Source organism: Eumetopias jubatus, unplaced genomic scaffold, assembly GCF_037043125.1.
Source record: "Eumetopias jubatus isolate StellerSeaLion01/CBP00866 unplaced genomic scaffold, mEumJub1_p1.0 scaffold_12, whole genome shotgun sequence".
Taxonomy (NCBI): domain Eukaryota; kingdom Metazoa; phylum Chordata; class Mammalia; order Carnivora; family Otariidae; genus Eumetopias; species Eumetopias jubatus.
The window spans coordinates 63868074-64101853 of record NW_028274818.1 but is presented as its reverse complement, the minus strand read 5'-3'; the positions used below and the strand labels follow the sequence as shown (position 1 = coordinate 64101853).

General features: G+C 42.1%; 3 protein-coding genes across 11 annotated transcripts; 1 reads left to right on the top strand and 2 right to left on the bottom strand.

Annotated features, from left to right (window-relative positions):
• Positions 1-12726: 12726 nt before the first annotated feature.
• On the bottom strand, positions 12727-125093 carry DRC8 (dynein regulatory complex subunit 8). Of its 5 annotated transcripts, XM_028111845.2 has the most exons (8): positions 124905-125093; positions 102231-102312; positions 68802-68886; positions 33869-33941; positions 16947-17026; positions 16298-16340; positions 16124-16190; positions 12727-13068 (listed from the first exon to the last, which is right to left on the bottom strand). In XM_028111845.2, exons 2-8 carry the CDS (start codon positions 102307-102309, stop codon positions 12953-12955), a joined length of 543 nt encoding a protein of 180 aa, XP_027967646.1. In that variant the 5' UTR covers positions 102310-102312; positions 124905-125093; the 3' UTR covers positions 12727-12952. The 5 variants fall into 5 exon arrangements, with proteins under 5 accessions (XP_027967646.1, XP_027967648.1, XP_027967651.1 ...); XM_028111847.2 differs by lacking the exon at positions 102231-102312; XM_028111850.2 differs by lacking the exon at positions 102231-102312 and having other exon boundaries at positions 68807-68886.
• A 76845-nt stretch (positions 125094-201938) lies between these two features.
• HNRNPU (heterogeneous nuclear ribonucleoprotein U) lies at positions 201939-228397 on the top strand. 5 transcript variants are annotated; one of them, XR_015766514.1, is made up of 16 exons: positions 201939-202857; positions 203736-203847; positions 203932-204005; positions 206055-206194; positions 206758-206857; positions 207273-207385; positions 207922-208185; positions 208502-208621; positions 209042-209170; positions 209259-209427; positions 209696-209950; positions 210257-210441; positions 210785-210856; positions 216641-218863; positions 219526-219629; positions 226582-228397. XR_015766514.1 is itself a non-coding variant. In XM_028111453.2 (14 exons), the coding sequence occupies exons 1-14, from the start codon at positions 202167-202169 to the stop codon at positions 211327-211329; spliced, it is 2478 nt and encodes an 825-aa protein (XP_027967254.1). In that variant the 5' UTR covers positions 201940-202166; the 3' UTR covers positions 211330-212119. The 5 variants fall into 5 exon arrangements, 2 of the variants coding, with proteins under 2 accessions (XP_027967254.1, XP_027967255.1); XR_003610578.2 differs by lacking the exon at positions 226582-228397 and having other exon boundaries at positions 216641-216711; positions 218759-218863; positions 219526-223779; XR_003610577.2 differs by lacking the exon at positions 226582-228397 and having other exon boundaries at positions 219526-223779.
• On the bottom strand, positions 221155-229756 carry COX20 (cytochrome c oxidase assembly factor COX20). Its single transcript, XM_028111656.2, has 4 exons — positions 229691-229756; positions 222239-222353; positions 222079-222142; positions 221155-221449 (listed from the first exon to the last, which is right to left on the bottom strand). The coding sequence occupies exons 1-4, from the start codon at positions 229730-229732 to the stop codon at positions 221311-221313; spliced, it is 360 nt and encodes a 119-aa protein (XP_027967457.1). The 5' UTR covers positions 229733-229756; the 3' UTR covers positions 221155-221310.
• Between the last annotated feature and the right edge of the window lie 4024 nt (positions 229757-233780).

The following is a 233780-nucleotide window of genomic DNA, read 5'->3' as shown; positions in this document are numbered from 1 at the left end:
CTGTGGGAAACTCGACAGGACAAACGACGTGGTTTCTTCAATAATTACATGGTGGGGGAGGGGGGAGAAAGGTTGGAGACAAAAATTATATGTTAAAGGAAACTTAAAAAAACACATCAACCAACTACAATACAATCCATCTTGGTTGATTTCTAATTCAAACTATATTTTTTTCAAAGCCTCTCATTACATTTATGGGAAAACCGATCATTTGAACATTGGCTGGGTATTTGATAACATTAAGCAATTTTTACTTTTTAGAGGTAATCATAGTATTGTGGTTATGTTTTTTAATAAGAATCTTTATCTTTTAAATATGCATGCTGAGGGGGAGCCTGGGTGGCTCAGTGGGTTAAGCGTCTGCCTCTGGCTCAGGTCACGATCTCAGGGTCCTGGGATCGAGCCCCGAGTCTGGCTCCCTGCTCCGCAGGGAATCTGCTTCTCCCTCTCCTTCTGCCTCTCCTCCCCTCATGCTCTTGCTCACTTTTTTCTCTCTCTCTCAAATGAATTAAAAAAAATCTTTAAAAAAAACATGCATGCTGACAATATTATGGATGAGGTGACACGATGTCTTGGATCTGTGGGACAACAACGAGCATGAGGACGACGCCTGAAGATGGAGTCAGGACTGGCCCCAAGGTGACAGCTGCTCCAGAGGATGGACGTGGGGATTCGCTGTATTCTGCCCACTAAACTCCCCATAAAAAAGCATTTTATAAAAACATGTCTATTGTAGCCTGGCGGGATAATTTATGGAGTTATTATTTTGTTATTCTTATTATTATTCTTACGGCTATTAAAAGAGATAAAAAAATTAAAAATGAGTCTTTCTCTACTCCTCCCCACTCACCCCTTCCTGGGACAAGCTGTGCTTTGAGTCCCGGAGAACCGGGGCTTCCTTTGCAAACAGGGCAGACGCAAAAGGCCTTTGCTTTCAAAAGCCTTCACACAAACAAGCCAACAGCTGAATTGTCTGGAGAGAGCAGGTGGGGTCTCTAGGCTTGGGGAGGGGGAAGGTCAGAGGAGGGCGGGCATGCAGGAGGGGAAGGAAGGTCCCCTCCTCTACAGCTCGGCTTCTTCTATAGTTCACTGTAGTCTTAACACCCATCGTGTGGAGAAAGCTCCATGTTTCGAGAAGGTGCTCAGGTTCCCACTGGTTTCTTCACAAGGGCCATGCTAGTTCCCCATACAGCAACCCAAGAAGATGATAGGACTTCTCAGGTGGTGCTGGGTGATGAGAAACAATGGTCATGTTGTGGTAAATATGGTAGGTTTTAGAGGTATCATGTAAGCGCCCGGATTCTTGTGTGACACAGGTAAGCTGAGGGGTCTTCATGATATGATTGGACAGTAGGTACTTGGGAGTCAGACTTGATTTAGAAAAACAAAGGCACCAGAGTGTGATGGTCACTTTTCATGCTAAGGGTCATGTTATCCATTAATTCCTTCCTGATACTGAAGCACTATGAACCCCAAATCTCTTCACATTTATCTTTAGACACACAGTTTTTGTTAATGACTTACTTTTAGTAGCCATGACGGTGCTGACTCATCTAGATCTAGCCCCTATAATTTCTAATGAAGCCCCCAACAGTGCTAATTGGGCCCTGATTAATCTTTTTTTTATTTTTTATTGTTATGTTAATCACCATACATTACATCATTAGTTTTGGATGTAGTGTTCCATGATTCATTGTTTGTGCATAACACCCAGTGCTCCACACAGAACGTGCCCTCTTTAATACCCATCACCAGGCTAACCCATCCCCCAACCCTCCTCCCCTCTAGAACCCTCAGTTTGTTTTTCAGAGTCCATCATCTCTCATGGTTCGTCTCCCCCTCCGACTTACTCCCCCTCATTCTTCCCCTCCTGCTATCTTCTTCTTCTTTTTTCTTAACATATGTTGCATTATTTGTTTCAGAGGTACAGATCTGTGATTCAACAGTCTTGTACAATTCACAGCGCTCACCATAGCACATACCCTCCCCGATGTCTATCACCCAGCCTCCCCATCCCTCCCACCCCCCACCACTCCAGCAACCCTCAGTTTGTTTCCTGAGATTAAGAATTCCTCATATCAGTGAGGTCATATGATACATGTCTTTCTCTGATTGACTTATTTCACTCAGCATAACACCCTCCAGTTCCATGGGCCCTGATTAATCTTGACTCCTTTCCACTCAGGGCTGAAGATCGTGAGCGTTTAAAATAAATTGGGAAATCATGGGGATCGTGATAGTTCACTAAGAATGTGACAAGAGGGGATATTCTTGGATTTCACAAGCAAGTAAAAAGTGTGGAGCTGTCGTTGAGTTGGACACAAAATACCTGCAGTATTTTCCAATCTAGGTGAGTCCAAATTGCCTCAGGGAATCTGACAGCCCATTGAAAAGAAAGACCTGGGTGAAGGTCTAGACACACAGAGGCCCTCAGTGGTAGTGGTGGGTGGGGACAAAGCAGGATCCGGGATCTTATGGATACTTTGTTTCCTCTGTGTCTTTCTCCTCTTCCCCATCTTAAATTTGGATTGCCCCCAGGTTCAGACCTCAGAGCCCTCCTCTTCCCTAACCCACTGCCCTCCCTAAGTGATCCCACCCAACCCCATGGCTTTAAACATCACCAAACACTGACCCTTCCAACCATAGCCTCTGCCCTGGGCTCCAGGCTCTGACAACCAGCCTGGGTGTCTAGTTGGTTTCTCCATGTTGCCACGTCCCCCACCATACCCTCCATTCCCCCCAAAGCTTGACTAATGGCACCTTGTCACTCTGGCCAAAACCTGGTGGTTTTCCTTGACATTTTTCTCTTTCTCCACTCACATTGAATCCATCAGGAAATCCTTTTGATTCTACCTCCCAAATGGATCGAGGCCAACCACTTCTCACCCCATCTATCATTGTCACCCTTGTCTGAGAGGCAAAATCCCATGTGACAGGCCACGGACCAGTTCCACACCATTCAGTGGCTTCTCTTCACAGTTAGCAAATATCCAAAGTCCTTTCCCAGACTACGTAGCCCTTCATGTTCTGGGCCTGCCTCCCTCTCCATCCCCAACTCCTGCCTCCCTCTCTTTACCCAGGCTACCACGGCCTCAGCGGCCTCCTTGCTGTCCCTCCGGGCTGCCAAACACTTGGCACTCGCTGTCCTCTCTGCAGCAAACGCTCTTCCCCAGTGCACCTTAATTTCTTTCAGGTCACTGTTCAAATGTCACCTCCTTGGCGAGGACATCCCGTATCGCCCTGGCTGGAACAGAGCCCCAACATCCTCTTATCCTTAGCTTGCTTTTTCTCTGCAGTGTTTATCCCTATATGACATATAGATTGATTGACTCACTGCTGTCTCCCCGACTAGAAGCCAAGTTCCATCAGGGTAGGGACTTGATTTTGTTCACTAGAGCAGTTCCGAGCACAGAGTAACACTGAATAAATGTTTACGGAATGAATGAGGTTAAAATGACATGTCTGCCCTTTTTCATAAAATTCAGGAGGTCACTAGCTTAGGAAAACAGCCTTCCTGATTCCCAGAAATCCTCCAAGGACCTGAACTCAACCTCATTATATAATTCTAAAAGATTTACTATATAAGAACATATTTCTATTCATCACTCAACAGATATTGACTGAGCACGTTGTAGTGACAGATACTTATCAAGCCCTTAATGCTCAGAGTATCCCTACAAAGTAGACATGATGACCGCCATCTTATAGCTGGGCAACCGAAGTAGAGACCCATCCCAGGGTCATGTATCCTGCACCTCGCAAAGGTGTAATCCCAGAAGCAAGTCCATTCTTTCCCCTAAGCCATGCTGTAAAACTATTTTAGCATGAGCTTCAAGCCATCTCATTCCAGAACATTCTCTCCCACCCAGTACTAGCAGCAATGCCCACAGGAGCATAGTAACCTCTTGTGATTCATCCCGTCATCTCCCCTGTGAAGCCCTTTGGGAGTCCCACATGCAGAGCTGGCTGCTTTCTGCTCTGATCGCAAAACACCTCGCTAACACTGCTGAACACCTATTGCTTGGTATAACTGCTTGTCTTGATGTCTCCCCCATAAGACTGAGACCTCTCAAGGACAAGGACTGTGTCTCATTCATTGCAGCATCACTGGTGCCCAGAACAGTGCCCAGCGCATATTGGGAATTCAATAAAACTTGACTGAATGAGCAGACGAACTGCATCAGGAACCGCGATTACATCTCAGGAAGCTGGTGGTGGAGCAGAGGGCCATGTGGGCCCTCGTTCCGGCTTCGGTGATCACTCTTCCCCTCTTATGTGTGTGTTTATTTCCCCGGTTCCTATTTCTTTGCTTGAATATTTGGGACATATCCTGCCAACTGTTCGGTGTGACAGTGGCTCGTTCTTACTCAGCACCTCCTCCAACTGATAACTGTTCAGAGTGAAAGCGTACCTCTTGAATTGGGATTCTTTTTTTTTTTTTAAGATTTTTATTTATTTATTTGAGATAGAGTATGAGCAGGGGGAGGGGCAGAGAGAAAGGGAGAGGGAGAAGCAGGCTCCCCGCTGAGCAGGAAGCCTGATGTGGGACTCGATCCCAGGACCCTAAGATCATGACCTGAGCTGAAGGCAGATGCTTAACCAATTGAGCCCCCCAGGTACCCCTTGAGTTGGGATTCTGCCGAAATGATGTGCCTTGTGGGCTCCATTTCACTGCAGCTGGGGTGGGGGGTGGGGGGTGGTTCTTGTTTCTGTCTGGCTGGAAACAGTCTGCAAAGGGCTCAAATTTGGTGCCTCCTGGAGCTAATCCAATTGAATCCTCCAGTACACGTTGTCATGGGCCTTTAGAAAGCTCAAGTCACCAATGGAATGCAGACATTTAAAAAATCAATAGATACTATTTTTTGCCGGTCAAATTGGCAATATTAAAAGCCAAAAAAATGCTGAGGGTTTCTCCAGAACAGCTCAAAAACGCATTCTTAACAATAGACTTATAAATAGGGGCATCCCCAGCTCTTTAAAGATGACTCAACCATTCTTCTTCTAAGAATATATTCTAAGCAAATAATTAAGATTTAACTACCCGGATGTTTATAACGATTTATCATAATAGAAACTGGAAATTATTTAAATGACCAGGAATAAGGAACTAGTTAAATAGATACAATTAGATACTATTCTGTGATTAAATTTATATTTTGGGTGAAGATACACGAACACAGAAAAATTGTTCATGGTGTTTTGAAGTACAGATTACATAATAGCATGTGTCATATGAAACTTGTCATAAATATTTGTTGTGTTTATTTATTTCTCCTCCCTCAGGTGGGGGTAGCCAGGGCTTGAGTGATCCTTGGGATGATTCCTGCCTTCCATGGATGCCTAGGAGCAGGAACTCCCCAGCCCCCCGCCACCCCTCCCAGGACTCTGACCTGAGCCCATGCAAGGTCACCCCCCGAGACAGGGGCCCTTGACAGGCTGTCCCAGTTCGAAGGTGGTTGCTACGTCTTGCTCCTCACTTCTTTGCCCCCGGAAGCCTTCTTGGCTCCTGTCTGCCCTGAGCCTCATTCCCCCTCTCCCGTGGGCTCTGTGAGCTCCTCTGCCTCCCAGTGAATAATCCCCTTTTGCTTCGGTTAAGCAGGCTTGTTTCCGTCCTTATAGTCAAGAACCCCAAGAACAACCAATCGACTCCCCCGTGATATTTTGAAGAAGTTATATAAAGATACATAGTCAGTTAAGCGTCTGCCTTCGGCTCAGGTCATGGTCCCAGGGTCCTGGGATCGAGCCCCGCGTCGGGCTCCCTGCTCGGCGGGAAGCCTGCTTCTCCCTCTCCCACTCCCCCTGCTTGCGCTCGCTCTGTGTCTCTGACAAATAAATAAATAAAATCTAAAAAAAAAAAAAAAAAGATATGTAGTCTTGGGTTTTCTTTTCTTTTTTTGCTTCCTGGTATTTTCTAATTTCTTTTTAATAGCTATGCATTGCTTTAAAAATACTGTAACAATTTTTAGAGTATTTTATGTTTTACATTGCTTTCCCAAAAGACCCTTTCCTCTGGAGACTCTCAAAATTAGAATCAGATCTGACCACATGCATCATCACTGGGTCCATGTGTCAGGAGTCACGTGTCAGGAAGGCAGGTAGGTGTCCTAAGGGCAGCACGGGCGTGCCTCGGCCCCCTACACACTCTCACCCTTTACGAAATATATGGGTGCCCAGTGAAGTGGAGCATTCACAGATGTTATCTGGTTTTAACAAAACTAGCCTCCCTAAACTGATAAGAGGCTTAAAAAGTTTCCCACAAAGTGGCCTGGAACTGAAAATAGCACGGGCCCTGTTGGCAGCCGTGAGCACCAAGAAAATGGCAGAGCTGTGTGTCAGCTAAGTGACAAGTCTCATCTGATTTCATGAAAAGTAACTAAAAAAGATTGTGAGTTATCAAAAAGACCAGCCGGCAAATCAATTTACCTTCATTCTCACTAACAATGAACTTTGCCCCCGGGGGATATCATGCCTTGAGCTGGTAACCGGGCTCCGAATGGAACCACCACAGCCGGCAAGATATTTAAAACTGAGCATGTCCAGGAGACCCTGGGGGGCTCAGTCGTTGGGCGTCTGCCTTCGGCTCGGGTCGTGATCCCGGGCTCCTGGGATCGCGCCCCGCATCAGGCTCCCCGCTCCGCGGGAAGCCTGCTTCTCCCTCTCCTTCCACCCCTCCCCTGCTCTCTCTCTCAAATAAATAAAGTCTTTAAAAAATAAAAATAAAAACTAAGCATTCAGAGCACAAAAACAAACCCTGAATTTTTTGAGGTACACTTAAAGTCAGGTTAATGCTCAATCCATACTTTCATAAATTGCATAAACTTAGTGATAAATGATTAGAAGCCTCTGTCAAGATTTCATACGGAGCAGCTGACGACTAACTAGGGAAGGATCATCTGCCACTCTGCACAGCCACTCCTATAAAACTGTGTCCGGATTTTCAGAATGAGCTATTTTATCCCACCTCCTTCTCCAAAGAACTGGAGTTGGCCCCAAATTTTCAACTTCATGAATTTTTTTGATCAAAATAAAACACTGTTTCCTCAAATGAATGAGAGTTTTCTCCAGGAGGTGAGGTGAATAATTTATGCCACTTTAAAAGCACTAAAAAAAAGCACTATGGCTGCTAGCAAATTTTCAAAAAAGAAGAAAGATCAAGCAATCCCACTTTTGGGTATTTATCCAAAATAATTGAAAGCAGGGTCTCAGAGAGAGAGATGTACACTCATGTTCATAGCAGCCTTATTCACCAGAGCCAAGAAGTGAAAGCAATTCAAATGTGGTGCCTATTTCTGCGCAGCCTCCTTTGGACAGGACCCATATATTTACTACTACCACTTTTTTCTTTTTAAAGATTTTATTTATTTATTTATTTATCTATTTATTTATTTATTTATTTATTTATCAGAGAGAGAGAGAGAGAGAGAGAGAGAGAGTGTGCACAAGTCGGGGGAGGGGCAGAGGGAGAGAATCTTCAAGCAAACTAACTCCCTGCTGAGCACAGAGACTGATCTGGGGCTCCACACGCAGGGCTCAATCTCACCACCCTGAGATCATGACCTAAGCTGAAACCAAGAGTCAGACGCTTAACCAACTGAGCCACCCAGGCGCCCCACAAAGTAAAAGCAATTCAAATGCCCCCCCCGATTGATGAATGAACAAAATGTGGTACATATGTACGATGGAGTATTATTCAGCCTTTAAAAGGAAGGAAATCCTGACACCTGCTACAACATGGATGACCCTTGAGGACATTATGCTGAGTGAAATAAGCCAGTCACAAAGAGACAAATACTGTATGATTCAATTTACACACAGTATCTAACTCACAGTCATCAAACTCACAGAAACAAAGTAGAATAGTATTGGCTAGTGGCAGGGGGGAAAGGGGCATTGTCTAATGGGTATAAAGTTTCAGATTTGCAAGATGAAAAGGTTCTGGAGATCTATTTCACAAAAACATACTCAGCACTATTGAACTGTACACTTAACAAATAATTAAGATGGTTCATTTTATATTGTTTTTTTTTTACTACAGTTTTAAGAAAGATGAAGCACTGCCTAAAACCTCCTAATTTCACAATCTAGAAGTAAATTTAAGAGCTTAAAATTAACAGCACCAGGATAGCATATCTCCCGGTATCTCTACCAGTACTACCTTAGGTGTCTGTCCACCCTCAACCCATAGATTAAATATATTATTACCTACCTGCCTACCCGGGCAGCGGGGGCCTCTCGCTCTCCCACCCTCCCCCTCTCCCCTTCCCCTTCTCCCATCTCCACCCCCCCTTTCTCCTTTTCCTCCTTCATTTCCTCCCTACCCAGGCTGGTTTCCTATAAGTAAAATTTGTGTCATACCTTATACCCATTTAAAGAATTTTCACTTTTATCATCTCATTTGATTTTCCCACCAGCCCTGTAAGGTCAGTGTTCTTTCCACTTTGCAAATTAAGATGCAGAGACCCAGCAATATTAAATGACTGCACCCACTGCCTTGTCAATCAGTGGCAGGGCCTAGCTCCACACCCCACACTTGACTTCACAATATAATACTGCCCCAGAGATTCTGTCTTAAGGGCCTGGATGGGAGCCAGGAGTCCAGATTTCTAAGAGATACCCCTTCCAGGTGTCCTGATGCACGAGATTAATGACCCGACTTGAAGAAACATGCAGCTGCTCTGCCCAGCACGAGGTGGGGCGTATGTGACCAGGGGGCTTTCTGCTTTTTTAACGTGCCCAGAAGAGGCAACGTAGTGACACTGACCTTCTATGAGGAAGTGGCTGTATGAACAAGGCACTCTCTCACCTGGGAGCAGCTAGAAAAGGCAAAGGAGGGAAAGCAGGAAGGAAGAGAGAAAGATGTAGACGCACCGCATGCCATGGAAAATAATCCTGCAGTGGAAATCCCAACCAGTCTTGGACGTTCTCTTTGTCTCTTAGCATTTGGCACTTGGATGCTTGGGAAACGGGAGAAGCAGAGCTGGGCTCTGTTTTCCATGTGAGGTGCACGGCAGGGGAGCACCTGACCAGAGTGAGTCATGGACAACACAGGGATCGGAGTGGGGGGACCTCCTGACTCCCAGGCCCGTGCTCCGGGCCCTGAGCCAGGCAGCGTCCCCAGCCCGGGGGTGCGAGGATGAAGCTGTCTCCCCACCCAGCCCCGCGGAGCTGGGGGGTGTGGCAGGCTCTGCAGAAGCCAGGGGTCATGAGGACAAGCAAACCCTGCACAAGAGACCAAGCACTCCTCTTGCCAGGAAAATGCCCTTGTGGTTGAAATCGGAGGCCGGTGGCTAAGTGGGAGAGAGAGGTAAAATATGAACCGAAATGGTTTGAGTAGAAAGACAAGTGTTCCCTTTGTGACTATGCCACATTTTTTCTGCAACTAGGAGATAAAACGAGATTTCTGTGGGAAGTCTGTGTGGCTCTTTTTTGGAGGCCTTAAAAAAAAACCCAAATTTGTGCTAAAGATAAATGAATCAGATTCCAAAGAGCTAACTCTTATGACTACTAAAGAGACAGAATTTCCTTGAGACAGGCAGTGAAGTAGGACATCAGTCAGAACTTTCGAGAGAATTCTAGACTGGAGTACCTGATCCTGAGCCATCCTTCAAGGAGGGTGCCGCTCCTCAGCAAAATTATGAAGACATCGGGGCTAACTCACCACACTGTGCTTCTCAGGCACCGGGGTCATGCAGGGCAATAGGCTTCTAGAAGAGAACCCCGAGCCGCCCGTGTGCCCCAAACAAGTCCACGCCTGGGTCTCTGCCCTGTGCACTGGCACACGCTTCGCCGCGGCATGTTGGTGCTGGCCACTGCTGCCGAACCATGTGCCCCTGGGTGCGCTGCCTTCAAGTACCTTTCACGTCGCTGCCGCCCTCCTCAGCGGCTGCGGGCTGTCCCCGATCGCAAGCAGGCTGTGTTCCTGCTCTGAGGGGTCACCACACCCCCCTTCCCCATGCTGCTCCACCCTGGCCCAAAGGCATGTGGCTCAGACCCCCGTCGGGTGGTGATTCTCACACACATGGCTAAGTGTGCCGCACGCCAACCCTCCACTTGGGTTTCAACCCTGGCAGAATCCTGGGAAACAGGGGGCACAAATGCCTCCCATCGCTGCACCTTCCATAAGTGATGCTTCCTCACCCTCATTTGTATTTGCTTTTTTTAAATGGGACGACCCTAAGGACACAGTGCAGTCAAACTTCCAGCAGCCTGGGTTATTACTCGGGAATGGCAGGGGAGCCGGCACCCCCCCACACACACACTAGTCGCTGCCTGTAGAGGCTCGTCCTGAGGCCCTGCCCCCTTTCAGTCTGGTAGCTGCTCCTCCCGGCATCTGTCCCTCATACGAGGCCTCCACGGACCATCACTACACCTGCATGCTCGTGACTCCCAACCGCCTGGACCTTCGGTTGCTTCCATCCCAGATGCCAAAACCTGAACCCTGAGTCAACACAGCAACCCTCCGTGCTCGTTGCTGAGCCTGGGTTACTGAACACAATCCTCCAGGATTCCCTGAAAATCCTTACATGGGCTCTTACTCATCTCCTGCTCCGCAACCCACTCCCTTCTTCCTCGTTCGACAATGAAACCGAGGCCATTGGGTAGAAGCTGTACACGCTGGTTCGCTGCTCCAACCCACCCCAGAGCAACCCTTTTCTTGCTCTGGAATCCAGCCCCTCCTGCTTCCTTAGGGTCTTCAGCTTCCGTGCTGGCCCTCAGCCCTCGGAGGACAAACCCGCATGCTTCCGCTCGGCTGAAAATCAGTCCCTCCGCCTTGCAGTCTCTCTCCAGCCTTGTCCTCATGCCGCACTTGCCCACAGCGTTCTGGCCCTCCAGTCACTGAACCCTGTACCCTGTCACTCACCAAATCTGTTCCTCAGAGGCCACCAGTGAACTCTGCCACAACTGGTGGACATTTTCCGTCTTCAATTTACCTGCCCTCTCTGCGGCACTTGGCTTCTTCTCATGCTCCTCTCCCCCTTGCCTCTCATGGGCTCCTCCTCCTCTGCTCGCCCTTAAATGCTGACGTCCCCCCTGCACTGTCGACGCTCTTCTTTTTCCTTTCCACTACTCTTCTACTAGTTTTTTGCTTAACTATTGCTGAGACCTCCACAATCCATCTCTCTTGCTAGATCTTCCTCCTACTGACCCAACTGATTGGATGTCTCCCCTGGGTGTCTCACTAGGTCTCCGATCCCAGGATGTCCACCGCCAAACTCCCCATTTTGCCCACCAACGCTGACTTGCTTCTTGACTTCCTCACTAAATAAATGGCTCTCTATAATCCACCTGCTGTCCACCCACTTGGCTTTTCCCAACCTATCCCCTTCCACCAACCAACTCCCTTACCACCTGGTCTCCCTGCTTCTAGTCTTGACTCTTCAAGATCATTTTCCATACAATTTACAAATGATCTTTCTCTGTGATCTTCAGAAAAAGTCCAAATTCTAACACAAAAACCTAACTGTATGACCAACCCAATATCCTTAACGATACAGCTCCTGTCTACCACCCCAATTTCATCTCTCATCATGTTCCCCAAATCTCCTACATTACCTTGAATTCCCAGAGTGCTCCATGTTTTATGACACCCCCAGGGTGTCTGTACTCACTGCTCCCCTGTGGAAACCCCCTGTGTCCCGCCACCAGCTTAGTAAACTACCCGCCTCTACCTTAGGTGTCACCTGATCTGGGAGGCCCTTTCTGCTCACTAGACCCTTTCCTCACCCAGAAACTCACCCACCAGGCCGAGTGAGCTGCCCCTCTTTTGCACTTCCACAGCACCCTGAATGTGCCCCAGCCTGAAATGTGGTTGCTGAGTGACTTGCAGATCTCCCTCGCTAAACTGTAACCTTGATGGGTTAGGGATGGAGCCACCTTGCTGCTCCAGTTCCTAACAGAGTACCTAATAATATTCAATAAATGTTTCATGAGCCAATGAACAAACAGTGACAAATCATCTCTCCGATACCTAAGAGGAAGAATCATAAGCAACATCATATGTTGGGGGGGGAGCATTTTCAAATAGAAATCACTGTGTGTGCATGACAAAACACATAGGTTATGGAAGATTATTCACCTTATTTTGCCCTTTGCTTATGAGTCCCTGGGTCTTTCTCCATCATGATTCCTTGTGTTCAGACTTTATTCTGCTTTTCCCACAGCTGTAGCTCCTCCATACCACACAATTTCTCAATATTCTTACTCAGTATTCAGAACACTATTCTCACAGCAGCTATTCTGAATAGCTAAGAATTCTTTTTTTGTTTATTTTTTAATTTAAATTTGATTAGAATAGCTAAGAATTCTGAAGACCAGAAGAGAACAGTCACTCCTTATGTTGTCAATTTCCATTCAGTCTTCTTGTCTCTAGATTCAGTGACCTCAACTCCATTCGCTACTCCGCACAATGGTAACACACTGGATTAGCACACTTACATTTTTACACTAAATTACTAACATTTCAAATTAGATTTGTAATCGACACTCATAAGGGATTAATTATTAATATTCCTTTCAACAACTCCCCCTCCCCATCCAGATGCTGAAGGTTTGTTGTTTGTTGCTTTGACCACGTTGATACTGGTCCTCACTTTGTGGTCACCCTGCCCCCTCCCAAGATCTTTCTATGCCAAACCTTGGTCATTCTGGTCATTCTTCATTTTGTCAGTGTAATGAATTTGGAGGTCACCGGGGTTTTATTGTAGAAAATCCACAACAATCCATGGATAATGTTAAAATGTTTTTAAGAATAAGCTTTAAAATAATTAGCCATTGATCATTACATAAGGCAGACATACCAAATAAATTTGTGTTCATCTTTAAAAAACAAAGTATTGTGAAATAGTTGTCACTGGGCATTAATTAGCATGTGTAGGAATTATAAGATGTGAAATTAACAGGGACAGGCCATCTCTACGGTCATCCTTTCGGTGAGAAATTACGTCTCCAGCATCTAGCTGTCGTCCACCACCATCATGGCTATGTAGTCCTTGTAATGAATGGAGTTCGATTCTGGGTCAATGGCAGCAGACAGCATTTCTTCCATTTCTTCCTGAGAAAAAGGCTCACCTGGGAAAGATAAGAAGGGAGATTCATCACTGACAATCTTCTGATCGTTTTCTTTCTCTTTCCACCAGCCAGCTTCATTGCCCTGCAGCTGCACAGGCCCCCGCTGGGTCGCTGGCTCCCCTCCTGGGGCCCTGGGGTCAGCACATCACGCCAGTCCAGAGGTTCCAAGAGCATGCTGCCGTGCCCCTGGCAGATTTGGGGCTTATTTTACCTTGCAGATGTCATAGCTCAAGCAACCTATAAAATTGATCACTTGAGCCAACACAGCAGGAGAGCATTAAGACATCCTGAACAAGGTTGTTTCTTTAAATTAAGGCTATTGGGATTGCCTAAGGATTCACCTGAAGTCCTAGTTTTCTAGGGAGTCTAATCATTACGTTCACAAGGGTGTGAGGATGGGACCACATGGTCTCGATGCAATTGCTGAAGAGCAGAGGCTCGAACTGCAACAACTGTGTCTCTGAATAGTCCCTAACCAGGTCCGGACAACTTCATGGTGCCAGCTGAGCCCAGGAACAGATGCCATTCATCCACTGTGTCTAAACAGCCCTCTTTGTTATAGTTTGGCCCAGTGTTGCTGTAAAACGAAACCAAAAGTGGCATAGAAAAATCTGTGGCTTTCACTGGATTCAGAGAGCAGCTGAGGATCATCTTGGACATTGGTTTCACCAAGATGAGAAGCAAACTCAGGATGAATGTTGGAAATGTCACCGACTATGTAAGAAAGAACTTTGTCCTGATATTAAGCAAAAATACAGAAACATCCAAATTGCCACCTTCCCCCCTAAAGAGTCTTCTCTGAGCAGATGAGTTACCAAGGCCTGAGGATCACTTACCTTCTGAGCTTGTCACCTGCCACCATGAACAATGCTTTCTAGGTTGGAATTCAGCTCGTACTACAGAAATTATTCAAGTGGTGATCGTGATGACAATGATGACAGACTATCAAACAAGGGGAGTGTGTCAAGTTCTTGAAACCATACTTACATCCTAAGAAAAGAATGCCTATAGAGCCTATGGAGACAGATTCTGAAACTTTCTTACACCGGGCTAAATCCACTGCCAACGAATTCTGATGGGCACCATGGAAGTCCTTAAAAGAATACTAATAACAACCATTTATTGAGAGCTACTGTGTTCCAGACACTGACCTGTGTGCTTCAGATACATTAACTAAGTTAACCTCCCAGGCACCCAGTAAGAACAGCTACCCCACTTACAGAAGACACCAGGAGCACCTGGAAGGCTCAGTCAGTTAAGTGTCTGACTCTTGATTTCAACTCAGGTCATGATCTCAGGGTCATGGGATCAAGCCCCGCACAAGACCCACATCAGGCTCCCTGCTCAGCGGGCAGTCTGCTTCTCCCTCTCCCTCTGCCCCTCCCCCTGCTCTCTCTCAAAAGCCCCAGTAGCCCCCCCTGTCTCGCCAGGCACACCTCTCTCACTCCTCTGATGAACTGCCAGCACCAGACAGACCTTCCAACAATCTCTCCTGCACCGCGAGGCCCATGTGCTCAGCACCCTCCAAGGTTTCTGCGGTGCCCACACAGTGACTTCCAACCCCCAAGCCCACACCTCAACAGGCCAGCCCACAGATCTCCCCAGATTCGTCTCCTGGTGTCTGCCAGCAAGACCCTCTGGGCCTTCTCCCCTTACAGACTCTGTGATATCGCGATATCACACTCACCCTTGCTTCCCTGCTATTGTTCACACTGTGTGATCAAGATGCATCTCTCTCCAGCGGCCCCTTCACACATTCTTCGTTCATCTGCTCATTCATTCTTTCATTCGTTCATTCAACACACATTTGTTGAGACTGACTGGGTGAGGGCTGGAACGCATAGGACAATCTGCTCTCAGTAACTCACCCATACAAAGTCTACCATCCTGAGAATCCACTGTCTTATGTTGTGAATTGTCTTACGTCACTTTTCTTTCCCCCAGTAAAATATCCTGGAGAAATGGAGATTTTAGTACCTCTCACTGCCCTTAGTGCCCCTCACCTCCGCACAGCAGGTCACCATATTAATGACAATGAACTCTTTCTGACCAATTCATATTGCCTAATATAATCCAGGATTCACTCCCCTTAAAATGTGAACTCCTAAGTGAACTCAAAGTGAACTCCTAAGACATCTGTTACAGTGTCACAAGAGGTTGGTGGCAGCTGTGACAGCCATGTCATTCTTGCCCTCGCTGCCTGTGGCTCCACATCATAGTGAGTCAGGCAGACGTGGTCCAGTCAGCTGCGCAGGTGAACGCAGTGTTGGTCTCCCCTCCTTGCAATTAGTTGCACTTCGATTCCATCTCAAGTGATTACAACTCTGAATCACACTGGGCTCGATCTGCAAACCAGTGAACTGAACAAAGGATGGGAGATTGGGGAGGTGACCAAGGGAAGCATGGTTTCAAGAGAACGCCCATTAGGCCACTGACATTCAGGGAAAACAAACTTACACATCAGCCGAAGCAGAGAGAGAGCGCCTCAAGGAAACATGGCGGCACGGATAGGTGTGCCAATACGATGGCTGAGTGTGTGTGCGTGTGTAGGTCAAGCTCAAAGCAAATACAGAGTTCCACCAGCATAAAAAGCTGTAAGTTTTTGTGTGGATTCCATGCAATGGAGGCCGTATTATCTGTAAGTTCATCAACTGAAAAGCTGTTTAAAAAGGAATTTTTATATAATCCAATTCAAATCTTCAATCTAGTAACAGGCATTGATTTATAATGATTGACAGTCCATGTTTTCCAAGAGGCATAGCTTTTATTCTGAAAAATACTCTAAGTGAATGGAGTGGCTTCAATTTACAGAAGTATCTTTAATCGTTACAAAATCCTATAAGGCAACAATCAATCTTCCTTAACCTACCCTTTGTCCACTTAACCCCACAAAACAGAAACCACACCAATACCAAAATAATAGGAATAGTAAATAACTCTTTGAACCAGAATGATTGATTTAAGAGTGTCTCCTAGAATTTTTCCATAATTGTTGTTAAATTATTTATCACTTAAATAAGTCACAGTTATAAAATAAGGAATAAATTACTCTTACCTTCTTCAGTCATATACTTGATCAGTTCTTCCTTAGTCAGAAATCCACGTTTAGATGGATCTAACACCTAAGAGAAAAGAAAGGGCAGATATTATAGCTTTTGTTTGGTGAATAAATTCTACAGGATGAATTTTTCATATACATACATATATATAAAATCTGGAGCTTACGTACCTCAAACGCTCGAAGAAGGGTATCTTCTGGACTTGGTCTGTATCTAATTATGCAGTAAAAGGGGCACATACCACAGTATTTAGCTCAGTCTCTACACAATAAATGATCACATAAAATGAAATAAAAGCTGCTAAGATACAAGGATAATAATATTTCCCTCACTGAAACATGTTTGGATTTCTAGATCTGAAAGTCAAAAGTACTCCACACCCACAGAAGTTCAAAATCACTGGCCTATGTGATATCTATTAGCCTTTTTCATCGTTGTGAAAATCAACTTATTTGGAAACAAAATTTCTACAATAAACCAACTGTGGTAAGGTAACATTACACGTCCCTTAGAAAAAGAGGTAGGGTGAATTCTCACTGATAGCTCACAATAGAAGATAATAAACATGTTGTTGACTTATGACTTTTGTGGCATTTTTGCTCTGTAATTACACTTTGCTTATAAGATTAATACAAAAGTAGTTGATATTTCTAAGCACATTTCACCTGGCAGTTCAGAGGTATAGTGAAAAGTCAGAGGGAGCTATCCCAGGATAAATATTTGGTTGAGTATAATATACAAAGTGAAAAAGCCAAGTGTTTTGAAATTAATGGAATTCTAATCATTACTTTCCCTTAACAATTGCATGTACCTTCTTACCTTCTTTCCAGTAGTACTTTGGTCATCACTGGAAGAAATTTTTCAAATCGAATGTATCCAGTGGGTTCTTCTTCCTCTACCTAAACATTCAGCAAAATATAGCCACATATTACTTCAACAAGTATATTGAGCAACTCCTTTTCACTATGCCAAGGGCTAGGAATTTGATAATGAGCATTCTTGGGCATGGTCTCTGCTCATAGAGTTTCTATTTGGTCGTGGAGACATAGATTAACCAAAAAACAACAGAGCTGAGTGTCTAATTATAAACACAGTGAAGTGAAGGAGCTTGGGTCTATTAGAGTGGAGAGCAAAGGAAAGTTCTAGGCCAGATCAGGAAAGGCACTCATGGGGAAATCACACCAGAGCTGATTTATAAAGTGTGAGTAGAAGCCAGCAGGGACAAGACTCCAGGCAGAGGAGGCCTTGGAGGCCAGGAGGCTAGGGGGCGTAGGGAGCAAGGAGGAGAATGTTTCCAGATGAGGCTAGAGGGAGAGAGAGACACCAGACCTTGCAGCGCCTTATGGTCCATGAAAGTGGCTTTGGTTGTTATCCTAAGACCAATGGGAGATCCCTGAAACTCTGGTAGATGTGCGTGTGAAAGATCACACTGGTTGTGGGCAAGGCGGCTTCTGTGGTGGACTCAGCAGCTGTGATAGAGCTTGGATTAGAGTGGTGGCCATGGGGAAGAAGTGAATGATTTCAAGAAATATTTAAGTAGTAAAAGCCATAGGACCCAGGGACACCTGGATGGCTCAGTCTGTTAAGTGTCCGACTCCTGGTTTCGGCTCAGGTCATGATCTCAGGGTCGTGAGATCGAGCCCCGTGTGGTGTTCCACGCTCAATGGGGAGTCTGTCGGAGGTTTTCTCTCTCTCCCTCTCCCTCTCCCTCTGCCCCTTGACCCAGTCATGTGCGCATGCTCTCTCTCTCTCTCTCAAAATAAATAAATCACACACACACAAAAAAAGGGCAATAGAACCTGGTGCTGCATCTATTATGGGCAAGGATGAGAAAGAAGAGAGGAGTCAAGGATTCTGACTTGCACAAATGGGATGGAGTAATGCTTTTCCCTGTGATAAGGAACATGGGATAAGGGACCAGGTTAGGGGACCAATCATATCTCAAGGACAAAAGTACATATCAAATCACTGTAATAATTACTAAATGCCTACATGGTTAATGGAACTTTGTTATACCACCACTAAATAAGAGAACACTACACCTGAGAAAGAGAAATTTGGTATCTAGCACTGTTAGATGAGAAGGAGAGACTCCTGCCCATAGGTTCACTTTGATGGTGTGGTTGAATAAAACACTATTGATCTGAACTTTCATGTCAGGCTATTTACAAGGAGCTAGAAAATTTCTACTCCCTTTCAAAAATCCCATTAAAAGGCTCATCTATCCCAATTCAACAGAGGACCTTTTAAAAGATTTATTCTTTGAGCAAAATATAAGAAATCTGTAAGTTGCTGCTAAGTGGAATACTCTGTTGTCCAAATGACTGTTTTCCAGTATTTATACTGGATGCTCTCACCTAGAATGAGCAGAGCCCTCGGATTCCACTATCAACAGAAATTGTCATCCATCTAATGACGGAATGACACTCCAGAATCTCTGAGCCCATCAATACATGAACAATTGTTTCAGCTGCCTCTACGTATGAGGCAAGATTTTGCAAATTAATGTTCATCTGGCTCCGATGTGCTTGAGTCACACTCTGTAACTACCTACACAGAAATGTGCTCCAAAAGCTAGAGCAATGGTTCCAAATCACCATGGAGCAAACAGTCTTGACCTTGAGAGATCAAAACCCCTCTGTATTTTATGAGCATCCTCATCAATCTACAAATGGTTTGTAGTGTTTCCAAAGGGAATCCACCTCTCTAGCACTCTCTCTACCACGCAAGAATTCACAACACATAGTATGTGCCTTGTGATGCTCCCCGAGCTCCCACAGGACTTCCACGAGCCCCCAGGGCTCTGAACGCCAGGGTGAAAATGGCAATCATTCTTGCCCCATCTATCTGTGAAGAGCCAAAACTGCACAAAAACAGCAAGTTAAAGCAGATCTCCAGCTAATCGGGATAGCAGAGGAGGCATACATTTTCTTTGACTTTTTTTTAAAGTCAAAGAGAAATAATGAATAAACAGAGGGCTTGTGGTTACAAAGGAATAGGAAAAATAAGCAAATCCACCTTCATCTTGGGCAGATTGTGAAAATCTTTCTATGACCCAACACTGTCCTCTAGAGGCCACATCTAATCCCTTCCTCTGTACAGAAAGACATGCAAGGGCATAAAACCAATACAACTATATGGCCATTCTTAATACGGTGTTAATAACCTGTTTAATATATACTAGAAAATATTTTATATTATAAAAGGTTTCTTAGGATTTAACCTTTTGGGGGCGCCTGTGCGGCTCAGTCGGTTGAGCGTCTGCCCTCAGCTCAGGTCATGATCCCAGGGTGCTGGGATTGAGCCCCGCATTGGGCTCCCTGCTCAGCGGGGAGTCTGCTTCTCCCTCTGCCTCTGCCCCTCCCCCCTGCTTGTGCTCGAGCACACTCTCTCTCGAATAAATAAAATCTTTAAAAAAATAACCTTTTTATTTTAGAATAGTTTTAGATTTAGATTTAGAAAAGTTGCAAAATAGTGAAGAGTTCCCATTATATCACCTACCCAGTTTTCCCTGTTGTTAACCCTTAGATCACTATGGTACAACTTTAGTTGGTTTGTTGTCACAATTAATGGAGTGATATTAATACATTAGTATTTACTAAACTCCATGATCTATTTGGATTCCATTTGTTTTTCTAAAAGACATTTTTCGGGATGCCTGGGTGGCTCAGTCAGCTAAGCATCTACCTTTGGCCCAGGTCATGATCTCAGAGTCCTGGGATTGAGTCCTGTGTCAGGCTCCTTGCTCAGCTTGGAGCCTGCTTCTCCCTCTGTGTGCAGCTCCCCCCTGCTTGTGCTCACTCTCTCTCTGACAAATAAATAAAATCTTTTTTAAAAAAGTCATTTTTAAAATATGGTAATTCCTCTATCATAATGAGGAAACAAGATTCTGGGAATCTGGAAACAAGAGTGGGGACAGGGAAGGATAAGATGTGATTCTATTATTTCTGGTGCAGACAAGCTAGTTAACCTTATGAGGCCATAGTAAGACAAGACAAAAACACTACTTTCCAGAAATGTTACACAATAATGGCTCAATGGTTATTTAGACCCATATATTAAAATGCCTTTAAGGGGCACCTGGGTGGCTCAGATGGTTAAGGGTCTGCCTTCGGCTCAGGTCATGATCACAGGGTCCTGGGATCGAGCCCCACATCGGGCTCCCTGCTCAGCGAGGAGCCTGCTTCTCCCTCTCCTTCTCCTGCTCCCCTGCTTGTGCTCTCTCGCTGTCAAATAAATAAATAAAATCTTTAAAAAAAATAAAATAAAATGACTTTAAGATTTCATAGAAATGTATCACGTATCGAACTATATTCGTGTGTGTGTGTGTGTGTCGAAGGGGGATATATACATAGATGTAGGGAGAGAGAGTGAGTTAGGGGTTGAGGGTGTCCTCCCCAAACTTGTATATTGGTGTCCTAACCCCCAGTACCTCAGAATGTGATTTATTTGAAGAGAGGTAATTTACAGAGGTAATCAAGTTAAGATGAGGTAATTGGGGTGGGCCCTAATCCAATATGACTGGTGTCCTCGTAAAAAGGGGAAATTTGAACACAGAGACATGCACACAGGGAGAATGCCATGTGAGCATGAAGACAGCCAACTACAAGCCACAGCAAAAGGCCTGGAACAGATCCTCACAGACACCAGAAGGAACCAACCCTGCCTGTGCCTTAACTTTGTACTTCTAACCTCCAAAACTGTCAGTTAATAAATTCCTGTTGTTTAAGTTATTTGTGATACTCTTATAGCAGCTCTACCAAACACACACACATACCCACACACACATACACACACACACACACACACACACACACACACACACATTCTAAGTATACATGACACATTGTAACCCAAAGACTTTGAATCACTATCAAGCTTAAGTCCCATTAATTACCAATTGGAGATTAACAAAGCAGATATTCGAAATTCAGAACTGATTTTACAGAATTGATACAGAGAAAATAATGCAGCCCGGATCTACTTTCTCCAAGAAAAAACTCAATTAACCGACTTATAACGAAATGAACTCAAGAAAGACCCCCAGGTAATAGGGGACATGTTGGAAAACACTAGGAATTCATGGCCATTTCTTCACTCTGAGCAAAGCCATAGTGGGAAAACCCACTTCTACCCTGTACTGGAGAGTTTCTTTACAAAAAATGGATGTTGCCTTTCTCATGGAAAAATATCACAATCTATTCAGCATGTCAGACCAAGAACAGTTTATAAAAGATTCTGACTAATCTGCCCCCCTCGCGTCCTCCTCGGTAGCAGGTCTACCCGACGCGGCTGCCGTGAGGTTCACATGAGACATGACAGGAGGTTCTGTGAACTGTGAGTCTTTTGTTATGATTATGATGATTTCTATCAACAGTGCACACACACCTGGTTCTCTATCGTGCAATGACACCTCCTCCCGAAAGAATCAATCTCTGGTGCTGAAATTTCCAACACAGCCTCCTGGACCCACCAAATGGACCTAACTTGTGTCTGTAAATGCCACACGGCCTGTGGCGAGAACGTGCTTCATTGCGGGGCCGATCTACTACCCTGTGCCTGGCCCTGGCCCCGGCCGGGAGGACAGGGCATGCGCCTCCCCCTCCGCCACCTCCCTCTGCCTCCCCCTGCCTCCCCCTGCCTCCCCCTCCGCCGCCTCCCTCCGTCTCTCCCTCCCCCGCTTCCCCCTACCTCTCACTCCGCCGCCTCCCCCTGCCTCCCCCGCTGCCTCCTCCCTGGGTGCCTCTTTGGACTGGCTGATCCGACATGGGGGAGTACCAGCTGGCCACCAAACACACCCCTCCTGTTCAAAAGACAAAACCAAGCCAACCAATAGATCTTGTTACCGCCAACAGGAACGAGGCAAGTACATTATAATCTGGTTTGCTTCAGCCACGAGGAGGGATGAGGTGCTGAAAAGGAGGTAACAATTGGCAAGTAGCCTCGGCAGCATTTAGGAATGCAGAAATAATAAGCCACTTTGCAGGAAGACCCCCCCAGCTCCGCCTTCATGTACCCCACTTACAGTGAATTCATCTTCCTGGCAGCTGTTCGCCTGGCCAACCAGGGCCCTGACCCGCGGGGCTGCTCCCTCCCAAGAACCCGGGCGGAGCAGGCGGCCTGAAGAGAGCACACCCATTCCCGGCCCCACAAAGGGCCCCGTCCTGGAGGCCACCACAGCGGCCGCTGACACACCAGTCTCTCTGCCCCCTCTTCCCAGCATGAAGGCTGCTCAGTAAATATATATGGTGTGGGATTTTTAAAAAATATTTTTAAAAAATCAAAGCCTGATTCTCACTCCACTTTGGCAAAAGTCCATTTTCTCAATGTTTTGCTTCTGCTGAAGTCAGGCACCGGAGGTGAAGTGCCCACCTTGTCTGTCAGGTGTTTTGATGGGACCACGGCCCAGAGTTCTTTACCCCATTCCCACGGTGAAATCATCAGGCCAACTTTTCTCATTAAAGCATTATTTTAACGCCAAACTCACTGAGTAGGGGCAATAAAACACGCAGTGAAAATTCATTTTTCCCCAGTGACACAACCCTCAGTCAATAAATTGAACTATTTCATGCTTCACAAATGCAAGATAATATCAGTAGTTAAGATGGTTTATAAAGCATCTACATTTCAACTAGTTCCAGGTCACCAAATAAGATATACATACCATTTTTTAATTATTTGTAGTAAAAAAAAAAAACTATGAGATATTTCAAGTTAGACTCTAAATAACATATTCAAATTTTGACATAAATCATGTTTCAAAATGAAAACAGGACAATTTAGAAAATACTTCTCTACCTTGGATGGAATAAAATAATAACAAAAATTAATTGGCATTTGCCAAAAAAAAATTACCTTTACAAATGAAAAATCTTTTTTTTTTTTTTTTGAGATAGAGAGCGAGCATGAGCAAGGAGGGGCAGAGGGAGAGGGAAAGAGAATCTTAAGCAGGTTCCACGCTCAGTGCAGAGCTCGACAAGGGGCTCAATCCCAGGACCCTGAGATCATAACCTGAGCCTAAATCAAGTGTACAACGCTTAACCAACTGAGCCGCCCAGGCGCCCCCAAATGGAAAATTTAAAAAGTCACCGACTTTAGAAAATTTATTTACTACAGACATTGCAGAGGCTGTTGGACAAAAATTAGGATATGTGATTCTTTCAGGTTAGAAGTCCCTTTTATTAATATAAGTATCAAAAAAAAGTTTGAATCATCTCTCAGCTAGACCATCAGAGATGCTAAGAACCAACAGGTGGCTAAACCAGATAATTGATAATGTCCCTTCCACCTGTGAGTTTCTACACCTTGAAGCTATGGGGGAATTGGTGGCTGTCAAGCCATTAATTTCCCTATTTCATCCTCTTGTGGGGGGAAGAAGTCAAGGGGTTCCAGCTAAACTAACTATACTATAAGATTACAATCATGTTGAAAACATGCACAGGAAAATAATATGGAAGGAAGTGCACTAAAATATTACAATGGTCATATTAAGGTGATGTATTATTGGAAAGGATTTTTCTCTATTTCTTTAAAAATTTCCTATATTTCCTATATACATAAAAATTTTGAAATAAAAACATATTAATCTCCTGTTATGGCTGTTTTATATAAAATTATGAAATGCATTTATTCATAAATACTATGTATTTATGTGAGAGGGAAAACCACTTTTATAGATTTCCCTGGGTTTTGTTTCCTGCTGCTGATCGCTGCTTTAGCACCATTTAGTGTTTTTCTTCTAACTACAGATATTTTCCTTGTACAACACAATCCCCTCAACACCCCTCCCCCAATTTACCTATTTCCATTTGGAAGTCATGGCTGGTAGCCATCACCAGGTAATCTCCAAAGTACCTCTTGGTCTACAGTTCTTTTTTATTTATTTTTAAAGATTTTATTTATTTGAGAGAGAGAGCAGGAGGAGGAGCAGAGGGAGAGAGACAAGCAGACTCCCTACTGAATGCGCAGAGCCCGAGGTGGGGCTTGATCCCAGGACCCTGAGATCATGACTTGAGCCGAAATCAAGAATCCGCTGCCTAACCGACTGAGCCACCCAGGTGCCCCAATCAGTCTACAATTCTTAACTCCAGCATCTAACATCCGCACAAATTAGAACAGATCTACTACATTCTCCCATCTTCTCCCATGCCAGGGTGCTTAGGAAAAATAACAGACAACAATGTTTCACATCACCTGCTGCTTCAAAACCAGAACATAATTACCTCACCCTTTCCCAATCTCTGAGAAGCTTGGCACAGTTGGATTCTGAATGCTGTGACATCTCAGGGCTCATCTGGAACCAGGATGATGCAGTTATGGTTCAGACGGATGGACACGGCCACTTTACAAGTGTGTGGATTATATAGATTTTACTCTACTAACTAGACAGCCATTTCTGAAGTTTCAAAGACAAAAATTTCTGAGAATACTTAACCAATTAAAAATGAGAAACTGTGATTTGGGACCTCTGGGGCTTATGGTATGTCTGGTGTGGTATGATATTTTTCATCCAAGATGAAAAATGCAGGAAATGACTCAGTAGAATCATTACATTGTTTTAGCTGGTTACTAGGGAATATTGAACACGTTGACATCATAAAGGTTTCTCACCACTATTAATTTAACATTAAATCATTGACCACAGAAATGCAACTGAACTTTCATTTGTGGGTGAGTTTCTTCATTTAGTTAAATGAATGAGACTGAACACAATCTCAAATATTTAAATGCCTATGTATTTAAATTTTTGATCTTCACAATTTTAAAGTGTTTGAAACTATCTTGAGCCAAATCAGGATGGAGTTTTTTCAGTGTTCTTGTGTCTCTGAATGCCTGGTACCTGGCACATGGTAATTGCTTGATAATTATTTGATAAATGATTGATTACCAGCTTGCAATAGTTTTTAACTACTTTTACTACTGGAAACTTGGAATTTTTGAGCCCATGAATCAGATCTATTGTAAAACTCTTCTCTCAAGTGTCTGCAGTGCTTTGCAAGCCTGAATTTTCCACTATTCTGATAGTAGGTCTTGCAAGAGCAAAAAGAGACATTGTAAGAACCGTAATTATAACCAGAATATTGCTCGGCCCACAGGAAATGATACAGCATGTTCTTGAACCAGAATATGTCAGACTTTGTTCTTGGTGCTAAGGATGCACTGATGTACAAAGCATAAATCCTTGCCTTCAAGGAGTTTTTATGACAGAAGGGAGTTTTAAGACAGAAGTAATCGGTAATTTCAGATTATGTTGAACACTACAGATGAAACACAAAGGGTTGTACTGTCAAATCAGATTTGCCAGAATGAGAGATCTTACCTAGTATCAAACCTCCAAAGATAAAGAGTCATAAGACACCAGTGAGGCATGGGGCAGTTCGGGATGGCAACATCATCACCGAGATGCTTTCTTGCCACATTAGGACTCACTCTGGCCCAGATTTAAACGTCAGGTCTCTAAGTGCTGTGGATACTTGGAAGAAGAGCAGCCCAGAGCATGGGTAAGGGCAAGAACAAAGACTTTGTGTAGAAGTATGCAGGACATATTTGGAACCAACATGTGAGCAGGGACAATGGCAGGAAGTGTCAGGCCTGACCACCTAGAGCCTTGTCAGCTGTGGTAACAGTACTTTGGGCCCTTTTCCTGAGTGAGTTGGGCACCTCAGAAGTAGGGTTCTGAGCAGTGGAGTGGCGGGCTCTGACTTAACCTTTTTTAAAAGCATCCTTTTTGCCCCTCGTGTGACAAGTAGACTGCAGAGGACCAAGCGCAGGAGCAGAGGGTTCAAAGACCGCCATGGTAGTTCAGGGAGATGGGACAGTGGCTTGGACCAAGGTGATGGGTGTGGAAGTGGTGAGAAGGGGTCAGTTTATCATCTGAAGGCAGGATTCAGTGTCAGTACACATACAATGGATCTTTTTAAAGTCCAATTTTACAATCTCTGGTTTCCAAAACCACATGTTATAGGGATTTATCTTCCCATGCTTGTCCCCTGTGCCTGGGGTCCCAAGGGTGGGGGTCTGCTCCCTTCCCTCTCTGCACCCAAAACATCCCTCCCTTCCCTGGGTCAGTCCCACAGCTCCACTTGGCTCTCGATCATGTCTCCCTCCTTCCTACCCTCTTGGATGTTGCCTCTTCTCTCTGGTTAGCTAGGGAGAGTCTGTTCTACCAGTCTTTGGGCCATTTTCTGGGCTTTTTACATGGATATGTGTGTTATCTAGTTGTATCTGTGGGACGAGGTGAGCTTAAGGTCTTCCTACTCTGCCATTTTCCTCAGAAGTCCCATGTTTGACTTCTTTTGCTTAACATGTTCTTGTTGAAATTCATCCATGTCATGCGTGTATCATATTTTGTTCCTTTTTATCACTGAGTAGAGTAGTGGTCCATAGGATTTATCCATTCCCCAGTCGATGGACATTTACGTTATTTTCAATTTGGGGCTGTTATGATTAGTGCTATCAAGAACATTTGGTTACAAATCTCGTGTGGACCATAGACTTTCATTTTTCTTGGATAAATAGTTACCAGTAGGATTGCCAGGTCATATAATGAGTGTATGTTTATCTTTATAAGACACTGGCACAGTTTTCCAAAGTGATATTCCTACCAGCAATGTGTGAATTATAGCTGTTCTAGAATTTGTGTACTAATATTAAACACTGTGCCAGTGTTTAATATTTTCAGAATTTAAAATTTTAGCCATTCTCGTGGATGTGTATGGCACTTCATGCTCCCCAACAGGTACAGATGTTCATCATTTTTTATGTGCTTGTTAGCCATTAATACATTTTCCTTTATGAAATGTCTATTCAAATCTTTGGCCAGTTTAAAAATTGGGTTGATTGCCTTCTTAATATTAGTTAAAACAGATGTTAATATATTCTGGATACAATGTCAAATAAATTATTTGCAAATATTTTCCCTCAATCTGTGATCTACATTTACTTGGTTTGTTTTTAACTGTGTCATTTGATTGGGCAAAATTTTTTAATATTGATGAAGGTAATCGTTATTTGTTGTGCTTTTTTTTTTTTTTTATGGTTCATGCTTTCTGTGTCTTATCTAAGAAATGTTTGGCTGACCCAACATCACATGGTTTTCTCTCTGTCTTCTTCCAGAGAAGTTTATAGTTTTAGCTCATCTATTCAGGTCTATGATCCACTTCAAGTTAACCTTTTTGTGTGGAGGAAAAGAGTGCCGAAGTTTGTTTTCTTTCTATTCAGATACCCATTTGCTCCCATACAATTTATTGAAATGATGATCCTTTCTTCGCTGGATTACTTTGGCACCTCTGTCAAAGATATAAGTATGGTTCTATGTCTGGATCCTCCAGTTTGTTCCATTGGTCTACAGGTCTCTTGGTACACAAATATCACACTTGTCAGGATTATTGTGGTTTCATGGTAAATTTTGCAGTTAGTAAAAGGCCACCCTTGCCCTTCCTTTCCAAAATTATTTTAGTTATTTTAGCTCCTTTGCTTTTCCATTCAAATTTCAGAATCAGCTCATAAATTTCTTCAAAAAATCCTGCTATAATTTTGATTGAAAATGTACTGAATATATTAATCAAAGAATTACCCTCTTAACAATGTTATCTTGCAATCCATGAACACATATATTTATCCATTTAACTCTTAATTTCTCTTTATAGTGTTTGCTGTTTTTGGTGAATAGGTCTTGCCTTTATTTTGTTAAATTTATTCATTATTCTATTTTTAAGCTTTTTTAGTGGCGTTGTTTACTTAATTTCATTTTTCTTATTGTTGATTTCTAATTATAGAAATAAAATTGATTTTTCATGTTGACCATGTAGGCTGTGATCTGGCTAAATTCACATACTAGTTCTTGTTGTGGCTTTTTGGTAAGTCTCTTAGGATTTTCTACGTGAAAAATCATGTCTGAAACAGAGTTTCACTTTTTCTTTTCCAAACTGCATATCTTTTATTATTTTTTCTTACCTTATTGTACTAGCTGGGGCTTCAAGTAAATGGTGAATAGGAGTGATGAACGCAGGCATCTGTGCCTTGTTCATGATTTGAGTATGAGTACGATTTTAGCCTTGAATTTTCGTAGCTGCCCTTGGCTGGCTTGACAAGTTTCCTTTTATTCTTCGTTTGTTGAGTATTTTTCTCTTCAATGGGTACTGAATTTTTTCAAATGCTTTTCCTATATTTACTGAAATGATCATATGGTCTATCTACTTTGTTCTGTTGATGTAATAAATAATAAAGTACATTGATTGATGTTGAGCCAACCTTAAATTCCTGAGATAAACTCCACTTGCTCATGATGTATTATCCTTTAAACATGTTGTTGAAATTGATTTGGTAAAATCTTATTAAGGACTTTTTACATCTATGTCAGTAAGCTCTGTTCTTTTTTGTAATAGGATTGTCTGGCTTGAATATCAGAGTAATGCTGGCCTGGAAAGTGTTATCTCCTGTGATGTTTCCAAAAAGAGTTTTGTGTAGAATTGGTATTATTTCTTCCATAAATGTTTTTTTTATTTTTTATTGTTATGTTAATCACCATACATTACATCATTAGTTTTTGAGCTTCCATAAATGTTTGAGAGAATTCTCTAGCAAAGCCATCTGAACTTCTAGTTTTCTTTATGGGAAAGTTTTTTAATTATAAATTTAATTTTCATAATTGATTCAGGGCTATTCAAATTCTCCAGATTTTCTTGGGTCAGTTTTGGTAATTTGTGTGTCTCAGGGAATTTGTCCATTTCATCTAAGTTGCCAGGTTTATTAGCATAAAGTTTTTCTTTATTATCCTTTTAAAATGTCTGAAGGATAATGATAAACCCTCCTTTAATTTTGATGTTGGTAATTTGTCTTGATTACCTTAGCTAGAGGTTACTCCAATTTTATTTGAAAAGACTAGTTTTTTGCTTTTAGTGATTTTCTCTATTTTCTATTTCACTGATTTTTGCTCTTCATAATTTTTTTTCTTCCATTTATACTAGGTTTATGTTGCTCTTCTTTTTCCAGCTTGTTAAGATGAGGATTTAGGTAATTAATTTTAGGTCTTTTTTTCTTTTCCAGTGTAAACATTTAAAGTTCTAAATTGGTGTCTAAGCACTGCTTACCTGTATCCCACAAAGTTTGACATGTTGTATTTTCATTAACATTCAGGGCAAAATATTTTCTAATTCCCCTTGTGATTTCTTCTTTGATTCATGAATTATTTAGAAGAAGGTTGCTTAATTTCAAGTATTTGAGGATTTCCTAATTATCTTATTCTCAATTGATTGCTAACTTAATTCCTTTTTTAATTTTTTTAATTTACTTTTTTTTTAGAGAAAGAGAGCATGAGCAGTGGGGAGAGACAGAGGGAGAGGGAGAGAGAATCTTAAGCAGGCTCCACACTGAGCACAGAGCCCGACATGGAGCTTAATCTCACGAACTTGAGCCTAGATCAAGAGTCAGACACTTAACTGACTGAGTCACCCAGGCGCCCCTCAATTCCATTTTTAAAATCAGAGAACATATCCTATATGATTTTAATTTTAAAAATTTACTGAGACTTGTTTTATGGCCCAGCACTTAATCTACCCTACTGAATATTCCCTGTACGCTTGGAAAGAACATGTATTTTGCATTTGTGGGTGTATGGCCTATAAATATCAATTAGGCCAGAGTGACTAACGGTTGATCATCTATGTCTTTGTTGATATTTTATGTAGTTGTTCTATCAATTATTTAGGGAGGGTTGTTATAAGTTCCTTCTATGATGATAGAATTGTCTGTTTCTCCCTCTCATCTGTCCATTTTTGTTTCATGTCTATTGCAGCTCTGTTATTACATACACAGACATTTAAAATTTTTATACCTTTCTGATAAATTTACCTTTTTCTTTTCCTCTTTTTATTTTTATTTGCATTTATTCTGTGCAAAATTTACTCCCGGGCCATAAGTTTTTGTTTCTTCAGTTTCTTCTGGGATATGTTTTTCTTCTGTGCAACCTCCTCTTCTGGTTTAGGAACAATCTGCTCTTTTTCAGTAAGGATCATCTCAATGTGGCAGGGAGAGCTCATGTACAGGTTAATCCGACCATGAGCCCTGTATGTTCTATGCCGCATCTTGGGGACTTTGTTCACCTGGATTTGCTCAATGACCAGAGAATCAACATCTAAACCCTTAAGTTCAGCATTACTCTCTGTATTTTTAAGCATGTGCAGTAAAAATTCAGCACTCTTCTTGGGCCACCAACCCTGTGTCCAGCCCCACTGTGTGGCCTGGGCACACCTACCAACTCCACCACTATAGCAACGGAATGGCACACTGCTTCTGTAAAGTGACGTCTTTCAGATACTCAGTGGCCTTTCGGATATGCATACCCTTGATGGCCTGGGCAGTTTCACATGTGTTCTTAAAGTGAACAGTAAGATTTGAACCGCTTGATTTACATGATTTCGTAGGGTTTTCTGGGTCAAGCGAATAGCGAACCATTTTCAGAGGTCACCTCAGGCCACTCAGGGGAAGAGATAAATGGACCTTTTAAAAAAAATCACTGTACAATGTCAAAATCTCACCAACATAGGTCTTATTTTCCAAACTTTTTTTTTTTTAGCTCTCCTTTCTAATTAGTTTAAATTCTCCACAATTCCATTTAGGTTTGAACTTCAAAGGCTGTCGACCTCTCCACGCCCTTCCCACTGGTACTGAGATGCTGTCATGTCCTCCCAGCTCCCACATGGAAGATCCTGGAAGGATATAACTTCTTAGAAAAGGAAGAATTGTTTGTAACCTGTATGTCAATAAAATTTGGGTATTAACCCTTGTCACAGTTGTTGAGTTTTGTGATATTCCAAATGTGCAGAGATTATTTGGGGCAAGTTGGTAATTGTAGAATATGAAGTAGAGGGATCAATGCTGAGCGATTTTTAAATGATCTATTTCAAGAGCAACATCAGATCTCGTATCGCTCTTTGGAAGTGAGGGGCTGAGAGTCAGTATGTACTTCGACTAAAACTCAAGTAAATGGCAACTAGAGACCTGCACACAGGTTTTAACGTTTTATCAAAGAATTTTATTTTATTATTTATTTATTTACTTATTTGACAGAGAGAGAGATGTCGAGAGAGGGAACACAAGCAGGGGGAGTGGGAGAGGGAGAGGGAGAAGCAGGCTCCTGGCTGAGCAGGGAGCCCGATGTGGGGCTCGATCCCAGGACCCTGGGATCACGACCCTAGCCAAAGGCAGACGCCTAATGACTGAGCCACCTAGGTGCCCCATTGAAGAATTTTAGAGAATTATCACATTATTGCATTTTAAAGCAAAAAAAAAGCAGAAATAGTTTCATTTCTGAAACGACTACAGAGCACTTAGCAATAGGACATTCACCCCTAGAGCTTTACTACCTGGAGCTCTGATTTTGTAAATGTATTCAATACCTACAATTATCTATGTGCTTTGTTCCCCTCACTTATTTGGGAAACCACAAAAAGGAGAGTCACGCCCAAAACTTCTTATGCATATCGCTATAATTTAATTTGAATAAGTTGTGCACAAGGACAGAAAAATGTGTATAGGGCTTAGATAGCACAGTGATCCCTACTGGTACAACTGCTCTAATCGTGTACAATTTTCAAAGGTTGTGTCAGTATGTCTAAGAAAGGGGCAAAGACAAATTAAAACGTTGGTACCCAAGCATCTACTGTGATTAACTGCGCAAACCCGTGGGGTTGCTTCAGCAGACAGCCACCTATACAGCAAGCAAACCCAAATATGTATTGAGAGCCCACCAAGTAACACATGAATCCTGACAGTTATTAGATTTAATCCTCATAAAGATACACTTTACTATTGTTGCATTCCTTTTGTGGCTGTGGAACCAGGCTTTGAAAGGCCACATAGCTGTAAGTGGTACCTATGGGCCTCGAATGTAGACCTCCTGACCCAAGATGTGGTATTTATTCTAATTTGCCACAGAAACTTACAGATGAAGAGTTGGCAAACTTTTTCTGCAAAGGACCAGACAGTAAATATTTTAAGCTTGCGAACCATATGTTCTCTGTCGCAAGGACTCTCAACTCCTCTTGCAATGAGAGCACAGCCAGAAACAATATGTAAATAAATGAGTTTAGCTGTGTTCCAATAAAACTTTATTTATAAAAACAGGTGGTGGATGGGGTTTGGCCCAGGGGTTGTGGTTTGCTGATTAAAACAGACAAAAGGAATTAGGCTCTAAAGGTTCTGCTTTTTTATTCTCTGGAGGCATTTTTCCTTACTCTTCCACCTACTCTACTGAAGTATATGCAGTAATTATGATTTCACTGTAAGTTCATCTTCCAGTTCCTATCTGCTCCATGGTGCCAACTCTCCTCTTTCACTAGCACAAATTCTAGCTTTGTCGATAAACACTGTCAAGCAGTGATCAACACCTTTTTTTAAAAATGTGAGGACCAACTCAGGAAAAATAAGATTTTTCTCCTCTGAGTAAAAATAGTTTTATTGGATCCCCAAACAGAAAAACAATGTAAAGATTTTGTGCTTTACTGAATATTTTTAAATGCTAATGAAAAACCAGTCCTGCTTTTTAGTTACAAGATGCTAATACGTGGGCAACAGAGTCCTCTTTTCAATCTTCCACTTCTTAACTGTATATAGTGCTTTAAGATTCAAAACAAGTCTTCTAATACATTACTTCATTTACCTTTGAAGTAGGTGTTCTCATGGAGAAACTGGCGCGGAGGTTAGGTAACTCACCCCAATGCCATGCTGGGCACAAAAATCAACCAAACCCCCACTTCCTTGCCTGCCTCCCATCTCCTCCTGCTCGAAGCCTGGCCTCCACCAAAACCCACACACCTAGATCAGCAGTTCTGAACAGATTCTTCTCCTGGTGGGGGCCCAGGTAGCTTTGTTCCCTTCAGGCCTCTGCTTTGTTGAACTGAAAACTGCACTTGATATTAGACCAGACGCTTTTCTGGAAAACCAAACAGGGCATGGAGCTCTCTGGTCTCGGGCCACTCATCACTGCTTTTTGGGGTAATTCTCTCCAGAGACTCATCTATACTATTACAAATAACCGTTTTTAAAATTCTTGGACCATTCCGTCAATATCAAGTTAGTTCTTATTATTTCATTATGTGTACTATTTCTTCTGAAAGTTAGTTTTATTTCCCCTCAATAAATATAAATCTCTTACAGTCTCTACTTCCCTTTCCATCCCCTCTGAACTGACATTCTTCACTATGTTCCTTCCATCTGTCAGTGTTCTCTCTGCAGTCAGTCCCCTGCATCTGATGGCCTTTCTCCAACTAAGTTTTTTTTTTAAATATTTTATTTATTTATTTATTTATTTGAGAGAGAGAGAGAGAAAGCTCGAGCAGGGGAGGAACAGAGGGAGAGGGACAAGCAGACTCCCCGCTGAGAGCAGAGCCTGATGTGGGGCCCCCTCCCATGACCCTGAGATCATGACCTGAGCTGAAACCAAGATGCTTAACTGGACTGAGCCACCCAGAGGCCCTCTTCAATTAATTTCAAAGAGTGTAAATAATATCTAAGGCGGGCTCCTTACTTGAGCCATTGCATTACTTGGTCAAAGCCATTTCTTCCAGATCTGATACTGTTTCAGAACTGTTGCCTGGCCAATCTGCAAAGCTGCCCCAATGTCTTCATCAAGCACATTCTTTAGTTTAGGACACGCCCAGTTGCAGTTAAGGGTTTTAAGATCCAAGGAGCAGGGGGAGTAGAGAGCCCACCGCACGCAGCCCTGCTGCCAGCCGGCTTACCTCTGCGAGCAGGTCATGCAGCTGTCCTTCACTGGGGCAGCACCCTAGCGACCTGACAATTGTTCCGATCTCTCTGTGGGAAAAAAATGGTCAATGGTTTCAGAATTTAAACGTTGAAAAGCAAGTGCGGTGTCTCTCTAAAGGACTTCAGGGCGGTTGTAGCCCAGCAAACAAAGTCACTCAGTAAGTACTGCCTTGTGAGGATAGAAGATACTTTCTGGGGAAAGGAAGAGGCAGACAAGCGAACCAAAGGGAGAAAGAAGTGTGTGCATTGATTAGCAAACGCAAGGCCTGCCTGAGCCAAAACCCAGAAAGTTCTAGAAAACGGAAAGAACGGAGGAGTAAGAAAAAGAAATGTCAGCCACTTACTAGCCGAGTTTAAGTTAGTTAACTGTTTTGCACCTCAGTTTCTGCGTCTGTAAAAGGAGGACAGAGGTTTGTGCTGAAGTTCACGTGGCCTCTAGTGCGCGCTTGCTCGAGTTCAGATCCCAGCTCTGCATGGCGCGAGGCAGGTCGGGCTAGTCTCCGACTGCATAAGCCTACCTGGTGGGCAAAATGTAGCGTCTTCCTTCAAATACTTAGAATGGGGCTGGGAACACCCTCAGTAAAATATAAGAACTATCGTAATAAAAGCATAGCTCTTGGAGGAGTAGCCACTCCATAGATATTAGTTACTCTCCTGCCCCCCCATAACAATGTAATTTAATTCGGCAAATAACCTAAGAAGAGTCTGAATTACATTCAGTATTCTCTAGATGCTAAGACAGGATTTGTAATAGATTATTAAGTATTTCCACTTAAAACTATTAAAATTAAAGTTGTAGTATTTGGATGTGTACTTGATTTCACAAATATTCACTCAACTAGGATATTTCATTTCTTTACCATTCTGGATAATATCGGTGGTGTTATATTTACTATTTTACTGAGAAAACATTTTAAATAAGAATGTCTAGGTTCTTCACTTAAAGAGGTTGCAGGATGAATATCAAGAGGAAAACTGAAAGTCAGTAACTGTGGAGGATGGGATTAACTTTCATTTATTGGTTTTCCTTCACAATAAATGAGGACCAACTTAACATGTAACGTCTTCCTGTTTCCTACCTGCCCAAGCACCTCAGTCCTAACACTTGTGCACTGTTGTTCACGCCCACATCCCTCATGAAGGCAGGACGTGAACATGATGGTGGGACTAGACGCTGAAGCATTCTATAAGACTATACTTCCAAGAAGTCCCTAAAGATGTCCCATGAATCTGGCTAACACCACTGTAATAAATATATCATTGTAACATCAGACTCCTGCTGTATACGTTCCAACTGATAGTTAATGAGGCAGGAACCAAAACATGATACGGTCAGTATTCACAGATTTAGCCCCTCCATAACCTTCCAGGCCTCTCTATGTGCATCAGAGAACCACAGGAAGTCCGGAATCAGAGGGATCCGAGGAAAGGCTGTCACCCTGCAGGATGGGGAGGGCGGGGAGGGGGAGCACGGGGCTGGGGGGCACAGGGCGAGGTGAGGGGACTGGAAGCCTTTGCAGGCACGCATGCAGGACAGTGGTCCTACTGAGCACTGGGCAAGGGACCAGCCCAAGTGACAACAGGCGGTAAGTGTAAAAAACGCACGAATTTCAAAAAACCAAGTATGGAAAAAAAACTGTCAAATATCTCATGGATAATTTTTCAATTGACACATGTTGAAATGAAATATTTTAGACATACGGGGTTGCATAAAACATAGCATTGAAATTAATTTTACCTGTTTCTCTTTTACCTTTTTTTAAATATGGTTACTAGAACATTTTAAATTATAAATCCAATACCCCCCATTTCTGGAAATGGCTAGGAATAGCTGCCATCATGAGTCAGCCTGTGAGAAGAGAGGTATGTAGAGAGAAAAGAAGAATGACTTTGTGCTGTGTCAGCAAGGTAATCAATCCCCCTGTGCCTCTCCAAGAAATGGTAAACCAGTTTGAAATGAGCCCTTTGTAGCTGCCAACACCCAGGACATGGGAAGGGCTAAGGCACTAGCTGCGGGTGGGGCATGATCCACCCCCAGATGGCGTGGGCAGGAAGAAGGTCTTAGAAGAGTGTGCTGACGGGAAGAGACCAGCCAGGGGTCCAGCAAGAACTCTCCAGAGACTGGCCCTGACCCAGCGGTCCAAGGAAGAGGGCCTGCATTAGACACGAGGGAGAGGGGCCATAGGGCTAGGCGAGAACTCCACAGATCCACAGAGGGCCGTGTCAAGGGAACTAAGGAAAGACATGGGGGAAAAGTGGGCATCATCTTGGTGTCACATGCTGCTGAGAAGTCGAGTAAGTTCTGAGAGACGCCCATTGGATTTAGGAAAGGAGACTGGTGGTGATTTTTTGACGAGGGAAGCTGCCGTCGAAGATGGTGGAGAAATCTGATTGCACTGGGTTCAGGAGGATGGATGTGTGAAGTGAAGGGGAGGAAGGGATGTCTGGAGGGGACATTGGGTCAAGGAAGATTTTGTAGGACCAGAGAGAGGTGAGCGCGCTTGGATGCAGATGGGCCTGGCTCAGGAAGGTGGCTTCCTGGGGAGATGGGAGGGCTGGTGCTCGGCACTCAGTGTGCACACAACCACCTGCGCACCCCCCACCCTCCAGGTCCTGCCACCACCGGCAGGCATCAGAGGGTGGCAGGTCCTTCCTTTCAGCCAGAAAATTCTCCTCTCTCCCCTTCGGCTCCCCTTTGAAGGACCTATCACCCTCCTCGCCTCTCCTGAGTGACTCCAGCTAGACTGTCTCACTTTGCTGAGGGAGACCACAGAAAACAAAGCTCGTTTGATGTCCCTCACGCACCAAGCTGCTTCTTTCTCTCTAGTCCTAAAACACGAAGGCCTGACTGATGTAAGAGGAAAAGGCAAAGCTTCTTTGGCTGACAAGTCCACAGTGGCCTAAAGAACAATACAATAACTCAAGAACACACCTGTACCCCTACAAACTAGCCCTCGAGCTGTGTTTAGTGGTTAATTCATCTACACGCAGCTGCTCAATATTCTTCGTTAACCCTTCAAAATGGCCATTTGCCCCATCGTAGATTCTGGGCCCCTTAACTTTCCATCCTGCTCGCTCTATCCATCTATCATCCCTTGCCTCAAGCTCCATACCGTGGATACACCTAATCTCAGCAGAAGAGCCCCCCAGACCTGTCCCTTACTTCCCAGAACAGACGCCGATTGTTTGGGCACCACGGCTGACCCTCCTACCACCTGCTGGGGCAGCTCAGGCTGCAAGCTACACACCACAGCCTGGGCAGATGAAAACATGGCATGATTGCACACAGTTCCAGAGGCTGCCAAGTCCAAGACCAGGACGTCATCAGGTGTCTGGTGAGAACCCTCTTCCTGGCTTGCGATGGCCACTTTTCTCTGTGTCCTCACATGGCAGACAGCGAGCCTGCTCTGGGTCTCCCTCTTCTCCCTCGATAAGTGTACTCTTAAGCCCCTCGGTCTTGGTTCTTGTTCTGGACACACTTGCATTCCACTCAGCATCTTCATCCTCTCCTCTACTAGTTGCTTCCTCTTTTGCCCTAAAATATTCAGATATCTTCCTTCCTTATGTTGAAGACATTCTGATAGGTGCCTTAGCACCTTCGAGTATGCTCCCTCTGCTTCCTTCACTACTCCTTGTTCTAACTTACTCCTCTTCCAACTGTCAGCCCATTGCCTGCTGTCCATTCCAGGCCCAGACGCTCCGCAGACCTGCCATGCCTAGCTCTCTGCCACTCACTCAGTCTGTCCTGCCTCCGTGAGCCTCTCCACTCCTCTCTGCCCCTCAACTGCCCCCGGCCTGGACCCTGCTTACAGGATGACCTCACTGTTAAAACCGTTCCCAGAGCCTAAGAGAAGAAGCAGCACCTCAGGTCCGGACAGAGAGAAGGCCACTGGTGATCTCAGCAGCAGCACCTGCAGGGAGGGAGGGACAGAAAGCCCGCGGGGTGCCAGCGGCAGTGGTGGGGGGACTTGAGTAGCAGGCACAGAGAACACAGCAGGGGAAGGTGGCAGCTCTAGAGGGGCACCCACAACTGCTGGCCAGCACTCTCTGCACTCAAACTCTGCCCCCATGGATGCCTTTACTCCTTGCAACGGCCCCTTGCAGGGGGGGGTGCCTCGTTCTCTCCATTCCACAGATAAGGAGACAACCCTGGGATATTCAATAACTTGCCCGGGGCCACATACGGCCAATCCCAGCAGTGACCCCCCGGGAGCTGAGGGCCAAGGCTGCGGGTCCGACTACGGGGCAGCACAGAGGGACGGCAGAACCAACAGCTCCTCTGGGACTTGGAGAAGGAGTCGTCCCCGCAGTTCACTCATACCCTACTACCACCTGCAGGCTGCAGGGGAGCGTTGGCCGCACACAGCCACGCAAGGGTTTGGCTCTGCTCTCAAACGCTTCAAATATTCTCACCCACTTACTTCTGACAACAGCCCCGGGAGGACGGCGCCTACTATTATTCTACCGATGAAGAAAATGGGAGCACAGAAGGGGTAGGTAACTTCCCCGTTAGCCGAGTAATTCATGGCCACGGGATTCCCACACGCAGGCTGGACCCCACCCTCTTCACCCCTGCGTGCTGCTGCCCCTCAGAAACCTGGCCGAGGATTTCGTGAGACTTACAGGAGAACTTGACTATAACAAGACGCTTCCAAAGAAAACCGGAGGCTCCACCCTATGGGAGCCTTGAAGACAGATCCAGGGCTCAAAACTGATGACCCGAGGGACAGATGTGGCCAGTACATAAGGTTACGTTCAGCATAGCATTGGTCTCTTCATTTAGATGGGGCCACTCGTACGCGTCCTCAGAACTGTCCAAGCCTGTGCGCCTCTCACATTCAGGTCACAGGCCTGGTCCCTGGGGAATCTGGGTTTATCACTCCTGGAAAACAGCTATTTACTCTAGGAATTTACCAGCAAGAAGCCTGGGAAGGAGCCAAATGACCTCTTCAAGTTCTCCCCAGCTGCTCTGATTCTATTATATTTAAACACACACACACCTCTGGTTTATGTAAGTGAATGTTCTAGTTCTTAGAACATATACACTGGAGTATTTTGGGGAAAAGTCATAATGTCCAAAGCTTACTTTCAAATAGCCCAGCAAAATTAAAATAATAATAAAATGTGTAAATGTGTATACAATGTAAATACGTGTGTATATATATTATAAAAGAGAGAGAGAACATAGGCAAAAGCAAATGTGGCAAAATGTTCATAATTGGTACATCCCTGTGACCACACACAACAGTTCCGTGGGCCACTCTTACTATTTGTCTATAAGTGTAAAATTTTTTCAATAAAAAGTTTTCATTGAAAAACAAAACAAAACAAAACAAACAAGACATGGGCACCTGGCTGGCTTAGACGGAAGACCGCACGACTCTTGATCTTGGGGTCATGAGTTCGAGCCTCACACTGGGTGTAGAGATTACTAAAAAATAAATGAACTTTAAAAACAAACAAGCATATGTGGAATGAAAATCAAAGTAGTAAGAAGTAATAACAGAAATCCTGCCTCATATAAACTATTTAAAACAATTAGGCATATACCATCTATCATTTTGGCTTCAGAACAAGTAAAAGTATCTGGAGAAGACGAAGCCCTGTACGGTAAATTGCTCCGGGCAGGTACAAGACAAGAGGAGGGAGGGGAGGGAAATTATAGGAGAAGCAAAGACGCCTCTGAGCTCCTCTTGTTCTTACTCGTTCCAAAATACAAGGCCAGAGGCACAGAAGACAGATGATCCCAAGAGTTCCTGTGGCGTTAGGATTCTGGTGCCAAGTACACAGGAATGCAAGCGGGGGGGGGGGGGGGCGGGGAGGGGCACGTGGGCCTCCAGAACCCCAGATGGTGCCAGGATGGGGCTGGGGTCCTGGCTGTAAGGAGGAAACCACGTAGCTAACCTGTCAGCCTCAGGAGTAGTGAGGCTCCTAAAGGTGAGCTAAGAAAAACAGGAAGAGAGAGCAAGGAAGAACAGAGGCCAGAAAACCGTGAGGCCATGAGTTCCTGAGAAAGGGACAGGGGTCTAGAAAGGAGGAGAACTGAAAAGGAAATGGGGAGAAGGAGGCAAAACTGTAGCTTTCAGAGACAAGCAATAGAAATTCCAAAACTTCACGATGAAAATAAAAGTTCAGAAATAAGAAATAACAAAGATACTAGACAACTGGAACATTAAACAAAACTATGAAATAAAGCGACACAATTACACACATTAGGGCTGATTAACCTATTTCATTCTACTAAACGGGATTTTGAATCAAGTGAAATGATTGAAAGTTATTTTAAAGTATCTTTTAAGGGGCTCCTGGGTGTCTCAGTCAACTAAGCATATGACTGGATTTCAGCTCAGGTCATGATCTCAGGGTCGTGGGACTGAGCCCCACATCAGGCTCCGCACTCAGTGCGGAGTTGGCTCGAGACTCTTTCCTTCTGCCCCTCCCCCTGCTCGTGCTCTCTCTCTCTCTCTCTCTCTCTCTCTCTCTCTCTCAAATAAATAAAATCTTAAAAAAAATAAATTTTTACAATGCTTGTAACATTTTTAAATCATTAAAGTATTTACAATTATTAAAGTAACCTTTTAAAGCAACCAGTTAGAAACTTCCCAAAGTCAATGTAGTGAAATAAAACTAAAATAGTTTCTGAATTTTAATAATTCCTTCCTGAAGTCTTTTTATCAGGCTTTTGGAAGAGAGCGCGGAGAAAAGGCAGAAACAAACTCATTTGTGTAAGGTAGTGGGTGTGCTGTTACCAACCGGCTCATCAGGAGAGAAAAGCCCTGATTAGCAGCATTTGCATTTCCACCGAGTCAACACAACCACAACCACAGGGCGCCAACTTCAAGCTGCCCAAGTTGCTGGGGAAGTCGCTGGGGAAGCAGGTGGGAAGAGATGCCTCTGGAATCCCCAGCTGCCGGGAGGCCCCCCACGTGTACTAACTGCCTCCCAAGCATGAGTCAGAGTAAACCATGGTACTGCAATCAGGTGGAGGTCAACTTTGAGTATTTAGTACTTTTTTATCATTCATAAACACATTCATGTTTCATTTTACACAGAACAGCCTGAAAAAGTATAGATCACTGCGTGAGTTTGCCCGTCGCCCTAGCTCAGGGGTCAGGTGAATCTGTGTGCCGGTCCAATGTCACTGTAAGTGCTGCCCAAGTGAGCGCCTTGGGTTTTTAGTATAATTTCCTTGTAAGTTTATGCAATTTACTTTTTATAGAAATTAGTTGGTAACAGTAGCTTGCAGAATTCCTGAAAACATAACAGTCCGCTCTTGTGCCAGTCAGCATGATTTGGCTCCAACACTGATTCTCCAAGTCCCGACCACTTTGCTCAGACAGCCCCTAGCCCTGCGGTCCCTAGGCAGGTTCATCTTCTGAACAACCCACTCAGTGTTCTGCTGTGCCTACAGAACGGAAGTTAAATACATTCCTTGTAAAAAACAAAACAAAACAAAAAAACCCACAGTTTTCCTTGGGAAAAATTTTTTTCTTTTAAATCAATTTCATGGGATTTTCTTTTTTTTAAATTGATGACACCTCAATTAAATCAACTACTTCTTATAAAGTCTTTAACATCTGCAGAGCCATTCCCTCTGTCGGAGTGGATGTGGTCTTATATTGATAAGAACTACAAATGAGGGGCGTCTGGGGGGCTCAGTCGTTAAGCGTCTGCCTTCAGCTCAGGTCATGATCCCAGGGTCTTGGGATCGAGCCCCGCATCGGGCTCCCTGCTCAGCGGGAAGCCTGCTTCTCCCTCTCCCACTCCCCCTGCTTGTGCTCTCTCTCTTGCTGTCTCTCTCTGTCAAATAAATAAAATCTTAAACAAACAAAAAAGAACTACAAATGAACTCCAGAAGTCTTTATGGTTCAATACTAAGAATCTGTTTCTGCACTTGCACTATATATAACGTAGTAAACATGGGAACAAAATCACTTCAGAACACATGAGTCACAATAAGGTTGCCCAATAGAGGTATCTTGCTTTAATTCATGCACAGCTTGTGGGTCGGGCCCAGGCTGGTTCCCCGCAGGCCTTCGGCGGGTGCAGTATCACGTTCCTGACACGAGGTGGCGCCAGTGCCACGGAGCTAGGTGGTGAGTCCTCCGTTTTAGGGCGGTCTAAGGTCAAAACCATTCCAAGTGAAGACCTGACTCAGGACAATGGACGCAATTCTCAGGGAGAAAAGAGCAGGCAAAATACTTTACCTCTCCTATGATATTAGCTGATATTCATCTAAGTATAAGAGAATGTTGAAAACAAGTCAAAAATATCTGAGAAGAAACAAAAGCAGGATTTGAAAATGACTTTCATTTATTTCATAAATATTTGCCAAACACTACCGTGCACCAGGTACCATTTACAGCACAGCAGACAACAAAAAGAAGACCTTGTCCTCGCAGAGAGCGTTTTCACAGATTGATCTCCTTTCGCAAAGCCATGAAATGAAACCGAAATAATGGCTAAACCTCCTTATTCAGACAAGGGCTCTACTCAAAAAAAAAAAAAAAAAAAAAAAAAAAAGCCTTATTTTTCTGAAGGTCCCTCTAATCAAGTGCGGATCATTTTTCCACTGCTAAAAGATGCTTTCCAAAAAGCTTTGGGTTCTAACTTGTTACGGTATTATTTCTCATACCGTCCTATGTGCTAGAGTTTACAGCCTGAGTGAAGAACTCGGTTTCCTGTGTATCTCAGAAAAAAGCTCTATAAAATATTGGACACTACTTTTACCCTAGGCAACCAAGTGGGGGAGAAAGCCTGCACACACACGTCTATGCACGAGCTTCAGGCAGTGGTAAACTCTACGAAGAAATCACCCCCACCATCATTATTACCATAACTGCATTGGTCTGCTGGGGCAGCCGCAACAAACCGCCACAGCCTGGGGTGGGGGGGGTGGTGCTGAAACAACAAGGATTTATTTGTTCACGGCTCTGTAGGCAGGAAGTCCAGGATGGAGATGGCAGCAGGGCGGGTTTCTTCTGAGGCCTCTCCCCTGGGCTCGCAGATGGCCACCTTCTCCCTGTGTCCTCACACTGTTCTCTGTGTGCATGCGTCCCTGGTGTCTCAGTGTGTCCAAATTTCTTCTTACAAGACTCCAGTCAGACTGGGTTTTGTCCTGCCCCAGTGCACTCATTTTACCTTAATCCCCTCTCTAAAGACCTTATCAGCAAATCAGACTATATGGGGAGGTGCTGGGCATTAGGGACATGACTTCCGGGGGACACATCTGGGCCCATCACAGTACTATACACCTACCACCACCACCTTTCCTGGCCACCACTTCTCACCTGGACCACAGAAGTCACCCTCATGTAGTCTCTGCTTTGGCTCTCACCAGCCACCTGCATCCACTCTCAGAACAATCTTTAAAAAAAATTTTTTTTTAATTTTATTTATTTTGACAGAGAGAGAGATAGGGAGAGCAGGAACACAAGCAGGGGGAGTGGCAGGCAGAGGGGAGAATCAGGCTTCCCGCTGAGCAGGGAGCCCGATGCAGGACTCGATCGCAGGACCCTGAGATCATGACCTAAGCTGAAGGCAGGCACTTAACTGATCGAGCCACCCAGGTGCTCCCAGAACAATCTTTTAAAAAATGAAAATCATAGTATGTAATTCCCCTGCCTAGAAGCTTCCCACTGCACTAATAATGTCTGTGAGGTTCTATCTAATCTGGACCTGCCAACCTCTCTGACTTGGTCTCACACCCTGGTCTACAGCCGCCCACCTTGCCACTCCACCCTCCTGTGCTGGTCTCCCACACACTAAACCCTTGCCCCTTCAGAGGACCTTTATATTTACTCCCCAGTTCTTCACATGGTTGGCTCCTTCGAATCTTAAAGATCCTAACTCAAAAATGACCTCCAGAGAAACTTTCCCCGACCAGAGGTCTACACAGTTTTATCCCACCTCACTACACCCTCATTTGCTAATACATCATCCTCCTCTATCTTCCTAATAGCATTTTATAACACTGTCCTGTTTTATTTACTTGATAGCACTTATTACTATCTGAAATCTGTTTACTTGTATATTGTCTGTTTCTTCACTCTAAAATGTAAGCCCCAGGGGGCTCAGTCAGTGAAGCAGCCAACTCTTGATTTCGGTTGAGTTCATGATCTCAGGGTTGTGGGATTGAGCTCCCTTCCCCCTCCCCCACTCTCTCTCTAAAAAAATAAAATAAAATAAAATAAAATAAAATAAAATAAAATAAAATAAAATAAAATGTAAGCTCCATGCGGACCGAGGCCCTTCACTGCTACATTCCAACACTTAAAAGGAACTCACACATAATAGGGGCTCAGTATACATCTGTTGAGTAATACATGAATTTGTAGAACACTTTGCAGTTTGAGAAACGCCTTTCAATTAAAAAGAACTTTCATATGTATTCACTCATTTAATTCTCACGTCAATCCATTTTATAGTCCCTATTTTAAAAATAAGGAAACTAGGACTTGGAGAAGGCATTGGACTCACCGTCTAGGAACATAACTAGTATATGGAGCAAAATTGGAAGTTAGTTCCACTCTCTGACTCCTGAGATTCTGTCGCTCAGGACTCTTTGCAATAACATCTTCTTAGGACAAATCATGGTGGTTAATGTGATTTGAGGTGAAAACAGTGGCAGAGAAAAAGACCCGGATGCGGAACAGAACAAACATGGCTTCTGCATATTTCTCATGGATGTTTTGGTTATAACAAGAGTTTAATAAATGCTTACTAGATTCATTAACTAAAACATTTTCCATTGTTGTGAAAGGTCTAAATAATTCCAAGTTCTACATTGCCAAATGGCTGCTCACTGTCCAAACAAAATCAACAAAAAGCTCACTGTCCTGGAGTTTTCAAGAAATAACACTGAAACATTTGGCAAACACAACAGTAATCCTTGTTATGAGTAAGATCAATCAATGAATGCTAAAATCAGTGGGCAAAGTTTGAGGAGAAAGGATATTTTGCATCGTCTTGCAGTATCTCCCCCAAGATATTTACTAGTTACAAAGGGAAAAATAGTAACTTTATAGTGGGGAACCTTGATAGTGGGAAAACTTAAACAAGTGAACAAGGTTAACATCACCAGTAGTGAAACCTAAGCACATCAAGTACCCCCTGACATGATGCTCTGAGAATACTCCTCTGGTATTCCTGCCCAAAATGCCTTACCTCAATGTGTGCATGAGAACACATCAGACGAGCCCAACCTGAAGGGCGTTCTCCAAAATCACTGAGCAGGGCTTTTCAAAAGTATCAAGGTCACAAAAGAGAAACACTGGGGAACTGTCACAGGTTGGAGGCCTGAAGACCCTTGACAACTAAATGCAACCAGGATTCTGGGTTGCCTCCTGGAGAGGTCATGGGAAAGCCGGTGAAAGTCCCAGATCTTCACTTCGGTAATTGTGGGACGTCTAGTAAGGACGTGAACATTAGGAGAAGGTGGGCAAAGGATACACAGGAATGCTCGGCACTATTTATTGTGTTTCTGTAACTCTAAAATTAATTTCAAAATAAAATGTTTTTAGAAACACTGAGAAGTTTTAAAATAACTTTGATTTAAAATTTTTGAAATAAAAAGTTTATTTTAAAATAATTTATGACTTTTTCTCTATGATCAAAGAATGGAGAGTTCTGGTTCATCAGATATATTTAAAGACTTACCAGTTTTACACCTCAGAGATATTAGCCATTTGCAATATAAGTTTTCTCAGATAGTCGTTCATCTCTTGATTTTTTTTTTTTTGAAGGTATTTTTGCTTGAAATTTTTGGGATGTGGCTGAGTGGATCAGTCTTTTTACTTTAGGATTTTGTTGTGAGTCATTTTCCCCATTTCAAATTCATAAAGAAATCCACCTGTATATATTTTTAAAGATTTGTTTGTTTATTTAAGAGAGAGCGCACAAACGGGAGGAGCAGAGGAAAATAGAATCTCAAGCAGACTCTGCGGTGAGCACTGAGAGCAAAACCCAATGTGAGGCTTGATCTCACGACCCTGAGATCACAACCTGAGATGAAACCAAGAGTCTGACGCTTAACTGACTTCTTCCCTGTTTCATAAGTGAACTCTCCATATGCACTTGGGAATATTTCTGGGTTTTCTGTTCTATTTCATTTTCTTTTATGCCACATTCTTTTCAGTGTAAAGGATCTGTAATGTTTTACTATCAAATAAAGCTAAACTCACCTCCTTTCTCTTCTTTATCAGCAATTTCCTGGCTATTCTTGCTTATTTATTTTTCATATGAGCATGACATTCACTTGTGTAGCTCCAGAAAAGACCTACTGGTATTTTAACTGTGGCTATGTTGAATTTGTAAGTTGATTTAGGATTACTTGACATCTTTATGAGTTCAAGTCTTCCTGTCCAAAAAACATGGTACATCTTTCCATTTGTTCAAGTCTATTTCTGTATCTTTCAGGTTTTCCTAAGCTAGCATTTGTAATTTTTTTGTTATATTTATGTCTATAAATTTTAGCTTGTAGATGGGTCTTATCTTCCATTATATATCACCTGACAGGTCATTGTATAGTTGTAGGCTCTTGATTTCTGTCTATTAGTTTTATTTCCTACTACTCTATCAGACTTTTTTTTTCTGAGATAATTTGGGTCTCTTGGGTTTTCTAGAGATTTCATGATTTCATATCTGCAAATAGGGATAGTTTTCCTTCTCTCGTCTTTTTTAATTTTTTTAAAGATTTTATTTATTTATTTGACAGAGAGACACAGCGAGAGAGGGAACACAAGCAGGGGGAGTAGGAGAGCGAGAAGCAGGCTTCCCACGGAGCAAGGAGCCCGATGCAGGGCTCGATCCCAGGACCCTGGGATCATGACCTGAGCCGAAGGCAGACACTTAACGACTGAGCCACCCAGGCGCCCCTCGTCTCTCTTTTCTACCTTTTACCATGTCATGTCCAATATTTATGCCTCCATTATGACTTACCTAATTGTGTTAGCTAAAACCTCTAATACTAAATTGGGGGTTCCTGAGTGGCTCAGTCAGTCAAACGTCCCACTCTTGATCTCAGCTCAAGTCTTGACCTCAGGGTTTTGAGTTCAAACCTCATGTTGGGCTCCATGCTGAGCATGGAGCCTACTTTAAAAACAAAAATAAAAACTAAATAATAATGGCAAATATGGATATTCTCGTTTTGTTCCTGACTTTAACAGAAATGTTGATTGTCCTTCCTCATTAAGAAAGAAACTGGATTTTAGGCTGAGATACACATATTTCATGTGAAGATATACATATTTCCAGATCTACTTTACTGAGTGTGATGGTTAATTTTATGTGTCAGTTTGATTGGGCTTCAGGGATGCCCATATAGCTGGTAAAATATCATTTCAGGGTGTGTCTGTGAGGCAGTCCAGAAGAGATTAGCATTTGAATGGTAGACTGAGTAAAGAAGATTGCCCTCACCAATGTAGGTGGGCATCATCTAATCTGATGGGGGCCTGAGTCGGAAAAAAAGGCAGATTTGCTGTCTTTGCTTGAACAATCTCCATCTTCTCCTGCCCTTGGACATCGGTGCTCCTGCTTCTCGGGCTTTTGGACTCAAACTTATACCATCAGCTCCCCTGGTTCTCGGGCTTTCAGACTCAGACTGAATTACATCAATGGCTCTCCTGGTTCTCCAGCTTACACCCAGTAGTCATGGGACTTCTTGGTCTCCATAATTATGTGAGCCAATCCCTATAATAAATCACGTTCCCCCCTCTATATAGATACAGATGCAGATACGGATGTAGGTATAGATGATACAGACGTATCCAGCGGCTTCTGTTTCTCTGCACAACCCCAACACATTGAGTCTTTAAAATTATGAATGTGTGTTGAATTCTGTCGAATGCCTCTTAAGTGTCCATAAAGATGATCCTATGATATTTCCTCTAGGGTTTATTAATATAATTAAATATATTAATTCACTTCCCAACATAGTACTGTTCTTCCACTCCTGGAATAAATCCCATTTTGCTTTAATCTGATCTTGCATTTTGTTGCTGGCATTTCACTTATAATCTTTATATAGATATTCATAAGTAAGATTGTTCTGGAGGATATTTTTAGTTAAGTTGTTGTTATCTCTATTATACTTATCTCAGAAAAAGAATTTGGAAGTTTTCATTCTTTTCTTATTTTCTAGAAGAACTTGGTACAAAAGTTTTTTCCGGGTTTGATAGAATTCTCCTATGAAAGTATCTGGATGGAAGCCTTTTGGTGAGAGAGCTCTTTGAAAACTTCCCTATCCATTCTATGGAATTTAGTATGTTTCGATTTTCTATCTTTTTTTTAAATTTAATTTTATTTTATTATGTTATGTTAGTCACCATACAGTACATCATTAGTTTTTTATGTAACGTTATCAATTTTCTATCTTTACTGGGATCCAGTTTTTGTTCATTTGTTTTGCTTTATTTTTTGTCAATTAACTTTTTTAAAGGGTATAATTCGGTGGTTTTTAGTAAATTCACAATAGTAAGCAGCCACTACCACTACCTAATCGTAGAAGAGTTCCGTCACCCCAGAAAGGATCCCGGACCTGTCAGTCCCTTCTCGTTCCCCTCCCCTCACCTCCTCGGGATCACTAACTACTGCCCCTCTCTATGGATTTGCCTACTATGGACATTTCCTAGAAGTGTCATACCACACATGGCCTTCTGTGTCTGGCATCTTCCACTTGGCATAATATCTCCCAGGCTTACCCACCTTGTAGCACATGTCAGTTCTTCATTCCCCTTTGTGGCTGAAGAATATTCCAGTGTATGGATACACCACATTTTGTTTATCCATTCATCAGTGGATGGACACTTGAGTTTCTCCTTTTTGGCTATTCGGAATAATGCTGCTATGAACATTCATGTGCAAGTTTTTGTGTGAACATAATTTTTCATTTCTCTTGGGTATATGCCTAGGAATGAAATTTCTAGGTCATATGGTAACTCTGTATTTTAACTTCTCAAGGAACTACAAAAATGTTTCTGAAAGTGGCTGCACCATTTCACATTCCCACCAGCAGCATATGAGGGCTCTAATTTCTCCACATCTTCACTAACATTCACTATTTTACATTAAAAAAAATTATAGCCACCCTAGTGGATCTGAAAAATTATAGCCACCCTAGCATTTCTTTATGGTTTTGATGTGTATTCCTTTAACAACTAATGATGTTTGGTATATTTTCATGTGCATATTGGCCATTAAATATGTTCTTTGGAGAAAGGTCTATTCAAATACTTTATCCACTTTTTAATTGAGTTATTTGTATTTTTATTGAGTTGTAAGAGCTCTTTGTATATTCTGGATGCTGACATATGATTTGCAAATATTTTCTCCCCCTCCTGTGACTGACTTTTTATTTTCTTTAAGGTAAAAAACAAGTTTTTAATTTTGATTTAGTCCAATGTATCTATTTTTTTTCCTTCGGTTACTTATGCTTTAGGTGTCATATCTAAGAAACCACTGACTAATCTTTGGTCACAAAGACCTACACCTATGTTTTCTTCTAGAGTTTTATAGTTTTAGGTCCTAGCGTAGGTCTCTCATCTACTTTGAGATAATTTTTGTATATGGTATGTGGCAGGTGACCAATTTCATTTATTTGCATGGGAATATCCAGCTGTCCTAGCACCATTTGGTGAAAATATTATTCTTTCTCCATTGAATTGACTTGCCAACTTTGTTGATCAATTGACCATAAATGTAAAGGTTTACTTCCAAACTCAACTTTGTTCCATTGAAGTACATGCGTAAACCTCATATCACAGAGTCTTGATTACTAAAGTTTTGTTTATTTTTTTAAGTTTTTTTAAAAAAGACTTTATTTATTTATTTGACAGAGAGAGATAGCAAGAGAGGGAACACAGGCACGGGGGAGCTGGAGGTGGAGAAGCAGGCTCCCCGCTAAGCAGGGAGCCCGACATGGGGCTCAATCCCAGGAGCCCAAGATCATGACCTGAGCCGAAGGCAAACACTTAACCAAATGAGCCACCCAGGTGCCCCAGCTATAGCTTTGTTAAAATATTGAAATTGGGAAGTGTGAGTTCGACTTTGCTCTTCCTTTTTGACATTGTTTGTGGCTGTTCTAGGTGCCTTGCAATTCCATATAAATTTTAGGATCAGCTTGTCGATTATTGAAAAAAAATTAAAAGGCAGCTGGGATTTTGATAGGGATTATGTTGAATAAGCTGGTCGATTTGGGGAATATTGCCAGCTTAACGATAGTAAGTGTTCGAATCCAGGTGTACAATTATATTTGTACAAATTATATTCTACTAGAAAATTGCCCTTTACAGCTAGATTTTCAAATGTGCTTATATAGACTTGTACAAACTATTCTCATGATATGTTTAGATTTCCTGTTTTGATTGTCATTTCACCCCAGTCATTGGTGCCTTTTTGTGTTTTCTCCAAAAAAAAAAAAAAAAGCCAGTGAATTTCTTTTTTTAACCTTTCATAAAGAACCAGCCTTTCATTTTATTTATTAGTTCCTACTGTTTCCCTGTTTCCCAGCGCTGTTATGCTTTTATCTTCACCAATCCCTCCCTTCTGCTTTCTCTCAGCTTATTCTTTTTCCCTAGCTTTCTGAACTGAATATTCTATTCATTTTCTTATGCTGTTATTTTGCTTGATATAGGCATTCATGAGTTTTGATTTGGTTGTATCTCATGGATTCTAATGCCATTTCCATTTTCATATCTCATTTCCATTATAGTTACTTTCCAGAAGTTTTCAATTTCATTGTCCTAAAACTTTTTTTTTTAAGATTTTATTTATTTATTCATGAGAGACAGAGAGAGAGAGGCAGAGGGAGAAGCAGGCTCCCAAGGAGCAGGGAGCCCGATGCGGGACTTGATCCCAGGACCCTGGGATCATGACCTGAGCCAAAGGCAGATGCTTAACCATCTGAGCCACCCAGGCACCCTCATTGTCCTAAAATTTTAAGAGTTGTTATAGACTTTAAAAATTTTTTCCAGATTGAGCTCCAGATTTGGATGTGGATGAGATTTCCCAAGAAAGGGTATAAAGTGAAAAGAGGGATGGGGATGAACCTCCAGGGGACATTAATAAGTCATCCAGAGGTGTAGTGTCCCCAAAAGGAGCTGAGAAGGAAGAACTGGAGATGTTGGATGAAAACAGAAGGTGAACTCAGGGAAGACAAGGGAAGAGACAACTGGTGGCCTCAGGAGACAACAGTGTGAATGGGAATGGGGATGGAGGTAGAAGTCAAATTACAAATTGCACATGAAGAATGAACAGAGTGAAGGTTCTCAATAAAAGCAAACTCTTTTTCTTTTTCTTTTTTTAAAGATTTTATTTATTTATTTGACAGAGAGGGACACAACAAGAGAGGGAACACAAGCAGGGGGAGTGGGAGAGGGAGAAGCAGGCTTCCTGCGGAGCAGGGAGCCCAATGTGGGGCTCGATCCCAGGATCCCAGGATCATGACCTGAGCTGAAGGCAGACACTTAACAACTGAGCCACCCAGGTGCCCCGCAAACTCTTTTTCTTATCAAGATTCTTAACTGTGAAGAGAAAGACAGTGATAGGGCATTAGCTGGGGGGTTTACTGGGTAGAAGTTTTTTTGTTTTATATGAAAGACATGTATGTAGTGGGATATTTTGCAATGACAATGAAAGCCTTTCCATCCAATTCATGGTACCCTCTCCCCCCAAACCAAGGTGGCTAGCGCATTCCATGTTCGCTGCTTCAGGGAGAGGAGAACTCGGCACAATACAGAGATCAGGGTGAATGCCGAGGAAAGCTGACTTACTCGTGAATGTGTGGCTAGGCGCTCATACCATCCATGCCTGCCCCTCTGCAGACTTCCCTGTTTCTGCTTTGCGTTAGGCTGTGGGTTCAGGAGAGCCAATGGGTCTCCTTAGGTTGGAGAGCTCTCGGTGCTCTAAGAGCCGCAGTCCTGCCGCTCTTCTGCATGCAGTCTGGGACTATCTGGGTGATGTGGCAGCTCTGTGAGGCTGCCACACACACGCACTCTGTTAGCCAAATTTTCCCCAACCTCTAATTAAGATTCCTTTGAGCAGAGCATGGGAATTCCTCTTACCCCATATCCTTGTTTGTACCTGCTACTGAAAGAATTTGTGTCACCAGGTGGCGCCTGGGTGGCTCAGTTGTTAAGCGTTTGCCTTCAGCTCAGGTCATGATCCCAGCCAGGGTCCTGGGATCGAGCCCTGCATCGGGCTCCCTGCTCAGCGGGAAGCCTGCTTCTCCCTCTCCCACTCCCCCTGCTTGTGTTCTCTCTGTCAAATGAATTTTAAAAATCTTAAAAAAAAAAAAGACGAATTTGTGTCACTGAAGCTTGTTGGAAGTCCCTGTTCAAGTCTTTGCTCATTTCTCTCTGTATGGGGTTTTTTTTAGAAGGTCCCAGGTGATTCTAGTATATGCCCTCAGAACTGGAAACCATTGCTCTAGTCTACATGCCAATCTATCCACCATCCTATAGCTACAGTTTTCTTTCTAAAAGCCCAAATCTGTTACTTCTCTGCACTTAAGGATTTCTAAAGCCCACATAACAAAACCCAGGCTCCGTAGGGCACAAACAAGACCATTTGCTGAATGGCCCCAACCCACCTTTACACATTCATTTCTAATAACTCCACAAATGAGTAACATACACTCTGCTAACACTATTGGCACTGACTATAGACAAAAGACGATGTTGTGCACATTAAAGAATCCAAACATTAAATACATTTTGTCTTCAATACGTTTTTAACTTAGGAGAGGCAAGAAAAATAAGCTCTTAGTGAAAAACAAAAACAATTTTAGAGTTGGGTGAGCAAAGGAAAGATGGCCAAAATGAGCTGTCGGTGAAAGGCTGGAAACTATTACAAATTGCACCGGTAGTTTTCAGGAAAAAAAGTAGACACTTGAGTATCACCTCTCAGTAATTCAGAAAATGAAACAGAAGAAGGCTATGGGTTAGGAGCTGGTGTAGCTACCATGCCTTTAAATTAACCAGAAGCCGACTTGAATTACAGCACTTGCAGCCTGGCTTCTGGCCTGGTTTCATCACTGCATTATGCAGTGACACTTCTAAACACTTGTTTCGGAGTCCCTCAAAGACACAAATAATGAATTCCCATGCTCCTGGGGACCCTGCTAACGTAACCAAATCTCCCTTTCACAGCCACTCGAATAGCATCCAGAACAGTCCCGTCTTTCTCACCTCCCCCAGGGAAAGAACAGATTTAGACATCTGGCCATACTGTCTCTATAGATGAGATGGATGAAGTTTCTGCCGCTCCCTCTGTGTAGAATTTGTAGAACACTGAATTCCATGGCCACAATTGTGGCCACAGTGGTCAGGACGGAGTCACTTGCACTGTGTATGACACAGAACCCTTGGTTACTAACCCCTACTGCCCTCCTCACTTCCCCCAAGGAGATCTGGGGCAATTTCAAACAACTCCCAGACTTTTTTATGCAACCACAAATATATCTGATCTCCATAGCCTCTGATTCATAGGGTAGGCCGTAAAAGGAGACATTTTTCACGTCATGCTTGACAGGAGTAGCAAACAATGATGGCTCTTCCTCTAGTCATCATCAGCCCTCTTCAACGAGCTACAACCTAGGACATAGCTTGCTAAGATATTTAGGGGTCCCAAACCCTTCCTTGGGTTCCTGTGGAGAAAACTCAATAATGCTACTCTGTGAGGATAATGGCCACCACTACAACAAACATCAACACCCCGTGGCTTACTACACTTATGAAGGTGGCTTCTGTTAGATCCAAAATGGGTTTTCCTGATTGAAGAATGGCTTTGCTCCAAATAATCATTCAGGGACACAGCTCCTTCCATCTTGTGGTTCCATCAATTTCAACACACGGTTTCCAACATCACTCAGCTTGTATGTGTCCAGCCAGAAGGGGAGAAAACATGGAGGACCACATGGGAGGTTTTTAAGGATCAGGTCTAAAAGTGGCACACTTCACTGCCACCTCCATTTCACTGGCCAAAACGCTACCTAAACCATACTTCCCAGCCTCCCTCTATCTTCAAAGGAGTGTGGGAATTATAGTTTAGCTATGTGCTCAGGAAGAGAGGTAATAAAATTAGACTACCCGATCTCTACCACAGTCAACCACCGTGGCATGAATCACTAGCACTACCAGGGACGAGGAGAATTAGTAGCACTATTGGCCTAGATATTGGGTTGAAATGGCCTAATATGAGGCTTATACAACCTCATCAGGATTTGGGGGTAACTGTACCAGATAGGGAGCAATCTGTAGTCCTTGTGAGAGTTCCTTAACATGCAGGTTGTGGTGCTTTTGACCTGCTTCCCTAGGCACAGCTGTTTTAACCAGAGATGGTGACTTAGCCAAATATGATATCTCTCCACAGACCTACAACAGAAAGCCCTATGACACTATCATTAGCACTCTGCTCCATCATTATTGTATTTTACCATATTTTATTTCCTATGTTAAGGGGAACAGGTTGAGGCTGCAGGAATATGAACCAGGAAGCCACAGAGGGTACACACCCAGAGGCCCCAGGAAGTACACCCCCTGAGACCACCAATCCTCAGCTGACTATATGGCTGGCTCCTGATGTTTATGGCCATACACCAAAATTCGTACTTGATCTAGACAATACGATAAACACAACAGACAGATATCTATAATCCAGAGTCAAGCAAGTCAGCCTCCCAAGCTATTAAATACAGAAAAGGTCCTCTTTATCACACAGCAAATGAAGTGTCTTAACAGGGTAGTCCGAATCCAAGAGTTATTTGTCTGTCACGTGCTATCCTATTAATCAACTCCCATTTATAAAGCCTGGGGTATGGTTTACTGAGCTTTCTGATGCCCTCCAATACACTAAAGCTTAGTGCATTTATGCACTTAGACTAAGAATAAACTGGAAAGCTACATCCATTCTGGACTCCTGAATGCTACTGAGAAGTCATTAAAATGAACTTCATCACGGGCTTGATCCCAACCCAAGGGAACAGTACCATACAATGAAAGTATGCAACCATTTGAGTAAAAAAGGGGGGGGGTAAGAAAATGATATATATGTATGCATAGAATATTTCTGGAGTGATTCCTAGAAATTAGTACTTTAGTTGCTAGTACTTCGGAGGGGTCCTGGATGGCTGGTGGAAGGGAGTTAGATAGACTTTTATCTGCACTTTGTTCTCTCCGAGTTTTTAACCATATAAATATATTATCTATGTAAAAAATGTTTTTTTAAAGATTTATTTATTTTGAGAGAGAGAGAGAGAGAGAGAATGAGCAAGGGGGGCTGGGGGCGGGGACAGAGGGAGAACTTCCTGCTGAGCGCAGAGCCCCAGGTTGGGCTCCATCCCAGGACGCTGAGATCAGGACCTGAGCCAAAATTAAGAGTTAGCCACTCAATCGACTGAGCCACCCAAACACCCCTAAAAAATGTACTTTTAATTTTAATCCCCTTTACTGATTACTCCCTTCATATCCTGTCACCAAGATCCACTATTCTCCCTTGCATCTTTCTTCCCGCTTACCATCTTTGACCAGCTCCCCTTCCTGTGACAGTGAGAGTGAGTTTCTGAGTCTGTTCAGGCTGCTCTAACAAAATACCATAAACTGAGCGCTTATAAATGACTAATATTTATTTCTTTTAGTTCTGAAGGCTGGGAAGTCCAAGGTCCTGGTGCAGGCAGATTCGGTGTGGTGAGAATGCACTCCCTAGATAGCGTCTTTTTGCCAGAACCTCACTTGGCAGAGGAACAGGCTAGCTCCCAGGTCTCTTTTCTTAGGGTGTTAATCCCACCAACAAAGGCTCTGCTTTTATGACCTAAGCACCTCTCAAAGGCCCCACCTCCTAATACTATCACAGTGGGGGTTAGGATTTCAACACATGAAATTGTGTGGGGGGGGGTACAAGGATTCAGACCATAGCAGTTTCTTATTCACCCCACCCCACCACACCCCACCATTTGACTATCAGAACCTAATTATGTAGATTGAGACACCCTATCTCCCAACAAGAAAAAAAATCTTCTTCTTCAGGAAAAGGTAAGAGAAAAGAATTTGGGCTTACAGGATTTATTTTCTGGCATTCTGAGAAAGGGCTACAGTCTTTGTACAATTCCACATTAATAACTTTAGCCCTGACATAACAGTAGCATCATATTATAAGCAACCCAAATGGCCAAAATTAGGAGATATGTTAAATTATGGTATAGTGATACATCGCAAGGTGTTCACCTTGCAGCTATTAACAATGATGACATAAACTTATGTCATTCAAGTACAAAATATCTGAATATAAAGCAAACATCTTTTTTTTTAAGCCAGGACATTTTTTTTAAAAGATTTTTTTATATTATTTTAGAAAGAGAGAGAGTGAGAAAAAGCACGAGAGGGGAGACAGTCAGAGGGAGAAGCAGACTCCCCATTGAGCAGGGAGCCCGATGTGGGACTCGATCCTGAGACTCCAGGATCACGACCTGAGCCGAAGGCAGTCGCTTAACCAACTGAGCCACCCAGGCACCCTAAAGCAAACATCTTAAACACTAAAGAACTTGCAAAAATACCCAAGAGCCCTCTCTGAAAAAACAACAACAACAACAACAACAACAACAAAAACTGACAAGATGAGAATCCAGATGGCAGATACAAATCAAAGAATACCTGAATGGAGGGGAAATGGTGGTCAGCAGTAATTTCATTCAAATATAGACAAAATATACTTTAAAATTTTGTTAATACTAAACAAAGTATGAGTATTCTACCTTAGTGTAAAAATAATAATATAACTGAGATACATGGGGGGACTGAGAGAGGGAAAAAAATGGAAGGAATTTTAAAAGTGCTAATGTCGGCATCCTCCACAGGAGGGAGTCAACTGACACTTTTTACACACAGTATGGGACGCCTGGATGGCACAGTCGGGTGAACATCTGACTCTTGATTTGGCTCAGGTCATGATCTCAGGGTCATGAGGTCCAGCCCAGAGTCGGGTTCCACGATCAGTGAGGAATCTGCTTGTCCCTCTCCCTCTGCCCCTACCTCCCCCCCATTTCTCTCTCTAAATTAAAAAATAAAAAATAAATTTAAAGAAAGAACACACACAGTGACTACAATCTCTTAATGTTTTCCTCATTATCTTCTCTGAATTTAAAATAATGTCTCTCATGACCAGGAAACACTTGAGAGTCCATAATTTCTTTAAATTTATTTTTTTCTTTTGTTAATTCAAGTAAAATTAAATTAATACTTTTTATTTTTTTTAAAGTAGTATGATCTTACTTTTATAGGCTAATCTCTTCCTTCGTGCATTTAATAAATGTATGTATACTGGGCACCTACTATGCACCAAACACAGTCTTAGGTCCTGAAATATAGCAGTGAGCAAAACAGACAGAAGGTCCTGCCCTCAGGGAGATTATATTCTAGATTTTTTTTCTTGCATATGTTTTCTTTTTCCTTTCTTCCTATTCCTTCTCCTTCCTTTCTTATCAACTCCCCACCCTTCTAACCATGTATCTTATTACACATGAGTAAAAAGACATCTAGAACTACACTTGTCTAACATTAACAACTGTTCTTTCAGGAGGTAGGATTTGGGATGATTTTTTAAACTTTAAGTGATTACTTAATCACAGTTCGTCAAAAGGGCCATTATAAGCAAACCAATTTTTTTAAAGATTTATTTATTTAGAGAGAGACCACTTGTGCTGGTGAGCTGGGGGAGGGGCAGAGGGAGAGGGAGATAAGCAGACACCCTGCTGAGCAGGGACACCCCCCGCCCCCACACACACACTCAGGGCTTAATCCCAGGACCCTGAGATCACAACCCGAGCCGAAATCAAGAGTCGGACACTCAACACACTCGACCAACTGAGCCACCCAGGTCCCCATAAGCAAACCCAATTTTTTACAAAGCAACTGGTAAGTGAGATGGTGAAAAGACAAGGTATAAACCACTCTTGAAAAAAATATTTATTTTTATGAGTAATTGTGAAATATTACAGAAAAAGTAGAGAAAAAATATAATGGCCATATATCCAATACTGAGATTTAACCAATGCTAACCTTTTGCCACATTTGCTTCAGATATTTTCCCTAAGAATAAAACATGACAGAAAACAGCTAAAGTCCCACTCTCCATCCCTTCCCCTTGTGTCTTCAGATGCCACCACTATTCTGAGGATAATATTTATCATTCCCATGCATGTCATTGTACTCATAAACAAGAGACACTATTATTTTATAGGTTTAAGACTTACATATATTGTATTAGAACGTTTGCTTCCTTCTGTAATTTTTTAACTCAACATTGTTCTTAAAATTTATCCAAGTTATAATCTAGTCTAGTTCATCATACATCTCACTCATATGTGTGAACTATGAATAAATGGACCCCAGTTTTTACAATTAATTCCCTATCAAGGGGTCTATGGGTCCAACAATTCCATTCCTCTTTTACACTGTTTTTCCATCACATAAATACAAACCCATTGACCTGTACAGTTTTTCAAAAGCTCTTTTGAGTCTCAAGCTTTCTCAGGTAATAATTGTTTAGGGAAACTGCCCATGCAATCTCTCCATATTGCTCACCCTTTTTACTACCTGATTAAATGTATTGTGAAATGTTGTTATTAACTTATCTTCAAACATAGTATTAAATCTGAAGAGGTAGAAATAATATTTATGGTACCTCCAGTCTTCTTTGGAAGAGTGATCCCTAATCCATCACAAAAAGGTTCTTATTACCTACTTCTTACTGAATTTTAGACAAGACCTAATACACTCAAAGTTCCTGCCAACTGCTTAAGAAACTCAAGACTCCTTATTAGTGTAAAAAATGAACAGTGGGTGTTGTGTGCCTCAGAGACTCATGTTGAGTTGAGATGGAAGCACTGGAAAAGAGACTCACTGCATTAGCAGAAGGACACCTGGGACAGCTGGGCTACAAAAAATTTGCTCAAAGACTAAGAAAACAACAAGAAAATATTAGGAAAAATCTCCTATAGTGGAAGCAAGAATAAAGTAAACACAGAATAGTCTAGAATACCAATGACGTCACTCTGCAAAGCCACTGAAACATAGCAAGGGCACAGATGGGTGTAGTTGGGGAAAGGGGGATGACCAGCACTTTTATTCCAGGATTGGATCCTACATCATCTTGGCGCACCAAATTCTTGAGGATGAATCCATTCTGGAATTGATTAGAATGGAGTGTTAAAAACATATATAACTTGATCTGACCTTATATACTTTTCAAAAACTCTTACATATTTTTCCATTTGCTACTCTTAACACTCCTGTGGTTTAAGTGATGCAGGTATAAGGAAAATGAATAAAAAGAGGGTGACACATAAAAATCCAATCATAGTAATCAAAACGTATGGTACTGGCACAAAAACAAACACATACATCAGTAGAACAGGATAGAGAGGCAAGAATATGCGATGGAGAAAAAACAGTCTTTTCAATAAATTGCATTGGGAAAACTAGATAGCTACATGCAAAAAAAGATGAAACTGAACCACTTTCTTACACCACATTTAAGAAAACCCCCTCAAAATGGATTAAACCTAAATGTAAAATCTGAAACCATAAAACTCCCAGAAGAAAACAGAGGCAGTAATCTCTTGGACATTGCCCTTAGCAACATTTTTGTAGATATATCTCCTCTGGCAAGGGAAACAAAAGCAAAAATAAACTATTGGAACTGTGCCAAAATAAAAATCTTTTTCACAGTGAAGAAAACCATCAACAAAAACAGAAAGGCAGCCTAGCGAATGACAGAAGATATTTGCAACTGACAAATCCAATAAGGGGTTAATATCCAAAATATATAAAGAATGTATACAATGGAAAACCAAAAAAACCCCAGGTAATCTGATTAAAATGGGCAGAGGACCTAACTAGGCATTTTTTCCTGAAGACATACAGATGGCCAACAGGCACATGAAAAGGTGCTCAGGGAAATGCAAATCAAAACCACAATGAACTACCACCCCACACCAATCAGAATGGCTAGTCTCAAAAAGACAAAAAAGGACAAGTGTTGGCAAAAAAGGAGAGAAAAGGGAACCCTCAGGCAGTGTTGGTAGGAATGTAAATTGGTGCAACCACTATAGAAAACAGTAAGAGACCCTCAAAAAATTAAAAATAAAAATACCATATGTTCCAGCAGTTTCACTACTGGGTATTTACCCAAAGAAATCAAAATACTAAATCAAAAAGATATCTGCACCCCCATGTTTACTACAGCATTTTTTACAAGAGCCAAGATATGGAAGCAACCCAAGTATCCATCAATAGATGAATGGATAGAGAAGATGGGATCTCACACACACACACACACACACACACACACACACACACACACAGGAACATATCTTAGCCATAAAAAAAAATGACATTTGCCATTTGCAACAACATGGATAGACCTAGAAGATATTATCTAAGTGAGATGAGTCAGACAGAGAAAGACAAATACCGTATGATTTCACTTATATATGGAATCTAAAAAGCAAAGCAAATGAACAAACAAACAAAAACCAAACAGGCTCTTAAATACAGAGAACAAACTGGTGGTTGCCAGAAAGGAGGTGGGGGGGAGGGTGGATACAACAGGTGAAGGAGATTAAGGGGTACAAACTTCTAGTTATAAAATAAATAACAAATGAAAAGAACAGCATAGGGAATTAGTAATAAAGTAAAAAAAAATCAAAGATAGAGCCAGCAACTGACTCCACCAACTTCTAGTATACTTTTATTCTGTTAGAGTCAAAGATGAAAGAACATATATTAAAAAAACTAGACTGGTTTGTGATTCAGATTTGAGTGACATTCAAATTAAATTTATCAGCTTCATGGAAAAATTAACTCACTTCTTTACTTTAGAGACATTCCTTGTGGAATGTTGTTTTTTTCTTTTTTACCATACTAGCTTTATTCAGGCCAACTTAAATTTATTCTATTAAAACTACTCTGATGATTTTTGTTTGTTTCCAAAAGTCAAATCCATATTCATTTTTTTAAGATTTTATTTATTTATTTGACAGAGAGACACAGTGAGAGAGGGAACACAAGCAGGGGGAATGGGAGAGGGAGAAGCAGGCTTCCTGCTGAGCAAGGATCCCGATACAGGGCTCAATCCCAGCACCCTGGGATCATGGCCTGAGCCGTAGGCAGACGCCTAACCACCTGAGCCACCCAGGCGCCCTCAAAAGTCAAATCCATATTCAAATGGTGTGTAATTTAACCATTTTTTTTAAATTTCTGAACACCAGAAAGTAAAACCAGTCAAAAGACAGGTGGCATACATTTCACACACTATGGCTAAGATCTTTAATATATAAAAAGATAAACAATTCAATAAAAAATGGGAAAGGCCATGAACTGCCAGTTCAAACAAAAGGAAATATAAATCACTTTTATTTTTTTTTTAAGATTTTATTTATTTGACAGAGAAAGACACAGCAAGAGAGGGAACACAAGCAGGGGAAGTGGGGGAGGGAGAAGCAGGCTTCCTGCAGAGCAGGGAGCCCGATGTGGGGCTTGATCCCAGGACCCTGGGATCATGACCTGAGCTGAAGGCAGACACTTAATGACTGAGCCACCCAGGCATCCCCATAAATCATTTTTAGATATACAGAAACATGTCCATAATTAGAGAAATGAAATTAACACTGAGCTTCTATTTTTCAGGTATCACATTAGCAAAAATTCTAAAGTTTGATAATTAACTTCCTTTGAGAGAGAGCAGGAAAATAGGCACGCTCATAAAAGGAAATGAGAGCATACATTGTCAATATAGCAACCTCTAGCAAAAATATTCATGCACTCTGATATACGTAGAATTTATCCTAAAGAAAAATTCTCACTTTTGAAAATAAGATGCAGAGTAAGATATTCTCAGCAACATGGACTAGCATAACAAGAGCCTGAAAACAACCTAAATACCCATTGAGAGGAGATTAAGTAAGTATATTATGTTTCATCCATACAATGAAATGAGGAAACTCTTATGTACTAATAAAGAATAATCACAAAATTATGATAAGTGAAAAAAAGCAAAGTACAGAATAATTTAGTTTCTCACCACTTATGTAAAAACATACACACACATCCTATAACTCAACATCAAAAAAAACAAAAACAAAAGCAAACAATACAATTTAAAAATGGGCAAAGGGCTTAAACAGACATTTCTCCACAGAAGATGTACACATACAAAATGCTCAACAACATTATTCACTAGGCAAATGCAAATCAAAACCACAACAGGGGGACGCCTGGATGGCTCAGTCGTTGAGCATCTGCCTTTGGCTCAGGTCATGATTCCAGGGTTGTGGGATCGAGCCCCACATCGGGCTCCCTGCTCAGCTGGAACCTGCTTCTTCCTCTCCCACTCCCCCTGCTTGTGTTCCCTCTCTTGATGTCTCTCTCTCTCTCTCTCTCAAATAAATAAATAAAAATCTTAAAAAAAAAACCCACAACAGGATACCACTTTACACCCATTACAATAAAGATGGAAAACAGAAAATGACAAGTGTTGGCAAGGACATGGAGAAATTGGAATCCTTGTGCTTTGCTGGTAGAAAGGTAAAGTGATGCAGTTCCCGTGGAAAACAGTATGGTGGTCTCTTCGAAATTAAACATAGAATGACTATATGATCTACCAATTCTACTGCTGGGTAGACATCCGAAAAACTGAAAGCAGGAACCTGAACAAATATCTGTTCACCAATGTTCATAGCAATATTGTTCAAAAAGCCAAAAGGCGGTAACAAACCAAATGTCCACGAACAGAGGGATGGATAAACAAAATGTGGTATATATGTACAGTAGAGTATTACGCAACCTTAAGAAGGAATGAAATTCTGACACATGTCACAACATGGATGAACCTTAAAGACATTATGCTAAAAGAAATAAGCCAGACACAAAAGGGCAAATGTTGTATGACTTCACTTATATGAGGTACGTAGAACAGTTAAACTCATAGAAACAGGAAGCAAAATAGTGGTTACCAGGAGTGAGGGAGAGGAGGAATGGGGAGTTATTGTTTAAAAGGTACAGAGTTGGGGCACCTGGGTGGTTCAGTTGGTTGGCTGCCTGGGTCTTGGTTTCAGCTCAGGTCATGGTCTTGGGGTGGTGGGATCGAGCCCTGCATCGGGCTCCATGCTCGGCACAGAGTCTGCTTGTCCCTCTCCCTCTGCTCCTCCCAACCACTCACACTCTCTCTCAAATAAATGAATAAAATCTTCAGAAAAAAAAGTTAAAGGGTACAGAGTTTTGGTTTAGGAACATGAAAAAGTTCTGGAGATGGAGAACAGTAATGTAAATGTACTAAAGTCACTAAACTATACACTTAAAAATGGTTAAAATGTTAAGTTTTATGTTATATATACTTAACACAATAAAACACACACACACTCGTATTTGCACGGACTTTCTCTGGAAAAAACCTGTAACAACTCTTGCCTTTAAAAAGAGGAGCTGGAGAGGGCACTTGGGTGCCTGAGTCAGTAAGTGTCCGGCTCTTGGTTTCCGCTCAGGTCATGATCTCAAGGTCCTGAAAGGGAGCCCCCACGTCAGGCTCCATGCTCAGCATGGGGTCTGTTTGTCCCTATCCCTCTGCCCTTCCCCCTGCTTGTGCGCATGCTCTCTCTTAACGCTTTCTCAAATAAATAAATAAATAAAATCTTAGGAAAGGAAAAGGACTGGATAGCCAGGAGTTAGAGGTGAAAAGATCACTACTTTTTGTACCTTTCGGATCTTACCCCACGTCTATATATTATCTATTCAAAAACTTGATTTTCAATCAGTCTTTTGATTGAAATCTCAACACAGAGCAGGAAAATGTACGTAAGTCAACAGGTATTATGTTCCAGGTTTTACATGAGACAAATTAAAATGCCCCCAATTACTGTGATTTTTTAAAAACCTGCCTCGATGTTTTTCAAGGTGCCAACTTTCAAAAACTATTTAACAAGGAGAATGAACCACTTCAAAACTTAAAAGATCAAAACAGAATGCACAGAAATATGTAAAAAATTCTTATGAGAAGTTTGTTATGTATAATTACTAATCCAGAGTAAACAGAAGAAAAACAACTCTAAATTGTTGACTTTAAGATTATAAAGTATACTACTACTAATAATACCTAATTTGTTCTAAGTTTTAAATCCCAAGCTAATTTGTTCTGAGCTAATATTGTTCTAAGAGCTTTAAAAATGTCCACTGACAACAGTGGTTCTCATATTTTTGGGTTTTAGAACTCCTTTTGCATTCTTAAAAATGGTAAGAAATCCTCAGAAAGCTTTTCCTTATGTGAGTTGTATTTATCTATATTTGCCATAAAAGAAATTAAACCTCAAAAAATTTTAAAATATTCACTTAGAAATCTTTTTAAAATACTTTAAATTTTTCTTTCAGAAATAACAAATAAATCCATTACAAGTGTAGGTCAATAACATAATTTTATGAAAAATAACTATATTTTCCACAAGAACAAATTTAATTGGAAGAATGGCACCATTTTACATGTTTGCAAATCTCTGTAATGTCTGGCTTAACAGAAGACAGCTGGATTCTCCTATCTGGTTTGGCAACCAATCTGTTGCAATATCACACATCATGTAACTTTTCAAAAACTCCAATATATACTTGTGAAAAAATGAGAATGAAAATAGCAAATACTGCCTTAGATTTATTGTAAAAAATAGTTTTGACTTCTCAGACCCCTGAAAGGAGGTGAAGGCGAAAAGTAAGTTACTTAGAGAGCCAGGAGTGGAGCCCAGGGGGTCTGATTCTGGACCCCGGCGGGGGGGGGTGCCCCTCGGAGCCAGGAGGAGAGCAGCAAGGAACCCTTTCATGATGTTTTACGTAGTGGTACAGTTTCAAATTCAATCTTTCAATTCGTGCAAAGCAGAGGTTGGGAGAAGGGAGAGTAACAGCCACAAAATTGATCTGTAAAGGGGCCCAGGTCTGTCCTACAAGGAAAATGGCATCTTACCTACAGGGTAGGGGAGACACAGCCAAACGTGCTGGAAGCCCCTCTAGGAACAGCTCTCTCCTGCCCAAACCAAGCCATTATCTATGTCTCTGGACTCCCACTCCATCCAACGCTTCTCTACACCACTTGAATTCTGCCTTCAATTCTTTTTTTTTTTTTCCAGTTTTCTTGAGAAAAAAATCAACATATATCGATTGCTGTGTAAGTTTAAGGTATACAGCATGATGGTTTGATTTATGTAGGTTGGGAGATGATGACCACAAGAGGTTCAACTAACATTCATCTGCTTATACAGACACAATTAAAAAATAAGTAAGGGGAAAAAAGGGTCTCCTTGTGATGAGAACTCTTAGGATTTACTTTCCTCGCAGCTTCCCTATAAACCATACAGCGGCGTTAGGTGTACTCATCCTGCTGTACATTACATCCCTAGTACTCACCTTGTAACTAGACGTTTGCATCTTTTAACCAGCTCCCTCCAATTCCCCCTCCCCATCCTCCACGCCCAGTAACCACAAGTCCCATTTCTTCTTCTGAGTTTGTTTTTTTTGATGGTTTGTATTTAGATTCCACATACATGTGAAATCATAGGTTGTTTGTCTTTCTCTGACTTATTTCACTTAGCATATCCCTCAGGATTCAACCATGTTGTCACAAACGGCAGGATTTCCTCATTTTTATGGCTGAATAATATGTGTGTGTGTGTGTGTGTGTGTGTGTGTGTGTGTGTGTGTGTGTACACCACAACTTCCTTATCCATTCATCTGTCAATGAACAATTGGGTTGTTTCTATGTCTTATTTTTTTTCAATTAAATGTTTTTCAATTAATTAAAATGTTTAAAAAGAAGAGTAATAAAGAGCCTAGTTCTATCAGATACTAAAACACATTTTAAATTGACAGCAATTAGGGGCACCTGTGTGGCTCAGTTGGTTGAGCGTCTGCCTTTGGCTCAGGTCATGATCTCAAGGTCCTGGGATCAGCCTCACATGCTCAAGGAGGGCATCTGCTTCTCCTTCTCCCTCTCCCTGCTGCTCCCCCTGCTTGTGCTCTCTCTCTCTCTCTCTCAAATAAATAATAAAATCTTTAAAAAAATAAATTTACAGCAATTAGTATTGGACTGACCTAGCAGAAGATTGAAAGGTAAAGTGATAGATCAGAATACATAGCCCAAATTAGATTCAACTATAGAAAATGCAGTATATTATAAAGTAGGTGTAACAATTCATGATGTAAATAAAATAAACTGTTTAGCAATTTGGAGGGGGAAAAGGTCTATATTTTGACCTTCACTTTTAATCACACGCCAAAATAAATTCTAGCTAGATTAACTGTTTCTACAAGAGTGGGCGGAGGCTGGGAAAGGCAGGACCAGATCTCATTCATCACTGCGCTCCCCGGGGCTCGTCCGGGGCTGCTGGGCAGCTGCCCAAACACAGGGAACTACCTCGAGCTCCGACTCTGCTGCTAGCCCCTTGTGCCCTCTTGGGCAAGTCACTTTGCTCCTCCGTCCCATAAAGCGTGCACAGTAATGACCCCAGCTGCACGAGAACACCCATTACGAGCTTCAGAGTACTATACAAATTAACAGAAGGAATGAAGACTAGGAAGCTACATCCATCCCTGTTGCTATGATTCGAATATGCGTAGCATTAATATTTTAGAAAAATAATGCCAATTTTCTTTGTAATCTTCTTTACTTAATAAAGTAGACAATTTAGGTTGTAAAAATATACACTTTCCCTTGGGGTCTCAGGAAAATTTTTAAAATTTTGAATGGGAAAAAGATGCATCCCATAAGCATGTCTATTTTTCCTGAATTAGCACTTTTACCCAAAAAAGACCTGGCATCAGTGCTCTAAGAGAGCTGGGAGGTTTTCTTTTCACTGCTTCTTTCATGGGGCCCAAAGGCAGGAGACAGGTCCAGGAGGTCCGCGAAGGGTGAGGAGGGGTGGGGGAAGGGGGGAGCGGGGCAAGGCAGAAGACTTAGAATTTTAAAACCCTGAAATGACCTTGAGCAAGCTATTTACCTTTTCTTCGTTTCCAGAAACTGGAGATGCCAACTCTTACCATACAAATAAAAAGACTAAGATGAGGTCATACACACGAGCGCCCTGCACCCAATTACAGGTCTTTTGTCGGCCAGCAAGCCTTGAGTAAATGCTGGCTTCTCTTCTCTGCTGCCCTTCTCTCTCATAAGCTCTCCTGGTCCTCCTCCCACTTTCCCTGGCCTCTCTCACAGTCCCTCTCTTCCCTGCCCCCAGGAGAGCTCTGCAGCTTCAGTGAGGGGTCTGAGGCAAAGGCCATCCAGGGATTTGGTCGTGCATGTCAAATGCTCCCCACCCCATCCCAAACCCTATCACGGCCACCAAATCCCCTCCGCCCGGTCATTTTCGTCCTCAGGTACTCGCACTCCACGGTTGCTCTCTCAGCCCGCACCAGTGCCTGAGCGCCTGGAGCCCCGCACGTGACCCGCACACTTCCTTGGCAATAGCTGAGCCAGGGCTCACAAAGGGCCGAAGACAGTGATGGTTCTGGAACGTAATTCTCAACCTTATCCCCTGCTGTAAGGCCCATAAACACAGACGAGGTATAAAACTCAGCTTTATAAGGTGCTACTATAAAGTAATCAACTGGACTGCACCTCTCAGTCTCCTCTCCTGCAATCATTCCTTGTGCCTCCAGGTGTAAGAAACTAAACAACATGTATAGTGACAATATGTCGCAAATAAAAGAAAATTGTATACTGTTCCTCCAGTTTAAAGCACTTAGGCCCTTGACCAGTCCTGGAAGTGAGGGCACCAAACTGTCCCTCTCCAGTTCCACTCCGTCTCTTCCCACAGCCCTGCTGGCCTCTGTGTACTAGGCTCTGAGTTTTGAGACTGTAATCCCACCAAATGTTCCTCATTCAGCTCGCTGCTCTTCTGGAAGAACCGTTTCATGGCTGCTCCGTGGATCCCACAACTTCTGTTCTTCTCCTGGATCATCTCCCTCTGCCTTTTTTTTTTCTTTCTGGTCTCGAACTATTCCATCCCCTTTACTCCATTCCTGATCTACCAGTATTCATGTCTCTCTCTCATCCTTTATGTTCTTTTATTTGGGTTCATTTTGTTATTTCACTTGGGGAGTGCATCATCATTTAAGCATAATTAATCTTTCTAATTCATGGCTTGATAATACATACTTATTTATCTTAATTTTTAAAGATTTATTTATTTATTTGAGAGAAAGAGAGCACAAGTGGGAGGGGCAGAGGGAGAAGGAGAGAATCTCAAGCAGACTCCACACTAAGCACAGAGCCCAGCACGGAGCTCAGTCTCACAACCCTGAGATCACAGCCTGAGCTGAAACCAAGAGTCTGAGGTTTAACCAACTGCACCATCCAGGTGCCCTATACTCATTTTAAAAAGAAATTCTGCTCATTCACTCAACAATTATTTACTGAGCACCAACTAAGTCTCTAGCACTAATGCTCCAGCAGAGTTCACCTCCCTCACAGAACGTACAGTCTACAGGTTGAAATGGCCAATGTGGATATCCTTTTCACCAGACTATAAAGAGTAAGAAACAGTATTGATTTGAAGCAATCATAGGAAAATAAAAAATTTAAATAGCATAGTAAGGGGCACCTGGGTGGCTCAGTCGGTTAAGAGTCCAACTCTTGGTTTCAGCTCAGGTCATGATCTCGTGGGTCGAGGGATCAAGCCCCACGTTGGGCACCACATTCAGCAGGGAGTCTGCTTGAACATTCTCTCCCTCTGCCCCTCCCCCTACTCACATGCCCCCACACACTCTCTCTCTCAAATAAATAGATATATAGCATAATAAATCCAAGGACTGAAAAACAGACAAGAGCCCTCTTCTACCGTAAGAGCTGTATCAGTAATTTAGAATTAGAACAAAGAAAACATTGCCAAACCTCACATCCACTGTATTATTCGCCTCATGGTCAAACACTTCAAAAGCCTCCTTGATTTTTTTGTGATATTCTGCTACGGCTATCTCTGCAAAAGACAAAGTAAATAAAAAGTGTTTTACTTTACCTTTGAATTCAAAACAAAAATTTCAACCACTAAGCTAGAAGTTCTCAGTGAGGAAGAGCATGTAGAACTCTTTCCTAATCTTAGCATCATGTAGCATGTTCATCTTCGTCTAGAGATAGCAAGGAATGGACAGACTCTCGTTTCCTGAGGCACGAAACACACATAACACAGTACCAGAGGTGCGCTACTCTTGAGTACACAGTGCCATGGATTTCGTGTGTATGTAGTCATGAGGCCACCACGCAGATCAAGGTATAGAATGCTTCCAACACAGCCTATCTTTTGTCACAAGTAGTCTGGGCAGAGTCCCAGCCCAAGAGGCAGAAGGAGTCCAGCTCTACGGATAGAGTGTGGCTCACTGGTGTGCCTGCCTGTGCACTTCAGGAGGGCTGAAGTTGGGGAGTGGGAAGCATGCAAAAGCAACACAAGACACTCTCTCAAAGGGCTTTCAAACTAGTTTTGAGACTAAGACTTACTTATAAGAAACGATTAAAAAGTCATTTATTCAATAAACATTTATTGAGTCTCTGCTAGGTGCTAGACACTATTCTAACTGCTAACATTATAACAGGGAACAAAACAGACAAAAATGCCTACCTCCACAGAGCTGTTTTTATTGAGGGAGATATATAAGCTTCTACATATTTGGTAAAAAATACACTGTTAAGTCAAATGGTGCTGGAAAAAATAAAGCAGGTAAGGGACACAGAGTGCTGGGGGGGCGGGGTCTTGAGAAAGGAGTGGGGTGGTGGTTTCGGAAGGCTTCCTTAGTGATAAGGTGTCTTCTGCACAGGGGGGAAAACCCAGCCTTATGAATATCTACAGGAGGAGTTTTTAGGCAAATAGAACCGCAGAGGCAGAATGGTAGAAATAAGGTCAGAAAGGTGTGATTTTAGGGGGGGGAGGACAAGTTCTATATGGTCTCTGTATACTGCTTTAAAGATTTTGTCTTTTACTTTAAATGAGATAGTGAACCACCGGAAGGTTCTAAGCAGTGACGTGACATGGCCTGGCTTATATTCACTTCAGTTATAATGTTAAGAATATACCAGAAAGGAACAAAGGTGGAAGGAGAGACCGGTTAGGAGGTTATTGCAGTATTCCAGAGAGAGTCTAATGGTGACAGGACAAGGATGGAAACAGTTGGAGATGGTGAGAAATGATAGGATTCTGGATATATTCTAAAGGGCAGAGTTGTCAAGACTTGCTGATAGGTTTGATGTTAGATGCAGAGGAAAAGAAAGGGGTTGAGGTTGACTCCAAGGTGTTTGGCTGAGTGGAAGAATAAAGGGAAAAACAATGCAGTCAAGTCTCAAAATTTATTTTTCAAATAATAAGTAACATAGGACGCCCAGAAAGGGAGAGATTGAGTTCATATACTCATTTTAATTATAAATATATTACCATCAAATTGCAGAAAATGGGAAAAAATTTACTCATATTCCCTACAAGTAACATTACCCTAACATAACCACTCATCACTTTGCTATATTTTCCTCCAATCTTTCTTCACACACAACTTTTTATATGTATCATTTAAGAACTACCATTCATTCACTCAACAAAAACTTACCGAATGAAACACTATGTACCAGATTCTGTGTCAGGTGCCGTACCTACATTTATAACCAGAGATAAGTATCGATCAAAACTCAGAGAGGTCTGGAGTGCCTGGGTGGCTCAATCAGTTGAGCATTAGACTCGATCTTGGCTTGGGTCATGATTTTGGGGTCGTGGGATCAAGCCCTGCCTCAAGCTCCTCGCGCTGGGCGTGGAGCCTGCTTAGGATTCTTTCTTTCCCTCTCCCTCTGCCCCTCCCCTCACTCGGGCTCTCTCTCTCTCTAAAAAAAAATAAGACACACACACACAAAAACAAATAAAATACAATAAAGCTCAGAGAGGTTAAGAAACTGGTGCAAGATCACAGAGTTGCCAAGTGGCAGAGCTGGACTGAACTCGATCTATCTCACTTGAGAGATCCTGCTCTCTCCCACACTCTACCCCCCACTTCACTAACTGCTAGTACTCATTAGTTTAAAAACCATAACTCTTAATCACTTCATAACCTATATAACCTTCCATTTTAACAGTACGAAAGGAATATACCACAATTTATTGATATTAATTTTTCTTTATCATAAAAAACATGACAATGAACCATGTCTGCTAATTTAATAAGCAAAAAAATAACTGTTATCTCATTATTTAAATTTATACTTCCTTGATTACAAGTGACTCTGAATGATGATCCATATGCTTGTATGTGACTTCTTCTTTCTATGCTGTGAGCTATCTGTTCCTGCTCTCTGCTCACTCCTACTAGGATCTTCCATTTTTTTCTTAGCAATTTGTATGTGCTCTTTAAATAATGAAGACTTAACCCTGTGTCATAATTACTGCAAACAATTTTTCAGGTTAGTTGTTTGCATTTGTTTTCCTAAAATAAAACCAGTTTCATATCCTTGCTGATCATCAATATCATACATGATTACTGGAGGAAAAAAAGATATGCAAGAAAGAGTTTAGATTAAGTAAAAATCACTTCAAATCCTACCATGCAGAGTTAGCTACTTTTATTGTTTTCTCCTAATCTAATTTTCACTCAACAATAAATTGGGAGCATCTTGTACTCTCAAAAGAATATTGATTACATTATCATTTTTAGTGACTGTTTGGTATTCCATTATAGAGCTTTATCATAATTTAGCCAACCCTCTAATTGTAGACTTTCAGTTGTCTCCAATTTTCCATTGTTATAATTATTCTTTAGTGAACAAGCTTGCCCAACTCATCTTTGTGAGTTTGTCTTATTATCTCACTGAAATACAATGAGTTGAATACAGCTGGATTTGTGTGGGGTATTGGGAAGGTTCTAATTAGTCATCATATTGTCTTAGAAGGGGCGCCTGGGTGGCTCAGTCGTTAAGTGTCTGCCTTCGGCTCAGGTCATGATCCCAGGGTCCTGGGATCAAGCCCCGCATCGGGCTCCCTGCTCCGCGGGAAGCCTGCTTCTGCCTCTCCCACACTCCCCCTGCTTGTGTTCCCTCTCTCGCTGTGTGTCTCTGTCAAATAAATAAATAAAATCTTTAAAAAAAAAAATTGTCTTGGTAAAGTCTCACTGGTTATAACACTGCCAATGCACAAAGCTGATATCTGCTTTTTAAATTTAAGGTCATTTCATTTATTTTTTAAGTTTTTATTCAAATTCCAGTTAGTTAACATGCAGTGTAATATTAGTTTCAGGAATACAATACAGTGATTCAACACTTCCATACAACACCCAGTGCTTATCACAAGTGCCCTCCTTAATCCCCATCATTTATTTCACCCATCCTACTGCCCTGCCCGCCCCCCACTCCCCTCTGGTAACCATCAGTTTGTTCTCTATAGTCTGTTTCTTGGTTTGTCTCTTTTTTTAATTTTCCCTTTGCTTGTTTGTTTCTTAAAGTCCTAATAAGGCTAAAATCATATGGTATTTGTCTTTCTCTGACTTATTTCACTTAGCATAATACCCTCTAGTTCCGTCATTGCAAATGTCAAGATTTCATTTAAAAAAAAACTTTTTTATTATTATGCTATGTTAATCATTTTTTGATGGCTGAGTAGTATTACATTGTGTATATATACCACATCTTCTTTATCCATTCATCAGTCAATGGACATTTGGGCTGTTTCCAAGATTTGGTTCTTGTAAATTATGCTGCTATAAACATCAGGGTGCATGTATCCCTTTAAATTAGTATTTTTGTATTCTTTAGGTAAATACCTAGTAGTGCAACAGTTGGATTGTAGGGTAGTTCTATTTTTAACCTTTTGAGGAATCTCCATACTGTTTTCCAGAGTGGCTGTACCAGTTTGCATTCCCATCAACAGTGCAAAAGGGTTTCCTTTCTCCACATCCTTGCAAACACCTTGTGTTTGTTGTGTTTTTTCTTGTGTTGTTGAGTTTAGCCATTTTGACAGGTATGAGGTGGTAACTCATTGTGGTTTTGATTAGTATTTCTCTGATCAGTGATGTTGAGCAGCTTTTCATGTGTCTGTTGGCCATTTGCATGTCTTCTTTGGAAAAATGTCTATTCATTTCTTCTGCCCATTTTTAAATTGGATTATGTCTTCTGAGTGTTGACTTTTACAAGTTCTTTATATATTTTGGATACTAACCTTTTATCAGATATGTCATTTGCAAATATCTTCTCCCACTCCAAAGGTTGCCTTTTAGTTTTTTTTATTGTTTCCTTCAATGTGCAGAAGCTTTTTATTTTGATGAAATCCCAATAGTTTATTTTTGCTTTTGTTTTCCTTGCCTCTGGAAACATATCTAGAACGAAGTTGCTACAGCCAATATCAAAGAGGTAACTTACCTGTGTTTTCCTCTAGGATCTTTATGGTTTCAGGTCTCACATTTAGGTCTTTCATCCATTTCGATTTTTTTTTTCTGGTGTAAGAAAGTGGTCCAGTTTCATTCCTCTACATGTTGCCGTCCAGTTTTCCCAACACCACTTGTCTTTTTCCAACTGGATATTCTTTCCTTCTTGTCAAAGATTAATTGACCATATAATTATGGGTTCATTTCTGGGTTTTCTATTCTGTTCCATTGATCTATGTGTCTGTTTTTGTGCCAGTACCATACTGTTTTGATCACTACAGCTTTGTAATATAACTTGAAGTCCAGAATTGTGATGCCTCCAGCTTTGCTTTTCCTTTTCAAGATTGCTTTGGCTATTCAGGGTCTTTTGTGGTTCCATACAAATTTTAGGATTGTTTGTTCTAGCTCTGTGAAAAAAATGCTGCTGGTATTTTTATAGGGATTGCATTAAATGTGTAGATTGCTGTGGGTAGTATAGACATTTTCACAATATTTGTTCTTCCAATCCATGAGTATAGAATGTCTTTCCATTTCTTTGTGTCCTCTTCAATTTGTTTCATCAATGTTCTATAGTTTTCAGAGTACAGGTCTTTCACTTCTTTGGTTAGGTTTAGTCCCAGGTATCTTACTGGTTTTGGTGCAATTGTAAATGGGATTGATTCCTTAATTTCTCTTTCTGCTGCTTCATTACTAGTGTATAGAAATGCAACACATTTCTGTACATTGATTTTGTATTCTGTGACTTTACTGAATTCGTGTATCAGTTCTAGCAGTTTTCTGGTGGAGTTTTTCAGGTTTTCTATATAGAGTATTATGTCATCTGCAAATAGTGAAAGTTTTGCTTCTTCCTTGCCAATTGGGATGCTCTTTATTTCTTTTTGTTGTCTGATTGCTGTGGCTAGGACTTCCAGTATTATGTTAAATAACAGTGGTGAGAGTGGACATCCGTGTCTTGTTCCTGACCATAGAAGAAAAGCATTCAGTTTTTCCCCATTTAGTCTATTAGCTGTGGGTTTTTCATAGATGGCCTTTATTATGTAGAGGTATGTTCCCTCTAAACCTACTTTGTTGAGGATTTTTATCATGATGTTTAATTTTAAGGTCATTTAAAAAGTATAGTATCTTTTATTTTTAGGTAGTCACATCAGATGAGTTTTCTTCTTATCCTTTAAATTTTTGAAACTTATCCTTTGAGGACCTTCCTTGTGGAGGTCCTGGGACAGTGGCCCACCCAGAGAGGGTACAGAAGTTGCACACCCTTGCCCTCATACCTCGCCCTATGTATCTCTTTCATCTGGCTGTTCCTGAGTTAGGAGCTCAAGAAGAATACTGGAGGTCAGTCTAACTCTTGAATGGAGTTAAATACTTCCTACAACGTGTGCAATGTGTGGTTCTCTAGCTCTCGCCTGATGAGTTCTGCAAGGCAGAGAGCCCCACTGTGGGCAGCCAACCTCAAAGCCAGACAAACAGTTCTAGTGTAAAATCTGCTCTATATTATACTAGTGTCACATCCCTAAGTCAAGTACAAGTGATTTTCATACCACCTAAAAATTCTTCAGTGGGGAATTATTCTAACATTTAATCTGCGTCTAAATAAAGGATACATGCACCCCAGTGTGCATGCAAGACAATTCTACAGGTGTGAAGAAAACATTACAATTACATTTAGAAAGAAAAAGAAAGGAAAGGAATTTATACTTTGAAAGGACCAAGAAGGAGAGGGAAAATCATCCTTTTTCTGGAGATTTGGTGAATACTCAATTCTATTTTTTTCTACTATTTAAAAATACATCTTACTCTTTCATACATATGAAATTTATTTTGACTTGATTCAAAGTGACAGACTAACTTCTAATCTTAGTTTAGTAATTGCTAATTTACTAAGCATTTGATTTATTTCCTCCTACTTTATAATGTGATCTGGTGTCCTATTTGATGGAGACTACTTCTATGGACTATTCTACTGATTCCATTCTGATCTGCATTTCCAGTCTTATGCAATTACCATACTATTTTATTTGTTGCCACTGCATTGGTCTTCTTTTTAGGAATGTTCATTAATATTTTCACCAGTTTATTCTTCTAAAAGAAATTTAGAAATTCAAATAAAATTTAGAAATTCCAAATAAATATCATTGGGAGTTGTACTACTATTGCAACGAAGTTTTATGTTAAAAAAGAATTAACATTTTTATATATGTCATCTTCCATCTAGGAGATATATATTAGGTATATACCCCTTTTTATAAATTAAATAAAAAATTAAATATTGCACATTAAGGTTTTCCTCATATAAGTCATATACAATTCTCCAAGAAGACTATACCTGAGTATTTTATGGGTTTTGAAGATATGGTGAGGGAATCTTTTTTTTTCATTTAATTCTTTATTATTCTTGGGACATTCTTTTTCCTTTGATAAAAAGAAGAGCAGTGACTACTGGTAGAAAATAAAGAGCCTTTCTATAAAATGCGACAAAAAGAAATTGTAATTATTACTGAAAATGCCAATTCGGTTTAAAATATTCAAGAGAAGCCAGACAATAGTCTTCACAATCTTGAAGCAGACCCACTTCCCTCTGAACCAACGATCTGCTGTACCTCCCAGATAATCCTTCAGAAAAGTCTTTCCACATCTTAAACTGCACAGCTGAGAACACCAAGATGTATGTACAGAACGGGAATGTGAGCGGGGCCCCCTGTATCTGGTCTTGCTCCCCAATTACTACAATGCAGTCGCAGGAAAAGGTAGGGCAGGAAACGCGATCCAGTGATGCCCGGGTGTCTGGAGGGAATCTTTTTTAACTGTAATTTCTGGCAGTTGAGGTAAACGTTGAGTGTTTTGTTGCTGCTATTTATGTAATATGCACCTATTTCCTGATACTTTTTATTATAATCCTTTTTCAGGTAATTAATTTATATTTTCTGATAATACATTTTGTCTCTTCCTTCCAAAATTTATACTTTTTATTTCCTCTTCATGACTTACGGCACTGACCAACTACCAAAGCAACTTTAATGCATAAAGCGGTAATGATAATTTTTGGTTTTTAAAAACATTATTACTTTTAATAGATTCAAGAGCCAGTCTTTGACCAGCAAACCTTGTGCTGACTTGTGTCCCAAAACAGGTATCACTTACAACTGAAGGCAGCATCCTTCTATTTCTCCATCTAACTTTGCATATTAAGAATGGGCACTAACTTTTAAATCCCTCTTTTCGATATTTTCTACAGTGTGCTCTGTTTCACACCCATTCCTCAAGATGCTTCTAAGTCCTTTGAGAATGCACCGCTCATTCTCCCTGTCAACTATCTCAGGGATTTAAGGAATATTAGCAATATTTTGCTCCCCATTTTTGTTCACAGTCCCTTACTCCTCGCCCATTATATTTTTTCCAGGTCCTTTAATTAAGAAAAATTTCAAACATTCAGAAAAATTGAAAGCTTGAGGTAGGGGGATGGGTGAAATAGGTGATGGGGATTCAGGAATGTACCTGACATGATGAGCACCAGGTGATGTATGGAAGTGGAGAATCACTATATTGTACACCTGAAACTAATATAACACTATATGTTAACTAACTAGAATTAAAATAAAAACTTTTAAAAAAACACAAAAGTTGAAAGCTTAGTACTGTAAACAACTCTACAGCTACCACCTGCATTGAACTATTGCTAATATTTTGCCATTTGTTTGTCCTCCTTCTGTCTCTGTCCCTAAATAAAGAGCAAACATTACAATACTTCATCCCTACATGCTTCAGCATGCATCTCCTAAAAATAAGGACATTCTCCTCCATAACCCCAATATAACTGTGACATTCTTTAAAATTAACAAAAATTCACTAAGATCATCAAATAACTATTCCATTTTCAAATTTCTCCACTGTACCATAAATTGTCGCTTTGAGTTTTTTCAACCTAAACTCTAATCAAAGTTTGTGTACTGCATTTGGTTTTTGTTTTGGTTTTAGGGGGTTTTTTTGGTCCCTTCTAAAGTGAAACAGTCCCCCATCCTTCCCTAACCTCCTCTCCTTCCCACCATGAAATTAGCTTGGTAAAGAGACCAGGCAATGCAATGTCTTACAAAATGCCCTACATCCTGGACTTACCTAAGAGCTTCTTTGCTTTATCCTGTTAAAAACTACTACTTCATGGGCGCCTGAGTGGCTCAGTTGGTTGAGCGACTGCCTTCGGCTCAGGTCATGATCCTGGAGTCCCGGGATCGAGTCCCACATCGGGCTCCCCGCTCAGCGGGGAGTCTGCTTCTCCCTCTGACCCTCTTCCCTCTCGTACTCTGTCTCTCATTCTCTCTCTCTCAAATAAATAAATCTTTAAAAATAAAAAATAAATAAAAACTACTACTTCATTAAGTTTCATTCCTTCAGGACATGTCACCTACTACTAACTCCTTCTCATTGCTGTCTTCTACTGATTCTCTGATCACCGTCCTTCAAAGTTCACACCCCAACTAATTCATTTTCCAACAACCCAACCTTACAGTCCTATTTTATCATCAACACCCTCTGATTTTCTGTATGAAACACTTCTGAAATCTGTGTCTCTCCTTCCATTCCCACTGTCGATGCTTAAGTACGGATCCTCATCACTTCTGGCCTGGATAAATATAGTCATTTCCTGTCTTTTTGCCTTCAGGCTCCTCTCCTTCCCTTCCCATTCCATCCTTCAAACCATAGTCCACACTTTGTTAGAATGATCTTTCTAAAATAAAAATTTGCTCATGCGGCTCTACAATCTTTCAATGATTCCTGGGATCCATGCTCGTGGACTGGAAGACTTAATATTGTTAAGTTAAGGGCGCCTGGGTGGCTCAGTTGGTTAAGCGACTGCCTTCGGCTCAGGTCATGATCCCGGAGTCCCGGGATCGAGTCCCGCATCGGGCTCCCCGCTCGGCGGGGAGCCTGCTTCTCCCCGTCACCCTCCCCCCTCTCATGTATTCTCTCTCTCTCATTCTCACTCTCTCAAATAAATAAATCTTTAAAAAAAAATATTGTTAAGTTAAGCTACTTATTATAAACTTGGATTGTGGCCCCCAAAATTCATATGTTGAAGTCCTAACCCCCTAAACTCACAATGTGATCTTATTTGGGATAGGGTCATTGCAATTGTAACTATTAACATGATAAAGTCATACTGAAGTAGGGTGGGCTACTAAGCCAATATAACTAGTGTCCTTATAAAAAGGGGACATATAGACAGAAAGATAGATACATACAGAGCAGAAACACCATGTGGAGATGAATACAGATATCAGAGTGTTGCAGCAAAAGCCTAGGAACACCTGGCCAGCAACCCATCATAAGATAAGAGAGAAGCATGGAAAAGACTCTTCATCACAACCTTCAGAAGGGAACCAATCCTGCCAACATCTTGATGTCAGACTTCTAGCCTCCAGAACTGTTAGACAATATATTTCTGTTGTTTAAGCCATGCTGTTTATGGCATTTTGTTACAACAACTCTAGCAAATTAATATACTACCAAAGTGATGTACACATTCAATCTAATCTTTATCAAGATTCCAGAGGCACCTGGGTGGCTCAGTCGTTAAGCGTCTGCCTTCAGCTCAGGTCATGGTCCCAGGGTCCTGGGATCAAGCCCCGCGTCGGGCTCCCTGTTTGTTGGGAAGACTGCTTCTCCCTCTCCCACTCCCCCTGCTTGTGTTTCCTCCCTCGCTGTATCTCTCTCTGTCAAATAATAAATAAAATCTTAAAAAAAAAAAGATTCCAGTGGTGTTTTTTGCAGAAACAAAACCCATCCTAAAATTCATATGGAATCTCAAAGGACCCAACAATCTTGAAAAAGAAGAACAAAGTTAAAGGACTCACACTTCCTGATTTCAAAACTTACTACAAAGTTATAGTAATCAAAACACTGTGGTACTGGCATAAAGACAGACATATAGACCAATGGAATAAAATGGAAAGCACAGAAATAAACCCTCACATATGGTATATTGATTTTTGACAAGGGTGCCAAGAAAACTGAATGCAGGAGGACAGTCTTTTCAATAAATAGTACTGGGAAACCTGGCTATCCGTATACAAGAGAGTGAAGTTGGATCCTTATCTTGCACCATACACAAAAATTAACTCAAAAGGAATCAAAGACCTGAATATAAGAGCTCAAACTATGAAACCTTTAGAAGTAAACAGGGAAAAATCTTCCTCATATTGGATTTGGCAATAGATATGACCCCAAAGTCATAGGCAACAACCAAAAAAATTCATAAACTGGATATCATCAAAGTTAAAACTTTTGTGAATCAAAGTTGCTATCAAGAGAGTGAAAAAGACTTTAAAATTTTTGAGGAACTTCCACACTGTTTTCCAAAGTGGCTATACCAACTTGCATTCCCACCAACAGTGTAAGAGTGTTCCCCCTCTCCACAACCTCTCCAACATTTGTTGTTTCTTTCCCTGTCCATTTTTGCCCTTCTAACTAGTGAAAGGTGTATCTCAATGTGGTTTTGATTTGAATTTCCCTGATGGTTAATGACGATGAACATTTTTTCATGTGTCTGTTAGCCATTTGTATGTCTTCTTCAGAGAAGTGTCTTTTCATATCTTCTGCCCACTTTTTGATTATTTGGTTTTTGGGTGCTGAGTTTGAGAAGTTCTTTATAGATCTTGGATACCAGCCCTTTATCTGTAGTGCCATTTGCAAATATCTTCTCCCATTCTGTGGGTTGCCTCTTTGTTTTGTTGACTGTTTCCTTTGCTGTGCAGAAGCTTTTTATCTTGAAGTCCCAGAAGTTCATTTTTGCTTTTGTTTCACTAGGTTTTGGAGATGTATCTTGAAAGAAGTTGCTGTGGGCGATGTCAAAGAGGTTACTGCCTATGTTCTCCTCTAGGATTTTGATGGATTCCTGAAATAGAGCTACCCTTTGACCCAGCAATTGCACTACTGGGTATTTACCCCAAAGACACAGATGTAGTGAAAAGAAGGGCTATATGCACCCCAATGTTCATAGCAGCAATGTCCGCAATAGCCAAACTGTGGAAAGAGCCGACATGCCCTTCAACAGATGAATGGATCAAGAAGATGTGGTCCGTATATACAATGGAGTATTACTCAGCCATCAGAAAGGATGAATACCCAACTTTGACATCAACATGGATGGGACTGGAGGAGATTATGCTAAGTGAAATAAGTCAAGCAGAGAAAGTCAATTATCATATGGTTTCACTTATTTGTGGAACATAAGGAATAGCATGGAGGACATTAGGAGAAGGAAGGGAAAAATGGGGGTGGGAATTGGAGGGAGAGAGAAACCATGAGAGACTATGGACTCTGAGAAACAAACAGGGTTTTAGGGGGGAGAGGGGAGGGGGAATTAGTTAGCCTGGTGATGGGTATTAAGGAGGGCACGTACTGCATGGAGCACTGGGTGTTATATGAAAACAGTGGATCGTGGATCACCACATCAAAAACTAATGATGTATTGTATAGTGACTAACATAACATAATAAAATTTAAAAAAAAAAAGAGTGAAAAAGACAACCCACAGAATGGGAGAAAATGTTTGGAAAGCATATATCTGGTAAGGGATTAACATTCAGACTGTATAAAGTACCCTTATAACTAAACAACTAAAACAAACAACCCAATTTAAAAATATGCAAAAAAGTTGAATAGATATTTCTCAAAAGAAGTTATACAAATGGCTCATAAGTGCATGAAAGGATGCTCAATATTAGCAGTCATTAGATAAATGCAAGTCAAAACCACAATGAGATACCATTTTATACCCATGAGAATGGCTATTATCATAAAAATGAAAAATAACAAGTATTGGTGAGGATGTGGAAAAATTGGAACCCTCGTGTATACTGCTGGGAATGTAAAATGGTACAGCCACTGTGGAAAACAGTATGGAAGTTCCTCAAAAAATTGAAAATCAAATTACCATATGATCCAGCAATTCTACTTCCGGGTATACACCCAAAAGAACTGAAAGCAGTGACTCAAGCAGAACCTTGTATCCCAATATTCATAGTGGCATTATTCACAATAGCTCAAAGGTGGAAACAACCTGAATGTCCACTGACGGATGTATAAACAAAATGTGTTTACACACACACACACACACACACACACACACACACACACAGTGGAATATTACTCAGCCTTAAAAACGAAGGAAATTCTGACATGCTAGACATGGATGAATCTTAAAGGCATTAAGCCAAGTGAAATAAGCCAGACCCAGAAGGACAAATATGACTCCACTTCCATGAAGTACTCAGAATGGTCAAACTCATAGAGACATAAAGTAGAGTGGTGGTTACCAGGAGCTGGGAAGAATGGGAAGTTATTATCTAATGGGGAGTTTCTGTTTGGGACGATGAAAAGTTCTGAGAATAGATGGTGGTGATAGTTGCACAGCACTGTGCATGTACTTAATGCCACTAAACTATGCACTTGAAAATGGTTAAAACGGCTTAAAAAAAGTTCTAAGAATGAAAGTTAAGTAATTAACCTCTCTAATGAAATTGTTCTAAAATTGACAATGGTGGGGCACCTGGGTGGCTCAGTCAATTAAGCATCCAACTCTTGGTTTCGGCTCAGGTCATGATCTCAGGGTCAGGATTGAGCCCCAAGTTGGCTCCACACTGGATGTGGAGGCTGCTTAAGATTTTCTCTCCCTCTCCTTCTGCCCCGCCCCCTGCTTGTGCATGTGTCTGTGTATGTGCTTATGCGCACACGTGTGCTTTCTCTCCCAAAATAAAATAAAATAAAAATAAAATTGACAGTGGGGATAGCTACATACACCTATGAATAGACTAAAAACCACTGGATGCACACTTCAAAGAAATGAACTGTATGCATGTGAATTGTATATCAATAAAGCTGTTATAAAAAAGAGGAGAGGGATATTATAATTCTTAGAGAAGATAATTATGGAAGGAAACATTTCCCTTATTCTAATGAGTAGTGTGTATGTCTTTAAAAAAACAACAAAGTTATTGAAAAATGAAAAATAAAAATATGCCAATAGCTTCAGAAGAATCCCAATAATACATTTTATATATGAAGGCAATCCATTTTATTTTTTCCTTCCCAATCTGTATACCTTTTATTTTTCTTCTAGTTGTCTTAGTCTGGGCTGAAGAACAAAATACCACAGACAGGGTGGCTTATAAACAACAGAAATGTATTTCTCACAGTTCCAGGAGCAGGAAGTCTGAGATCAGATGGCCCACACAGTCCGGTGATGAATGCTGTCCTCCAGGTTACACACTTCTCACTGTATCCTCACATGGTGGAAGGGGCTAAGAGGACTCCTAGGGTCTCTTGTATAAGAGCACTAATCCCATTCATGAGGGCTCCACCCTCATGACCTAGTCATTCCCAAAGGCCCCCACCTACTAATACCATCACCTTTGGGGGGTGGGATTTAACATATGAATTGGGGGGGCAAACATTCAGAGCATAGCACTAGCACATACAGTGCCATGTTGAAAAGAAGTGGTGGGAGGGGACACTCGCCCTGTTCCTGATCTTCGTGGGAAAGCCTTGAGTTTCTCACCATTAAGTATGTTAGTTGTATGTTTTTGTAGATATCCTTTATCAAGTGGAAGAAATTTCCCTCTATTCCTAGTATACTGAGAGGTTTTTTTTTTAAAGATTTATTTATTTTAGAGAGCACAAGAGAGAGCGAATGGGGGGGGGCAGAGGGAGAGACTCTTCAAGCAGACTCCCCGCTGAGCACAGAGTCCGACTCGGGGCTTGATCCCATGACTCAAGAGATCATGACCTGAGCCAAAACCAAGAGTGGAACGCTTAACCGACTGAGTCACCCAGGCGCCCCGAGAGTTTTTTTTATCATGAATAGGTGTCAGATTTTCTCAAACACTGTTTCTACACCTATTAACATGATCATGTGATTTTTCTTTTTTGGCCTGTTGATGTGATGAATTACATTAATTGATTTTCGAATACTAAACTGGCCTTGCATACCTGGGTAATGGTGTATAATTCTCTTTGCACACTGTTGAATTTAATTTGCTAATATTTTGTTGAGGCTTTTGCATATATGTTCATCAGAGGTCTGTAGTTTTTTCTCCTACAATGTATTGGCCTGGTTTTGATATTAGGGTAATGCTGGCCTCATAGAAAGAGGTAGGAAGTATTTCCTCTGCTTCTAGTCTCTGAAAGAGATTGTAAGAATTGATATAAATTCTTCCTTAAATGTTTGGCAGAACAAACGAACGAACACAATCTAGGCCTGGTACTTTTTGTTTTGGAAAGTTGTTATTGATTCAGATATAGGCCCTTTTAGGTTATCTATTTCTTCTTGGGTGAGTTTTGGCAGCTTGTGTCTTTCAGGGAACTGATCCATTTCATCTAAATTATTAAATTTGTGGGCATGGAACTGTTTATATTATCTTTTTATTATCTTTTTAACTTCCATGGGATCTGTTGTGATGTCTCCCCTTTCACCTCTAATCTTAGTAATTTCTATTTTTCTCTCCTTTTTAATTAGCCCTGCTGAAGACTTACTGATTTTATTGATCTTTTCAAAGAACAAGGTTTTGGTTTTGTTGATTTTCTCTACCGATATCCTGTTTTTTATTTCATTGATTTCTGCTTTATTATTTCTTTTCTTCTTCTTACTTTGGATTTAATATGGTGTTCTTTTTCTAGTTTCCTCAGAAACTTAGATGATTGACTTTAGATCTTTCTTCTTTTCTAATATATACATTCAATGCTACATATTTCTCTCTCAGCACTGCTTTCACTGCATCTCTGGTAAGTGTGTATTCTGATAAAACTGTGGATTTATTTTCACGTAGTTCAAAATACTTTAAAATTTCTCTTTATATTTCTTCTTTGACCCATGCATTATTTAGAAGTTATGTTTAATCTCCACATATTTGGGAGATCTTCCAGTTATCATTCTGTTATTAATTTCCAGCTTAATTCCATTGTGGTATGAGAACAGACACAGTTATGATTTCTATTCTTTTAAATTTGTTAAGGTATGTTTTATGGCCCAGAATGTGGTCTATGTTTTTCTTTTTCATTCATTCCAGAGAGAAAGAAAATCCCCAAACAGACTCCGCACTGAGCACAGAGCAGGGCTCGATCCCAGGACCCTGAGATCATGATTTGAGTTGAAGCCAAGACTTGGCTGCTCAGCCAACTGAGCCACCCATGTGCCACCCAGGTGCCCCAGTGGTCTATCTATGTTCAATGGGAACTCAAGAAGAAAGTGTATTCTGTTGTTGGATGAAGTAGTCTATGGATGTCAATTATATCCAGTTGATGGATGATGTTTTTGAGTTCAACTAACCTCCTTACTGATTTTCTGCCTGCTGGATCTGTCCATTTTTGATAGAAGGGTGCTGAGGGGTGATGAATAGTAGATTCATCTATTTCTTTTTTTTTTTTAAGATTTTATTTATTTATTTAAGAGTGAGAGAGAGAGAGTGAGAGAGCATGAGTGGGAGGGAGAGGCAGGAGAGGGAGAAACAAAGTCCCCACTAAGTGGGGAGCCCGACTCGTGGATTGATCCCAGGACTCTGAGATCATGACCTAAGATGAAGGCGGATGCTTAACTGACTGAGCCGCGCAGGTGCCCCGATTCATCTATTTTTCCTATTAAATTTTTCCTATTATTCATCTATTTTTCCTATTAAAAATTAGGCACATACATGTTAAGAATTATTATGTTTTCTTGGAAAATTGACCCCTTTATTATTAATATAATGTGCTTCTTTATTCCAGATAATTTGCTTTCAAGTCTCCTCTGTCTGAAATTAACATAGCCACTCCCAATTCCTTTTGATTCATGTTAGCATGATATATTTTTCCATCTATTTACTTTTAATCTATGTCTTTATATTTAAAGTGGGTTTCTTGAGGACAACATATAGCTGGTTCTTGGTTTTTCATCCACTTTGATGATCTGTCTTTTAATTGGTACCTTTAGACCACTGACATTCAAAGTGATTATTGATATAGTTGTGTTAATAGCTACCATATTTGCTGTTTTCTTTTGTTGTTCTTACTCTTTGTTCCTGTTTTTGTCTTCCCCCCTTTCCTGCCTTTTGTGGTTTTTAGTGAGCATTTTATACGATTCCATATTCTGTCCTTTGATAGCATATATATTATACTTCTTTTTTTAAATTCTTCTTAGTAGTTGCCCCACAGTATGCAACATGCATTTACAACTAATCCAAGTCCACTTTCAAATAATACTACCATTTCACAGGTAATATACCTTATAACAAAATAATCCTAATTCCTCCCTCCTATTCCTTACTTATATCATTGCTGTCATTCATTTCACCTTTATATAAGCAAACATGAGCATGCACATATACACATACATAAGACATATACATAAGCACACATAATCAAATATATTGTTGCTATGATAATTTTGAACAAATTGTATCTGTTAAATTAATTAAGAATAAGAAAAACAAAAGTTTTATTTTACCTTCACTATTTCTTCTTCAATGCTCTTCCTTTTATATAGTTCCCAGTTTCTGATGTATATCATTTTCCTTCTCTTTAAAGAGCTTGTTTTAACATTTCCTGCAATGCAGATCTACTAAAAACAAATTCCTTCAATTTTTGTCTGAGAAAGTCTTTATTTCTCTTTCATTTATTTGAAGCATAATTTCTTAGGATAATCAATTCTAGGTTGGTGGGAGTTTTCTCTGAACACTCAAAATATTTCACTCAACTCTCTTCATACTTGCATGATTTCTGAGCAGAAGTTGTATGTAATTCTTATCTTTGTTCCTCTATGGGTGAGGTGTTTTGTTTTTGTTTTTTTTTAACCTCTGGTGTCTTCCAGGATTTTTTCCTTATTTTTGATTTTCTGTAGTTTGAAAATTACATGCGTAGGTGTAGTCTTTTTGGCACTCACCCAGTTGGTATTCCATAACTTTCCTGGATGTGTGGTTTGGTGTCTGACATTATTTAGGGGAAATTCTCAGTCATTATTGTGTCAAATATTTTTTCTGTTCTTTTTCTCCTTCTGATATTCCCATTACGTGTATGTTACACGTTTTGTAGTTGCCCCACTGTCCTTAGATATTCTGTTTTTTTTTTCAGTCACTGTTCTCTTTTCTCTTTTTACTTTTTTAAATTTTTATTGATACAGTCTCAAGCTTAGAGATTCTTCCTTCCTCGTGTCTACTAATAATCCCACTGAAGTCATTCATTTCTGCTACAGTATTTTTGATCTCTAGCATTTCTTTTTGATTCTTTCTTAGGATTTCCTTCTCTCTGCTTATGTGGCCCGTCCGTTCTTGCATGCTGTCTAGTTCATCCTTTAGAGCCCTTAATATATTAATCGGTTTTTCAAAAAATTCCCTGTATGATAATTCCAACATCCCTGCCCACGTCTGATTCTGATGTTTGCTCTGCCTCTTCCAGTGGTGTTTTGTGCCTTTTAGGATGCCTTGCAGTTTTTTCTTTATAGCAGGACATGATGTAGCACGTAAAAGGAACTACAATAAGTAGGCCTTTAGTGATGTAGTGGTAAGGTGGGGGAGTAGGGGGAGTGTCCTAGAAGTGCTGAGATTAGGGCTCAGTCTTTTAGTGAGCCTATGCTTTTGGACTATGAGCTTCACAAGCGCTTCCCTGTTGTTTCTTCTCCCATTAGGTGGGACAATGGGATGAGATGGCTAGAGTGAGCTGGAGTTGGGTATTTCCCTTCCCCCAGGTCAGTTTAAGCTCTGTTAACACCCCAGCAGGTCGGGTTCTAGTTAACTAGCTTCTTCTTGTTAAGAACGGAGTGCTCTGGAGTATTTCAAAATGGTTCCTTTTTCCCTCCTCTTACTGAAAGCACAAGGGGATTTTTCCCTGATATTTACTATAGGAACCTGTCAAGCTCCTGGAGGTAAAACTCATAAAGTGTGAGGTCTCCCTATGACTTGTCCACATTGCACCTCCAGTAGTTCATCAGTTACAGTTCAGGTTGTCCTTCCCCAGGACTTGTTCCCACAGCAGTTTCTACTTAGGAGTCTCTGCCCTGGAGTCTTAAGCCATGACTCTCTGTATTCATCTGTCTGTCTTTCCAATCTTGGGGGCAGCAGTTTGCCCAGTGTCTTCTCCTTTCTCATGGATGCAAGAAGAGTTGTTAATCTTTCAATGTGTTCAGCTTTTTACCTATTGTTAGGGCAGAGTGGCCAAGCAATCTATTTTATTATGGCAATATATACACTGGCATTAAATCGAACACATCCCTGTAAAATAAACATTTTATTTGGCAGCATCTTAGCTGCTCAATGGTAGATTTCCAGACATTTACTTCCCTGGCAAGAAATCCCAGCATGAAAATGTTTGCTTAAAATTTTGTAGTGATATTTAAAAAAATTGTAGTGATAGCTTGTTTTAAAGCATTAATAGCCCAAAGTTTCTCACCCTCGTCTATGATAATTCCCTTTCCCAATCTTAACTTTCCCAAACTAGATTGCTTAACTATTGACCAGAAAACCTGTGTGAATTGCCGTAATTCAGTGGTAGAAATATTCTCAAAAGCCTTAGTATAGGAGAGATAGAGAAGAATTTTCCAAAATACTATCTGATAAATATGGTGCCATTATTTCACACCCTTCCATCATCTGTTAATATACGTGCAGCCAAAAGATATTAGCTCTGAATAAAAACTGCTGTACGACAGCTTAACAAGAGGTTCTTAGCTACCCTGCCATGAACCAGTAAATTGAGAGAAATATCTCATCAGAATTCTTTATATGCATTCTACTCTACCTTTCCAACACTGAAAGAGAAAGTTACATACCATATTGTAGGCCCTGTCTCTATCGTGCTACTTATCATGTAGAATACATTTTTGTGCCATATGCTGCAAATCGTAAGTTTAAGCTGCAAACATATATATGCTGCCATATCTAAAGTACAAAGATTAAGGAAGAATTAACCTGAATCCTTTACAAACTCTTCCAAAAATGAAGATGAGTAAACACTTCCAAATCATTTATTATGAGGTCAATATCGCCCTGATCCAAGCAAACAAAGACATCAGAAGAAAACTACAGACCAATATCCCTTATAAGTATAAACACAAAAATCTTCAACACAATACTGGTGTACCAAATCCAGCCACATATAAAAGGGATTGTACACTATGACCAAATGGGATTAACCCCAGGAACTCAAGATCAATTCAATACCTGAGGAATTCCAGGTAGTTAAGCCAACCAGCAAGCAAAAGCAAACTAAAGCATTGCTTTCCCCTTTTTGCCCTTTTCCGGCTAGTGTTTGTTTTTGTTTTTTTACTATCCCTGACTTCTTTAACTACATTTTTCATCATAAAAAGAAAAAAGCCTGATTGTGTATATTCTTTTTTTTAAAGATTTTATTTCTTAGAGAGAGAGAGCACAAGCAGGGGCAGAGGGAGAGGGAGAAGCAGACTCCCTATTGAGCAGGGAGCACGATGCAGGACTCTATCCCAGGACCATGGATCATGACCTGAGCTGAAGGCAGATGCTTAAATGACTGAGCCACCCAGGCGCCCTGATTGTGTACATTCTTGCCAAAATATAAGACCTATCTCCTCATATTTGGCTAAAATACCATGATAACATGTCAGAAAGCTATATTAACCTATTAATATTTTCATGTTAACCTAATGAAAGCTTTAGAAAATTCCATTGTTGTCAGTAAAAATATAAACTATTCAAATAAAGTATAACAATATGTCTTTCCAATAATGGATGTGAATGTTTGCAAAACGTATTTGGCAACTTACACTGCTCAAAGCAACATTTCAAAATAACAATCAAAAATGCATCTGATTTTTAAATATTTGATGAAAAAAACTTTTATCTAGAAAAAATCTTGAGGATTATTGGAATATAACAAATGAGGTACTTGAAGAAATAATTCTAAGAAATATATTTTTTATCTATAAGTTTATTAGAGTGATCAAATGTGTTATTGCTAATTTTTTAAAGTATTTTGGTAATCAAAGTGCTTTTCTCTATTTGTATATATGTAAATTATTATAAATTGGTACTAACTGTGGTCCATTATATCTTCATTAGTTATTAATTAACACACAACAGATTAAGATTTTATACACATTTTGAGAAATTACCATGAAGTGTTTGGCTGATGACATAGGTCGGTAGAGAAAAGATCAATTAAAAACAACAGAGTCCAAGTTGAAAGAGAATTTAGAGTCAGTTAGCCCTTTCAAACCAATGAAAGGATCCCCTCTGAAACATGCTTATGTGGTCATGGATTGGGGTTTGGTTTATCGTTCTCTACTTTAAAGACTGATCACTTGTTTTTGTTCTTAGGAAGCCCTGTATTGACTATAACCACCATTAATGAAAAATGTATTTACTGAAGTCTTAGCAAATTTTTAAAAATCCATACTCAGTCCCTCTTCACAAAGCACAGTCTTATTTATATTTAACTCTTGTTAAGTTATAACATGTTAATAGAAATAAAGCCATAATTAATAATGTGCTCTGGAAATAATAAATTTCTTGCCACAGAACATGTTTAACCTACAACCTTCACATGTATGAGAAAATGGTTGATAACCGAAGTAATTCTATTTAATTCATGGTTACATCTAATTCAGTATCAGAAGTGTTATCTCAAAAATTAAATACAGCTGAAATGAATATGTAAGTTTTCAGTAAGGTATATGCAATTTTGCCCAGCTGAGGGGAAAATATTAGCAATAACATATTAAATTTCACAGAAATGTCATGTTCAGCAGGTGTTCTAGAGAATGTTACCTTTTATAGAATGCCCATTTAGCAAAAAATGGAATGACCATATGTGGAAATAAGCACTTTTACAAGATGGTCAGATGGTGAAATTATACCAGAAATACCAGTTAACAAGCACATGTTTATGAAAGAACCACCACGATATAGGCCTCATTTCAGACTATATTATAAATTTTTAAGTATACTGTATACTGATTGAAGGTTTCTCTGTTTTGATAAAATAAGAATCTTAAAGGTATTTTTTGAGAGTGTTAATAAACAGGAACACTTTTTGATTATAGTGTACCCCCCTTCCCTCTGCATTCTTGGGGGGGTGCTTTCAAGGTACTACTTCTTCTTAAGTGTGCTTTTAAAAAACTACATCTTTCACAGGAGCCTGGGTGGCTCAGTCGGTTAAGCAGCCAGCTCTTCTGCTGCCAGAGCCAGCCAGACGCCCTGTTTGGGCGCCTGGGTGGCTCAGATGGCTAAGCGTCTGCCTTCAGCTCAGATCATGATCCCAGGATCCTGGGATCGGGTCCCGCATCGGGCTCCCTGCTCAGAGGGGATCCTGCTTCTCCCTCTGCCTCTCTCTCTCTCTCTGTCTCTCACGAATAAATAAATAAAATCTTAAAAAAAAAAAAAAAAAGAGCCAGCTCTTGATTCTGGCTCAGGCCATGATCTCAAGGTCCTGGGATTGAGCCCCACATGGGGCTCCGTGCTCAGTGGGGAACCTACTTAAGGATTCTTTCTCTCTCTTCCTCTCCCTCCGTCCCCCCGCCCCGCTTACATGCTCTCTCTCTCTCAAATAAATCTTTTAAAAAATTATGTCCTTTACATTAACTTGATCATTTTTTTCTCTTCCTTAAAAAATAATTCAAAATTATAAAAAGCAAAATTGTACTATAATGCAGGTTCAAAAAAGAAACTAAAAAACATGAGGAAAAGTTCAAGTTTGAGCTCCTAAACATCCTTACATTGAGATAAGACAGAATGCAAGGTAGGGACAGGGTCTTTTTTTGTGTGAGACACATTAAAGGAATTTGGATTTTATCCTAAGGGCAATAAATATCAACTGAAGATTTATAAAGCAGGGAGTATCTAGCCAGATTTATAATCAAGGAAGATCATTCTTCTGCTATGAAGGTAACTCAGCTGGAGGCAGAGATCGTTAGGGGATTCCTGTAGTGATCCTGAGGAGAGGATGAATGCCTCCCCACTGTACCTTCTGCTTCCCAAAGCGTCTTAATTGCTGACTGTTTCCTTCCCCCACCCTTATTAGACAGTAAATTCAATAAAGTCAGAGGCCTCATCTGTTCTCAACACTCTTAGGTCACTAGGATACATAGCTTCCTAAGCATCAAAGCAGACACAAAGCGAGTACTTAGCGCTCAATAAAATTTGTTGTATGATCAAATGATAAGAAAATAAATGAAAAAACCACAGGGACGCTCAACAGTGTGAATACCCACGAAGCACTGCCCACAACAGCCCAGGGCAAGTTTCCAGCCTCGTTCTCCCAAGCCCCACAACAACAGACCTACACCACTGTATTTAGCCATATGTGAGAACTTGGATACAGCAATTCCATAATTCTTGAGTGGAAAGAAGGAAGAGGATGATGGGGAAGAAACAGTAGCTCGGACCATTTCAGATGGTGGTACCAGTAAGTTAGTTACTAACGGAAGGTCTGGTGTGAGAAGGGTAAAGGAGACGTCATGCTTGCTTCATTCATTAGTTCATTCATTCCTTTACTCAATTAACAAATATTTGTTGAGTAGTCACTAGGCACTGTGCTCTACAAAACATATAGAAAAAATGTGGCCCATATGCTCTGGACTCACTGCTCAGATCCCAGCTTTCCCAGGTGCTGTGTGATCTGTGTAAATTACTCAATCTCTCTGTGCCTGAGTCTCCAATCTGTCAAATCACGCTAATGATAGTTACCTATACTATAGGGCCCTTGTTGTAAGCATTAAATATTATATGTAAAGTGCTTGGCGCATAGTGCTTGGCAATAACGTAAAAACATAAGCTATTTTTATTATGTTAAATTGGGAATTTGTAACTTGGAGATGGCCTTTACTTTGTATCCTAACATGTGAAAGATGGGCATATTGGTTTCGTTTCCAGGATGGGTGTGGGGAACACGTCTGAACAAACCAATTTAATACTTGTACTGCATGCCAGACACAAGGTTAAGTGTGACATCTGGGAGGATTTCATTTAAAAGCTAAAGATCTGAAGTCAGACAAAACTGATTGAATCCCCCCTCCACCAAAAAAAAACAAAAAAAAAACAAAAACAAAACTGATTGAATCCTCGAACTTTTTTTTCTTTTTTTTTTCAGTAGGCTCCACACCCAGCATGGAACCAACTCAGGGCTTGAACTCACGACCCTGAGATCAAGACCTGAGCTGAGACCAAGAGTCAGATGCATTACTGACTGGGCCACCCAGGCACCTTGAATATTCAAACTCTTATTAGTTTTAGCAAATTACCAAATCTCCCTAAGTCTAGTTGACTCATCTATAATATTGGGATAATAATAACAATGATAGTAATACTAGCAGCTACCTTGCAAGGCTGCTGTGAGGATTAAGAGAAACAATGTATGCAGTGACCCTGGCACATAGAAATGCTCATTAGATGGGAGCTGCTGTTATTATTTCTAACAGAAATCATCTAGACTACCCTTTGATATCCTTACTTCACATATGAGGTTACTGAGGCTTAGAAAGTCAGATAAGTGACTTGACAAATACCTAGTAAGGGGGAAATTGAAGATTCAAGCACAACTCTGTATGGCTTCAAAGATTCTATTTTTTTAACTACGTTATGCTGCTTCTCAATGCTTTGAAAAAATTGCTTGGATTATAAATATCATATAGTAGAGTTGACATTTAAGATTGATATATATGTAATTCTTCATAAAAAGCTTTGAATCTTTGAAATGTTTATAAGTTTCCTAATACTTGTATATAGTTGTAAAAAAAAGGCACAAAAGAATTGTTTAACTTTACATTAAACAATAACGGCACATAATAAAATAGGACATGGGTATCCTAAATTTTTGTTTTCTACTGAAGATAACTGCCCCAACTATGGCCAGTTTTATGGCCTATTTTCAATATGTTCCCCTCATAGAGTCTTAAAAATTCTAGGTCATGCAATGATACTGAAGAGTTCTACCCAGACATGAAGGTTTGCAAATAAGTCTGATTACATTTACACTTACCCAGCTTCAGGAAACATTTCATAACAATAATGATATCAAACAAACCAAAAGCAGTAAAAATTTGATGCAAAACTTTAACAAACAAAATAGGTTGATTTTCATCCTTTATTGAGACAACTTAGTGGGGAATAAAGCAATAAAAAGAAAAATAGCGTGAACAGAAAGAATAAAATGAGGGACATACAACTTGAATTGAAAACAGAAAATGAGGGGAAGGAGTACATAGACTATACAAAAAAAAGAGTACTTTTTTATTCTACTAAAATGCAACCATTTGGGAGGTTCTCATACGATTATGATCCAAATCTAAAAGTCAAATTGAATCCTTGTGTCATTTTAAACTCTAGTACATCAAGATAAACTAAATCCCTCATGATATATTTGCCATCCTTTAGCAGAAGAATTTGTCTCAAGAGATAACAACTACAAAGATACAAATTATTATAAAAACATTTCATGAATTTAATGCAGAACACACTGAGTTTTACCACTTCATGTTGTGACCTACCACATCCATTTGTCTAGCTTTAAGCCCTTTCTCACCCAAGTGACAGTCCTATATTTCTACTACAAATCTCACCTCCTCAAACTCAGCCTATCCAAAACCAAAGTAATCTTCCATCAGACCCTTCATGCGTCTTCAGATGGAGGTCCCTCTGACTTATAGTTGCGAGTGGGCCATCTGCTCGTGCCACTGGCTCTGGGACAGGCTGGCACACGACTCTGTTGACATTACTCTGCCACTGGCCCACTCTCTCTACTCCTTTAGATCCCTTTCTTAGATCACAGGTATTATCATTTTGACCCAAAATCTGAGAAAGGACCATGCTTGAAAATAACATTAAGTATTTGTTGAATGAAAGATGACCTTGGAGAAAGCGTAGGACAAGGGAGTAGAAGCTGGATTGTTAAGGGTGAGACAGCAATGAAGAACACACAAAGTAGTATTTCTTGACCTAACTGAAACCTGGCATTGAGTACAGCTGTTTCTTTTAAGAATTTAGCAAGGAAAAGGAGGAAACTCACATAATTGAAAGACTGGCAAGACTACGAGAAAAAAATGTATAGAGATTTGAAAATGTTTGTGGGCAAAAAGGAAGGAATCAGTTAAGGCAGAAATCTAAAATTAAATGTTCTTATTGCTTGTAATCTTGTACCTTCAACTTCATCTTTCACATGGTTGCCAAAGTGGCATGCAAAAATGTGTATCTGATCACATCACTTTCCAGCTAAAATCCTTCAGAAACTCCCCCATTACCTGCAGGATAAAGTCAAAGACCCTTAGGAATACTAGAGCTCCATGGTCTAAACAATAACCTGGCTCTCTTGACACCAGATGCCGTGATCCTCAAGGATGAGAGAACCAGGACCAGGCCAGTTGTATGGCAAGCATCCAAGACCTTGATAATAATACGTATCTATAAGCTCTGTCCCTGGAAATTCGGATTCAGTATCCTGGGGTAGAGCCAGGAATCTGTATTTTTACAAAGCTCCTCAGGGGATTTAATGTGTGGCCAAGTTTGAGAACCATCTCATTAATATAACAGGGTAGTTTTAAGGAACACCAGGCTTTGCAGCCAGAAAGAATGCAAAATAAATCCCTGCTCTAACCTTCATAGGCTAAGCGGCCATGTGCAAGTGATATAGTTTCCCTAAGAATCGAAGTTATTTTTCTTCTCTACAATGGGAATAATACCTTACAGAATACTTAGAATACGTATGTAAACACTCCATAAATGTTAACTGTTAATAACTATTTAACACATAATTGCTCAAGCCACCCACCTCCTCCTCATTCCCTCCTCTGTCCCTGCTCCCATCTCTGCCTGGTACTCTCACCTCATTTTCTCCCTGCTGACCTTAAACCTTGAAGATGCTGCTCCTGCAGTTTCCTCCACACCAAGCTTCAGTCCTCCCCCTCCCAGGCCCAGTCTTCCTTCTTTCATTCTCTAGGCTGGGCCAACCACCCATCCTCTGTGATTCCTAGCACCCTGTGCTTACTTCTCATCACTCATGCGGTATTTACTGAGCACCAACTATGTACCAGATGCTGAAGACCCAGCAGAGAACAAAGGTATGTTGACATTCTAATGGATAACCAGAAAGTAAACAAATTACATAAATAATTCTGATTATGATTAAATAATTGCACTGCAACCAATTCTTTGTGTCTATTTTTCCCTATTAAATACTAACTCCTTCAAAACTGTATCAAATTCATCTTTATATCTCTAGCATTCAACAAGGTCTGGCATAAAAGAGCTATTAATAAGTAATCTTAACAAAGAGGTTCAGTCAGTGGAGCGTGTGACTCTTGATCTTGGGGTCGTGGGTTTGAGCCCCATTTGGGGCAGAGAGATTATTTTAAAGAAAATTTTAAAAAAAGAGAGAGAGAGAGAGAAGGCTTAATTAATGAAAAAAAGTCCTGGAGAAGACAACAGTGGATGAGATCATGAATACAAATAAGAAAATCAGGGGCACCTGGGTGGCTCAGATGGTTAAGCGTCTGCCTTCGGCTCAGGTCATGATCCCAGGGTCCTGGGATCGAGTCCCGCATCGGGCTCCCTGCTCCTTGGGAGCCTGCTTCTCCCTCTGCTTCTCTCTCTCTCTCTCTCCCTCTGTCTCTCATGAATAAATAAATAAAATCTTTAAAAAAAAAAAACAAATAAGAAAATCAGCCTTGAACAAGAGCAGGAACAGCTAGCTCTTTTACTAAAATAAAAAGAACAGCATGAAAGGAGAGTGTTGAACATGTGTCTAAAGGTAGAAGCAACAAGTTAGGGGTTCGGGCCTTATGGCTACCATTTCTGAAATACAAAGCAAGATCCTCTACTGAGAATCAGGGGGCTGATGCTGGAACAGACAGCTTTCAGCAGACAGCCCCCCATCCCCAAGCCATGAGGGGCTAAAGGAGACATCCATGGATGCCCCTCCTTCCTCTTTTTCCTCCTCCTCTTCTCCCCCCTTTTTTTCTCTCTTCTTCTCCTTCCTCTCCTTTTCATTCATTTCTTTTTTGGCACTCAGAATCCAAATACTCTTCCTATTTGGATGGAATCGATGTTGGGTATATTAGTAGAATACAATGCCCTCTCACTAGGTAAGCTGAAGAGGTTAGATCTTCCCACTCTGTCTTCTGGTGCAACAGGCATGTGAACCAGCCTCAGCCAATCAGATGTTCTTGTGCAGGATTTTGAATCTTAAGGAGGTAATACAAAAATGAGGGACAATTTTTAAATTACCTGTGGGGCTGATGGAACCGATAACAGCAAGAATTTAGTAGCAGTGGTCCAGAGCAGTGGTACCAGCAGTGGCATAGTAACTAGACTGTCCTTATATCATTTACACTTTAGCTCTAGTACAGGATGCTGAACCTTCTTGGTTCTTGCCTGTTTTGTGAGCTCCCTGCTATTGTCTAATAAATTCCTTTTCTTCTTACATTAGCTAGAATCAGTTTTGCTTGATAAACTGGGAGTGAGAAAGAGAGGAGAGGGATCAAGGAAACTAGAGCTCTTGGTAAGATTCAATAGCATGTATTTATTTTTTTAGAGGGGGGAAGGGCAAAGGGAGAGGAAGAGAGAATCTTCAGCAGGCTCCATGCCCAGCGCAGAGCCCAACATGGGTTTCAATCTCATAAGCCTGAGATCACAACTTGAGCTGAAATCAAGAGTCAAATACATAACCAGGTGTCCCCAGTAGCAAGTATTTTATATGTGAGGAAGCAGAGCACCACTGGAAATCTAGGAGATTATAGTCAGTCAATGGAAAGAAAGAGCAAAGATTTCAAAGTGGCTCGTAAGATTTAGCCAGGAGAATAGGATGTTGAAAAGGAGTGGGAATTAAGGTCATCGAGGTTGAAAAGAATAAGGAATTATGAAACTAGTGTGTTGGATGAGTGGTCTAGCTGGTCACTAAACTCACCCAGAATGATGGTGGAAATTTGGGATGAAGAGAAAACTGTTCAGTACCAAAGGCTTTGATCAACAAAGAGCAAGTTAGAGGGAGATGATAAATGACAGTGACAAAAAGAGGTGAGTAAGATGGGATAAACTTCAAATGAAAAGAATTTTTTTTTAAAGATTTTATTTATTTGTTTGACAGAGAGACAGCGAGAGAGGGAACACAAGCAGGAGGAGTGGGAGAGGGAGAAGCAGGCTTCCCACTGAGCAGGGAGCCCAATGTGGGGCCCGATTCCAGGACCCTGGGATCATGACCTGAGCTGAAGGCAGACGCCTAACACCTAGCCACCCAGGCGCCCCTGAAAAGAATTTTTATATAAGAATGAAAGAACAGGGGCGCCTGGGTGACTCAGTTGGTTAAGCATCAGACTCTTGGTTTCTGCTCAGGTCATGATCTCATGCTCCGCACTGGGCTCCGCACTGGGCATGCAGCCTGCTTGAGATTTTCTCTCTCCCTCTTCTTCTGCCCCTCTCTCCAGTTGTGCTCTCTCTCTCTCTCAAATAAATAAAATACATAAAAATAAAAATATGAAAGAGTAGTAATTTGGAAGTAAAAGTGGGCTAATTCATCTCATTACATGAAGACAAAAAGACATGGGAGAATGAATAGCCCTTACTCAAGATGGCACCAAAACAAGTGGTGTTCCAGAAGGAAAGCCAGGGTTAATTAAGAAAAAGAGATGAGGGGAATGTTCTAGAAGAGAGGATTTGTAAAGAAGTTTGTTCACATTAGACTAAGTCTGAAGTTCCAAAGGACTCCATGGAAAGTGACAAGAAGAAAATCAGTAGGAGGATGAGGAGGGCAGGTAAAGGTCAGAGCTATGTGGAGAAGGAACTACAAGAAAAGATAATTGGCGGGCGCCTGGGTGGCTCAGTTGGTTAAGCGACTGCCTTCGGCTCAGGTCATGATCCTGGAGTCCTGGGATCGAGTCCCGCATCGGGCTCCCTGCTCAGCAGGGAGCCTGCTTCTCCCTCTGACCCTCCCCCACCTCATGCTCTCTATCTCATTATCTCTCTCAAATAAAATAAAATCTTTAAAAAAAAAAAATAAAATTGGCCAAAGATGTCCACATATGAAACAGTGGCCATATAGCTAAACGTAAGTACACTGAAGAAAATTCATGCTTAAAACAAAAACAATAATCCTATGGAATATTTATCCACTCTCTTACCCAAGGCCTGGGCTCCCAAGTCTTTTTTTTCCAAACTTAGGTTCAAATCTATGTTCTCCGGTGAGTTCTGGAACAAGCTATTTGATCTCTTTAAGCTTCGATTGGAGGTAGCAGCTCCTTTCAGGGGTGAATATACAAGATGAACAGCATGTGATAGTCTCACACGATGCTTGGAACCTGTAGGCACTGATAAATACTCACTGGCCTGTGGAATTCCTAAAGGCAGGAGGAACAGGGCAAACAACCTTTCCCATTATACTGGGGCTCATCGTGTGACTAGAATATGGCAGAAGTAATGATACATCACTTTTAATGTTAGGCTTTTGTCTTACTGTCTCTCTCTCTGTGTTCCCTTCTATCTCTATCTCTAATAATTAATAGATAATACAGAATTTTGGTACCTGCAAGTGAGATGCTACCAAAACAAATCCTAAAAATTCAGGAGAGGTTTTGGAGTCAGGTAGTGCTGGCCTTTGAGCAGGCTGTTAGAGCTTAAAGGAAAGTGAGGAAAATCACATTGGCAACTACAAAGGGGGACCCTTTTTATGAACTGCAGAAAAATTCCTATTAATATGGAAAGTAGAAAACATGCCTAATGAACCTAGTGGTCGAGATGAAAGGATCTCAAGGAAAAGTATTGAAGGTGCTCCCTGGTTCTTTCTGGCTGCATGTAATAAAATGCAAGAGGAGGAAGATAACCCAAAGGAAAGCCTGTTAAATAAAAAGGAGCCAGGAATTGCTAGTTGTGAAAATTCCCTGCCTCTCCAGATGGCAACAGATGCTAAGATAAGAAATGGCTTCTGGGCAAAAATCAAATTTGGGGCACTGCCAGGAAAACACAGTCTAAACATGAAACAGAGTATGTGGCTATAAAATCCTTTGTTAAGACCTCAGAAAGATCAAACATAGTGTCTCGGGGCTCAATTCAAAATGGCAAAAAAAACATTTCAAGAGTTCAAGGGCATGTCCCACAGACGGTTTCAATCAAACAGTAGGGTTTCATGTTTCTTGACTGTGTCAGCAAAGGCCCAAGGGAGAGAATGGCTTGTCTCAAATAAAGTTGGGTATGGGTTTTTGTCTAAAGGAAAACAAGATTCATAGGAGACCCATGAAGATTCTAAGATTATTATATTTCAGAAACACCTTCAGCTTGGACTGACAGAGGATAAATGGTACAAAATGCAAAAAGTCTTTGGACTCCCAAAAATTCTATCAGCAGGAAACAGGTTTAGAAAACTACTCAACTGAAAACATGTACTATTTATCATAAAAGAGAGAGAGGGTAGACAGAGCCCAGACAGTAGAGCTAAAAGCCACCTAAGAATAATTTGTGAACAGTAGAAACAAGTCCTGGTCAAGAACCTTCCAACATTCGTGCAGCTGGCTTTTATCCACCAGTAACTCCTGTGTGCCTCCTATTTCCCCCCTTTTTTTATAGAAGTGTCCATGGAGGTTATCCTTCCCTATGCTGCCACTGCACGTGGGATGGTAAGTGGCAAATAACTTGTCTCTTTAGTTCACAAATCTACAGCTCGAGAGAATCCACTCAAGAAGCTATACTTAAGTAGCCACAGCCAAGGAACCTCAGCCACACCCAAGACTAGATTTAGATATGACATTCTGGACTTTTACCTCATGCTGTAATGGGATGAGACTTTGGTGGGCCTTGGAAGTGCGTGAGTGTACTCTACATGTGGGAGGAATGTGGATCGTTGGGAGTCTGAGGGAAGTCTGTGCTAGCTAGCCTCTGAGATGGTTCCCAATGACTCCAACCTCTTGGTATTCACACTATTGTGCAGTCACCTCCAATATTACATCAGTGTTAGTTTATGTCACCAAAAAAATATGGCAAAAATAATATGTCACTTCTGAAATTAGGTTATACAAGATATTGTGGCTTCTGTCTGGACCTCTATCTGTCTCCCTGTCTCTCAGATGATTCTCTCTGCCAGATGCCAGGTTGTGAGGACACTCAAATGGCCTATGGAGAGTCCCATGTATCAAGAAATTGAGGCCTCTGGCCAACAACCATTAAGGAACTGAGGCCTCCTGCCAACAGCCATGTCAGTGAGCCCCAGACTTATAAGAAAATCTGAACCAGAATCACCCACTAAAGCTACATCTGGAAACTGTGTGAAATGGTTAAGTGTTTGGTGGCTTAAGCTTCTAGGTTTGGGGGTAAATGGTTGCATGGCTATCTTTAACTAATACAAGGACTGTGTCAAACTCATTCTTTGATTTCTGTATTTGTAGTTGTTTAACAAATTTTGCTAAATCAGGTTAGTTTTCCTTTTCCTTCCCTCTCTCATCTGCATTTGCCACTTTCTCAATTTTATAAAGAATTCAAGGTTTGACAAATTATTTTGGAAGTAGTATTTACAAACTTCTCCTCACTAAACAAAGGCTTCATTGTGTTCTACCGTGACTGTTGTCTACACTTCTATGGAAATGTGGTCCAATAGAGCTCCAAAGTGAGCTGGGTAGATTTCTGTCTTGTTATAGTTTGCTATTTTACTGTAAACAGCTTTTATAAGTTTTACAGAAAGGTTTTCCTCGATGAAAAAATTTTCATGCCTAAAATAAGTGTGCAATCACAGACATGTCTATAAAAAGATGTCTGTCAACTACATTTTATGGTTTAGAAGAAAGCTTATTGCAGTTTTCAGCTCCCCACCAGCTTTTCCTATCTCTGTTTTTTCTGTGGTTTGAAACACACAGTCACAAAATGTGAAAGGTCTTCTATGAAAACCAACTGATTTTCTTCTTGAATTAATCAGCCCAGAAAGTCAATTTTCATAACTTCTTTACTTTCTGCACCACGAAAACCATTAAAAAAAAAAATCTCCCTTTTTTTTCTATAAACTACATGAAAATGATTTGAAAAGCACCGAAAGTGAAGAAAAAAACAGTTTCCTTATGGATTCTTGTTTACGGATTTTAAATAAATGTTAAAACGTTTACATAATTTTGCAGAAATTTGGAACATTAAGTTTAAATAGCAGGTAACAGGATAATGTTGACCAAACAGGCCCTACCTCCTACTAATCTATTTTTTCATCTGTAAAGTAAGAATAATACCTCATAGAGTTGTTATGAAGATAAATGTAATAATGTATATAAAAGGATTACCATTTAAAAAAGGAACCACTCATAAAGTTTGTTCATAGTAATTAAGCTCTCAATAGATGCAACTAGAATGATAATCAGGAAGACTAATACTAAAAAGAAATTGTTCATTAAAAATTATTTTATTAACTCCACAAGAAGGAAACTAACAACCCAAGGTTAAAAATAGGCATTCTCAGGGTGCCTGGGTGGCTCAGTCAGCTAGGCATCTGACTCTTGATTTTGGCTCAGGTCATGATCTTGGAGTCCTGGGGATGAGCCCCACATGGGGCTCCACGTAGAGCAGGGTGTCCACTTGATGATTTCTCTCCCTCTCCCTCTGTCCCTCAGCCCGCTCTCTCTCTCTCTTGCTCTCTCTCTAATGAATAAATAAATCTTTCGGGGGGGAATAGGCATTCTCACTACACATACACACAAACAGACAAATGCACACACACATATGTAAGTGGGTGATGGTGTTCACTGACTAGATGAGAAATATCCTTTCACAATGTATATATATATATCAAATCATCTCAATGCATATTTTAAATATCTTATCATTTTATTTGTCAACTATACCTCACTAAAGCTCGGGTGGGGAATGGGCAAAAGTTCTGAACAGATACCTCACTGAAGAAGATATACAGATGGTAAATAAACATATGAAAAGAGGCTCAACATCATATGTCATTAAGGAACTGAAAATTGAAACAACAATGTGATACCACTACTCACCTACTAGAATAGCTAAAATCCACAAAACTGGTAAAACCGAATGCTGGCAAAGGTGTGAAGCAACAGGATATCTCATCATTGCCTGTGAGAATGCAAAATGGTATAGCCACTTTGGAAGGCAGTTTGGTAGTTTCTTACAATGGTTAACACAGTCTGAACATACATGACTCGTCATACTCCTTGATATTTACCCATATGAGTTGAAACCTTTTGTCTTCACAAAAACCTGCACTTGGATGTTTATAGAAGCTTTATTTATAATTGCCAAAAATTGGAAGCAATTAAGATGTCCTTCAATAGGTGAATGGATAAACTGTGACCCATCCATTTATTATAATATTATTCAGGGATAAAAAAGAACTATCAAGCCCGGAAAAGACATGCTGAAACACTACATATTTCTAACAACCAGTCTGAAAAGGCTATGTACTGTATAATTCCAATAATATGACATTCTGGAAAATCAACAATATAGAGGCAGGAAAAAGATGAGTAGCTGTAAAGGGTGTGAAGCAGAAGAAGACGACGGAATATGTGATGGAATTTTTTAGGGTGATGAAACTATTCTGTATAATACTACCCCAATAGATACATGACATTGCATTTGTCAAAACCCATAGAACAAAGAGTGAACCTTAAGGTATGCCAATTAAAACGAAAGTCATTTAGGAGGTCAAGGCAGTCCCAAGTCCCAAGAAACTACCTGTATAACAAATGTATGAGACAATCTCACTGAAGGAAGAGGGAGAGGAAAGTTCTGACCTAAGTAACTTTGGAAATGAGTGGGATGTGTAAGACTAAAGGCAAAAGGAACTGCACATAAGAACTGTGCTCTAGTTGATAATGCTGCTTCCCACAGGCGCATGCGTTAACAATTCTGACCCTGCTATACATGTATACTGGAACTGAACAATAAAGTAAATGTTAGGTGTGTGGTGGGAGCCAGGTTTCTCACTGCCAGAGTGAAAATTTACTGATAAGCAATGGTAGGCTAGAATGATCCATGTAATCATGGATTGGAGCTGGAGATATCGTTACGAATTCATGTTCAGCTAAATGTCGATACTGATGGCTACAAAGATAAATCTTTTTAGATATGTGTATATACACACGTTAGTAGGAACACATATTTTATTGATCTGTCAGCAGGGAGCACCTAGAAGCAATAACATTCCAGTAGCAGTGAGCAAGCCTAGCACCCAAATCTTGGTTTCTAGTACCATTCTCCAAAAAAAGGAACTAAGGCTTTTTGAGAAATGGCTGGTCCTAGGACTAGGGCAAGAAATATAAAGAATGAGCCCAGAGTATCTTACTGCCAGAAAATAAGGAAATACTTTTAAATATTTAAATAAATATTTAAATACTTTTAAAAAACAAATTACAGGGGTGCTTGGGTGGCTCAGTTGGCTCAGCGTCTGACTGTTGATTTCAGCTCAGATCATGATCTCAGGGTCCTGGGATCAAGCCCCACATTGGGCTCTGTGCTCAGTGGGGAGTCTACTTGAGATAATCTCTCTCCCTCTCCCTCTGCCCCTTCTTCTGCTGGTTCTCTCTCTCAAATAAATAAATCTTTAAAAAAAAAATTACACTGATGGTACTATATCAAAGGGATACAGAAGCCAACTGAAAGAGCTCCCAATAGCCAAAACTGGGACAATTTGAGCAACAAAATAAAGTAGTACTGGATTATAACCCAGAGTATAAAATAAATATCCATGAGTCTATACTGTATATATATATATATATATATATTATATATATAAATATCCAATGATCGAGTAAACAAATAAATAAATGAGACAAATCTCTTGTGCAGAATGATTCCAAATAATTTATGTAAATTCTCTACCCTCAAGGAGGCAGAGCAAAACTCCCCACTCTTTAAGTATGAGCTTTGCGTAGTGACTTCCTTCCAAAGACTACAGTAGGGGAAGGAGGAAAAAAGAGTATCTTTACAGTGGAAAAACCTGACAAACACTTACCTCAGCCAAATGATCCAGGTAAATATCAACAGTGACATAAACTGAGACTCTGTACTCTTGATGCAATGTTAGGGAAATGGCACTTTACCTCTGTGGTTTTCCTCCCCAAATCCCATAACCCTGATTTAATCATGAGAAAAACATTATACAAATTCCAATAGAGCAGCATTCTACAAAACAGTGGACCACTAATCCTCAAAACTGTCAAAAACAAGAAGAGTCTGAGAAACTGCCACAGCCAAGTGGAGCCTAAGGAGACAACTAAATGTAATGTAGTATCCCAAACGGTATCCTGGAACAGAAAAGGGACATTAGGTAAAAATTAAGGAAACTTGAATAAAGTATAGGCTTTTTTTTTTTAAGATTTTATTTATTTGTCAGAGAGAGAGAGGAGAGAGTGAGCACAAGCACGGAGAGTGGCAAACAGAGGGAGAAGCAGACTCCCCACTGAGCAGGAAGCCCGACGTGGGACTCGATCCCAGTACACTGGGATCATGACCTGAGCCAAAGGCAGAGGCTTAACTGACTGAGCCACCCAGGGGCCCTACAGCATAGGCTTTAGTTAATTAAAAAAAAAAAAAAAAAAAAAACTTGTTAACACCTTACTTTGAACAAATTTTGCCACCACTTCTAAATTGCAGCACAGTGTGGTTGAGATCATACACTCTAGAGCCAGCTGGTTTAAAGAACAAATGCACCACTTATTAGCATTGTAAACCTTTTGAAAGTTACCTAACTGCTCAGATATTCCGTTTTTCTCACCTGTAAAAAGGAGAATATCAAGAATATTTATCTCACAAGGTTATTTTGAAATGTACTATCGGAACTCTAGTAATATTCAATCAAAGTTACCCATTATCATTTCTAAGTTTTTCTAATTTGGGGAAGTTGCTTAGTATCTCAGGAAAGTAAGGTTTATAGATTTGATTGAGAGAAACTAAGTTTTTTTTATTTAAATTCAATTAGCCCACATATAGTACATCATTAGGTTCAGATGTAGTGTTCAATAATTCATCAGTTGCCTATAACATCCAGTGGTCATCACATCACATGCCCTCCTTAATGCCCATCACCCAGTTATCCCATCCCCTCACCACCTCCCCTTCTGCAACCCTCATTTTGTTTCCCAGAGTCAGGAGTCTCTCGTGGTTTGTCTCCCTGATTTCATCCCAATCAGTTTTCCCTCCCTTCCCCTATAATCCTCTGCGCTATTTCTTATATTCCACATATGAATGAAACTATATAATTGTCTTTCTCAGATTGACTTATTTCACTTAGCATAATACCCTCCAGTTCCATCCACATCGATGTAAATGGTAGGTATTCATCCTTTCTGATGGCTGAGTAATATTCCATTTTATATATGAACTACATCTTTATCTATCCATCTGTTGAAGGACATCTTGGCTCCTTCCACAGTTTGGCTATTGTGGACATTGCTGCTATGAACATTGGGGTGCAGGTGCCCCTTCTTTTCATACATTGTTGGGTCATAGGGTAGCTCTATTTTTAACTTTTTGAGGAACCTCCATACTGTTTTCCAGAGTGGATACACCAGCTTGCATTCCCACAAACAGTATAAGAGGGTTCCCCTTTCTCTACATCTTTGCCAACATTTGTTGTTTCCTGTCTTGTTAATTTTAGCCATTCTGACTGGTGTAAAGTGGTATCTCATTGTGGTTTTGATTTGGATTTCCCTGATGCCAAGGGATGTGGAGCACTTTTTCATGTGTCTGTTGGCCATTTGTATGTCTTCTTTGGAGAAATGTCTGTTAGTGTCTTCTGCCCATTTCTTGACTGGATTATTTGTTTTGGGGGTGTTGAGTTTGTTAAGTTCCTTATAGATCTTGGATAACAGCCCTTTATCTGATATGTCATTTGCAAATATCTTCTCCCATTCCGTAGGTTGCCTTTTAGTTTTGTTGACTGTTTCCTTTGATGTGCAGAAGCTTTTTATCTTGATGAAGTCCCGCTAGTTTGTTTTTTCTTTTGTTTCCCTTGTCTTTGGAGACATGTCTTGAAAGAAGCTGCTGCGGCCAAGGTCGAAGAGGTTACTGCCTGTGTTCTCCTCTAGGATTTTGATGGATTACTGTCTCACATTTAGGTCTTTAATCCATTTTTAGTTTATTTTTGTGTATGGTGTAAGAGAATGGACCAGTTTCATTCTGCATTTGGCTGTCCAATTTTCCCAGCACCATTTATTGAAAGGACTGTCTTTTTTCCATTGAATATGCTTCCCTGCTTTGTTGAAGATTAGTTGACCATAGAGTTGAGGGTCCATTTCTGGGCTCTCTATTCTGTTCCACTGATCTATGTGTCTGTCTTTGTGCCAGTATCATGCTGTCTTGATGATTACAGTTTTGTAATATAGCTTGAAGTCAGGCATTGTGGTGCCCCCAGCTTTGGTTTTCTTTTTCAACATTCCCCTGGCTATTCAGGGTCTTTTCTGTTTCCACACAAAGTTTAGGATTGTTTGTTCCAGCTCTGTGAAAAATGTCGATGGTATTTTGATAGGGATTGCACTGAATGTGTAGATTGCTCTGGATAGCATACACATTTTAACAATGTTTATTCTTGGGGCATCTGGGTGGCTTAGTTGGTTAAGTGTCTGCCTTCAGCTCAGGTCATGATCCTAGGGTCCTGGAATGGAGCCCCACATTGAGCTCCCTGATCACTGAAGAGTCTACTTCTCCCTCACTTTGCCCCCAACCCACTTGTGCTCACTCACTCTCACTCTCTATCTCAAATAAATAAATAAAATCTTTAAAAAAAAACGTTTATTATTCTTTTGATCCATGAGCATGGAATGTTTTTCCATCTCTTTGCGTCTTCCTCAGTTTCTTTCATAAGTGTTCTGTAGTTTTTAGAGTACAGATCCTTTACCTCTTTCGTTAGGTTTATTCCTAGGTATCTTATGGTTTTTGGTGCAATTTAAATGGGATTGATTTCTTAATTGAAAGAAACTAAGTTTTCTATTACTCACTCACATGAAACATATATAGAAAGAGAAAATTGGCAAAAATTTAATTTCACACAGAATTATTAGCATTAGTTTCCATGAAGTCATAAACCATATTGGAATCTGTTGATATTTCACTATAATACTATATATTATTATAGTGATTACTATATAATACTACATATATTTTAATACTATAATTCTTGTATTGGTTAAATAAATCATCTTTCTTAAAATATTAAATAAAAATGTATGTTTTATACTCCTTTAAAAATACATTCTTTATATTTTTTAGTTGTCTCTACTCCATTAGGTTACATAAACATACAGAAGACTTGTTTATTATAAAAGAAATATAGCTAAATTAATATATCAATATAATATAAAATGCATTTTATTTGGTGAAATTGCAGTTAGAGGCAAGTTAAGACATTAGATAGTAATTCCTTTTTCTATTTAATCCCATATTAGGTGTTACCAACAAAAAGAAATAAAAGGCATCCAAATTGGTAAGGAAGAAGTAAAACTTTCACTATTTGCAGATGACGTGATACTATATATATAAAGAAAACCCTAAAGACTCCACCAAAGAACTACTAGAACTGATAAATGAATTCAGTTAAGTTGCAGGCTACAAAATCAATGTGCAGAAATCTGTTGCATTTCTATACACTACCAAAGAAGCAATAAAAAGAGAAATTAAGAAAACAATCCCATTTACAATGCACCCAAACCAGTAAGATACCTAGGAATAAACCTAACCAAAGAGGTGAAAGACCTGTACTCAGAAAACTATAAAACATTGATGAAAGAAGGACACCTGGGTGGCTCAGTCAGTTAAGCATTTGCCTTCGGCTCAGGTCATGATACCAGCATCCTGGGATTGAGTCCCATGTTGGGCTCCTTGCTCAGGGGGGAGGCTGCTTCTCTCTCTGCCTGCTATTCCCCCTGCTTGTGTGTTCCCTCTCTCTGACAAATAAATAAATTTGAGAGACACAGCAAGAGAGGAAACACAAGCAGGTGGAATAGCTGGGAGAGGGAGAAGCAGGCTCCCCGCTGAGCAGGGAGCAGGACGCGGGGCTCGATCCCAGGACCCTGGGATCATGACCTGAGCCAAAGGCAGACGCTTAACGACTGAGCCACCCAGGCGCCCCATAAATAAAATTTTAAAAAAATGGTGAAAGAAATTGAAGAGGACACAAACTATGGAAAGACATTCCATGCCCATGGATTAGAAGAACAAATATTGTTAAAATGTCTATACTACCCAAAACAATCTACATATTTAATGCCATCCCTATCAAAATACCAACAGCATTTTTCACAGAACTAGAACAAACAGTCCTAAAATGTGTATGGAACCACAGAAGACCCCAAATAGCAAAAGCAATCTTGAAAAAGAAAAACAAAACTGGAGGTATCACAATTTGAGGTTTGAAGTTATATTACAAAGCTGTAGTTATCAAAATAGTATGGAACTGGCACAAAAACAGACACATAGATCAATGGAACAGAATAAAGAGCCCAGAAATAAACCCACAATTACATGGTCAATTAATCTTCAACAAAGGAGGAAAGAATATTCAATGGGAAAAAGACAGTCTCTTCAATAAATGGTTTTGGGAAAACTGGACAGCAACTTGCAAAAGAATGAAACTGGACCACCTTCTTACACTGTACACAAAAATAAACTCAGAATGGATTAAGGACCTAAATGTAAACCATAAAACCTAGAAACCATAAAAATCCTAGAAGAGAACATAGGCAATAATCTCTCCGGCATTGGCTGTAGCAACATTTTTCTAGATATGCCTCCTGAGGCAAGGAAAATAAAGGCAAAAATAAACTATTGGGGCTTCATCAAAATAAAAAGCTTCTGCACCATGAAGGAAGCAATCAACAAAACTAAAAGACAACCTAGTGAATGGGAGAAGATATTTGCAAATGACATATCTGATAAAGGGTTAGTATCCAAAATATATAAAGAACTGATACCACTCAACACCCAAAAAATAGAATCCAATTAAATATGGGCAGAAGACATGAACAAACATTTCTCCAAAGAAGACATCCAGATGGACAACAGACACATGAAAAGATGTTCAACATCACACACCATCAGAGAAAAGCAAATCAAAACTACAATGAGGTATCACCTCACATCTATCAGAATGGCTAAAATCAACAACACAGGGACGCCTGGGTGGCTCAGTCGGTTAAGCGACTGCCTTCGGCTTGGGTCCTGATCTCAGGGTCCTGGGATCAATCCTGCATTGGGCTCCCTGCTCAGAGGGGAGTCTGCTTCTCCCTCTCCCTCCACTGCTCCCCCTGCTTGTGCTCTCTCTCTCTGTGTCAACTGAATAAATAAAATCTTTTAAAAATAAATAAATAAAATAAAATCAACAACACAAGAAACAATAGGTGTTGGCAAGGATGTGAAGCAAAAGGAACTCTCATACTCTGTTCATGGGACTGCAAACTGGTGCAGCCACTCTGGAAAACAGTATGGAGGTTCTTTTAAAAAGTTAGTAAATAGAACTACCCTACAACACAGTAATTAAGCTACTGGGTATTTACCCAAAAAATACAGAAACACTAATTCAAAGGGAGACATGCACCCCTATGTTTACTGCAGCATTATTTATAATAGCCAAACTACAGAAGTAGCTCAAGTGTCCATCAATAAATGAATAAAGATGTATATATATGTATATATGTATATATATATATGGAATATGTACAATGGCATATTATTCAGCCATTAAAAAGCATGAAATCTTGCTATTTGCAACAACATAATGAAGATAGAGAGTATGATGCTAAGCGAAATAAGTCAGAGAAAGACAAATACCATATGATTTCACTCATATGTGGAATATAAGAAACAAAACAAATGAGCAAAGGAAAAATGAGAGAGAGAGAGAGAGAGAGAAATCAAGAAACAGACCTTAACTATAGAGAGCACACTGATGATTACCAGAGAGGAGGTGGGTGGGGGGATGGGGGAACCAGGCGATGGGGATTAAGGAGGGCACTTGTGATGAGCACAGGGTGATGTATGGAAGTGCTGAATCACTATATTGTACACCAGAAGATAAGATAACACCATATATTAACTATACAGGAATTAAAATTAAAAAATTAATTTTAAAAAATTCCATATTAGACACTACCAACGCCAATGATTTGACATTGTATTTGCTTTTCAGCAATGGGAATGCAAACGCTAAAAATTAGCTATCGTACCAAATTAAAATCAAACCATAGAAAGAAAAAAAAAGTTACATTTAATTTCAAAAAAAGAAACTAATGATAATAAATACAGAAGGAGCTGTCATAACCAAAATAAAAGTCATATCACTTAAGGTTATAGAGCGGAGTATTTTGTTTGTTTGTTAAGTGGGACTTGAACTCATAACCCCAAGATCAAGAGTCACACACTCTAATGACTGAACCAGCCAGGTGTCTCTATAAAGTGGAGTTATAAACAAATAGTACAGCTCAGTTCTTTCCTAAACCTAAGATGTCTTATACATACTTAAATATTTAACCAGGTGCTCAAAGCCCCAGCTACAGAAATTAACATGAAATAATAAGTCCCAAGAGGAATCCTTACCATGAGAACTGTATAAAACATACAGCAAAGTAGGTAAAGAAATGCCCCTAAGGTTAATTAACAAGAAGCACAAATAACATTATTGTTCTGTTTGTCTCAGGTACTGCCATACCTATTCCAGAGATACTCTGTCTTTAAAAAGTCAAGAACCCAATTTGTCTTTTTTTTTTTTTTTTTTTGAGGAGGGGAGGGAGTAGTTCTTACTGAATTCTTATTTTATAATCAACTTGATCCAAAGACACTATACCACTAAAACACCTGGCTTAAAACTGTCATACTGTATTTACTCATCTAGCTTTCATTTAGCAAATTTTTTTTACCGTATTTTTTTTTAAGATTTTATTTATTTATTTGAGAGAGAGAGAGCATGAGCGGGGTGAGGGGCAGAGGGAGAAGCGAACTTCCCGCTGAGCAGGGAGCCCCATGCAGGACTCGATCCCAGGACCCTGGGATCACGACCTGAGCCGAAGGCAGACGCTTAATCTGACTTAGCCACACAGGCGCCCTTAGGAAATGTTTATTGACCGTCTACTACAAATATGTTCCAATTTAAAAGGAAAACAAACCAGCTACAGCAAACTAGCAGTAGATGTGCTAACACTGGGGGCAAGCGCTCAGCACAGTACTAGGTAAGCACAAGGGGGCATCCAGTCTAAGGTAGACATCAGAAGGAGTCAGAAGTTGAAATGAGGAGGTGCTAATTTACCCATAACTCTGTCCTCCAAATCTCAACAACCAATACAAAGAAATTAAAAATCTTTAGACTCTAAAACCTTTGTCATTGCCTCTGCTGTCACCTAGTCCAAAGCACCACCACTGTCCTCTGCTCCCATCTGCCAGAGTACAGGCAAGGGACCCTTTATTTATTTATTTTTTTAACGGTTTTATTTATTTATTTGAGAGAGAGAGAGAGAGCGCGCACAAGCAGTGGGGAGGGGCAGAGGGAGAGGGAGAAGCAGACTCCCCGCTGAGCAGGGAGCCTGACACTGGAGCGATCCCAGGACTCTGAAATCATGACCTGAGCCCAAGGCAGGCGTTGAATGGACTGAGCCACCCAGGCGCCCTAGCAAGTGGCCTTTTAAAAACATAAACCAAATGTATAATCTCCCTGTTTAAAATGCTTTAATGGCTTCCTTTTCCTCTGGCACCCACTCCCCTCCAACCTGGGCATCAAATAGGCCTGGCCTCAGCCTACTCTGCAAACCTCAGTTCCCATCACTCCTCACCACGTGACTCCATTCCAGCTACCCTGGCCTTCATTCAATGCCTCTAATAAGCCAGGCTCCTTTATTGCTTCGGCCTCTTGAATTTGCATTCCTTTTGCTGAAAACTAGTAAGAGGGACTGCCACACTCAAAGCCCCTGAAGAAAAAATTAAGTGTCCCTCTTCTGGAACCCTGAACTTTTTTGACATACTTATCCCAAATGCAGTTAAATAATTATGTTATTATAGGTCTTTCCTCTACAGTAATATCGTCTCTAAGAGGGCAAGGCCCACATCTAATTCTTCCCCCAATGTAGAGCACAGAGCCTGACATGGAAAGTAATGATTGATAAAACACGTATAGAGTTCTTACTATACGTGAAGCTCTCTGCTACATGCTTTGCCACCATATGAGGTAGGTTCCACTTTACTCAGTTGACTTGTGAAGAAATTAGAATAGATCAGTACCTACCCAGAAGTTACCCGGCTCTTAAGTGGCAGAGTTAGAATTTGAATCAGTAAAGATTTACTATAGACTTCATGGTTTCGTTTGTTTGTTTTTAAAGATTTATCCATTCATTTTGAGAGAGAGAGCAAGAGCAAGCTGGGCAGGGAGAGGAGGAGAGAGAGAGAATCTCAAGTAGACTCCCCAGAGAGCCTGACTCGGGGCTCAATCCCATGACCCAAAATCAAACAACTGAGCCACCCAGATGCTCCTAGAGTTCATATTCTTAGCCACGAAGCGACACAATTTATTAAATGAAGCCCACGATGAGGAAACATGTGCACAGGCCTACCACTGCCATGATGGGAACAACAAACTGTTCATTATGAAGAAGTGTAGAACGCGTGGAGGGTGGTGCCAGACATGTGATCAGAAAAGGACCTGGAGAAACAAAATATCCTAGTCTACTCTGTTAGAGTTTAGTCTGTCCTGAGGCAATGGGAAAACATTACAGGGTTTTAGGTAGAGGATTCATAACCAGATAACCAGATTTTCAGTATGGGAAATGAAAACAAGTAAACCATTTCGGAGGCTTTCACAATCCGGTAGATACAGATAAATGTGTATGTGTCAGGAAATTGAGAGAATTTCTATCTTATGGCTTATATCTTCTCTGCCATATAGGAAGTGAAAAGGTTTGCAGAGTGAATAGGGAGCTGAGGGGATTAGACAGATGAGATCATGAAGCCATGCAGATGACCCAAACCCTTTCTGAAGCAATCAGGGCCAGGATAGACAAAGAGAGACTGATGGACTGGTCTAGATGAGAGACTAGAGGCCTGAGAGTCAGTGCAGTATGTGATCCGGACCAAACCTGTAGTGGAGGGGTAATGTTAGTGCAGGCACCCTTGACTGCTGGGGCAACGGACAAAATTGGGTTGTGGACTGTAGAATTCGATGAAAATATGGTGTCTATGTTAAACTTTGTAGAGATTTTACAGAACAGGCTACCTTTGTTCCTAGAAAATACACACCAAAGTATTAAGGGATAAAGTTTCACAATGGTATGTAACATATTCTCAAAAGTTTCAAGTAAAAAATACACATATATATAACATTATCATACAGATATTACAATGTATATCACAAAATACATTATTATAGTATATATGAGAGACTGATAAAAATGTGGCAAAATGTTGAAATTTCTGAATTTGGGTAAAGGGAATGTGGGTATTCTTTGTGCTATTTTTGCAATTTTTCACCAAGTTTGAATTATTTCAAAAAATTACAAAGTTATTTTTTAAATAATCAATATTGAATAAGATACCATCCAAGAATTTAAGATGTCAAAGGCGTCACAATTCTAGATTATGGCGGTCTCCGGTTTAGCTATGGAGGTGTGCAGCCAAAGTATAACAGATCGAAGTCACTGAAACTGAGGCCATATTTGAGATAATTCCCTCTCATTTGATTATATCCCAGTTTCATATGAAATTCCATCTTATTTACTGATTTCTCTTGAAGTTTTTTAATCTCTGGATTCCCTTTCACTTTTCTTTTGAAGTTTTTAGTACTTAAACTACTTTATAACGTAATCATCAGTACAAATCTGAGAATTTCAAATCCCCATCTCTTTGACAACCTATTCGACATACTACTTTTCAGGTTTATTATCTTGGGTTCTATTCAGAAGATTTAATCTATGTGATGATAACTGAGTTTCACACAAACTTTAATAATATTTCAGCTACTATATCAAACATGGTAAATAATAATAATGATGGCACATCACCCCCTACCATCCACAGTGCTGGCATCCCTAAATCCTGTCTCTCTGATTTGAAGTCATCAGAGAGGGGCACCTGGCTGGCTCAGTTGGTTGAGTATCTGATCTTGATTTCTGCTCAGGTCATTATCTCAGGGTCATGAGACTGGGCCCCGTGCCCGGCTCCGTGCTGAGCAGAGAGCCTGCTTAAGATTTTCTCTCTCCTTCTCCCTCTGCCCACCCCTACCTCTCTAAAAAAAATAATCAGAGAGTCTCCTGCATGGGTGGAAGGGAAGTGATCACCTGGTTATTCCAAGGGATGCGAGATCCAACCACTTGCCTAGGGCTTCAACCCAAACCTCCCATAATTAGCCTCACACATGCCTTCAGTGATGGTTGCTGCTGCCAATCCTGAGCCTCCCCAGGGTCCTACAGCTCCACTTGGTTTGTTCCTTTTTGGCTCCTTCCTCTATAGACTTTTCTTTCCTTTGGTTCTGCTAGGCTAGTGGCCACTCGTCCATCCATTTAATAATTTATTATGCCCGGGGCGCCTGGGTGGCTCAGATGGTTAAGCGTCTGCCTTCGGTCAGGTCATGATCCCAGGGTCCTGGGATCGAGTCCCGCATCGGGCTCCCTGCTCAGGGGGGAGCCCGCTTCTCCCTCTGCCTCTCTCTGTCTCTTATGAATAAATAAATAAAATCTTTAAAAAAATAATTTATTATGCCCTCTTCTAACCTTTTTTTATTCTCTTCTTCTAATGTCTTTACAAACTGCTATTATCTCCTCTCCCACTCTCCCTACCCTTGTAGGTCTATGCCTTTTTTAAGTCCTTTACTGTCATTCTAGTGGGGTTTCAAGAAGGGTAAAAATAAACATGTGTGCTCAATCACCATGGTGAAGTGGAAGTGTCATTCTAGCTTTTTATGAGGTTAGATTAAATATGTTTCAGTCTGAGTGCCTTTCCAAATGTAATGGGGGTAGCTCCGAGCTATTTTCAATATTTTTTTAAAGGTTAACTGAAAAATACATTTACCCATAATGAGACCATGAAGGGTGACATTAAATTTCTTTACTCAATGTGTTACTCCTGGTTCATTCATTCACTCAACAAATATTTACAGTGACTACTACATCCTCCACACTGTCCTAAATTCCAGGGATTCAGCAGTAAATGAAACAGTCTCTTGACTTCATAGAGTTTCTACTACAATAGGATAGACAAACAAATACATATCTTTCACTGATCATAAACTCTGGCAATTACGTGCCTTTGATTACAAAAAATTGAAAAAGAATTAATTAGTATAAAAGGATCACAAGGTACTCATAGAATTTAGAAATTAGTTACCTCTGTTAGTACCTGGTTAGAACCAACAGAGGTGAGATTAAGTGAAATTATTTTCCCAAAGCGGGTAGAGGATGGGGATCAAAGCTGATCAAAGATCAAAAGATCTTTGTAGACCAACACTGACTGCAGCATTATTTATAGCACAGAAAATTTGGAAACAAGCTAAACAGCCAACAGTCAGGGAAAGCTTAACTAAATATGTTCCATAAATAATGATGAATGCTGCTATTATAAATGATGTGTTTGAGAGACACTTATGACATGGGAAAGTGCTTATAACAGTAAGTGAAAAAGTTAAATATAAAACTATATACAATATCAACTATATGAAACAAATGAAAAACAAATCTGCCAAGAAAAATAATCTGGAAAGAAATGTTAAAATGGCAAACTTTATTCTAGATTGTGGATCAATGGTTTTTAACAGCAGCCCCATCCTATGGTAACTTGGTAGAAACACAAATTCTCACACTCCCACCCCAGACCTCTGCTTTAGAAATTCTGGCCTGGGGGCTTAGCAATCTATGTTTTAACAACCCCTCTCTGTGATTGTGATGCTCACTTAAGTTTGAGTACTGCTCTAGATAATGAGATGATGGATGAATTTTATCTTTATTTATTTTCTTCCTTATATAAATTTCCACTTGACTTCTCTATGTGAGGCACAGAGGCTAAGGACATTGGCTTTGGAGTCAGACTTGAATGGAGCCCTTGCTCCACCATGTAGCTAGTGACCTTGGACGGTATCTTACTCAATATTGATTATTTAAAAAATAACTTGGTCTCATCTTTCAACACTTCAACTATTTCACTCCACTCTGACCTGGCTTCCATGGTTTCTGACAAAGTCCAGGTAAGGTGATTGTTTTCCTCTGGCTTCTTTCCAGATTTTCTTGTTGTCTTTGGTTTTCTGCAGTTTGACTAGGATACGCCCAGGCATAGATATTTTGCTCTTTACCCTGTTTGGTGTTCTCTTAACTTCCTGGATCTGCTTTGGTGTGTCTCGGGACATTTGGGGAAAAAAATTGTCCATTACCGCTACAAACATTTCTTCTGCTCCATTCTTTCATTCTTTTCCCTCTGGTATTCCAGTTGTGTGGGTTTTACACCTTTTGAAATTGTCCCACAGCTCTCGGATGCTGTTTTTTTGTTTCATTCTTTTTTCTCTTTGCATTTCAGCTTCGAAGTTTCTATTGAAATCTTCAAGTTCTATCATTCTTTCCTCAGAAATGTTGAGTCTACTGATGGACCCATCAAAGGTTTTCTTCTGTTCCACTGCATTGGATTTCTAACATTTCCCTTTGATTCCTTCAGAGTTTCATGTCTCTGCTTATACTACCCATTTGTTCTTGAATGTTGTCTTTTTCCATTAAAGCCCTAAACACATTATTCATAGTTCTTTTAAATCCCAATCTGATAATTCCAAGATATGTATCGCAGATCTGAGTTTAGTTCTTATGCTTACTTGATCTCAGATGGTGTTTTTGCTTTTTGCATGCCTTCTAATTTTTTGTTGAAAGCCAGATGTAACACTCAAGTAATAGGAACTAAGACAGTCAGTCAAGAGGCTTCATAACAATTTGGCTAAGAATAGGGCTGTGTTTAATGTTTGCTATAGCTGTGGGTGCCAGATTCCTCTAAGGACTCCTCCTTAAATAGTGTGTACCACACACATTTCAGCTGTAATCCACTATTATTGTACTACAACTCTGTGATGTGGTGGTAAAGTGTAAGTAAAGGGAAGCATTCTACCTCATATTCAAACTTTAGTCTTTTACTGGACTTGTCTCTGGGCTGTGACCTTCACAAGTGTTTTTTAGCTTCTCCCGCTCCCCTCAGATGAGATTTTCCACCTGGAGTGTAGGTCTTTGTTATGCGGAATGCTCTGAGGAGATTTCAAAATGTTTACCTTCCCCCTCCCCCTGCTAGAGCAACATGGGGTCTTTCTTGGCTCTTTACCAGGTGACCCGGTAGGTTTCCTGGAAGCAAAACCCAAGAGTATGTGAGGCATCTCCTAGGACTACAGGCTCCCAGGGAGTTTCTCACACTCGGTATTTCACGTAGCCTCCAGCAATTTGCCAAAATTACCAAGTGTTTCTTCCAGTTTATAGTGATAGAAGTGATGACTTCCCAAACTCTTAACCTGTTGTGGCTGAAACTGAGCCCGTTTCTTCATTTGTAAAAAGGATATTAACAGAGGCATCTATCACATAGGTTTGTTGGAAGGATTAAATGACCTAATTCATGTAAAAGCATTTCATCCAGTGCCCACTTCAGAATTTAGTGCTTATTAGACTGGGAACTCTTTGAACTGAAGTTCAGAGAAATTAAGTGACACACCCAAGTAAAATCTGAAAAAAAGCAGTATGCAAATTCAAGCCCAGGTTTTAGAGTCCAAATTTATTGCCGCATTTAAAAAATAAGTTATTTTATTACACTCTTAGTATCTATAAAACACATACTAGAGGTTTACAAAGCACTGTCAGGTATAGGATGTAGTAAACATGTGTTCACAAATGGGTAAGAATAATTTATAGTTAGTGTACGGATTTTAAAATATAAAAATAGTGGGCGCCTGGGTGGCTCAGATGGTTAGGCATCTGCCTTCGGCTCAGGTCATGATCCCAGGGTCCTGGGATCAAGTCCCGCATCGGGCTCCCTGCTCAGTGCAGAGCCTGCTTCTCCCTCTCCCTCTGCCATTTCCTCTGCTTGTGCTCTCTGGCTCTATCTCTCTGTCAAATAAATAAATAAAATCTTTAAAACTATATATAAAAATAGTTTTTATATTTAGGATATAAAATATTTAGGATATTTAGGATTTTAAAGCTTTTGGAGAAATGACATTAAAATTGTGAGACTTTCCGGTTGAGTGTTGGACTCTTGATTTCAACCCACGTTGTGATCTGGTAATCCAATCCAGCCCTGCTTCAGCTCTGCGATCATTGCGGAGTCTGCTTGTCCATATTCCTCCCCCTCTGTCCCTTCCCTTTCCCCTTCCAAGCCCAACTCACCCTTGCTCTATCTAAAATAAATAAATTGGGGTGCCTGGGTGGCTCAGTAGGTTCAGCATCTGCCTTTCGCTCAGGTCATGATCCCATGAATCTTCAAGATTCAGCCTTGTGGTAGCATTAAGTCAGAATTTCTTTCCTTTTTAAAGACGAATAATATTGCAGTGTATGATTACACTGCATTTTGTTTAACCATCCACTGATGGACACTTGAGTTGCTTCTACCTTTTGACTACTGTGGCTAATACTGCTATGAACATGGGTGTACAAATAGTTATTCAAGTTCCTGCTTTCAGTTATTTTGGGTATAAAGCCAGATGTAGATTTGCTGGATCATATGGTAATTCAATATCTGAATTTTTGAGGAACTGCCATATTATTTTCCACAGCAGCTGTACCATTTTACATGCCCATCAACAGCACACAAGGGCTCCGATTTCTCCACATCTCGCCAACACTAATTTTTCTAATGGGTGTGAAGTGCTATCTCATTGTCCATTTGACTTTTTCAAGTATGAATTTTCTTGACCGATTTTTATAGGTAAGTACAAAGATAAATTTCAGTCCAATTTTTCTCCAAGTTTTATTCTGAATTCGAGGAAATAAATTGTCGGTAAGTTAGTTTTCTTCTTCAGTTAGTCTCTACCTAGATTGTTATCCATCTAAAACAAGGAGAAAACTATTAAATGGCCCCCAAAATAGGCGTGAATGCATCACGTGTGATCGACAATTGGTAAGACTTAGATTTAAGTTTTTCTTAACTCCTAGATTCCATGCCACACATATACTAATAGCTACTTATCTCCTAGAACGTGCCAAGCACTTCCCTTTCTATTTATTCAGCATTTCTTTACTGCCAGGCATCATGGTGGGTGCTGGGGGATATAAAGATGAGTAAGACGACACCATCTCCATTATACCAACATTATGAAGTAGGTAAAATCTTTCCCACTTTACATTTGAGGAACTGGAGGCTCCTATGGTCTAGCATCTTGGCTAAGATCAGACAGAGCTTGGGGAAATTGAGGTCTTACTCCACTTTTCTACTACTCCATAGTATACCCTGTACTATCAATAGTTCCCTTTTTAAAAAGTAATATCCACCTGTAGTTTGTTTTTTACCTTAGATTTTCAAATATTGGGTTTTCAGAGGAATGGCACAATACAAAGAAATAAACAAACAAAAAGTTGTAAAACCTCTACCATTTAGTAGGAGTTGATAGTTGAATTGGAGGCACTTTACCAAGTAATGCAAAGAAATGAACAATATTTTTATACAAAAATAGTAAATCCTAAGCAAGCTTTAAGTATCTGAGGCTTACTAAAAAAAACTGACAAAGTTCCTTTGGCCTGCCAAAAGTTAGAGGATTTTATTCCTAAGCAGTTTGTTTCCTAGACATGATTCTAATTACAAACAGAAGTTCCTTGCAGTCCTATGTAAAATTCTCGAGGAGATAGAAACAATAAGATTAAAAGATTCAAAGAATCAATAATTGCGTTGATTCTCTATTTAAACAAAACTAAACAGAAGGAAAAGGAAAAAAATGTTCTGGCTGAGCAAACTTGGGAGAAATAATAGAACTTCAAAAACAATTTTTGCTATCCCATTTCAAACATTCTTTCAGTAAAACAAAATTAACTCTTTAAAATTAACTTGATTCTAAAATTTAAATTCCTGGGGCGCCTGGGTGGTTCAGTCATTAAGCATCTGCCTTTGGCTCAGGTCATGGTCCCAGGGTCCTGGGATCGAGCCCCACATCCGGCTCCCTGGTCCACGGGAAACCTGCTTTTCCCTCTCCCACTCCCCCTGCTTGTGTTCCCTCTCTCTCTCTGTGTCTCTCTCTGTCAAATAAATAAATAAAATATTTAAAAATAAAAAATAAATAAAAAATAAAATTTAAATTCCTTTCTTTGTTAGCTAACATAACTATATGCATTTTTTAATCTAGGAAAAAATAAATTTTTTTTTAAGATTTTATTTATTTATTTGTCAGAGACCAGAGCAAGCACAAGCAGGGGGAGGGGCAGGCAGAGGCAGAGGGAGAAGCAGGCTCCCTGCTGAGCAAGGAGCCTGATGCACAAGGAGCCTGAAGCAAACTCAATCCCAGGACCCTGGGATCCTGAGCCAAAGGAAGATGCTTAACCGACTGAGCCACCCACCCATCCCTAAGAAAAAATAATTTATGTTAAAGCACAAAAATGCTACAAAGGAAGAGAACTTCAGTGTATATAATCTTATAGGAAACTATTATAAATAGAACATAATAGCCTGTCATAGTTAATTTTTATTACCAAGGTTCTCAGTACTTTTACCAAGATTAATCCCTAAATGTTGAAGAGCTAGATATGATATAAATCCAGAAGCTTAATCTTCCTTTATAACTTTAAAAAATCTGAAGATTAAAGATGAACTATTCAAAATATATGAAAATCTTTTTTTAAAAAAGGCGGGGGTGGCGCCTGGGTGGCTGTCCTTTAAGCACCTGCCTTCAGCTCAGGTTATGATCTGTGTCCTGGGATCGAGTCCCACATTGGGTTCCCTGCTCAGCAGGGAGTCTGCTTCTCCCTCTCCCTCTGACTCCCCTGCCCACTTGTGCTCTCTGCCTCAGATAAAATCTTTAAAAATAAAATAAAATATATGTACATTTCTATAAAGGGGATTTTTTATAATTGTTGTTTTTTAAAGACAGGCCAGTGAATACTTTGGCTCTCAAAAAATGCTTGTTGAGGGGGTACCTGAACGGCTCAGTCAGTTGAGTGATCGACTCCTGGTATCAGCTCAGGTCATGATCTCATGGGTCTGGGTTGTGTAATCGAGCTCCGCATGGGGAGTCTGCTTGAGATTCTCTCTGCCCCTCCCTTCTTTCTCTCTCTCTCTCTGAAATAAACAAACAAATCTTTTAAAAAAGATGTTTGTTGAACCAGAAGTAATAGAAGCATACTGCTTACCTGTAAGAATGAGAAAAAAAAAACCACTAAAAATAGTATATGTACTTTTGGGTATAGAATAGATTTTTAGGAAATAGCAAGTAATGTTTTAACTAAAACATAAACATCTTTAATTAATTCAAATATTCCAAATTCAATTATTGAGTTCCTACCAAGTACTGAACACCTCCTCAAGACATTGAGTGTAACAGATCAGAAAATGGTCCCTTTCCTTATAGCAGCAATGTCCACAATAGCCAAAATATGGAAACAGCCCAGATGTCCATAGACAGATGAATGGATAAAGATGTGGTGTATACAGACAGACACACACACACACACACACACACACACACACACACACACACACAATGGATTACTACTCAGCCATCAAAAAGAATGAAATCTTGCCATTTGCAACAACATGGATGGAACTAGAGGGTATCATGCTAAGCAAAATAAGTCAGAGAAAGACAAATATCCTATGATTTCACTCATGCGGAATTTAAGAAATAAAACAGATGAACATAGGGGAAGGGGAGAAAAAATAAAAAACAGAGGCAAGACATAAGACACTCTTAACTGTAGGGAACAAACTGAGGGTTGCTGGAGGGGAGGTGGGTGGCAGGATGGGGTAACTGCATGATGGGCATTAAGGAGGACTCATTATATCTAATGAGTACTGGGTGTTATATGAAACTGATGAATCACTAAACTCTACCCCTGAACTAATAATACACTATATGTTAACCAAATTAAATGTAAATAAAAAATTTAAAAAAAGAAAAAAGAAAATGGTCCCTTTCCTCTTAAAGCTTAACAGGGTACTGGATATATCCTCCAAAACTATCCTTTCTTTTGTGTGATTCCATGCTCATCAAGGACCTTTTTGAAATATAAATTCACCCTCACCAAAAGCTTAATACTCATAAAACAAAATACTACATTGCTGAGATCAGCTTTCTGGTTAAAGTATCAACATACCCCTATGGAATTCGTAATTAATTAGTTAGCTTGTGTGAAACCCCTAAGCTTTGATCAATTCTGATTAACTGGTTAGGTGTAATTTCTCAAACTTCAGAGCTGAGAATCAAATACAGGAGTGCAGTTATGTCCATACAAAGATGATAACTGCCAAAGGAGTTGCTAGTTTACCCTCAGGCAACATGGTGTCATTTCATCATGTCCTACCAACTGCAATATAATCAACTCATAAAATTGTTAAGAATAGGGGCGCCTGGGTGGCTCAGTCGTTACGCATCTGCCTTCAGCTCAGGTCATGATCCCAGGGTCCTGGGATCAAGCCCCACATCAGGCTCCCTGCTCAGTGGGAAGCCTGCTTCTCCCTCTCCCACTCCCCCTGCTTGTGTTCCCTCTCTCGCTGTCTCTGCCAAATAAATTAATAAAATCTTAAAAAAAACTGTTAATAAATAAAACATGCCATATAACACGGCTTCTCAAACTTTAATATGCATCTGGATCACCTACAGATCTGCTAAAATGCAGACTGATTCAGCAGGTCAGGGGCAGGGACTGAGATTCTTCATTTCTGATAAGCTCCCAGGGATGCTCAGGCTGCTGTCTACAGACCAGAAGGGGATATAACACACCTGGAAACAGGTCTGGCCAACAGGCTGCCCAGCCCAGCTAACTGTTCTCTCCTCTCCATGGATGTCTTACCTCCTTTACTGATCTCACCTTTCTTGAAAGAAGATAGCTCTTTTCACCTTTGCATCCTTCAAAATTCTCACCTAATCAGAACACCTTTCATAGGCATTAAATATATGCCAACGGAATGAATGACAGCCAGCTTTTGTCATTACTTCTATACTTACGAACAGAACTGTTTCTTCCTCTGAATTCTAAGTAGAAAAGTATTTTTGAAAACTGAAAAATCAGAAAAGCTATTTTTCAAGTAAAGAAGAATTGTATTTGCAACATGATCCAGTGCATTCTCGTGCTGACCTAATCTTAAAAATATATATATCCATAATTAACGTTAACTTATCTGCTAATGATTTCTTTTTTTTTTGTAAATAATAACAACTAAATCATCTGGTTTTCTGGGGGAGTTTTAAAATTTGTCTTAAAGCGGCGCCTGGCTGGCTCAGTTCGAAGAGCATATGACTCTTGATCTCCCGTCCGAGAGGTTCAGCCCCACACTGGGTGTAGAGACTACTAAAAAAAACAAAAATAAACTCAAAAAACTAAAAATAAAACCCTTTAAAATTAGACTTTAAAAAGAAGTAATCACTTCCTTCAGGTGTACTTTTTAAGACCGCACAATAAAAAAATTAGGCCATCTTAGTAAAGGTAACATCTAGAACACACTTCCGACTCTTCAGACTAACAGTCCTATAAATAAATCAGATAGTATTACTCTTAACCACAGGTAGATCTTTGGCACAGTTTCCACTGTTTCTCCGCCGATTTTCTGTGATTTTTGCCAAACAAGTGACTGACTCCCTCGGGGCTGGTGTCTGCACTTGTAAGTGTTAAGTCGATTACACTTGGCTGCAGGCTGAGAAAAGTCCCACGTGACGGTGTTTGCAGTACCCCAGAGAGGAAACAGGAACGGAGTATACTTTCAGTTCTAAGATGTTTACCTCGACGGTTTGACCGGTTTACACGACTGTGCCAGTGAGCACACATACACAGAGTGTTACTTTTGAGCGACCGAGGAAGGGGCCCGAGGCTCGGGTTGGCACTGGCACAACGTCCAGGGTCGCCGCTCAACTTGGATGGCCAGGGTTCCGCCGGCGCGCCCGCAGCCCAACCGCCGCCTCCGGGCTGCTCTCCGGCCCTCCTCACGCGGCCGAGCGCGGGTGCTCCGACCAGCCCCCCACGGGCGCGCGTTTCCGAGGCTGCAGGCGCGGAGGGGGCGCCCGCGAGCCGGAGACCGTCCCCCCACGTCTCCTCACGTCTCCACCGAACAGGCAAAATGGAGGCGGCGGGCGCGTTCCCGCCGAGCGGGGCTTCGGAGCGGCCCGAGGGTCCGCCGGACGCGGGCGGCCAGAGCCGGTCCCTCCCCCGGGCCGCCCCGGGTGCCCGCAGCCCGGCAGCCGCCGGCGTGGCGCCTGCGGCACAGAGGCCGGGGCGAAGCCGTGGAGGTGGGGCGCCGGCGGCCGCGAACAGGGACGCCATTATCGGCCTCGCCCGGTGGAGCCGCTGCTCGCTTCTCCCGAGGAGGGGGGCGGTGGGGGAGGGGAAGGAGGGTGGGGACAAGAGGAGGGAGGGGGCGGGGCTCAGGCGTGGGCTGGGAGGCTGCGGGCGCCGGGGAGGGCGGCCTCCGCTGCAGGGCGCGTCAGTGGTCCCCTGCCCTGTGGGCCCTCTCCCCGCGGGGCAGACTCCATTGGAGGGCGGCCCACCCCGCCCGGCGCGCCAATGCGGGCCCGGGTCGCGGCGGGCGGCTCTTACCTGTGCCTTCCCTTTCTTTATCGTCCGCCATCTTGTTGCGGAGCCGTCGCCCGGGAGATGCCTGGCGTCACCCTAGGACGCGGCGTCCTTGCCCCTCCAGCCCCCGCGCGAGTCTGGCCTGGGGCACCGGCGGCTCCGAACCCCCAGGGCGGGGGCTGGGGAGCGGGGGAAGGCTCCGAGCGCGCGCCCGCCCCTCCCCCCAGACGCGTCCCCGTCCCCTCCCCCTCCCGGCCCACTCCGGCCTTGGGGGACGAGGGAGTGGCAGAGCCCCAGGCCTTGCCTTCCCTCCTGACCCGCGTGGGGACTCGCAGGCCCGGCGCCCTCCCCGCCCGTGGCTACGACGTGGCGCCGCGCGGGTTTTTCACTACGGACTTGAAAACGCGGCCGGAGAGCCGGGGTCGGACCTCGCGGCTGCCCCGGAGGCCGGGACGCCGGGCGGGCGCGGGGGGCACCCCAGCCGGCACCCCCGGGGCGGGCGGCGGCGGCGCGAGCTCGGGGCAGCCGAGCAAACACGGCGTCGTCAAGGCGGCAGTTGCTGACACAAACTGGAAGGTTCTCATGGCAACGGAGACGTGCCCGCCCGGCCGCCTCGACACCGACGTTAAATGTCCTAGCTCGTGAGGTTTGACGTGACCTCCAGCTAAGGTTACTACGGAGAAGTTGTACCTCCCGCGTTTCTGCAACTTGGCAGCTGTCGCAGGATGTTAGATTTTTGTCTCGGCTTAAGGATAAGCTCGTTCTACTAGAACGTTTTCTTTCTGAAATGATTTTTTGAATTTTGTGGTTCAAACGAATATAAGATTTTAAAGCTAATCTTGGATGATTTTTAAGTGCATTCGCGTGCTAGCTTAAAGGACGTTATGTGAAAATGTATGAACTGTTAACTAAATGTTGAAGCCTTCAGAGTACAAGGTACTAGTATGTGCTGATTTTCTTAACATACTTGTCATGCTCCTTTTATTCTGTTCCTGTAATCGCTCAGTAAGCCCGAAAGCAAACTGTTTTTAATTAAAATAACTATTTTTTCTATAGAATATACTCATTTGGTGCTATTACCCGCATTCTCTTTGAAATTGATGCGAAACTATTGAATCATCGCAAAATGGCTTCTGTTAGAGGATAGGTACTTACATAAAATGAATACGGTTGTTTACAGTAAATTCTGGACTTCCCAGAATACGGGAGAGTAATCATTAGCGTTCACATAATATTTAAATTTCGTAGTCATTATAGTCTAGTAGTTTGTTTTTAAAGACGCCCTCTTTGCATACAGATAATGAAGGGCTTTGAAATAAACGTAGGAAAACCTCAGCTCTGGGCTCAGGTTGACTTCTCACTCACTGTGCCTTGAGGCTGTTTGCAGTTTCCTTTTTCTGGAATGCCTCCCCCCCCCCCCCACTCCCGGCCCCAACATTCACCCTCCCACAGACACGCGTCTGCTCCCTCCCAGTTGTCAGTGACCTCCTTGAAGGTCACCTACTCCTTGAAACTTAAGCTTTCCGGATCAACCTCCTCCTCTGTGGTCCAGAACTCATATTCTAGAGCCTCTTCCATTGATTTGCAATGACTTTGTATATTTGTATTGTAAGCTCTTGAGGACAGGAAACACTTTGTCCCCATATCCCCAGTGCCTACAACAATTTTTCAGTTCTTGTGTCTGAAATAATAAAAATTAAACTGGAGTTAGTCTTGTCACTGACTTGAATTGATTATTTAAATTATTCCAAACCATATTAATCTCTACTTCTCTGAATTCCTACAGCAGATTTAAGACAATACTGTTTCTCTAAATTGGGATGAGTAAAACAGTGTATATTAATTAACCCCTCCCCTCCAGTTAGGTTTGAAGACAGAAGCCTGATCATATAAATCTTTTACGTGTATCCACAGTACCTTGCCTAATTTGGGACACGTATTAGGAGATTAATACATATTTTTCAATTAATTAGCTGATACACATAAAAGTGTATCATTATTCTGGAAAACTCCACAAAGTGAAAAAAAAGTGGGTATCCAAATGACAAAATAGAGGCCCACAATGCCAATGAGTAATTATCTGTGTTATGCTACCTGACCTGACTTTCCACTTTTCTTTGGTTGTGGAAAACTGACTTCTAATTATGTTACAATTTTAATTCTTTTAAAATATTAGCTTGTTTTGGACAACAGCAGACTAACCACAACCATTTTTTCCCTTTAGGATATATTTGTTTTTTAACTATGGCTTTGAGTAACTATGTAATACTGTATGCCACTCAAGCGGTCTTTCACTTATTCTCAGAGTCATTTTTCATGAGTTTTTCTGAAATTCCAAACTGGAAAATTATTTTTGGTCCCACTCAGACATTATACAATCTTAGGGCTAAATCAAACTACTAGCCTATTAAAAAAAAAAAAACAAGGGCATAGTTTTAGACAATGACATGCTTGATTATTGATAGTGGGGCCAGATGGATATGTACAGGTTATGTCCTTTTGCGTGTTTGAATTTATAGTGAGTTAAATCTGTTCACACAGGCGCCGGTTCCATGCCGGTGAGGGGACACAGATATTTCTTCTGAATACAATTGACTCAGTTACCTAAGATGTGGCTGAAATGGAAAGGATAAGTGGTGTGAGTAAGGCAAAATAAGTCAAAAAAATCTTTATACCACATCTACTTTCCTATTCTGGGGATAATTGAAACCTTGGATTAGGAATAATTAAAAAAAACAAAAACTCGATTTTCCTTGGGCATTGCCATGGACTGACATGATCCTAGGCAAGTCATTTATTTCATCTCTTTAAAACTCCATTAACTTGTGGCACCTGGGTGGTTCAGTCAGTTAAGCGGCTGACTCTTACTTTTGGCTCAGGTCATGAGTTTAGCGTCTTGGGATCCAGCCCCCAGTGGGGCTCTGTGCTCAGCGCGAGTCTGCTTGTTCCTCTCTCTGATCTCTCTCTCTCTCAAATAAATACAATCCTTTTAAAAAATAAAAAGTAAAATAAATAAAACGGTTAACTCAGGGGGCGCCTGGGTGGCTCAGTCAGTTAAGTGGTCTGCCTTTGGCCCAGGTCAGGATCTCAGGGTCCTGGGCTCCCTGCTTAGCAGGGAGTCTGCGTCTCCCTTTCCCTCGGCCCTCCCCCCTCACTGCTGGTCTCTCTCTCTCTTTCTGTCAAGTAAATAAAATCTTTAAAAACAAAACAAAAACTCTGTTAACTCAGAAAAATAGAAATGGCAATGTCCAAACTCCCTGGGAGTTTGGAGCACTTGCAAGGAAATCCACATTCTTTGAGATAAACCCCCACTTCCATGTAGGAAGGAGCCCTCAGAAGTCGAACTCCAACTTCTTTCCTGAGATTCAGCTTCTCCTGGGAGAGTTTGCTTTTCCAGTGCTTTCCTACACAACAGGAGGTGGTCTGATTCCAGGCCTCACACCCTTCACTACGAGAATCTGCTCCCTGCGTGACATATGTAGTCTACATGATAGAGCTTGGCGTCTTCAGTGTGCTGCCCCTTCCTGGTTTCCACCTTCCCATTTTTAAACCTCAAGCAGGAGTGGCTTTAAGCATATCTCGACTCCTTGAGCTCTAGACCCAGGAAATGATAGAAAGGCAGTTGCTTCCCTGGTTTGTCTAATTCCAGTTTCCTAAAGAAAGTTACAACACCTCCCTAGATGATTAACATCAAGAAGGTCCAGCCCTGGGGCGCCTGGCTGGCTCAGTTGGTAGAGCACGCAACTCTTGATCTTGAGGTGGTGAGTTTGAGCCCCGCACTGGCTGTAGAGATTACTTAATAAAATCATAAAAAAAAAAAAGTCCAGCCCTTCAAGATACTATCCCTACCTATAGGTGAGTAGCCTTACCCTGGGATCTCAAAACGAAAACCTCATCAGAATACAACAGAATAACGGTTTGGTTTCATTACAGTCATAGCAATAAAAATAACTCTTCTAATTACTTTGTATACATTATCTCTTAATCCTTATGAGGCTGGGCGCCTGGGTGGCTCAGATGGTTAAGCGTCTGCCTTCGGCTCAGGTCATGATCCCAGAGTCCTGGGATCGGGTCCTGCATCGGGCTCCCTGCTCCTTGGGAGCCTGCTTCTCCCTCTGCCCCTCTCTCTCTCTCTCTGTCTCTCATGAATAAATAAATAAAATCTTTAAAAGAAAAATCCTTATGAGGCTGTTACTGGTATCCCTGTTTTACAGATGAAAAAGCTACATCTTCCCATTAATGGCCTGCTGAAAGGTCTCAGTCAACAAGAGAGCTGCCTAGGAATCTAGTTCTGATTCCAGAGCCCCTGTGCTATACCGCTTCTTAATATATCATTGTTATATCCTGTTTAGTAACCTGAATATTTAGAGAAGGGCAACAGTCCTGGGCAGAATTAGTCACCTTCTTCCCCACTTTTTTTTTAGCACTGCAAAACATCAACCAAAGCAATGGACAGACTCTTAGGGACACTTGAGGGAACCAGATAATGCCATACACATTGTCCCCATCTGGACAAAGACTTGAGGTCCTAGCTTTCCGATGGCAGAAGAGGAGGCAAAACTCACTCTTTCTGAGAATGACCCCCATGACCCAGTGGTCTGCTCATCTTCTCGTCCCTCCCCACTTCCCTGCAGACTGAGATTTCAGGCCTCTGGAGAAGGAGGGAGAATTGTGTTACATTCTTGGCCCCGGACAAGAGCATTTTCAGAGCCAGAGATCCTCTGGGCTTTTCAGGGAGACCCAGAGCAGGAAGCCAGGACTGCAGCACTTGCGGGTATCTTGAAAATAAATGTTACGTGAAACCACAGCTCTTACAGCATTTAGAAAAATCACACTCCTGGACCTATGTTTCTCAAAAGCACATGTTTCTTTCTGTTTCATTTCAAAACACACATTGACACGGCAAGTCACTGTTTAATTCATTACTTAAACATTTCCTGTCCTAAGCGGCACTTTTCAGGGACCCTTAGCGCTAAGCAAATTTTGGTGAGTCTCTGTTTTCTTCTCCATTGAAAAATAAGACCGGAGAGTTGAAGGGTGGTGGAGCTGACCCAGAGAGTCAGTAAATGTTTATGACTGCTCACATAAACTCTTACCCCCGAAAAGTGTGAAACATAGAGAAATAGCGTAGAATGATGCCGGTAATTGACTTGGGAATGATTTTTTAGTTCCAGCTCCAAAAAATAAATCTTGGAAAATTAAGTTTCACTGATGTCAACATTTACATAAGGAGATAATGCAGTGTAGAAGAATCAAGCTAATAGATTAAACAGACCCAGGATTGAATTGAACTACCCATTAGCTATTTGACTTTGGACATGTTATTTCTCCTCTGGAAACTGTTTCCCCACCTGCGGTTATGTGGACATATGGAGACGATTGACCAGTGGGACATGAAGCCACCTCTACAGCTCCCTTAACTTCTGGCCTGATTTTATTTCTTTGGACTATGGCCAGCTGAGTCTTCAATGGCTCCCGGGCCAGTAGAGATACTATTTGGTGCACTTACAGTGTTCTAGGAACTTCGCTGCGCAGTTTACGCGGACCATCCAGCTTACTCATCACAATACCCCTGTAAGAAGGTGACTAGTATGATACCCATATTAAAGATGAGGAAACCCAGAGTGAAGATCCCCAAATTGCTTCTCTAAAAGGAAAAGTCACTTTTCTACTGTTGTGCCCCAAAGTCTCTCCTGATTTTCCTGGATTTTTCATTTCCTCCCTCCGCCAGGTCCCAGGGACTGGCCTGCTTTCCCTGCTCTTGAAGGAGGCGTTGTCTGCCAATGAGGCGAGGGGAAGGGGGCTGGAGCATTCCTATCTCTCTGGCACCACCATCCTTGCTACCCTTAAATACAATCGTGGAAACTTTTTTTTTTTTTTAATTTCAAGGGTTTCACTGCTGACCTATGAGGAAAGAGAGGGATATATGCATCCTGGAATCCTAGCAATTTTTTAAAGACATGGTTCCTGATTAGTAAAGCTCTCTACTCTGAGTCTCTAAGATGGTAAAAGGGTGTGCCTGGCCCATGTGGCTCTTTTCCTTCACCCTATCGTTTCAATGCTACCACTACCATGATTAATTTTCCTTCCCAGAGTTTACGCAGATTAACGCCAGTCCATGTGGCTCTTACAGGACAAAAGAAAAATAGCCTAAGGGATAAATAAATAGTTCTAGATGTAGGTATATATGGATTTCTTTTTTTTTAAGATGTTATTTATTTATTTGACAGAGAGAGACACAGAGAGAGAGGGAACACAAGCAGGGGGAGTGGGAGAGGGAAAGCAGGCTTCCCATGGAGCAAGGAGCCTGATGCGGGGCTCGATCCCAAAACCCTGGGATCATGACCTGAGCCGAAGGCAGACGCTTAACCAACTGAGCCCCCCAGGCGCCCCCGTATGGATTTCTTAATTGCTGTATATAGTACTATTTTTTTGTATTATAGACAATTCCAATGCCATTTGTAGCCTTAGAATTGAGAAGAAATTGGCTCCATGCTATCCCTCACCTTGCCTGCATAGGCCTGGCCTATGATTAGGACCACTTACTAAAATGCCTGCAAATAACAATCAGTTGAGACTCAACATTCTTATGAATTGGAAGCTAACTGCTTCTACATTTCCACCTTCTCTAGTAACTCCCCCAGAACAGGGATCTGCAACCCCACCCCCAACAGACACTATCATAAGCAAACAATACAAACCTACAAAGATGAAAAAGCCTCTTGCATTTTTTTTAAGATTTTATGTATTTATTTGACAGAGAGAGACACAGCGAGAGAGGGAACACAAGCAGGGGGAGTGGGAGAGGGAGAAGCAGACTCCCCACTGAGCAGGGAGCCTGATGCGGGACTCAATCCCAGGACCTGGGATCATGACCTGAGCCAAAGGCAGACACTTAATGACTGAGCCACCCAGGCGCCCCTCTTCTTGGGTTTTGCTGAGTTTTTCTTCATACTCTTCTTTTTTCAGGTCAGCTATAGTTTCAAGAAGGTAAGGGAAGGTGTGAGACTTGAGAGTGAGTGGCGGCAGCTGGAGAGAGGTTAGAAAGGGAGTTATTTTTAGGAAGGCTTGGGTGGGAAGGGAAAGTCTATCTCACACGAGAGAGGGGGGCAGGTGCAGCCTGCACCAGGGGAGGGCTGGCTACCTGGAAAAGGGTTGACTACTTCTCTAGTCCCACTTACTTCACATACTCCTAATCCTTCTCCATCAAGCCATAAAAGGAAGTCAGCTCAAATGCCTGGGAGGGCAGGGGGATATAGCCAGAGGGCGCCATCTTGTTCAAGTTACCCTCCCTCTCCAGTCTTCAGGAGGAAGATTCACTCACTATAGAAAACATGAAGTGCCTACTGTGTCTGCAGGACAGTCTATTAGGTATGACATGGATTTCACTAACGTGATAACTGATACCTGCTCTCTGTTTGCTGAGATACCTTTTGAGCTGGTAGTTTTAAGCTAGCGGTTTTTTGTTTGGGTTTTGGTTTGAGTTTGGGTTTTTTTTTTTTAAGATTTATTTATTTATTTTGAGAGAGTGAGAATGAGAGAGAGAGAGAGAGTACATGAGAGGGGGGAGGGTTAGAGGGAGAAGCAGGCTCCTCGCTGAGCAGGGAGCCCGATGCAGGAGTCAATCCCAGGACCCCAGGATCATGACCTGAGCCGAAGGCAGTTGCTTAAGCGACTGAGCCACCCAGGCGCCCTGGGTTTTTTTTTTAAAGATTTATTTATTTGAGAGACATGAGTGGGGGGAAGGGGCAGAGGGAGAGGGAAAGCCGACTCCCCACTGAGTGGGGAGCCCGACGCAGGACTCCATCCCAGGACCCCGACATCATGACCTGAGCCAAAGTCAGACACTTAACCGACTGAGCCACCCAGGTGCCCCATGGTTTGGGGGTGGGGTTTTTTTTTTTTTGGTCCCAAATTTATTATTGACCCCCAAAACTGAACTCTTCACCCACCACAGCTACTTTCTCCTTCAAATGATGTATAGTGCATACTATACCCTTACCGTGGCCATAGTGGTTTATATCTATAATGTGTGATCAATTCTCAGTTAGCCAGAACACCAAAGAAGTATGTCATTGGGGGGAGGGGAAAAATTGGATTTTTTTGGATTAGACTAATGGTGTCCTTCTCCAGGAGGTAAGAGGTGAGTTAAACCTCCACGTGAAGAACAGGAGATTGTGAATTTAATTTGACAAAATCTATTCACTAGATTGTTTTACTTCAGTGCCTCGAATGGGTCTTAAGGCCTTTGAATTCATTGACCTTTAACTGAGTAGAATATTAACTAGAAACTTAATACTGATTATAGCTATCTCATAGAGGAGAGGGCTATGTATTATATTTGTTCTAATCATACAACAATGTGCAAAAAAAACAAAACCAAGAATATAATAAATACTTTTAAAATTAATGCCCACAAACATAAAACCCTTCCTGAATCTTAAATAACTATGTCTGCACAGGATGAAGGCTTATGTCTATCTCTTTTTAATGCCCCTCTCTTCAACATGTGAGTGCTCAAAAACTGTGACCCTTTCTTTATGTTAATTATTTTAAAAAATGATCACTTTAACAATGAACAGCATAATGAGAGGGCCCTGAATTTTCATTCTCTTTTTCTCTGATGCTATTCAGGAATATCTACTGATGGAATTGCTGTGGAATATTTATCAGACCTCTTGGCCTCCGTGTCTTTAAAATGGGTATTACATCTTTACCACTTGATTACATGTATGCTTTGAAATCTTAGGATGGTAATTATTATCTTTTCCATGAAGTATCACTTACCTACTAACAACACAAATAGAGTTTGAGGATCAAACATGTTAAATAGGATCAGGATATTGATAACGTTAAAAGCAAATTTCATATCCAATCCAGGGTCTACACACTGTTTCACTCTTGTCTGTCCAGCCTTGAGCTATCCTGGCAATTAATGCTTCTTCATGGTCCATAACAATACCCAACATTAAAGTGAAGTGGACAAGAATAGTATCAGTTAGATATAATCCCAGTTTTATTTTTTTAATGAATCTTTATTTTTATATTATTATTATTTATTTTATTTTATTTTTTTAGAGAGAGAGAGAGAGAGTGAGGGGGGTGGGAGGGGCAGACGAAAAGGGAGAGAGAGAATCTTGAGCAGGCTTCACACCCAGTGTGAGCCCAATGTGGGGCTTGATCTCACGACCCTGAGATCATGACATGAGCTGAAATCAAGAGTCAATTGCAACCAACTGAGCCACCCAGGTGTCCTATATAATCCCAGTTTTATTTTTTTTAAAGATTTTTATTTATTTATTTGTCAGAGAGAGAGAGAGAGAGAGAGCACAAGCAGGGGGAGCAGGAGAGGGAGAGGGAGAAGCAGGCTCCTCACTGACCAAGGAACCCCATGTGGGACTTGATCCCAGGACCCTGGTATCATGACCTGAGCCGAAGGCAGACACTTAACGACTGAACCACCCAGGCATCCCATAATCCCAGTTTTAAATACGACTAAGCCTTGGGACACCTGGGTGGCTCAGTCAGTTAAGTATCTGACTTCGGCTCAGGTCATGATCTCAGGGTCCTGGGATGGAGCCCCAAGTCATGATGGGCTCCCCACTCAGCGGGGAATCTGCTTGTCCCTCTCCCTCTGCTCCTCCCCCTGCTTGTGCTGTCTCTCAAATAAATAAATAAAATCTTTTTTATTTTTTATTTTTTTGAAGATTTTATTTATTTGTCAGAGAGAGAGAGAGTAAGCACAAGCAGGGGGAATGGCAGGCAGAGGGAGAAGCAGACTCCCCACCAAGCAGGGAGCCCGATGTGGGGCTGGACCCCGGGATCCTGAGATCATGACCTGACCCGAAGGCAGATGCTTAACTGACTGAGCCACCCAGGTGCCCCTAAATAAAATCTTTTTTAAAAAAAGAGGATTAAGCCTCAATAGCATTCTTTGTTTGTCTGAATTTATTAATAGACTTTATTTTTAAAAGCAAAAGAATTAAGCGAAGTTCCCATAGACCTCTTTTCGGTTCCCCCACCATTTCCCCAACATTAAAATTTTATATTAATGTAATCCTATTCTTTTTATTTTATTATATTTTTAAAATTGGAGACGGTTATTTCTTTGGCGAAAAGTATTGGTGATTTTAAGCAGTTGGACATATTAGCTACTGACAGAAGAAGTACTTTCGTGCCATTTATACCCAGACTAAGATTAGTTTATTTGGTGGAAATTCCCATATTTAAATAGCTAATCAGCTAGCTGGGGGCACAATTTGCAACCAAACATGACAAAGAAAGCACTAAACTTGCAATATTAAACTACAGACCAAGATTCTGCTCTTAACTGTCCCCTTGACGGGTGGCTTTGGCCCAATCTCCTAACCTCCACGGAACTCTGGGTTGGATTAGAAAAGCCAAAAGAGGTCTTTCAAGTTCAAAATTTCATTCATTTATTAATCCCCTGTTGCCCAAATGAGTGGCAGACTATGTCAGGTGGCTCACAATTTTTTTAAATTTACATAGCTGGGTTTTTTAAATAATGGACTTAAAAATCTAGTACCTCAAACCCATGATTTCAATAAAAATTATTCAACTGATGTCAAATTAGAGAAAACATTACCTAATTGTACAAGTAACATGGATATGACAGAAACCAGAAGTGAAGAATAACTGAATAGAGTTTGGGAACACCGGATTAATCAATGAACTAATCCATTCAAGAAACTGTGTCGAACTCGACCTTGTCCCTGAGCTCTTCTTTTTAATCTGCATTATCTATATAATCTGGCTCCGTTAATGAACAGGTACCTCAGAACCGACAGGGGGGAAAACAGTACAATAAGAAAGGTACTAGAAAAAAGAAAGGCCCAAGGGTGAGGGAGCACAGAGCGGAGCGATTAAATCTAATTCCAAAACACCTTCAATATTTCTGGAAATTAGACAAAGTCTATAGGGCCAACTTGTGAATAGAGAGAAGGACTGATTAAACCTATCCCAAAGTTTTTCAGGCCATAATCATTTCCTCGTCTTATAGGGCATGTAACTTGATGTACTCACTGTGAAGCTATCCTAGGGTTTTAGTTCATTCATAGCTTTCTCAAGTCAAATGCTGTCATGGCTCTCTCTGGAGGCAGCCCCATCCCCATGGCACCAACCCCACTGGACTTCTCTTTGGGAGGAGAGAAGACATTTGACTCATTTTTACATGAAGTTTTTAAGTATCCAAAGCCTGTGGCTCTTTCTTTAATCCACATGCTGAACATCTAAGTCCAAAAAGAGTAATGCATCTTATTTGTCTTCATGACCCGTATACCTTTTTGCCCAATGCCTGAAACAAATACTTGCTGGACCAAAAATGTAGGTAAGTTATGAATGAACTGTGATCCACTTCTGCTAAATGCACACTTAAGGTACCAGTCATTCAAAATGTTGTCATGTTTCCCTTTTTTTTTAGATTTTCCCTGTCCTATGCCTATGTGTCATAAGGCGAAGAATTTAGAGCATGTCTGCTTTCTCCGCTAGGAGTCCCAGGCTAGTGCTGTAGACCTCAGCTCTTTCAGAGAGGCGACAGAAGGCACCTCCCTCGAACAACTGTTTCTGTCATGTGCAAGCTTGCCATTGAAGATATCTGCCATTCCACGTAATATCCTGTATTCCAAGTTTCAGTGAATGATCTGCTTTTTAAGGGGCACCTGAGTGGCTCAGTCCATTGAGAACCTGCCTCTCGATTCCAGCTCAGGTCCTGATCTCATGGCCGGGCTCCCTGCTCATTGTGGAGCCTCCTTGAGATTCTCCCTCTCCCTCTGTCCCTCCCCCTGTTCTCGCTCTCTCTCCCTCTCAAATAAATAATTAAAAAAATAACAATAATCTCCTCTTTAAGTTTGGGTTGCATTCCTTGATGAATGCCTATTGTTTCTTTGCCAAAAAAGCAAAATCTTTTTTTTTCCTTTAGCTCTTGGGAAAAATCAGTCCTTGATTGTAGTAATCAGCTTATCCCAGGTACTTAATGATATCTAGCCCCTCTGTTACTTTTATAAAATAATAACTAATATTTAGAGTCCTATGTGCTAGGCCCAAAACTACACTTTTAACCCTCACACACAACCCTACAAGGTATATACTACGATCATTCCCTCTTGACATTCTAAGAAACAGTGGCCTGGAGAATTTTGTTTGGAGAATATTTTGTTTCATGTTTTACAAATAAACCTCTCTCAGACTTTTTTTAAGGCAAAGGGTTATTGTTCCTTAATTAATAAAGCAATATAATGGTGAGTCCTTCTGTAAGTTTTTTAATCCTTTATATGGTACCCCAAGATTTCAGTTCTCAAATGTATCTTTATATCTGTATTTTTATGGGAAGATTTGCTTGATGTGATGTTCTATTTCAAGTTAATACACACCCATCTGTCATTCTCTTCTTGCTGTTCATGGAGTTTTGTGAATTAGGGACACACGTTTCATGGCTTCCTCCCTAAAGAATCACACACACAGCTGGGACACCCTGGCAACCGCAAGAAAGCAAATGGTGTGCTCGAAACAACATCTTTAAAGTAGGGGACCAAAGCAGAACCGAAGCTCCGGCCTTCTGAAAGCCATTGTGCTTCTGGGGAAGGAGTCCTTGGCACAGAAATTGGAGTTTTTATCTGACTTACCAGCTCCCAGGGTTTCAAATGATAGCTACAGAGCAGGAACCCAACTTTCTAAGTCTGCCACTGTGAATTTGCTGGACACAGAGGGAATAGTTCTGAATGTGGCTTCTGTGCCCCATCCTTTCTAGTTACCTACCAGCCTCGCCATGCAAGACAGGAAATATCCTCTCTCCTCCACTTGAAGATCTTAAGGAAAGGCATGCGGTTGTAGTGTATCTGGGATGTGTTAATCAGTACCAAAGCCTCGAAATGAACGGGTTTGCAAATGATGCCATTGCAGATAAATAAGGAGGGATAGGTCCTCTTCATTTATTTGCATATGTATATATATATATATACATGAATGCGTGCGCATATATGTATTTTCTGCTGCAGAGAAGGGCTAGACCGAATTTGAAATGGAGGTGGATAATTGCGTACAAATGCATAATCGGTTTTTGCCTGCTATTCTTTTTCTGTTGCAACCAGTGTCACTGCATTCGGTGACTTGGTATTAGATTGAATTTCTGCTCCTGCTATGTTTAGAATCTATTTTTAACTTGGCCAACTGATTTACTATGGAGCCATGTGAGTGTTGCTATTTTTAAATATATAATAGTTGTCCCTGCAACCCATTTAAAGCCCCAGAGAAGACCATTGTATGCCTACCCCACTGCACCATACATGTTCTAGGATGTAAGATAATGATTTAAAAAAAAAATTTTTTTTACTGAGTTCCTGCCGAATGAGAGGCAACAGGCTGCCTGCTTTCAAATGTTTTCTTATTTGATGCTCAAAAAAAAAAAAAAAATCCTGTGTTGCTAAAGACTGCTTGCCTTCCCAAGCACATTGTAACTCGACATGTAATTGTAAAGCGATGCACTAAGTGGAATGAGCACGGGCATTGATGCCAGGTGATCCTGAGTTCAAATCCTGTCTTTGTCGCTTGTTAGCTCTGTGAACTTGATCAAATTCCCCAGCCTGAGTCTCAGCCTTTTCATTTGCCAAACGGGAAAATAGCCCAGTAGTTGTGAAGAAACACTGGGCTGGTGTAGTATATCAGCCACTTCGACAGCGTCTGGCACCAAACAGCAACCCCGTGAAAGGTGGGCATTGTTACTTTTTATTATTCTGAGTTCCTTCTCGTCCTAGAAGAGAAAAGGTCAAAGAGCTGGGGAGACACATCAGTTCAATGCTCACTACCCGGCCTCTGGAGCCCTTTGGCTAGGCAGTCTCGATCTGAGGGGCTGGAAGTTGCTGCGATCACCCCATTCAGCTTTGGAACAACCGCCAGACCTTTCGGTTGGGGCCTTTTGCCCCTGGGAGTCCTCACACAGCTGCTGGGACCTCGCAAGTGAGTCCTGGTAATTGTTTAACAGAATATTAGCTTTGAGCGGGTGTGTCTCGGCCTGCTTGGTCTCCATACAGCTCAGAAAGAAGCAGCAACATACACATACACGGACAGGGGAGATCCTGGCCTCCTGTGTCTACACCCCACTGGGTCTGGGTTAGAAACACTCGGTTTTCAGAATTGAGATTTCAGAATCCCCGTCATGGCGTCTGGGAGACCGACTGGACGCTTTCGGGGTCAAGGGCCAGTGGAGCTTTGCTAAGTGGTCTGAGGTCACACCCCATGACTTTGAAACAGCCTTGGTTTGCCTAGTCCTGCTCCGGGAACTCCTTAAGAGAGCCTCCTCTACTGTCTGCGACTGGACTGTCCTGTTAGGAGGCACTGATACAGCTCCCCCAGTTTGGGGTAGGCGTCAGGAGTCGTGGGCTGCTGAGTTTGGTGAGGAAGGAGGCGTTTGTAGGGCCTCCCGTTCTGCCAGGAATTTCGCAAGGGCGGTAGTACCGTTGCACCAGGTAAATTAAGAGGAAGATTCCCGGCCCCGCCCCCTCCCCCCCCCCCCCCCCCCGCCCCGTGTTTGCTGAGCATGAAATCTCTTGTAGTTTGAAAGCAGACTCTTTGGGGGCGCCTGGCCGGCTCAGTCAGTGGAGCGTGTGGCTCTTGATCTCGGGGTGGTGAGTTCAAGCCCCATGCTGGGTGTAGGGATTACTTAAAAATGAAGTCTTAAAAAAAAAAGAAAAGAAAAACAGACTCTTTTATATGACTACTTCAAGAGACAACTCATTTTCTTCGGGCTATCTGAACTAACTGGAAAGAATTATGAGTCCTCTCGCACTAAATATCCACTGATGATCAACGTCTTCTGCGCAATATACTTAAAAGAAATATTTGTGGAATGTAATTTTGATTGTCTGGTTCTAGTGCTTTGCAGGTCTTAACGGACTTTCTCAAGCAGTTCTATCCTCAGGTCCTTATCCACTTCTGCAGCGCAAGGATATCAGTTTTCATTTTTCTGGCATTTGCCAAATTACCTAACACAGGTCTCTGTCATAATGTCTGCTTCACAACAGTTGCTGTGACAAGGGACATTTCCATGATGCTGGCTCACACCTAAAGACAGAAACATTTTCTTTTTTTCTTTTTTAAGGTTTTATTTATTTATTTTTCAGAGAGAGAGAGTGCGAGTGAGAGCACAAGCAGGGGGAGGGGCACAGGCAGAGGGAGATGCAGACTCCCCCGCTGAGCAGGGAGCCGGGACTCGGTCTCAGGACCCTGGGATCATGACCTGAGCTGAAGGCAGATGCATAACCCACTGAGCCACCCAGGCGTCCCAAGACAGAAACACTTTCTAAGCAAGTATTTTTGCATAAAATTTCACAGACTGAAGGGCTCTCATTTTGTGATATAAAACTTTGTGAGTCATCCTTGGAGATGGTGGATTTTGGGTTTTTTTAGGATTGCATTTTTAAGTAATCTCTACACCCAGCCTGGGGCCCAAACTCACAACCCTGAGATGGAGAGTCGCTCCCTCCACTGACTGAGCGGCCCAGGGCCCTGGGGATGGTTGATATTTTTAATGTCTCCCTCTTGTGCACAATTTTCTTTGGAACACTCTTGTTTTATTTGCCTTAAACAGGCAGTCAGGATTCATGTAAATTGTTGATTGTTCATAGAATACAATCTTGTCAACAAAAATCAAATATAAAACCACAAAAATGTCTTCTATATAAAAGTTATACGGTGGCCCAAAATATTTTGAAAAACTAGATTTTGATACCTCAACATCTAAATTGAGTTTACTATCCTGTTCATTATATTTTTTAGGCATCCGTGTTTTAAAAGTCGATGTGCTCAGTAAAGTTTTTGCAATGGGTCAGGCATCTTTTTAGAAACAACTTACTGTTAATTGGAATGGCTGGGAGGCAGTGTTTAGAAGTTGTTATAAAATAAATCTATTTTAATGTGGTTCATGTAACTGGTTTAACTCATATATATTATCAGACTTTAATGGGACTTTTCAGGGACTTTGGTTTCTTTGTTATCGAAGCTTTGAGATTTTATAAAAAGAAGCTTTCAATGAAAAGGATAGTGTTATTTAAGATTCTTTTTCCACTCCTTAGAAAGGATTAACTATTTTTTGAATCAGTAATATATGCATGGGGCACAAAATTCAAAAGGTACAAAGGCTGTATAGTGAAAGGAAAGTCTCCCTCCCTGTCTTCCACCCGCCTAAAATCTCTCTCTAGATATAGTTACCAGGTTTTTTGTGTTTGTCTACTTTTTAAAAACCACACACAAATATTTATATTATTTAATTAATGTCTTGTTACCTTCCTTTTAGAATAACCAGGAAACCAGGAAAATGTCATAGTGTATAATCCTTCCAAAATTCTACACAAAGTCTTTATTTTACATGTGAAGCCCAGAGAAAATAAAATTTGCTTATTTTCTTTGAGCCTGGGGAAAGTCTTCTATTGCAGAGGAATATAATGACAGTGAAGTAAACCCTGCCACAGACGATGAGAGAAAGAACCAAATGACTATATTGTATATTTTAACTAAGTAGAAAATGAGTTCATTCAAGCTAAAGATCACAATAAAATATTTTTAAATTATTTGATAATTTAAGTTTTGTATATACTGCTTCATTCTCTGATTTACAAATCCCTGAACCAAAGCTTTCCATGAATTTATATAGGATTTGAAAAAAGTCCAATTTCCCCTCACTGGAAATCCTTCTCTTCCTATGATTTTTTTTTTTTAGATGCCACTTTCAAAAAAATACATTATATTTAAATACATTATGTCTGGGGCGGCTGGCTGGCTCAGTCAGCTAAGCATCTGCCTTTGGCTCAGGTCGTGATCCTGGGATCCTGGGATCAAGCCCTGCATCAGGCTCCCTGCTCCGTGGGGAGTCTGCTTCTTTCTCTCCCTTTGGCCCTCCCCCCACTAATGCTCTCTCTCTCTCTCTCAAATAAATAAAATCTTTTAAAAATAAATAAATAAATACGTTATGTCTAATCCTCATAACAACCTTGTGAGGCTGGCTTTGTTGCTCTTTGTGGAGATGGGGAAGCCAAGGCTCTAAGACTTGCCACTGGTTCATAGTATTGAGTGCAGACCTGGGGCGCACAGCTTGCTCTGATGACCCAAGTCACTGCCCACAATGTCGTTTGAAACACAGAATCTCCCAGTCTGGAAGAAGGGCGCATTGCTTGGCAGTGTGGATCTCATTTCATTAAGGTATGTGCCAGAAACCTGAAGACACATTTGTAAACAAATTATGGTCAGGGAAACTCTGTGAAAATAGATTTAGGTAAAGTGCGAATGGATAAAATGGCCGAAACCTTCAAAGAGTGGATTAGCAGCCAACGTATTATTCTTGGGAGTAGGTACTATAGGGTTCTGGCCTTGGCCTTGTTCTGATCAACATTTCATTAATGGTTGGGACCAGAGCAGGGACTGTAATATGATAGGATATGTAAACCTATTGAATAAATGAATGAATGAATATTTGTACTGTGTTAGCTGTCACAAAGTTTCAAGTCACAAGAATCATATCAAACAGGTAATTTAAGATTAAAATATAATAGGCAAATGTGAGAGGTCAGGGCTAAAACAATAAAATTTAATAGGGATAAATGTTAAATTCTAAACTTAAACTTCCATAATCAGTTTCACAATGAGAAGAATTTTGCATGAGAAGACATGGGCATTGAGCTTTGAAATGTGGAGGGAAGGAAGGAAGGAAGATTGGTTTGTACTTTCATGGATAAAAACCTCAAAATGAGGGCACCTGGGTGGCTCAGTCAGTTAAGCATCCGACTCAGGTCAGGATCTCAGGATCGTGAGATTGAGCCCCACATCAGGCTCACGTGGAGTCTGCTTGAGATTTTCTCTCCCTCTCCCTCTGCCCCTCCCCCAGCCTGCTCGTGCGCGCTCTCTCTCTAAAGTAAAATAAACAAATAAAATCTTTTAAAAAAACCCTCAAGATGAGGCTGATAATATGATTCAGCTACTGAATGAAATTAATGGACAATTAGGGAACAACATAAGGGAGGGTATTTCTTGGGTTTGCTCTAAAATAGATTCCGTCAGGAATATGTTTCAAACTCTGGGTCCCTCATATTAACAGGAACAATAGGGACCTAAAAAGAATCCATAGGAAAGCAACAAGGGTGCTGAGCAGAATTAAGTCTGTGACACATGAAGAATAGTGATGGAACCAGGGATTTTAGTCCAGAGACCAATAATTTGGGGAAGCATGACGGCTAGCTTCGAGAATTTGAATGGTGTATGGGAAAGAAATCATATTTGCAGCCTACTCCTGGACCAGAAAGTCACAGTTGGAAGAATCTACCTCCACCTGTCCTTCTGCAGCTTGAATCACATATGATCTCTTATACACATATCTGAATGAGAACAAAACACAGAGTTATTGATCTGGAACATAAACTCGTGGTTTTCAGGGTGCGGACTCAAGACCAGTGGCACCAAATTTACCTGGGATCCTGTCAGAAATATAAAGCCTTTGGACCCCTTCCCAGATCTACAGAATCAGAAACTGTGGAGGTATGGCCCAGCATTCTGTGGTTCAATAAGTCATCCAGGTGATTCTGATGCATGCTTAAACATGACGACCATTACAGATCATCAGATGTAGGTGTTTGGCCTAAAATCTCGAATGCTGTTAGGTTTGAAAACCTTCCTTCTCCTCAGTGATTCCAATTCACCTATCTTTTGAACAGATCCAACCATTCATCAAATCCATTCTGTGTAATAGATACTTGTCAGTTTTTTGGCTACACAGTTTCCAATGAGAATTGATCTCCCATTTTATGAGTAGTAGGGGGAGACCCAGTGTTCCACTATGTATGCCAAAGTGTCCAGATGCTCCCTCTTCCAACCCTCTGGAAGTAGGGAGTGGACGTGTGAGCCAGGATGACAAATTCGTTGCCCCCCTGCCCAGAACTCTGGATCTTGAGCATGTGACACAAAGGTCAAGAGACTGTTATGAACCTCCATTGAGCAAGGTCTAGGGACAGTAGGTGGCAGGAATGCCTGATGCCCATCCAAGAGGTTCCTATGGGATGACCTTGGTTGCGGGTGCTTTTGCCTCACTTCCTGAGATTTGTGTCCTTTTTCTGAACCTGGTTCTATAGTATGGATTCCATAGTGCATCTTATATCCTTTGAATACAGTACTTTTAATGAGTTAGGCAGAGTTCATTTCTGTGGCTTCCAACCAAGAACCAGAAGGATATATACCTGCTCATTCCCTGCCCATCCCGTATTCCATGAGGCCCTTGGAGTGTGTTCTCTGCTTTAGACAATGACAAAACTAGGTAATCACTGCTGGCCAATGTTAGCAAGGAGCAGGAAAAAATGGTTGAAGCCAGTGGCTAGACTTTGGGGTTCTTATGCCCCATGACACTGTGTCTTCAGTAGAGATCTCCAGTGTTTCCTGGAATAATCCAACATTGCTTGATTTTATAGGAAATTTTATTAAATTACCAGTGGCTATACCACCGAGATATGAAATATTCTCACCAAAGAAATTGAACCTGACTCTAATCAAGCTTCTAGAGCTAGCTTTCATTTACAGGAAATGGGAGAAAGGAGCAGGAGAGACAATGGAACAGTGAGTTAAACGGCACTAGAAGGAAAATCCAACCTGTGGGATATTGTACCAGACAACGAGACCAGTGTCTTCCTTAAGTCAATGGCATTGAGAAAAGAGGTATGGAGGAGGGAAGATCACCTTACACCCAAAGAAACCAAAGAGATGCAACCACCAAATGTAATATGTACATCTTCTTTGGATTTTGATTCCAACAAACCAATTGTGACATATGAAGAAGAGTACACTTACAGTCAAAATATGAAAAGAAAACAGTTGCTCCCAAGCCCATTATCTACATGGTGCCATAAAGCACATCGTTGATTTTCCATAAATGTGAAATAAGATGATTTGCATGTAATCATAAAAAAATACCCTGTGGGATAGAACACATTAGAGGTTAAGACTTGTGAGATCTAATTATGGTTATTGTTCTGTGACCCTGAACAAATTACATAATACACTGAGCTGTAAATGGGAAGAACCTTATGAAATGGCTATTTGAAGTCCCTCATAAAAGCTCTGGTAAAGAGCATGATGATCATGAGTGCTATGGAGCTGCCACGTTAGAGGAATGGTCCAGGGGTGCCTTACACAGCCTCTGAGATGGTCCTCGATGATCTCCTCCGCCTCTTAGTCACATCCTGGTAATCTCCCCTCCCTTTCAGTGTGATGTCCCTTCAGAGATTTCGGTTATTAAAAAAGATGACAAATGCATAATGAATGGGGGAGGGGGGCATCAGCCTGTCTTCCTACTTAGGGGCAGATTTTACCTAAAAACAATCTCAGATCATGACCATGAATTGATGATTCTGTATCTCTCTGCTGCTGGAATAGAAGGTAACGTTCATGGAAGAATATGTATCTGAATGAACCATAGGTGCATCAAGAAAGAAAGAGGGCCAGAAGTACATCTCTTTTTAAAAAAAATTTTACTGGGCGCCTGGGTGGTTCAGCTGGTTAAGCGACTGCCTTCGGCTCAGGTCATAATCCCGGAGTCCTGGGATTGAGTCCCACATCGGGCTCCCTGCTCAGCAGGGAGTCTGCTTCTCCCTCTGACCCTCTTCCCTCTCGTGCTCTCTCTCTCTCATTCGCTCTCTCTCTCAAATAAATAAAATCTTTTAAAAAAATAAAAATAAAAAAATAAAAAAAATTTACCATCTTAACCATTTTTAAGCGTATACTTCAGTAGTATTAAGTATGTTCCCATTGTTGTGCAACAGATCTCCAGAACTTTGCATCTTGTAGAAGTGAAACTCTATATCCATTAAACAACTGGTCGTCTCCCCCTCCCCCGACCCCATCTCCCTCCAGCCCCTGGTAACCACTGTTCTACTTTCTGTTTCTATGAATTTGACTACCGTAGATATCTCAAACAAGTGGAGTCATATAGCATGCGTCATTCTGTGCCTGGCTTATTTCACTTAGCAGAACGTTCTCAAAGTTCAGGATTTCCCTCCTTTTTAAGGCCAAATAATATCCCATTGTATGTATATGCTCCATTTTGTTTATTCATCTATCTATTAATGGACATTTGGGTTGCTTTCACCTCTTGGCTATTGCGAATAATGCTACTATGAACAGGAGTGTGGAAGCATTTCTTCGAGACTCTGCTTTCAGATCTTTTGGGTATATACCCAGAAGTGGGATGGCTGGATACAGTAGTTTTATTTGTGATTTTTCGAAGAACTGTTTTACTGTTTTTCATGTGGCCGCACTGGTTTACAATCCCACCGACGCTGTACAGGAATCCAATTTCTCCACATCACCCAACACTTATAATTTTCTGATTTCTTGATAGTAGCCATCATAGTGGGTGTAGGTGGTATCTCAATGTGGTTTTGATTTGCATTTCTCTAATGATTATTGACGTTGACCATCTTCTCATGCACTTATCGGCAAATTGTATATCATCTTTGGAGAAATGTCTATTCAAGCCCGTTGCCCATTTTTAAATTGAGTTTTTTGATTTTTCATTATTGAGTTGTAGGAGTTCTTTATAAATTCTGAATATGTTTTAAAGATTTATTTATTCATTTTGGAGAGAGAGGGGGAGAGAGAGAGCGTGGGGTGGGGTGGGGCAGAGGGAGAGAGAGTCTTAAGCCGACTCCATGCTGAGTGCAGAGCCCAATGCAGGGCTTCATCACACAACCCTGAAATCATGACCTGAGCCGAAACCAAGAGTCAGACACTTAACTGACTGCATCACCCAGGCACCCCTATATATTCTGAATATTAACCCCTTATCTGACTTGCAAATTTTTTCTCCCATTCCGTAGGTTGCCTTTTCACTCCATTGATTGTGTCCTTTGATGCACAGAAATTTTTAAGTCTGCTGTCACCCAACTTGTCAGTTTGCACTATTGTTGCCTATGTATTTGTCCTCCAAGAGATCATTGCAAAATCTAGTGTCATCAAGTTTCCCCAAATGTTTTCTTTGAGGAGTTTAGCTTGAAGTCTTTAATCCATTTTGATTTAATTATTGCATGTGGGATAAGATTCCAAGTTCATTCTTTCCTGGATGGATGGCCAGTTTTCCCAATACCAGGTGTTGAAGACTGTTCTTTTCCCATTGAATGGAGTTGACACCCTGTTGCAGATCATTTGACCATATATGTGAGCGTTTATTTCTGGGCTCTCTGTTCCATTCCATTGGTCTATATTTGTCCTTATGCCAGTCCACACTGTTTTGATGTGTAATATGTAGCTCTGTAATATGTTTTGATATAAGGAAGTCGAATCTTCCAACTTTGTTCTTTTTCAAAATTGTTTTGGCTATTCAGAGTCCCTTGCAATTCCATATGAATTTTAGGATTTTTTCTATTTCTGGAAAAAATGTCATTGAGATTTTGATTGGCATTGCATTGAATCTCTAGGTTGCTTTGGGTAATATGGACATCTTAACATGATTAAGTCTTTAATCCATGAACACAGGGTTTCTTTCCACTTATTTGTGTCTTCTTTAAATTCTTTCAGCAATGTTTTATAGTTTCCATTGTATAAGTCTTTCACCTCCTTGGTTTGGTTTACTCCTAAATATTTTAATCTTTTTGATGCTACGGTAAATAGAAATTTTTTAATTTCCTTTTTTTTTAGATTTTATTTATTTATTTGACTGAGAGAGAGAGAGAGAGCACAAGTAGGCAGAGCGGCAGGCAGAGGGAGAGGAAAAAGCAGGCTCTCTGCTGAGCAGAGAGTCCGATGTGGGATCCCAGGACCCTGGGACCATGACCTGAGCTGAAGGCAGACGCTTAACCGACTGAGCCACCCAGGCGCCCCTTAATTTCCTTTTTTAATCGTTCACTGTTAGTGTATAGAAACATTCCATTTTAAAAAGACAGTAATGTACTCTTTCTGTTCAGGATTTCATATTCCTGAGATTTTGTTTTTTTACCAATGCTTCAGAAGAATTGTTTTATGGGCTTGATGTGCATCTGGAATAAGTGAAGAATGCTGTGAATATCAGAATGTTAGTAACATATGCCTTTGCCTAAAAAGCTGAGCAAACTTGGGAGTTCCAATTGGATGTGGTCTGATTTGTCTATTTACCTACAATTAGAGAAATCCATAGGCTCATTGACATTTGGAAAGTAACTTGTTTGCACAGCCCCAAAGGCAGAGGGGTTTTGACGGCCCTTTATGATTATCCCACCCCAGGCCTTTGAAGGGAAACACTGGACCTTGTATCAGTTAGGACTCTTTCTGTCGTACTTGACAGAGAACACTTCTTAAACTGCCTCAAGGGGAAGAGAGGACACACATAACTCAAGTGTCTATAGGTAGAACTGGATTTTGGCTTGGCTTGATCCAGGAGTTGAAATAATGTTACCAAGCTCCAGGGCTGGCCTTAAACCAGAGCCAGAAGGGCCCCTACTCTGAACCCTGCAGTGAAGGGCCTGGCTACCCCAAAGCTGGGAAAGTGAAAATAATAATAATAATAATAATATAAAATAAAATCCCACTCAGTCTTCCAAGAATATTTTCAGAATTTGGTAAACGTCAAGTGGAGGGAAACCCCAGGAGGGGGGTGCAGTGCCATCCTCAGTACAGGAGTCCCCCTAGGAACCAGACAAAACATTCTGGTGCTTTAGTTCGGCTGCCCAGAGTGGAGGTGTGTAGACCTATGCGTGTCCACACGTGGCTGTTGAACATTTCAAATGTAGCTATTCCAAGCTGAAATAGAAGAGTGAAATACATGCTGGAATTGGATGACTCGTACAAAAGAACTCAGTAAAATATCTCATTAATAAGCTTTTGCAGTGATTACATGTTGAAATGATAATACTTTCACCTGTTTCTTTTAACTTTTTATAATGTGGCCGCTAACTTTTGTTTAATGACCTCTGTGTCTGATATGATATTTCCATGAGATTGCTCTGGTTGAGGCAAACCAACTTCCCCGGAAAACGCCATGCCCTCCCTGCCCTCTGCTCTGATGGCTTCAGGAAGCTCCTAGAACTACTTGGAAAATTGGGGCACCTGGGTGGCTCAGTCGGTTGAGTGTCAGACTCTTGATTTCAGCTCAGGTCAAGATCTCAGAGTCCTAGGATTGGGCCCCGCATTGGGCCCCATGCTCAGCAGGGAGTCTGCTTGAGATTCTCTCACTCTCTCTCTCTCTCTCTCTCTCTCCCCCTCTGCCCCTCTCCCCACTCATGTTCTCTCTCTAAAGTAAATAAAAATCTTAAAAAAAAAACCATAAAAAAAAAAGAACTACTTGGAAAATTGAGGTGTGGGGTAGGGGGAGGGAACCTGCCTGCCCCAGCTCCCTGAGGCATTGGCAGGTCAGTCCCCCTCCTGGGAGGTTGCCCAGCACTACCTGGAGTCCTGATCTCGCCCTGACTGACTGGTACCCTTCCCCTGGTGGCTCATGACTCATCACTGATGGGGCATCTCTAGAGCTTCTGTTAGGCTTATGGGGGCAATCCCAGGGCATGAGCATGTTCATGTTGACACAGAATCACATCATCTCACTGCCCCATGAGGTCATAGGGTGGAAGAAGGGCTCTCTATGGGAGAAGAGTCACAGCTCCTGGCAGGTGGGATAGAACTTAATGAATAGAATCACAGGGCTGGAGATAGACGCTCCCAAATTCAGAGCTTTCGAGTAACGTTGTCTTTTTCTTTCTTTTTGGAGTATGAGAATTGAACCAAACCTTGAGGCAGCTGTCAGGAATGGGCTTTGGCCCCAACCCACCCCTGTGGTAACTCAGCCTCCACACTGCTTAACCTGGCCAGAGTACATTCTGTGGTCTTGCACGACACACTCGGCTTGCACTACACTGATCATTTTTTCTTCCTATTATTTGATCTGCTACTTAAAGTGCTTTTCCAGGTGTTCCCTTTCTGACCTCCCTGCTGATCAAGAAGCTTACCTTATTCCTCAGGACTTCAGTCTGTTCCCTAGTGTCCTGGGCACGGCGGACACTCAATTACTATTGACTATCAGCGGGATCTCTTCTCACCAGACTCCTCTGGAAATCAAGGTCTTTGCCAACAACACAGGCCAGTCCCCTCCATCACTTCCAGGTCCCTGATAGCCATGAGCTCCCCATGAGCACACCAACTGGCTTGAGAAAGATACAAGGCAGCGAATGGTCATGATGAAAGCATTGCTCTGTGTCTCAGATTAAGAACCAAACCAAAGCAAAGCCAAACTTTAAACAATCTCTGTGGGACATCACGATGAAGGAGCCAGGTTTACCCACCAGGACGCGATTCCAAACCCCTGCCCTGCGCCCCTGTGTTGGCTGGTTGGCCTGCCTCCCATGATACACACCTGCCCTTCCATGAGCTGGTTATGGATAGCTACTTGCATCTTCGTCAGAGTTGGCTCAGACCTCCATCTGAACTGTGTCTCAGCCAACCCCTGCTCCGCCTGCCCACGACTGCAGCCCGAGTGCCATTGTCTGTTGACTGGCCTGCACCCAACGCTCAGCCTCCTAACATGGCGCTGCCCTTCGTCCTGTTTTGTGTGAGCCCATCTTCCCCAGGGCCGCCTGTGTTTTCTAAATTACAGATATGATTGAGTCACTCCCCAGCTCAAAAATATCTAACAGTGAGGGGGTCTCTGGGTGGCTCAGTTGGTTAAACGTCTGCCTTCGGCTCAGGTCACGATCTCAGGGTCCTGGGATCAAGCCCCGCATTGGGCTCCCTGCTCAGCGGGGAGCCTGCTTCTCCCTCTCCCTCTGATGTTTCCCCCTGCTTATGCTCTTTCTCTCTCATCTCTGTTTCTCAAATAAATAAAATCTTTAAAAAATATATGTAACAGTGCTCTGTAGTCTATAGATTAAGTCCCAAAGCCAAAGTGCTCCGTGAAGCATGCTATAATCTGACACCAGTAGAACTTTATGGCTTCCTGTCTAGTGATACTCCAGCCCCCAGCCTGCCTGCCTCAGCTCTTCCTCCCCACAAAACCTTCAGCCAAAAGGAATTCCTAAATGTTTTAAAATCTTGTGGCTTTTGCTCCTATTGCCCCCTTAACCTGAAAAGCCCTCTTTCTTGCATTAAATAATGACTAACATTTGTGCAACATTCCGGCAAACACTCCTTTGAGAGCTTTGTGTCAGTGATGGAGAACTGTAGCCAGACTCCTGGGTTTTAATTCGCCACTTCTTTGCTGTGTAATCCTGGCCACTTATTTAACTATAGCTTCCTCATTTTTACTTATTTTTAAAGATTTTATTTATTTATTTGAGAAAGACAGAGAGAGCTCACACAAGAGTGGGGTCGGCGGGGAGCAGAGGAAGAGGGACAAGCAGAATCTGCAATGAGCATGGAGCCCAACACAGGACTCGATCTCCAGACCCTGAGATCATGACGTGAGCCAAAACCAAGAGTCAATGCTCAACCAACTGAGCCACCCAGGCGCCCCTGATTCCTCATTTTTAAAAATGAGATAATAGTAGCATCTTATCTCTCAGGCTTGTTTTGAGGACTAAATAAATTAATTTATTTAAAACCCTTAGAATGTTGCCAGACACACAGCACACACTTAATGAGGGTCAGCTGTTATTTACTGTCCTCGTAACACTCCCGCTGTTAAGCAAGAAACGGCCCAAAGCCTTGGAAATTAGGACTTAGGTCTTCTGATCAAAAGCTTATAGTCAGTGGATTTTGCCCTCGTGCATTGCTTTTCCACCTAGCAAGAATCCTACTCATCTTTCAGAGACCCAGCTCCAGAATCTCTCACTTCTGCGTGACCCTAGGACACACCAAAGTATTGAGGATGCCATAGATTTTAAGACACACTGTCATTTTGTGTGTCATTAAGGAAAAAACGAAGAACACACCTGCCAATAATAATTGGGAGACACCAAGAGTCATAAGAGGCATCTTGGTTGTAGGGATGTCACTGCGCACCTTCGAATTGGTGGGATGAGGTACCTGCTCCCTTACCTGGCTTTAGGTAGCAGGTTGCGCATCCCTGCAGGAAACACACGTTGCATTGCATTCTACTTGGTTGTTAACAGGGCTGCTTTCCCTGCTTAGAGATGAGTAACTTTACGGTAGGCAATAATCTTTCTTCCTCTGACATCCCAGCACCCAACACGGTGTTTGGCCCAAGATAGATGTTCAATACTCAGTTGCTTAATATAAATTGAAATCCTCACGAAAGATCATATTAGACACTGTGCGGGTCTACTAGGAACGAAAAATGTGTGACAGACTTTGTATAACAATAAAACTTCATGGAGCCAACAGTTTGACCAGGTATACCTTGGCAAATTGGTCTTCCTGCTTCAATGCATAGAAAAATGAATGATTTCATAGGTTGCCTTCCATAATGTCACTACGTTCCATAGGAAATAGGAAACTTACTTGCCTGTAAGTATTATAAATACATACATATCTTATATATGTTTTCAAAGACAGATGGCCCTTTTGCCAGCAAGAAAAGACTAACAATATTCCTAGTGGCCTGAAGATGTCTACTTTTAGATTAAATATCATGAAGAAAGTGTTCGCCCCTACAGACTTCTGGGACATGCCCATTCTTTTGCTTTCTTTCCCTTATTCTGGAAGGTTTGAATGACCTGCCTTTTAAAGTTTAAAAATAGATGCTCAGACTGGGCTTTGAAATATTTCAAGAATACAGCATTACAGGAATCCCAGATTCTATAAAAATTCTATCTGCATGTTCATCCCTACAAACACTGACTTTTGTCATCCCTGCGGAAGCAGTAACACTGATTTTTGGTTTTTCCTCTCCTTCTCTTTCTCTTTTTTCTTTTTCTTTCTTTCTTTTTTTTCTTTGCTTACCTTTCATCAATCAATTAATCCTTGGGTGCAAAGAGAATTCCAAGTAGTGCAGAAAGCTTGCTTCTGGAGTCTGCTCTGTTGATCATAAGCAGGAACACAAACTGACTCACCGGGAAAATCCGAAGAAGATGAGCTTCCTCCCCACTGAAAAGGATGTCATTTTTTTTTTAAGATTTTATTTATTTATTTGTCAGAGAGAGAGAGAGAGAGAGAGCATGAGCAGGGGTAGGGGCAGAGGGAGCAGGCTCCCCGCCGAGCAGGAAGCCCGATGTGGGGCTTGATCCCAGGACCCTAGGATCATGATCTGAGCCGAAGGCAGATGCTTAAGCAACTGAGCCACCCAGGCGTCCTGACAAGGACATCTTTAAAAGGGGTTCTTGGCTGGCTTTCTTAACATAGATGACTGTTGATTCTGTTTAACCTCTCTGTCTTTGGTTGTATAAAACCAAAGGAAGTGTAAATTGGGTGGTCTATGTAATGCTACGTGTATGTCTTGCCCATATTCTTCTTCTAAAATGTAGGTGTTCTTTGCGCTTGTCACCTTGCTTTGTGTCACATAGCCATGACCAATTGAGAAACAGCTCTAGCGAAAGCCAGTGAGCTATGAAGGGAGAATAGGCGTAGTCTAAGAATCCCACCCAACAGGAGGAATCCAGAATAACAGTGATTAGCCAACCTCATCAGATCTTTCATCTTGGGGAATTGTTTATGTAAAGTGGAGAGAAGGCATTAGAAAATGAATCTAAGGGGCACCCAGGTGGCTCAGTTGGTTAGGCATCTGCCTTTGGCTCAGGTCATGATCTCTGGGTCCTGGGATCAAGCCCCACATTGGGCTCCCTGCTCAGCAAGGAGCCTGCTTGCCCCTCTGCCCCCCGCCCCCGCTCTCTCTCTCTCAAATAAATAAATAAAATCTTTAAAAAAAAAAAAAGGAAAGAAAATGAATTTAAGAAAATGGCTTAGTAGAATGGGCGTGTCACTAAAGCAGGGTGTGAAAGGCTTTCACTCCTGAGGAGGGAATGAGATGACCAGGCCCTTAACAGCTGTCATGGTTTCCTGGAAGGCCTTGCTTGGAGTTACTGTTTCTTACGAAGCCTGGATTTTCTGCTGTGGCACATTTTCTTGTTTCTTTACTTTCCTGGTATCCTGATATATTTAAAAATACCTTTTAACATCGTAGATATGATATATGCACATTAAACAAACCTCAAACAATAAAAAAATGTATGTTGGTATAAATGAAAACCTGTGCTTTCTCCCATTTTAATACCCCAAATATAACCATAGTTAAAATTGTTGGTGTAATATTCTTGCATACTTATTATAGTATATTCTCTAACTCTCTTTCTTTACTCAGCAATAAATCATGGATATTTCTCCATGTTAAAAAAAATTGGGGGGGTTGCTGCCTGGCTGTCTCAGTTGGTAGAGCATGTGACTCTTGATCTTGGGCTCATGAGTTCAAGTCCTGTATGTCATGTGGAGTTTACTTTAAATTTTTTTTTAAATATATAGAGGGAGGGGCGCCAGGGTGGCTCACTCACTTGAGCATCCAACTCTTGATTTCAGCTCAGGTCATGATCTCAGGGTCCTGGGATTGAGCCCCACATCGGGCTCCGTGCTCAGCAGGTAGTCTCCTTGAGGATTCCTTCCCTCTCCCTCTGCCCCTCCCCCCAAGTAAATGAATAAATGCTTAAAATATATAGAAAGAATATATCTATATATTTATATATAGAGAGAGATTTTATTCTTTGCAACAGCTGCATAGTATTCCGTTGTATGGATAGACTACATTTTATTTAACCATCTAATACCAATGGATATGGGGGCTGTTTCAAATTTTCAAAATAACAATGAACAATACAACGGTCACCTTTTTCTCACACATGATAATGTATTTATGCAAAGATTCCTATACAATAAATTCCTAAAAGTAGAATTTGGAGGGTCAAAGGGAATATGCACTTAAAATTTTAATAGATGTGGCCAAATTGCTTCCTTACTAGTTGAGATCATCTAGGGCTCACTCTGTTTCTTGTCATCTAAAGCATGGCAACGTGGATTTGGCTGCACCAAAGGTCTGTCACATCACAGTGAAGCTGACTGTGCCCAAATTAGTAATATCTAATAGAATCTATTCTTCATCAGCTGGGGAGCAAAGATGTGTCTTGTCATGCTGCCCCTTGGTCTGTCTTAGGGAGCCCTTGCTCAAGCAGCTTCCACTGGAATGAATCCCTTGTACATTTAGAGAAGTCCCTGTGGTTGTCATCTAGAACTGCTATTTGCTGCAGTCTGTCTGCATAAAAGGCAAGAGTCACAAAGACCCATGCATTAAGTTCAAATGTATTATTTAGTGCAGCAGCATGCACTGATGTTAAGGCTTAAAAAATGAAAGTTTTATACTGCAAAACCTGCACCATGCAGATTTTATGTATGAATGCATAAAATTAGAAGTCATCCTTGTGCTATTTGGAAGGGACATGTCCAGTGATATTCAAATAGACAAAGCAAAAATTGAACTAAGAAGTCTGAGCATATCCTTTCAAAATGTATGAGACCAAAGAGGTGCCTGGCTGGCTCAGTCGGTGGCATTATCCAACTCTTTATCTCAGGGTCATTGAGTTCCAGCCCCATCTTGGGCATAGAGATTACTTTTAAAAAAATATAGCAGACCAAAGTGCCAATAGAGAACCAAGGTGCAGGCTAAAAGGAAGGTCTTCTTCATTCAGTGACTTTTTTTTAAAGGTTTTATTTATTTATTAGAGAGAGAGCGCGCGCGTGTGTGCGCACAGCGGAGGAAAGGGCAGAGTGAGAGGGAGAAGCAGACTCCCCACTGAGCAGGGAGTCTGAAGTGGGGCTTGATCCCAGGACCCTGAGATCATGACCTGAGTGAAGGCAGACCCTTAACTGACTGAGCCACCCAGGCACCCCACCTGTTTTTTTTAAAGATTTATTTATTTGAGAGAGTGGGGGGGGGGAGGGGCAGAGGGAGAGAATCTCAAGCAGACTCCATGCTGAGCAGGGAGCCCAACCTGGGGCTCAATCCCATGACCCGTGAGATCATGACTTGAGCTGAAACCAAGAGTGGGACACAACCAACTGAGCCACCCAGGCACCCCCATTCAGGAACCTTTATTGAGAATCTAGAAGGTCCTTGCTATGTAGTAGGGATTCAAAGACAATTAAGAGATGGTTCCTTACCGCAAGAACATTACAGATCTATGAAAGAGTGAAACAGGATGGGACAACTAACAGGGCCTGAGGGACTTGGGGTAGATTTCACAGAGATGATCTCTGAATAGAGACTTAAGAGATAAGTAGACATTTTCCAGATCAAAAAAGAAAGGGAAAAGCAGTCTAAGTGAAGGGACAGGAGATGTAAAAGAAGCTAGCAAGTCTAGGGAATGTGCAAAATGGTGATGCTTTGCTTAATGCTTTGTAAGACGATGATATTATTATGGGTCTGTTCAGAAGTGTTCCTGTTGATGAGCATCTTTTATGAGCCAGATATCTCAAACTGGGTCCTTTCTCTTTCTCCAAGATGGAACTATTGCCTGCAGGTGGCCATTGAGACTTGGAACAAGGTGAGTGTGATCAAGGAACTGAATTTATAACTTTATTTAATTTTAATTAACATAAATTTAAAAACACTCAATTCAGTTGTCAGAAAAATTATTAAATGTATCTGGGATAATTCAGGTATGTGAATGCATTTTCTCAACTGTAAGTTTTGTGCACTCTAATTTTGGGCCCTGAGTATTTCTGATGCAAAATTCGCATCTGAATTGAGATATGCTGTCAGGGCAAAATATACCCTGGAGTTCAAAGACTTAGAGAAAAAGAATGTGAAATGTCTTATTGATAATTTTTGTATTATTTACATGTTCAGATAATAATATTTTAGATATTTCAGAAAAGTGAAATCCAGGGGCACCTGGCTGGCTCAGTCAGAAGAACATGCAACTCCTGATCTCAGAGTTGTAAGTTCAAGCCCCACGTTAGGTATAGAGATTAATTAAAAAAATAAAATTTTTTTTTTAATTAAAAAAAGGAAAAGTGAAATCTACTATGAAAGTCAATTTCACCCATTTCTGTTTCCCTTTCTAATGTGGCTACTAGGAAATTAAAAATTATGTGTGGCACTTACATTACATTTCTATGGATATTGCTGCTCTGGATTCTCATCATATCGTGCCTGCATCTCTGCCATAGCTTCCTACCTGTTCCTTTCTGCATTCCTCCTGTTTAACCCATCCCCCACACTATTACCACATTGCAAAATACTAATTTTATGAGACCAGAATGCCAAACTCCACATCACTCCTCACGTCTGGGGACATCGACTCCCTCCTTTCTCCTCAGTCCAGGTTTTGTGGGCCTCCTCCATTTCCTCTGGCTCTCCCTTCCAAATGGCCGGAGCCCTGGCAGCCACTTTGTATCTTAACAACATAAGAGTGGGACAATTCACAGCGCTCACCCAATGTCTCTGGAGTTTCTGGAGTTTCTGGAGTTACCATCTTGAATTTCGTGTCTTTAGTTTTTCTTTTTCATGAAAGAGAAACCTTCATTCTATTTAAGCCACTAATTTGGGTTTTCTATTCATACATGACCAAACTTAATTTGGCAACTGCTTCAATTTTTCTTAAAAGCATTGTGCAGACACAAAGAAACAGGACAAAAACACGAAACATGCCCATGGCTCACTTAAAATATCTGGGCCTCAGTTTCCCTACTTTAAAAATCAGTTTGTTTATTTATTTATTTATTTATTTATTTATTTATTTTTAAGAAGGGGGAGGGACAGAGAGAGAAAGAGAATCTTAAGCAGGCTCCATCCCAGGGCTCAATCTTATAACCCTGAGATCACGACCTGAGCTAAAACCAAGACTAAGCCACCCAGTCTTTATTTTAAATCAGTTCATTTAAATAAATGATCTCTAAGACCATTTCCAGGCCTAAAATTTTGTGTTCACATTAATGTAGTCATCATATATATCAGTGCCTATTATTTACCAGATACTATTTCAGGCACTGGGATGCAGCAGTGACCAAGAGGGTAAATCAGTTCTTCCCTGACAATTGCACTGTGATTCAGTTAGTGCTGATCTTTAGGCCCAGGGCTGCCACTACTAATGCACTATGCAAACAGTACAAGTCACTCAACTTCTTTGTTCTGGTTTGTCTCATCATCAAATAAGTTATAATGCTTTACCTCAATAACAATAGCCAATATATGTAGAAATTAATCCACTGTATTTGGGGAGTGTAATTTAATGTTAGCCCCAAACTGCCTCAGCAGCCAGCAACATCCTGATGTCTTTCCATATGCTCCTGCACTCACCATCCTTGCTTGTTTACCAACCTAACTGGGCAAAGTATTTGCAAAGTGGGCAAAGTGTTTGCCCTAATCAATATCCTTTAGTGACTGGTTCATTAGATCATTTCTCCTTTTTTGGTGCAGCCACTCTGGAAAACAGTACGGAGGTTCCTCAAAAAGTTGAAAATAGAGCTACCATACGATCCAGCAGTTGCACTACTGGGTATTTACCCCAAAGATACAAATGTAGTGATCCAAAGGGGTACGTGCACTACAATGTTTATAGCAGCAATGTCCACAATAGCCAAACTATGGAAAGAGCCTAGATGTCCATCAACAGATGAATGGATAAAGATGTGGTATATATATATGATGGAATATTATGCAGCCATCAAAAAATGAAATCTTGCCATTTACAATGACGTGGATGGAACTAGAGGGTATTATGCTAAATGAAATAAGTCAATCAGAGAAAGACAATTATCATATGATCTCACTGATATGAGGAATTTGAGAAACAAGACAGAGGATCATAGGAGAAGGGAGGGAAAAATGAGACAAGACAAAACCAGAGAGGGAGACAAACCATAAGAGACTCTTAATCTCAGGAAACAAACTGAGGGTTGCTGGAGTGGAAGGGGATGGGAGGGATGGGGTGGCTGGGTGATGGACATTGGGGAGGGTATGTGCTATGGTGAGCACTGTGAATTGTGTAAGACTGATGAATCACAGGGGCACCTGGGTGGCTCAGTTGGTTAAGCATCTGCCTTCAGCTCAGGTCATGATCCCAGGGTCCTGGGATTGAGCCCCACATCCGGGCTCTCTGCTCAGTGGGGAGCCTGCTTCTCCCTCTCCCTCTTCCCACTGTTCTGCCTACTTGTGCTCTCTATCTCTCTGTCAAATAAATAAATAAAATCTTTTTTAATTAATTAATTTATTTTTAAGATTTTATTAATTTATTTGAGAGAGAGAAAGAAGGAACAGAGGGAACACAAGAAGGGGGAGAAGCAGACGGAGAGGGAGAAGCAGACTCCCTGCTGAGCAGGGAGCCTGATGTGGAACTCGATCCCAGAACCCTGGGATCATGACCTGAACCAAAGGCAGATGCTTAATGACTGAGCCACCCAAGCGCCCCTGAATAAATAAAATCTTTAAAAAAAATACTGATGAATCACAGACCTGTACCCTTGAAACAAATAATATGTTATATGTCAATAAAAAAAATCATTTCACCTTTTTATTTTTTTCAGTGTTGGAAGAAGATAACCTTGGCAAAATACTATGAGAAAAATGACAAAATATGAATTTCTGTGATCTTAGTTCCACATGGCAGTTTGAAAAAAGCCCAATAATTATTTTTTTTAAGATTTTATTTATTTATTTGACAGAGAGAGAGCACAGATAGTCAGAGTGGCAGGCAGAGGGAGAAGTAGGCTCTCGCTGAGCAGGGAGCCTGATGCGGGGCTCGATCCCAGGGCCCTGGGATCATGACCTGAGCTGAAGGCAGACACTTAACTGACTGAGCCACTCAGGCGCCCCCCAATAGATTATTTAATGTATTTGGTCAGTTTATATCTTTATTGGAACATTTGGGGTTGAATTAGAGGTAAATACACAGAAAACTAAGTAAGTGAAACAGTGAGGCAATAATTAACACTAGGAAAAACAAAAAACTGTACAGAAAAAAATTAATTAGTTGTAAACAATATTAATACAGTCAGAGTGATGTAAATGGTACATGCTGATTCAGCATAAATTATGACATGAATATGTTGGGAAGATGGAGGGAAGGTGACAGAGCAAGAGTGGGGAATCATCCCTCATACAAGAAAACAAATAAATTCAAATAACCAAGAGAGACAGGTATAGGACTCAAAGGTGGTTTGAGGTGGTTTAACCTCTGGAGAGAGGGAGCAGGGAGTTGGGAGAGGTGGGGCAGGAGACTGCTGTTTTTATTATAAGTCTAGTAGCACTTTTGACTCTTTAAACTAATGTAGAAAAATTAAATCTAAAAATCATCAAAACCTATGCAAATAAATCGCCTGGCTTTTCCAATAGCCTAATATGTCAAGTCACATTTTTCAGCCTGACCACGAAGTCTCTCCATAATCTCTCTCCACCCTCCATATCTTACCTCTCTCTAAATTCCTTTCCATTTTGCACTCTTGGTTCCAGTCAGGTACTGTTCACTTGGTCTTCAAAACATCATTCACCAAGCCTGGGATGCTCTCTCTCCCATATGATCTAAAATCTTACCAGTGGTTGGAACAAAGGAGCACAGGTATGAAGGTTATCCCCTGAGAACAACATTAAGAAGCACAAAAACATAATGGATGAATTTAGTCATTGGTAGATTGAGGGTCTGAGAAGCTGAGGGGGGATGGTCTATGTGCATCTGTAAAAAGGAAATTTCCAAGTCATTCAATGTAAATTCATTAAGTGCCTACATGTATCAAGTGTCCTGGCAGTGTATAACAGTAAGCGGTATAGTTAAATACCAAGAATTCAGGGGGACAGAGGTATTACAGTTAGTCTAGAGGACTACAACTTTCTAGAAAAGAGGGGTCAATGAACAACCACAAATGTCTCATCTACTAAACAGACAGTTTCTGCAGAGAGGGGACACTACAGGCTTGATGATATTAACAGAATTGTTTATCTAAGATCTTTGTGTTAAGCTCTGGGCTAGGTGCTTTATACTTGTTTCTGAAGTGTCACCAATGGTTCAGAAAATCCTGATAGGATTCCTTTTATTATTTCCAGTTTTCAAAGGAACAAACTGAGCTTTATAAATATTAAGGTCTCACAGCCAGTGTCAAAGGTGAGATGTGAATTCTGGCCCAGCTTTAGTGCCTCTTCTGATTCCACTACACCCTCCAACCTCCCCGGCCAATTAAACCATGCATACTAAGCAAACTTTGGATTTAATTTGACTTCACATGTAGGAAAAAAAATGCTCTAGTTAGGTAATAAACCCTTACTTACAACAAATATATTCGGTCTGACATATATTGAGTATTTGTTGTGTGCCAGGCACTGTGCCAAGCATTTACATGCACAAAGAAGATACTGTCATCTCTATTTTATAGAGAAAAAAACTAAGGCATAAAGAATGTAAATTGGCTTGGAAGCACAGAGCTGAGAGAGAGCTTGTGCTCTTAATCATTCCACATATTACCATCTAACATACACTGTACTGTGGCAAACAGAATTTCTTCATTTATCTTTTTTTAAGATTTTATTTATTTATTCATGAGAGACAGAGAGAGAGAGAGAGAGAGAGAGAGAGAAGCAGAGGGAGAAGCAGGCTCCCCACTGAGCAGGGAGACCGATGCGGGACTCGATCCCAGGACTCTGGGATCATGACCTGAGCCGAAGGCAGACGCTTAACCATCTGAGCCACCCAGGCGCCCCAGAATTTCTTCATTTAAATAATATTTAGTGAGCACCCACTCCATGGTTTGGGGCTTGCTGGGGGAATATCAGTGAAGTACAGGACCTAGTCTCTGTCTTCCAAATATTTCCAATTTAAATGAAGAGGTATGATATACACACAGTCAACTAGTAAGCAGCATTCAAGGTTTGTATAGAATTAAGTCCTCAAGTGATGAGTGCGACCCATAAGAGAATTCAGAGAAGGGGAGCTCACTGATTGCCTAGACAGAGATGAGGTGAACGGTGAACAGAACCCAGCAGGAGAGAGAGAAGGTTCTAGCACAGGAATAAGCAATGGCATCCTGGGGGACGGGAACCAACTGGCCCCACCATGGAGGGTCATCGTGTGAAGCCACAGGATCCACAGACAACTTCCTTCAGAGGCTCACCTCAGAAACTCTAGGGTTCAGGAGGGCCCCTCTTGGGGTTGCTGCTTCCCATGTTCTTTCCAATTCAATGTCAAACAAGGAAGTGTCACCAAGGTTCCATGAGCTTCTAAGTTTGAGCCCATTACCTCCTAAGTAGCCCGCCCACCCCCAACAGAGTATCAGGCACCAGGAGACGATAAGCTACCAGAAGGTAAAAAAACAAGAACAAAAACATGTCTTGCTCCTCACCATACCCCAGCACCTCTGAGAGAGACTGCCTCTTGCGTGTGCTCAATAGATGTTTACCAACCCCAGGAGGAAGGACCCTGCTCAGGACAGCTGTCAGAGGGTCCCCAGGGCTAACAGCGTGACAGGGGCGAGAGTCTCCTCCCCTCAAATCTGGCTCTCATCAGGTTATTGTGAGGATCCCATGATGTAAATGCACACAAAGCGCCCAGCACAGGCCCGCGGTGTGCCTCGGTCATAATCCAATACAAACAACACGATACTACTACCTCTAAGGCGGTATCATTCTTCTTGCTTAGCCCACCAGGTCCTTCCTCTCACTCCGGTACCAGCCTCTGGCAGGTAGCGAGCGCATTTCTGAATTGGGCAAGACTTCATTTACGGAGTTGGCGTAGCTCTGCCGTAATCAGTTCCTCTTCAGCTCCTTCCTTCTAGGGTGACTTCTGTTTTAAAATAAATTTCCAAGCCTTTGTTATGCAATTTTCAAACAGATATAAAACTGGAGGGACTAACACAGGGAACCCCCCAGGGGCCCATCACCCAACCTCAATTAATCACCAGCCAGAGACGGGTGTCACCCCATCTGTATCACACCTACTTTCTCTGACCAGCTCAACGAGATCATTTGGAAACACATTTCAGGTGTCATATAATTTCATCCAGAGCCACTTTAGTACCATATCCCTAAAATATGGAGTTTTAACATAACTATATCTGGTCATATTACCACCTCTAAAATTGTTAGCGATGACTCCTTAATATTATCCAAAAGCCAACCAGCATAAAAATGTCTTTGATTTTCTCACACGTTATTTTTTTTACAGCTTTTTATTTTTAAAGTCAGGACCCAAACAAGGTGCAGACTGCATTTATCTGTTGCTTCTCCGGTCTCTTCAAATCTATAGGTTTCCCATTTCCTTCTTTTCCCCCTCAAATAAAGTTTGAGGGGGAATAATAATAATAAACTTTCCCCCTCAAATAAAAATTGAAGAAAGAGAATAATTTGTCCTGCAGAGTGTCTCACATTCTAAATGCTGCTGATTGCTTCCCCATGATGTCATTTAATATGCTCCTTTGACCCCTGGAACATCTTGTCGCACCAGAACCAAGGAAGCTGTCAAAGACTTCTGGGATGGGATGCTTGGGTGGCTCAGTAGGTCTGCCTTTGGCTCTGGTCATGATCCCAGGGTCCTGGGATCAAGTCCCATATCCTGCTCCCTGCTCAGCAGGGAGCCTGCTTCTCCCTCTGCCTGCCCCTCCCCCTGCTCGTGCACTCTCTCTGATAAATAAATAAAATCTTTTAAAAAAAGAAAAAGACTTCTGGGGTTGTGTTAGAAGGACACAGGAGCACTGGCCAAAGGTGGGATATTTTAAGAATCAAATAAATATATAAAGAACTGCAGTATATTAAGATACAACAAGTATGATAATATCCACAGGTTACTAGCAATGCTCCAAAAATAGATTCATTGCTCACCTTTGAAGGATGTTAAGGAAGCAATTGTTTCTGAGTAAATAAAAATAAAGAATCAAGCATTTTTTCTACCTTTCCTGTATGTATTGCGTCTCAGGGTCATCAAATAATCGATGAGAAGAGATCCTGCTAATAAATGAAGGAGTGATAGAATTAAAATATTACCATTTTGCAACCACCAATGAACAAAGGATTTCAAAAAATGATTATCCTGGGCTGCTAAAACCATAGGTGAAGAGCTGGGGGGAGCTTCATAATGAACCCATCAGGTTGACAGTATCTGTCAATAGATGCTGTCATCACAAAAAGAGAAGCCACCAAGTATTCTGTGTCCTTGATGTGACACAGTAGGAAATGTGCAGCCTATGAAGTATTTATGCCAAAAAAAAAAAAATCAAAAACTGAATCTGATCAAGCCTTTATCCATAACCACCGGTTGAAAGGTGGTTTGTACTCTTCATACTTATTCTTTTCTTCCAAAAGGAGTAAATGCTAAAGGAAAGGCCGCCCAAAATCATTAGGTATATGTGAAACCTCCTAACGGGAGGTACGGTAAAAAAGTGGTGAATGCACGTCCCTAAAATGATAAAACAATTACTTAGAACGGCTCTGCACAGGACAAGTGAAAACTGCAGAGCTGACAGGGCTTTAGCCTTCTGGATGCGCATGGAATATCTGTTTTTCCCCTCACCTGTAAGATGAACTTCCAGTCACCCAGGCCATGCCTTTAAAATATATTGTTGCTGTGTTCAAGAAACGATGTTACCTAGGCGAGGGGGCATCCGACAGCCGAATCGTCCGTCAAGAATCCCCGTTGGTGGCCGACCCCGGAGGCATGGGTTTGTTCCGTTGCAGGCGGGTGCGTGCGGCGTGGGCGGGTGTGGACAAGGGTTTGCGCGGGTGTGGACGCAGGTGTGCGTGGGTGGGGCGCTGGTGGGTGCGGGTGTGGGCACGGGTGGACGCGGGTGGCGTGGGTGGGGCATGGACAAGTGCAGGTGTGGACGCGGGTGTGTGCGGGTGCAGGTGTGGGTGCAGATGTGCACAGGTGTGCAGCGGGAGCTGCTGGAGCGGCCTGCAGGCGGAGCGCTCGTCCGGTGGGCTAGTGCCCCTCGGCGGGGTGAGGCTGTGCGCTTCCCAGGGAGGGCTGGGCCACGCACACGCTGCTTGCCTCGTTTCTTTAATGCCGTGCATATGGATAAGCCTAGATCCAAAAACCTGGGCGCCATAAGCTTCCTCCCATTCTCCAGTATCAAACTCTGTATTCCTGAGCAAGGGCACGCAGATTCAAATATCATTTTAACAGGTAACTTAATGAAAAAACAAAAACAAAAACAAAAAAACACAGGTAACTTAATTATTACATGTATTTTGAAAACCACGATTCTCAAACGTTACCAGGGGCCGGCAGTTCCTAACATTTTGCACATTTAATTGGAGGTATTTAGTACTCCACTTTCCACTTAACACTGATACTTATCTTTTTTATTTATGTTAAAGATCACATGAAAACACATGAATTACAAGGTATTAAATTACGATACAAAAATGATCCCTGGGTTCTCAAACTAGTACAAGTACAGGAAAATGTCAAAGTCCACTGATGCTTTCGTTTACTTTCATTTTAAAATGCACACAATAAAGAGCCAAATAATATTTTACAAATAATTTTGAAAAAAGTTTATTTGATCCCAAAGAGTAGAAGTCACATCTTTTCCTGCTCTCTTAAATTCTGGCACAGTCTGGCAAATCAGTAAGATCCAAGAGGGATCCTGGCATTTTTTTATTTTGGTTCTCTTTGCCATTCTCATGGAAATATGGTAAATGTAATTTCCTCTTAATGGCGATAGTTAGCCTAGGTTCTGTGAATTCATATTTTTTTCTTTCTTCTTCTTCTTTCTTTTTAGGTAGAGTGGGATACACATTGGGGCTGAGTCTGAGCATATTTGACTTGGATGGGTTGAATCCTAAGGGCAGTTCTCTTGCTTGGGATAAAAGTAAAGGATTAGTCCCCTGGTTTGCCGTCAGCTCAGGGCAGAGTAATTATTCGAGGCCTGACATTTAATACACCAGTGATCACAGATATTGCCACCGAAAGCTTTTCCAACAAAGCAGGAACCAAAAAACCTTACAGCAATGTCTCACTTCCACTCACAAAAGTGAGGGAGCTGTGAGGTGAAAGTAAACACAGCCCAGTGGGACACTATCAAGTGTCCCTTAGACACAAGCAGAAAAACAGCAAAGCAGAGAGAATCATCTATGTAAGTAGGGGCTCACATAGTGCATGGCACCTCCAAAGGCAAAGTGAAAGTCAGCTGTGATGAGTTGTCCAGGGTAAATTATTTTACCCAACCCTGCGGGACCCAACCTCATGGGAATCGCGTCTACGCCACAATCTCGCGTAGGCAAGGAATAAACTGGGATGGAGGGAAAAGTAAGAGATATCCTTCCATATGTTATATCTGCATATTTTTTTCCCCGCTAAGATACCTTACCCCTTATCTCTCTTTTATAAAATAGTATAATAGGATTTGGGGGAGGGGAGGGGACATGATCATTATGTATAGCCCCTGTCATTTCCAGCTCTTGTCTTTTACCACTTCGTTAGCGGTGCTTGCACCAAAATATTATTAATTACTTGAACCCACTCATTATCGTGTCGTTGATTTTGTTTTGACAACCACAAGGAGATATTCCTGGGGCTCTGGGTCCAACCAATACCATATTGTTAAAATGTCAAACGTACATTTCACAAGCAACTGTTGCTAAGGAGTTCTGTTTAAAAGGTAGAAGTGATCATTGGTCACGGATCATCCTTGTCATGACATCAGTATGCTGGATGCTGTTGCCCCTCCCTCAGTAGATCAGGAAGGCTGGTAGCTGCTCAAGGTCATGGCCATCCCCTCTCCTTCTTCCCTTCCCATGTCCTAGTCCACTACAGGATGTGCTCTGAGGGTGTTTGCCAAACAGATGAAAGGTTCACGACTCAACGTAATTCAGTTTTGTTTTTTTTTTATAAGCAGTGGGCCCTGGTGAGAAATTAGGGAGCACAACTAAAAAGAACGCCTTTAAAATTTCAGCTCTGCAAAGGCTGTGGGAGGAGAGGAAGGTCCTACCTGAAAAAAATAAAACTTGTTCTGAAAAATAAGTAGAAAAAGAACTAAAACCTAAAGTGGAGAAATGAAATTCTGTGCTTGATTTATTTATTTTTTTAAGATTTTATTTATTTATTTGAGAGAGAGAGAGAATGAGAGAGAGCACATGAGAGGGGTTAGGGTCAGAGGGAGAAGCAGACTCCCCACGGAGCAGGGAGCCCGATGCGGGACTCAATCCCGGGACTCCAGGATCATGACCTGAGCCGAAGGCAGTCGCTCAACCAACCGAGCCACCCAGGCACCCGTCTGTGCTTGATTTAATGTGGCATCCTTGTCCACAGTGCACTGGTGATCTTACTGGAACATAGGACATTAATTGATCACGTGTAAGTTAAAAAAAATAAGAATAATGATTAGCGGGCACCTGGGTGGCTCAGTTGGTTGGGCGACTGCCTTCGGCTCAGGTCATGATCCTGGAGTCCGGGGATCGAGTCCCACATCGGGCTCCCTGCTCGGCAGGGAGTCTGCTTCTCCCTCTGACCCTAACCCCTCACATGCTCTCTCTCTATCTCATTCTCTCAAATAAAAAAAAACTTCAAAAAAGAATAATGATTAGCTTAGAGTCCCTTAAAATAATTTGCTTTTAATTATATGTAAGTAAACACTTATCGTGCTGAATTAATTAATTTTGTGATAAATTAGTCTTAATATATACCAGTGCAGGACATTATTCTATGCTTGATGATTAACCAGAAAATTTTTCTTTTTTATGACAGAGAGCAGAGAGCTTGAAGTACTGTAACACGCAGGCTAGGTTGAATTCTTTGACATGCAAATAAGTCATCAACTTTTAGAGCTGGAAGGAGTCTTGTAAATCTCATGCTCCAGCATCTTCAGTTTATCAAAGAAGGAATTGAGACCCAGAGGGGAATGAGGACGTTCACCTAAAGAAACAGAAGGTGATCAGAAGGCTGTAGCCAAGAACTCCGGCCTGTCCTGGTCCTGGGCCCAGAATCTACGTTAATTATCCCTTATTTCTCTCAATGGGTTTTTTTCCCCTCCCCTTTCAAAACCTTTAAAACACAAATTTCAGAGAATTTCTGAGTAATAACAATAATAGATGGCTTCAGAATGTCCTCAGATTCACAGAAGCATTTTAGACACTAGATGCGAAATCACGGTCCCTGATACAGAAGAGATTTCACTCTTAGAGACAAATCCATAAAGGAAGAAAAACATAAAAGGCGCTGTGTCAAACTTGCTCAAATGAAGCCTTTTTGTTGTAGTCATGAGCACCAACATAAAACGACCCAACTCTATGGTCAAATCAAGATGTTGCTCAGGGGCGTGGAACAGTCGTTTTCAAACTTTTATTGTTAGAATCTTGCCCGGAACCCTTGGACGGGTAACAGTTGAAAGTGGAGCTGCCGGGGCCTGAGGTCGAAAAAGAGAGTTCCAGCAGCTCCGCCCTCCTCTAACTTCCCGTACCGTACCCGAGCTTCTGCGGCGGCGCTGTTGGATACATCAGCGATTGGAAGGAAGTTTCTAGAAGCATCGGTCAGAATTCAGCCCAGAAGGCAGTGGCGGAGCCCGTGGTGGCCAGGAGGTTTCACGACTGGTTGAGTCACTGCAGCACAACAGGTGTGAGCTAACGCCACTCTGTGAGGATAAGTGTAAATACACTCATCTTCCCTTTTCCCCAAGTTCTGTGTGTCTTGCTCTTTCATTCTTCGTGGCAGGTGTGGAAGAGTCACTTGGGAAGCTCATTGGAAACGCAGCCTGCCAGCTTCCGTCCCCACATCCACGTGGGTGGCTCTGGGGGACAGCTCATCAGTCTGTGCTTCTAACAAGCACGTCAAGTGAATTGTGCACCCCTCCTGAGAAACTCGGCTTGGAAGCATCTAACGAGATGCCTTACGTGTGGCACTTACATGTGATACCTATTTTCCTGAATTTAACTTAATTTTCACCATGTCAGTTTAAAAGGGGTTGCACGGATTCAGGTCCTAATGATTATGCAAATTATCACACATTTAAGTAGTAAATGCAATAATGTGTATTAAGTTGGGATGGCTCTAAAGGCTTTTTGACCACAATGAGATATATGGGGCCTTATGGAAAGTACTTTTGTAAGCAGGAGCTCGAATAATTAACATGTTGGAAAACCACTAGTAAAGAAAAAAATATAAGGGATCTTCTTTCCCGTGATACAATTTTTCTGTTTGCAATCAACAGCGACATCATACCTAGTGGTAAACCCTATAGACCTTCATTTAAAAATCTAAAACAACTGTGGGCAGTGTGTACCCTCTCACCATATTATTCAATGTTGTTCTGGTGGGTATTTTTGGGTTTGGGGCTTTTTTTTTAGATTTACCTATATCTTTTAGAGAGAGTGTGTGAGAGAGAGCACGAGCTGCAGGGGCGGAGAGAGAGGGAAGGAGAATCTCAAGCAGACTCTACACCAAGAGTGGAGCCTGATACACGGCTCCATCCCGCGACCCTGAGAGCATAACCTGAGCCCAAGTCAAGGGTCAGACACCCGGGGCGCCTGGGTGGCTCAGTCGTTAAGTGTCTGCCTTCGACTCAGGTCATGATCCCAGGGCCCTGGGATCGAGCCCCGCATCGGGCTCCCCGCTCTGCGGGAAGCCTGCTTCTCCCTCTCCCACTCTCCATGCTTGTGTTCCCTCTCTCGCTGTGTCTCTCTCTGTCAAATAAATAAAATCTTAAAAAAAAATAGAAAACATTAAAAAAAAAAAAAAAGAGTCAGACGCCCAACCAACTGCACCACCCAGGCCCCCTGTTCCGGTAGTCCTAACTAAAAAGACAATGAAAAAATGAGTTTAATTATTGGAAAAGAGCACATTAAATTACCCTCTCTCTCTCTCTTTCAGTTCCGATGTCTGTGTAGTTAGAAACTCCAAGAGAATGAACAGAAATGCTGTTAGAAAGAATAAGAGAAATTCAGTAAAGTGACTGGTTATAAAATCAATATTAAAAGATAGCTTTCCTGGGGCACGTGGGTGGCTCAGTCGGTTAAGCCTCTGCCTTCGGCTCAGGTCGTGATCCCAGGGTCCGGAGATCGAGCCCCGCGTCGGGCTCCCTGCTCGGCGGTGAGCCTGCTTCTCCCTCTCCCACTCCCCCTGCTTGTATTCCCGCTCTCGCTGTCTCTCTCCGTCAAATAAAATCTTAAAAAAAAAAATAAAAATAAAAATAACAACCAAGAGTGTAAAATGTCTAGTTATAAACAAAATAAGAAATGTTAAGGAACCTTTACAAAAAAACCTGGAAGTCTCTCCTGGAGCACATGAAGGGAGACTTGTATAAATGGGGAGGCATGTCCTGTCCCCAGAAGGAAAGACGTAATATTAAAACTCTGTCACTTCTTCCCAAATTAATGTATACATTTAACTCAGTTTCAACAAAAAAACTCAAAAGAATTTCATTAGGAATCAGCCAGGGGTTTCCAAAATTAATCCTCAAGAGTAAATACATGACAATATCCAAATGCAATAATCACATTTACCAACTGTCTCTTTTAAGGAACCTTGATATTTACTCCTTTTCTCTTTCTCACTTTGTAAAGTTGAGTCAGATGGTCTCCGTTTAGTTTCCATTCTGTGCTTGGGAAACTGAGGCACAGAAAGGCTGACTTGTAAAAGGCCACCTCCCCTGAGGACCCCTCGTGTGATCACCATGCTTGCTCCACTTGACCAGTGCTGTCTCCAATATTAGAATCCTTTCCCCAGCACTTTTCACTTTTTTTCTTTTCATTTCACCCAATTTTCGAGTGGGAAAATATCCCCTGGAGATAATAAAGCCCCACCCAAGCACCACTACTTGTTTCCCTCTGATCCCCATTTCTTTGATGGTAGTTACTTACGTACCTGTCACTGTCGTTTCCGGGTCCCTCACAGTGTATCTGGCTCTTATCGTCCCCTGCAAACCCACTGCTGTTCCCATCTGTCGTGTTGTCCTCGATCCAGAGGAAAGCACAGCTTTCCCATCAGAAGTTATTGGTGCAAGAATTCTGTGTGCTTTACCTGTATTTGGTCACCTCCGTTCCCTCACCTGTTTCACTTGTCACTGTGAAACCCTAAGTCGGTGTAATATCCAAATTTCTCTTTGTCCCCAAAGACATTGATAATCACCAAGAAAAATGGCGTATCTTCACACAATAAAGTTTTAAATAACACTGTGTTACTGAAAGCACTAAATATTCTTGGTGGATTTGAACTGTGTCAGCTTGTATGTATAATAATAATAATAATAATAATAAAGCACTCACTGTGTACCAGGCATTGCCCTCTAAGCTCTTAAATGCATTAACTCGTGTAATCCCAGCAACCCCATTACTCATCCAGCATCCCCATAGTGCAGATAGAGATCACGGAACGGAGAGGTATAAATGACTTGCTTAGAGTAAGAAGCAAACAAACGAGAACAACCATAGCAAAACAATTGCCAGAAGACAGAGCAGGCGAATATTTTTCTCCAACGCAGGTTATAACCGGAGCAGTTAATACCAACGACAACGCACATTTAAAGGCAGGAAGTTGCAGATTGCATAGCATCTTCAGACCTGTTATTCACTCAAGGTACTGTGCTAATTTTGCATCGTAAAAACCCATCATTGGAAATTAAGAGAAATACATCTGTGTATTATGTGGGACAAAGGTCACCCACCCAGGAGTATGAAAATTCCCCCAAATTACCTTCCAGGTGTTTGAAGACAAATATAAAAAGCTTGCCAGGCTTCTTTTTCTCTCCTGGGGAATGATCGTGGCACATCATTCACAGTGGAGGCCTCTGTTGCTTTCGGAAGTCTTTCTGCCTCGCCATGGGTTGAATTTCCACACACGAACAGCTGCGGTGATGCTTCGGCTGAGCAATCAGCCCAGCCATTTTTCCATTTTCCATTTATTAAGTGCTATGTGCCTTGTATGTGGTTGCTGCTCAATAATACCTTCCTGTCTGGACGGGTGGAAGGACAAATGGACAACCTCATTCTTCAGGGTATCCCTCCTGATTTGGGCAAAGGGTCCATCATCAGGATATACAAGAGGACTGGTCTCTGAGTGCAAAGAAGCTGACTTAATTCAGTGACCATAATGGAAAGTGTAGCATTGGAAATGGTGATCATATGAAGAAAGAGAAAGGACAAGGCAGTACCAGTCTCCACAAATTTGGGTGTTTGATTGACTCCTGTTCCTTGCATTTGCCTCTCTCCCCTGCTTCCCCCATGCTCAGCTCAGCTGTGGTAATGTTCTTGTCCTTCTGGATTTATTGTGCTGTTCCTGATTGATTGTTTCTGATTGATCCCTGCACTTTTGGTATCAAGAAGTTCATTTAATTCATAGCAGTGTAAAATAATTCTTAATGGAGTGATATTATGGCTTCACAACTTTTACCACGTGAAAGCAAAATGAAGATCCTGACAGGAATCTTTCATAATATCTTTCCTTGGGAGTTTCTTCTAAAAAGTGCATCATGGGGCGCCTGGGTGGCTCAGTTGGTTAAGTGTCTGACTCTTGCTTTTGGCTCAGGTCATGATCTCAGGGTCCTGAGATCGAGCCCCGCGTTGGGCTCTGTGATCAGCGGGGAGTCTGCTTGGGGATTCTCTCTCTCCCTCTGCCCTGTCCCTGTTCATGTGCTCGTTCTCTCTCTCTCTCAAATAAATAAATAAATCTTTAAAATAAAATAAAATAAAATGTGCATCGTAAAATGGCAATAGGAAGATGGACATCCTTTCCACACATGACGTATGAGTGTTGTCTTCCTTCACTTTCCTTGTGAATGTATTAAATGCCACTGAATTGTATACTTTGAAATGGTAATTTTATGTGAGATGAGTATCACCTCAGAAGAAAATAATTCACCTCACATAAAACTCACCATTTTAATCATCTTACAGCACATTTACAACGCTGTGCAATCATCACCACGATCTAATTTCAGAACAATTTCCTCACTCCTCCCCCCCAAAAAACTCATATCCGTTAAAAGCAGTGACTCCCCATTCCCCCTCCCCCCAGCCCATGACAACCACAGATCTATGGTTTGTCTCTACGGATTTGCCTCTTCTGAACATTTCATATAAATGGAATCATACTATGTGGCCTTTTTTATCTGCCTTTTTTCACTTTGCATCATGTTTGTGAGGTTCATCCATGTTGTCATATATGTTAGCGCTTCCTTCTTTTTTAATTTTTCCATGAAAAGGCTTTTATGCATTCATTCAGTGTTCATACATTCAGGCACCATTCTGAGTGATAAGGTCCCTACGTTTCATCGACCTTAGATTTTAGTGGGGAAAGACAGACAAGGACCAAAGTCAGTGGGCACTGAGCCTCCGTAGATAGCTGAACCCAAATGTCCCGAGAGAAAGCGACTACACGGCTTGTTTACACTAAGTGATCGAGAAAGGGAACTCTGAAGAGATGTTTAAGATGAGCTCCAAATGATTCAACGGAGCCAGTCAAGCCAAGACCAGAAGAGAAAGTATTTCAAGCAGAAGAAACCCTACGGTACAAATTAACTTGGAATGTTTTAAGCACAGAAAAAAAGACAAGTGTGCCTTAGCATCTAGTGGGCAAGGGAACACACAGTAGAAGAAGTCTGAGAGGCAGGTAGGAGCCGGATAATCTGGTGCTTGGTAAACTTGGATGAGGAGTTCGGATTTCATCCTAAGTGTGAAGAGAAAGCACTAGAAGAGAATTCATGACATGATTTGCCATTTGGGGACTGGACTGTAGGAGAGCAAAGTCCTTCCTTCATTTTCATGGCTGAATAATATTCCACTGTATGGATTTACCACATTTTGTTTATCCATTCATCTGTTGATGGACGCCGGAGTTGCTTCCACTCTCTGGCTATTTTGAATCATGCTGTTATGAACATTCATGTACTGGTTCTGTGTGAATATATGTTTTCAGTTCTCTTTAGTCCATACCTACGAGTCAAATTACTGGGTCATGTGGCAACTCCAGGTTCAAACGTTTGAGGGAATGCCAGACCATTTTCCACAGCAGCTGTTCCATTCTGCATTCCCACAAGCAGTATGTGAGGTTTCTGATTTCTCCAAATCCGTGCCAACCCCATTAAGGACTTGTGACTTTATCTTAAGAACAAGGCCACGTTTATTTTCATCACCACCGTCCTAGTGGCTGTGAAGTGGTACCTCATCCCGGTTTTGATTGACATTGCCCTTATGACCAGTGGTGTCAAGCATCTTGTCATGTACTTATCAGCCAGTCAGTTCCTGCTTATCCTTCAGGCTCACCTTCTCAGAAAGGACTTTCCTAAAAACCTATCAGAGAAGAGAAGATTCATTCTCCCTCTTACTATGTGCTAACGTTCTGTTGGTGTCCTTCAGGACACTTACCATATTCCATTATTATTTGGATTGCTGTTTGCTTCTCTTTGCCAAGCATAGTTTCTGGCACTTGGTAGGGGCTCAATAAATATTTATTCAATGAACAGATCAATCAGGAGAGTAATGAGAAATGGAAATCAAGCCATGTGGTTGCCAATTGGGAAGTGGTGAGAAATACAGGAAATTGGGCAGATGAAGGAGCTGATGCAGAAAAAGTAAAGGTGGGAATAGAGTTAGCAGGAGAACTCACACACTGAGTTAAGTATGAGAAGCAAGCTTAACCTAACGGAACAAAACTAGGCAGAATCTGTCTATAGTAAAAAATGCTCAGACCCTTTAACTTTCTAGCTCTATTTTTAGAAATTTATCCTGAGAAAACAATCAGATACGTAGGAGCACTTAAGTTTGAAATCTTGATTGTGGCATTTTTAAAAGAGATTTTATTTTTAAGTAATCTCTACACCCATCATGGGGCTCGAACTCACAACCCTGAGATCAAGAGTCGCATGATCCCCGACTGAGCCAGCCAGGCGCCCCTATTGTGGTATTTTTTTCTACAATATCAGAAAGTTAGAAATGCCATAAATGCCCCCTCGATAGGAAATGGTTACATAAGCCCTCCGCCTGGCGAAATATTATGCTGCCATTGTTGATGAGAAAACAAAAACAAAAGGATATGAAGCACTGACTGAAAAAATATTTTAAAGGGCTGGGCCAGGGATACAGCCCTTGGTCTGAAGGAAGTTTCCTGGGAAAAGGTGAAAGAAAGGAAATTGAGAAAAATGATTTTTAAAAAGATTTTATCTATTTATCTGAGAGAAAGAGAGCGTGAGCAGGGGGAAGAACAGAGAGAGGGACAAGCAGACTCTGCACTGAGTGCAGACCTCATCGTGGGGCTCGAACTCACCACCTTGAGCTGTAACCAAGAGTTGGATGCTTAACCAACTGAGTCCCCCAGGTACCCCGAAATCAAGAAAAATTATGATTCTTGAGTCAGAAGCTAGACAGACACAAGTTAATAAGGAAATAATCTATTTTTGTAACATTTTTAGCCCAAATTGAAACTGGAACCCAAATAGGAATGACCTCACTCATCATTCGGGTGGATGCCTCATGAGCACCTGCCACGTACCAGGTGTCGTTAGGTGCTGGGAACACACTACCACAAGTATACAAAGCCACAGACGCTGAAGCTGAGTGAGGGAGACAAAAATTAGGTTATCGATAATGATTGGTTAATTACAAGTACTCAAAGTGTTGTGACGAGGGACAGCAAGATGTTACCAGACTATAACAGATCTGCCTAGACAGAGGGGATAGGGAAACATTTAAACTGAAATCTCAAGAAGCTGCAGGCATTTTCAAGACAATAGGAGGGGGATAAGGAGAGGAGGAAAGTGTGTTCCAGGAGAGGGGAACAGCATGTGCAAAGTCGTGAGGTGGGAGAAGTCCAATCTGACTGAACAGTGGGGGTAGGGTGAGGAGGGGTGTAGAAGGGGGCTGGCGAGACCAGCAGGCATCAAGTCATACAGGGTTGGTGGACCATGTCCATGATTAAGGACTTGGGACGTTATCCTAAGACCAAGGCCATGACACTAAAAAAGAAAAAGAAAAGAAAAAATTTGTGGGTGTCTTTTTGATGAGTGACATGGTGAGGGGTTTTTTCTTTTCCCCAAAAGAAGGGAAGTTCTTTTTGGGAAGTTCATCCAGCTTTTGTTACATGGTCACACTCCCTCAAGCAGTTTATTAAATCAGACATATCTCCCTCTAAATTTCTATGGGTCCTTTTTTATCAGATTGATTTTACAGTCTAAGATGGTTACGGCAAGTGTTAGCTTTTAATTCTCAAAGGGCAAGTATTTCCCCTCCAGGAACATTTAAAAGAACACTTGCACAGAACCAAATGGCTTTTCAGACCCAGAGAAGACATGTAGATAGATAGCCCCGAAATGAAGGTTCAGACATTCTCCTTTAACAGACTTCGGGAGAACACAACCTCTTTTTTTCTCCTTTGACTTTGTGACCTGACTAATGTCCTGTCCTAGCCAAAGGCCAGTGCAGTTTGTTTTGTGAGATGAAAAGCCAATGTTCCTGGCCTGTTTCTTCTGCAACCCCCCGGGTCTTTGTACCTAGTCTGTTTTCTCCCTACCAAACATTTCAGGTGACCAAATGCTTACCAGGGGTAAATGACCAGATGGAAAATGCTTTTGAGATTTTCTGGTGAAGTTTGGGTTTCCCTTTGGACTAGTGGTTTTTTTTTTTTTTTAAGATTTTATTTATTTATTTGACAGAGAGAGAGACAGCGAGAGAGGGAACACAAGCAGGGGGAGTGGGAGAGGGAGAAACAGGCTTCCCGAGGAGCAGGGAGCCCAATGCGGGGCTCGATCCCAGGACCCCGGGATCATGACCTGAGCCGAAGGCAGACGCCCAACGACTGAGCCACCCAGGCACCCCTTAGACTAGTGGTTTTTAATTAGGGTGATTTTTTTTTCCCCCATCAGGGGACATTAGGCAACAGTCTGTTCGATTGTTACAACTTAAGGAGGGGGGTCCTACTGGCATCTACCGGTAGAAGCCAGTGATGCTAGTAAACATCCCACAATACACAGGAGAGCCCCCTCGTCTTGTCCAAATGTCAGCTGAGGTTGGGAACGCTGTTTTAAGTAGGAACCAGTGATCTACCCGACGTGGAGAGGGCGCATTTTCTCCCCCTTCCCTTCCAAAAGTATCCTTTTTAACAGACCGCATTATGCTAAGTGAAGTAAGTCAAACAGAGAAGACAAATACCATATTTCACTTGTTTGTGGAATCAAAAAAAAAAAAAACCACACAAGTGAACAAATGATACAAATCAGAAACAGACTTATAAATACAGAGAACAAACTGGTGTTTGCTAGAAGGGAGGGGGTGCGGGGTTGGGTAAAATAGGTGAGGGGGGTTAAGACGTACAGACTTCCAGCTATAAAATAAATAGGTCAAGGGGATACAAAATACAGCACAGGGAGTATAGCCAATAATATTGTAATAACTCTGTATGGTAACAGTAACTAGCCTTAGGCTGGTGAGCATTTGGTAATGTGTGTAAATGTCGAATCACTATGTTGTACACTTGAAACTACTATAACACTGCATGTCAGCTTGACTTCAATTAAAAGAAATTAAAAATTAAAAATATCCTTTTACATAGAAATACGATAAGGTATTATAAGGAGTCCACCTACATCATATTCCGGAAAAGGCAAAACTTGTTGAGAGTAGTAAGATCAGTGGTGGCCATGGCTTAGGCGCAGGGAGGGGTGAATAGGCAGAGCACAGAGGACATTTAGGGCAGTGAAAATACTCTGCATGATACTATAGTAGTGGATACACGTCATGATACATTTATTCAGGCTCCGAACGTGAACCCTGATGTTCACCGAGGACTTTGGGTGATAATGATGTGTCAGTGTTGGTTCTTCAGTGGTAACAAATGTACCACCTGGTGGGGGATGCTGATAGTGGGGGAGGTTGTCCCTGAGCAGAGGCAGGGGGCACATAGGAACTCCCTGTACTTGCTGCTGAGTTGTTTGTGAACCCAAAACCGCTCTAAAAAATAAAGTTCATCTTTGGGGCGCCTGGGTGGCTCAGTAGGTTAAGCTTTCAACTCTTGATTTTGGCTCTGGTCATGATCTCCCGGATCCTGGGATCTTGTCAGTGTCAGCGCTCAGCGGGGAGTCTGCTTGGGGATTCTGTCCCCCTCCCTCTCCCTCCCTGTCTGCTGCTCCCCACCACTCCCGTGTGCGCATTCTCTCTCAAATAAATAAATAAAATCTCAAAAAAAAAAATAAGTTCATCTTTAAAAAGCTAATTGGAAAAACAAAATAACGTTTAAGAAATTTGGTGAATTTTCTACTCTGACATGTTATTTAAGAAAAGATTTTTTTTTTAAGATTTTATTTATTTATTTGAGAGGAAGAGAGAGAGCACAAGTGGGTGAAAGAGCAGAGTGAGAAGGACACGCAGACTCCTCCATGCAGAGCGCAGAGCCGGATGCAGGGCTCCATCCCAGGACCCTGAGATCATGACCTTATCTTTTGTCCAAAGTCAGATGCTTAACCAATGGAACCACCCAGGTGCCCCAAGAGAAAAGGAGATTTTTTAAAATTTGCAGCTAATATTATAATTAAATCTATCTTTCACTATAAGTTCTGAAAGATGTGTCCTTATGAAAGGCAAGATTCCAGGGTCAAGGTCTGGGTAGGACAGCAGTCCCCATGGTGTGGCTGATGGAACACTTTCTGCTGGACTTTGATAGGCCTTACTTGAAGAAAAGTGTCGGGGAAACCCTGGGTTAAATAGAGTAAAGCATCTTTTGGGTTTTTTTTTTTTCTTTTCATGAAGAACCCCTTGGGGCCTTCCAGATGCTAATGTTCATTGTGGATTCCTACCGGGGTTTATTGTATGCTGCATTTCCCAAACTTCTATGACCCTAGAACCCTTTTCTTAAGGAACAATCTCAAGGGACTATTTTGGACACTAATGAAGAAGATCCAGGAGGGGCATTCAGGTTGGTTAACACCATGGTCTCCGTGGCTCAGGCTTCACCCCGTCCCCTGCTGCCATGTTTGTGGGCCCCTTGCCTGCTTGTCTGGGTCACGCTCTCACCACCTCCAATACCAGCATCCCCATTCCCCTGAAAGTCAGCGCGCTGTGCTCACTTGAGGGTGTCCCCAGTCGAGGGACACCCCATTTTCAACCGTGTTGCTACAAGAGCCTCCCTCCCTGGGCGCCTGGCCCCGAGCTGCAAGCTTGCCAGCCCCGCCTCGTGAGGCCTGAGCACGTCTGGCGGCCTCTGAGAATGACAGGCGTGGAGTTTTATTCTCTTCCCATGATAGGGGAATTTCAAGTCCTTTTCATGGTGTTGGGTTCAGGTTCCTAGTCAGCTTCCCTGGGCCTCCTCCTGACACACTCGCGCTTGCCTACAGGACAGGGGAGCTCCCGGGTTTTTGTGGGTGGGTGTGCTTGTGCTACCCTGAGTCTTTCTCCCAGGGGGCCAGCAGAGCAGGTGGTTCCCTGGTACACGAGGGCTGCCAGGGTCCACACTGCCTCCCCCTTGGTGCTCAGCACTTGGGGCTCGGCTGTCTGCTGTTGCTGGGACCGGAGTTTTGCTTCTCTGTCCTGCTTCTCCAGTTGCGTGAAAAGATGAAGCAATCTGTCAGACAGATCCACAACTTTCTCTTTGTCTTGGGAGGGGACAAGGGAGATTTCGGGCCTTTGTTTTCTTAGTATTTCCAGCGGAATATCCGGTCGCCTCCCTTGGAAGTATTTCCCCCAAAGACTAGGTAATATTGGAACCTGACCGTCTGCGGTGTTTCCCTCCATCAGACGCTTAGGTTGTAGGTCAGGCACGGCGCTGGGCGCTGGGGGCTGGGGGATCAGTGAGAGACAGTCTGCACCTGGAGGCTGAACCAAGAAGGAAAAGAGCAACTTCAGGAGAGGGAGAAGGTGCCGAGAGGTGTCCGTGCACAGGGGCCGGGAGCTCCAGGGAGGAGCCTCCCACCTGGCAGCCTTGGCTGTCTCCCCCCCCGCCCCCAGCAGCAGAGGCCCTGAGCGGAGTCTACAGGACTTTGGCCAGAGCTCCCAGAGGGATGCCTTTCCTTCAGGTTACTAATTACTATTGCTACTTGCAATGTGTTTTGAGCAGCACGTGTCGTTGGCAGCCTTTTCTTTATTTTCATCTTAAGACCTTAATTAATTTACAAAGATCACTTTGGATACTTAAAGTTGTTATTTTTTAAACTTTTAAATGGGCACTGTTTTAAGATTTTATGTATTCATTTGAGAGCTGCTGCAGGGGCCGTTCCCAGGAGCCTGGGATCATGACCCGAACCCAAGGCAGACCCTTAACTGACTGAGCCCCCCAGGCGCCCCTTAAATTAGCGGTTGGTCGGTTATTTGATTACACTCCAAGTTCATACACTTAAACTTTGTTTAAGAATTTCATTTTTGTCTCTTTATAGCTATGATGGTTTAATCGCTTTGAATTCTTAACTATTTTAAAATTATATTTTGGGTTATGTGACCTGAAAACAATATACCAATAAAGGTAGCAAATCTTCTTAACGAAAACAAAAAACCAACGAACAAAGATTTTAAGGACTACGGCTGGATGGATGGCTGCCGTTGCCAAAATGCTCATTTTGGCAAAAGCCGTGAGAGGGAGAACTCTATCAAGGTGTCTTAGGAGCCACATGATAATAAATCCCATTTGTTTGACATCTGAGAGTTTGTTTGCAAGGCACTTTGGCACGAATTGCTGCGTTTGGTGCCGACAACAATCTTACAAAGTGTTGGGGGTTGCTGTCCAAACATGGTGCGGACAACATCTCTGCTGTCTCTGAGGCTCTACTAAATGACAGAAAAATAAAGCCAGAGACTCAGAGACAGCAGAAGAGAATGTAACAGTGGATGAGAGGTAATAATGCATTTTGTGAATAGGGAAATCAGATGAGGAATGGTGGCTCACATGAAAAGGGAGAAGCAAACAGAAAACCCAGAAATAAACCCACAATTATATGGTCAATTAATCTCCGACAAAGGAGGATGAATATACAATGAGAAAAAAGACAGTCTCTTCAACAAATGGTGTTGGGAAAACTGGACAGCCACATGCAAAAGAATAAAACTGGACCACTCTCCTCCACCATACACAAAAATAAACTCAAAATGGATTAAAGAACTAAAGACCAGAAACCATAAAAATCCTCGAAGAGAGCACAGTCAGTAATGTCTCTGACATGGGCTATAGCAACGTTTTTCTCGATATGCCTCCTGAGGCAAGGGAAATAAAAGCAAAAATAAACTATTCAGACTACCTCAAAATAAAAAATTTCTGCACAGTGAAGGAAATAATCAACAAAAATAAAAGGCAATCTATTGAATGGGAGAAGATATTTGCAAATGACATATCCGATAAAGGGATAGTATCCAAAATATATAAAGAACTGATACAGGGGTGCCTGGGTGGCTCAGCTGGCTAAGCATCTGACTTTTTATCTCAGCTCAGGTCACGATCTTAGGCATCATGAGATCAAGTCCTGTGTTGGGCTCTGCGCTGAGTGTGGAGCCTGCTTAAGATTCTCTGTCTCCCTCTGCCCCTCCCCCACAACACTCACTCTCTCTCTCTATAAAAAAAAGAAAGAAAGAAAGAAAGAACTGATACAATTGAATACCCAAAAAACAATTCAGTTAAAAAACGGGCATCAGATGGGGCACCTGGCTGACTCAGTTGGTAGAGTGTTTGACTCTTGATCTCGGGGTTATGAGTTCGAGCCCCATGTTGGGTCTAGAGATTGCTTAAAAACAAAATCTTTTAAAAAAATGGACATGAACAAACATTTTTCCAAAGAAGACATCCAGATGGCCAACAGACACATGAAAAGATGCTCAACATCACTCGGCATCGGGGATATACAAATCACAACCACAATGAAATACCACCTCACACCGGTCAGAATGGCTCAAATCAACAACACAAGAAACAAGTGTTAGTGAGGATGTGGAGAAAAAGGACACCTCGTGCACTGTTGGTGGGAATGCAAACTGGTGCAGCCGCTGTGGAGAATGGTATGGAGGTTCCTCAAAAAGTTAAAAATAGAGCTACCCTATGACCCAGCAGTTGCACTACTGGGTATTTACCCCCAAAATACAAAAACACTAATTCAAAGGGAGACATGCACCCTGTGTTTACAGCAGCAGCATCGACAACAGCCAAGCTATGGGGAATAGCCCAAGTGTCCATTGGCAGATGAATGGATTAAAAAAAAGTGAAAAAAAAGGAAAAAGAAAATGTGGTATATATACATGGTGGAATATTGCTCAGCCATAAAAAAGAATGAAATCTTGTCATTTGCAATGATGTGGGTAGAGCTAGAGAGTACTATGCTAAGTGAAATAAAGTCAGTCAGAGAAAGACAAATACCATACGATCTCACTCATATGTGAAATTTAAGAAACAAAACAAACAAGCAAAGGAAAAAAAAGAGACAAACCAAAACCAGACTCTTAACTGTAGAGAACACACTGCTGGTTACGGGGGTGGGGTGGGGGGCGGATGGGGAAATAAGGGAATAAGAGATGGGGATTAAAGAATACATTTACATGATGAAAATTTAAAATAAATAAATAGAATGATTTTTTAAAAGATTTTATTTATTTATTTATTTGAGAGACAAAGAGAGCACGAGCAGGGGAGGGGGAGGGCAGAAGGAGAGGGAGAAGCAGACTCCCCAATGAGCAGGGAACCCTGTCACCCAGGTGTACAGCCCATTGTCAAGCAGAGGAATGGCTCTCCTTGGAGAAACTGTTCAGCTAAAACACTGAATTGCCAGCCAAGAGAGGTGGCCCGGTCGCCCTGCCATGAAACAGCATTACCAAGTAAGTGTCAGCCATGTTTCCTTTCAGCTTCTTAGCACATCACTGTGTAATGCGACTGCTGGATGTGGAGTGAAGACTCCGCTATGAAAGGCAGGACCTAAAATAAACAAGTACGAAAACAAATTGGAGAAAGCGAAGGCAATGACAGAAACGGGGCCAAAAACACTTTCAGAAATTAATTGGAATTCTCAGAGAGAAAAGACAAAATGAGAGCAAATTTTTAAGAATGAGGAAATGTCCTGTAATGTAGAAAGATGGGCAATAAGGAAGAAAAAATTTTATTTTATTTTCATTTTCATTTTTTGGAAGAAGAGATTTTAAAAAGTGAAAGGATTAATTCAGGTAACCCAATAGCCAACTAATAGGGATTTAAGAACTAAAACAGAGAAAGGAGAATAGAAGTCATAGATTTCTCAGAATAGGAGAGCAGGCCTCTAGATTCGAAGGGCCCATCCAGAAAAATGAAGGAGAACAAAATCTACATTCAGTCCTATCTTCATACTGTTTCAAAACACCAGAGGTCAAGGGAAAATGCCAAAAGTGTCCCGAGAATAACAACAAAAGTAAGTCTCAAAAAGAATGGCAGGGGAATTCTCAAGAACGGCATTGCATACTGGAAAGACCGGAGAGCAATACCTTCAAACTTTTGAGGAGAAAAGATTTTCAACCCAGAATCCTCTACCTCACCCACGTATTAATCATGTGACAGAAGAGAATGAAGACATTTTCAGCCATACAAGCTCTCAGCACTTCCCCTTCCTGCGCCTCCTCCCCAGGAAGCCACTAGAGGTTGTGCTCCACCAAAATGAGGCAGTAACCCAAGAAGGAGTCAGGAAGAGAGGGGGCCTGCCACAGGGGAGAAGCAACAGGAAGCCTCTGGACAGAAGCCGCACTTGGAGCGCGCACCAGTCCACCAAGACACAGGGAACCTAGACGATGGAGGCCAGGGGCATTGGAAACAGATGGGTAGACCGCGTGATGGATTTAACCACATAGACCATCTCTCCGAGGGCTTTGCAACCTAGCTGAGAAGTGTGGCAGGAAGGAGTGGTAATGATAGGAGAAGCCAACCAAGTGAGCAAGTGAGAAATAAGAAAGGGAGTGTAGTGGTCAAGAGTCAGATGGCTCAACAGTGAACAATACTTACACGATAGTGACAATAAGGCAAAAAATAAATATTGGCTTAATGAAGATTTTGATATAATTATGTTTAGGTGATTGAGGAAGTAGAAATGGGAAGGAGAGAAAATAGAAGATGGAAGAGAAAGTCAAATTATAGCATGTCTGAGATGGATACCCGTATAAGCATATTAATTCTTCTGGAGTTATGAATAGTGAGAAGAAACTGCTAGAAGAAAGGAAAGAGAGAGGTGCCTGGGTGGCTCAGTCGGTGAAGCATCCGACTCTTGATTTCGGCTCAGGTCATGATCTCAGGGTGGTGGGATCGAGCCCTGAGTCAGGCTCCATGCGGGGTCTGGAGCCTGCTTGAGGATTTCTCTCCCTCTCCCTCTGTCCTTCCTCCCCTGCCTCCTCTCGTTCTCAAAAAAAGAAAAGAAAAGGAAAGAGGCTGCTCTCGGCAGAATGACACTGAACCATGAGCTGGGTTGGGAAGCATTATGGTTACCACCAGCAGGTAACAAATTGGCCAGAACTGGTGGCTTTAAACAGTAACAACCACAGTAGGCATTGGCTCTCAACGGCTCTGGGGCTCAGGATTTCAGGAAGGGCTCTGCTGGGTGGTTTTGGATGCAGGAAATGGAGTGGGGCCAGAGCAGCTGGGGCCTAGCCACGCCTGAGAGATGCCCTCTCTCAGGGCTTCCCTGTGGGATCTCTCCAGAGAGGCTAATTTGAGCTTTTTCTCATATGGCTGCTCAAGGTCCCAGAGGCGAGTGTTCCAAGAGAATAGGATATCACATAGCATCTATGATAGTTAATTTTCTGTGTCAATTTGACTAGATCTTGGAATGTTCAGCTATCTGGTTAAACAGTATTTGTACCCGTGTCCATTAGGGGTTTTCTGGACGAGATTAGCATTGGAGACAGTAGACTGAGTAAAGAGGATCACCCTTCCCCATGTGGGTGGGCATCATCTAATTCTCTGAGGGCCTGAGTAAGACAAGAAGACTGAGGAAGGATGCATTCACTCTCTGACTGACCGCTTGAGCTGAAACATCTATCTTCTGCCCTTGGAGCTCCTGGCTCTCAGGTCTTTGAACTACAACTACACTGCACGGGCCTTCTCCAGTTTGCAGAGGACAGATGTGGGGCTGCTCAGCCTCCATAATTGCAGGAGCTAATACCTGATCATAAATCAATGTCTCTGTCTGTCTGTCTGTCTGTCTGTCTGTCTCTCTATATATATCCTACTGATCTGTTTCTCTGGAGAACCCTGACCAATACATACTACTCTGCCAGTCAAAGCAGTTATGAGGGTCCTCCCTAGTTAGAGAGGGGGGAAAGAGACTCCTCCATTTCCAAGGAGGGGTGTCAGGTCTCGGAAGAAGAGCATCGTGGGATGGGAGATATCAGTGTGGCCGTCTTCGCAAGAATCGCTGTTTTTTTTGTGATAAGCCTTGTAGTATTATTTGACCATTTAACAATGTGTGTGTTATTTTTATAAAAATGCAAATTAAGTGTTAAGGATATTCCTCTCATTCTTTTAGCAAGTGAGGGAAATGTCTCAGAGAGGTGAGAATAATGCTCGAGAGGGGGCTGGGATTTGAAACAGATCCTTTGCTCTTAGTTCGATGCTCTTTCCTGCTGACCAGATGACCAAGGAGAGTCACTGTCATTTATATTAATAACCACAACCCTACCTCAATTATAGTAGTTAATAAGTGGGCTGGCCAGCCAACCTCAGCATTTTCAGCCTTGCTGGTTCGTTAGCCTGAATATTAATGCAAACTCTGAATGCAAATAATCAGATCTCAGCTAAGCAAGATCAAAGTGAAGACATGGATGCTAACATGATGCTTCAGGCACCTGAGAATCAAATTTGGTTTTTCAAGATAGTGGACCCTGGGACCGGAGTTTCTCTTAGTGTCCCCCAGGGTGACACTGCCTTAGGCTGGGACTCTTTATTTTTTTTTTTAAGATTTTATTTATTTATTTGACAGAGAGAGAGAGAGCACAAGCAGAGGGAGTGGCAGGCAGAGGCAGAGGGAGAAACAGGCTCCCCACAGAGCAGGGGAAGCCTGCTGTGGGACTTGATCCCAGGACGCTGGGATGATGACCTAAGCCGAAGGCAGTCGCTTAACCAACTGAGCCACCCAGGCACCCAGGCTGGGACTCTTTAATACCCACTTTAATACCCACTTAACACACACACAATTGCCTGACTAAAACACAGAACAAAACAGAAACCTTTTAAATAAGTCTCCACGTAGATGAGTAATGCTACCCTTGTCCATTCTCTAAATATCTACCTGCACAAACCACTAGATTTCCCAGGAGAGGCCACTGACCTTGGACCTGTGATTGCTCAAGGCATGAGCTATCAGTCCCCAAATCCACTGCCATTGCTGGCACATTGCATCACTCGGGTCCTGACTCCCTCCCGAGGAGCTACCCCGCTGCTCCCAGACCACAGCCAAGAACCAGGGCGTCACTCCTGCATGGCTAAGTATGTGGTCAGGTTTGAACCTGGTCTATGAAGCAACAATGTCACATTAAAAAAAAAAAGAGAGCTGTGATCTGAAGCAGGGAGAAGAGGAAGAGACCCCAAATTATACAGTTGAAATGTTTAAAGGAAGCAGGTGCTGCTTGTCTCATTGAAAATGATCTTTATGACTTTTTAAAGATTTATTTATTTATTTGAGAGAGAGAGGGAATGGGGGGAAGGGCAGAGGGAGAGAGAGAATCCTAAGAATCCATGCTCAGCACAGAGCCCAACCAGGGGCTCGACCTCATGGCAAGATCATGACCTGAGCCGAAATCAAGAGTTGGACGCTTAGCTGACTGAGCCATCCAGGTGCCCTGAACTTTATGAATTTCTGATTGGAAAGACAATGTATCTGGAAATCTGGATTCAAGCTCTGTCGGGGGTGAGTGGGACTTAAGCGACTACATACAGCAAAGAGTGGAGTAATACCAAAAGCTGCACAGGGCATAAAGTGGGGGAGGGGGGAAGCAAGCAGGAGTGGAACATTGTACCTCAGCAGCCCCGTTGCAAATATAAGGGCTTAGGATAGTCTTCAGAAGAGTCCCAGCTAAAAGCCTCAGGAAGAAGGGAAAGAGAACAGGGTTCTTATGGCACAGCTGGCAGAGCTGAGTTGCTGATGAGGCAGCCGTGACATGTGAAAATTACAACCAAAGAACATGGGGCAGGTATATGAGGCCCTCCAGCCCCCCCGGCATAAAGACATGAGTCTTCTAGAGACCCAATTAGGGCTACAGGAAAATGCTGGGGAATGAAACTATAGCACCCAGACAGAAGGACCCTAACAGGGGCTTTGAGCAGCACCGAAGAGGAATCTGTTAGAAGTCAGGGCGTGCACAAAGCTGAGTATCAGGAGGTAATGTCCTTACACTTTGTTACAGGCTGAACTGTGTCCCAGCCCACTCCCCAAATACATGTTGAAATCCAAACCCCCCAAGGGCGCCTAGATGGCTTAGTCGGTTGGGCGTCTACCTTCAGATCAGGTCACGATCTTGGGCTCCTGGCATCAAGCCCAGCGTCAGGCTCCCTGCTCAGCGGGGAGTCCGCTTCTCCCTCTCCCCCTCCTCCCTACTTACGCCCTCTCTCTCTCTGTCAAATAAATAAATAAATCTTAAAAAAAAAGAAATCCAAAACCCGCAGTAACTCAGAATATGACTATATTTGGATATAGGGACTTTAAAGAGGTGACTAAGTTAAAATAATTCCGTTAGGGTGGGCCCCATTCAATCTGACTGGTGTCTTCATAAGAAGACAAAGTTTGCACACACAGACAGACCCCAGGAAGATGTGTGGGCAGAGAAAGACCACGTGAAGACATAGCGAGAAGGTGGCCGTTTGCACGCTGAGGAGAGAGGCCTCAGAAGAAACCAATCCTCAGGCACCTTGATTTGGGACTTCTAGCCTCCAGAACTGTGAGAAAATAAATTCCTTTTGTTTAGGTCACTCAGTCTGTGCTATTTTGTCACAGCAGCTGGAGCAAACTAATACAAGATGCAAATAAAGAATATACTGCCTGGCAAATTTGTTTACTTTTCCCAAGCATGAAAAGAGAGTTCTCTATGCCACCAATGCCCTAATTAAAAAATAAAACACGTTGTGATTGGAGGGCCATAATATAAATGAGACACTCGGAGGTCTTGGTTGGGATACAAAATTTGCGGGCTGGTTGGCAGGCAGGGATTCTTCTTTGTGCCTTCTTTCGCTCCCAAGAAGCAATTTTTAAAGACCATAACAACAAAGAAAATTAAACCACTAAGTATAATAAAGTGAGATGGTAAAATGCCTTTATAAATACCATATTCTGAGGAGCCAGAATAGGGAAAATTGCAGAAGGGAAACATATCCTCAGGGATTTGAAGCCGGGTCATCTGAAGCACTTTAAATATCCTTCAAAGACCTCAGATTTTATCCTGCAGGCATGACGAGGCATCAAAAGTGCCGAAAGGTAATCACATTGGTCATTGAGAAGGTTGCTTCTGAAAGCCAGAAGGAGGGGGTGTGGGGCAGGTGGGGGCGCAGAAGTAGGGAAAGCAGCTAGGAGGTTTCATCATCCCAAAGAGAGATTGAGGGGCCCAGAATGAGGGCAATGGCCACGAAAATTGCACCAGCATATGGATTGTTCCGGAGACACTCAAAGGTGAAGCAGAAGGCATTGGTGGTTCATTGCAATGTGTGGGGCTAGGAAGAAGGAGTCATCAAAGGTGAAGTCAAGTTTTCCAACTTAGGTAGTGTGTTAGTTTCTTATTGCTGCTATAACAGATTATCACACACCTGGTGTCTTAAGCAGCACAAATTTATTACAGTTCTGGAGGTCAGAAACCTGACATGGGTCTCATGGGAGACTGCATTCCTTTCTGGAAGCTCTAAGGAAGAATCTGTTTCCTTGCCTTTTCCAGCTTCTGGAGGAAGCCAGCAGCCCTTTGCTTGGCTCACGGCCACCACGGTCACCACGGCCACCGCCAGCAATGGCAGATGAGTCTTTCTCGCTTTGCATCTCTGATCCTTCCATTCTCACATCTCTCTCTGACTGCAGCCAGGAAAGGTTCTCTGCTTTTTAAGATCTCACACGAGGGGCACCTGGGTGGCTCAGTCAGTTAAGCATCTGACTTTGGCTCAGGCCATGATCCCAAGGTCCTGGGATCAAGCCCTGAGTCGGGCTGCCTGCTCAGCCCCTCCCCCTACTCTCTCTCTCTCTCTTAAATAAAAAAATAAAAATCTTTTTTAAAAATCTCATGTGATTAGACTGAGCCCACCTGGACAATCAAGTTAAATACTCTCAAAGTCTGTAACAATCACATCTGCAAAGCTCCTTTTGCCGCCTAAGATAACAATACACAGGGTCTAGGAATCAGACATGAACATGTTAGACAGACATTATTCTGCCTATCACAGATATCAAAGAGAAGACTTTTTCAAACTGACCCATTAGTGGATTGTGAAATCTACTTAATAGGGAACTACCAGTATTTTTCTTTAAAGGGGAACAGAAATTAATGGAGTGCAATGCAGGTACTAAGAGTATTAATGTTTTGCAAAATTTCCATTTCGTTTTTTATGTGTGAATGTACTGGATTGTAATATAAAATGTATTTCTTACTAAAGGTCATGGGCAAAAGTGTTTGAAAGCCATTGACTTAGACAAGAGGCTTGTGAAAGTGTTGAGCAAAGCAGGGCATAAAGCTAACAGCTAACATTTACCAAATGTTTGCCATGAGCCATGCCTGTTCTAAATGCTCGACATTCATTAATTCATGTAATGTTTCCACTCTCCAGTACGGCAGATACTGCCATTATCTCTATATTGTGAATGAGAAAATGGACAGAGACAGAGTGTCTTGCCTAAAGTCACACAGGTACAAAATGGTAGAGCTGGGATTTAATGCCAGGCATACTAATATAGTGTGTATTATATGTAATATATATGGTATCATTAATACCAGCCCCCAGCTTCGAAGACTGTATACTTAACACCACTCTGCAGGGCCTGGGGAGGAAGGCAGTCCTGCTTCTCTGGTTCATCCTGCTACCCTGAGAACCTTTGCCCATGCATGCCATCCTATTTAAAATAGAAAAGGCCAATGACTGTAGAGCAGAGAACAAATTTCTCATGTAACTCTGGGTATGGGTGTGTATTGGGAGAAGGAAGTTCACAGTGAGCTACCCTCTACAGGCTGATAAGCCTGAATTTCAACCTAGGTGTTGGAGCATAAGTGTAACATACACCATTAAGACTAATATGTATGAAATGAATAATTTTTTAAGATTTTATTTATTTATTTGAGAGAGAATGAGATAGAGAGAGCATGAGAGGGTCAGAGGGAGAAGCAGACTCCCTGCTCAGCAGGGAGCCCAATGCGGGACCCAATCCCAGGACTCCAGGATCATGACCTGAGCCGAAGGCAGTCGCCCAACCAACTGAGCCACCCAGGCGCCCTGTATGAAATGAATATTAATATTGGCCCCCAAGCAATAAGGATAAATAGACCAATAGTAATAATAAAGGTCAATAGGTAAATATTCTTAGAATAGAGACATGCAATATGCCACACATCATATATACACAGATACAAACTATATTTTATTTCAATGATAACTATTCTACTTATTATCATAGTAATCAAATAAAAATTAAGTGACTAACCACCATTCTCTTTGCTGTGAAAATAGGATAAAAGAGAGCTGATCCTTTCCCTTGGAGAAAGGATAAGAAATAAAATATATTAAATGCTCATTTTTCTTTTTAATCAACTTTGTCTCAAAACACTTAGCAAAACACTTAGGAAACCTTATTTCCCCATCCATAAAAGAGACGAAATCCTAACTACACGAAACTGCTTTGTAAACCAGGGGGTGCTAAGATGTGCATTAACTATATTTTTGATTTTATTTACGTATCAAATGTTGATATAATACTTAATACAAGCCTGGCATTGTTTTAAGTGCTTTGCAAGTTAATATTAGTGTATCTCATGCTCACAAAAACTCCTTGAGTATCTCATTATTCTCATTTTACAGATGAGAAAACTGAGGCATAGAAAGGTCAGGAAACTTGCCTCAGTTCACAGAAGGTAGTAAGTATGGGGGATGGATTCTACTCTTGCAGCCTGGCTTGAGGCTGTGCTTGGGAGCACTTTGCTATGTCGCGCCTATCGGGAAGATGGTGCTAGAATGGGAATCTACCGGCGTGTCCAAGGCATCAGATGCATGGAAGTCAAATGCGATCTCCGCACCCCTTGGCTTCGTTCCATGGTGTCTACCTTGGAAAACCAAGCCTTGCAGAAGACTGCTCCTGCTGGTCAGGCTATTTGACACAGGCCTTGCAAACAGAATATTCTTTATCACCGCAACTGGGCTCATGCTTTGATGTTCCCTTCTCTACAATGCTGCCTAATATTTTCTTACACCATATCTTCTTATCTACTCCCTTACATTATGAAAAGACTGAAGTTAATTCAGTGGAAAGTGAAAGAAACCACCAGGCAACTGACCACCATTTAAACAACAGCCAGTGGGCAAACGGTGTGTGGTTGCTTTTTGAGGCGCAATGGGTCTTACTCACCCCCCAAGGATGCCCAGAAGGTTTGGGGACAGGAGGGGGGTGTGTGTCTGGGGATTCCAGGGCGTGTAGCCCAACCCATCTGCTAAGCCCGCCTTATCCCTGCTCATCTTTCTCCTCGGAGACAAGTGTAACTCTTTTCCAGGACTTGGACTTTGTCGAAGGCATGGAAGGTATAAAATAGCAAAATTTGCTTAGACACGTGGGAGTGAGAGCAAGAGATGAACAGCTAAAAATAGCTGGCCAAACAAGGATAAGAAAATTGAGGAAACTGTAAAGTCAGGCAGGGATGGCTATTAACATGAAGGAAAGAGAAAGGAGAAGAAAGAGCGAAAGAGACCCCATGTGAGATTTTGTGTGGAGCATTTTGTAATGGGGAAAGCCCTCCTTAAACACTAGATTATTGTCATTGCCTTACTTTCGATTTAGCAAACATTAGTTTGAGCACATACTATGTGCTGGCAGCTTGGGATATGAAGATAAATAAGACCCGTCTGGGGGCACCTGGGTGGCTCAGCCGGTTAAGCGTCTGCCTTCCGCTCAGGTCGTGATCCCGGGGTCCTGGGATCGAGTCCCGCATCGGGCTCCCTGCTCCGTGGGGTCTGCTTCTCCCTTTCCCTCTGCTGCTCTCTCTCTGTCAAATAAATAAATAAAAATCTCAAAAAAAAAAAAAAAAGACCTGTCTGTCTAGATTAAATGTGTTTACATAGAAAGGGTGATTGGGTGTGAAATTTGAGTGTATTTTATAGACTATTCTGTAAAGTCCGAGAGTGCACCTTTCTGTGTTACCTATAGTAGGCACTCTCTGAATATTTACTGAATTGAAATATTAGAGTTGAATAAGACCAAACTCAAAATAGTCAACTATGCATTCATTCAACACAATTTTTTATCGTAGTAAAACATACATAACATAAAATTTACAGTTGAACCATTTGTATGTGCATTTCAGTGGTGTTAGTACATCCACTTCATTGTACACCCATCCCCCCATCCATCTCCAGAAGTGTTTCATTATCCCAAACAGAAACCCTGTATCCATTAAACAGTAACCCCCCCAACACCCCCCATTCAACGAATTTGGGTCTATTCCTTCATTCCACCAATGTTTATTGAGCACCTGTGATTCAGCTCGAGCCCAGTCCTCATTGTGGGAGGTCTGGGTTACAGCTGGCAACAAGACAGCTGTGTTCTGCCTCCTGAGGATACGATGCAGGGAGACAGCAAGGCCAGTGCCAATGGGTAGAAAGCTAACATTTGGTGGGTGCTCCCGACGTCAGCAGGCATTTGCATTGACAACACTCCTTTGAGGCAGGTTTGTATTAGCAACAGTAAGTGTTCAGAAAGGGAGGTGTGGGCTGTGGGGGGCTGTAAACTCACTCAGGAGGACAGAACTTGGTCAGGGCATCAGAATTATGTTGAGACCCCGGGGGATTAGCCAGGCTGAGAGTATCTCCAGCCCCGGAAGGATACCGAGGCAGGCCCTGGGAACAGAAGGGTCCCCCGGGCCGAGGAAGCTCAGAGATGCCAGGGAAAAGGCTGGGGTGGCGGCAGGAGCCACCCCCGGGGGGACCTGGGCCGGTGGGGGCAGGGGCTCAGGCTCTATCCCCCGGGGCAGTGGGAAGCCACCAAGAGCTTTAAGCAGGGCCTTAAAAAGATCAATCACTCTGGCGAATTGTTAATGAGTGATTCACTTTTCTACAAGCTCTTTATTATCATGCTGATGGCAAGTACAGCTGACTTCCAATCACCCTTGGTAGAAAAATCACTACTATTTACAATGTAAAATCTTCGTTTGAAGTTCCCGTTCTGGGAATTCACATTTAAGTAAATGATGTGACCCAATCCATGGTCTGATGAAGGAAGAAACTGGAAGTGTGTCCCAGCTTGCCCCCCATCAGACCTCTCCGACAGCGGGAGGAAATCAGGGCATCGTTCAGAAAGATACAAGGTGTGAGCCTAAATCCTAACTGGCCATCCTCTTTCGACCTGTTGATTCCAGTCTCCCGCCCCCCGCCCCCGCCCCGGGGCCAGGAAGGTAAATTCCCTCAGTTCTCTCTGGACAAAAGTAAATTAAGATTCTGTTGACAAAATGCTTAATTAGCGTGCCTGGGCACTATTATCAATCATAACTCCAGAGTGAAATGTGCTTCCGGCTCATCTGTTAGAGGATCGCGGGGTGGCTTGAGTATTTTTGTACGAAAGGCCATTTCCAGAAGCTCCGTTTCTGGAGGGGAAGAGACGGATATGTAAGCACCAGCAAGCAAAACTCCTTTTTCCCCCCCTCAATTGTGCTGCTGTCCTGCCTTAGCGCCCAACCGTGGATCACTGAGCGATGGCTAGGTGAGAGTGGGTGGTGGAGCACATTCATCCCCGTTCCCAAAAACATACCTGTCCCACTTGATAGGCAGTCAGTAACTTTATCTTCACATTTTAAAGCACTGTACTGTTGTTTTTAGTGCCTTATTAGTTTTAATTTTTTGAATTATTCACAATAATAATAATGATTCTGTAGGAGTAATGTGACTAAGGCATCTGCTTCTCTTTTTTCTTTGGCAAGAGTGGTCCTGGACCCTGCGCGCAGGTAAGCACTCAAGAGTCAAGAATCGCTGCAGACCGTTTGTTTAAATGTGACTTTGCAGCTCTATGGGACGCCTGGGTGGCTCAGTTGGTTAAGCGGCTGCCTTCGGCCCAGGTCATGATCCCAGGGTCCTGGGATCGAGTCCCACATCAGGGAGCCTGCTGCTCCCCCTACTTGTGTGTGCTCACGTGTTCTCTCTCTCTGACTAATAAATAAATACAATCTTTAAATGTGACTTTGCAGCTCTAGAAGGAGGGTCAGCCTCGCCTGGTGTTGACTCCCAATCAAAAGGGGTGGAGCTTACCAACCCAGACAGTCATAGCTCTCTTACTCCCAGGGCTATCAAACTAAATTGTAAAGTCTTTCAATAAACACTGTTACTACTCAATTTCAGATTGAGATTGGTAAACAAAAACTTTCCCCCAAAGTCTGTTTGATAAGTAATCATTATACAAATACCATGCATTTGTATAGCATTTTATAGTTTAGCGTTTTCACATATGTGATTCTTACCCCTCAGGGGAAAATAGGACCTGATCATTTTACAGGTTAAGAGACTGAAGTTGAGAGAGGGAGAAACAACTGAAAGTTGGCCAAAGACACGTTTTTGTGTCTGGCCGGTAAGGGATAGAGCCACTTGCTGAGCAATGTGGATCTGCAAAGGTTCACTTATTCCACACATCACCTGTCCTGAATGCTTACCTCTCAGGCTAGGCTAAGAACAGAAGATGAAGTAGACATACAGCAGAGACCCCTTGAGAAGGTCAGTCAGTGGGAGACAGACACAGAAAATGATCATTATAAAACCATTAGGCAAGAATGACATCAGAGGTTCTGGAAGCTTGGAGGAGGCATACATAGTGCAGTAAAGAGCAAGGGAGGCTGGGGTGAGGGCAATCAGGAAGGTCTTCTTGGAGGAGGCAACACCCGAACTGAATCTTAAAACAGAGTAGAATAAGCAAGGCCTAGCCTCACACAAGCTCAGAATCGCTGTGAGGATGACATAATGACACCCTGATTATGCACAGTATATGAGAAGTAATTAAGAGATGGTGCAACTGGGCAATGACTTGGGGAGACGACAGAGAAGTTGCAGATCGTCATGCATACATTCTGTCTGTCCCTCGCTCCATGTGGTCCTGTAACAGGGCTCACTCTTTTTTTTTTTATTATTCATTCTATTTTATTATGTTATGTTAGTCACCATACATTACATCATTAGTTTTTGATGTAATGTTCCATGATTCATTGTTTGCATATAACACCCAGTGCTCCATGCAATATGTGTCCTCCTTAACACCCATCACCAGGCTAATCCATCCTCTCTAAAGCTCTCAGTTTGTTTCTCAGAATCCACAGTCTCTCATGGTTCGTCTCCCCTTCCGATTTCCCCCCCTTCATTTTTCCTTTCCTGCTATCTTCTTCTTCGTCATCTTTTTTTTATTTAACATATAATGTATTATTTGTTTCAGGGGTACAGGTCTGTGATTCATCAGTCTTACACAATTCACAGCGCTCACCATAGCACATACCCTCCCCAATGTCTATCACCCATCCCTCCCACCCCCCACCACTCCAGCAACCCTCAGTTTGTTTCCTGAGATTAAGAGTCTCTTATAATTTGTCTCCCTCTCTGGTTTCGTCTTTGTCTCATTTTTTCCTCCCTTCCCCTGTGATCTTCTGTCTTTTTCTTAAATTCCTCATATCAGTGAGATCATATGATACTTGTCTTTCTCTGATTGACTTATTTCGCTTAGCAAAATACCCTCTAGTTCCATCCACGGGTCACAAATGGCAAGATTTTGGGGTTTTTTTTGTTGGCTGCATAATATTCCATTCGTACATATATACCACATTTTCTTTATCCATTCATCTGTTGATGGACATCTAGGCTCTTTCCATAGTTTGGCTCTTGTGGACACTGCTGCTATAAACATTGGGGTGCACGTACCCCACCAGATCACAACATTTGTATCTTTGGGGTAAATACCCAGTAGTGCAATTGCTGGGTTGTAGGGTAGCTCTATTTTCAACTTTTTGAGGAACCTCCATACTGTTTTCCAGAGTGGCTGCACCAGCTTGCATTCCCACCAACAGTGTAGGAGGGTTCTCCTTTCTCTGCATCCCCGCCAACATCTGTCGTTTCCTGACTTGTTAATTTTAGCCATTCTGACGGGTGTGAGGTGATATCTCACTGAGGTTTTGATTTGTATTTCCCTGTGTGATGTTGATGCCCAGTGATGTTGAACACTTTTCATGTGTCTTTTGGCCATTTGGATATCTTCTTTGCAGAAATGTCTGTTCATGTCTTCTGCCCATTTCTTGATTGGATTATTTGTTTTTTGGGTGTTGAGTTTAAGAAGTTCTTTATAGATTTTGGATACTAGCCTGATATGTCTGATATGTCATTTGCAAATATCTTCTCCCATTCTGTCAGTTGTCTTCGGTTTTGTTGACTGTTTCCTTTGCTGTGCAAAAGCTTTTTATCTTGATGAAGTCCCAACAGTTCATTTTTGCTCTTGCTTCCCTTGCCTTTGGCAATGTGTCTAGGAAGAAGTTGCTGTGGCTGAGGTCAAAGAGATTGCTGCTTGTGTTCTCCTCAAGGATTTTGATGGATTCCTGTCTCACATTTAGGTCTTTCATCCATTTTGAGTCTATTTTTGCATGTGGTATAAGAAAATGGTCCAGTTTCATTCTTCTGCATGTGGCTGTCCAATTTTCCCAACACCATTTGTTGAAGAGACTTTTTTCCCATTGGACATTCTTTCCTGCTTTGTCAAAGATTAGTTGACCACAGAGTTGAGGGTCCATTTCTGGGCTCTCTATTCTGTTCCATTGATCTATGTGTCTGTTTTTGTGCCAGTACCATACTGTCTTGATGATTACAGCTTTGTAATAGAGCTCGAAGTCCAGATTTGTGATGCCACCAGCTTTGTTTTTCTTTTTCAACATTCCTCTGGCTATTCGGGGTCTTTTCTGGTTCCACACAAATTTTAGGATGATTTGTTCCATTTCTTTGAAAAAAGCTGATGGTATTTTGATAGGGATTGCATTAAATGTGTAGATTGCTCTAGGTAGCATAGACATTTTCATAATATTTGTTCTTCCAATCCATGAGCATGGAACGTTTTTCCATTTCTGTGTGTCTTCCTCAATTTCTTTCATGAGTATTCTATAGTCTTCTGAGTACAGATTCTTTGCCTCTTTGGTTAGATTTATTCCTAGGTGTCTTATGGTTGGTTGCAATTGTAAATGGGATCGACTCCTTAATTTCTCTTTCTTCTGTCTTGTTGTTGGTGCATAGAAATGCCGCTGATTCCTGTGGATTGATTTTATATGCTGCCACTTTACTGAATTAACAGGGCTCACTCTTGACAACTGAGGCCCACCAGTCAGGGCTGCCATCCTTCCTTCCATACATCACCTCTGCTTGGGTTACAGATGCCCCTTTGTGCCCCTGTCCACTTCAGAACACTCCTTGGCACTCAGTTTCCCCCTGGCCCAATGGGATAGAAGTGGGGAGGGAAATGGGAACAAGTCCCCAGGCCTTCCACATTGCTAAGGACCACTTTGATTCTATGACTTGATTCACATGTCTTGTAGTCTGTATGCGGCCACTTTGCTGATGGGGAGGGAAGGAGCTGGCTGAGGGCTGAGTGCCTTCATGTACAGGTGTCCAAAATGCCCAAAAAACTAGGTCCTGCACAGCGGTTCTCCCCTAGTAAAGACTGTGCCCACTCCCCCAAATATTTTCTGTCCATTCTAATGGTGGGGCTGTTTAGAAAATTAACCCAAATGGTCATATTTGCCAAGCCTGGGTGCTGGTGTCAGAGTCCAAAGGAACATCCCCTGGGGTGTCTTGAAAGGGATGCATCTGACCTGGGTCCAGTGGACTTCATGCCTCCAAATGGCCTCCTAACTGGTCTTCCTGCCCATGACCTCTCCATGACCCTCTAGCCCCGGGCTTACCAACAGTTGGCCAAAGACACATTTTTGTGTCTGGTTTTTGGCTGGCGTAGTGTCGGCCGCCTCTAAAATTCAGGAGATGTCACATAAAAGTGTAGGTTTCCCACTTCCCTTACGAAATGGGAAAGCCTGGCGACCCTGGGTCCCATTCCCACAGGCCATAGGTGGTGCACTTTAAATAGGGGCCTTTGCTCCGTACCCCGAACTGAATACACACCTCTATCATGGCACAAATTACCCCTGTAATGTAATCATTGCTTTGTCTCTTTCTCCCACACTACATACTGTTGAATCTCGCTGCCACACAGCATGTCAGCTTTGACTTCGAAACCCTAATGCATCCAGTTGGTGCAGGAGAAGGTGCTTGGACCAGGGGGTCAGGCAGCCCTGATTTGATATCTCAGCCTTGCTGCTTATCAACTTGGCCAAGTTCTTTAACCTCTCCGATGCTCAGTTTCCATATCTATAAATTGAAACTAATAATTCCTACCTTGTGGGATTGCTGTGGGGATTAGAAATATTGGGTATAAAATGCCTAGTGCAGTGGCGGGTACCTAGCAGGTACTCGCTCAGTCACTGGCAGATCCTATCCCAAATAAATGAATCTGGACAAACACAGCAGACTTTTTAAAAAAAAATTTTTTTTAAGATTTTATTTATTTATTTTTGAGAGAGTGAGCGAGCAGGAGCACAAGCAGGGGGAAGGGTAGAGGGAGAAGCAGACTCTCCGCTGAGCAGGGAGCCTGACATGGCGCTCTATCCCAGAACCCCGGGATCATGATCCCAGAACCCCAGGATCATGACCTGAGCCGAAGGCAGATGCTTAATGGACTGACCCACCCAGGTGCCCGGAAACACAGCACACTTAAGAAACAACCCATCTAAAGTGTGCCTGGGTGGAACAAAGCGAAAGCAGGGAAAGGAAGGAAAGAGTATATATACACAGCGTCCAGGCAATTAGGACAGTGCTGGAGGCACTTTAAGTTTGATTTTTTTTTTTCCTTCTAAACGCCCGAAAACGTTCAGTGGAAGACTTAAATATCAGCCGGCAGAAGCCTGCAAATGCTAGGCGGCTCTGTATATAGGATAATGAATATAAGATAATCTTAGCTAATTACTGTTTACTGGCAAATGTCATACCACTGGCTTCTTAAGTGTGTATGTGAGGCTTGGTTTGGTTTTGTTTTCGCATGTGTGAATGTCGGTGGGTGGGCAAGCGTGTGTACAGACCTACACCATGGGAACCCTATGGATAGCGGCTCAGCAGACGGTAAGGATGGCTGCTCCCCCACGCAGCTGTACTCGTGAGTGCACCCTAGCTAGCTGGCATCCGGGTTATCTCCAAACTGCAAGCTCCCAGAGGCCTGGGCCTGTGTCAGTCAGGTCTGTTTTCCCTGCACATGGTATATAGTACTGGTACCTAGCAGGTGTTCAGTAAATATTTGTTAAGTAGATAAATGGATCAATTGGGCGCCGACTCTCTCGGCTCCCTGATCTCACTTCCTGTCCTTTTCCTCAGTTTTCTAGATTTGCTGTTCTTTTCCTCCGCCTCTTATAGATACTTGCTGTTACCTTATTTCTTAGGCTTTCCTGACACCCCCCACCCCATTTACAGCTGAAAAACTCACCCCCATATCAGCATTCAGTGCTGTTCTCCTGATTTGCATGTCCCTGTAGGACTTGTTACCACCTTGATTTTTTTTACCGTCCAACTCTCCCTGGGAGAGTGAAGGCATAGTTACACAGTTTGCCGCTGTGTTCCTAGTAGACCACTGCCTGCTTTAGAGTAGGTGCTTAAAAATATTTGCTGAGTGAACTGTGTGGCAAACTACAGTGTATAGGTATGTGCCTTTGCATCAACCTAAAAATGTAAGCTGTATATTCTGAGCATCCTAACTTTGCCATCGATCTGTGACCCGCATGTCATCGACTAATCACTTCTTGCGATTGAGACTTCATTTGTCCCTCTTCCACTCTGTATTCTTCATAGTCACTAGGATTTCAAAAAGGGGGAATGTCAAGATTCTTCTAAGTCCCTCAGTGATTTAGGGGAAGTGATTTGTACTTTTATTGGTCTCGGGCAGAACAGGACAGTCATGACATTAGAAGTGTAAAACAATAAGTAACGTGGCTATTTGTACCTGAAAGTAGTAAAATATTGAATTGCAGATTTCACCTGTTTGTAAAAAGGACAAACAGTAATGAGAGGGCTCTGACCATTTGCAAAAGTTGTTTTTCTTTCAAATGTTGTCTAAGAAGGCCCAGTGTAATGAAGGAGCGCTGGGGTGGGAAGGGGTCCCTCAGCCTCCCAGGCTGTAAAATGGGCAGACCTCTCAGCTCTAAAGAGCTCTAAAAGTCTATGAAGCTCTTGGAGATAAAGCCACGGAACTTTTCATGTCCATCTACTCTTATATTTCATGCTTGTTACAACTGACTTAACATACCAAGAACAATTATTATAAATTGATAGACATATAAACTTTCATAGTTTATTTACTTCCAATTAAATGGAAATGTTTTTAATATCACTAAGATTTAAAAATGTGAAACTATCTAAGGACACTTATAAACCTTAAAGGGCCATTGTACTAACTACATTTAAAATTGATTCATGAAGGGATTGATTATCCAGTTTGTGAACATGTAAGCCCCCGGTAGCTCTCTTCCCATTCTTCCCAAATAATTCAAAACTCCAGTTTGTGAGTAGTTTATAAGCTCCAAGGACATGATAACCAAAGACTAAATGAGTTTTTAGCACTACTTCGAAGTTCCTATTTTGGGTGCCTTCTACCGCCACTAACTTTAACTGAGAATTACCAGTACTGTACAGAGTCTATTAACTTAAACTCTAATCATTTCACAAATGTTAATATTTCATTTTTATAATGACTGCATGGTAAAACACATGCTTCTTAAAAAGCTATGGAGGAGAAACTTTAAAAATGAAATTTATTAATCGGTTAAATCACACTAGCCTATGGGACAGTGTTCATATTGTTCCAATTTCAAATTAACATTGGGGTAGCGTTACTGTGCCAGCTATGAAGCACCAAGTAGTGGGTAAAACTGACCTCCTTAGTCAGAGATACTGGAACACTGGCTAGTCACTGTGCAGATATTCTGGGGTTTAAGATGTTCCCCTCTATCACAAATCTAAATTCTGGCATCCCTGTGCAAAACCTCAAGAGCACGCCTTTTATTTAGCAAAGAGAAAAATTAAACTTCTATTAAAATATGCCAAAATAACAGATTTCTTTTCAAGAGTGATTTTTTTTTTTTTTTAACAAAATCCCAGCCCTTTGTCATGAGCTTTTATTAGTTTCAGCATGATTTATTCAGGAGTATTTCTACGGGATTAGGAGCAGAAGCAGAGTGTATGATCTGGCTGGGGTCTCATTGTTAGGTATTGGGACGTCCTGACTGGATGGCCAAGTCCTAAATTGGACGGCATTAATCTTGCAGAGGTCTGTCTCTCTGGGTAGGTAAACTCAGAAGGAACATTCTGATGCTTATTTAACTTCTTTGGCTCTCAGCGGCATGAGAGCAGCGGCCCCGAGGAGGCTTGCCCAGCACGTCTTTGCAGCATGGAGTGGAGAGGATCACGCTCCCAAAGCCAGCCCTGCATCAGGGGTCGGGGAAGAGACAAAAGAGATGCTCTGCCCTCGCCCTTCCCGAACTTAAAATCCAGTGCGCAAGGCAGGACTTAGGAAAATTAAACCAAATATGAAGTGGAAGAAACCCCCTCGCGTACAGTAACTGCCAATTTGTGCCGCACAAATCAACACGGAAATAAGATTTCAAGGAGTTTTAAACAAATAGCTGGAGAGAGATAAGAAGGCAAATCTAAGATGGAAGAAAAGGTGGAGGGCTCGAGTGGAACATGCTAAGTCGAGGCCTGCACGCCCCTGGGTGAATCCGGCCTCCAGGATGGAGAGGCAAAGAGCAAGCCGAGTGCTGCCACCAGAGAACTGGGAAAACCAACAGAGGCTGCAGTGGATCGGTTTAACTGAAAGGCGGTTTCCTTCTCCTCCATTTGCTCGGTCCCAATTGGAAGCGCACTGCGCGGCCTGCGCCGCGCTCTCGGCGGGTTCGGCGTGGGGGCGGGGAGGGAAGTACGGTAATGGGCGGGGCGGGGCGCGGGCGCGCTCCGGCTTTCCTCCTGCGCAGCGCTCCCGTCAGGGCAGGGGGCGGGGCGGCTATATTACGTGCGCGGCGCCGCCCCTGCGAGAGGACGTTGCGTGCTCGCTCGCGCCAGGCGAGTCTCCGCGTCTCCCTCGCGAACTCGGTGAAAGGAATTGGCGCCGTTCGACACCAGGCGGGTCCGCTCTGCAGCACGAACCCACCTCCAGCCGCAGCCGCAGCCGCCGCCCGGGCCGAGGAGCAGCCGCAGCAGCCGCCACCAGTGGCCGAGTGAGCGGAGCCGAGTTTGAGCCAGCGCCTAGCGGTGAATCGGGGCCCTCACCATGAGTTCCTCGCCTGTTAATGTAAAAAAGCTGAAGGTCTCGGAGCTGAAAGAGGAGCTCAAGAAGCGGCGCCTTTCCGACAAGGGCCTCAAGGCCGAGCTCATGGAGCGACTCCAGGCCGCGCTGGACGACGAGGAGGCCGGGGGCCGCCCCGCCATGGAGCCCGGGAACGGCAGCCTAGACCTGGGCGGGGATTCCGCCGGGCGCTCGGGAGCAGGCCTCGAGCAGGAGGCCGCGGCCGGCGGCGACGAGGAAGAGGAAGAGGAGGAAGAGGAGGAGGAAGGGATCGCCGCCCTGGATGGCGACCAGATGGAGCTAGGGGAGGAGAACGGGGCCGCGGGGGCGGCCGACGCGGGCCCGATGGAGGAGGAGGAGGCCGCCTCGGAAGACGAGAACGGCGACGATCAGGGCTTCCAGGAAGGGGAGGATGAGCTCGGTGACGAGGAGGAAGGCGCGGGCGACGAGAACGGGCACGGGGAGCAGCAGCCTCAACCGCCGGCGACGCCGCAGCAACAGCCCCCACAGCAGCGCGGGGCCGCCAAGGAGGCCGCGGGGAAGAGCAGCGGCCCCACCTCGCTGTTCGCGGTGACGGTGGCGCCGCCCGGGGCGAGGCAGGGCCAGCAGCAGGCGGGAGGTAAGAAGAAGGCGGAAGGCGGCGGAGGCGGCGGTCGCCCCGGGGCTCCGGCGGCGGGTGAGTGCTGCGTTGTACGTTGCGCGCGGCGGGAGGCCCGCGCGGGGTGGGGACCGTGCCCCAGGCCTGCCGGAGCCCCGCCGGGGGGAGGGAGCCCCGGGCGGGGGCCGCCGCGGGGGAGGCACGGGAGGGGGGAGGGGCGCGGGGGAATCCCGCCCGCCCTCTGAGGCCTCGGCGGCCTCGGGCTCGGCGTGTGCGACGGTGGCGGCGGCGCCTCCATTATGTGGCTGGAGAGCCGGGGGGGAGCTGCAGCTGCCGCTGGAGGGGGAGGAGCCGCGGGCGGGCGGCGGGCGGGAGCCCCGTCGGCTCGCGGTGGCGCCGCCGCGCTGCGTGCGCGCGGTGCGGGCACATGTCTCGGGGGGAGGGGAGAGGCCCTCGGGCCCGGGGCGGGCGCGCTTTGGCGGCGCTGGGCCGCGGTATTGTGCAAGGAGCCCAGGGGCTCGGCGTGACGTCACTTCCGGCGGGAGGGGCCGGGCGGGGAGAGCGGGGCGGAAGATCAGTACAATGCGGCCGCGGGGAACGCGGGCCCGGGTGGGGGAGGGGCGGGGAGGGCGCGCGGGCCGGCCCGGCCCCTCCCCCCTTCCTGAACTCTCTTCGGGATACACGTGGGCTCGGGGCCTGCGCCGCGCTGGTCTCCAGGAGCTTTCTCGAACCTTCGAGTAGGCTGGCAAAATTAGGAATGTCTTTGGAGTGCGTCACTAACTCCAGGCCGGTTCCAAGTTGATTGTTCTTTGAATTCGCGTTGGATTCGTCGATTGAAAACGCTTACAAAAAAGAACGGGAGAGTCGGGCTTCTTGCGTCCACAAACAGGAGGGGGATTCCCCCCCCCGTTGGGTCGCGGCTTGGCCCCTTATGTTAGGGGTGTTGTGTGTTATAGGAGACGGCAAAACAGAGCAGAAAGGCGGAGATAAAAAGAGAGGGGTGAAAAGACCTCGAGAAGATCATGGCCGTGGATATTTTGAGTACATTGAAGAGAACAAGTATAGCAGGTAGAGGATGCCGATCTAGTTTTACCCGTCCCCGTTCTTTCCTGGGTAGGAAAAGCTGAATCAGGAGACAATTCTGTCTTTCAGAGCCAAATCTCCTCAGCCACCTGTTGAAGAAGAAGATGAGCACTTCGATGACACAGTGGTTTGTCTTGATACTTGTAAGTGAAGCTGTTTCTTCCCTTTCCTCCCCCAGTTACTGAATGTGGCGATTTTGGTTCCAAAATGTTAGAGAACTTAACGCAGTGTGCTGAACTTAAATGCAGAAAACTTAGCGTAAACCGTTTCTCGTAAAAGCAGGGAGACGATGAGTTGAATTCAGATTCTGGTAGCTTAAGTGTTTAGCATAGCATCCGTTGTGTCGGATTGATAATTTTACAGGCTCCAGCAGTTTGGTGGTATTTTTTATGACTAGAAAGTTCGCATTTGTAGAAAATGTAAAATTAATGCCAATTTTGGGTTTAGTCAGCTAAGGGAAACTTGTAAGATTACCTGTAATTTGTCCTTATAGGCTCCTACAATAAAGTAATTTCATTTTTTTGATAGAATTAAGTGAGCTATTTGGGCTAGTTAATATGTATTAATGACTTTTCCCATTAGCACACAAGTATATTCCCTATTCTAAAAGATTGTAATATTACTTTTTCAATAACTGCTCTTTTGTTCTCAATTCCAGTTCAGTAGCTGCTGCTTTAACATAAGTTGATTTCTTCCAAAGACCTGGGGCAGCAGCAGTGGGCTATCACTGGGCTACTAGCTTTCTTCAGCAGCGAATGGTATCAATGGCAGCGCTGTAAACACTGCTACTTTACCCAGTTGGGTTGCAATTGAGTATGAGGAAGTGTTGTAAACCTCTAAATGGGCCTTGGCTGTCAGATGTGTGGTTTTGTATAAAAACATTTTGTTAATTTAGTATTTGATCAGAATGCACAGTTTTTTCACTTTGATAAATAGAACAAAGTGTAGAAATAATTGCTTGAAAAGTAGGGTGGTAAGGTGTGAACCGGCCATAGATCTAGGGAGTTAAAAGTTTAGATTCCTACGTTTTTGGATTCAAATTACTTGTAATTAGGTTTGTGAGACTGTAAATGTTAACTTTTATTTCTTATTAAATATTCTTTACAGGTAGTTGAGCTAAGGGAGTCTTTTAAAAGAAAAAAACTGCACGTGGAAAAATAGTTAACTTGAGAATTTTATTTTAAATAGTTCGGTTGTTTAAATACAAACTAAGTCGGAATTGGCAAGGTAGTGAAATAATGATTCCAGAAGTTAACACTTATTCAAAGTAGATGGGCTTTTAGCTGATTACCTAGGAACGTCAACTCATGTATTGCTATCTATATTGGGTTCAAACACAGTTGTTGAATCGAAAATTCTATCAGTGATAGGAATTTTGAGAGTAAAGCCTCATTTAAGGAGAATTCCAAACTGTAAATTTAATTTCCTTTCATCAATAAAAATTTAAGAAAACAGCTTTTTAATTTGAGGTGAGAACACAAAGAGGGTGCATGCTAATGAGCCACTGACCCAAAGGCAGCTAGGTTAAAGACCTTTCGGATTTGGGTAATCCGGGGAGTGGATAATCCTCCATTGTTACTGACCAACTGGCAAGCCTGGGGAAAAGGGACTTAAAATACTGTAATACTAACAGTGTTAGACAACCAGGTTTGCACTTTGCTAGGTTGAGGCTGCCTTCCTCACAAGTTTGAGAAAGAATTTAGGATCTAGAGCTCCTGTAAAATTACAAAGTGCAGGATCAACAGCTCATACTCCTGTATTTTAAAATATGTGGTCATGGCCTCCCTTCAGTTTTTTTTGTGGCACTGGTAAATTCTACCTGGTTCTGGCATGCTTCACTTTGATTTCCTGCTATCCTCTACTGCTTGCCTCTAAATCAAGGTAAAGAGCAGAGCAGGTATGTATCCCTGTCACATTGTCTTGATTATTTTATATACTTAAAATACACATTAAACCTTGATGTTTTTGGTTTTGTAGGCAGTTTACTCTTCGGTTCATAATTTGGTGAGAGTGACTTGGTGGGAGTGGGGCTTAATAAAGTGAAGATCAGAACGCAGCATGATCTGTAGAAGCCGTGTGTTCCATGCAGCTTTAGAACTATGCAAGAATGTAATAACCAGGTTTTGTCTATGTAGCAGATGTATTTACATTGGATGTCAAAAGAAATAATATGGTATTTGATATAATTGCAGATAATTGTGATCTACATTTTAAAATATCAAGAGACCGCCTCAGTGCTTCTTCCCTCACTATGGAGAGTTTTGCTTTTCTTTGGGCTGGAGGAAGGGCATCTTATGGTGTGTCAAAAGGCAAAGTCTGTTTTGAGATGAAGGTAAATGCAGTTTTGTGATTCTTTATTTTTTTAAGAACCTTTGTGAGTTTCCATTTGCCTGACAAAGATGTCAGTGGAATTTATCTTTGAAGCTTCTGTGGATTAGAAGAGGGGCTTGGAAAACCTGTTTTATAACAGTTAACCGTATCTGTTAACATCAGAAATTTGTGTTGTAGAGTCAGCCTGTTTTTATTTGGGGTGCTCCTTTTTTATTAGGCACTTGAAAGGCTCACGAAGGGTTTAAAAAATAGTTTGGTTAGGCTTCAAGTTTTGTTCCAGAGTAAAACATGTTGAATGTATATTTTAATTGGATTTGAGTCGAGAATCTGTAATTTTTAAAACATTAGCTGTTCTTTTAAATGTGAGTCAACCAAGGACTTGACTTGAACTTTTTTAGTTCCAGGTTCCAAACTCCTCTGTCAGTTTTTAAAGTTCTTGTAAATGTAGGGGATAGATGGTGGGGTAGAATTGGGTGTCTTTGTATTAGTAACTAGAGAAGAATTAGCCCACTACCCAGATGAAAGGTTTATCTTTCTCGTAATAATTTATGATTTGATTTCCAGGTTACAGAGAAGATCCCAGTAAGGCATTTATATACAAAAGACATTGACATACATGAAGTTCGGATTGGCTGGTCACTAACCACAAGTGGAATGTTGCTTGGTAAAGTTCCCATTTGAGTAGTATGTGCTGATGTGTGTTTAGGGTCTGATTTAGTAGTTAGACTCCCAAGGCATTCTAAACCTTCTGCTTGTTTTTAATCCATTTTGTTAGTATTTTAGACATGAACGATACTAGTAGCTTGTAGTAGGTAGCTGACTTTCAGGTTTTTTTCCTTTACGATTACTTGTTTTATGATCAGTGGGTTAAAAGTCACTATCCCATGGTAATGAAGTTTTTCAAATAGTTACATAACCCGCCTGGCTCATTAATTTTTTTCATCTAGATAAAGTGTAAGTGGAAGAATGTTAAATTATATGCTCATTTCTCTTGATTCACTCTATCTTGAATGTTAAAATATGTGGGTCATTGGACTGTTTCAAACAATCGATTTCATGAAAGTTAATTATTTTCTTAGGTGAAGAAGAATTTTCTTATGGGTATTCTCTTAAAGGAATAAAAACATGCAACTGTGAGACTGAAGATTATGGAGAGAAATTTGATGAAAATGATGTGATTACATGTTTTGCAGTAAGTCGGCTAAACTTCTGTGTATAAGTGAAATTATTAGGATTTTTTTTTTTTTTAGGATTTTATTTATTTGACAGAGCCAGTGATCACAAGTAGGCAGATAGGCAAGCAGAGGGAGAGGGGAGAAGCAGGCTCCCTGCTGAGCCAGGGGGCCGATACAAGACTTTGATCCCAGGACCCTGGGATTGTGACCTGAGCCAAAGGCAGATGCGGAACCGACTGAGCTACCCAGGCGCCCCCAGCTAGGAATTTTTTTAAAGGTGTATCAGTGTTAGCCTTCAATATTAACCGTCTTGACTGAAAACTACTTAACATGAAGTTGACCTGAAAATCTAGTCTGTTAAGGTGGCATTGTTTCTGCTTCTAGATACATGCGTTTCATTCTTTATAATTGTTATAAAGCTCCTTAACGTTTAACTTAAATATGCTTTCTATAGGATAAGCTTCCTCATTTAAATTTTGAAGTTTAGAAGTTTTTTTTAGAAAAAGTTTATAGGACGCAGATTAAAACAGTTAATTTTTTTCTGATTCAACAGAACTTTGACAGTGATGAAGTAGAACTCTCCTATGCAAAGAATGGGCAAGATCTTGGCATTGCCTTCAAAATCAGTAAGGAAATTCTTGCTGGAAGGCCACTCTTTCCGCATGTTCTCTGCCACAACTGTGCAGTTGAATTTAATTTTGGTCAGAAGGAAAAGCCATATTTTCCGATACCGGAAGATTATACTTTTATCCAGAATGTCCCCTTAGAGGATCGAGTTAGAGGACCAAAGGGGCCTGAAGAGAAGAAAGATTGTGAGGTAAATGGTTTTTTTGTTTTTGTTTTTGTTTTTTTAGGCATTTGAAGATTACTTTTGTTTGGCAAAAATGACATTTGGAAGATCTGTATGATTGCTCTGTTTCATTCTGCTAGGCCCATTGCTATCAGCCAGTGGTTTTTCTCTTAGTTAGCTGTGTTCTTTTATGTAGAGTGTTGAGTTTCCAAAAATTCCTTTGTTTTTAGGGCAATGAAAATTTATATATATGATCTAAACTGGGTTCTTGTGCATTTAAAAACGGGTAAGGAGTTCTTAGGTGTCTCTAGTGATAGTGAAATACCATTCCTTTCCGTTATAGGTTGTTATGATGATTGGTTTGCCAGGAGCTGGGAAAACGACCTGGGTTACTAAACACGCAGCAGAGAATCCTGGTAAATACAACATTCTTGGAACAAACACCATAATGGATAAAATGATGGTAAGTAACATATTTAGGGTGTGATCTCAGCATTTTAAAAAGAGCAGAAGTATTCTTTTGCCAGTTGTCTTTATGCATTTTGTTAGTGTTTTAGAGATAGGAATTTGTCAAAGTTAAATTGGGTACTTAAAGTAGAAGGACGTAAGGTAAACTACCTTTATGTGTAAGGTAAAGTGCCTCCCGGTGGCTAGGTTTTATTTTTTCTGTAAGATTTTTTGAACTATCAACGTTCAGTAGCTAAAGAAGAAGTGAATAGCAGAGGATCTTATTACATGGTAAAGTGACCCTTTTCATAATGATAATGAGGAAAGGCAGTGTTTAAATTAGCAAATGTCTGGTTTCCACATAGATCTAAGCTGATAGTAGAAAAAATAGGCTTCACTTACAAGTTCAAAGGACCTTTTTAACTTTTTAAAACAGGTGGCAGGGTTTAAGAAGCAGATGGCTGATACTGGAAAACTGAACACGCTGTTGCAGAGAGCTCCCCAGTGTCTTGGAAAGTTTATTGAGATTGCTGCCCGTAAGAAGCGAAATTTCATTCTGGATCAGGTAAGCTGGAGCTTGGAGGTTGAAAAAGGAATGGATTGTTGGGTTTGGTGTGGAGCTAATATTTGGGTTTATAAACTTTGTTTTCAAGACAAACGTGTCTGCTGCTGCCCAGAGGAGAAAAATGTGCCTGTTCGCAGGCTTCCAACGAAAAGCTGTTGTAGTTTGCCCGAAAGATGAAGACTACAAGCAAAGAACACAAAAGAAAGCAGAAGTTGAGGGAAAAGACCTACCAGAACATGCAGTCCTCAAAATGAAAGGCATGGAACTTAATTCTATTACTGTGTTAAATCTTACGTGATTTAGGTCTGTGAACTTGAATGAATATCATCTGCCAGCAATACTGTGTGACAGAGTCACGTGTGCTCTATATAAATGAATGTGTTTATTTCTGTTTCTAGGAAAACGTTAGTAAACCAGGAGTAGACAGCATAGTGTGGTTTCAGAGAACGACAGCCACTTGAGTTTAGGCTTCAGGGTTGTGGAGTCTTGGGATTTTAAGCTAACCTGATCTCTTATTCCTTGTAGGAAACTTCACGCTGCCCGAGGTAGCTGAGTGCTTTGATGAAATAACCTATGTTGAACTGCAGAAGGAGGAAGCCCAAAAACTTCTGGAGCAATATAAGGAAGAAAGCAAAAAGGCGCTTCCGCCAGAAAAGAAACAGAATACTGGCTCAAAGAAGAGCAATAAAAATAAGAGTGGCAAGAATCAGTTCAACAGAGGCGGCGGCCACAGAGGCCGTGGCGGCTTCAACATGCGCGGTGGCAACTTCCGAGGAGGAGGCAAGTTGGCTTGGAGTGTGGGCCTTGTTGGCTTCGGGGTGGAAACGAGTGATGAGAGTCTCGTTGTTTGGGGTCTGCGTGTGGTTTAGCGGAGTTTGGCCTAGGACGTTCGACTCGGGTTGATCTTGCTGCCTTAGGAACTGGTTGAAAATGTTGTGACTTGATAAACACACCTAGGTTATATGAGTGGTTAAATTAAACTTTGTGCTTGTCTTCGAAAGTGACTTTTTTTCCTCCAATACAGGACTGGTCCGGAGGAACCTGTGGTCCCATGAACACGCTGTTAAACTAACGTTCTCTTTGTAGCTCCTGGGAACCGCGGCGGCTATAACCGGAGGGGCAACATGCCCCAGAGAGGTGGCGGCGGCGGGGGCAGCGGCGGCATTGGCTACCCGTACCCTCGCGGCCCTGTGTTCCCCAGCCGAGGCGGCTACTCCAACAGAGGCAACTACAGCAGAGGTGGGATGCCCAACAGAGGGAACTACAACCAGGTGAGGATTGAAGTCCCTCCAGGCCTGCTGACTGTGGGACTCAGTCTGGGCGGGGGGGGGGGGGGGAGTAGGGCCTCGGCCCCAGCCTCAGTAAGAATCAGAAGCGGCGCGGTGACAGAAGAGAGGATGAGGCCCACTGAACTGTGATTTTCAGGTGAACTAGCGTTGAGTCGGGATGCCTTAGATGAATAAATGGTACACCTGAGAACAAACCAGTGGAGGGTGCCCCGAGCTTCCTGGTTTCTAGCGACCGACCCATTTCTGTGCTGCTGCCCCCCACGTACAAACCTAACAAGCTGTGCTGAGTTCTCAAAGATGGCTTTTTCTCTCACCCCCTCCCCAGAACTTCAGAGGACGAGGAAACAATCGCGGCTACAAAAATCAATCTCAGGGCTACAACCAGTGGCAGCAGGGTGTAAGTAACTTCTTCTGTGCTATGGACACTAATTGTATTTGAAGTTCCTAAGAAGCAGTCTTGAAAAACTTGTCCAGGGATTGGAGTGTTGATAAGTGTTCAGGGCAAGGTGTGAATATAGGTGGAGTTTGCTGTAATTTAACATTATATGATAAAATACTCTTTAATACAGACGGTTCTTTTTATTGTTAGCGATAATTGTATAAACTAACCAAGTCATGATGTGTTTTCTTTTTGTAATGTGTTTATTGATAATAATGGGATATTAATACTAACTAAATCTGGTTTGGTAGAAATCAGAGGTATGACAGGTATAAATTTGTTTCCAGCAATTACTCTGAATTAGATTGTCATTTCCTAAAAGCAGTTTGAGTGGCTTATTGATGTTTTTTCTTTAAAAAAAAAATTTTCTCTTACAGCAATTCTGGGGTCAGAAGCCATGGAGTCAGCATTATCACCAAGGATATTATTGAATACCCAAATAAAACGAACTGATACATATTTCTCCAAAACCTTCACAAGAAGTCGACTGTTTTCTTTAGTAGGCTAACTTTTTAAACATTCCACAAGAGGAAGTGCCTGCGGGTTCCTTTTTTAGAAGCTTTGTGGGTTGATTTTTTTTTTCTTTTCTTTTTTGTACATTTTTAATTGCAGTTTTAAAGTGAATCGTAAGAGAACCTCAGCATTGTGCACGATAAGAGAATGTGTCAGTATTTCAGGGTTCTACATTTTATCTGTAAAATGTGACTTTTTTTTTTATCACAACAAAAGTAAAATGTTGCTTTGTACCTGGTGTCTTTTATTAAGAATTTACTCCCCCCATTTCTCACAGAGATAACAGTCGGGAGTCATTGTCACAATATAATAGAAATGTTAGCAACCAGATTCATGTAAGGACTAAGTAGTCCTCATGAATTGCATAAGACTCTGTACTGCTCATAGTACACTCCATCCTCTCTGTAGTTTGCTGAGTAGTGGAGGGGGAAGGCTTCAAGAGTAGTTTCCGACAATACCTGGGAAGGCTTTTTCTTTTTTTAAACAATGGAATTGGCATAATTGGGAATGAAGATAAAACTTGGAACCAAGATAGAGAAGATGGAGTGTATGTAGAAGGGCTGTTAAAAATGTAAAACTTGGTTGCATTATTTGTGGAGGCTCAAACTTGTGAAGGTTCAATACCATACTTTTTCCATTTGTTCTGCATTTTGATTCTGAAAAGAAAGCTGGCTTTGCCCATTTCTTATTAAAAAAACTTGTTGTAAATCCAGTTGTCTAATGGGATCTATATGAAGTTAGCTATGTCTGTATGCCCTTCTCCCACAAAATACTGTATAACTAGTGTGCTTGTAGTAGTTTACTCCACCATCTTTGTAAGCTAATGACATTGTGAGTCACCCATTTATATCTTAATTTTTAATCATGTCAGTTCTTGAATGGGTATCTCCTTAGCCTGCTGATTTCTTTTTCTTTCTAAAGAAAGTGGGTGGAGAAATTAATTTAGACGTTTGTTTGCAATAAAAAGAATTCATTTTACTCTCGTTTTGGGATTCTCGCCATCAAGGTTCAAAATCCCTTTATAAAACTCCCAAGAGGAGAAAATTAAGTGTGTGCTTTCTGGACAGCTTATTCTTTACTCTGTACTTGGAACATTTAGGTTTTAAAAACTTAAATGTATACTGACAATTGACTTTGAATTATGAAGTAAAGTTGAATTCTTCCTTCCCCTCCCCCCCAGATGACTTAACATTTTAATGAGGGGAAATGGTGTACTGGCTGGGAGAAGTTAACACTCCGTTTACCATCTTTACCAAATGCTAATGGCTGTCCTCAACCGAGTATCTTATACGCACCTATCTAATACATGAAACTCTGGGAACAGATGCTTTTAGAAGCCATCATGCGAGCCAGTCGTTGATTTCACTACTGCACAACACTGCTAACTTAACGTAGCTATGTGACAACATTAGATCCCCTAATTGTAATTCTATTGGGTTTGCACAGAACACTTAATCTTAAAGGACCCTCACTGATGTGAAGTGAGGAATCAGGAGTCAAACTGTAGAACTAAAACTCGACTTCAGTCTAGTGTTTTGTTGGTGTTTTAGGTTGCTTCTGCTAAGTTTAGGTTTGTTTATATTTCTGTTTGCTTAGATTTTTGTTGTAGCCATTTTAAATCAGATCTTTAACTTCTTCATACTCCTAGGAATTTGCTACAAGCTGAGCTGGAGTTGAGTTTTAGATGGTGGTGTAGGTTTAGTTGATAAATTTTTGGAACAAAGGCTAATCCTGTAATTACCGTAAGGACACTTAATGGTACAAGGCAGTGTCTCAAGGGCTTTTGGTTTTTAGCAGTTAGCTTACTGGTAGCAACTGCTGGCATGAACTCTTTCTCGGTGTACCTTATAATTATGAGGATTGCATAGACTGACCCGGGGGAAAAGTTCAGCCTTTGTTGCTAATCAGTGTTTTAGGTACCTTTGAAGAATCTTGGATCTGTTTTCTAGTTTAAAATTGCTTATTTACAGAATTCATATTCTAATAATCGCAGTGGGAGAGAGTAATGGCCAAATAACACATTGGTAGACTGTCATGCCTTGTGTAGCCCAGAAAATTTTGGGAAGAAAGGTGAATAGATGGAGATACTGTCCAGGAAAACATTAAAATTTCCAGAAGCAGTCTAAAGATAGACCTAATATGTATAGGAAGAAATAATCTTAGTGTTTTAAGAAATTCAGAAGAAGGGAGTGTAGCAGATAGCAAGCAAGCAAAAGGAAGGAAAATAAGGAATGCCATTTGGCAGAGTAAGATCTGTCAATGAGAAACTTGGTTTAGTCTTTGCCCCTCCTCTTGCCTGCCTCTCGCCTGCCACTCTGTGGCAAGCAGAACACCAGATAAACTAAAGACGTGGTTCTGAGCACGTCTCAGCTATGCCCGTGAGACTGCAGTTGCTTTGAGTGGTGCTTTCCCCAGAAAGTTTTGCAGGGAGTCGAACCGACCATCCTGAGTCAGGTGTTGGGTAAGATTGGTCAGCTACAGTCCGGTGCAAACAGCATGAATAGGTTAACCAGGAAAGAAGGCAAAACACTGCAAGATAGAAATGAAGTAACCCATGCTGTCCCGTAGAACATTTTCTTTGTTGCTGGTAGGTTACATCTTGTCACTCTTGTCTGGCCTTTGACAGAGGGCTCTGGCTTGGACTGAGGAGGCCAGGACTAACCTCTGGCCCTGATACCCAGGTCTGTCACACAGTAAGATGAAATCTTAGAATGAAGCATGAGTCAAGTCAGTCTGACATTGAAATGACGAAGCCATATTAAATGCACAAAACAAGAAGCTCACATTTGCCTAGGATAGATCCTGTCCAACGATAAGGGGAATGAAACTAGAGGTCCTAAGCACTAATGAGGTGTTGAAGCTTCTTAAAAGACCGTTGTCTTTAAAAAAGTACTTAAAAATTTTTCCAGGAAAGTATTGTTTTTCACCTTCTGGAGAGTTTACATTCATGGACAGATTACATTCTGTAATGTTTGCATCAGTTTGAGTTGAATGATTTTTCTATAAGGTTAATATAAATTGGCTTTTTATCCTAGGATAATTTAAGTCCCATTGCACAAATAAAAATGAAGTATTTCATAGCTTTTTAAGCAGTGGTATAGACTTGTCACATACAAAGACCTGATGGTAGGTCTGTGGGAGTCTGATACTTTTAAAAAGCTGAAACCAGAATAAGCTTCTACTGAGGAAGGCGTAAATCTCTTTCATAGCCCAAGTCTTAGTTTCTGATATTAAACATACATGTGCATCTTAAAAACGTTTCCATAATTCCCTCTTCACATGTAACTATAAAATGTGTTTTAAAAAGTGGGTGGAACTTGTAGCAGAGAATGATTCTCCGCTCCCACCCCCCAGAATATTCCGTGAGATACTGTGGAAAGATGAATACGGTATTTTCTGTAAAGCCATTTTCTCCTAAATTTTTTTAAATGGTTTGAATCTAAACTTTTGTTGTTCATGTTTCTGGGGCTCTGAGAGAAACTTGGTTTCAGTTTTAACGTTTTCAGTAATAGTAAAAGCAAGGATATGTAGTGTCCCAGCCTTGGCAATAGGTTGCAGTAGTTAACGCACAAGAATTAAAGGATATTAAGTTAGGGCTTTGAGAATCACCTGCATTGGCTCTCTCTAAACAGCAATTTGGATTTACTAGTCATTGGAGAGCAGTCTCTTCAAATTGTTAATTGCCTAAACTTACTTAAAACTACAGTGCCCTTTTGATGTGTAGAACCTTTTGTTGGGATGATTTTTAGATTTGAATCTTTTTAGCCCTACTGTTGTTCAGCTGCTTCACTAACCTTTACTAACCTTGATATTTAAAATAAACCCTTCAGAACTATTTTGGAAGTGACCTAAAAGTGTGCTGATGTGGGGGTAGGACAAAAAACCCAGGATCCCCAGTATCTTAACATTCCAAAGTTTTTGTATATGTGAAGTCAAATAGTTGAAATAACCTACCTTAATATTTTTACTATGTTTTGCTAAAAACATGCTATTTTACTTGGTCACACTTTGTTGATTTCAACATGTGGGCAGCTGGAGCCCCCCAAAATAAGAGCTCTTTAGATAGGTGGGAAGTAAGGATGTACTGTCCCATTCTAACCAGTTGACTAAAAATATAGGTGATTGAATATATTTAATTAGGTTGTCTAAGGAACTTAATTTAGTCTGTAAGGCTTAGTAGATTGTAAAATACTATATTCATAACGTTAACCTAGAATTATTTTTAAAATGTGACACCTATGTCTCATGAGGTTACGTTGGATGTGCTGTCCATGTGGAAAGCTGAAGAAGGACAGGTTTTTGGCATGACGTAGATAACTGGGGAATTTCAGCTGTGATTGTAGATCAGTATTTGTAAGGGAACAAATAGATAAACTGCTAGGCCAACACATCCGTAATCACTGGTTAGGTAAGTTATTGAGACGACCTTAACTATGTGCTTAAATTTGTATTTACTTAGTTATTGCCTGGGAATATTACAATTGTTTTCTCCCTTCTCATGCCAGGATTCAACATACACTTGAATCTTGACAAGGAACCAGGGGTTTTGCTTTTAGACAAAACGATCTTTGGGTATGAGAAACAATATTCTATAGTCGAAGGTGTAATGATAATACCGTCGAGGTAAATAGAGCACTGTCTTGACGGAGAAGTGGGCTATTTGCTGCCCCGTTAGCGAGTGCGTTGTGCACCCGTGGTGTAGCTCGGCCTGCGCTGCTGGCAGTTTTGCAGGGATGAGAGGCTAGAGAGCCGACCTGTCTAATAAATGTGGAGCTGTGGCTGATGGCATGTGCTTTCCTGCCATTTCTGTAACAGTCCGTGACCTTAGAGGAAGTCAGGTCTGCTTTGTACAGTAAAATATTCTGTACTTCCCAAGCACTTGAGAAGCAGATCCACAAATTTGCATCCGCGAAAAAATTAAGAAACAAAACAGCCAAGAATGATGAGATGAGCAGTATAGTCCGCTAACCTGTGACTTAAAAGCTTTGAAGAATTAGGGCATACAGAGAGAAGGAGAGGTAAAATCCATACTTCTGAAGAATGGTTGGGGTTTATTGAATGGCAAGTAACAGGTAGCTATTAATAGAAGGTATCCTTTTGGTTGTCTGTAGTTAAGGGAGTGGGAGCATCGTGGTCAAGTACAGTAAAAGGTTCCAACTTAATATATATATTTTTAAAGTAATAAAGCAAAAAAAAATGCTGATTTAAATTTCATCTCCTTTTCCTTAGTCTGTCCATGTGAATGTGCTGTGTGGAAGAGTAAAAGGGCCCAACTAAATGTGTTCCAGTGATTCCAATAGGTATTCCAAATTAATTGCTGCTTGTACATTTAACACTTGTTATATTGGGCTTCCAGGATCACCTTAATTAGAACTCCCTTATTTAAAAGGATGGGAAAAGGCAATAACTGGTAACCCAGATTGGGTAGATTGTATAAACAGGAAAAAAAAGGTTTTCTAACTTTCCTTTGCATACCTGAAATGTGAAGTAGTTGGTGGTGTAATGTTAAGCAGTTGGCGGTCCTCTTGCCTAGGTTTAAGATTGTATGCAAAAGGAGCCGAATCCTTGTAAGGTTCTAATGGTTCAAATTCCTTGTTTTAACTTTTTGTGAGACACTCATTTTAATACTTACCACTTGCAGAGCTTAAATACTTTAAATATTTTAATGCAGAAAAACGAGTCTAGGATACCTGTGTCCTTGTTTTTCCCAGCCTTCTGCGTCTGTGCGAAACGCACAAATACTTACTAGCTTATAAACACTTGGAAACTAGATTGAAAGCCTTTTGGAGAATAAGGAGATAGGACTCCATTACCAAAATGGAAAAATCAACTATAGGAAGTAAATTTAAACTGTAAAGACAGAGGGAATAAAAGGCTCAGTGTGACCTCTGATTGTGCCTCCAGAGCATGTAATTTCTCATTGCCCTGAAATCATTTAAAGACTTGGTAAGAAGCTTAGAGGAAATCTGCTATTCTTCCCACCACATACTCCAGAATAATGTATCTTGGTGAAATGAGAGGACCTGGGTGCTATACTGATTTGAAATGTAGCTGTCAGGATTTGAATACAGTTCTGTGTCAACTAAAAATCTAATGGCTTCTGAAAGAGCAGACAGCTTGGTTTCAGACCAAAGGTAAAAATCGTAACTATTTTGTTCATTTGAGGGAAAAAAAAAGTTAAAACTAGAAGAACATCATTTCAAAAGTAAACTTTGAATTCAGATGGCAAAGCATAGGTTTCATTTCCTATGACTTGTCCTCACAGTCTAAAGGGAAGAAACATTTCTATGGAAGCCGATCCATTAAGAAACCAGTGTTTGCAGATTACTTTGATTTACTAAGGACAGGCCATCTAAGGTGGTTTAACAGATTTTATTTGTTAACTTGATCTAAACTTTTAAAAAGGGAACAGTAGAAGCCTTTTTAAATTCGTACCTGTTTATAATGTCTCTGGTAGTTTTGTCAAGATAGAAATACTTGGGGCAGTCATCTGTATTCTAGAAAACTGAAGAGTAAGGCAAATGTAGTTGTTGAAAATTATTACTTGCAACACAATCTGTAGTGCTCATGTTACCAGCTTCAGAATGTAATACTTTAAGACCTTTGTAGTAAGTTTTTGTCCCTAAAGCTTCCTATTTTAAGAGAAAAAGATGGAGCTTACTGCATAAAATGAGCTGTGTAAGATGCCAGTATTTGGGTGGTAGAGGATATTGGTATATTGTCCTGAATGAATGACCACTGGACCCTATTAAGATGCTTCCAAAAAATATTCTAGAGGACTATTAAAAATCAGAATTCTAGCAATCGCTTTAACTTTTCTACTTAAGATTTTGTTTACCCAAGTAAAGTACATATATATATATTAACATGAATTTTAAAGGGGTGCCTTGACCCCCATCCACTACAGATTTTTATCTAGGAATAGAAGGATTCAAACCCTATTTGATCCCTAGCTCTTTGCTGAAAAGTGCATAAACAGGAATCCTGAATTTATTATATAGACCTCCTCGCATTATATAATCGAAGCAAAGGGAAACCAGCGATGGAGTAGAGGTACGTAGACTAAAAAGATGCTTGCGAATCAAATGATGGTATCAGGAATAGTTAAAGTTTTTTGTTGCCAAACTCGGTCATTATAAATCACAAGTCCAGAGAAAAGCTTTAGTTAATTTTAAATTCCCTGAGGTCCTTTTACTGTGATGGAACAGCCAAGTAGTCAAGGAAAAAAAGGGAGGGGTGAGGGAAAGGGGAAATGCATAGAGTACTAGAAAGATTTAACAAAGTATGATAGATAAAGCCACAAGAAGTTTTTAAAACTACTAATGACCACAATTCTATTTTAATCAGCTATTTAGCTGGTATCTACTGCTATATCACCTAGTGTGAAGTTTTGGAATTAATGGAACAATGAAAGAAGCAGTGCAGCTGGAGGCTCCCAAGTGGGCACGGAAGGTAGGTTACTCTTGCGGTCTGTGATGTGGAAAGCATGTTTGGGTGAGGGGAACCTGGACTCTGTCTCTTTGCTAGTGAACATTTAGTAATACAGTTCAGCAAACATGCATGGACGGTTTCATGCCAGACACTTGGCTGGGAATGTAAAGATTTAAAACGGACAGAGTTCTTGATGGGAAACTTAGGCTCCACTTGGAGCACAAGTCCGTGACCAGTAAAAATGCCAGCTAGTAGCATGAGTACCTAAATGAGGTGATCCTCCTTCCCAGAAGTTAGTGAGCAGGAGAAGGGACTGGGAGAAGCAGCAGAAGGAAGGCATTGTTAAGTGGAATGGGAAAGTTTGAGCAGAGGCTGGGGGTGCATGGCAGAGGGGATGGGCACAGAGTACACAGTTTGAGCTTGGAGTTGGGTGGCCGAGTATAAGTAGATTGGGCTGGAGGCTACAAGTGGAAGTATGATCTGTTCGGGGGCTTTCTGGGAGGTGTCCAGCAACAGTGGCCTAGGGACCTGGAGTGTGTTCCATAGCCCAGTAATCTGTTAGTGCATTTGTAACCTCTTAATAGTTGGGGAAGAAAATAGGTATTAATAACTACATAAACTTATTAAATGATATTTTAAAAGTTATCCAAGTAAGTACTTGTCACCACTTTGTTTTTATCCAGGTCTCCAATTTATGCAGTCATTCTGCTGTGAAAATGAACTAACCTTGTTATTGGTGAAGGCCTTGGAAATTTTTGCCAGCCGAGAGAGTTTTCTCTTACTCAGGGTAAGATGTAATCATAGTATGGGAGAGCTAGGCGGGAATTCAGTTAACTTAATCCAGTGGCCCAATTTCATACTTTGCATCCATTTGTAAACTGAAGCTGAGAACCTGAGTGGCCTGCACAGACAGCTTGTTAAAGATCAGGTTTGAGGAGTACTCCTCAGATTTCCCCCTACTCTTGCAGATACGGCGTTGCCTTTTAAAATACAAGTGACTGGTCAATTTGAGTAACATAGACTGGATTCAACTCTGACTTGTGTCAGAGTGTACACATGGTATATGGTCTTGGAAACTGCCTTTTCCTTTCTAACAACCTTTCCTGATTACTGTCCAAGTCCTACCTTTGGTGGCTACTAGATGATGAGGATCCATAGAAATGTCTTGGGGCATGTGCTTGACAGTGACAGCCTGTGCACCGTGCCCCTTGTAAGGACAGCCACAGGAAAGGCGGGCCTGGGAGGGAAAACGGGACTGAGCATGCACTCCCCACTTACCCCTTGAGAAGTCGTAAGAGAACACGATAAAACTCCAGGATAGCTTCACCTTCTCTGGCTGACCATGATGATCAAGTAATAGGAGCATTAATAATGCCAGAATCCTGTCTGGTGGTCTTTTTTCATTATCATTTCAAAATCAGGAACACCTCTCGCTTGTGTTTTGTGGTATATTTTTTTCTTAGGAAGTAATGTTGACATTAAAACAACAAAAAAAATTCATTGCTTTGGAAAGGGAGAGTGTTTTTCCTGAATGAATAAATGCTATGGGCTTGGTTGGGTGCCTTGTTTTTTTGCCTCTTTTAATGGCAGCGAATTGAATTATAAATGACTGACTTATGTTAGTAATGTAATATGTGTGTGATCCTCTGGTGGTTTTGCATCAAACAAGTTCTTAAAATACTTCTATACATACCTTGTGTCTGTCCACTTAAAAAAATTAAAACACTGCATACATCCAAAGAAATTTAGAGCATTTAAAAACAAGCTTTACTTTCGGGGAGATCACCTACCTGTTGTAAGAAATGGAATAGGGTCAAGCAGTGAGGACATTTTTAAAAATAGCAATTTACAGGGGTGCCTGGGTGGCTCAGGCGTTAAGCGTCTGCCTTCGGCTCAGGTCATGATCCCAGGGTCCTGGGATCGAGCCCCACATCTGGCTCCATGCTCGGTGGGAAGCCTGCTTCTCCCTCTCTCACTCCCCCCTGCTTGTGTTCCCTCTCTCGCTGTGTCTCTCTGTCAAATAAATAAAATCTTAAAAAATAGCAATTTACAAAGTTAAAAAAAAAATCCATTAGTGTTATGTCTTACAATAGCACTGACTAGAAACCAGGAAGTATTGCCTCATTTTTAACAGGGTGCAGTAATACAATTGTGATTTTTGTTTTTAAGGTGAGTTTGAAAATCCAACTGAGATTCGATTCGATTTCTTGAAATGCCATTATTTACACTCTCTTCTCTGCACTAAGTCTCACAAGGCACCAGATGCTTTGCTGGCAGTAGGTTGAGGACCAGAATAAGCTTGTGGGCATTCATATAAATGTTTAAAAAAAAAAAGAAAAGAAACTACAACCAACACATCTTTTATTTACTTGATTGAAAGTCTAATGGTACATATGAGGTTTAATCGAGTTGCTCTCCATTTTATTCACACTGACTCCACGGAGTTGTATTTTCAAGCATGATTCCGCTCAACTGCTGCTCTTGCTAGGGCTTTGTTTTCTTTCAGGGTCAAGGTGGGTACTTTCATACAAAATCTTATTTTTAATCCCATCTCTGGCAATTCTTTCCTGGATTCTTAGCTTTGCATAATTATACCTACAATGGAACCTTATAAGAAAAGAACACAAATGTCATTTTTAATATAAAGTTTCTCTAGAAACCAGCTTGAAATTTGTAGTAACAAAATCTAAGATGTTATAGATGACTACCCCAAGATTTTTTGAAAATACAACCATTCTAATTTGGAGTGCTATTTTGGGGTGGTTTGGTGTCAGAAATACCTAGTTATTAAGGTAGGTTTTACATAAAATGAGGCTTTTTTTAATTACCTCTAGCTTAGTTTTACTTGTAGAACCTCATCTAGTGGAACTATATATATACTGTGTACTCTTGGCTCTGGCTTTATTTTGCTCAAGAAAACATTCATGCATGTGTTTTGTTAGTTGTGAACACATCTTTAAAGCCTTTTCGGATGTGACGTCATGAGCAAGAAATGAGCATCGGGGTTGAGGCCTTCCTAAATAAAGTAGAAATCGTAACTTGGTATTGATGAAATGTCATGCATTTATCTGCTCGTTTGACAAATGGTATACAATGTGTCTACACAGACATACTTAAAGAGGTTTCTTCCTCACGGGTTGGGGGGTGGGGTGGGAGACCGATAGCTTGAAAAGAGCATGTGTTTGAAGTAGATCAATCTATCATGATCCTGGAACTTCTTGAATTAGTACACATACCAGCATCCTAAAGTCACCAGGATAAATCCTCCAACTCCAACGTCACATGATCTTCTAATCCTACCTGTCAAAAAGCATAACCACTGTAATTAAATTCTACATTACATATTAGTCCATTTAGAAAATGTTGATCATACGTAGAGAAAAACAAGATACTCACTAGTTAACAAAAAATGTCCAAGGCCAGCCACAACAGATCCTAATGAACCATACAATATTGAATCCCGTGCACAGGGAATGTTTTCAACATCTAAAATTCCTAGGAGCTTAAAGGGCTAGGATAAAATAGAAAAGAACCTGGATTGAACAAGGAAATACTTAATTTCAGGGTGGTTTGGCAAAGATTAGAGTATGTGCTAGGGTGATAGCCGCAAATCTTGCTTACCATCTTTGGTCATCTGGCTTTGGCCTACAGTCTGTAAATGGGAAACCTTGAGAATCTGACCAGAAAGAGAATCTGACCAGAAAACCCCGTAACAGCAGGGCAATTTAAACCTAAACCAATTAAATTGTGTTAATACTGCAATTTACTAATTGGTCCGGGAAGAACAGCATATGCCATTTTATGAGCCCTTTAAACATCTGTATGAAATGATCTGGGAATCTGGCGATCACTGAAATTAAAAAGCACCACCGTTCTTCCAATTTGGGAAGCATAAAAGGGGAAAAGAACTATTCTAACCATGTTTGCTTACAGTGTTCAACTTCAGATTTTATTGGTATTAAAAATGTGTGCAGTCTCTCCTGGTCTTGTTTCCTTACCTGTGATAAGAAATTGCACTTGATTTGATTCTTTGATACGACATGGCAGCTACACCTAGGCGGGGAGGGTAGGTGTGACGGGAAAAGCTGGAAATCCAGAGTTGGGTTTCTGTCTCTGCTCTGCCACTAACTGGGATCACTTGTAGGATCTATGTATTTTTTTTAAATTTCTGTGGCCCTCCATCTGTAATGAAAGGCATCGGGCTAGGTGATAATTTTAAGTTCTTCAAGTGCTAAAACGAATGATTCTTACATTCTTTCACTGCAGTCTTCATGGGAATTTATGGACTTGATTTTCCTGGTTAAAAAGATACTGCCAGCTTAAGCTTCACATGTTTTAATGTGAATGCCAAATGGAACGGTTTTAGGGGTCTGGGAGGGCAGGACACATTTTTTTAAAGTCACACTTGTTTCACTGGCATTCCTATTAAGGACTAACTTTCCTAAATCTTGATTAAATGCAAGTTTTCAGTAATGCAGCTCTTTAAAAAAAGGAAGGCAACTTGTCCCTTTAAAGGTTTCAATGAATAGTAATACAGCGTGAAGGCGACTTTGCTAAAACGGGAGGATTGTGTAGGATGAGGGGACACTTAGTAAAGGGGAGATGGAGGAGGGGGGATGGGTTAGCCTGGTGATGGGTATTAAGAAGGGCATGTACTGCATGGAGCACTGGGTGTTCTACGAAAACAGTGGCTTGTGGATCACCACATCAAAAACTAGTGATGTGCACTGTATGGTGACTAACATAAAATTTAAGAGTTCAAAAAAAGAAAAGACGTGAAGAAGTGGGGAAAGGACCATAAAAGGGAAGTCAGATTACAGGCTGAATTATGAAGGATGTTCCTGATTGTATGTGTGTTAGTATTCTTTGGCTCAAACTGCTGCCAGAAAAGACAAAAGTGTGATTTGGTCCATAATAAAGCAAAAATTGTATTTTGATTATTCTTTTTTTTTTTTTAACTTTTGTCTCTCCCTGTTCCGTTCCCCGCCACCCCATCCCTAACATTACTTGGTGGACATAGCTGTGAAAGCTCTTCAACACAAATCTTAGTAAGAGCGGGATTTAATTACGCTTCTAGGCAAGAAACGATCAGCTCAAAAGCCAAGATGAACATAGTCCTGGCAGGCAGGATGGTTGTGAGCCACTCAGTGGACAGCTGGACTCCACATTCCAGTCCAGGGCTAATGCACCCACCTTCAGAGCAGACTTTCTTAGGGGAAGGTCGGAGGTGGTGACTAGTGTCCATTTGAGGTCTTAGAAGCAAGTGAGAGCAACACCTTCCACCACAGGGTAGGCAGTCCTGATGGCTTTCACATTTGGGCAGGGGGCCGTAAGTAGAATAAAAGGAACTATTGGGCTGGCCACCACACACATCACACCATGGCTTTTTCGTGTGGAGTCCCTTCCGTAATGGAGTCCTAGTGTGACTCCAGGATATCCCCAAATCTGCAGACATTTGTGGGGCACTTGGATAAAATGCTATTAACCTCAGTTCTTTACAAAGTAGAAAATACACTTGCCAAATACTGAAACAGTGCTGCTCAAATCAGCTAGGAGACCATCTTTCTCAGTTCGTAGGTTTTCAGATCTGCTCCCCTCAGATTCTGACTCGGGTCTGGGATGGGCCATGGGGGGGGAATCTACGTTTAGAAAATTTGAGGGCTTTTCCCCCCCCCCGGCCCCATGAACCTATCAGATTGAGGAAACACCTTTTAGATACTGTTTAGGAAAATGTAGGTCGCCTGGGTTAGCTCAGTTGTTGAGTGTCTGCCTTCAGCTGGGGTCATGATCCCAGGGTCCTGGGACTGAGCTCCGCATTGGGCTCCCTGCTCAGTGGGAAGCCTGCTTCACCCTCTCCCACTCCCCCTGCTTGTGTTCCCTCTCTTGCTGTGTCTCTGTCAAATAAAATCTTAAAAAAATGTTTGGGGTGCCTGGGTGGCTCAGTTGGCTAAGTCTCTTTTTTGGCTCAGGTCGTGATCTCAGGAGCTACAGCTCTGCGCTCAGCATGGAGTCTGCTTGTCCCTACCCCCCACTCAATCTTTAAATGTTTTGTAAAGGCCTTAAAAAATAATCAGCTTATTTTGGGGTGTCTGGGGGGCATAGTAGGTTAAGCGTCTGACTCTTTTGTCATGATCTCAGGGTTCCGTGGTGGAGCCCCAAGTTGGGCTCTTTGGCTGAGAAGGCAGTCTGGTTGAGATCCTCCCTCTCCCTCTGCCCCTTAACCCTGTGCGCTCTAAAATAAATCTTAAAAAAAAAAATCCGCTTATTTAAAAAAAAAAATGCCTTAACAGAAGTTACATATGCTTTTTAAAATGGAACCTTTTAAAACCCAACATGTGGATACAGGCCAAGGATGCTGCTGCCAAACATTCTCCATTATGTTTATCAGCACCAACTCCAACAAAACTGGTCTTATGTCAGTAGTGCTGAAGTTGAGAAACCAACACTGGTCTAATTAAACAGTTGCCAGATTTAGATGTGGCGGGGGGCTGTTGGTGCCAGACCCATTACATCCCTTGTTCTCCACTCTCAGCCTCTCATGTGAGAACACCTCTGAGCGAGTGCAAGTTGACCCGAACCCCCAAAACCTGTCCTTTCCACTGCCAACCCTTTGGTTTGTTCATAAATGAGAAAACCAAGGCTCGGGGGGAGATGTTTTCCAAAGGTCATGCATCTCGGGGGGCAGGCCTAAGTACATGACTGTATCTGCAATTTGTATCAAAAGGGTGGGGGGGCGCCTGGGTAGCTCAGTTGGTTAAGCGACTGCCTTTGGCTCAGGTCATGGTCCCAGGGTCCTGGGGTCGAGTCCCACATCGGGCTCTGCTCAGCGGGGAGCCTGCTTCTCCCTCTGACCCTCTCATGCTGTCTCTCTCAAAATCTTAAAAAAACTGGGTAGGAATGCACGGACTAAGAGCATACTCTTCCCTTCACTAGTAGAGAATTCTCAGCCTCTTGGTAAAGTTGGAGTTTACAGATTACTTAAAAGCAAGTACAGGAAAACTAACGAAGAACCAGTCCTAAGCACATACAATACTTTTAGAAAGTACACTGAATTGTAAGACTCTAGAATGAGTTCAAGCCATAAATCCCTTTTAAGTACTTCCATTTATGATGTTCGTTTCACATTTTTATTCCCTACGTAATCTGCAACCTTAATGTTTAACTTCTGCCATCAAGCTTAAGCCTTAAACTAAGGAAATTTTAGACTTGTTGACTAAACGTTTTACCTTTTTTTAATGTAAACTACACCCAACATGGGGCTCAAACTCACAACTCCAAGATCAAGAGTCCCACGCTCTGCCAACTGAGTCAGTCAGGCATCCCATGAAATTTTTAAGCTTAGATTTAGAAAGGCAGCTGTTCCAGCTCACCCTAAGATGCTCAAAAGATTTCTAAGCTGGAATGCCAGTTTAATAATTTAGGAAAATAGACTGATTTAGAGCCGCCCCATTTCCCACTGCCAAACGTCTCAGCATTAGTGTTCATAGTCTTTCCTCTTGCTGCACAGGGCGAACTGGCCGCCCCCCCCCTTTTTAAAAGATTTTTATTTGAGAGAACGAGAGCGCATGAGTGGGGGCGGGGGAGAGGGAGAAGACCCCGCTGAGCGGGGAGCCCGATGCGGGTCTCGATCCCAGGACCCCGAGACCATGACCTAAGCTGAAGGCAGACGCTTAAACGACTGAGCCACCCCGGTGCTCTTGGCCCTATTCCTATTTATTTCTTAAAATTTTGTTTGACAGGGAGAGCAAGCGAGCACGCGGGAGGCAGAGGGAGGAGCAGCAGGGAGCCCGACGCGGGGCTCCATCCCAGAATCCTGGGTTCATGATCTGAGCCGAAGGCAGATGCTGAACTGATTGAGCCACCCAGGCGCCCCCCCCTCTTCCTATTTAAACCTAGTCCTAACTGCAGTTGATTCCCCTAGAGGAGTTTGCTTCTAGTTACCCTTTTCCTCATTTGCAATATTATTTTCCCTCTCCAGTATAAACAAAAACAAAACTCCTCCTCGCTTGACCCTCCTCCCCTCCACAAACCTCCTGAGCTACTATCCTATCTCTCTGCTCCCTTTCACTGCAAAACTGAAGTCAACCTACGTGTTAAAAGCCTCTCCTTCGCTTAACTCCCTTCAAAGAGCATTCATCCCTATACCACTGCAGCAGCTTGGTCGAGACACTGTAAAATCCACCATATTTCCATTAGCACACATGGCACAGATAATCATGTTTTTGAAACATTTTCTTGGCTTCAAAGAGGACAAGACTTCCTGGTTTTCCACCTCACTGGCCATTCCCGGCAGTTTTGCAGCTGTTCCCTCCTCTGACGACCTCTCAGGTTGAAGAGTTACCCATGCCCACTCAGAAATGTAGGCTTTCAATTAAATGCCTTTTACATGATGATGCCTCCCAAATTTGCAAATCACACCTAACCTCTCCCAAGCTTTTGTCTCCTAATCTTTAGCGACACCTTTTGTATGTCAAAGAAGGGCCTTGATTAGAACTATTTTTCGGGCATCACTACTCAACCAATTTGCAGACCAAAAACTTACGAGTCATCCTTGATTTCTTCATCAAACCCATGTCCAGTGCATCAGCAAGTCTGGGATATACCTGAACCAAATACATCTTTAACTAAAACACTTCTCACTTCCGCTGCTGCTACTCCCAGGCTACCATCATCTCATAGGATCTTAAAAGCTCTTGATTCCACTCAGGTAACTAGATCATTGTCCTTGAAAACCCTCCATGCCTTACAACTGCTGGGAAGGCCCTGCACAACCTGGCAACCACCCTCCTTTCGTATTCCTTTTTCTCTTTTCCTCTAGTCTAGGTACACTGGTTTTTCCTCTGGCAAGTCGAGATGGTCACTACCTAGCACATCCTGCCTTTCTCTAGAATCTCTGCCTAGTTGGCTCAGTAAATGAAATTCTCATTTCTTTTTTGATTCCTGCAGTAGAATGTGAGTTCCACAAGGAATATTTTGCCTGTTTTGATCAAGGCTATATCTTTAGCTCCTAGTTTAGTGCCTCATACTCAGTAGATACTCTACTTTTTGAATGGATTTATTAATCCATCCAGTTAATAAATTTAAATAAATTTAAAATTTAGCTATGGCACTTTCCTGGTAGGCATGTACCAAATTTCATATTTTAAGGTTTCCTGGAGAGCAAAGAATGGGAGCAAAGAGTTTTTAAGGGTTAGTTCTATCAGCTTGATAACTTCCATTTTTACCTTAGGTTTGCTGATGCTAATAATCCCTGGTTTGCACTGGAATGATCACTGAAAAATTCTTTAAAAACTGCAGGCTTCCTTTTCTGACATTACCCTGGGCTACTAGTTCAGTGATAGCTTGTTATATAAATTTTATAATCTCCTTGGTAAGCTTTGATACATACTAGTATTTCATGAGCAGTTTGTTTACAATCCTTTGGTTTTGTTTTGTTTTTTAACCTCGCCACACAAATTGGGTAGTGCTCAGTTTTAGGGCTTGTACCTATCCATTTCACCAACTACACAGTATTTTGTTTTACTAATGATGGACCAATTAAATAAGTCAATATTATTCTTTCATTCGATTTTTTAAAAATTTTCAATGGCTAAACCGTACTTCTGACCCTTAAATGATGGCAGTTACCTCCTATCAAAGGTGACAGATACAAGAGAGCTAAAAGCCCCGTTTAACCTCCCCATGTTTATATAGTTATGGTGCCTCTTGAAATAGACAATTTTAAGGTAAGGATACACTTGGTTACATTAAGCATATTCCAAGTAGTATATGAGGCATTAAAAACAAAAGGCACCAATAAGTGTCGGAACTGACACAACGTGTTTTGATATTAAATCTGGAGATAAATTATGGAGTGTTTGTTCATATTAACCATTTGATCTTGGCCAGATTTAAGTGGAAAAGTCCTCAGAGAAGCAGTAACTCTGAATGAATAGGAAAAAGTTCCAAGCTGAACAGAACGTATCCTAAAACCGTAGTTTAGGTGCATTCCGGCACACAGTGGGTCTTGAGTAAATAGTTGTTCATCACTGATCCAATCAATGTTAATATCTCTATAAGGTTTTCTGAAAACTGTTTTCTTCTATTTTCTGAACATCTGTTACTTGTTCAGCACTGAGGTTATAAATTGGGTTCCCTTAAGGAGCCCAAGGGGCAGAAGACAGAAATCGGGAACTTGCTGTAATGATGCAGTTGAGTAGAAGGCGCCGGGGAGGAGAGGGAACAGGTGCATTTCAGTCTGCTCTGGGGAGTCAGGGGGCCCCCTAGGAGAAACCGCCCTCCCTTCGTGGCCCACCGTCTCCAGAGCCTCTACAGAGTAGAAGAGCCGGACACAGGCTAACGGGCTAGGTGAAAGACTTTATCGTCCAGGCCAAGGAATTCGGGTTTTATGCGGGAGCAACGGGCTGTGACGACTGGATCTTAAACAGAGAGGTGAAATGGTGTGGTTTACAGGTTAGCGCACACGAAAGGGAAAAACCTCAGCCTTTACATCCACTCCTCCCGCTCTGGATATGCATTCCCCGGAACCTAACCACGTTTTCACTGCTCCGCAGCACTTCTGGGTCCCTCCGTTGCTAAGTGCTGACAAGTATACCACATCAGTCTGTCCTCGGGGAGCTCGGAGACCACGCTTCACCTGCACCAGCCCCTTCCAGCGCACAGCTCTCCTGCACGGGGCTTCAGTTCCCTCCTCCCCCTAGTCCCGGCGAGGGAGCTAAAGCGTGTCGGGGTTGGGGGACGGGAACCGTCTCTCTGCCCGCAACGCCGGAGAAGCCAAGGACGGGGCCTCGGCCCGAGGTCTGCAGCCCGCCGCCCGCCCCCGGCCCGAGCGTCCCGCCACCGCATTACCTTCCCCTTGGCGGGCTCGCCGGGCTCCGGTGTGGAGGCCATGGGATCTGGTGGGTTCCTGCGGCCCCGCCCCGCCCCGCCCCGCCCCGCCCGCGCCGCGAGCCGAAGCCCCGCCCGCCGGCCGCCATTTTAGGGAACGTTTCTGCATCTCCGCAGTGGCCGCGCTGGGCCGTAGCTTGGGCTGCGGAGCCATCTCCTTTGTTCAAACTAACGGCTTTGACGCCTCCTCCACAACGGGCTATCCGCAGCTCGGGGGGCCGGGGCAGAGAGAGGAGGACGGCTCGTGAAATACCCCTGCACCAGGATCCTCGACGGGGCGGGGGCGGAACAGCGCCCTGGCGCCTCGAGCCTGCGCCGTTTCCCGCCCCAGCCCCCTCCTTCCGCCCCAACCGCCATTTCTAACCGTCGGCCGCGGGCTCGCGCCCGCGTGCCTGAACACCGGGCGCGCGCGAGGGGAGGGGCCGCGGCCGCGGCGGGGGGAGCGGGCGCGCCGCCGCCGCTTTGTCCTGCGCGCGGGCCCCGCGGCCGGGTCGGCAGCCCGGCCCGCCCCCAGCCCTGGCCCACCGGCCCGGAAGTTGGCCTGCGCTCCCTCGCGGCCCGCGTCCCCTGCGTGTCCTTTGTCCTTCCGGCTCCAGGACGAGCCCTGGGTGCCGCCTGCAGCTCCACCCGGCGCCGGCAGCCAAGTAACCCCGAGCGCCAGCCCCCTGCACTTCGTGGTCCCGCGCCCGCCTCGCCGCCTCCCCTTTTCGGTCCATGACTTAGCGGCTTTAAAAATAGCGCCGCCCCGCTCACCCGAAGGAGACTGGGGACAAAATGGAGGGAGCGCTCGTGGGCGGACGTGCGTCAGGGCGTGCGGGCCCGAGCGGGGTGGGAGGGCGGGTGCGGACGGGGGGTTCGGGGCGGAAGAGGCCGGGCGGTGGATCTGCCCGTGCCTTCTGTTCGCCCTCTGGTGAGTGCCCCGCCGTGGCCGCACGCCTCCCATCCTCTGCACCCTATGTCGCACGGGCAGCCTTTGTGCCTTTCCCGGTGCGCGCCTCGGCATGCGTCTACGTGGCGTGCGCGGCGGCCATGTGGCAGTCCCGGTCACCTGGCTCCGGCTCACGACCTCGCCTTCGCCTAACCCCTTTCTGCCGTCCGGGTGCCACGCACGGTGGAGGACTCGAGTGTGGCTGAGGATTGGGTTTGCCAAGTGAGTTGCTCTGGGGAGCTCGGACAGTTCCTACAGACTGCTGTTGTACGTACTAGGGCCCGGAGGAAAAGGCACCCACCCCTGCGATCCCGCTCGGGGGGGGGGGGGGCGTTCTCCCCTGAGACTCCCGGGCTAATGTGCTTTGAGCTCTTGGTCTGGAAGGTAATATTCCATAAAGGAGGGAGGAGTTCTTGTGAAGTAGTTCCTAATTACGTTGTGAAGGAAGGAGAACTGGAAAAGTACCAGGTGAAACATGTAAATCGTCCTGTTTCTTATTGTGACTTTGAAGATTGTAAACCCATGTTGTTTGTAAAAATTGTAAACTCATTGTCTTTGAAAAGTATTTTTGTGTTATTTCTATTAAAAGTTTTATTTTCACGAAATTGCGTAATACTTGCACGTTTGTTTTTCACAGTTTACAGAGAATGGAAAGTAAAACATTTTTTCCACTCTCATCCCTCCCTTGTCCCCTAAGGTACACTCACCAGTTTTGATGTGTCTGTTTCCAGACTGTTCTTTTTTCTTTTTTATTCACTGAAACAATGTTGGTATTTAGAATTAAAAAGCGGAAGTCTCTCCATGCGATCCCTGCCCCTCTTCATGCGTACGCATGTGTCTGTGTATGATCCACATACGTCTAATTACGCACTATGTGATTTGCATTCAATACTTTTTACCATTTAACACTTCGCAATTTTTTCATGCAAGTACCTATAGATTTTCTTACTCATTTTAAAGGCCGCTCATCAGGCCTTCATCAAACCTCATCTTCCTTCTGATTGACATACGGAAAATTTCCGTATGTGTGTGTTTTTTTTTCCCACTAATCTCTCCGCCCCCCCCAAATCTTGAGGAGCATCTTTAGGTTTCTATCTCTGTGCACATGTTTGAATATTTCTGTAGGATGGATTTCTGGAAGTGGCCTGATCCGAAGGGGTATGCACATTAAAAAATTGAATACCTACTGCTAAATGGTCCTCCAAAATACTACCAATTTACATTCCCAGTGAGAGTGAGAGTGCCTGTTCTCTTTTAACCTTTCTAACACTGCATGTTATGTTTTAAAATTTCTGCGGAGGGCGCCTGGATGGCTCAGTCGTTAAGCAGCTGCCTTCTGCTCGGGTCACGAGCCCAGCGTCCTGGGATCGAGCCCCGCTTCGGGCTCCCTGCTCCAAGGGAGGCCTGCTTCTCCCTCTCCCACTCCTTGCTTGTGTTCCCTCTCTTGCTGTGTCTTTGTCAAATAAAATCTTTAAAAAAAAAAAATTTCTGCTGATCTGTCGGGTGAAAAGTGCAATCTTAACTGCTTTAAACTTTACTAGTATGGGTGACATTCTTACAAATGTTGATTGGTCATTCTTTTTCCAAGAATTTGTGTATCAGTTTTGTGCATTAAAGATAGTGATTACTGTATGTGATTTCCTTATTAGTTTATAGCAGCTGTTTACAGTTTTGGCTTTTAACTCAACAGTTATTTCTATTTCATTTGTTAATTTTGTTTATAGAGACTTTTTAACTTTTTTAAAACTGGAATCTGTCAATTTTTCTTTATGACTTCATTTTGGGTCTTGCTTGTAAGCCTTCTCAGAGTAAGGGACAGGCGGGCTAGGTAGGGAGAGATAGATAGGGGGCTATGTGATCAGGCTCACAGAAATCCCAAAATGTGGAGGTGTGGGGAAACCAGAGATATGGGGACAAATCGGACCACCCTACCCTAGGTGTGTGGGGTGGGTGTCTTTATGATAATCACCTGTGACCAACAAAGAATAACCAGACCCTAAAAAGGAAGTAAACCACTGAAGGTGTTATCAATAGAGATTGTTAAAAGGATTTAAGTTCCCTGGTTAGCTTTCTATAAAAGACCAATCCTAAAGGCCCTCGTTGGCAACCCTGTGGGGACCCCTCTCACTCTTGAGAGCTTTTTCTGTATCTTCACTTAAACTTCTATTGCTTTACTCACTCTCCGTTGTCCACGAGATTCATTCTTCGACTCCGTGAGACAAGAACCAGCTCTCCCGCATCATCTTGACTCCCATAATTAAAAATACTCTGATAATTTTGAAATTATCTTCATACACTCCCTTTCTCAATAATTTTATTTATTTACTTTTTAAAAAGATTTTATTTATTTGACAGACACGGCGAGAGAGGGAACACAAGCAGGGGGAGTGGGAGAGGGAGAAGCAGGCCTCCCGCGGAGCAGGGAGCCCGATGCAGGGCTTGATCCCAGAACCCTGGGATCGCGACCTGAGCTGAAGGCAGCCGCTTAACGACTGAGCCACCCAGGCTCCCCTCATTAATAATTTTAATCATTTATGTCTTACTTCTTAAAAGACCAACTTTTGGCATTATCGACCAAGATTATTTATTTTATCCATTTTATTTTTTATTTTACATTTTTTCTATTTACCTCGTATCTTGTTCTTTAAAAATTTTATTTTGTGGGATGCCTGGGTGGCCCAGTCGGTTAAGCATCTGCCTTTGGCTCAGGTCATGATCCCAGGGTCCTGGAATCAAGTCCCACATTGGGCTCCCTGCTCAGTGGGGAGTCTGCTTTTCCCCCTACTTGTGTTCTCTCTGACAAATAAATAAAATCTTATTAAAATATTATTTTATCTTTTTTCTAGCTTTTTGAATTGACTCACTACTTGTTCTCCATCTTTCTTGGTTTCAAATGAATGTATTTAAGGTTATAAAATTTCCTTTGAGAATCATTTTATCCCATGTTATGTCCTAGACTTTGACAGGCAATATTCCTATTACCCTTTTTTTCTTAAAATTTTAATAGTTTCAGCTTTTCTTTCCAAGTAACGAAGTGTGGATATGGTTTTGGAATTAATTTTCAGTTTTTTGGTTTTGTTTTACACTGTGGCACATGTATTTCTACTTTTTGTAATTTATTGA

Bases quoted from the DNA above. Each gene is read 5' to 3' on its own strand.
- DRC8 (XM_028111845.2), bottom strand. From the start codon at position 102,309: ATGATGAGATATCCTGTTGCTTCACACCTTTGCCAGCATTCGGTTTTA. The intron at 16,341-16,946 runs GTAAGAAGGTAC...CTGCATAATTAG, and splicing joins AAAGTACTACTGGAAAGAAG to ATACAGACCAAGTCCAGAAG. The intron at 16,191-16,297 runs GTACGTAAGCTC...CTTTTCTCTTAG, and splicing joins CCCTTCTTCGAGCGTTTGAG to GTGTTAGATCCATCTAAACG.
- HNRNPU (XM_028111453.2), top strand. From the start codon at position 202,167: ATGAGTTCCTCGCCTGTTAATGTAAAAAAGCTGAAGGTCTCGGAGCTG. The intron at 206,195-206,757 runs GTAAATGCAGTT...TTTGATTTCCAG, and splicing joins AAGTCTGTTTTGAGATGAAG to GTTACAGAGAAGATCCCAGT. The intron at 207,386-207,921 runs GTAAGTCGGCTA...CTGATTCAACAG, and splicing joins ATGTGATTACATGTTTTGCA to AACTTTGACAGTGATGAAGT.
- COX20 (XM_028111656.2), bottom strand. From the start codon at position 229,732: ATGGCCTCCACACCGGAGCCCGGCGAGCCCGCCAAGGGGAAG. The intron at 222,354-229,690 runs GTAATGCGGTGG...ATTTTATCCTAG, and splicing joins GCGAGCCCGCCAAGGGGAAG to CCCTTTAAGCTCCTAGGAAT. The intron at 222,143-222,238 runs GTGAGTATCTTG...GCTTTTTGACAG, and splicing joins TGGACATTTTTTGTTAACTA to GTAGGATTAGAAGATCATGT.